We start from the raw sequence: 288,358 nt of genomic DNA, 5'->3' as shown, positions 1-288,358 counted from the left end.
ATCACGTGTTGTTCATACATCAAATGAAATTCGACTGTTAATTAAAGTTCTGAACTTAAAGTGCTCAACTGACCACTGTATCGTGCCACTCACCGGTTGCCCCATCATTAGTAAGTGAGTGAGTGAGTTTAACTTTACGCCGCACTCAGCAATATTCCAGATACGGCAGCAGTCAGCTTTATAGCCTTTATGAAGGTTTGTCATTTGAAGAAGATTTGTGTTTTCTACCTATGTTCAACTCCACGACATCAAATAATGGTCTTTGAATTGCAAAGTTAAATTATGGTACCACACATGGGCATAAAGATTCATCTGTGGTCTCAGAATAAGACTTTCGGCAGAATAACATTGCATCAGGTTTTATATGAAGGTAAGAGTGATATTACAGTGCTCAAACCCCCCTCAAAATGTCTGACTCTTTGAACAATGACCTCGAAAGATTATGGACGGAGAGACTAAGGTCGCCGCTCTGTATTCTTCTCTTTGGTCCATGTCCGGCTTTGGTGTTTTTATATAAACAATTTCACACTCAAATTTCTTGTGACCAGATACAATTAGAAGAAAGCTTGTTTTGATTAGTTCACTACACACGAACACGCCTACATCAGGAAAAAACAGGACATTGTCTTCCCCTGTTTGCGGTCAGTCACAGCTGGTCACCCCCAGTCGCAGCTGGACAGCGACCTTGATCTACCGCCTTTGTGGCCAACGCTACCGCAAGAGGGCGGTGTATCTGTCACGTGGTTCAATGTTTACTTCCGTTAGTAACTAACATATAAATACTTGTAACCTTAAACATATTACAAAGCATTTGCTAACATTAACAGAGAGCGTATTATTCTATATACGTATACAAATTTTATACACGTCTTTTCAATATATACTAGTGTTATATATCATTGCCTTATATCACATCCCTATACTGTATGATAACTTGCATGATGCATGCATTATTTATGTGAGATGCAGTTATGACTGCATCGTATCATTTCAAAACGAACTAATGCCTCAAGGTAACCGCTTACCAATACCTCAGTGTACCTCTCTAAAAGGTTACAGTTAAGAGACTTTATTCTTGTCTCCTCTTTGTCACGTTTTGACATTAAACTTCAACATGACACCCATGGGAAAAAGCTCTTGCCTGGGATATTTATTTAAGTAAATCATGGTGATTTTAAACGTGGGTTTCGCTTGTTTAAGACACTAGAAAATTACTTAATGCACAGTTAATTTAATCTTCCAGTTGTCATGGCTGTCTTTCAAGGTTCTGATGGTTCTCATCATCATCATCATCATCATCATCATCATCATCGTCATCAACATCGTCACGGTCATTACCACGGCCATCACCACGGCCACCACCACGGACATCACCACGGAAAATAGATGGTGCATATTTCCGAACGATTTTTGTTTCATAATAAAATGATTTAAACATATTTTCAAATTCAGTTTATATCTAGAATAATTTAAGTTAAATTGATTTTAATAACTAAAGGTCAATGGAAAAGATAAAGAAAAGCTATCTAACACTCACTTAATTGACTACTTCTGCTTTCCAGAGACATTTGGGAACTCAATGCATATCATCAACACGATATGGTTTCTACCCCGACTTGGCACTGGAATAAATATTTTCTTGTTAAAAATAGATGTCATTACGGAAATAGCATGAACAAATTGGCTGCGACATCACCCAAGCCTCAGACATTACAGTCTGCTGGAACTTTGAACACCCACGACATCACCCATTACCTGCGACACCAACCATTGGCGGATTCTGAGAGGGTTTGAGGGTGGGGATGGGTGGCCTGGGGTCCTGAAAGTACTTAACGGCCGGGCGAAAATGAAGTGTATACCGCCTCTTTCTCAAGTGTGCACAAACCTACCTCCCCACTTCACACACACACGCAAGCACGCACGCACGCACGCACGCACGCACGCACGCACACAGGCACTACAAATTCCACCCATCACTCAGTACACCATCACTCGAATTAAGTCATGGTAGGTTGGCGTCCATTCCTATGAGACACAGGGCCCAATCGTTTTCCACTTTGGTAGTACATGCGTACTGGCCGAAGTCAGCTCGTCAGGAATTTATGGTCAGTAAATTAAGAACCGTTACTGGATATTATGAATCTTAAGGATGGGGACTTTGGTTCCTCGAGGGGATTTCAGACTAGACTAGATCGCCTGAACGAATGTCAGTGAGTGAGTAGGCTTTTACGCAGCTTCTATCAATATTCCAGCAATATTACGGCGGGGGACATCAGAAATGGAGTACACACTTTGTACCCATGAGCGGAAACGCTGAGGCAACGATCAGAGACGACAAACTTGATCGTGTACCTGGCTTGTTGAATTGATTGAATTGTTTGGGGCTTTTTTTTGTTTGCGTTGTCGCCTCCCCTGTGCTTCTTCTTGTTCAATAGGCCCGTCACTTTTTATCAAATATGGAGCTTTCTGGTGGACCCTTGAGGATATTCTGGGAAATTCACAGTGTGCTTCTACGCTTTCTCTTATCATAAAAATATTATATTTTTGAAAACACATACATCTCTTTATATATCTCTCACCTGTGAACCCTTTTTATTGTAACTGTACATTGAAAAACTGTTCAAAGCCAAATACGAAAATCATGGTGGTTTCGTTAAGACCACCAGTTTCTTTCCTCGCACCTGTTTCTTTGCTTCCTATTCAGATTTACTGCACTTATAACTTAATGTATAATTCTATATTTTTATACATCCGCAGAGTTTGAAGAAATAAAATGACCGTGACAGTGTAACATCTCAGAGTCAACTTACAAAACTGTCACGTCTCGTCTCGGTTAAAGGGAGGTAAATCCGCATAGACTATTTCCCTAAGCTATCACCTATCATCTACTGACACCAGTGGGAATCCCCGTTGCGGCAAGTGGTTGTTCTCACTTAATCAATACTCGTAAGCCTTGTGTTGATGTTGCTTGATTGACTGGCACGAGCAAATTAGTGATTGACATGGGTGAGAGAGTGATTGGCATGAGTGACTGACATGGGTGAGTGATTTAGTAATTGATATGGGTGGGTAAGTGATTGACATGGGTGGGTAAGTGACTGACAGGAGTGAGTGATTTAGTTTTTAGTTTTATGGGTGGGTAAGTGATTGACATGGGTGGGTAAGTGACTGACATGGGTGAGTGATTTAGTGATTGATATGAGTAGGTAAGTGATAGACATGGATGGGTAAGTGACTGACATTGGTGAGTGATTTAGTGATTGATATGGGTGGGTAAGTGATAGATATGGGTGGGTAAGTGATTGACATGGGTGGGTAAGTGATAGACATGGGTGGGTAAGTGATTAACATGGGTGAGTGATTTAGTGATTGATATGAGTGGGTAAGTGATTGATATGGGTGGGTAAGTGACTGACATGGGTGGGTAAGTGACTGACATGGGTGAGTTAGTGATTGACTGGGTAAGTGATTGACGTGAGTGTCTGAGTTAGTGACTGACATGGGTGAGTTATTGATTGACTTAGGCGAGAGACTGGAATGATTGGGTGTGCTGGAGATTGACCTGGATGAGTGAGTTAGTGACTGGCATGAGAGAGTGACTTAGTGATTGGTTGATTGACATGGGCGAGTGGGTGATTTGCATGGGTGAATGAGTGAGTGACTACATACACTTGTACAAAGGTGAAGGCGAGGGCGGGCGAGGGAGCAATGTAGCAGTTGAGGCATGTATATACCACTTTAGAGAAACAAGAACAAGATATATTTACACAGATCATGTGGTATCTAGCATTAGACACCACGATGTTTTCTGAGATCTGAGGCACTGCGAATCACCATATTCGAAAGTAGTCTTACATGAAACTATTTATCTGTGGTTAAAGTGCAAATTTGGTTCATTTCCCACAGAGAAACTTCCCCTTCCGTCATTGTTTGAAAACAGTTACATCAATAAATCTCATTCAATTGCCGACTTGCAAATTATTCTACTCCGATACAAAGGCAGATCCTAAAACTGACATACTTCTCGAAATCAATCAAAATCACCACTGCATACGACAATCAATCTTTCATAATTTATTTGGTTTGCAAGCATTTGAAGTTATTTCTTAATATGAAACCGTAGACTTACAAACCGACACCATGCCCCAAATGAATTCTTTCATCAACACAAGTAAAACCTTGCACTTGAACAGAATACACGTAATATTACGTAATATTCACAATCACGACACTGAATATACATGCGTATTTATAGTACATGATATCATATCAAAATTATTCTTTTGAAAATGGGTATGACATAATTCATAAACAAGTTATACGCCCATATTGCAGACAGTGTTGGTCAGTGTGGTTGTGGTCTATGGTATACCAACGCTTGGACCACCTACCTTCAACCAGGGGAACTAACTCCGGGTGTCCGATTGTAAGCTCAGAGAACAGTTGTGTTGTCACGATCGGTGAATTCACATCCGGTTTTGTGCATGATATATATATATATATACACACAGGGAGCTGGTCTATGCATATTGTCTGCACTGACAACGTTAGAAAACATCACAATGCAGTTGACTGTCGTGTACACGCCATTTCTGTTGGGTAAGTTATGAAAAATATATCCTTTACCGGTTGAAATTTGGTATCTCCATTCGATCTTGTACTTCCTTTGCCTTAAACCATTTTATATCATCATTACCGTCAAATTCATGTTATATCTATTCCTATTACCGATGATTACACGCGGTGTTTTGTGTCTACTTGTCACTCGGATAACTGATGTTTTCCCCCCGGATCACTTCCTCCCACCCTCCCTCAGATCCGTCCCTGTCACACCTGTCGCTCGGAGTGAGTGAGTTCATTTTTACGTCGCACTCAGCAATATTCCAGCTACATGGCGGCGGTCTGTAAATGATCTAGACCAGATAATCCAGTGATAAACAGCATCGATCTGCGCAAGTGGGAACTGGTGACGAGTCAACCAAGTCAAGGTTCCTGACGACCCTTTTTGTCGCCTCGTACGACAAGCATAGTCGTCTTTTACGGCAAGCATGGGTTCTTGAAGGCCTATTCTACCCCGTACAGCAGGGGTATAGTTTAGTTTTACGCCGCTTTTTGCAATAACAAGACCAGGGACGCCATAATTTGGCTTCACACAGGGGAATCGAACCCGGGTCCACGGTGAGACGGGCGAACACTTTAACCACTAGTCTAACCCGAGATATTTGGGTTTAAATGGCCGCGGGGTTACCTAAAGCTCAGATGATTATGATGCCAACGATTATGTTAATTGTGATAATAGACAAAATACGTAAAATCATATATTTACCACTTTTTCAGTTGCCTTTGCGCTGTTCGTCGGATTTTGCCGCCCTCCATTCTGCCGTCATATGCATATGCACCACATGCACCATATGCATATGCACCACCACTTCATGAACAGGTAAGTAGGGTGGCCCTACGCTGCGCTTACATGTAGTAAATGATATGTTTGACAACCCGGAAGTATGGTTCGCTATGGGCCAGGTGATTTGCTTTAAATTCCCATCATCGTACCCCGACGGCTCATAACATCAATCACTGGTTTGTCTTGTCCAAGCGTGATTTCCAGCCAGCATCAAACCTACGGGCTAATACTGTGTAATAAATTCTAAAAAATATTGTTTTTTGTCTTATAAAAAGAAATATATTGGATGTTACCATACGCCTTCCTAACAACGGCCACTTTCCATTGCATGACATACCATGACGACAGTTCCACACGACATGGGACTGGATCAGTAAGGAGGGGTGGATATGATGAATTGATTTACAAGCATTTGTGTGCACTATATGGTGCTTGACGGGTGCCTATATTTTACCAGATGTCACTATTTTCTTGCCGAGAGGCTTTTCCCATATATGGCTGGCTGCCACAGACAACTGGGCGTTGCAGTGACTGGGCATTTAAATGCGAGGTATTTCATAATACACATAAACTCTGTCGGTTGTGTTTTAGTGTGCCTTTTTAAAAATAACTACATATTCTTATTGTTTCAGACTATTCGGATGAACGGACCTTAAGAGCACAACAGTGTGTTTCGCTGTATTTATTTATATTTACAAAATTTAATATGTTTACTTATATTTTGAAATAAACTTTTACTCGCCGATATATTGCTTTGTTGGTCTTCCATCAAACCTACAAAGGAGGTTTAGCCAGTCAAAGACTAACTTTAAGTCTCCGAATTGAATATATTTCACAGGACAAACGGTTCCTAAAGTATAATCATAAGATATATTGAAACGGATCTAAGGGTGCTGTTGTACAAACCAACGTTAGAACTAAGACTACATTAAATCTGTGTTAGGGTATGGAAGCTACGGTCACAATAGCGCTAAGACTACACTAAGTCTATATTAGGGTATGGGAGCTACGGTCACCTTAGCGCTAAGACTACATTAAGTTTGTGCTAAGGTATGGGAGATACGGTCACAATAGCGCTAAGACTACACTATGTCTATGTTAGGGTATGGGAGCTACGGTCACCTTAGCGCTAAGACTACATTAAGTCTATGTTAGGGTATGGGAGCTACGGTCATCTTAGCGCTAAGACTAAATTAAGTCTGTGTTAAGGTATGGGAGATACGGTCACTCTAGCGCTAAGACTACATTAAGTCTATGTTAGGGTATGGGAGCTACGGTCACCTTAGCGCTAAGACTACATTAAGTCTATGTTCAGGTATGGGAGATACGGTCACAATAGCGCTAAGACTACATTAAGTCTATGTTTAAGATATGGGCGCTACGGTCACCCTAGCGCAAAGCGTACATTAAGTCTGTGTTTAAAGTATGGGCGCTACGGTCACCCTAGCGCAAAGGCTACATTAAGTCTGTGTTTAAGGTATGGGCGCTATGGTCACCCGAGCGCAAAGGCTACATTAAGTCTGTGTTTAAGGTATGGGCGCTACGGTCACCCTAGCGTTAACACTACATTAAGTCTGTGTTTAAGGTATGGGCGCTATGGTCACCCGAGCGCAAAGACTACATTAAGTCTGTGTTTAAGGTATGGGCGCTACGGTCACCCGAGCGTTAACACTACATTAAGTCTACGTTAGGTATGAGAGCTACGGTCACCCTAGCGTTAACACTACATTAAGTCTGTGTTTAAGGTATGGGCGCTACGGTCACCCTAGCGTTAACACTACATTAAGTCTACGTTAGGTATGAGAGCTACGGTCACCCTAGCGTTAACACTACATTAAGTCTACGTTAGGTATGAGAGCTACGGTCACCCTAGCGCTGAGACTACCTTATGTCTATGTAAAGAAGAGCGTTGAAGATACAATACCTGCATGCTACATTCTGATCTTAATGTCCTGGGACCAGTTTTTAGACTAAAATTGTGAAATGTTACTCACTGGTGTTCTTCGACGAAGCTTTTTACGAACAAGTATAAGCGTACTCTTTTCTCAAGCCATTAAATGGATTGAACTTCACACCTGCGACCTTCACTTCGGCTGTTCGTTTAAAAAGCGTCACATTCCACAAACGCGGGGATTCAATGACAAGAGAGAGAAAAAAAACACACACATACACACAAAAACACGAAACATACCGTTTTATTTGTTTTCATTCAAACTGCAATATCGACATCGATCGACAGTTCCTTCATCAAGAATAGCTAACTGTACATAGATTACATAGAGTCAAAGTGGAGTGGTTGAAGCTTGCAGTCCGTTGAAAGAAGTCAGTACATGCAGTCCGTTGAAAGAAGTCAGTACATGCAGTCCGTTGAAAGAAGTCAGTACATGCAGTCCGTTGAAAGAAGTCAGTACATGCAGTCCGTTGAAAGAAGTCAGTACATGCAGTCCGTTGAAAGAAGTCAGTACATGCAGTCCGTTGAAAAGTGTCCATGTAGTCTAGTAAAAGTGGCAAAATATGGAGTCCAAATGAGTACTGAAGACATGTCGACCACCTGGTACTGCGGGTAGGTAGTATAGTGGTTACAGCAGTAGCCTGTAACGCCAAAGATTCGATTTCGACTCCTCACATGGAATGTGTGAAGCTCATTTGTGGGGGACAAGAATATTGCTAAAAGCCACTAAAACCTTAGTCAGTCTAGAACACCCAGTCCACGTGACTGTCCAACCTATTTTGCCGTAGTTAGGATATTCGAGACAAGCTCTCTTCCCCACAGTGTCTACAAGGCCCGTCAAGGCTTTCTCCCGCTCCTTGAACACAATCGTCCATTAAATACTGCTCAGAACTTAGCACATTGGTACTTCATGTGAAGCTCAGTTCCATGATCTCGCCGGAGTTACACACGAACAATGAGTCATGTCTATCTACGTACACACCCGAGGGACACGGGATCCCATCCTGTAAGGTGAGAAGATTCCTGACAAACTTCCCCGACTGTGTCAGTTGTATTACTCTGTTCGAGTCAAGATCAGCAAGCAGGATGTCCCCAGTGCTGGTAGTTGTGATCCCGCGAGGCCGCTTGAGTGCCATATCGTCAGTTGGGACGTATCTCCAAACAACATCCCCTTCCGGAGTCATACACGTCACGGACTTCTCCCCCCAGTCAGATACAAGCATGTTGCCTCTGTTGCTGATACTCATGAAGAAGGGGTAGACAAACCTCCCCTTGTTAGTCGAAGCGACTCTTCTCAAAACACGTCCTGCCATATCCAGCACATCAACACACCCATCACCACCTGCTGCTAGGGAGGCTGGATTCAGAACTGCGATGCTGTAGTATCCTTTGCTGGTTGTCATGGTTGAGAAAAGACGCAGGTCAGGATTAACCTCAACTGTTACAATTTGGCAAGCAAGCGGAACTGCCACCATCACCTTGTTCTCCCTCAGCTGCGTTTCGCCACAAGGGGTTCCTCCCAGAGGAAGTTTGCTGTGACAGGATTCATTGCGTCTTCTGTAGAATGCTTTCACGCAATTGTTTTCCCAGTCAGTGACGACAACTGTCTGCACGCCGTCAACAACTACAACTGTGACGTCGCCGAGGCAAGGGTGGTTCTCACTGCTCGAAGTCCCCCCGTCTATCCTGTCAACCAACACCACAGGAGGAAAACACTGACCCTCATCTTCGAATGTGACGTCAATGTTCCCAAGCTGTAGCTCGTCCATGTTGATGAGATCTGGTGTAAACTTAACGTCACCTATTCTTCGTGTGTCCGCTGCTGAGTCTGTGGTTCGGTAATCCCCCGAGTCCTCCCAAGCCTGATACGCGTCATACAGATCCATCTCACAGTCCGACTCCAAGGCCTGGTCAATGAACTCACAATGTTGTCTGTACACCTGTATCTCAATCCCCTCACGTTTCACATCTGCCTGAAACTCCTTACATTCAGCGTCTGTGATTTCCCTGATTTCACGAAGCAGCAGTTTTTCTTTTTGTTTGATTTTTTCCGTAACTTTTTCAACAGAATATTGGACGTCTCGTTCAGCTGCTTCCATTTTTTCTTCAAGACTATTGATCTTTTGTTTCGTTTTCTGTACAACTGTTTCTTTTCCTCCTATTTTCTTCACCATCGTATTTCTCCTTTTTGTCAAGTGGTATTTCATTGTGGCTTTCATTGAGTCGATGGTAAAGACAGACTCACACTTCCTGTGGTACACCACACAGCACGTTGGACACACAGCTTTGCGACAGTCTTTGCAGACAAGACTGAGGGCTTCTGCTGTGTGTTCTGTACACATGACCTTGCGTTTTCTTTTGAAAGTGACCCCCGTGGAGAGATCAACGACCTCATGGTCACGTGACGTAGGGGTTGCGTGGTGAATCTTGACACATCTCTTGCAGAGAGTTACTTCACACTCCTGACACCAAGATGTGCCAGGCATTATCTCCCCTATAGCCATACACAACGTGCATTGCTGTTCAGCCGTATCTGAAATACAATAATGTATCTTAAATCGTTCAGACGTCGGTGTTCCTAACACATGAAATACGTTTAAGGGGTGAGTGAGTTACGTTTTACGCCTCTGTCATCAATACTCCAGCAATACCACAGCGGGGGACACCAGAAATGGACTCCACACATTACACTCATGTCGGGAATCGAACCCGGGTCTTCAGCGTGACAAGCGAATGCTTCAACCACTAGGCTACCCCATTACCTCACTTTCAAAGGAAAAGGTCCAAGTGTATTCAGAATAGTGAGTGAGGATTATTTTATACTACTCGTATCAATATCAACGCGGGGGGTGGGAGGCACCATAGATGTGCTTCAAAACATTGTGGGGAGTCGAACCGGGTCTTCAATGAGACGAACGTTCGCTTTAGCCATAAGGCTACCCTACCGCCCGTGGCAGTCAGAATAAACATACCTCTTTTGTCAGATTCGCATTGTGTGTCAATAAGCCCCTGGATAATGATGCTTGGTTTTATCTGACCCGCCCACTCCTCCACTGGTTGGTTTGGCTGGGGTACCTTGGTGTCTTGTCTACAGAACGCACATGGGATGGTCTTGGACTGTACAGCCTCCGGTCTGGTTTGGATGTACACTGTTACACATTTCCTGCAGAAAGTGTGGTCACATCTCAGTGTACACGGGTCTGTGTACAGTTCCTGGCAAATCACACACGTGAGAAATTCTCGCACTTTCTCGGCTTGTGAAGTCGCCATCTGCAATGAATGAGACACTTCCGGTCATGTTTTTCTACGCTTGCTGACATTGTGAATAAACACCAGATTAGATCTAAGAATGTTGAACTATTTTTAACACAATATACACTTCAAAATATGGATGAAATTGTACTAACGTTCAGTCAAGTGGAACGGTTGACATAGGAGTGAGTATGGGACACCAAATACGGGCTTCATTGTATCCTAAATGAAGCAATTCTAGATTTCTACAGATTTCTTCAGCAACCCATGCTTGTCGCAAGGGGCGACTAACGTGATAGGATGGTCTGGCTCGCAGACCTTGGTGGTACACGTCATCGTATCCCAACATTGCGGAGATCGATGCTCATGATATCAGTCACCTGATTGTCTGATCCAGATTCGAAAATTTGTTGAGAGTGACGTTAAACTACAAACATGTAATCGGCGTCCCAACTGTCATCACAAAATTATAAGCATGGCGGCGAGACGGCATTCATAACTACTCGTCTCTTTCCGTGACCTGCAAGAAGATGCCATCCGACTTGCCGGAATGATACGAGTAGTTACGAATGGGCGAGACGATTGCGAGCTCAACTCAATGCATGGTTGTTGCTGTTTAACACAGTATGGAGCTTTGACGCCGTCTGATTTTAGAGCTTCGCGAACGGGCTAACGCTGTCAGGAGCTTGTTGACACGCCCCTTTTCCTAAACATTTGACAGTTTGCATGTTGTTTCTGAATGAAATAGCGAATTTATGAGCTTGAAAAGAGCACATGGGTGTCTTTCATTTGAATAAGTATTTTTTAAATCAAATCGCTTCAATCTGTAACCTGTATTTGTAACCTAAAATATAAATCATATCACTTCCGGTATATAAGGTAATTATATCATAAGCCGTGGTAGCCTGGTCTGTCTGAAACAACACATTATCTGTTCACGGTTATTTCTTCCTACCTGACATTCAGAGCGCCTGTTGACAAATTGGCGCCGGAAAATATATAATCAGTTGGAGCAGATTGGAGCACGCGTCGCGACTGATGAAAGCAGAAGACACACACAATATTTGACGCACCACTCTCAGCTGATTTGTTATTGAGAAACATCACATTCGGATGCACTCGGCTCATTCCGCAACTTCGTACAACTAAACAAGAGTTGAGAGCCTCCCAATCAATTAAGAAAGTGATGGGCTGATATAAGGGAGATAATCGACTTGTAGCAACCTGGAGTGTAGAGAGCTATGAGGACCTAAGGCTTTAAGTTCTATTCTCATTTTCGAATTTTCATATATATTTATCATCATCCATAATTCATGTAAGTGAATGTGCAAATCATAGAAGCAGTGATACAAATTCACCCATCATACTCCCGTGTTATCATCATAACCTTTGGAACAGCAAATGAAATCATATCAAATTAATCCTTTGCGTTTTGATAGCGCTGTAGAATGAAGATTCGCTGATTTTCAAAAGAGTAGTGACATGTTCTTGTCGCTGCTTCGAAACGGATGATACCGAATTTTGTCGATGGAGATTTGGGGCTTAGGATGGTGTTGCAGCCTGAAGTATACGTAGTGATGTGCAGTATTCAGTATTTTTATATTCTCTGGGATCCAATAGTATTTCAATTGCTAAGGTTGTTGACAGAAATGTTCACTACAATGCAAGTGTGTCTGTCTCACACGCTTAGCGTTTCTTAAAACATTTCTTATATTTCCCCATCACATGTCTGGCAAAAGAAGGCATTAGCTTGAAGGCTAGATTTGACCAAGCAATCACGAATGTGCTTATCAAAACCTTTCCTGGCTGTTTATGACTCAAATATTTGTTTGTCAAAAACTTAAAAAAGGTGATTTGAACCTGGTTTTACCTGCACTACAGTTTCGTTCCGGGAAGTTCTGAAACATTGTTTCTCAAAAGTATCTGAAGACAAATGGTCTACTCCAAATATTTGCGAGAAATATTTATTTATTTTATAACTATCCAAATTCCTTCCGTTCACCCGAAGAATATGGAGTGGATCAAGTTGAGATAAGACTAGTTTTGATGAAACGTTACAAAATACGACGTCAAACCATACTCTGTCACACACATTGGAGGGTATTAATTTTCGGAAAACCTATACGTCAATGAAGAGAAGGAAGAACTGAAAATACCTCATGACATTTGTAAAATTGAGTTTACAGTTGTTGATGATGATGCTATTGTCCAGTACTTTTACTTAATAATTGTGCTTGCCAAGGGACATCATCATAGTGTGAAACATCAAACATGACTAGGCTGTGCTGTCGACCAAGATTGTTATATTTTTTTTTCAATACAATTTTAAGATTTAAAAAAATAGGTTCTGTTGTTTAAGTGTAGTGGGGAGTTATTGGTAACTATAGATTTCGAGCATTGTCATCAGTAGTGTTGGCAATATTCTGTCTAAATCAGTCCCGTTAAGAGTACATGTAATCAGTTCACAAACCGCACAGCTACACCTGGAATATTGCTGCGTCTGGCGTCTAACAACAAACACAAACAAACAAAACTCCAGTCGTCAATACACCGTCATCAACTGCAAAATGGACTTCCGGTGACCTTTACCTACCGGAAGTGTCTCCCTAGCACCTGCCGTCACACAAACACTTGCTGTGCCACTTTGTTGCTGATGAAAATGGGATCAATGGTTTAATGGCGCTTAACAAAATCAGGCTAGTTCTTGGCCGCTTGTAATAAGATCTATTGTAATAAGATCTATTATCAGCTTTTGTCTGCGGTCTGTTGTGTCAAGTGTTGATATATATACTGACGGGAAAAAATACGGGATCGTATGAAAGGACAAGTGTTTCTTAATTTTTTTCCAAGCTTTGTATTGCATAACTTAAGGGAACAATGGGGAACAGTTGTGGTTTCATGCGATCCCATATTTTCCCCACAGTATATTTATGTTGCCAAATATAGTCAAAACACCTTCTCCAGTATTAAGTAATAATTATTTTGTTAATTTGTAGTATTTTTATCGCCTCCTCACTGAGGCGTGTCTTTATTCCACGATCTAGTCGTGCTAATATATTGTTAATAATATTTAGAAAGATGTACTCCATTTGGAGTAGTGAATGATTGAGTTTAGTTTTACACCGACCTCATCAACAAGATCCAGTTACATGATGGCGTTCTGTAAATAATCGAGTCTGGACGGGAAAATCCACTGATCAGCAGCATGAGCATCGACCTGTGCAAGTGGGAACCGATGAGGTGTCAATCAAGTCAGCGAGCCAGACCACCTGATCCCGTTAGTCGCCTTTGGAGTCACTCGTCACAAATCATTGAAATGACTTCCGGGCTTGTAGTTTCGACAGCCTTAACAGTAAGCTTAACTCCTGAGGTAAGACGAACAAGTGGTCCCTGATCAAATGTCAATTTGATAAAGACAGGTAACTGGGTGCAACTGAACATGCTCTTTCTATAAAGATTTCAAAGTGCCTCATGCGACATGACGTACCGGTATTCTGTGCATGTGTTGTTGAAACGGTGCTACATCAGGACTACATCATTCACCACGAATAGGTTCGAATTTCTATGTTCTGACTGTATTATGAATAGTTATATTATGAACTGTTGTACCATGAACAGTGGTTATACTGTGAACAGTTGCATTATGAACAGTTGCATTGGGAAGAGTTACACTGGGAACAACTGTGTTATGAACAGATGTATTGGGAACAGTTGTATTATGGACAGTTGGATTGGGAACAACTGTGTTATGAACAGTTGGATTGTGAACAACTGTATCATGAACAGTTGGATCGTGAACAGTTGTATTGTGAACAGTTGCATTGTGAACAGTTGGGTTGTGAACAACTGTGTTATGAACAGTTGGATTGTGAACACCTGTATTATGAACAGTTGGATCGTGAACAGTTGTATTGTGAACAGTTGCATTGTGAACAGTTGCATTGTGAACAGTTGGATTGTGAACAGCTGTATTATGAACAGTTGCATTGTGAACAGTTGCATTGTGAACAATTATTTTGTGAACAGTTGGATTGTGAACCGTTGGATTGTGAACAGTTACATTATGAACAGTTGTATAGTGAACAGTTATATCAGGAACACGTTCTTTATGAACAGATACATTGTGAACAGCTGTACGATGAACAGTTGTGTCATAGCTTTCTTTTACTACTTATTTTCTCGTTAGGAACTACATCGTTTACTTAATCTAGTTTAAAACACTTCTAAAGTAAAATCCGGGTTGACATTGCACTACCTGACCACCACATACAAGACATTATATATTTCACGTATGTGGCTAACTACACTTTCATGACATTTTCACGCCCCCAGGGAAACACGTGTCTTAACCTTACATCATAAAGTCGACACACATGGTCGGTCTGACTGTGCGCTAAGGGTTAGTTAGGCAACATAACAAGCTACTTTAACGTAATTCGTACATAATAACACAACCATCCAGGGTAACCATCGATATAACCCTGACAACCTGGAATGTTGTGATATAACAGCAGGAGGCTTGAGTTGTATATATACGGCGGTCGGCGAAGGCTACTTCACTCTGCCTTCGCCAAATAAACTCAGCAGCCCTCTCTGTTGTTTAAGGTAAGACATTTCTTATTATTTAACTTATTTGATCTTTCTCATCTAAACATGTTACGTGAAAGTTAGGAACAGTCTTCGTTATCGTAGCCTTAAATCTGAATGACAATATCCACTCTTGCGACTGTACATATCTGTACATACGTTTTTAATGTGTTAGGGCACTGTCTGTACGGCAACATCCCAACTATGAGTATGCGTACCAATGTCAAAAACTACAATGTTACCACATTCAGAGACGCATACTCATAATGCCGGTTTGCCTGCAGACACGTGCCAATAAAAACGAGTTGTATTAAAGTCTTAAAGTAATTACTAAATTTACTAAACATATTATTACTGTATTTTACACATGCCATTGTTTACAAAGTACATTCTCATAATGATTAAATAATGAGTGCACGCTATTTAATGATTATTGTGAATATATATACTGCCTCTGTATACTGCCTCTGTAGACTACCTCTGTATAACCTCTGTATACTGCCTCTGTATACTACCTCTGTATACTACCTCTGTATGCTGCCTCTGTATACTACCCCTGCATACCACTGTATAACCTCTGTATACTGCCTCTGTATACTACCTCTGTATATTGCCTCTGTATACTGCCTCTGTATGCTGCCAAATGAACTCACAACTCAGCAGAGTCTTCTATGTTGTTTAAGGTGCCCGCCAGTCTTGACCGTCCTACCGTTGCTAATTTCCCCAACTATAGCAACACACAACAGAGCCCTACAACAACGCTACGTCAACTGGTGAGAGGATCCGTCCTGGACCAGGTCAATGACTGGCAGAATACCAGAAAACTACAAAGAGTGGCTCCGAAATTACCAAGGTGAGTTCAATGGTGAACTTTCCAATATCCCCACGATACAAAAACCATTAGAATCTAAAGTAACATCATCATCAACGGCAGTTTATAAATCATCTACAACAACAACAACTGCATTATCGGCCACGGCAGGAACAACAGCTACTACTTCAAACACCTCGAATGTGTCGGCACCAGCGTCAACATCAGCCATGTCCCATCTACAATTGCCACGCTATGCTGGAACACAAGGCGCCACTACATGGTGGGCAGACTTTGAATCATGGACAAAGCTGCAACAAACTTGCCAGATGCTTCCATTCCTTCTTGAAGGCCCAGCAAAACACTGGCACCAGTCACTGTTGGACGAGCACAAGTCCGACCTGAAGGGAAGTGAAGCTAGCCTTTCTGGAACGGTTCGGCAGGTCAGGTCATTTTGACCTGACAGTTTTGTCTATGAGTCAGAAAACAACAGAGACGGTAGAAAATTATCTCAGCAGGGTGCAAGAGGCCACAATGCAAGCAGGCATCCCTACCAAACTATTGGTAGTCATCACAGTCAACGGACTTCTACCATCACTAGAGCAGTTGGTGTTTAACAAGGAGCCCAAATCCATGGAAGAAGTCCGCCACCATGCCCAGCTCGCAGAGAAGGCAAATGAAAGTATCATAGCCTCTCAAGTGAACCTCGTCGATCAAGTTGACAAGTTGTCTGGTCTTGTGAAGTCGCTCTTGGAAGTCAGACGGGAACAGACAGTAGCTACAACAACTCCTGCTCCTATGTCAGCACAAAGGAAGAGATCACACCGGCACCTGAACTATCAGCTATACCAGGTTGACGTAGCGTTGTTGTAGGGCTGCGTTGTGTGTTGCTTCAGCTGTGTGTTGGCCATTCTAGAGAAAGACTTGGAAAGAAGTAATCAGTGACAGTGATTATGAATATAAGAAGGGGCACTGGTGGTCCAGTAAGAAGGGCACAGGGAAAGTGTAAAAATAGGGATGGTAACACAGTCAGTACCGGTGGTGATGTCCAAGACTAGACAGTCGTTGTTTAATTATGAGGATGATAATGACAAGACAGAACAGAACTGATATTAAACCTAAGAGGATCGAAACATGATATTCCGTTATGGTACAATCATAGTGTCTGGTTTTGACATTGTAGTTACGAATTGTTTGTAATCAAAAGAAAGTAATGAATGGAATGGTTTGACTTTAGTAACAAAAGCTAGAATAGTAGATATAGAACGTAATTTAATGAACATCCAAATAACGAGTATGACAGATATAGATGACATGACAGTGCTGCCGATGGCAATCAGACCATTCGTGTCAGGCCACGAACTAGGGATGCTGATCCCCCCATCGAGTAAAAGTTCTGCAAGGTTTTGAAAGACAGTTTCATCTTTCTTGGCCCTGTCGGCCATTCTTTTGAGACTCAGGTGATCCTGATTGTCTTGTGCCAAGAAGTGACAGAAGTAATGAGAGTAAAGACGAAATGTAGGAACATTAGTGATGGAGCTCGAGGTGGCCCGTTTAAAGGTTTTGTCACCTGCAATGGCGGAAAGGAAATTTTCATCAAAGAAATGTTGATGAAGTACAAGATTGACAGGTCGTAAGCGGGACAGATGAGTCGTACTATTGGTGCAAGAGCTGAAGGATGCGGGGAAGAAGATGGTTTCTGTTGATACGTACAAGAACATGGGGATTTTAGAAGGCAGAAGGAACAGCCTGTAATCGTCCGTTGTGTTGAAGGACAAGTTAAGGATAGGTTAGGTCTACGATACACTAAGACAGTTGAATGGTCAATCTCGGGTAGAGTAGGAGGGTGAAGTTTTGTTACGTAGCGGAAGTCACAGAGCTGTTTGACTTGTGCTCTGTTGTTTTGGAAAAGGGCGAGTTCACAGGATGGGACATTAACAGGCGTTAAAGAGATCCTGAATGGGCAGTGAAGAATGTTGCGCCCTTCGCAGGTAGAGATCTGATATTTACAGGCATCTGTCTGAAAGAGTGACATAATATTGCTTATCTTCACTGATAGCAAAGTAACAGATAATAATTGGGTCGAATGGAATGATATCTCGTTAACCGGAACAGGAAGACAGATAATTCTATAAAGATGCAATGGTTTGCCATGGGAAGAAAGCGGAAATCTGATAGAGATGGTGCTGTGCACGTGTATGTATAAACTGACCTTGATAGAAGTAGAAAGTTGGGACGCTTAGCTGAAAGAAGGTTCGAGAGATGACGAATAGTTTGGTGGAGAGTTTCTTCAGAAATTAGGAGAGGGGACAAGCGATTGCTAACCAAACTGAGAACACCCACTTTTAGTTCTTCTAGTTGGTGGTCAATAGCGAATGCCTTCTCTTTTCAGTCTATAAGAAGTGCCGATAACGCAACAAAAGATGACTTTAAGTCATTAATATCTCTGTTAAGATAGCACCATGGTTTGTTTTAGTTGCTTTCATGGCATTATGGAAGCGAGAGTTAAAGACATATAAGAAGACAGATGTTTGGCATGTTGTTGTAAACTATTTGATACTAAATTTTCATGACTGACAAGTGCATTGATATGGTTAGCAAGAATGTTTACGTCCTTTGTGGTTCCTGTTCCAAACAACGTTTTGGAAAAGCTTCCAACAAAATTAAACAATTCATGCTTTGACCTTGAACGGGCATGTCGTTTAGAAGATGGTATCACACTAAACAAAAGCTTCCAACAAAATTATACAATTCATGCTTTGACCTTGAACGGGCATGTCGTTTAGAAGATGGTATCACACTAAACAAAAACTTCCTGGTGGCGTCAAGTTTCGCCATACACCTAGTTTTGACAGCATTCAGATGTGTCTGGATCTGTCGTATCAATGAACAAGTTACGTTTCCAGAATGGCATCCCTGCATAAGTGGAAGTAACGGCTAGCAAGGGATGTTAATCTGGTTAGTATGAACCCAATGATCTGTTGAAAAATGCGCTGGAAGATGTGGTTGGAAGACCACCCCATAATTTAGTTGCTGGATGGGCTTGATGACACCGTTGTTATGTAGAGCAGAAGGCCTATTGTAGATGCAAGAACAAAATGTTCGACACTCGCATCAGAGTTTATTACATTCATATTCAGTTACAGTAGATCCTTGACGTTGACTGATAGATGGATGCTTGAATAATACATCAGATACATCAGGATAGACGGTTCAGGGACACGCAAAAATCTTTTCAGCTCTGATGAGGTTCAAAAACCTATAATGTAAGCAAACACAATTCCATAATCTTTGCTCAATGCACTTCAAACTTATTTACTTTAGGCATTAACAAACTTTACAGTGTGTATTGAAATTGTACACAGACATTTGGTTGAATATACATTTGAACAGCATTTGATTAAACTTATCAAAAATTGTTTACCAGTAATTATATATATAATTCATTATTACTACAACTAATATAGGAATAAAGGTAGAAGTGATATGAGTTCAAAGTAAGTTACATTTGTTCCCTAACATGCTGTAATTAGCAGACAGTGAAGTGAGCAACTTTCCCGCATGGTGGTCAGGCACAGACTGAAGTGCATGCTTTTTTTGACCATGTGCTACCTTAGGGATGTCATGTGATAAACAAGTGCTGGAATGGAGGCTAATTTAAACACATTATGAACATGAGCTAAATTAGTTACAAAAGTTTTGGCTGGTGCAAGTAGGGTTTGAACCTCTAATTTTAGAATTACAAATTCACAGCCATAACCATTAGACCAACGAGTAAAGATGTTTGAATTTGAAGTTTTAGTAAACTTAAGTTTAAGATGAAGTTTAAACTTTAAACAATGTTAACACATAAAATTAATGGAATATTGAAACATGTAATCTTACATTTACACCTATGAAAAGTTGACCCAGGCACATACCTTTGGGAGAAATAGCAATGAAGTAGAAGCAGGGTGTGAAAAGGTAAAGCAATGATGTGATCAGAATCATTAACAACCTTGGCTATCCCTACATTCTCACTCGGACTGACAATCATTCTCACACATGTATGCTAAGGTAACACAGTTTAATAGTTACTGGAAATAGCGATGTTTAGACCTACGCTTTCTACCTGCTTGATTTTTCCTAATAAAGAAATCTTGTTTCAAACCCTGACCACGATTTTCTTCGGGTTCCCAAGTTGGGGTTTCGTAGTTGCGCCATTAGATACAATAGTGGCGTTTAGCATCTATCAGTTGCCTTTCAGAACTTTCTGAACTTGATATCTTTGACCTGGTGTCTCTTGTGATGAAGACGATGATGTGCTTGGCACAGGTGATGGTGGATGTTGATGAGACGTGGTTGATTGCGAAGAGGGTACGTTGTGTGATGACGGCGCATGTTGTGAATGATTAGTTAACAGAGGAATCAATTGATCCTGTGATGACTGACTAGCTAGTCGAGGTCCTTGTGTAGAGGACCTGCAGACATCAGAGCCTGTGGGGACCTGTGCATTATCCTTCGACCTGTGGAAGGAGCACAGCCTGGCTCAGGGGTCGTTGTTGAGTCTTGATTTGTGCCTGACTGACTTGAGGCGTTTGGCATGTCTGCCCGAATTAGGGTGTCTGATAATGGTTGCTGAGGGCCGTCATTACGTCTTAAAATGAATGGTTTGAGCCTGTTAGCATGTACCATCGACTTATGTTCCATGTTATCAGAACATCGATGAAGCTTGTAGGTGTGATTGGGTCCAATTGCCGAGATACAGAATGGACCTTTCCATAGTTTGGCCGGTTTAGGCGAAAGACCTTTTGGCAGAGCTGGACTGTGCAGATACACTTGTTGGCCTAGTGAAAGGTTTGGCTCTTGTGACTTCGAGTGTTAGTATGCCTTGTTTATTTCTTGACTTGTCTCCATGTTCTCTCGAGCAATTGCTGTGGCAACTTTGAGATTCTCGAGTAGATGTTTCAAGTGCGTGTCTGCATCTTTACCAAGTGATGGTTTGGGCAGTAGTGAGATATCGAATGGCAAATGCATTTCTCTACCAAAGAGGAGATAGTGAGGCGAGTAACTGGTGGACTGACTTGGTGTGTTCCTCATTGCCATAAGTACACATGGGAGTATGTCAGTCCACTTCGTCTGGTTAGGCTTGCAGTATGCTTTCAGTACTTGAGCAATAGTGCTATTACGCCTTTCTACCATTCCATTAGTCCGTGGATGATAGGAGATTGTGTAATGGTGTCGGACCTCGAAGATCTTACAGATAGCATTGACCAATTATGAGGTAAACTGGCGTCCTCTGTCTGTGAGCAATGTTCGTGGTGCACCATACCGTGTAAAGACCTCATTGAAGAGATTTAGCAACTTCAACAGCATCCTGAGTTTTTAGTGGAAAGGCTTCTATCCACCGTGAAAATGAATCAATGGCAAAAAGTTTATATTTGTGTCCTTCTTTGGTCATAGGAAGGGGTCCAAGAATGTCCACATGAAGTCTTGAGAAGTTGTCCTTGGGATCGGCATCATTGGAGTCGGTTTGGAATGGGTGAATCGTTTGGACTTTTGGCATGCTTCACGGGACTTGATGTAGTCTTCTATTTCCTGGTACACTCCAGGCAAGTAATATTTTGTCATGATGGCTTGACGTGTCGAGTCATTACCAAAATGACATCCACCTGCTTTGGAATAATGGTATGCATATTAGAGTTTCTTTCTGTCTGCTTATGGTACTGCAAGTTGTGTTACAGTTGGTGGTCGGTTGGTTCCCTGTCTTATACGTTTCGGTAGGAAGAAATGATAGACCATTGATTTGAGACGGTGAGTAGTTTTCTGTCTTATACGTTTCGGTAGGAAGAAATGATAGACCATTGATTTGAGACGGTGAGTAGTTTTCTGGTATCTCACCTTTTGGAAAGTAATCAATGATAAGTCGGAGGTCACTTGAATTTCTTTGCCTCTCAACTAGGTCATTGTCGGGAATGTCTGTGTCGACATATTGCACGCATGGACCTGCTCGAGGAGGCTCTTAGTGATACGAAAAGTAAACAGAATGATGTTGTGACTCTGGTCTGTCTGGATGATTGAGTTCCTTTTCAAGATCAATAGAGGAATTAGAAAGAGAGGAGGTACTTCAGACATGACCACTTCAGCATAGGAAGGTCTTATGGAAGTAGTTGATGGTGGAGAAGGTTTAGTGACAGTTACTGGAGGATATGGAAACTCATCAGTAACAGGTGCTGTGAGCTGTTCAGGGTATGGAATTCTTGATAGAGCATATGCATTGGTGTTTGCCGTACCTGCTCGATGTTCTATCTAAAAGTCATACTCTTGTAGCGTGATTGACCATCTGGCAAGGCGACCTGATTCTACTTTAATATCTTTTAGCCATTTCAGAGCATGATCATCAGTGGTGACTTTGAACTTCCTAAAAGGCAGATATACACGGAAGATTTTGATGCCTTCTAGGACAGCCAAGTTGGGTGATGCCCCACTTCTTTTCAGAAGCATGCAGGGCGCGACCTCCATAGCAAATAACGTTTCCATTGCCTGAAGCATCTCGTTGTCCAAGAATGTATCCTAGAGCTGTTGTCGAAGCATCTGTTGTAAGGATAAAAGGTTGTTCTGGATCTGGATATGCTAAGATAGGGGCTGATGTTAAGGATTTTCTTAGATGGGCAAAGGCTAATTGGAAGGAAGCGTCCTTTTGGAGGAGATTATACAAAGGGGCTGCCATTTTTTAAAATGTTGGAACAAATTTTCGGTAATGACAAGCAAGCCCCAAATGTCCATTTTTAGGCTGAGAAGTGTTGACTGTCATCGAAAACAACAAAACCCAGCAAAGTCCATTTGTGAGTGCAAAAACCATCAACGTCATCCTTCAAGATCAAGTCAGCGAGTTTCACGTATCTTCAGCAAGAATATGTGTATGTGGCAATACATGTGAACGTTTGTGAACTTTCTCAAAACTCAAAACTCACTTTCTAAAATGGCATCGTGTAATCATTTCTCAAAACTTTTGTGTTAATACGTTTCTCTGGGACATTCTTGTTCATACCAGGTATGTGGAATCCTCTCCGGGGATTTCATATTTGATGTGTGTATATATGTCCCTTTTTAATTGGGTATGTACTGCAATCTGTATGTGATGTCATGAGACGTACTTCCTTATTAAATTACGTTTTTGAAATCGGTTACGCTCTTACTTTACTAAATATCAGTGCATATACTTATTTAATGCAGATCACCGCTGTCTGCGGGTTCCGAGTCGTCCCACTCAAATTAGACTCCCGGTTTTAAGGATTTTTCTAACAATTTGTTCCTCTGTAACTATTACTATAGACAACAGCTTATAACGAGTTATGCAATACTACAATTACTCTTAGTGAAAAGCGTCTAGATCTTTTCATGTGGTAATAGCTTTCGTAGAAGTGTAATAAGTTATGTCTTCCCAAGCTTATTGATGGAGACTTTTTATCCCGTCTACATCCTACTTCTTCGTTTTGTCAACGTGTTTTTGTGCTTAGTTATGATACCGGCGAAAATTTAGTATCCTTGTACATGATACTTTCTATGGTAACTGGCACACAATATACAATTACAATTCTCAAACGCTATCAATACATGTCAATTAACACCTCCCTACGTCGGCGAATCTTACGTATGTACATGTGCATGGACCAATGACCTTAAGCTTGCACAATGTGGCGTAATAGCCCTGTGTATAAAAACCTGACAGATATGGTCGGTCGGGGAGACCATCCAGCGAGACCAGCCAGGGAGACCAGCCAGGGAGACCAGCCAGGGAAACGAGAAGTGGACGGATTGTGCGGCTGGTCGGGGTGTCGGCCAAGGCCGTCGCTCCACCCACGACTAAGTCGACAATGAAGAGTCGCCGTCGGACTTCTGAATGTGTGTAAGTGACAAAGTGGGTCTCCACACTGGGATCATTGGCCACTCAGTCCCGATGTGCGTTCTGTCACATGTTTACCACTGTGTATACCATTTCGACCATCATTCAACCAAACAATAATAAAACATGGCTGATTCTTTCTTTATCTCTACCGACTCTTGTCTTCCCTTCGGCTCTTGTCCACCATCCTGAACTACCACCAGAGAGCAAACCATGACGGACGCTCTTGGATAGTCGCATTCTGAACGGTTGTACTATGAACAGTTACACTGTGAACAGCTGTACTATGAACAGTTGCATTGTGAACAGTTACATTGAGAAAGTTACATTATAAACAGTCGTATTGTGAACAGTCATATTAGGAACACTTTCATTATGAATAGTTACGTTTTGAACAGTTATTTGGCGAACAGGTACATCGTGAACAGTTACGTTACAGCTGTACTATGAACAGATATATTATGAACATTTATGTCAGGCACAGTTACGTCATGAACAGCTGTATTATGAACAGTTACGTCATGAACAGCTGTATTATGAACAGTTCCGTCATGAACAGTTACGTCATGGACAGCTGTATTATGAACAGTTCCGTCATGAACAGTTACGTCATGAACAGCTGTATTATGAACAGTTACGTCATGAACAGCTGTATTATGAACAGTTCCGTCATGAACAGTTACGTCATGGACAGCTGTATTATGAACAGTTCCGTCATGAACAGTTACGTCATGGACAGCTGTATCATGAACAGTTACGTCATGAACAGTTACGTCATGGACAGCTGTATCATGAACAGTTACGTCATGAACAGTTAAACAATGACATGACAGAAAACCACGTTAAAACGTTCACAGTGATGTAGATCGCATGTGAGTGCAGGTGTGCATTTGGCGGACAAATGTACACAATCATGACGTTTCACTGCTCGTGTATTATCTGCTTTATAGCGTGCAGATATTTATTCAGCCCTGGTTAATATTCTGGCTTGTACTGGAAAGTGTTCTTCATATTGACACCCGCGTTTACGTTTGTTGGATAAACGTTCAACGCAAAGATTGCAAAGGGGAACTGGCAGGACAGGCAGGATATATTGGCACAGAAGATTAACTTCAGCTTCAGTTATGGCGCGTAACTGGCATCGTATAATCCACTTTCACTGAATTGCCAACACGAACATGGTTTTGTTGGTTTTTTAACGATGCGATCAGCTGTTCCAGCCAAATGGTGGCAGTCTGTGAATAATCGAGTCTCGACAAGACAATCCAGTGAACGACATCATGAGCATCGATCTGCACAGATGGGATACGGTGACATGTGCCAACCAAGATAGCGAGTCTGGCCACCCGATCCCGTTAGGCGCCTCTTGCAAAAAGCATGTGTTACTTAAGACCAACTCTAACCTGGATATTCACGGGTTACGTGTACCAGAACGGGAAATAAGGAGACCAATAAATCTCCAACTGTTTGACGCGTGACGTCAGTCTGCTAATTATCAAATGTTTACGGCGAGTCATGCTCCTGCGGAACCATCCTTTCTAGGTATTCTTCTAGGGAAGTTTCAAAGTGCGTTGGCACGCGAATTCTGCTCGAATGTTGTTTGATCAAGATTACTTCCTCAGTTAAATTTTCAAAATTAGTCATGGTAGACATGTGGAGGACAAAAATTTGAAATAAGATGAAATTTCCTATTTTTACTTGTTCTCCTGTTTTAATTTGTATTTCAGGTGAACACTGGCTAACTTTTACACGGAGCCCGCATCTGGGAGTCGTTTGTGGGGAGGCTACATTTTGGGCAAGTTTTGACGTCATCGATATCACTATTTCATGTTGATTCATAAACATATGCATGGTGTAGACGGAACTGCACAATCGACGCTGATTTGGGCAGATTTCTTATCAATGGGGAAAAGGTTTTGTTGCTTATATTAACACTAAGACACGCAGAGTGACCTTGCTACGCAACATTATGAGGAGAGGGGTGATTTTTACGTGAGCATAATTCTTCCTCGTGCGGGGCGGTGGGTAAAGTGGGTAAAGCCTTCACTTTCCACGTCGAATATCCAGGTTCGATTCCCTACATGGGCACAATGTTTGAAGACCATCCCCCCGTGATATTGCTGGAATATTGATATAAGCGGCGTACAACACAACTCACTCACTCGCCTTTCCACGTGAGATATTCACAATACTATTAAGATTCAGCCGATACCTATATTTTCCTTACTAGATACTAGGAACCGAATTCCATGAATAATTACTATGTATTCACTCATGGAAGATGCACGTCAATAATACAGTTACAATGTTACAACCAAGATATCATGAGTGAATATTGAACTAACATTATCATCACATAGAATCTGTTTTGGTAGTAATGGGTTGGATTGATTTTCTCAACCTCAAAATTGTGTCCTTAATTACCTAAATCGAGTGTCTTTTCTTACCGATTTTTTTAAGAATCTGTAGAATATTTGTACTTTCGTCATTAGGAGCCCAAGCACTACGGATTGGACTACGCAGATGGTAAAATAGCATGATTCGGAGACTGTGAGAGAGACTTGGGGAAATCGTTATGAGGATATGGATACGAAATGGTACATGTTTGAACTGTATGAATGTCGTTACAAATAAATAAAACCACAAGCTTGGAGACATATGATAACCTGTATTATAACATAAAACTGTTTAAATCATATTGCATACAGTGTGAGTCTATGACCATTTAAGGACATACGCAGCACTTTTAATCCTGTGGCGTTCCCTCTTGACGGTTTATCTTTCTCTGGAAGCCCTGGTACTCCTAGTTTGGTTGATAGGAGACGACAATGCCGGGGAACTGGAATGTTTGAAGGTGGTGCATAGTTGTACTCATATTGACCATATGCGTGAGACAATCTGACCTTAAAAAATGTACACACCTGATTCTGTTCATTTTCTTCTTTTTATTAAGACAAAAAAGAAAACAAAGCTGTCTAAAATATTTCAAGGTGTACATTTTATATATTTTATCATTCATAAATTCATAATACATTTATAAACTATTCCATCTTGTTGTTAAAATCCATTATCAATGTTAGTATCATTATTGTCAGCTGACCTCTGACTTAATCAACAAATTTTACAAACAATGACTAGTATTTTCCCTGAAAAGCATTGGTACGTGGTCCTTGACTAATCCCTTCAGGAAATAACAGCCACCTTGCTAAGTGATATTATCCCTCTCACAGATCATTACCAATACATTCACGTATGGCCAACAAGTAAATACTCTGCCTGAGATCTGGCACGGAAGTATAATTAATGTGTGTGTGCCTGGGTAAGTGGGAGCGCGTATTGTACTCCAGAATTACGATAATCAATATCCGCAACGGCTTGCCTTCCGTATCGTTGAAGGGTGGCCCCAGTGGCCTGGTGGAGAGAGCCTCAGCCAGGAGGACTGTAGATCGCAGTTCGATTCCAGGTGTCATTCATATAGGTGGTGCTTGGTGTTTCCCTGTCTGGTGCTCGGCTTTAACGGTAAACAAGAACATGATGGCTTGGAGTAAGTAGACAGTGAGTGCATGAGGTATCCCTTAGATTTTAGCCCGGTTGCACTGAAACTTCGGACTGTTGCAGGCAGGCAGATGCATTAAACAGTTCACTCTGAGCTGTAAAAAATCATAAATTAACACATTCCACCTCGAGCTCTGAGATAAATGAATACATTCCACCTCGAGCTCTGAGATAAATGAATACATTCCACCTCGAGCTCTGAGATAAATGAATACATTCCACCTCGAGCTCTGAGATAAATGAATACATTCCACCTCGAGCTCTGAGATAAATGAATACATTCCACCTCGAGCTCTGAGATAAATGAATACATTACACCTCGAGCTCTGAGATAATAATAAGCACATTCCACCTCGAGCTCTGAGATAAATGAATACATTACACCTCGAGCTCTGAGATAAATGAATACATTCCACCTCGAGCTCTGAGATAAATGAATACATTCCACCTCGAGCTCTGAGATAATAATAAGTACATTCCACCTCGAGCTCTGAGATAAATGAATACATTCCACCTCGAGCTCTGAGATAAATGAATACATTCCACCTCGAGCTCTGAGATAAATGAATACATTCCACCTCGAGCTCTGAGATAAATGAATACATTCCACTTCGAGCTCTGAGATAATAATAAGCACATTCCACCTCGGGATTTAAAATTATAAATATATACATTTCATTCCGATCTGTAAGATAAAGGAACACATTCTCATTTGCGCTGTGATAACATCTGGGGGCTTATTCCACCTCGAGCATAAATGGCACAATAGACCGTCATCTCCTGCGTCAATAAGTGCACATTTCAAATATCAAACGAGCAGATTCGAATGTCATCTCTGGAATAATAAAAGTACATTCCATCCTAGACCGTTTGGGGATGCAACCTTTGCCTGACCCTGGCCAATAACGTGGAACACTCTGGCAGATCATTCCTGGTGTGACCCGAGAAGATCCAGGTCAGGAATTGATCTTCAGTTACCCATGTCATAACAGGCGACTAACGGAATCGGGTGGTCAGACTCGCTGACTTTGTTGACACATGTCATCGTATCCCAAATGCGTAGATGGATGCTCATGATATCGATCACTGGATTGTCTGGACCAGACTCGATTATTTACAGACCGCCGCCATATAGCTGGAAAATCGCTGAGTGCGGCGTAAAACAACAAAGAAAGAAACATCCCTGTCGCAATAATCATTTCACATTTTGTTGTGTTGCTGAATAATGTCCGCAACTAGCCTCAAGAACTCTGCAGGTTCCTAATCATTGTTGCACCAAACAACGTCCAGTAAACAGCTCAAAATAGCAACAATAGTTTAATGCTATAACGGCGCTGTTCCGTGGTACATAAGATATGCATGCATCATTGACATACTCTCAGTAACGGTGATTGGCAGCATGATTTAAACACTTCAGTATTGGGTAATGTTCTAAGGGCCTCGGGGCCATTATTTTTACGGAATGGAGAGTTACGAACATATTATCCCATTTAAATTACATTCAAAGTGCTGGCATTTTTATGAGCCAAATGCAATCCAAAGAGTACGAACTATCAATGTATTACAATTGAAACCGGTGCACATCACTCCATTCATATAAAATATTGTAGCTGGCAAACAATGGAATGACGTCACAACTGTAATCTAACAAGCAGTCAAGTCGTGGAGCTGTTTACCCTTCACTATCGAAGAAAACATTTACAGCACCAGTTGTTGTTTTTTTGTTGTTGTTGTTGTTGTTGTTTAAAAATAAGAGAAAAAAAACGTTGTGTTTTCAAGTCGATCGACGAACATGAAACACCACTTAACCAAACTACATACTCCCTTCACATTGCCCTATTCTTTATACGCCATACCGCTTTTATATGGCATTACCTTATTGTCAGGAAAGCATCATGGCGGTTTTTATTATATCGTGTGTCCCCATGTAACCGATTTGTATTCGATTAACGTTGTTCTCTACACTGTCTCAAAACACTGTTCATTGGATTGCATTATTTCACAAAAACATTACATCGATGCAGGAGTCAAACAGTACATAAACTTGTACAAAACTATTCGTACGATATTTTAGTCCGTGTCATTACGCAGAACATCCTGTCATTTTGTAAGGGCAATCCAGTACGATGTGTAGAATTTTTACAATTGTAAACTCTCAAATCTCTGTGATTGTATTTCTGGTGCAAAGGGGCGTTTGGGTAGACTTCTTGTTACAGCGTTCGTTAGTCACTGCGAAGACCTGGGTTCGACTCCCCGCATGGGCACAGTGTGTCAAGCCCATTTCTGGTGTCCACCCCCGTAATATTGGCGGAATAAAGCAGCGTACAAGCAGTCTCAACTCTGGTGCAAGTCTTGCTTACGCTGTACCACCAGCGCCATCTGAGACTAACAATCATCCATATGTCGACAGGCGACTTGTCTGGTTACGTGTGGCATTAATCCATCAGATATATACAAAATATATTATCGGTGAAGATGATATAAGGAGACCGATGTATATCATTACGCAGATGCGATGATTTCAGTGTAAATAACTGAACACAGACTTTGCCAATCATCTATAAAAGAGACATATACGCTTTTGTTAGATTTTCAGCGTGGTGATAAACCCCATTTAGCAACCTCAAAAACCCCTTACCTAGCAACCAAATGACAGTCTGGGTCAGAATAGCTCTACAGATCACTATTCCTAGTCGTAAATAGAATTGGGTGAATTTGGCTTGCTTACTTCGGCGACACCCAGACGATGGACCCTAAATCTATCTTCTTTGGTGTTCATCTCCAGGCATCGTTGGTGGTGCTCATAATGTCACCTACTGGTTTATCTGATCCGATTATTCACATGCAATTCTGACATATGGTGAAAACATCCACTCTGCGAAGCAGTGACTTCCCTAGTTTACAGAACCAGTGCCTTTATACATAATCAATGACACAACACTCGATGAAAACAAACCTCCCGCAATAACCTTCTGTTAACATGCAATTCCCTGGTGGAAGACAACATTGCTGGGTTTGACAAATACAAAATAACGAACCAGGAATTCAATAAACAAAATACACAAACAGAAAAAATCATACATTTTGATGAACAAAAATGTTACAGCTCTTTGGGGAATGGAACATAAACGTTAATACAAAGCTAATTTACTTTACAAATTCACTGTAGTTGCACATTACTTGCCATGACTGAAGCACCCGGAGAACGATCATGGAAAATGTGGAACAAAGCTTGTCATTGATGGATTGATTTTTCCATATTTTCATAGACAAAGTAGCTTACACACAGGCGTGTGTATCCGCCATCAGCAGCTAAGGGTACTGTTGTGAGGGCAAAGGTCATTTCCACCCTCGGGAGAATTATGGGTAATTACGCATCCAGGTGGGAGATGTGACTTGGCCAGAAAGTGGTGGTGGAATCAGCGACAGGAGGATGGTCGAGGTGGGGATGTAGAGCTGACGTGTTGACATCGCAGACAGACAGCCGTCGTATTTCGGGTGAGCGAGTCCTTGTTTGTCGTCAGTTGCGCAAACTTCCTGTGACTATTACGCAGAGCGATCTTAGCACTTCGACAACGTAAATCTGTGTTAAGGGCTGAACCATTGTCTTGATGCTAAGATGGAATCGTTGAAAGGGATCGTAATGCATGTAAACTATGTCTGTGTTTGACCCGTCATACTACGACTTGATTTGGAATATACGCACCAACGCGGCAGGTCAAACTGCTGCTGTCTTACAGATACGCCTTACATGCTTGCAGCGTTCGAAATTAACGTCGGTACTGAGGCCCGAAGCCGACTGAAAACCAATCGGGCCCACAACTTTTGTTTTCTGCAGGTCTCTATAGCCGACAGCTTATTCAGCCACAAGAGCATTACTTCTATAGAAATACAGAGCCTACACATTCTGATCAGGCCACAACATTTTCTGGTCCTGGGTCCTTTGGGCCTGGGTCTTTTCAGGGTGAGTATCAAACACTTGATGTGAGTTGATCGAATTCCCTGGGACCTTTCAGCAAACCGATCTTAGCGTTTTGACTGACATTAGCTTGTGTTAAGGGTTGAACTTGATTGCGAAGTTGGAATCGTTGAAAGGGATCCTAATGAATCATGTAAACTGTGTCTATGTTTGACTCGTTTTAGCAGGAGTGGATTTTGCCGAGATACACCCCTATGGCAGTTGAATTTGTTTCAGGCTTACAGAGTGAATCTGTTTGATGGGTTCGAATCCTTGATTGGACTTAACCCCCCCAAAATACTAGAATTTGTACTTTACTGAGAAAGTGTAATCACAAATACATGTTGATTTGGCAACTTTCTAAATGACACTGTGTTCATGGAATTTGTTTTTTATGTTGCAGAAACTCAGAAAAAGGTATATTGATCTTATAGACAAATTATGTGGATGACGAGTGTCTCCAGTGTTCTATTCATTATTGTAAAATTGTAAAAGTTGTTTATCCGTTTTCACCAAATATAATTAGTTTTTGAGTATTCGTTTTGCACCATCTATTACCATTGCACGTCAATATGCATACACTGACACCTCTTTAAGGGTGTAAAATGTGACAAGGGTGTAAGATATGACAAGGGTGTTAAATGTGACATTGGTATAAACTGTGAGAAGACTGTTAAGTATGACAAGGAGGTTGAACGTGACAAGGGTGTTAAATGTGACAAGGGTGTGAAACAAGACAAGGGTATTCATTGTGACAAGAATGTAAAACGCGACAAGGGTATAAAATGTGACAAGGGTGTAAATCGTGATAAGGGTGTAAAATGTTACGAGGGTGTTAAGCGTGACAAGGATGTAAAGTGTTACAAGGATTAAAAACGCGAAAAGCATGTAAAGTGTGCAAGGGTATAAAATGTAAAATGCTCAAGGTGTAAAAACCCAGCTCACTCACTCACTCATCCTGGTATTGCAGCAGAATTCTTTTTGACGAATGAGCAGTGAGGGAACCTAGTGGGTAAAGCGTTCGCTCCTTACGCCTCACGACCCGGGTTCGATTCCTAACATGGGATCAGTGTGAAATGCATTTCTGGTGTCACCCGCCGTGATATTACTCAATATTCACTCACTGTTTATATTAAAACAGCAGTGTCCCTGTTCCCAACACCTTCGCCTGGTGTCCTTGTTTAGAGGTACATGTTTGTTTGGATTTGGATATTTTTCACTAGCAACGAGATATCCATCGACTTTGTTCAGATTAAAATCGATTTTTATAGCGCTCTCGTGTTGACAACTCGTTCACCGTCTAACAACTGACTGTGCAGTAGGGTTTGTTGCCGAGGAACAGCACAAATTATCGATGTATATATCTGAATGTGTTTGTGAAGAGTTTTAATAGGAAGCCATTGACAGTGGGCGTTTTCGGAAGATAAACATAATCGTTTTTTCGAGGCAGAACCTCGAGCTGAATGTTGCCTTAAAAATTAAAAGACATCGTGGAGGCGACTAAAACTTGGTTTTTACAACAACATAGTATCTAGAACAGAAAACAACGGTTATAATGAAATAAAGCTTGGTAATAACAGAAGTTCGACTCAAACATCTCGAATGAAGTATCCCAGTGTTAGGGGTTTTCGAAGATATAAGACGAAAAAAAGTAATTTTTATCTTTAATATCATTTTAGGTTAAGATTTTGCTAACCTTGAGTGATAAAGAAATATTTATCTATTTCACACAAACGTATTATGTGTTTGCAACAAAAATAGCGTTGATGACATCGTATCGGCGAAACTGTAGGGTGTATTGATTAACATTATCAATTCAAACATAATCAGTTATTTTCAACAACACTATTTTTAAATTGCCAGGTGAATGAACGCACACATCTATGACTGATGGTACCGAAATATTGAACAAACGGGACATGGGGTATCAGATTGTATCTTGGCAATTTTCAGCGTGTGTTTTAGCCTAGTACCCAGCGTTTAGTTACCCAAGGTTTTTGTGTGAAGATAACGTTTGTAAATTTGGTGTCAAATAGCATTTTAAAGTGCATTTTTTTATTTTTTCCATTTCGTTTCAGTAGCGTTGAACAATTCTGAGACAAATATGACGTCATTCTGCAACGGCGTTCTTGTGCCTTTTTCCTGTGAAACTTTTATTGTGATAATGGAATTCGCTTTATTGATATAGGTTTGTGTTTTGGCCGACAACGCAGAGAGACGGTCTACACCCTCTGAGGCAAAGACATGGATGATAGCATCATCACCGTCAACGTGGGTGGGCGCAGGTTCCAGATAGGAAAGGATGTCTTATCCAGATTCCCTGAGTCTACTCTTGGACGTCTGAAGTCATCCACAAAGAGGGAAGTGTTCTTCCAAAGACCTACGTCTGTGTTCAAGTCAGTCCTTGGGTACCATCAGACCGGGCACCTGCACCTACCAGCTTCTGTATGTCTCGGGGCTGTACAGGTAAGTGGGTTGTGTATGTAAAGTGTATTCGATTCTGGATGAGAATTTTAAGAATGCCAGCACATCGCCTCCCTTGCTAACAACATGCTATTGAATTATGATGGTCTTGGTAAAGTCACTTGGGCTTCTCACATCTCTATGTTACTCCTCTCTCTTGGTTTTGTATATGCAGCGCTCTCGCAATCTTTGGAAAATGTTAATACGTTCATCACCGATTTTCGACAACGTTTCATTGGTAACTTTAGGTAATACTGGGCATCTACGTTAAGAAACAGTTCACGTTATGTCACCTATGTCTATTTAAGAGATACTTTGGAACCTGAAAAATATTGATCTTGTCTTCAAGGTAAAACATTAGAAACGCAGTTGTTCGATTTAGGCTGGGTTTTTCAAGTGTGTGAGTGAGTTTGGTTTTACGCCGCTTTTAGCAATTTTCCAGCAATATCACGGCGGGGGACACCAGAAAAATGGGCCCATGTGGGGAATCGAACCCGAACGCTTTAACCACTAGGCTACCCCACCGCCCGGGTTTTTCAAGTCTAATGATCAATGAAGTAGAAAACGTGATATAGAAAAGTCTTATTATTATGACCTTTGTGTAATTCTGGAATTGAAGATTAATTCCATTTCCTGTTTTTCTGCCCAACTTTTAAGCTACTGCGAAGAAAATATCTTGGCGAACTTTATTGTCCAAATCATGTTATTTAAACCGTTTTTCCAAAAATGAAGCAATTTTTTCAGATCTGACATTATATGTACATCATTCACTGAAACTAAGGTATTCTACTGTATGATTATTCTACCTGCACACTGAATGTTAATATCAATGTTTCTAACAATTGAATGAATGCTTACAGCAGCATGAATTAGACTCAGACATTGCATCTATGATTTGTATATAGGCTAATGGCCTTTCATGCAATAAACCCTTTGAACTTGAACGTCGACTTCATGCCTATAGCATCAGACGAGGCAGCTTGACCAACAGCATATGTTTCACAAGACTCTACAGGTAAACGAATGAGTACGGCTTTACTCAATTCCACCGTTTCATACGACTCCTTGATCTACAGTCTACTTGTACCATACACGACGATTAAACAAAATGACAGTGAGATTGATCGTATTGAACCTGCAATCATTGCACCAGCTTCTGAAATGCCACAAAGCTATGTCGTTGTATCGCCAGGAGGAGCTGGAGTATTGGGGTTTCACCGTTGACGACGTCGAGCCGTGTTGTCGACGTGCGCTCACAGGCTTCCACAGACAGGAGAATGACGTGTACGAGTTTGAGAAAGAGACAGCGCTGGTGTCCACTGAGGCAAAGAGGCAGACTATGTCAGCCTTCTCGTGGGGAAGACATCGTTTGTGGAGGGTCATGGATCAGCCGTTTTCATCAACAATTGCAAAGGTTGGTTGATGTTTTCCTTCGAGGGTGTGAGTTTAGTTTCACGCCGCACTCAGCAATATTCCAGCTGTGTAGCAGCGGTCGGAAAATAATCGCGTCTGGATCAGGCGTCAACAGCATGAATGCTGATCTATGCAATTAGAATAAAATGATATGTGTCGACGAAGCCAACGAACTGTGACCACCCGATCCCGTTCGTCGCCTCTTGCGACAAGCATGGGTTACTGAAGACCAATTCTAATGCGCATCTCCACGGGGAGGAGTGAGTGAATTTAGTGTTACGCCGCACTCAGCAGTATTCCAGCTATATGGCGGCGGTCTGTAAATAATCGAGTCTGGACCAGACAGTCCAGTGATCAACAACATGATCATCGATCTGCGTAATTGGAAACCGATGACATGTGTCAACCAAGTCAGCGACCTTGACCACCCGATCCCGTTAGTCGCCTTTTATGGCAATTATGGCTTGCTGAAGGCCTATTCTACCCCGGGACCTTCACGGGTTTCTTCAAAAGGATTCGAACCCTGACCGTTGGCGTGAGAGACCAGCATGCTAACCATTACACCGCTGTGCTCCATTCCACAGTAAAATGCTTGCTGAGCAATACGTCAGAAAACAGTGTATATTATCTGACATGAATGAATGTATCTCAATTTTGGGATTCCATGGGTATTACACATCAATACACACACTGAAAATGCGTTTTCGCAACAATGTACTATAAAAAGCATGCTTGTCGTAACAGGCATGACCCGCTAAGGTCCGGGTCAGAATTGACGAACAGTAACCTATGTTTGTCGAAAGAAGCGACTAACGGTATTGGGTGGTCGGACTCGCTGACTTAGTTGATACATGTCATCGTATCCCAAATGCGTACGTGGATCGATGCTCACTCATGTCTGATGCAGACTCGATTATTTACAGACCGTATTTATATAGCTGAAATATTGCTAGTGTGTGGCGTAATACAACAAACTGAACCAGCGTCGTAACGGGCGACTTGTGATCAAGCTTCACGTGCAGCATCGTAGCCCCCAACTGGTGATCCATGTCCACAATGACAGATTCGATTTCTTATAACACCATGATGCAGGTGCAATATTGCTAGTGTGTGGCGTTTAGCCAAAAGCAATAACCAAAACATTCCAACAGTTTCATTGCTGGATATACCAAACGAGAAATGCTTTTGTAGCCTTAGTAATAAAGTAATCCTTCAATGCACGTATTCTGCAAGCTCTAAGGTCTATGTGACATTATTTGCAAATAAACCTGTCACTTGTCACAATATCATCAATGATTTACGAGTATTCCAAACTGGTATGCTTGCTGAGAAAAACATTAACATGCGTCTGAAAACAGGTTTTATTGTCTGACTACAAAATTTCCTTTCATCTTGCTGATTGAATTGCCACTTCGACTTGTTTTAACCAGAGACCATATACCGATATGGTCTCTGTTATAACATTACTGGGCTAAAAATAGAATGGCAGCCTCATAATGCAAACTCTTTATCTCGCATGTGTGTTGCAACTATTACAAGCAGGCATCGCTGCGTCCCTGTGACGATACTGATTCAAAGTTGCTTCCCTTTCCGAAAATGGCAGACAAGAAGGTTCACAGAAGTAATAATTGATCAATCAGAAAATCAGGTTGAATCTCTGTTGAAATAAACGAATCAGTTATTGACTTCGGTTTCAGTTGTCCCAATGACTTATGGACTTGGACAAGTGATATTCACCTCGTTATCGCCCTCTTTGTATATCTCCTAATATCGCATCTTAAATACACAAGCTCCAGTGAGTGAGTGAGTGAGTTTTTGTTTTACGCCGCACTCAGCAGTATTCCAACCATATGGCGGTGGTCTGTAAATAATCGGGCCTGGACCTGGACCAGACAATCCAGTGATCAACAACATGATCACCGATCTGTGCAATTGGGAACCGATGACATGTGTCAAACAGGTCAGCGAGCCTGACCACCCGATCCCGTCAGTCGCCTCTTACGACAAGCAGGATCGCCTTTTATGGCAAGCATGGATTGCTGAAGGCCTATTCTACCCCGGGACCTCCACGAGTCACAAAAGATCCAAACGCCATTAGTATGACTTTCCTAGCTGATCTGGAACCCTGGAGCTCTATACACCATGCATCAGCCACGTTCTCATGCGTAAACTCAGATCTTTTGATGCTAACCCATCTGTGATTCCATGTGACATTATTCAGAGTATTCCAGCATTTCCCTTCCATTGTTCGTGACCCGTGAAGGTCCCGGGTAGAATAGGCCTTCAGCAACCCATGCTTGGCATGAAAGGCGACTATGCTTGTCGTAAGACGAGACTAACGGGATCACGTGGTCAGACTCGCCGACTTGGTTCACACGTCACCGGTCACCAGTTGCGCAGATCGATGCTTATGCTGTTGATCACTGGATTATCTGGTCCAGACTCGATTATTTACAGATCGCCGCCATATAGCTTGAATGTTGCTGTGTGCGGTGTAAAACTAAACTCACTCACTCCATTGTTGTTACGAATCTCTCGCAGATAATCTCAAATCTAAAATAGACAAAATTGCTAACACCACAAGTAAAATCGCTGGGGTCAAACCTGAATGTTTATCATCAATATTTGAGCAGCAAATCATGAATCAAGGTGCAAAAAATCTGACCCAACTCATTACTTGAAATAGTCATACAACCTCATCCGGTCAGGCCGCCCCTACAAAATTCCAGCTATGAGCTCGGAATCCTTTATTCCAAGTACCATGTCTCTCTTAAACAAACGTAACGATACATGTACTTAAATTCGTGAACTTATATCTCAATTTATGTTCTGTAAGCAGCTCTGTTTATGTAACACAAAATCCGTAAAAGGCAATAAAATATTATTCTATATACACGTATTGATAATAAAAAGTCTTGTTTTTATTGACAACAGATATACTTCGTGATGTCCTGCATTGTGATCGTCGCAGCTACGCTACTGACTGTCCTGGGAACAGTACCTGACTTCAAGGGAACTCTGGAGAATGTGCACTGGAAGGAATACTTCGGAAAAGACTTTTTCGACAAGAATTACGACAAGATCAGGCTAGCGGACAAAGGGTCTGACCCCTTGGTGATAAAAGAAATCACTCAGAGACACAACAAAACAGCTGGAGAAATCCTTGGTAACTTCAGTCTCCCCACAAACGTCCATGTAAAGAACGACAACATGGAACTAGTGAGTTACATCTGCACCGCCTTCTTCACCCTGGAGCTTATGTTGAGACTCTTCTGCTGCCCAAATTTATTCCGTTTCTTCAGGTCCCTACTGAACATCATCGACGTTTTGGCAGTTGTATCAGCTCTTGTTAAGGTCGTCGTTGAGCAGGTGTCCGCCGTGGAGAAATTCCAGCGTTCGTACCTAGATATTCTTGAAGGTATGTTGGTCCTTCGAGTTTTGAGGCTCTTCCATTTGACGAAGCACATCACGGGGGCTCGGGTTCTGGTTTACGCTTTCAGATCCTCATTCAGAGAGGTTGGTTTTATGGCTCTGTTAGTTGTCATTACTTCCATCGTCTTTGGAACAGTGGAGTACTACGTCGACTCTGAACGCATGCAGAGCATACCAGAAGCGTGCTGGTGGGCGGTGATCACCATGACAACGGTTGGTTATGGGGACGTAACTCCTTCTAATGCTTTTGCTAAGTGCGTTGGCGTGATATGTGCCTGCATGGGAATCTTGGTACTGGCAATAACTATGCCACTGTTTGTCAACAACTTCATAACATTCTATTCCATCGCTAAAGAAACATCAGACCAAGCAAAAACCAAGATTAGTAACAGCGAACCACGTATCGCGTTTTCAACAGTTCAGCCTGTTGTATTCCATCCAAGACAGAAGGAGACTAGTCATGAAGATGTCCCAAACAAGAACTGAACTACAACGGATTGTTTGTCGTTCAACACCGTTATCAGCATGTTACAATGAACAGAAAACGGGCGGTGGTCCGTCAATACGTCAGAGAGTGATTTGTCAAATGTATAACGTGGCATACCAGAAAACATATCAGGAGATTTCTTCTAGCGCTAGAACGCTGTTACGAGCGCCTCAAAGACTACCCATTCTACACGTCACGCTACGGAACCCGAAAGTGTCCGAATATAACAGGCACGGATCTGTACAACGGATGTTTGCCTTTCAACACCGCTCTCAGCATATAACAGTAAAGGGATGGTGGTCTGTCAGTAAGTCAGATAGTGAATTGTACAGCGTGCTACACTGACATGCCATCAACCAATTCACAGTTCCATATCAAGCCTATACTCTGGTGACTGAGGTAGGGTGAGTGTTGTGAGTTTAGATTTACGAGTCTGGACCAGACAATCCAGTGACCAACAACATGAGCATCGATCAGCGCAATTGGGAACCGATGACATGTGTCAATCAAGTCAGCGAGTCTGACCACCCGACCCCGTTAGTCGCCTCTTACGACAAGCATAGTCGCCTTTTATGGCAATTATGGGTTGGTGAAGGCCTATTCTACTCCGGGACCTTCACGGGTCAGTGACTGAGGTAATGAGCATCGGACCTGAACTCTTACCCAGAGCCCCCGTGGACGTCATGGAGCATTACGCTCTCCTCTCGTGGTCACCATTGGCAACATCTAACTCGATGTTATATAAGAGCTGACCAGTACTAAATACTAATAATGTGACAAGCTTGTTCACGCGAACTGATGCTGGTTACAAATGACACAAACACAATATAGTTACTGGATGACGATTTATTTTCTCGGAAATCACAGTAATGTTTTGGACTTGAGCCCAGTGACGGTTTGATAACATTCGTAATACTTTTTGTCACATCCCATTTCAATCAAATGCTATTTTTGTTTAGTTTTTATTCTAGCTGCGTATACATACGTTATGTGTTTCGTTTTACTGGATACTTCTAGAAACGAACTCACTTTATGACGCACTGCAGCGTACACAGCGTATTCTTGCGTATTGCGAACGTATGTTGTAGATACCATGACTAACACTGCGTATTCTTGCGTATTGAGAACGTATGTTGTAGATACCAAGACTAACACTGCGTATTCTTGCGTATTGTGAACGTATGTTGTAGATACCATGACTACGTATTCTTGCGTATTTGCGAACGTATGTTGTAGATGCCATGACTAACACTGCGTATTCTACTTATTGTTAACGTATGTTGTAGATACCATGACTACGTATTCTTGCGTATTGTGAACGTATGTTGTAGATACCATGACTAACACTGCGTATTCTACTTATTGTTAACGTATGTTGTAGATACCATGAATAACACTTTGATATCACGGCATTGCTATAGAAATGTTTGGGTTTTACATTGTTGGTGCGTCTTACGATGTAAATAAAACAACAAAGCAATCACAAGAGGAAGTCTCATCTGAGTTTGGCTGAATTTGGATGGATGGATGGATGGATGGATGGATGGAAGTATTTGTACATCCTTTAGAAATTTCTTAACAAAACGGTCAATGGTACAATTCCAGATCTGTCCTAAGCATTAATAAAATTTTGTTCATGAATCATCAAATTGTAACGATACCTTGTGGAGTTCCATTAAGTACTATGAGTGATTGATTTTAGTTTTACGCCGCACTCAGTAATATTCCAGCTGTATGGCGGCGGCCTGTATATAATGGGGCCTGGACCAGACAATCCAGTGACAACATCGATCTGTGTCATTGGGAACCGATGACGTGTCAACCAAGTCAGCGAGTCTGACCACCCGATCCCGTTAGTCGCCTCTTACGACAGGCATAGTCTTTTGTGGCAAGCATGGGCTGCTGAAGACTTTATCTACCCCAGGCCTTCACGGGTCTCAAGTAAAATGACAAGAGCTGTTTGCTAATAGCTATAACACATCTTTAATAACTATGACATACCATTTATCCAGCAATTGCTTTGGAGAACAATTACATGACCACAGGTGTTGCCACCATGGGGATGGGTGTAACGTTGTTATAACATTTACACAACAGTAATGAAGTACAATGGACAATATTCATGAACAATATTACAAATAGCAACTATGAGTTAATATCCAGAACAACTGTCACAGACTATTTAACTGCACACACTACACATACCGATAGCTAGTGTTCAAGGGATATGTCCATATTGCCATTTGTACCCTAGGTTTGATTTTGCTTACTAGTATCACCAGCTATTCCTGTTATATAGCTGTGGTTTGTAAGTAATCGAGTCTGAACCAGACAACCCAGTGATCAATAGCATGAGCATCTGTCTACGCAATTAAGATACGATGACGTGTCAACCAATGCAGCGAGCAGGACCACCCGGTCCCGTTAGTCGTCTTTGGCTTGCTGAAGACGAAATCTGTTCATGGTTCTTTATGGGCCGGTTTTATTAGGAACAAATGAGGAAATCTATTGGACACGTCAACATGCCATCAAACAGTTCACTGAGTCAGTGATTCATATTATGAGCATCAGTCAACGTATTGGAACATGATGACATGCAGTCGTGCAATCAACCACGTCACTGAACATGACCACCAGAACCTCATAGCACAGAGTACCGTTCTCAGAGTGAGTGAATTAGATTTTAAGCCGCTTTTAGTAGTAGTACAGCCCGGTGGGGGAAACAAGAAATAGGCTACACACAGTGTACCCGTGTGGGGAATCGAAACCGGGTCTTCGGCGTGACGAGCGAACACTTTAACCACTAGGCTACCCCACCACCACATCGTGCCCAGAACCTTCACGGTTTACATAATAATGATTTGACTTCATAGGTCTATTCAGAGTTCAAATGAAAAGAATATAATCAAAACTGTACAATATCAACACGGAAGTGAGTATTGTCTGTGTGGGTGAGTGAGTTTAGTTTTACACCGCACCTCAATATTCCAGCTATATGTCCGTGGTCTGTAAGTAATCGAGTCTAGACCAGATAATCCAGTGATCAACAGCATGAGTATCGATATGCGCAATTGGGAATCGATGACTCCCCGATCCCCCTAGTCGCTTCTTACAACGAGCACGAGTTACTAAAGGCCAATATTGTAACCCGTACCTTCACGGGTGAGAATTGTCTGAATTCATATACACTGGTGAATGAGGTTAGTTTTACGCCGCGTTTAGCAATATTCGAACAAAATCACGACGGGGGATACCAGAAATGGGCCTCACACATTGTACCCACGTGGGGAATCGAACCCGGGTGTTTAGCGTGACGTGCTATCCAAACGCCCCCTGTCGTGTGATGAAGATTAACTATACAAAGATATTGAACAGTCTTGCATGAGTACATTTCTAGGACATTGTGAGTGATACCGGTTTTCAAATCCTTTCAAGAAATAGAGGAAATTCGCGAAGACTTCCGGGCTGATGCTCGTCTTGAGGGAAGCCCTTTCAGCGTCACCCTAAAACTCTGGCTCATACAGCAATAAAACCAGAATCCAACACTGCTCGCTAGAACATCCAACATAAACCACAACTGCATCAACGTCTTATATAAAGTACTTTCCCTGTCAGTAGGGCCAAATTCGGGTAAACTGTCTGCTACCTGCCCTGTTATAATAGCTGGGAGTGACAATAGCATAAAAGTACAAGTAAAAATCAAACTGACCTTCGTAATTTGTTTCTCGCTGGTTGAAAGCCTGGACACACCTCCAACCATGTCTCGCCTTATTTTCCTATAGTGTTTCAGTTCCACACCTATTCCGATAAGTATGGCCAAAATAAGTATGAATGGAACGTAGGTCAAAAGCACTTTGTTTACAAATCCAAGAGCTTCAAAGAGTTCCCAATTCTGTTTGAAGATCGGCCAAGGAACATAGCCTACCACGGTTGCGTTCGTATATTGATCGTGAATTTCTAAAACTTGGTACCTAAAAACAACCGGAAAAGAAAACAGACAAACGAAAAGAAAAAGTAGTAAAAGAATAAGCAAGTGAAATCTGTGGGATTTCCTCACAACTAACGGTTTCCGTATAACTAAAAAGCGTTCAAATGAGATAATGACATGAATGCAAGTTATGACTTGTCGAAATACTGTACTGAATCCTAAAGAATAGTAACCAAAGATCATAGATTGAACTGTCATGATGTTCGTCACACTAACCCTGAACAGTTCCCGTGAGACAAATGCTGCTGCACAAGCTACAGTGTTCCAGAAGTCAAACATAAAGAGGGCGACGATAAACACGGATGTGGAGTTCCTCCTTGGTAGATTTAAAACAGTAACCATACCAAGGATGTTACATGGTGCACCAACTGCTGACAGGATAAAGACGGTGTAGGTCACACACTGTACAATGAGTCGTCCTACCTCAGAGGTCAACAGAACTGTCTCATCACCTGAGTCTGAAGTTGTTTCCTCTGAAGTTGTTTCCTCTGAACTTGGTTCCTCTGAAGTTGTTGCCTCGGTAAAACGGTCACAAGAACATCTTCTGGGACGTTGGGGAGTCCGAGACGAGGCCAGTTCACTGTCGTTGTGTATAGATGAGATGGTCAAATTGGCTTCTGCGTCTGGTATCTCGGATGGAACCCCCTCCTTGTCATCACAGCAGGCTCCAGGAGTTATGGACAGATGTGTTTCATTATTGCCATTGCTGTTCGTATGTGAGATTTCGAGTTGATCTATCGCTGGGACTCTTTCAGTTGGGACCATGGCAGGGCGGTCAGCTTCATTGTTACGTGGTAAATCTGTCTTATTGGTAATACATCCACAGGTTGGTAATTGTAAATGTTCACCGTTACTACCATGCTCACAGACATACATTCCAACATCAGGACATTCCTGTAAGTCTGCGTGGCGAGTTTTGTTGGTCATTCTTGATCTGTTGCTACGTTCCTGGACAGTCTGTTCGATCAGGGACAAAACACGTCGGGAGTGAAATTTCACAGTTGTTACATCACCTCTAAAATACGTTCCATCGGATATATCTGTTTCCACTGGCGGTGTGGTTGGTTTCTGCCTGTTTCCTTTAACGAATCCAGATTTATCATCCTGCCTTGTGGTCTGCAAATCATCTTGGGATATTAAAGTACTGGTTTCTGTAAATTCAGGTCGTGCATCTCCTCTATCGCTGTCGGACGGTATGCTATGTCTTTGACTCACTTTGGCATCTTCTCCCGATATTAACAGTAAACACATCAAGGGCAGAAAAGGTGACATGACTGCTTTAAGTCCACTTGTTAGAAAAAAGCTCAGAGATAGTGCTCTCACAAACAGAAAACCTTCTTATAAACAACGTCTTAGCTTCGCACTTCCGATTCATCTACGTCTTCCAACGGTACTAATTCAAATCACTAATCACTAATCCTATCAAGCCCGTTTGACCGATCTTTAGGTCACACTCATTTGTTCCAAAACCCATTCTTCCTAATGACGTTTGTCGTACTGTTGGGGTCTAATGGAACTTCAAAATAGATAGTGCTGTACATTTGATCATTATCTTGTGAGAAACACAGCACGTGCAAAACTATACATTCATTAACCACTCATTGTTTATTCACAGATGTAGAATCGATATCAATTATATGAAAAGAAAGAAACAGTCTACTTACATAGTTGAGTATGAATTTGCGTAATCGAAATCACAGGTAATTTCGTAAATTTTTCATGAAATATTCATTTTAACCTCAAAAACTGTGACCTTAACATGTATTTCTAGACAAAGGTTACCCATGTTTCATACACCTGTACGAACATTTAGATAATTCAGTCAGAGTTTATTTCCACACATTTAAACCACTTCATGCTATACTTGAAATAAGTATGTTATGATTCCGAATCTAAAGATAACATCTCAAATCTGCTGGAGTCTAACCTACATTGTGAAAAGAAAAAAATATTTCAATATTTCCGTTATCAAAAGGTAATATTTACTGTCTGCAGGATGTTTCCTTGGGTTATCTTCCAACTGACAGACAACCATTCGACAGACAGTCGATTGACAAACTCTGAACAGGAAGGTTACACAGGAAGGGTATGACAGAACAGTCCACTTCTTCTCTTCGCAAATTGTTTTTACTATGAATTACTATCGATTATAAAAACACGTTTGTCTATCAAAAGTTTGTTTGTTTTGGTATTTTGTATTGCAACATATTTTATTCATTCAGGAAAAACCCTGGCCCATTCAAGGAGGTAATGGAAAAAACATTCTCACATCCATGATCACATTGACATGCTGTAGCATTTTTAAGATTAATATTCATTTAATATAAGTCACAATTACGTCTACTCATCATAGATCTTAATCTTGTGTGGAAAACATTTAACTTCCTGAGGGAATATTATTGCACATTGTGCCTGATGATGGCATACGTGACAATGCTGAGTTTTGTACATGGGTGGCTAAAATTATTGTTATAGAGTTTCAGTAATCAGTACAGATATAACCAAACAATTCGATGGGGTGATATGTATTTATGTGGCGATTGGAACTAACAAGCATGGCTAGATATTTTTTTTCTAATTTCCCATAATCTGATGTTCTTAGCAATGTTCAATGCTCACCACTCACTTGCTGAATTAACGCTCGAACTTTCGAGCATCGCACATGGAAAAGGTTGTTTTTGAACATTAAAATCTCTTTCGTAACTGATAGAAAAATATATAGGACTATAGGACACCATCAAATCCACGCTTGGTCAATATAGAACAGATTGCCAGGGTGGTATCGGCACACATTGGAATTAGGCAAAAACGGTGAACTAGATAAAAAAAAAAGAGATTTTCGTGAGAGACACTAATGAGGCAAATTCTAAGTAAGAAGGAATTTATGATAAAAAAGTTAAGGGAATGTTGGTAAGATCTTGTGCAAAGTGGACTGACGGAGAGAAACGTACCAATCTTAAGTTAGAATCTAGAAAGTTCCTAAATAATTGCTTTATAGAGTTAGAAAAAATAATGGAACTATTGTGAATAAAGCAGAGGAAATTCTAAGTGCAACAAAAGCATTTTACGAAAACCTTTATACATAACAACACCGTACAGCTATAAGTCTTGGGGAATACTTTAAGGATTGTGTGTATTAATCCAATAATCACATATTGCTAATTCATAGATAACTACAATGAAAAGAGGTTGTAAAACAAGCTCACACTCTGATCATGTTAATTTTATCGACCCGACTGATATATCTTTATGGTCGTTTACCTAATCAAATTATACGGCCAGGCACCAACTGCATTCGAGATAGACCAGAGTCATTATGAAAACTTCACTATGTGATGACTGCAGATGATTTATAATGTTGTTTCTTTCATATTTCAAACATTTATCATAAATAATTGGTCTGAAAATCAGGATCCGGAAGAGAGTTTATTTTTCGTTTACCATTATTATCCGTGCATGTCGATAATAATCACGTCGGCACTGTCATCATCGTCGGACAATGCAACGACAAAATTACAGAAGATAGACGGCGCATATCAGTGAATTGTTGTTGGGACCTTTCAAATGTCTGAACTTATATAAATATTTGATAGAAAAACTACATATTTATTCAAACCAATTTAAGTTTGCAGTTAAATAAAAGAAGACACTTTTCATTCAAGATATTTGAGGATTCATCGCGGAAATATCTTACATGATGAGTATTTCTGTCTCCCGTGTGTGCGTGTGTGCGTGTGTGCGTGTGTGTATCCTCTCCCCAAAACTATAACGCTATAACGAGAACAGAGTAGGCTAAAGCTAGTTAATCTCCGTTTACAAAACCTTCAGTAAACCATGCATGTCTTAAGAGGCGACTGTGAAGTTTCGAAATACACGTAATGTCGAACGCGCACGTAAAATCTCCAAATTATCATCATCATCTGCATGCTTCGTCATTCATTGGCATCAGAAGAACCACGAGACTCGAAACGCACATGATGCCACGCTGTCTTGTTTGTTGATTTCTTCTATGGTCTGATTTCCATAAACCACTGCATTAGTTCAACTTCAGATCTACACCCAGGCTCAGTGGAAGTGAGTTTAGTTTTATCTCGCTTTCAGCAATATTCCCGTATGGTAACATGTCTGTAAATAATCCTGTCTGGACCAGACAACCCACATTTACGATGACACGTGTCAGCCAAGTCAGTGGGCCTGACCACCCACCCGTTTAGTCACCTGTTACGACTAAGATGGGTTCCTGAAGATCACTTCTAACCCGGATCTTCAAGGTAACCCAGGCTGACTGTGACAAAAATGAAGATTAATGCACAGGCGTACATTACGATACAAGTCAAGTCTTGAAGTTTTGAATAATTCTGCTAAAAATATTAATCAAGTCTTGAAGACGTCTGCAGATTTATTTACCATTTGTACTTGCAGCTCTTTCACAGCCTATTAAGGCCACATAAAAAACCACTGACGCACCATGTGAAGTCATTTCAATGATGTGACATCACACTAGCATCAAGGCATGTCATTCAGTTTGACATGTGATGTAAAATACAAATTAATACAAAAATTTCTTTTGCTTTTTACTATTTTCCATATTTAACACACACACATATATACGCACACTTTCAAAGGTCCATAAGAAGAATCAGTTCCAAATGTCAACGAAACAGAAAAAATACAATTTTAGTTTCCAAAATATACAAAAATATGAAATATTCAGAATATGTGAATGTCTGATCTTACCCAACAAAGAATTTTCTTAAAATGTTTGAAATTCTGCAGTAAATGCATTCTCCCATACATACATAGTTCCCTACCATGTACATTAAAATCAGTGAACATTAATGATATAAAGCGCATAATCAATAATGCGAATGAAGAAAACAGATTTGAAAATGGAAGCAACATTTCACAATCCCTTTGATTCCATCAAAACTACCATGCCAAGTAATCATCAAAAACTCTTCCATATATCTGCAAACAGCAAAAGGCACCACTTCAAGATCTGTGTCATGTATCTGCCAAGATCTGTTGAAAGACAGCAAACGGTTTTCGAGTTGTGCTCCGGTATCGAAGCCCAGCCCTCACTTTTGATACTAAGTCCGAATTGTTTCCATGGAAACTTGGAAAATTAAAAATGCCAAAAATTTGTAAATAGCAAAAGGTAGCACTTTGGGGTCTGCCTCACATATATGCAGAAAGATATTATGAAGTTTTCAAGATGTGTTCCAGAAACAAAGCCCATCCATCCCTTTCAAGACTAAGTTCGAATCACTTCCACGGAAAACAAGAAAATAAAGACACAAAGATCAATAAAAGGCAGCACTTCAAGATCTGTGTCATATATCTGACAAGATCTACTGAAAGATATTATGAAGTTTTCAAGTTGTGCTCCAGAAACGAAGCCAATCCCTCACGTTTCAGAATAAGTCCAAGTCGTTTCCATGGAAACCGGAAAAAAATGACATATGGATCTACCTCACATGTCTGCCAAGTTTTGCAGAAAGATATTAAGACGTTTTCAAGTTGTGCTCCAGAAACGAAGCCCATCACTCCCTTTTGAGACAAAGTTCGAATCGTTTCCATCGAAACCCAGAAAAAGATAAATCACCAAAATCTGTAAAAAGACACCTTTTTGGGGTCTGCCACAAATATCTGCCAAGTTTTGCTGAAAGATATTGTGAAGTTTTTGAGTTCTGCTCTGGAAACGCATCCCATCCCTCCCTTATGAGACTAAGTCCAACTCGTTTGTATGGAAATCCAGAAAATTAAAAATGACAAATATCTGCAAATAGCAAAAGGCACCACTTTAGGGTCTGCCTCTCACATCTGCCAATTGAAGCTTTAGAGTTTCCGGAAACGAAACACACCTCTCACCTGGCTTCAAGGGAACTCTGGAGAATGTGCACTGGAAGGAATACTTCGGAAATGACCTTTTCGACAAGAATTACGACAAGATCAGGCTAGCGGACAAAGAATTTGACCCCTTGGTGATGAAAGAAATCACTCAGAGACACAACAAAACAGCTGGAGAAATCCTTGGTAACTTCAGTCTCCCCACAAACGTCCATGTAAAGAACGACAACATGGAACTAGTGAGTTACATCTGCATCGCCTTCTTCACCCTGGAGCTTATGTTGAGGCTCTTCTGCTGCCCAAATATATTCCGTTTCTTCAGGTCTCTACTGAACATCATCGACGTTTTGGCAGTTGTATCAGCTCTTGTTAAGGTCGTCGTTGAGCAGCTGTCAGCCGTTGAAAAATTCCAGCGTTCTTACCTAGACATTCATGACAGACAAGGCATGTTGGTCCTTCGAGTTTTGAGGCTCTTCCATTTGACGAAGCACATCACGGGGGCTCGGGTTCTGGTTTACGCTTTCAAATCCTCATCCAGAGAGGTTGGTTTTATGGCTCTATTAGTTGTCATTACCTCCATCGTCTTTGGAACAGTGGAGTACTACGTCGACTCTGAACGCATGCAGAGCATACCAGAAGCGTGCTGGTGGGCGGTGATCACCATGACAACGGTTGGTTATGGGGACGTAACTCCTTCTAATGCTTTTGCTAAGTGCGTTGGCGTGATATGTGCCTGCATGGGAATCTTGGTACTGGCAATAACTATGCCACTGTTTGTCAACAACTTCATAACATTCTATTCCATCGCTAAAGAAACATCAGACCAAGCAAAGACCAAGATTAGTAACAGCGAACCACGTATCGCGTTTTCAACAGTTCAGCCTGTTGTATTCCATCCAAGTCACGGGTGATGGTCCGTCAATACGTCAGAGAGTGATTTGTACAATGTATAACGTGACATAACAGAAAACATATCAGGAGATTTCTACTAGCGCTTGAACGCTGTTACGAGCGCCTCAAAGATTACCCATTCAACACGTCACGCTACGGAACCCGGAAGTGTCCGAATATAACAGGCACGGATCTGTACAACGGATGTTTGCCTTTGAACGCCGCTCTCAGCATATAACAGTAATGGGATGGCGGTCTGTCAGTAAGTCTGATAGTGATTTGTACAGCGTGCTACACTGACATGCCATCAACCAATTCACAGCTTCATATCAAGTCTATAATCTGGTGACTGAGGTAGGGTGAGTGGGGTGAGTTTAGTTTTACGCCACACTTAGCAATATTCCATCTATATGGCGGCGGTCTGTAAATAATCGAGTCAGGACCAGACAATCCAGTGACTAACAACGTGAGCATCGATCTGCGCAATTGGGAACCGATGACACGTGATCCCGTTTGTCGCCTCTCACGACGAGCATAGTCGCCTTTTATGGCAAGCATGGATTGCTGAAGGCCTATTCTACCCCGGGACCTTCACGGGTTAGTGACTGAGGCAATGGGCATTACATGAAAAGTGCAATCAACCAAGTCAGCGAATCTGACCACCGGAGCCTTAGCATAAACTACTGAGGACCTGAACTCTTACCCAGAGCCCCCGTGGACGTCATGGAGCATTACGCTCTCCTCTCGTGGTCACCATTGGCAACATCTAACTCGATGTTATATAAGAACTGACCAGTACTAAATACTAATAGTGTGACAAGCTTGTTCACGCGAACTGATGCTGGTTACAAATGACACAAACACAATATAGTTACTGGATGACGATTTATTTTCTCAGTAATGTTTTGGACTTGAGCCCAGTGGCGCTTTGATAACATTCGTAATACTTTTTGTCACATCCCATTTCAATCAAATGCTATTTTTGTTTAGTTTGCTCTAGCTGCGTATACATACGTTATGTGTTTCGTTTAGTTTTACTAGATACATCTAGAAACAAACTCACTTTATGACGCACTGCAGCGTACACAGCGTATTCTTGCGTATTGTGAACGTATGTTGTGGATACCATGAAAAACACTGCGTATTCTTGCGTATTGCGAACGTATGTTGTACGCTGTAAATACAGCAACAAAGCAATCACAAGAGGAAATCTCCTCTGAGTTTGGCTGAATTTGGATGGATGGATGGAAGTATTTGTGCATCCTTTAGAAGTTTCTTAAGAAAACGGTCAATGGTACAATTCCAGATTTGTCCTAAGCATTAATAAAATTTTGTTCATGAATCATCAAATTGTAACGATACCTTTTGGGGTTCCATTAAGTACTATGAGTGATTGATTTTAGTTTTACGCCGCACTCAGTAACATTCCAGCTATTTGGCGGCGGCCTGTATGTAATGGGGCCTGGACCAGACAATCCAGTGACAACATCGATCTGTGTCATTGGGAACCGATGACGTGTCAACCAAGTCAGCGAGTCTGACCACCCAATCCCGTTAGTCGCCTCTTACGACAAGCATAGTCTTTTGTGGCAAGCATGGGCTGCTGAAGACTTTATCTACCCCAGGCCTTCACGGGTCTCAAGTAAAATGACAAGAGCTATATGTGTTTGCTAATAGCTATAACATATCTTTAATAGCTATGACATACCATTTATCCAGCAATTGCTTTGAAGAACAATTACATGACCACTGGTGTTGCCACCATGGGGATGGGTGTAACGTTATAACATTTACACAACAGTAATGAAGTACAGTGAACAATATTAATGAACAATATTACAAATACCAACTATGAGTTAATATCCAGAACAACTGTCACAGACTACTTAACTGCACACACTACACATACCGATAGCCAAATGAATGTTCAAGGGATATGTCCATATTGCCATTTGTACCCTAGGTTTGATTTTGCTTACTAGTATCACCAGCTATTCCTGTTATATAGCTGTGGTTTGTAAGTAATCGAGTCTGAACCAGACAACCCAGTGATCAATAGCATGAGCATCTGTCTACGCAATTAAGATACGATGACGTGTCAACCAATGCAGCGAGCAGGACCACCCGGTCCCGTTAGTCGTCTTTGGCTTGCTGAAGACGAAATCTGTTCATGGTTCTTTATGGGCCGGTTTTATTAGGAACAAATGAGGAAATCTATTGGACACGTCAACATGCCATCAAACAGTTCACTGAGTCAGTGATTCATATCATGAGCATCAGTCAACGTATTGGAGCATGATGACATGCAGTCGTGCAATCAACCACGTCACTGAGCATGACCACCAGAACCTCATAGCACAGAGTACCGTTCCCAGAGTGAGTGAATTGGATTTTACGCCACTTTTAGCAATAGTACAGCCCGGTGGGGGATACAAGAAATAGGCCACACACAATGTACTCGTGTGGGGAATCGAAACCGGGTCTTCGGCGTGACGAGCGAACGCTTTTACCACATCGTGCCCAGAACCTTCCCGGTTTACATAATAATGATTTGACTTCATAGGTCTTTTCAGAGTTCACATGAAAAGAATATAATCAAAACTGTACAATATCAACACGGAAGTGAGTATTGTCTGTGTGGGTGAGTGAGTTTAGTTTTACACCGCACCGCAATATTCCAGCTATATGTCCGTGGTCTGTAAGTAATCGAGTCTAGACCAGATAATCCAGTGATCAACAGCATGAGTATCGATATGCGCAATTGGGAACCGATGAATCCTCGATCCCCTTAGTCGCTTCTTACGACAAGCATGAGTTACTAAAGGCCAATATTGTAACCCGTACCTTCACGGGTGAGAATTGTCTGAATTCATATACACTGGTAAATGAGGTTAGTTTTACGCCGCGTTTAGCAATATTCGAACAAAATCACGACGGGGGATACCAGAAATGGGCCTCACACATTGTACCCACGTGGGGAATCGAACCCGGGAGTTTAGCGTGACGTGCTACCCAAACGCCCCCTGTCGTGTGATGAAGATTAACTATACAAAGATATTGAACAGTCTTGCATGAGTACAATTCTAGGACATTGTGAGTGATACCGGTTTTCAAATCCTTTCAAGAAATAGAGGAAATTCGCGAAGACTTCCGGGCTGATGCTCGTCTTGAGGGAAGCCCTTTCAGCGTCACCCTAAAACTCCGGCTCATACAGCAATAAAACCAGAATCCAACACTGCTCGCTAGAACATCCAACATAAACCACAACTGCATCAACGTCTTATATAAAGTACTTTCCCTGTCAGTAGGGCCAAATTCGGGTAAACTGTCTGCTACCTGCCCTGTTATAATAGCTGGGAGTGACAATAGCATAAAAGTACAAGTAAAAATCAAACTGACCTTCGTAATTTGTTTCTCGCTGGTTGAAAGCCTGGACACACCTCCAACCATGTCTCGCCTTATTTTCCTATAGTGTTTCAGTTCCACACCTATTCCGATAAGTATGGCCAAAATAAGTATGAATGGAACGTAGGTCAAAAGCACTTTGTTTACAAATCCAAGAGCTTCAAAGAGTTCCCAATTCTGTTTGAAGATCGGCCAAGGAACATAGCCTACCACGGTTGCGTTCGTATATTGATCGTGAATTTCTAAAACTTGGTACCTAAAAACAACCGGAAAAGAAAACAGACAAACGAAAAGAAAAAGTAGTAAAAGAATAAGCAAGTGAAATCTGTGGGATTTCCTCACAACTAACGGTTTCCGTATAACTAAAAAGCGTTCAAATGAGATAATGACATGAATGCAAGTTATGACTTGTCGAAATACTGTACTGAATCCTAAAGAATAGTAACCAAAGATCATAGATTGAACTGTCATGATGTTCGTCACACTAACCCTGAACAGTTCCCGTGAGACAAATGCTGCTGCACAAGCTACAGTGTTCCAGAAGTCAAACATAAAGAGGGCGACGATAAACACGGATGTGGAGTTCCTCCTTGGTAGATTTAAAACAGTAACCATACCAAGGATGTTACATGGTGCACCAACAGCTGACAGGATAAAGACGGTGTAGGTCACACACTGTACAATGAGTCGTCCTACCTCAGAGGTCAACAGAACTGTCTCATCACCTGAGTCTGAAGTTGTTTCCTCTGAAGTTGTTTCCTCTGAACTTGGTTCCTCTGAAGTTGTTGCCTCGGTAAAACGGTCACAAGAACATCTTCTGGGACGTTGGGGAGTCCGAGACGAGGCCAGTTCACTGTCGTTGTGTATAGATGAGATGGTCAAATTGGCTTCTGCGTCTGGTATCTCGGATGGAACCCCCTCCTTGTCATCACAGCAGGCTCCAGGAGTTATGGACAGATGTGTTTCATTATTGCCATTGCTGTTCGTATGTGAGATTTCGAGTTGATCTATCGCTGGGACTCTTTCAGTTGGGACCATGGCAGGGCGGTCAGCTTCATTGTTACGTGGTAAATCTGTCTTATTGGTAATACATCCACAGGTTGGTAATTGTAAATGTTCACCGTTACTACCATGCTCACAGACATACATTCCAACATCAGGACATTCCTGTAAGTCTGCTTGGCGAGTTTTGTTGGTTATTCTTGATCTGTTGCTACGTTCCTGGACAGTCTGTTCGATCAGGGACAAAATACGTCGGGAGTGAAATTTCACAGTTGGTACATCACCTCTAAAATGAGATCCATCGGATATATCTGTTTCTACTGGCGGTGTGGTTGGTTTCTGCCTGTTTCCTTTAACGAATCCAGATTTATCATCTTGCCTTGTGGTCTGCAAATCATCTTGGGATATTAAAGTACTGGTTTCTGTAGATTCAGGTCGTGCATCTCCTCTATCGCTGTCGGACGGTATGCTATGTCTTTGACTCACTTTGGCATCTTCTCCCGATATTAACAGTAAACACATCAAGGGTAGAAACGGTGACATGACTGCTTCAGGTCCACTTAGCTCAGAGATAGTGCTCTCACAAACAGAAAACCTTCTTATAAACAACGTCTTAGCTTTGCACTTCCGATTCATCTACGTCTTCCAACGGTACTAATTCAAATCACTAATCACTAATCCTATCAAGCCCGTTTGACCTATCTTTAGGTCACACTCATTTGTTCCAAAACCCATTCTTCCTAATGACGTTTGTCGTACTGTTGGGGTCTAATGGAACTTCAAAATAGATAGTGCTGTACATTTGATCATTATCTTGTGAGAAACACAGCACGTGCAAAACTATACATTCATTAACCACTCATTGTTTATTCACAGATGTAGAATCGATATCAATTATATGAAAAGAAAGAAACAGTCTACTTACATAGTTGAGTATGAATTTGCGTAATCGAAATCACAGGTAATTTCGTACATTTTTCATGAAATATTCATTTTAACCTCAAAAACTGTGACCTTAACATGTATTTCTAGACAAAGGTTACCCATGCTTCATACACCTGTACGAACATTTAGATAATTCAGTCAGAGTTTATTTCCACACATTTAAACCACTTCATGCTATACTTGAAATAAGTATGTTATGATTCCGAATCTAAAGATAACATCTCAAATCTGTTGGAGTCTAACCTACATTGTGAAAAGAAAAAATATTTCAATATTTCCGTTATCAAAAGGTAATATTTACTGTCTGCAGGATGTTTCCTTGGGTTATCTTCCAACTGACAGACAACCATTTGACAGACAGTCGATTGACAAACTCTGAACAGGAAGGTTACACAGGAAGGGTATGACAGAACAGTCCACTTCTTCTCTTCGCAAATTGTTTTTACTATGAATTACTATCGATTATAAAAACACGTTTGTCTATCAAAAGTTTGTTTGTTTTGGTATTTTGTATTGCAACATATTTTATTCATTCAGGAAAAACCCTGGCCCATTCAAGGAGGTAATGGAAACAACATTCTCACATCCATGATCACATTGACATGCTGTAGCATTTTTAAGATTAATATTCATTTAATATAAGTCACAATTACGTCTACTCATCATAGATCTTAATCTTGTGTGGAAAACATTTAACTTCCTGAGGGAATATTATTGCACATTGTGCCTGATGATGGCATACGTGACAATGCTGAGTTTTGTACATGGGTGGCTAAAATTATTGTTATAGAGTTTCAGTAATCAGTACAGATATAACCAAACAATTCGATGGGGTGATATGTATTTATGTGGCGATTGGAACTAACAAGCATGGCTAGATATTTTTTTTCTAATTTCCCATAATCTGATGTTCTTAGCAATGTTCAATGCTCACCACTCACTTGCTGAATTAACGCTCGAACTTTCGAGCATCGCACATGGAAAAGGTTGTTTTTGAACATTAAAATCTCTTTCGTAACTGATAGAAAAATATATAGGACTATAGGACACCATCAAATCCACGCTTGGTCAATATAGAACAGATTGCCAGGGTGGTATCGGCACACATTGGAATTAGGCAAAAACGGTGAACTAGATAAAAAAAAAAGAGATTTTCGTGAGAGACACTAATGAGGCAAATTCTAAGTAAGAAGGAATTTATGATAAAAAAGTTAAGGGAATGTTGGTAAGATCTTGTGCAAAGTGGACTGACGGAGAGAAACGTACCAATCTTAAGTTAGAATCTAGAAAGTTCCTAAATAATTGCTTTATAGAGTTAGAAAAAATAATGGAACTATTGTGAATAAAGCAGAGGAAATTCTAAGTGCAACAAAAGCATTTTACGAAAACCTTTATACATAACAACACCGTACAGCTATAAGTCTTGGGGAATACTTTAAGGATTGTGTGTATTAATCCAATAATCACATATTGCTAATTCATAGATAACTACAATGAAAAGAGGTTGTAAAACAAGCTCACACTCTGATCATGTTAATTTTATCGACCCGACTGATATATCTTCATGGTCGTTTACCTAATCAAATCATACGGCCAGGCACCAACTGCATTCGAGATAGACCAGAGTCATTATGAAAACTTCACTATGTGATGACTGCAGATGATTTATAATGTTGTTTCTTTCATATGTCTAACATTTATCATAAATAATTGGTCTGAAAATCAGGATCCGGAAGAGAGTTTTTTTTTCGTTTACCATTATTATCCGTGCATGTCGATAATAATCACGTCGGCACTGTCATCATCGTCGGACAATGCAACGACAAAATTACAGAAGATAGACGGCGCATATCAGTGAATTGTTGTTGGGACCTTTCAAATGTCTGAACTTATATAAATATTTGATAGAAAAACTACATATTTATTCAAACCAATTTAAGTTTGCAGTTAAATAAAAGAAGACACTTTTCATTCAAGATATTTGAGGATTCATCGCGGAAATATCTTACATGATGAGTATTTCTGTCTCCCGTGTGTGCGTGTGTGCGTGTGTGCGTGTGTGCGTGTGTGTATCCTCTCCCCAAAACTATAACGCTATAACGAGAACAGAGTAGGCTAAAGCTAGTTAATCTCCGTTTACAAAACCTTCAGTAAACCATGCATGTCTTAAGAGGCGACTGTGAAGTTTCGAAATACACGTAATGTCGAACGCGCACGTAAAATCTCCAAATTATCATCATCATGTGCATGCTTCGTCATCCATTGGCATCAGAAGAACCACGAGACTCGAAACGCACATGATGCCACGCTGTCTTGTTTGTTGATTTCTTCTATGGTCTGATTTCCATAAACCACTGCATTAGTTCAACTTCAGATCTACACCCAGGCTCAGTGGAAGTGAGTTTAGTTTTATCTCTCTTTCAGCAATATTCCCATATGGTAACAGTCTGTAAATAATCCTGTCTGGACCAGACAACCCACATTTACGATGACACGTGTCAGCCAAGTCAGTGAGCCTGACCACCCACCCGTTTAGTCACCTGTTACGACTAAGATGGGTTCCTGAAGATCACTTCTAACCCGGATCTTCAAGGTAACCCAGGCTGACTGTGACAAAAATGAAGATTAATGCACAGGCGTACATTACGATACAAGTCAAGTCTTGAAGTTTTGAATAATTCTGCTAAAAATATTAATCAAGTCTTGAAGACGTCTGCAGATTTATTTACCATTTGTACTTGCAGCTCTTTCACAGCCTATTAAGGCCACATAAAAAACCACTGACGCACACCGTGTGAAGTCATTTCAATGATGTGACATCACACTAGCATCAAGGCATGTCATTCAGTTTGACATGTGATGTAAAATACAAATTAATACAAAAATTTCTTTTGCTTTTTACTATTTTCCATATTTAACACACACACATATATACGCACACTTTCAAAGGTCCATAAGAAGAATCAGTTCCAAATGTCAACGAAACAGAAAAAATAAAATTTTAGTTTCCAAAATATACAAAAATATGAAATATTCAGAATATGTGAATGTCTGATCTTACCCAACAAAGAATTTTCTTAAAATGTTTGAAATTCTGCAGTAAATGCATTCTCCCATACATACATAGTTCCCTACCATGTACATTAAAATCAGTGAACATTAATGATATAAAGCGCATAATCAATAATGCGAATGAAGAAAACAGATTTGAAAATGGAAGCAACATTTCACAATCCCTTTGATTCCATCAAAACTACCATGCCAAGTAATCATCAAAAACTCTTCCATATATCTGTAAACAGCAAAAGGCACCACTTCAAGATCTGTGTCATGTATCTGCCAAGATCTGTTGAAAGACAGCAAACGGTTTTCGAGTTGTGCTCCGGTATCGAAGCCCAGCCCTCACTTTTGATACTAAGTCCGAATTGTTTCCATGGAAACTGGGAAAATTAAAAATGCCAAAAATTTGTAAATAGCAAAAGGTAGCACTTTGGGGTCTGCCTCACATATATGCAGAAAGATATTATGAAGTTTTCAAGATGTGTTCCAGAAACAAAGCCCATCCATCCCTTTCAAGACTAAGTACGAATCACTTCCACGGAAAACAAGAAAATAAAGACACAAAGATCAATAAAAGGCAGCACTTCAAGATCTGTGTCATATATCTGACAAGATCTACTGAAAGATATTATGAAGTTTTCAAGTTGTGCTCCAGAAACGAAGCCAATCCCTCACGTTTCAGAATAAGTCCAAGTCGTTTCCATGGAAACCGGAAAAAAATGACATATGGATCTACCTCACATGTCTGCCAACTTTTGCAGAAAGATATTAAGACGTTTTCAAGTTGTGCTCCAGAAACGAAGCCCATCACTCCCTTTTGAGACAAAGTTCGAATCGTTTCCATCGAAACCCAGAAAAAGATAAATCACCAAAATCTGTAAAAAGACACCTTTTTGGGGTCTGCCACAAATATCTGCCAAGTTTTGCTGAAAGATATTGTGAAGTTTTTGACTTCTGCTCTGGAAACGCATCCCATCCCTCCCTCATGAGACTAAGTCCAACTCGTTTGTATGGAAATCCAGAAAATTAAAAATGACAAATATCTGCAAATAGCAAAAGGCACCACTTTAGGGTCTGCCTCTCACATCTGCCAATTGAAGCTTTAGAGTTTCCGGAAACGAAACACACCTCTCACCTGGCTTCAAGGGAACTCTGGAGAATGTGCACTGGAAGGAATACTTCGGAAATGACCTTTTCGACAAGAATTACGACAAGATCAGGCTAGCGGACAAAGAATTTGACCCCTTGGTGATGAAAGAAATCACTCAGAGACACAACAAAACAGCTGGAGAAATCCTTGGTAACTTCAGTCTCCCCACAAACGTCCATGTAAAGAACGACAACATGGAACTAGTGAGTTACATCTGCATCGCCTTCTTCACCCTGGAGCTTATGTTGAGGCTCTTCTGCTGCCCAAATATATTCCGTTTCTTCAGGTCTCTACTGAACATCATCGACGTTTTGGCAGTTGTATCAGCTCTTGTTAAGGTCGTCGTTGAGCAGCTGTCAGCCGTTGAAAAATTCCAGCGTTCTTACCTAGACATTCATGACAGACAAGGCATGTTGGTCCTTCGAGTTTTGAGGCTCTTCCATTTGACGAAGCACATCACGGGGGCTCGGGTTCTGGTTTACGCTTTCAAATCCTCATCCAGAGAGGTTGGTTTTATGGCTCTATTAGTTGTCATTACCTCCATCGTCTTTGGAACAGTGGAGTACTACGTCGACTCTGAACGCATGCAGAGCATACCAGAAGCGTGCTGGTGGGCGGTGATCACCATGACAACGGTTGGTTATGGGGACGTAACTCCTTCTAATGCTTTTGCTAAGTGCGTTGGCGTGATATGCATGGGAATCTTGGTACTGGCAATAACTATGCCACTGTTTGTCAACAACTTCATAACATTCTATTCCATCGCTAAAGAAACATCAGACCAAGCAAAGACCAAGATTAGTAACAGCGAACCACGTATCGCGTTTTCAACAGTTCAGCCTGTTGTATTCCATCCAAGTCACGGGTGATGGTCCGTCAATACGTCAGAGAGTGATTTGTACAATGTATAACGTGACATAACAGAAAACATATCAGGAGATTTCTACTAGCGCTTGAACGCTGTTACGAGCGCCTCAAAGATTACCCATTCAACACGTCACGCTACGGAACCCGGAAGTGTCCGAATATAACAGGCACGGATCTGTACAACGGATGTTTGCCTTTGAACGCCGCTCTCAGCATATAACAGTAATGGGATGGCGGTCTGTCAGTAAGTCTGATAGTGATTTGTACAGCCTGCTACACTGACATGCCATCAACCAATTCACAGCTTCATATCAAGTCTATAATCTGGTGACTGAGGTAGGGTGAGTGGGGTGAGTTTAGTTTTACGCCACACTTAGCAATATTCCATCTATATGGCGGCGGTCTGTAAATAATCGAGTCAGGACCAGACAATCCAGTGACTAACAACGTGAGCATCGATCTGCGCAATTGGGAACCGATGACACGTGATCCCGTTTGTCGCCTCTCACGACGAGCATAGTCGCCTTTTATGGCAAGCATGGATTGCTGAAGGCCTATTCTACCCCGGGACCTTCACGGGTTAGTGACTGAGGCAATGGGCATTACATGAAACGTGCAATCAACCAAGTCAGCGAATCTGACCACCGGAGCCTTAGCATAAACTACTGAGGACCTGAACTCTTACCCAGAGCCCCCGTGGACGTCATGGAGCATTACGCTCTCCTCTCGTGGTCACCATTGGCAACATCTAACTCGATGTTATATAAGAACTGACCAGTACTAAATACTAATAGTGTGACAAGCTTGTTCACGCGAACTGATGCTGGTTACAAATGACACAAACACAATATAGTTACTGGATGACGATTTATTTTCTCGGAAATGTTTTGGACTTGAGCCCAGTGGCGCTTTGATAACATTTTGTCACATCCCATTTCAATCAAATGCTATTTTTGTTTAGTTTGCTCTAGCTGCGTATACATACGTTATGTGTTTCGTTTAGTTTTACTAGATACATCTAGAAACAAACTCACTTTATGACGCACTGCAGCGTACACAGCGTATTCTTGCGTATTGTGAACGTATGTTGTGGATACCATGAATAACACTGCGTATTCTTGCGTATTGCGAACGTATGTTGTACGCTGTAAATACAGCAACAAAGCAATCACAAGAGGAAATCTCCTCTGAGTTTGGCTGAATTTGGATGGATGGATGGAAGTATTTGTGCATCCTTTAGAAGTTTCTTAAGAAAACGGTCAATGGTACAATTCCAGATTTGTCCTAAGCATTAATAAAATTTTGTTTATGAATCATCAAATTGTAACGATACCTTTTGGGGTTCCATTAAGTACTATGAGTGATTGATTTTAGTTTTACGCCGCACTCAGTAATATTCCAGCTATTTGGCGGCGGCCTGTATATAATGGGGCCTGGACCAGACAATCCAGTGACAACATCGATCTGTGTCATTGGGAACCGATGACGTGTCAACCAAGTCAGCGAGTCTGACCACCCAATCCCGTTAGTCGCCTCTTACGACAGGCATAGTCTTTTGTGGCAAGCATGGGCTGCTGAAGACTTTATCTACCCCAGGCCTTCACGGGTCTCAAGTAAAATGACAAGAGCTATATGTGTTTGCTAATAGCTATAACATATCTTTAATAGGTATGACATACCATTTATCCAGCAATTGCTTTGAAGAACAATTACATGACCACTGGTGTTGCCACCATGGGGATGGGTGTAACGTTATAACATTTACACAACAGTAATGAAGTACAGTGAACAATATTAATGAACAATATTACAAATACCAACTATGAGTTAATATCCAGAACAACTGTCACAGACTACTTAACTGCACACACTACACATACCGATAGCCAAATGAATGTTCAAGGGATATGTCCATATTGCCATTTGTACCCTAGGTTTGATTTTGCTTACTAGTATCACCAGCTATTCCTGTTATATAGCTGTGGTTTGTAAGTAATCGAGTCTGAACCAGACAACCCAGTGATCAATAGCATGAGCATCTGTCTACGCAATTAAGATACGATGACGTGTCAACCAATGCAGCGAGCAGGACCACCCGGTCCCGTTAGTCGTCTTTGGCTTGCTGAAGACGAAATCTGTTCATGGTTCTTTATGGGCCGGTTTTATTAGGAACAAATGAGGAAATCTATTGGACACGTCAACATGCCATCAAACAGTTCACTGAGTCAGTGATTCATATCATGAGCATCAGTCAACGTATTGGAGCATGATGACATGCAGTCGTGCAATCAACCACGTCACTGAGCATGACCACCAGAACCTCATAGCACAGAGTACCGTTCCCAGAGTGAGTGAATTGGATTTTACGCCACTTTTAGCAATAGTACAGCCCGGTGGGGGATACAAGAAATAGGCCACACACAATGTACTCGTGTGGGGAATCGAAACCGGGTCTTCGGCGTGACGAGCGAACGCTTTTACCACATCGTGCCCAGAACCTTCCCGGTTTACATAATAATGATTTGACTTCATAGGTCTATTCAGAGTTCACATGAAAAGAATATAATCAAAACTGTACAATATCAACACGGAAGTGAGTATTGTCTGTGTGGGTGAGTGAGTTTAGTTTTACACCGCACCGCAATATTCCAGCTATATGTCCGCGGTCTGTAAGTAATCGAGTCTAGACCAGATAATCCAGTGATCAACAGCATGAGTATCGATATGCGCAATTGGGAACCGATGAATCCTCGATCCCCTTAGTCGCTTCTTACGACAAGCATGAGTTACTAAAGGCCAATATTGTAACCCGTACCTTCACGGGTGAGAATTGTCTGAATTCATATACACTGGTAAATGAGGTTAGTTTTACGCCGCGTTTAGCAATATTCGAACAAAATCACGACGGGGGATACCAGAAATGGGCCTCACACATTGTACCCACGTGGGGAATCGAACCCGGGAGTTTAGCGTGACGTGCTACCCAAACGCCCCCTGTCGTGTGATGAAGATTAACTATACAAAGATATTGAACAGTCTTGCATGAGTACAATTCTAGGACATTGTGAGTGATACCGGTTTTCAAATCCTTTCAAGAAATAGAGGAAATTCGCGAAGACTTCCGGGCTGATGCTCGTCTTGAGGGAAGCCCTTTCAGCGTCACCCTAAAACTCCGGCTCATACAGCAATAAAACCAGAATCCAACACTGCTCGCTAGAACATCCAACATAAACCACAACTGCATCAACGTCTTATATAAAGTACTTTCCCTGTCAGTAGGGCCAAATTCGGGTAAACTGTCTGCTACCTGCCCTGTTATAATAGCTGGGAGTGACAATAGCATAAAAGTACAAGTAAAAATCAAACTGACCTTCGTAATTTGTTTCTCGCTGGTTGAAAGCCTGGACACACCTCCAACCATGTCTCGCCTTATTTTCCTATAGTGTTTCAGTTCCACACCTATTCCGATAAGTATGGCCAAAATAAGTATGAATGGAACGTAGGTCAAAAGCACTTTGTTTACAAATCCAAGAGTTTCAAAGAGTTCCCAGTTCTGTTTGAAGATCGGCCAAGGAACATAGCCTACCACGGTTGCGTTCGTATATTGATCGTGAATTTCTAAAACTTGGTACCTAAAAACAACCGGAAAAGAAAACAGACAAACGAAAAGAAAAAGTAGTAAAAGAATAAGCAAGTGAAATCTGTGGGATTTCCTCACAACTAACGGTTTCCGTATAACTAAAAAGCGTTCAAATGAGATAATGACATGAATGCAAGTTATGACTTGTCGAAATACTGTACTGAATCCTAAAGAATAGTAAATAAAGATCATAGATTGAAGTTTCATGCTGGTCGTGACACTAAACCTGCATACTTCCCGAGCGACAAATGCTGCTGCACAAGCTACAGTGTTCCAGAAGTCAAACATAAAGAGGGCGACGATAAACACGGATGTGGAGTTCCTCCTTGGTAGATTTAAAACAGTAACCATACCAAGGATGTTACAGGGTGCACCAACAGCTGACAGGATAAAGACGATGTAGGTCACACACTGTACAATGAGTCGTCCTACCTCAGAGGTCAACAGAAATGTCTCATCACCTGAGTCAGAAGTTGTTTCCTCTGAAGTTGTTTCCTCTGAAGTTGTTGCCTCGGTAAAACGGTCACAAGAACATCTTCCGGGACGTTGGGGAGTCCGAGATGAGGCCAGTTCACTGTTGTTGTGTATAGGTGAGATAGTGAAATTGGCTTCTGCATCTGGTATCTCGGATGAAACCTCCTCTTTGTCATCACAGCAGGCTCCAGGAGTTATGGACAGATGTGTTTCATTATCGGAAGTGCTGTTCGTATGTGAGATTGTCAAGTTGACATGTAAAGCATCTACACCTGGGGGAATTTCTTCTTTTCCATTTCTCCCTGAGCAAGTTCCAAGAGGTCCACATGTCTCTTCATGGTGACTACTGTTGGTCAGACTGGTTGCTGAAGTCAGTATCTTTGCTGAAAGTTCCGAACTTCCATTTGAACATGCCCCTGTGTCTCTGCACGAACGTGTCCCTTCACTCTGACTACTGTTTGTGTCCGAAAGAGTCAGACTGGGTTTTGTCTTTGATGCAGGATTCGAACTTCCATTTAAACATGCTCCTGTAAGTCTGCAAGGTTGCGTTATTTCATCACCTCGCTGGGGTGTGAATGTTTCATTGTTGTCTGGACTGGATGTAATGTCTTCTGTAGCAGTCCCGAGAAAGGTCAGGTTTGTTATTTCGAGTTGATCTATCGCTGGGACTCTTTCAGTTGGGACCATGGCAGGCCGGCCAGTTTCAATATGACGTGGTAAATCTGTCTTATTGGTAATACATCCACAGGTTGGTAATTCGAAATGTTCACCGTTACTACCATGGTCACACTCATACATTCCAACATCAGGACATTCCTGCAAGTCTGCTTGGCGAGTTTTATTGGTTATTCTTGATCTGTTGCTACGTTCCTGGACAGTCTGTTCGATCAGGGACAAAATACGTCGGGAGTGAAATTTCACAGTTGTTACATCACCTCTAAAATACGTTCCATCGGATATATCTGTTTTCACTGGCGGTGTGGTTGGTTTCTGCCTGTTTCCTTTAACGAATCCAGATTTATCATCTTGCCTTGTGATCTGCAAATCATCTTGGGATATTAAAGTACTGGTTTCTGTAGATTCAGGTCGTGCATCTCCTCTATCGCTGTCGGACGGTATGCTATGTCTTTGACTCACTTTGGCATCTTCTCCCGATATTAATAGTAAACACATCAAGGGTAGAAACGGTGACATGACTGCTTTAGGTCCACTTAGCTCAGAGATAGTGCTCTCACAAACAGAAAACCTTCTTATAAACAACGTCTTAGCTTCGCACTTCCGATTCATCTACGTCTTCCAACGGTACTAATTCAAATCACTAATCACTAATCCTATCAAGCCCGTTTGACCGATCTTTAGGTCACACTCATTTGTTCCAAAACCCATTCTTCCTAATGACGTTTGTCGTACTGTTGGGGTCTAATGGAACTTCAAAATAGATAGTGCTGTACATTTCATCATTATCTTGTGAGAAACACAGCACGTGCAAAACTATACATTCACTAACCACTCATTCTTTACTCACAGATGTAGAATCGATATCAATTATATGAATAAGTTATTTTCCCAATATTTAGTCAAACAATTGGCGGATTACTGGTCAATATGGCGCTTTATTTTGACCGAGGCACATTAATGGGGAAGGTTGTTTTCCTTTATTATGGGAAGAGAATGTATTATACATGTATTTCTATTCTGTTATGTTTTGGGGTATGTGTTTCTGTGAAAGAAGCAGTCTACTTAAATAGTTGAGTATGACGTTTCGTTATCGAAATCACAGGTAATTTCGTATTTTTTTCATGAAATATTCATTGTAACCTCAAAAACTGTGACTTTAACATGTATTTCTAGACAAATGTTACGCATGTTTCATACACCTGTACGAACCTTGAATGCCAGCTTGTCACATTTAGATAATTCAGTCATAGTTTATTTCCATACATTTAAAGCACTGTATGCTATACTTGAAATAATTATGTTATGATTCCGAAATTAAAGATAATATCTCAAAACTGCCGGAGTCTAACCTACATTGTTAAAAGCAAAAATATTTCAATATCAATAGGTAATATTTACTGTCTGCAGGATGTTTCCTTAGGTTATCTTCCAACTGACAGACATCCATTTGACAGACAGTCGATTGACAAACACTGAACAGGAAAGTTAATTAGGGTAATACCTAAGGTTATAACAGAACAGCCCACTTCTTCTCTTCTCAAATTGTTTTTACTATGAATTACTATCGATTATAAAAACACGTTTGTCTATCAGAAATTTGATTGTTTTGGTATTTTGTATTGCAGCATATTTTATTCATTCAAGAAAAAAACTGGCCCATTCAAGGAGGTAATGGAAACAACATTCTCACATCCATGATCACACTGACATGCTGTGGCATTTTTTTTTCATTTAACATAAGTCACAATTACGTCTACACATCATAGATCTTAATCTTGTGTGGAAAACATTTAACTTCCTGGGGGAATATTATTGCACATTGTGCCTGATGATGGCATACCTGACAATGCTGAGTCTTGTACATGGTTGGCTAAAATTATTGTTACAGAGTTTCAATAATCAATATAATATCAATATTGATATGCGTACATGAAAATGTTTTTGCTTTCACTTAATTTTCAAGATATGCTTGTTTGATCCAGTTACCCGGACGCCTCGCTATCCGGACAATTTTCGAGTGAAACCAAAACGTCCGGATAAACGGGGTTCGACTGCAGATATATCCAAACAATTCGATAGGGGTTTGTTTATGAGGCGATTGGAACTAACAAGCATGGCTAGATATTTTTTCTAATTTCCCATAATCTGATGTTCTTAGCATCAATGCTCACCACTCACTTACTGAATTAACGCTCAAGCTTTCGATTACCGCACATGGAAAAACTGTTGGTTTTGAACATTAAAATCTCTTTCGTAACTGAAAGAAAATATATATAGGACTTACAAAACACCATCGAATCCACACTTGGTCAATACAGAACAGATTGCCGGGGCGGTATCAGTACACATTGGAATTAGGCAAAAACGGTGAACTAGATAAAAAAAAAGAGATTTTCGTGAGAGACACTAATGAGACAAATTTATGATAGAAACGTTAAGGGAATGATGGTCAGATCTTGTGCAAAGTGGACTGACGGAGAGAAACGTACCAATCTAAAGTTAAAATCTAGAAAATTCCTAAATTATTGCCTTAAAGAGTTAGAAAAACAGTGCAACAAAAGCATTTTACGAAAACCTCTATACATAAACACCTTGCAGCTATAAGTCTTGGGGAATACTTTAAGGATTGTGTGTATTAATCCAATAATCACATATTGCTAATTCATAGATGACTACAATGAAAAGAGGTTGTAAAACAAGCTCACACTCTGATCATGTTAATTTTATCGACCCGACTGATATATCTTTATGGTCGTTTACCTAATTACATTATACGGCCAGGCACCAACTGCATTCGAGATAGACCAGAGTCATTAAGAAAACTTCACCATGTGATGACTGCAGATGATTTATAATGTTGTTTCTTTCATATTTCAAACATTTATCATCAATAATTGGTCTGAAAATCAGGATCCGGAAGAGAGTTTTTTTTCGTTTACCATTATTATCCGTGCATGTCGATAACAATCACGTCGGCACTGTCATCATCGTCGGACAATGCAACGACAAAATTACTGAAGATACACGGAGCATATCAATGAATTGTCGTTGGGTCCTTTCAAATGTCTGAACTAATATAACTATTTGGTAGAAAAACTACATATTAATTCAAACCAATTTAAGTTTGCAGTTAAATAAAAGAAGACACTTTTCATTCAAGATATTTGAGGATTCGTCGCGGAAATATCTTACATGATGAGTATTTCTGTCTCCCGTGTGTTTGTGTGTGTGCGCGCGCGTGTGAGTGTATCCTCTCCCCAAACCTATAACGCTATAACGAGAACTGAGTAGGCTAAAGCTAATTAATCTCCGTTTGCAAAACCTTCAGTAAACCATGCTTGTCTTAAGAGGCGACTAACGGGATCGGGTGGTCAGATTCGCTGACGTGCTTGACTCATGTCATTGTATCCCAGTTGCGTAGATCGATGGTCATGCTGTTGATCACTAGATTGCCTAGTCCAGACTCGATTATTTACAGACTGCCGTCATATAGTTGGAAGATTGCTGAGTGCGGCGTAAAACGTAACTCACTTACTCATATACCTATTCTAACTATCACAGATAATCGCATTTACAGATTACGCTAACGAAGAAGTTGTTATAGTGAACCTAGGATTGCGTCATATAGTTAGACAGTAGCATCGACGAGCGGGATTTCACCAACGCGGGGTATAAACATACAATTTACTTTACTTTTAGAATGAATATTTTACTTCTGATGCTCTGTTGAATATAGAAGCAAACATCCAGTGTAGAGCTTGGATCATGTTTGAAAAGACAGTTTCCTTTAAAAGACACAAACAGGATTACACCAGAGTTGAAAAGGCAGTTGTTATAAGGTCTGTAACTGGGGTCCATATTAAGGTTTGATGTTATGGTATGCCATTCTTCACTAAACCATAAGTTTGATCTAATGAGGACAACCATTCCTGAATGTAGAGTTCGCTCGAAGGTGTGTGTGTGAGAGAGAGAGTGCGTGCCTGTGTGTGTGAAGATAGTGGAACGTTCTTATTACCATTCCTGAACCACCCCTGTAATGTACCGGTAAGAGCGTTCGCTCGGTGCGTGCGTGATAACAGTGGAACGTTCTCATCAGTTGTTGATATTTCGTGTTTCCAATAAGTGTTTCCAGTGACACATAATGTTGAAAATGGCAGTTAATCTTTGTCTATATTCTCTACGTCACTATCATGCTACAGAAGACACCTATGCCCCGTGACACCACGAATTCTCGAACACCACCTATTCTCACAAAAACGACACATCACATATACCTCCTTTCGTAAACTACCAGAAAAGAACACAAAATGTGTGAATGAGTATGGTTTTACAATGGCTGTAGCATTATTCCTGCAATATGACTGTGAGGTATACCAGAAATGGGCTTACACTGTGTAACCATGTGGGTTATCGAACCCTTGTCATCTGCGTGACGACCGCCCCATTAAAGATACAGTATGTGTAGATGTATTGCCTCTGATACAGTTGTACAAAGGAATGCACAATACCACCCACCGGTGTTTAAAAAAACAGCTTTATATATATAAAATGTTTCTCAGGGCATCAGTATTCAGATTTTTGCAGCCCATTCGTCCCCGCTATGCAGAGTTGCTATTTTGTCGCTTACGCTCATTCTGATTCGGAGACTGATTATTTACTGTCATTCTCGGTGTTTTTTCTCAATTCAAAGAAATATAGTCTCACAGTCCCCGAACCACATTATTTTCTTTATTTTCCAAGCACAAATTGAATTACTTAATGCCCTAAATGAAATTAAGATTTGCCAAGGCTCTCAAAACTCACCGGGGCTGACTTCAACTGAAATGGGTTTATTTGCTACTATCAAAATTATACATGTTCGGGGACTAAGCGTTAGTATATGGCATAGAGCAAACTGTATAGTTTTCCCCTGAACCGTATAACTGAAGGACTGAAAACTGAAAAGCTTGCAATTGGGTCAGGACACTTCAATGTACCTTTTAAAAATAGGCCAACACCACTAAAGGTTTTTATCGGGGTCAGGGCAAGTTTCTGTTATCTATAAGTGTTTATCCGCAACTCGCAACAATGAGAATTAAAGTTAAATTTCGAAATACACATAACGTCGAACGCGCACGTAAAATCTCCAAATTATCATCATCATCTGCATGCTTCGTCATTCATTGGCATCAGAAGAACCACGAGACTCGAAACGCACATGATGCCACGCTATCTTGTTTGTTGATTTCTTCTATGGTCTGATTTCCATAAACCACTGCATTAGTTCAACTTCAGATCTACACCCAGGCTGAATGGAAGTGAGTTTAGTTTTATCTCGCTTTCAGCAATATTCCCATATGGTAACAGTCTGTAAATAATTCTGTCTGGACCAGACAACCCACATTTACGATGACACGTGTCAGCCAAGTCAGTGAGCCTGACCACCCACCCGTTTAGTCACCTGTTACGACTAAGATGGGTTCCTGAAGATCACTTCTAACCCGGATCTTCAAGGTAACCCAATCTGACTGTGACAAAAATGAAGATTAATGCACAGACGTACATTACGATACAAGTCAAGTCTTGAATAATTCTGCCCCAAATATAAATCAAGTCTTGAAGACTTCTGCAGATTTATTTACCATTTGTAATTGCAGCTCTTTCACAGCCTATTAAGGCCACATAAAAAACCACTAACGCACACCGTGTGAAGTCATTTCAATGTGACATCACACTAGCATCAAGGCAAGTCATTCAATTAGACATGTGATGTAAAATACAAATTAATACAAAAATTTCTTTTGCTTTTTACTTTTTTCCATATTTAACACACACACATATCTACACACACTTTCAACGGTCCATATGAAGATTCAGTTCCAAATGTCAACGAAACAGAAAAAATACAATTTTAGTTTCCAAAATATACAAAAATATGAAATATTCAGAATATGTGAATGTCTGATCTTACCCAACAAAAGAATTTTTTTAAAATGTTTGAAATTCTGCAGTAAATGCATTCTCCCATACATACATAGTTCCCTACCATGTACATTAAAATCAGTGAACATTAATGTTATAAAGCACATAATCAATAAAGAGAATGAAGAAAACAGATTTGAAAATGGAAGCAACATTTCACAATCCCTTTGATTCCATCAAAACTACCATGCCAAGTAATCATCAAAAATTCTTTGAACTCACAATTCTTGCATATGCATTTGACCTTCAGTCTAATTAACTGACTATTCAACTTCATTTTGTGATAGTTTGTACTGTCTATCACTGACAGCTTACAGCTGAATTAAATAACATTTGTTTCCCTTCACCTTATTTATCATATTTCTTTCATGATGACTATGTACAATTAATGCTTCGATATGTTTCTATTCCTAGAAATTGTTCCAGGTCAGATGTGAACTGGGTTGACAAGAAGGTGAGTGTATGTGTGTAGTGTGTGTGAGAGTGTTTTTGTCTGTGTGCATGTGCATGTGTGTGTGTGTGTGCATGTGAGCGCATGAGAATATCTTTCTTTGTGTGTGTGTGTCTGTGTGTGTGTGCACATGAGGGCATGAGCATGTCTTTCTCTGTGTGTGTGTCTCTGTGTGTGTATGTGTGTCTGTGTGTGTGTGAGCGTGCATGTGTTTGCATGAGAGAGAGCATGACACAATAAACTGAATTGGATGTGACAAGTCATTGTATTATCCCCTCTGCCTAGCCATCGATCTTCCGCTGTATGAGCTCTGTCCATTTGACCATGGTGGTGGGATGATTCTTACAAAACAACTGTAAAAGCACAATAAGGATGCTTCACATGCATCGATGTGGCAGTGTCTTATTCATATCTGTTACATAAAGAGAAACACGGAATCTTAAACAGGAGTCATCAGAATATGACAAATCCTCCCCCAACCCCCTCACACTGCATATCTGAAAGGAAAGTCATCTCACAGTTACTTGCTGTTTGTTTAGATAAAGTTTGAATCGTTTGCCATATATCTGTAAACAGCAAAAGGCACCACTTCAAGATCTGTGTCATGTATCTGCCAAGATCTGTTGAAAGATAGCAAACAGTTTTCGAGTTGTGCTCCTGAAACAAAGCCCAGCCCTCACTTTTGATACTAAGTCTGAATTGTTTCATGGAAACTGGGAAAAATAAAAAAGCCAAAATTTGTAAATAGCAAAAGGTAGCACTTTGGGGTCTGCCTCACATATATGCCAAGTTTTGCAGAAAGATATTATGATGTCTTCAAGATGTGTTCCAGAAACAAAGCCCATCCATCCCTTTCAAGATTAAGTTCGAATCACTTCCATGGAAAACAAGAAAAATAAAGACGACAAGATCTATAAATAACAAATGGCAGCACTTCAAGATCTGTGTCATATATCTGCCAAGATTTACTGAACGATATTATGAAGTTTTCAAGTTGTCCTCCAGAAAAGAAGCCAATCCCTCACATTTCAGAATAAGTCCAAATCGTTTCCATGGAAACCGGAAAAAATAAAAATGACAAAAATCTGAAAACAGCAAAAGCCACCACATATGGATCTACCTCACGTCTGCCAACTTTTGCAGAAAGATATTAAGACGTTTTCAAGTTGTGCTCCAGAAACGAAGCCCATAACTCCCTCTTGAGACAAAGTTCAAATCATTTCCATCGAAACCCAGAAAACGATAAATCACCAAATTCTGTAAATGGCAAAAGACACCTCTATAAGGTCTGCCACAAATATCTGCCAAGTTTTGCTGAAAGATATTGTGAAGTTTTTGAGTTCTGCTCTGGAAACGAGGCCCATCCCTCCCTTATGAGTCTATTTAGTCCAACTTGTTTGCATGGAAACCCAGAAAATTAAAAATGACAAATATCTGCAAATAGCAAAAGGCACCACTTTAGGGTCTGCCTCTCACATCTGCCGAGTTGTAGCTTTTGAGTTTCCGGAAACGAAACACACCTCTCACTTTTGAGACTATGACCAAAACATTTCCATGGAAACCAAGAAAATAATAAGCCACAAAAACCTGTAAATAGGAAAAGGCACCACTTTAAGTTCTGACTGATATATCTACCATGTTTTGCAGAAACATATTGAACGGTTTTTGAGTAATGATCCAGAAAAGAAGCCCACCCTGCCATTAGACTAACACCAAAAGTTCCATGGAAAAACAAACAAAAATAGAAATGCCAAAAATCTGTAAATACCAAAAGGGCACAACCATAGGTTCAGCTGATTTTATCTACCAGTTGTGGTCTAAAAATATTGAAAATTTTTGAGTTATTACCTTCTTAGGTTCTACTACTGTCTACTGTCATGCGGTTTCCCGCAGTGTGATACCTATTACCTTACACTGGAAGCTAAATGTTTGACTGTTTGACACTATCTGAAGCAGTATTTTATACATATTAATGTAAAACATATTATAACATTAATATATAACACATGATCATATGTTATGGTTCTGAAAACAGCAACCTCAAATTAAGTGACTTAAGGACTTGAGATAAGATAATATATGCTGTAGTTTTTCAATTAACTACAAAGGAAAACATCAGGTGTGAATATATGTCTGTATAGATTTTAACTAAAACCATAGATATACTAACAGGTTATATATAAACTTTATATATATTTTTACCCAACACAACAGTTCTCTGAAAAATATTAAAGGTATTGTTTGATGAAGATATTGCATATATACAAGCTAAAATGAACAAGTCAATGAAGCTAACACAGACGTGGTTGGATAGCAAGAATTCTATTTTTGTTTTTACACAACTGATATCATATAAGTGTACAGTTTTGTCAATACATCATGAAGAAGAAATATCATTTGTGATTGAAAATCTGTGTAGATTTGATCTTAAACCACAGAAATAATCACAAAACTTCATACAATATACCAATTCACAGAAAAATATTGTTCAGTGTTCAGTTTGGTCAATACATCATGAAAAAAGAAACATTATTTGTGAATGAAAATCTGTGTAGATTTGATCTTAAACCACAGAAATAATCACAAAACTTCATACAATATACCAATCCACAGAAAAATATTTCAAAACATTTAAAGAATATGGTGTACACATAAACCAAAATGAACAAGTCATTCAAACCAAACATAGACTGAGGGCATTGCATTGTCAGCAATAGTGTGTGGAGCATGGTGACTTTCTTCCAAGCAGCAAATACAGAGAAATACATATCTGAAAATGTATCAATACAAGGTAAACAATTTATGTCAGACAAGCAAGTTAATACATCAAGAAGCTGATATTGTATTGCAAATCAATGAGATTATGTTCCCAACTGCAGCAGACGGAGCTCACTGATGCCAGCTTCCGAGCCTGCAAGTGAGATTCTGCATCACAAAATGATCGTTTACATTCCAACAAAGATTGTCATCATCATTCTGACATGACTGTCATTATATAAAAAACTTTATCATCAGATATAATCAGTATACACAGTCAATACTGGACAAAATAAGTTAGGGATATTAGTATATTTAGGATTGATATTTTATTAAAGTGTCAATGAACAAGTAGATAATTATTCAGAATTTCTAAATTTACATACATCCCTAACAATTTTTGTCCAGTATAGTATAATACATAACAGGCATTACAGGCCATCAAAGGCAAAGTACATGGTTGTAAATATTATTAAGGCATCATTGTAAATCAATGACACCTAGGCCTCCTTTCACAAAGCAGTAAGGTGATCGTAAGTCACAAAGGTACCCTTAGTGCAGTGTTAAAGGATGGGAGTTAAGATTACCCTTAGTAAATGTCGCCTCTTGAATGGAGCCCAAGGTGTTTGTGAAACTCACACAGGTTTTTTGTAAATTCATGACATAATGCTGAGAGTTCCATGTCTAGGAAGCGAAAATGTTCCCCTCTTCATGTCTTTGGTTTTGTTAGATTAACCTTCATTCTCTCATTCAAAATTTTTCAAGATGAGTGAGTGAATATGGTTTAAAATATTCCAGCAATATCATGTCGGGGGATACCTGAAATAAGCTTCGCACATTGTGCCCATGTGGGGAATCGAACCTGGGTCCTTGGGTTGATGAGCTAATGCTTAAACCACAAGGCTACCCCACCAATTGTCCAAAAATTAGGCAGGTGTCAAACAATTAAACAGGTGTTCAACAATTAGTAAGGTGTCCAACAATTACACAGCTGTCCAACAATTTGACAGGTGTCCAACAATATAGTATGTATCCAACAATTTGGCAGTTAGATCAATTAGGTCACTATCAAGCACATTTGACATGTTCCCCCAAATTAGACAACTGTCCAACAATTTGACAGTTCAAAGTAACCAATGATTTGACAGGTGTCGTAGACATCTGTACAGGTGTCTAACAGTCTTATAAACAACTCACAAACAAAAAGACTTGTGCAACAACATGGCAAGCTTCCTTATGACATGTATTCAACAACTTGAGGACTTATGTTGAAAGTCACTAACAAGGCACATTCTGATTGCCTCGTGGTGGTCCTCCGGGCCCTTCCCGCCCCTCCTGAATACCTGCAATAACAACAGAAGACACATGTAAAACAAAACACCTGCATAAATGACACAAAACATTTGCAATACCAACACCACACACCTGCAAAAATAACAGTAAACTCTGGCAATTGCAATGCTTATGTACCTGCAACATTATGAACCCACAAACAATAACACTACACACCTGCAATAACAATGTTATGTACCTGCAAACAATAACACTACACACCTGCAATAACAATGTTATGTACCTGCAAACAATAACACTATACACCTGCCATAACAATGCTATTTAATGCTATGTACCTGCAAACAATATCACTATGCACCTGCAGTAACAATGCAATGTAATGTTATGTACCTGCAAACAATATCATAATGCACCTGCCATAACAATGCAGTGTAATGTTATGTTGTAAGGAAAACAAAATTCTACATGTTATATTTGGGATTACACATGCTCAGTAAAGTATGGAGTCTTGTAAATTTATCAGGTTGAGTCCCATGCAGGATTTGAACACATAACCTCAGGATCCAGCATCTAACTGCTAGCAAATTTAGCTATCTCAGCCACTCAGCCACTATGGCATCTATGTACACAAATATATGTGTTCTAGACTATCAGATGTCTGACTTTCACTATTATGGCAATCACGGTGGCTGAGTGGGTTAGATGGCAAAATGTTAAACCTTGAATATTAAATACAGTGGAAGCTGTCTAAACCCACATTCATCGGTACTGAAGAAATAATCCACTTTAGACAACATGCTGGATTGTTGAGTTGATGATATATGTATATGCCACAGACGGGACTGGCATTTTATACTGGTGTTGACAACTTGCCGGATTGGACAGATGCCAGTTTTGACAGCTTCCATTGTAATGCCAATATTTTGCATGAAAAAAAAAGGAATGATATGTAGTTACTGATAAATGATGATGATGATGACCAGGAGGATTGGTAGGTTACAACTGTGCATGGTAAACACATGGACCTCCTGGTGCTATGCCTCCAGTCAAACCTGCAAGAAGCAGTATATGGCCTTTATCATGTGGAATACTTGATTCAAACCCAGACATAAGTGAAGCACTGAGTACATGCAAGAGCACGTTCAGGGGAGAAAACTCTGATTCAGACGAAAGGGAGGTAAACCTGATAAACGTGCAGTGTCAGTTTAAGATCTTGTCATCAGGAATGCTGGATCATAAGCCAGGCAGTGCAAGGGCACGTTTAGGGGAGGTTACTTGGACAAAAGGTCAGATGAAAGGGAGGTAACCCTTATGAAAGTGAAGTGGCAGTTTAAGAGCTTGTCATCAGGAACACTGGATTAAAAGCCAGACAGTGTATGCAAGGGCACTTTTAGTAGATGTTACTCTGACTATCGGTCAGATTTAATGAAGCAAAGTGACAATTCAAGAGTTAGGATGATATTGTCCCAGTGACAAATAGGGAGTGAGAGACCCATGTAGTCCCTCGTTAGAATTGGTGTTCAGCAACCCTTGCTTGTCATAAGAGGTGACTAATGGGATCAAGTGGTCAGGCTCAATGATTTGGTTGACACATGTCAACATATTCCATTTGAGTAGATCAATGCTCATGCTGTTGATCATTGGATTGTTGATTTGATTATTTAAACTGCTGCCATGTACCTATAGTACTTCTGAGTGCGGCGTTAAACAACAACCAACCAACAAAGTGAGTGAGGGGGTAATTCAGTCAGCTCAATTGTGCCCACAACAGTATTCCAACTAAATCATGGTAAATCAGTTTCGTTTAGGCAGAAATCAAAAACCCGTCTTTTGACATGAATTTGTAAGACTTCATAACACTTGGAAATCTTCGGATATTTATATCGTATTAATTGTTCATTTCCTTCTTTCATTTGTGGCAAATATTATTTACATTTTTATTTTGTCATAATTAAATGGTTTTATTAAATTTTATCAAGCACAGTGATTTTGTTATGCTTTTGCTTCATGAAGCAAGCATAAACTTGATTATGAGTATTTTTGTCTTAGAAAAACTTCTCACTGTATGTTGCAACACATATTGCAATACATGCTTTCGCATCGCAATAAATCAAATTATGAAAATTCTTGGTAATAGTCATCTCTCCTAAAGGATGCCACTGCACGTCTATTCATGGCACCAAAGTTAACCTGGGTCTCCTTTCACAACTGATTGATATTTTGTTAGTATGTCAAAGAACAAATAGATCATTATTCAGAATTTCTAAATTTACATATATCCCTAACTATTTTTGTCCAGTATAGTATAAGACGTAACATGCCATCAAAGTCAAAGTACATGGTTGTAAATATTATTAAGGCATCATCGTAAATCAGTGACACCTGAGTCTCCTTTCACAAAGCAGTAAGGTGATCATAAGTCACAAAGGTAACCTTAGTGCAGTGTTAAAGGATGTGGGGTAAGGTTAACCTCAGTAATGGCAACAATGCTTTGTGAAAGGAGCCCCTCGACACACAAGTCCTTGATGATCAATGTGTAGCGGTCACAAAATTTCCGAGTGCTTTTCCTGGGTTTTCAACGACAGACCCTCTGATCCGAAGTCAGATACCTTGTCCACATGATCCAAGAAGTTAAGGATGTCATCTGCGGGATGCCTCCACACCCTGCCACATACTCCCCCATCAACAGAAGGCAGGTCCTGGGCTGCACAGTTGGGTATTGACGCTTATTTTACTCAAACTTGATTTGAATGTGCTCAGCCCCACATTGGGCTCCAAAGTAGCAGCCACAAAATTTCCAAGTCCCTTGCTGAGATTCGAACAACGGACATTCCGATCCAAAGTCGGACGCCATGTCCACATGGCCAAAGAGGTTAACCCCGTCAGGTAAGGATGTCATCTGTAGGATGACTCCACACCCTGCTACAAATGCATCTGTAATGAGTGCAAGTACAAGTAAGTCACATCTATACTGCAAGTGCATCCGTAGTATTCCTTCTTTATTAATATGCCGATTATATTTTACCACGTTAGACTTCATCAATCCAGACAAAGACCCTTGACGTCATTGTCAGATATGGAACATGAGATCTTGAAATTGTCAGGTCTGAAAAATGACACGCCAAAGACATGGCACAGAAAAATGGTAGCTCTTCACAATGATGCTTGTGATTGTCAGCAATGAAAAATGAGAGTCTGACATAGTCATAAATGAAAATGATGCTTATTATTTTTTAATACAAAAAAATATACTTTGATGTTATCTGACATATAAAATACTGATCATGAATTCAAGAAAATTCATGTGTCATTGACAGGTAATAAAAATATGTTTGTTCTTAACGTGATTAAAACAAATTGGTCGGCAACACTTTCAGATAATATACAGTCAAATCTTGTTAAACCGACCAACATTTATCCAATTATCATCCTTATCCGACGTGTTTGTTGGTAACAAATTGAATATAGGTTATTTAATCTAAGTCCATAATCCGACATCCTCATTCATCCGACAATTTGTCAACTTTCAGGATGGTTGGTTGGTTGTTGTTTACTGATGCACTGAGCAGTATTCAAGCTATATGGCAACAGTCTGTAAATAATTGAGTCTGGACCTGACTATAGTGAAAGCAGATGTAGATTAAAGAGCAGTGGATAAATAAATGTAAAAATTTGAAAAAATACCCCACAAAAACTGAACATAGACTAACCAACACATGTACTGAAAAAGTTTCAGTATGTGATGCAACATTGTCATGTTCTTCAGCGACCTTCCCATGGTCCTCAGAATCAGGCAAACCTACAACTTACATTTACGTAATGATAATACAGGTAAAACTACACAACCAGCCCACACCCAGTTAAATCTACAGACCCAAACTACGATCAGGTAAATCTACTGACCCAAGTTACATTCAGGTAAATCTACAGGCCCAAGCTACATTCAGGAAGACCTATGCCTCCAAGCTACAATCAGGTAAATCTACAGACCCAAGCTACAATCAGGTAAATCTACAGGCTCAAGTTACATTCTGGTAAATCTAAAGACCTAAGCTACATTCAGGAAGAGCCATTTAGCCAAGCTACAATCAGGTAAAACTACACAACCAATCTACATTCAGGTAGAGCTACACAACAAAGCTTCAGTCACAAAAGGCTGTTGACACAACCAATTCACAATCAGATAAATCTATACAACCAATTTACAATTAGATAAAGCTGCAACAACAAATCTACAATACAGTAAATCTACACAACTAATCTACAACCAGGCAACTCTACATAACCAAGCTACAATCAGGCAAAGCTACACAACCAAGCTACACAAGCTACAACCAGACAGACCTACACATCCAAGCTACAATCCAGAACAGCTACACCTGTGTCATCCTGGTCTGTGTCTCTCACCTGGTAAATGTACACACCTAAGCTACATTCAGGTAAATCTACAGATCCAAGCTACATTCAGGTAAATTTACAGACCCAAGCTACATTCAGGTAAATCTAAGGATCCAAGCTACATTCAGGTAAATCTACAGACCTAAGCTACATTCAGAAAGAGCTACACAGGCAAGCTACAATCAGGTAAAACTACATACTGAAGCTACAATTAGCTAGAACTACACAACCAAAGCTACAATCAGGTACAGCTATACAACCAAGCTGTAATCAGGTAGAGCTATACAACCAAGCTACAATGAGGTAGAGCTACACAACCAACCTACAACCAGGCAGAGGTACAGAACGAAGCTACACCCAGAGAGACCTGCACATCCAAGCTACAATCTGGAACAGCTACACCTGTGTCATACTCATCTCTTACCTGGAGAGTCATCCAGGAGCAAGGGTCGCATGTCTTCAGGACGAGGGATTGGGAGATTGTTGTCACGGATATACATGGGGAAATATCTCCTCCGCACCATGTTGAATGCTGGCATGAAGACGTAGTCACTGTACAGTAAGATTCCGACCACCACCAAAATGAACCCCAGTATTTGCAACGGGTGCCACTTCTGCCAGCCAAGTCCCAGGAACACTGCCCACGATATCAGTGATGCAAAGCCATCCAACACCATCCTGGCTATGGCACCATGTTTCTTGGCAAAGTCGATACCAAAGTAGAAGTAGAAGGCAACGCTCACTACACATCCTGAAATCAAAGAATGAAAGACTTGAAAACAAAAGATTGCCTTGTTCTGAAATTTTGCGTAACTCGTATCAATACAATTATTTTTATATTGGACATCATTCACGATTTAACCGTTGAATTTTTGGAATAGAATTGGACGTAACGTAATTCGTATCCTCAGAGATTTAGACCAACCCAAAATGGTTAACCATTCCTGTCCGATCCCTCCATGATTCAGTGCAACTCTATTTGAATTACCTGCACAAAATTTGGACAATCTAAATAATCCATGCAAAAATCTGTAGGACCAATACATATTTTAGTAATACTTGTTACCTTTAATGAGTTGGCATTAAATGGTAATGGTCAGAAATGAATTGTGATTCCATGCAGCATACACAGCAGAAGCATTAGAATGGACATATTTTTAATACACTTTAATAGCACTCATTCATGAATCATTTCAAACATTCAATTCAAACAAACATCTTAAGCCCATTCTTAACACATTGGCTACGATCAAAGTTAAGAATTCATAGGGCAACGAATGTTTAGAGAATAAGGGCCCTGTTCCCAAATTAATACACCAAGTGACAGATTATACTGACTTTACTTGGACATGGCCACTGTTTGGATTTTGTGGTGTTAGTATCAAACTATACACAAAGAACTTAATTAAACACCCCTGTATTTTTCAATGATAGGTTTTTAACATGCACATACAACATCTCATGGTACCCACAATGGACTACACAATCCTTTGACTTATAAAAAATGAAAAAATGGTTGGATTCCATGTTGATTTTATGATAACTGCTTATTTGAAAAACACAGATTTTCATACAAAACCATGTCTGTACAAATATTGCCCTTGAATGTCTAATGTTGAATTTATTGGTGAATGTGAATATTCAAACTATCATTTTGCATGTCTTGCATGCTTCAAGGTCAATATGGAGGTTACACTGTATGACAGGCAGCACTCTCCTCCTCATACCCTGCCTCCTGATCCTTTGAAGGGGCATCCTGTGTCATTCCTCATGTAAGGCATCTTCCATCTGGGCCAGGTTCTGTATAGGAGAATCCCTTTGTTGCACACACTGACCAATCATGTCCTAGATATGCTCCAAAGGGTTAAGATCGGGGCTCATTCAATTGTGAGATATGTCATGGAGTGCTTAACTAAGCTCATTGTGTATATTGAGTTCTTCAAGTCAGAGAGTGTAACAAAAAGTTTACCAAGTTGGTGGTTGAACTTACTTATGAGTTCTTAAACACAAAACAATATTTCAATTGCAACCTGTTTCATAAATGTCTCACAAGGATAGCTGAGTTTTGAGGAGCTACTATTAAACAGATTTCTTTAGAATTGGACAAATTATTTTAAATATCCAGCAAGGCTGCCAGATCATCTGCTATGTGAAATATATTTCTGGTCTACTGCTACAGACAGCGACAGAGGTGAATAATGTTTAAGGTCTTGTAGTCTTTAGTGGTGTATGAATACAATTTTGGGTGTATTTAAAAAAATTGCACAGGTTCAGGTGGGTACAGGTTATCCAACATGTATGTGTGAGTTCACCATAAAAACAAATGACAGATCTTTTTGGGTGGGGAGAATGGATTATTTAGTCTGCTGTGGGCGACAACAAACATAGTCTTCACACAACAGTAAATTTAAAGGAAATACAAAAGTAGGAATAATTACGACCTGTTACAGATTTTTTTTGGGGGTGGTCCCTGGTAAAAAAGGTGCTGGAAAAAGCTGAACAAGTTAATTAAATTAGTCTGGCCTTAGATGAATACATAACAGCATCTAATATCTAATAATTGGTAATTATTTTTTTTGTTACTTCAACAGAATGCGTGTGCCTTATATAATCCATTAAACTTACACTCATTCATTTTCATCTGCGCTTTTACTTCTGTAGATATTTTTTTAAAGAAAACAACAATTAGTTTTATACAATTAAGTAAGAAATATTTCCAAAACTACATAATATTTTAAGATTAAATATATTTGCTATGGATCCACAAATGACGTATATCTCTATTTTTGTTTCAACGGGCAACCATATTTGATGAAATGTAATATCAGTGTACCTACCAATGAAGGCCAGTGCAATTTGCCAGGTGCTCTTGATCTGCATGAATGCATCTTTGGGATCTTCCAGTCGGTTTTCTGGAAGAACACTGAAGGCTCCAGCCTTGATGAAGTAGAATGGGATCAGCAAAATGACTGTGATGATGAACCCAAACAGTCCTGGAAATAAAAGTATGTAATGTCTGACTGGTTGAAAAAAGACTTATATGGGATTCAAGGTCTTCAGATAATCACATTACTTGCAAGTCATTTATCTAGTTATGCACACATGGATGAAATTATTTTGTGGAGAGTCCTTTTGATCTAATACTTGTCAAGCTGTACATTTGCACTGCATGATATAGGTCAGTGACCTCTCAACTAGTGATCAACAATAATAAGCTGTATTATGACTGTATATTAAACACATAAATGAGTTTTGCATCACTTTTAGCAATATTCCAGCAGTATCACTGAGAAGGGACACCTATATGGGAAATGGAGCCCTGGTATTTGACATGACGAGGGACCACTGGAACCGATATATTTACTGGAACTGATATATTCCCATACTGCCTACAGTTCCAAACTGGCTTCAGGTTAAAACAACATGAGAGTCCAGTGATCAGGAAGTGAAGTTAATGGTTTGACCTGTTCTACCCATGCTAAAATGAACTTGACCAGCTAGTTGGTAAATGAACTGACCTGTTCTGTGGCATCTGCCTACAGAGGTTTTAAAAAATAACAAGTGTTGGTTGGTAAAACATCTATATTCATGCTGAGAATTCTCAGTCTTCACATGGAGACATGGATATATCCTAGAAATTGATGTTTCAAAGTGACTTTACATTCTTTCAGTGGTTTTACTTACACAATTACACACAACTGACAGTCACTTAGCAAGTTTGATGAGATGTCCAGCTGAATCAAGGTACTGAAGAGGTAGTTTTTTGCCGTTCAGGAGGTGCTCCTTCAGTCTCCGGTTTCTGGCATCAAACTCTCTGTTACCATTAGGCAACCCTCAATGCCCCATATTAAATAAGAATACACACGACGACTGTTTGGGTAACAGAACTCACCCTCTAGTCCCACAGCCAGTAGGGGATGGATGTTGTGCTTGGTGACAAACTTTTGCTCCAAGACAACTTTGGTTGCAGTCATGATCTGGGCCATCACAATCAGCAGGTCACCTGGATCATCATCATCATCATCATCATCATCATCATCATCATCATCATCATCATCATCACTGTCATCGTCATCATCATCATTGTCATCATCATCATCATCATCACTGTCATCGTCATCATCATCATTGTCGTTGTCATCGTCATCATCATCATCATTGTTGTCGTTGTCATCATCATCGTCGTCATCATCATCATCATCATCATCATCACTGTCATCGTCATCATCATCATTGTCGTCGTCGTCATCATCATCGTCATCATCATCATCATCATCATCATCATCATCATCCTTTTTCTTGTTTGAAAGGTGCATATTTATGAGTTCAATAGAAACTAAGTATTACTACAAAAATCCAACTAATCATTTCACGCCTATCTGATGAACCACACTAAGTCATGCAATGAATCTACACACCATCAAATAGTTGTTTACCTTACGAACAAACAGTATATAACTGAATCATGTTTGAAAAAGTAGGGAAATTGTTATGTCTCCAAATTTCAGGTCCACAATAGGACCGCTCTCTAAGAACCCGATTTTAGTAGGCAGCAAATGCCAAAATTCCTATATTGGAATTCATCGGTTAAAATCACAAGTCAAGTAAATATTTAGATACTTTTATTCCTGAGATATTAACAGGAAGACAGAGAAGAAAGTGTTAAGACATAGTTCTGGATTTTTCCACGAATTGAAATGCAACAATTTAATGTTAAATCACCCTGAATTTAAGACAGTAACCACACAATTCTAAATGCTGAAGAAAATAATGATTTTTCCTAATATTCCCACCAGGACATGTTAGTTTGGATTTGTCTACATATCCCAGGAATCCTTAGATGTTATAATCTATCTTTACTTCTGTGTATAACTGTCTCACCTGCAGCTATTCCATACGCATCATATTTGGCAGTTGGTGGAAATATATAATCCCGAATCCCGATCACTGCCATGCCCAGGATGGACACACCTATCCCCACCCACATCTGAGTCTGAAGATTCCTGGCCAGGAACGCCACTGACAGCAGCGAGGTGAAGAACAGCACAGATCCTGCAAGGATGCAAGATCATGTGAGATGGGTGAATGGTCCATGCTGGTATATTTGGGGGCAACCTCAGTATCAGAAATGTTGTTGAATGTGGCATTATACAAACAAGTTTGAAATTAGCATTTTTGCAAATGTAATGTTGACAGCTTTCATTGCTTACAGATATAATTCCGTTTGGAATGAAAATACCTCACCTTGTTATCAGAACAGACTAAATACGTCACTGCCAGTTGCACAGCTTATGAACTCATACATAAAAAAACAACAAATGGAAGTCTTATACTATACTGTTTCAGTGTTACAGGACGTCTGCACAATCAAGGGAGGCAATCCTGTAATACCCAGGTGATTACCTCCCTTTGACTTACCTCGCAACATGATGTAGCTGCTGTTGTAGGTGAGTTTCAGACCGACATACAACATCCCAGTCTTGGCCAGGTCGCACAGCGCACAGGGAACGAAGATGAACTTGTTCCATGTTGATGGTTCCTGTTCTTGCAGCTGAATAAAGTTGGCTGGGGTTCGAGTCGGTGCCGTTGTTGGACGAGCCGCTGGGGCAGGTCTGTTCTGAGCATTGTCTTGGGGTAAGGTCAGGGGAGTGTTGGAACTCCCACAACGACCGAAGACAATGCCGTAGAGGAGAAGGCAGAACAGTTCCCCAAAGAACTTACCACACTGCTGCATGATAAGAATAAACAGATGAATGAGTGAGTGAGTGTGTCAGTTTGATGGTGGACCTGAGTCTGAAGACAGCTTTCAGATGTTTTATAACTTTGTTGACACCATTGAGTACAGATTTTAACAACAAGGAAATATGTTCAGGGATCAGTACATCAACAGATGGGTAACACTAAAAAGAGTTATCACATCTCCAACAGCTTCATCTGCACCAACAACGAAAGTAAATCAACATTAGAATTAAAAATAATTGGAGATTGTAAAAAATACATTTTGATTTAGCATAATTTTGTTGTTTTAGTATAGAATTAAACGAACCATTAAATTTGATGAATATTCGCAAACAAACATGCACTCAACAGGGTAAAGACATGCACTTTGTAACATTTTAACCACTGTTTAATTACAATTCCATGACAATTATATGACAGTGTTAGCTATAAAACAACACTAAACAACATTAATTAGATAAAAAAACAATGGAAAAATCTTTAAAATTGGTGACTATACAAAAAATGTATATATTTAATCATAACTGATAATCGTTCACCACAAGTCTTCCGATAACTGATAATGGATTTGGTTTTCAACAGTGATGAGGACATAACAAGATCATGAGACATGATATTCAAGGCAAGTCAATCAGTTCTCTTAATTAGTCAGAATAAGGCCAGACCAATTTTATTTCTTGTTTTATGGATCTGCCTGCTGTATTTTTTCATGAATAAGAAAAAAAAAAATTTTCCCCAACTCAAAAAATAATTTTTTAATGCTTTTCTTGGCTAAAAATGTAAACTCACAAGAAAATACTTTTTAGGTTGTTTTTGACCCATATTCACTTCATAAATTGTCAAAAGTAAACTGCTTTCAGTATTTAGAAGGAATATTACTTTGATTGGAAATTTATTTTTATTTTTTCCCGCCTGCGTTTAGGTTCTCAGAAAACGAAAATCCATAAAACAAGAAATAGAATTGGTCTGACCTAAGTAACACAAACTGAAACTTCCTGATACTTAGACAATCAGCAAGAGTTGAGATGACTCCCACATCTAGCAGCCAACAATCACTGGCACTCTTTACTTCCTAAATAAATAGTGCTGTCGTTTTACCTCTCCACCTGCTTAATAGCCATGCGTGTAGAATATGTGGTAATTTCAGTGTTAAACTGTTCACAATAAGTTTGGGTGTTCACACACTAATCTTAGTGCTATGATGATCATGATGATCATGACATACTTTCTCATCTTATCTTATCTTATCTTATCTTATCTTATCTTATCTTACGAAGATCGCTTAGTAGAAATAATGCCCGAAAAAAAGTTATCTTACTTAAAGTTTATTGACAAAACCAATCAAAGTGCAGCTAAAAAAATCCTTAATTTCTGGTTGAGATAATCTAGACATGAGAAGGTCTCCTTTTCAGTTTATTCTCTTGGGTCTTTGGTGAGTGAGTGAGTGAGTTTAGTTTTACGCCATACTCAGCAATATTCCAGCTGTATGGTGGCAGTCTGTAAAAGTCAAGTCAAGACCAGACAGTCCAGTGATCAACAGCATGAGCATCGATCTGCGCAATTGGGAACCAATGACATGTGACAACCATGTCAGCGAGTCTGACCACCCAATCCCTTTAGTCGCCTCTTACGACAAGCATAACCTCCTTTTATGACAAGCATGGGTTGGTGAAGGCCTATTCTACCCGACCTTCACGGGTTTTTGGGTCTCTGAGACATACATTGTTCCACAAAATAATCTAATGATATAATTGTTACTGACATTGGAAACAGACACTAGCAGTGAGAAGATCACTGAAATGAGTCCCAGGAATCTGATCCACAAAGTGTTTATTGCACCATATCCATAAGCCCACAATACACTTCACAGTGGCACCTATGTTTTCTGGATGGGAATAACGCAGGCCATTGCCAACTCACCAGGAAGAACGGATGAGCAAATGCATGCTGCTTCTGTTGGGTGAATGCTGTGGTGTTGGTATGCTCAGCCCATCTGTAGGAATAATATCAACATACATCATTAACGACACATGCTAGAGAATACAGGAAACATTCAGAAATAGAAACACTTGACCTGTGTGGTGGCTACAGGGACACAACAGCTGATGACACGGATGTTCTGTGAAGGTGTGGACATCCTCATTGATACAATATCATTATTCTTCCATGTCATAACTTTCCATAACTTATTTCTAATTTTGGAGGATTATCAATTTAATTTTCCCACTGCATGGTCTGATGTAGGAAACAATACTGTCTAAGATTGTAACAATACTGGACCAAATTTTTTTCCTGTATTGGTAGGGCTGGATTTGCATATACAAGGCAAATTTGTAGATATTTTGCTGTTTCGTTACCAAAATTGGCTGTTCGGATAAGGAAACAGAACATTTGGATATCATATACAAGGTAAATTGTAACTAGGAAATTTTGTCTTTTGTGAAGAATGTTTGGAAACTGAGGTATTTGGATATCTGAAGTTCGGATATACAATATCTGACTGTATTTTGTCGGTACTTTCATCTATGCTGTTCCAAGTTGGAGTTCACTTTAGTGTATTTTGGGGTGATATCATTGTACATCTCCACTGAGGGAGGTATATCCTCATGTCACAAATATCAGCCATCATCATTTTTCAATAATGGGGCCATTTTATTTGAAAGCAAATATTTACTTTTGGACCTATATCTCATTTAGCTATGTCATCAGTCTCTGAAAAAATAAACATTCTTGAATTTCACATCACTTTTAGCAATATTCCATCACTATCATGGCGGAGACATCAGAAATGGGCTTCTCACATAGTACTCATGTGGGGAATCAAACCCAGATCTTTGGTGTGACAAGCAAATGGTTTAACCACTAGGCTAACCAGCCACCCTCTTGACTGCAGATCATATAAACAAGGGTAATATTCTTTACTCAGACTGTAACTCTCTTTTTATGAAAATTAGAGTGCAAATATGTGCATGAAATGTTTTATGCAGATCATTTACCATGTTCAGTTTTGTCAGTTACTTGCATTGAACTAAGGTTTTCTAAATTAATGTATTGCACTCACTGTCGAATGAGCTGTTTAAAAAACCTGCAGTAACAGCAGCACGGAGCAGCAAGTGTAAGTGATGCTTTTACTTCTGTAATATTTGGTGAGATAACGGTACTAAAAGACCTTCCATTTCATACCATTTTTATCAAACAAGTTAACGATTTGGCATCACATGAGCGAAAGTGAGTACTGACTCTTTCATCAGTTAAATAATGGAAGCGAGTATGTATATCAGTATTACGCTATGGTGCAGGTTATGCAGCGTTTGTAAAACTTGATTGTGTTTATCTGATATGGCCGACATTCAGAGTCAATCTCATTCATTTCACATCTGTGAAGTCCATAATACATAAACTCTGTGGTACTCAAATATGGGAAGAAATTAAACTGTAGCTGTCCAGTCAAGATACACTTACTGTAACTCCTCGAAAGAAAAACCTGCCTTTCTGTAAAGCTATATTAATTTATTTGCTCTAGTATGTTCGCGAATTGAGGGGTGGTAGGGTAATCTAGTGTTATAGTCACACTGAAACCCAGGTTCAACTCCCATTGTGTGCAGTTCATATTGCTTGTGATGTGATATTGCCATATTACTGCTAACATCTGTGTCCAACCAACTCACTCTCTCTTAAGAAATGGCAAAATATTCAGAACCACCAGCAAAGCTCTGTAAGTTCTTGAAATACGGGTTGATGAGGTAGTCCTGTGAATAAAGCATTTGCTAGTCACACTGAAGGCCCAGGTTTAGTTCCACAATATACAATCTGTGGAGCCAATTTCTGGTGACTCCAAACTCCAAACAATGTTGCTGGTATATTACTGGAAGTTGCTTTCAAACTAACTCACTCACTCATCCTTGAAATAAGAACCAGCAAGCTGGGCCACAAATGAAGATGATAGTTGGTGAACTATACTCCACTTCACCTGTATCTGAGACATAATTCTTTTTATCACCCATGCTTTTCAATGTGGAGTGAGTGAGTGAGTATGGTTCTATGCCAGCTATAGCAATATTCCAGCAAGATCATGGCAGGGGACACCAGAAATCGGCTTCACACCCATTAAGACAATCAAACTGAGCATGAGAAGCAAATCATTAACCACTGACTAGTCTACAGTCTACCGCCCTCATAACTGTGGAAATATGACATGGCTATCCCAGACAGTTACCACACAGCAGGCTGACACATAGATCACACATTTGCTCAGTGCCTATCACAAACTCCTGAAAGTCCAAAAGTCCAGCATTACTTTCAATATTGTGGTTTTGCTTCCTGTTAGAACTGTCTCTTTGTTAAACCGATAATTTATTAAACTGTACGTATTTCACAAGAATCGAGTTGAAGTGGTTTATTGTCAAGAATTATGATAGGTCTTTAGCGTTCTTAAAACATATTTTTTAAACCTTTCTCGACAGATCGTGAATGTCAGACATGTTGACATTGTTCAAACAAATGATTTAGCACAGTGCAGTGTTGTTCTTTCTTAACACGTCATGCTTTACACACAATTAACTTGCCAGCGGAATACATTCAAGATACTGAACACAACATATAAATCTCAATCTTACCCCTGTGATAAAGAATTAATGGCTCCGTTGAGGACGAAGAAAAAGCCGAAGATGTTGTTTTCTGAGCAAATCGACATGTCTGCTCACTCTTGGCCCTTTTAGTTCCGCGTTAAAACAGTACAACTTCCTGGTAAGGATTTTGACTATTTTCGTCTCGGGTCGGTTTCCCTACCCGACAGTCATGTCTCTTCCTTGTCAATGCCAAGACTGGGTGCTCAAGGAAGGACTGTTCACATGGTGATAAGTTATCAAAATGATCACGGGTTTCACATCGAGTATTGTCACTAAAGTTAAAATTCAATATTCTGGGGTTTCCCTCATAACCAAGGGACGTAACCCCTGAACGACTCTCTCACTGCCGGGGCCAATTCACATGAAACCGTTGGTTGTTCAACTTGGCCGAGGATGGAAACTCGGTTGTTTATGGTGAGTTGATCCTGTGTGAGACCCTGGTATTGGCAGAACGTTCCACAGGTTAGGATGGGGTTCCAGAGATGTACCCTGCTTAACTTCACAACATTTTAGAATAATATTAGGGAGGTGTCGTAGAATTAGTGCATGGGTGAGTTTAGTTATACGCCGCCTTCAGCATCATTCCAGCTATATAGAAATGGTTTAATACTCGAATGTGGACCAGACACTCCAGTGATCAACGGCATGAGCATCTACGCAACAGGGATACGGCATGTGTCAACTAAGTGAGGAAGTCTGACCACTCGATGCCGATACCTCCACATAAGGTGTACCTCTAAAAGCTGTGATTTGTTTGTTGGTTTATTTAACACCACACTCGCCAGCATTCTAACTGTATATGGCTATTCTGTAAATTATTGAGTCTGGACCAGCAATCAAATGACAAACACGAGAATCGATCTACGCAAATAGGATGCGACATGTGTCAACCAAGTCACTGAACCTGTCCGAGCACCCGATCCTGTTACTCGCCCATTACTTCAAGCGATGGCCACTAAACATCTATTCTAACACGGCTCTTCACGTGACTGATATGTATCCGATTCTCCGATATGCCCTGATTTTATTTCCTGTAGGTCTTCAGCTCCATGGGGGCGGTGAGGTAGCCTAGTGGCTAAAGCGGTCACTGATCACGCCAAAGACCCGGGTTCGATTCCCCACATGGGCACTATGTATGAAGCCCATATCTGGTGTCCCCTGTCGTGATATTGCCGGAATATTGCTAAAAACGGTGTAAAACTAAACTCACTTATTCACTCACTCTCAGCTCCGTGCGCCTGAGTTTCAACAGGGATAATCATCAGCTTCTGTTTTCCCTGATTTCACCAAAGCGGTAAACGCTACTTAAGGCTCCTCATTACTTCTGGCTTTCCATACCGCATCAAACAAAGAGCCCGTGATATTGCTGAACTACCGTTGAATAACAGCACAGCCATAATCCTGTCTGAACTTTGTGAACTTGGTTTCACCTGTGATGATCTGGGAGATTAGAGGAACGTGGTTTTGTGATCACTTTGTGTGGAACTACACCAATCAGCTGCAGATGTCATCGATAACCTCGAGGTCAGATGCCAGACATCTATATTCACTCATGTCCATCGGATATTACTGTAATTCGTTTTCGCCGTTAACTTTGAAGTTTGTGTATACACTAAGATTATTTGCCAAAATTCAGTTAATGGCGTTTCTATTTAAAAAACTTCCTGTGGGTGAATATCCTGCTCTAGTTTATTCGCATCAAGCCACTAATATCATGCTTATGCAGCTGATCACTGGATTGCCTGGTCCAGGCTCCAGCACTTATAGACCGCCGTCATATTGCCGGAATGTTGCTGAATATGGCGTTCAACATCAATCAAACCAACTAGTACTATCACGAACAGGTACACCAGAAATAGGTGTCAAACACTGTTTTTCATGGGTGGAATTGCGAACAAGCTAACACTTTAACCACAAAGCCATCCAACCACCAGACATCTACTGGAAACGGAAACCTAATGATGTTTGTCAGTCTGTGTTTCAAGGTGTGTTTTTGTCGTTAGTTTTATTGTTAACGTTTTGTTTCTGTGTTCTTTTAGGATGAACCTGGAAATATCTGATCTTAATCACAGCGACCTGTAAATAATGTGATATAGTCCAGGCAACCGAGTGACATCATCATAATTATAGTTGCTTAACGCCGCACTCACCTATATTCCACCTGTGTGATGGCGGTCTGTAAACAATGGAGTCAGGATCAGACAATCCAATGATTGACATCATGAGCACCGATTTACGCAATAGCGGACTGGCCCGCTACTTTGCAAGCGATTTGATACTTCTCACGGTATGTGTTCCAGTCAAAACATGTTAAATATTTGAAGGTCAAATTTGAAGTGGAAAGCATAAGAAAGGTAAGGTTTGTGGATATCTACTTCTATGTTGTTGATAACACTACTTTATCGAGCATATGCTTGCTCCTTCATCACGATATCAACTTCTTTACTGTGGATAACATAACGTTTCGGAGCATATGCTTGCTACTTTATCAATGTATGATAACATGATGAACGCTTTGTTTTCCACAATAAAGAAGTTGATATCCATAAATCTGGCTTTTCTCAAAATATGTTACTTTAATTCAAAACACGGTGGTGCGCACAACTGACTGTGTATATTCTCACGTCATTCTGAATCCAACAATAGCTTGACTAAGATACGCATCCGGGTATCTAGAAAAATATGTCATCCACCTTCGTTCATCCTTTGAAGAACATGTTACGTCAACCATGTGTCGCCTGGGGCCAAAACAGGATCGGCATGTTTTCGATCACGCTGATGAATCATAAAATCAGATTGATAGCTTGCATTCGAAGAAAAAAAATATGTATCAGGGCTTTCTGGGTCTAGACAACCAAAATCATCACCATTTCATAAAATTGTCGTGTTTTGTAAATATTTGGGTTTTTACTGTGAAGAGAACATATTGAAAGTTTAACAAAACATTAACGAGGAATTATCACAATATCTGTGGGGATCTCGAAACAATTCCGTCATTACAACAGGAACAGGTCTAGGTGTGGGTTCAAACATAAAATTATGAAGCAAGAGTTTGGACTGCAGTATGCGAAATAGTTTCCAATTTTTGCTAGCCAGCCGGGCTAACTATGCCGGAACATTACTTGCCATCAAAAACATTCACAATAACCCTGGGGCGGTGGGGTAGCCTAGTGGTTAAAGCGTTCGCTCGTCACCGAAGCCCATTTTCTGGTGTCCCCCGCCGTGATATTGCTGGAATATTGCTAAAAGCGGCGTAAAAGTAAACTCAATTAATCAATCACAATAACCTGAAATATGAATGTAGAAGCCAAGCAAAAGATTACAAAAACAGATGATGATACAATAATTTCAGCATAACAAGGGTTTCATAATTAAACTGCAAGTTAGATGAACATTTTTATCAGGCCATAATCTTGGCATGATTTACATATGTATTAAAACTTAACAAGTGACTGTGGTCCCACTGGACCTTTACAAGCGGGTTAGTGACTATTTCTCTCAGTGGTGACCCGATGAAGGTCTATCCGGGGTAGAATAGGCCTTCAGCAACCCATGCTTGCCATAAACGGCGACTATGCTAGTCGTAAGCGGCGACTAACGGGATCGGGTGGTCAGGCTCGCTGATTTGGGTGGCACATGCCGGTTCGCGCAGATCGATGCTCATGCTGTTGATCAGTGGACTGTCTGGTCCATATTGCTTATATATAGCTGTAATATTGCTGAAAGCGGCGTCAAGCTCACTCACCCACTCACTGATGGAATGAGATTCATGTATACAAGTGTGTGCAAATGGTTTTACAGTCCATATGCTTAGAGCTGTATGACTGCGGTCTGCACACAATAATCGAGTATGGACACGACCACTGACCAATAGAATGAGCATCGATATACGTAGTTGGGACGATGACATGATTTTTTTCAATTTAATGTTTTTATTTCCAAGCGATACGTGTTCCATACAATACATCAAGCATTTGTTTATTGCATACATACAAACTTTCTAAGAGGTATATGTTAGATACACGAACCATTTGTTTCATACATACATGCATACATGCTAACTTTCCAAGAGATACATATGTTAGATACATCCGACATTTGTTTAATACATACACGCATACATGCAATTTGCGAGTCTCCGTCATCATGAAGGTGATCATTAGTCAAAAGCATGTGCAAAAAATGACACATCATCATATAATTCGTCCATGTGGTACCAGAGCAGGACTAGAATTACATATCAACAGGTAATTTGTATCACATACGTACCTGTATGCATACCAACAATAAAAGGCGACTATGCTTGTCGTAAGAGGCGACTAACGGGATCGGGTGTTCAGGCTCGCTGGCCTGGTTGACACATGTCATCGGTTCCCGATTGTGCAGATCGATGCTCATGCTGTTGATCACTGGATTGTCTGGTCCAGGCTCGATTATTTACAGACCGCCGCCATATAGCTGGAATATTACTGAGTGTGGCGTAAAACTCACTCACTCACTCACATACCAACAGGTTTCAAGTGACGGTCATCTTGGAGGTGTACAGTGATCATTATCTCACTAATGATAACAGCTAATTAAGTAATAGAACATCATATAATTATTCCGGGACCACTCAAGGTCTAGACTTACATATAACAGGCAGTCTGTGTCGAATACATATATACACACATGCAAACCAGCTTCCAAATCATAGTCATCAGGGATGTGTACAGTAATCGTCATCTGAGTAGTGATAACATCTGAATAATAATGGTTCATCATCACATATTTATTCCTTGTGGGACCACATTAGGCTCAGGTAGACTTGCATATAACAGGTATTTTGTATTGAATACATATACTGGTAAAAAAAATAGGAGGGTTGGTATTTTTATTATTGATATTTCATCAGATTATCGATGAATAAATAGATCATTGTTCATAATTTCAAAATTTACATATATCCCAAAGTATTTTTGTCCAGTATACATGCACACATACAATCCAGCTTTGAAGTCACAGACACATGGCAATGTACTTTAATCTTTGTCTGATCTGTGATTCTATCTGTTTAATCAAATATTATTTTAGATGACATGTGTGATGGATTAACCCAGTCAGCGAACCTGACCTCTGGATCCCGTTAGTAATCCCGACATGAATGCTATGGGTTTTTGAAGACCAAAATTTTAACAGTTTCCAAAGGATCTGGGTTGTAGTAGTGTGAACTATGTAATGCTTAAGGTCAGAGTATGACAACACTAACAAGACGTAGTGTAACAGGTAGCTTTAACAGGAGGACTATGACTGATGGGTATCTGTGGTGAAGTGTAACAGGTAACTTTAACAGGAGGATTATGACTGATGGGTATCTGTGGTGACAGGGCTCGATTTAGTGCTTAGTTACTTACACTGGTGCAACCCAATATTACTAAGTGCAACCTGGGTTTTATTCTAACTTGATCCAGGAGCAAGTCAATTCTTGAGTGGGTAAACATCTGAATAAAACATCTAAATAGTTCAAGAGCATATTAGGTTGCAGGGGCGGTGGGGTAGCGTAGTGGTTAAAGCGTTCGCTCGTCACGCCAAAGACCCGGGTTCGATTCCCCACATGGGTACAATGTGTGAGGCCCATTTTCTGGTGTCCCCCGCCGTGATGTTGCTGGAATATTGCTAAGAGCGGCGTAAAACCAAACTCACTCACTTAGGTTGCACATGATGCAAGTCGGTTAACATCTCTTAAATCAAGCCCTGGATGAGTTGATGGTAAGCTTTGGGTATGTAACAGCCTTGATCTGAAGTTTGTATAAATGTGTGCGTGCATACGTGCGTACGTGCGCCGGTGTGTCTGTCAGTTTAAGGTTCACGCTGCCGTGATTGATATTAGACCAAAGTTCAAGGACGTTCTTGTCACACGACCACCCGATCAACAGTGGTTGCTTGGGGACCAGTTCTAACACGGGCTCAGTGGGTCGGATTTTACACTGCTTTTACAACATTCAAAAATATCACGAAACCAGAAATGGGCTTCATTCACACACTGTACCCATGTGTGGAATCACACATGGGTCTTAGGTCTTCGAGCGAACGCTTTAATTACGATCTTACCTGCTAATTTAGTCACCTTGACCGCTTGCACTGCATGGTGGTGGTGGTGGTGGGGGGGGGGGGGGGGGGAGGGTTCGGAGGGGCTGGGGCACATTTTACCCCGGGTCCAAAAGGGGAATGGAGATGGGTTTAACCCCCTTTCCTTGCGAATAATAGCAATATGCAGCAGCTGACGCATGGGGATCATGCCGCATGTACTAATATATGAAATACAGCTAATGAAATTATCAGCTTGGTAGGCTTGCACGAGAAAGAAATCTTTCAACACTTCCGTAGGTTTTACATGTGGTAAAACCAAATACTGAGGTGCAGAATTCGATGGACAGGTCTCTCATACAACTCTTTCTAAAACAAATCATAAACACAAAAAATCAGTAATGAAATAACTTAAGAAGTCGAGATTTGTTCATTTTGGGAAAATGAAGAAATTGTCCAGATGCCTTTCTTACATTTTACTGATGCTCTTGTTCTTGATCACTGGATTGTCTTGTCCAGACTCGATTATTTACAGTCCTAAAGCACGTAGCTGAATGAGGCGTTAAACACAGCCAGTCAACTAATACAGTTTACAAAATAAACAAAACACACAGTGTCATAACCGAGAAAAGTAAATGGGCATGTTTGCTATCAGGCTTTTCTCCCACAAACTACAGGTTATATGCCTCCCTGTTTTGCAGTGATGAATATGGAACAACGTTATATACCACGTTCCTTTCCTTGTGATTTAAACAGTGCCCGTCTTCTAAACAGGAACATATCTAAAAGGAGTTGGGGAACTTGGTGCATATCGTTCTCTTTGGAATTCATGACAAAAAGGACGATTCGGACTGTATTTCCTTACCCACATATTTGGATTTTCCTCGCTGTTCTTTTGAAATAACAGTGTGTAAAGCAAGAGATCAAATAATATCATATGGATTCTGGTAAAACCATTGACTCGATAGTCGACATTTTATCACGTGGGCTTTGAAACTCTAATCGATCCAACCTGAAAATCTGATTTGAAGTGGCGGAAAATACCGATGATAATGTTGTGTCGGAAACATCCATATATGTACATTTCCGTACGATGTGATTTACCCAGTAGCTAAAAGCGTTGTAACGTCTACAGTTCATTGATATAAGAATGCATTTCATTGGTCTAGAATTGTGACGTTTTGCGCATGTTTTGATGACACTTGTCAAATTTGTTCACGAAAAGGTCGCTAAGAGAAGTCTAGTGCAACATTTATTGTGGAAATAGCCGTATTAGTTGTCCTAGCAGACGGTTCTAGAGGAGACGAAATGCTCGGGGGATCATTCTTTGATGACGACCCATTCTTTGCGTAAGTATTGTGAACAATAATTCCACACAAGCTCAGCAGTATGCCAGGAATTACGACCACCTGCATATGATCTCGACCGTCGACGAAATCTGATTGTGTTCCTTAGTAGATCAACGTACTGTAAGATATTACCCATTGTTTAGCCAATACAGCCCATTAGGACACCACTCAAGGTTTGAAAGTGATGTCAGACGTATAATTATCTATTTCAAATGTAACGTGTGTCCTCAGAGAAGTGTCAGTACACTCCCAAGACAGGCTTTTGGTCAAGTCACAAGCAAGAAGTCAACATCTGACGCCCTTAATGCTGTTTTAAGCCAGATACCATATACCGGTATATGATCTCTGCTTAAGCAACACGTTTTGGGCAGTTAAATCATTTAATTTATTCTTTAAATATAATACCTAAAATGAACATGTAAAATCTCACCAGGAAAACAATGTTACTAATTGTTAGTTGTTTACTATCAAGTTCTTCTTGTCTGTTTTGCTGAACGTGTTGATACTGAAACTGGTTATCATAGTTGTGTATTTTCCCACCCATTGCTGACATGGAAATACTATACATGCTTATTTGTCATGTAAAACGTCAAGCAACACGCTCCAAGGCCATTAAAGGTTGATCTAATGTAGGCAATTTATCTCCACTATGCTGCTTTTAGTATTATATCTGTTTCCAGTGATTGTGTTAAAATTAATGCTGACTTATTTTCAAAATAACATGACATTATTACATAATTATTGAGTATAGAAAAATTTAGAAAACCTGCATATTTGACGCACAAATTATCTGAAATATGCAGTGAATTTTTGAAAGCTTGCATTTTTGTTGATACAGTGCTTTTGGGCCGTAAGTTCAGATATTCTAAGCTTATAACTTGCTGTTGTCTAAAACTACCTAGTATATTGTTTATCAGTTAACTGATGATTATATACCTGACCTGCTTTATTTTGTTTTTTATTGTTATTAAACAATCACTGTTGATGACTTTTTGAAAGTTTCATACTGAAGTTGACTCTCTTAAACATGTCCATGACTCCCTTTCATGACACCAGGAAGTCATGATGACTCCTAAATTTTCTTGTCTAGGGCAAACACAGCAACTGTATTCACCTCTTTAATGTCAACACTGCATCACAGGACCACATACACTGGATGTTACAATATCGCTCACACTTACTGCAAGTAATAGTAATATTGACCTTGTCAAAAGACAGACCTTTTGCCTTGATTAATTTGCTCCAGATTTTACCCATTGGATGAAATTTATTGAATAAGTTGCATGTTCAGCTCACATTTTTTTCTGAGTGATCATTAATATGCATTAATCTGCAACACTACTACTGACTGTTCCATGACCATTGGCATTTACACCAAGTGGTTTACATTTTTATTTTGTCCATGTATATTTTTGGTTTGGTTTGTTGGGTGTGCACCTTGTTTACCATTTCATGATTTTTCACCCAAACATCCAGCAGTGAAGCCTGAAAATTTAGCCCAAATATATGGCATCTTCCATATACATTGTAACAAACCATACATATCTATCAAGGACCATGGAAATTAAGAATGATGAGGTACACCTTTCAGTAAGTGTATTTCATATTTAGCGCAACTGTTTTATTCATTTTTTGAAACAAATGTTTGTACATTTTGAAATTGTGCCAGAATGATATCTATCAAGTAGCTATAAAATTCAGAATAAACGGGTACATTCTTCATTTTTCATATTTAGCAACCAATGCAACTGTTATATTCATTATTATATGTTATATTCAACGAGAGTATGAAAACTTCTGAAAATTATGCTGGAATGCTGAAATAGCTTTAATAAATCGCCTGGAGTAAATATTACTTTTGAAAACCAAGAAACGTGTGAAGGTCCGGGTTAGAAGTGATCTTCAGTAAGGTGCCCATTTGCTTAGATCGATGCTCATGCTGTTAATCACTATATTGTTTCGTAACGTTAAACCAAGCAGGGTATGCTATTTCACGATATATATGACTAAGTATGACCTACAGCATGTGATCTCATGAGTGTAATATTTAAAAGTCTGAAAGATAACCTGGTAGAGTGAGTTTGTTTACAAACATATCTAAATTCCTTCAATGTCCCTTGCTGCTTATTATGCCTCACAAGAAAAATGCAGCGGCTCCCTTTTATCTTTAATTACAATGACGTCACAATCAAGATGCACCTGCTGCAGTGACCTTGTGACCATGCCACAGATTCGTAAACAAAGATGGCGGCGCCCAAAAATGTTGTTTGGCGATTCTAACAAGTATGGGGCGTGTGCATGAATATATCTGGAAATATAGTTTAAAGATGTACAAACACTTCCTAACTTCCTGATCTAACCTAATACTCTACCGGAAGTATGATGGACATTTGATTCAACAGTTACAAGGAGAATGACATAATGACTAGCACGTTTTAGAAGAAGATAACGATACCCTATTGCGCTTCAGTCTGGTCCAGACCCCATTATTTACAGACTGTGGCCATAGAGCTGGAATATTGCTGAGTACGTCAGAAAACTAAACTCATTCTCTCACTATCACCTAGAATACAATTACAAACAAACCAAGCTTCTGCTATCCCAACATGAATCGTACAGATCATGATACATTGAGAGTCTGCTATTAGTTCTAAACATGATAAAGCAACATGTCTTATGAGCATTAGCAAGCTTCTGACAATAAGGGTTGAGGGACTGGAGCCAGGACTGTTTGTTCTGTGAAAAATGTTCAATTAAACTATGTTTGTGGGTGTTTGGACTTTCCATTTATTTCATTTTACATTTAAGAATCTCTTCAGCTGAAATTTTATTGTATCTTGACTATGGTGAGTCAAACAAGTGAAAATAGATGTAAATATAAATCTGAAAACAGAAGTGAACTTAACAGTTGAACCAACTTGAACCACAGGAGAGTTTGTGCTGCTATTAATAATACACTTGACTCGCTTCATGTACTTCTGTTGTTAAACTGCAGTTCCCCTGAGGCTGTAACATTCCTCTGATAGTCTATATCTTCCCAAGTGCTCATCAACATGATCACTCTGTCACCTGTTCATTTTTATTCCTCACTTATCATGCTTATCTCAGTGAACTCGTCTTGGTAGTTCACAGGAAGAGAATCTAACTGTTGCTTACATCACACTGTTCACAGTACAAGATTAACATCTATCATAACACTAATCTTTCATCTTGCTTGTCTGAGTCAGTGAATACTGCTGAGTCTGGTTGCTGCTGTTGTCTTTGTGCTGATTCTGGCTGTTGTCTGATTGTTGCTCTTGTGTCTGAGTTTGCTGCTGTTTGTCTGCCTGCTATTGTTGAGTCTGGCTGCTGCTTCTGGCTGTTGTCTGATTGTTGCTCTTGTGTCTGAGTTTGCTGCTGTTTGTCTGCCTGCTATTGTTGAGTCTGCTGCTCCTGTGTCTCACTGCTGCTCTTATTTGATTCTTGGCCTTATATTTTGCTGTCTTGTCCCACATCAGCTAACCACTTTGTTTTTCACTTTCCCTGCATTAATCTGTCACTCTTGCAGTGTAGAGGGATTTTTTTAATATATCACTGCAACAGGCAATACACCCACGCATTATGAAGATAGGTAAGTGGGGAGGTCTCTTTTATCTAGACCACCAAATTATTCCTGCATACTAGTTGGGCAAGCCAAGTGGTTAGCATGGTTAAAGTATTAGCCCATAATGCCCCAAACATGGGTTTGATTCTCATCATGGGTACAATAATTAGGGCTATCAATCCCATTTCTGGTTAGCAATGCAGTGATATTCTCTTGATATTACCAAATGCATTTTCATTCACAGCTGCTCTATTTTTGCAGGCAGACATGTTGATTTGGGATTTTTTTGACAGTAGTTCAATTTTTTGGGACATGGCTTTGTTTGGATTACTATAGTTGTCTTCTGCAAGGTCGATTTTGATTTAGGAATGGTATGGTCAAAGTCTGAACCAAACGCTACCTGCTAGGTCAATGCTTAGTGCCCGAATATGTGTATGTTTGATGGAAACAAATAATTGCTTTTAAATTGAAATGGAGCCCGAAGTGAGATAGGAGAACCTGAGGAAATCTAGACTTGCTTTATTTGGGGATTTAGTATTGTGGTGTGGGCCGGGCATAGAGAAAATTTTGAGTATCAGAGACTGTGATACAGACTGCGTTGAGAGCTATTGTATAACAGTAGGGACTGAGCTTGAAGGAAAAGCAATATAGGTCAGTATATAGCATGTAGGAGACTAGCATTTGAACAGGGCTAATTGGTAAAGTCAACTTTTGTGAGACTCGGCTGCTGTCACATTTGAACAGGTTTTTGCATGCTTTGATTCTAATATATTTGTACACAACTGGATTCAAAAGAAGATTCACTTGGCACATACACTACTGTTTATCTGTCCTACATCTGTTTCTAACTTTTTACAATCACCATTGATCAGTGACAGATGGGCTGTTGCACGAGCCATAATCATGTGAAATGAAAATATGTTTTGAACTATTGATGCATTGAAATTGTTTGCCCCACATTATTTCTTTGTCAGCTGGAATGAAAAAATGACAGAAGTGTTGTCAACATGATCTGCATCACTGCTGACAGTTCAATAGATGCAGTAAGCTATTGATGGAACGGAAATCATTTGAGTTTCAAATCTACGTGTCTTTAGTTTGCAATGACAACTTCAGAATAGTTAACTTTGTGTGGTAACATAAACAAGGAAAATTCTGTCAGAAGTTCTTCAGTTATTTTTAATTTATTCATTGATGTAATTATTTTGCCCATTGCCATGACTACAGTGCTTCTGTTATCATGATCATGCAGTGAAAAGAGTCATCATAATAATGTTGTTATGTATTCGTCAGGGTATGAACTTGTCAGCCCTGACCAAAACGTACATGTCCACAAAATATCTTGACTTATGCATGTAATTTTTATCCTGACTGTCAGGCAGTTGATAGTGAATCAGCCCGTGTTGGAAACAACCCATCCAGGGTTGGGGTTGAGCAGGCAGGTATTTTGAAAGCTGCTTTTGTATCATTTCACACGTTGAAGTACCAGTTGCTTTTCCATCATATGGATTGGAATTAAACAGCAAATTGTACCGAGAACTGGTAAAAGCTTTCATTATCATTGCTTTTTTCATGCTTTGCAGAATTTTATATGATTGAGTATGTCTCTATCACAGAACAGTATATCTTGGACTCCCGCATATTGCTGGAATAATGTTGAGCCAAAACAACACCTAAATTGGTTTAGCCTTATAGAGCTTATTTCTTTCCATTACAGTTAATTAATATTTTCATGTCACCCAGATGCTGGAAAGAAGATTGCATAATCGTTCAGTTTTGTGTGTGTGACTCAGCCTGTTTCTTTAATCTGAAGGAAGAAAGAAAATAGCACTTTTGCTTTCATTTTGCACCATGTATTTCTATTCTTGTACACGTTCATGATGTCGTGATAATGTGAATGATGGCAAAAAGTTGAATGTTGATAGTAGTCATGGTAACAGCTGTCATGGTTATTTTAGATGTGTCATGGAATGTTATCATGTGATATGTTGTAAAATGAGTTGGACAGAAACCTAATTTTCACATTCCATGAACACCTCACAGCAGAAAACAACAGTATAAGACTAAAGAAGTCATTGTCTACAGGGTTTAGACAGAAGTTGGATTTTGTACAATTGCAGGTAATTACAGGATCAAGATGAATACCAGACTGTGAGCATGGTCAGGTTATAGACTGTCTGTTCTCATTTACCTCATTCTCACCAACAAAAGGATGTTATTTTTGGCATCACCAGCTGACAATGTGTGAACAGAAAAGTGTGACTATCATTGTGCCAAGGCTTATACTATGAACTACTTTTAAGCCGCACATCATCACACATCCTGTTTGACCTCGGCATAATATATTTCCACGGTGTCTGAGTGGCTGCTCTGTGCCAGACATGCATCAGTGAGCATATTCATCCCAGGGGCGAGGAGTACTAACTGCTCAATGGTTTGAAAGACGCATAGGTGAATCTGAATGAAATCATTGGGAAATGTAGCTTAGTATGGGAAGTATGTTCCTCTATGTCACAGACCATCCTAGTTTTTTTATTGAGACAGTTTGACACTCAATATTCTGTTTTGGATTGAGGAACATCACTTGTTTTTCATGAGGAGCCACGTGTCACATTCTGCCAATTGAAATGTGAGTGTTGTGCTTACATTGTGTTTATAATGTGTGTGTACAGTCATTGTGTTCGAGTAAGTAAGGTTGTTGAGTGAGGCATCATTGATCTCTTAAGTAATGTATGCATCTTCTTGCACTTACACTGCATGACCGGGTTTGTATAAAACTAGGAGTGGCCTATGATGGGAGATAGACAGGTACAAATATTGACACAGGCTTGTAGTGTCTTGTTTGATGAACTTGCTTAGGTAAGGGTTTCTCCCTCGTACAATCATGTGCTCTTTTTTGACATTTGATAGTATTCCATGTCAGAAGTTGATGTGAAATTGATTTTCATGTTCAGTCATGTTTGTTGAATTCTCTTTGTGTTATTTCATAATAATTGTTCATTTCCTGTAAGAATTGTGATATGTGAATTGTGTGAAATATGGCCAGTTCAGTGATCATGATGAGTACGACAAGTGGGATCATACAATCTTGCTCTGTGACATGTTTGACGTGTTATTGTATTCCAATCATGTCATATTATTTACAGACAAGTAGCAGGAATACTGCTGAGTATAGCATAAACAACAAACTAACAAACTAAGTCAAACTATCGTCCCTTCTTTTTTGTAATGCCCTTACATATTACAAACCTGAATGGATATTGACTCTTCGTCTAAAGGCCATCATGGCCGTTTGCCGTCAGTAGTAAGTGGGTTGAGTTGTCAGGTTCTGTGAATTGATAGTGTATGCATGTCACTTTGATATTGTAGTTTGTACAGTTAGGTGTCAATTACCTTTGTTGTTTTCCATGTTATACTACATGATACATATGTATCTAGGCAGTGGTTAATGATGTGTTACGAGATTCATGTGTTTCATCATTCTGTAGCAGAAGTGTTCCCAAACAACCTGTGCTTGTCATTAGAGATATAGAACTTCATGGATTGTATGGTTGAGCACAGTGACTGATTGTGTGTCATTTGCTTTAGCATCTTTACTCACAAAAACAAGCTTTGAACAGGAATCATTTTGGGCAGGGATGTGGGAATTTTAAGAAAAATTGAAATACAGAATATCTCATTCAAACATTAACATGGGGTAAAATTCTCAGTACACATGTATGCATACACTATGTAATAGTGTAGAACTATCCAATAATTTCTTCTGAAAATCCCATTGTTCAGAGTAAGGAAGAGATTTCCCCCCATTGACCATTTGCTCCAGAGTGATATTTGAATTGTGTGACATGATGTCACACAGGTGGAATATTGTTATGTGTGGCATAAAACAATTGGATTCATTATGTTTAAGTCAACCATTGTATGAAATAACAAGACAGACTTGATTTCTGACAGAGGGTCTTAATCATATTAATTTACATCTAGTGAGCCTGATGACTTGGTAAAAATTTTGAATGTTCCATTCATCTAGGTAAGTTCACCATATCTTGGTGTCTTGTGGTTTTCATTCTAGTTTTTATGGCTGGTACATTTTGAAATTACCAGCCCTGATGTCTTGCTGGGTTTTTGACTAAAGTCATGCATTGATGACAAAATGTTGTTTTAAGAAAACTAAATCTTGCATGAGCAGTGGTTATAATGGTCTTGTTGTTTCAACATTTTTTTTTGTTTTCGATACAGTATCCAACTGGAATTTTATTGTGTGGTTTTAAATATTTTAAATCGTACTTGAAGAGTGTTGATGTTTCCTTCAGTGGTATTTGAATAAAATGATTGTGCTCAACTTTAGACATCATTATGGCTGCAACACAAGAAACATGACAAGGATGCATTATTTCACTTGAAGTTTGAATAATGGGTATGCTGTCCACCTCTGAGTTGGCTAGTCCAGATTCCATTGATCACAGGCCACCCCGAAGTAGCTGGAATATTGCCAGAAAGTTAACTCTGTCAAAGCTGATTCAGGTAGATTCTCTACACAGTGATTTGCCTGGTCCAGACTCGATTGTTTACAGGCCACCCTGGCGTAGCTGGAATATTGCCAGATAGCGAACAGTATCACAGCTGGTCCTGGTAGATTCTCTCTGCAGTGATTTGCCTAGTCCAGACTCGATTGTTTACATGCCACCCGGCTTAGCTGGAATGTTGCCAGATAGCTGCGTTTCAGCTCATTCTGGTACATTCTTGATCATGTTGATAGTACTCTATAACTTTATCATAATACAAGTTGTGTGTGTTACAGTAGGTCAACATGATGGAAGGTTTGAAGAGTTAATGAGCGGTAGCTAGGAGACAAGGAATGTGACTGTGTACAATCCCTAGAGTAATTGTTGATGTTATGTCATTCTGACCATCAGAACCGTGCTGCCTGATATCCATACATGATATAAATGTTACAGTCGGATTGCCAAGTCACTTTTCGCAACAAAAAACAATATGCTTCAGTCATTTCATGAAATTTCCCTCAATCATGTTATTACCTTAATCTACAAAAGTTAATCATACTTTCAACATTACTTATTTTTATCTATTGTGGCAGCAACTGTTGGACTTCAATTTGGATTTGAAGCATTTACACTTGTTTGTTTGACACTTGGTGTGTGATCAGAGCAGTGACACCTCACAATCCCCTGTCCACCACATACAGATGAAATTACTCTGTATATTCTCGTATTTCATGTTTTACAATTTTGACTTGAAATAACATGCTGATACATAAGATACATTGGTTTAGAAAGTTGTGAGGTTTTGAAAAATAGTAATGTCTTCAAGTGTCAGATATATCATATTTAGTGAGTTAGTTTAGTTTTAAGCCGTACTCAGCAATATTCCAGCCACATGGTGTCAGTCTGTAAATAATTGAGCCTGGATCAGACAATCCAGTGATCAACAGCATGAGCATCAATCTGCGCAATTGTGAACCAATGACGAGACAACCAAGTCAGTGAACCTGACCACCCGATCCCATTAGTCGCCTCTTACGACAAACATATGGCAAGCATGGGTTGCTGAAGGCCAATTCTACTCCAGACCTTCACAGGTCATATTTAATGACTGGATCTGTGTATTTATACAGGATTACTGCTCCAGACTTTCACTTCTCTCGATGTACACGCCTTTGCATGTGACTGTCATTGTGTCTGTATTGCCCTGCATTGTCTACTTTGGGTAATGCTGTGAATAACAATGATTTCTGAGGCACTGCTAATGGTTTGCACCACATGACACTGACATTTATCTGCAATATTCGCCATCATGCATACAATGCCATGTCATTACTTATAATCAATGGTGATGCCATAGAAACGCTGATGAAGTGTGTCGTACATAGCAGAGTGGTTGCATAATCAAATATTAATGTAAAAACACTGGGATATTTGGGGTGCAGGGTAGTGGATAAAGCATTATCAAAGGCCGAGGTTTGACAACATGATAAAGGTACCATGCTTGAAACTCATTTCTGATGATCCCTGTTGTGATGTCACTTGAAATAGTGCAGAGTATGTCGCGAAGGTAAACTCTGGCTTGCTGTTCATTGATTGGCCGACACAAGATTTTTTACATTTAAGTTTAACCAACATAGGTATTGCAGACCCCATGAACTATATTCTTATGGAAGTCAAGGCATCCTAACCCGAGTGTTTACCACAAGGTTCTAATGGTCAGTCGGTTCAGATAGTTCAGCAGTAATGAAGAACCAGGACCAACATACGCTGTTCATGAACGAGAGACAACAGGATAGTAGTATTCATCAGGTTGAGTTTCACACAAATACATACAGTGTGACTGCCACATGGGCACAGTGTGTTTTCACAGTCACAGTGTGTTTCCTGGTTTAATATATGTCTTCACCTATGAACATTTGAACATATTTCCGTACAGATACTAGAGATATACAATGTGTGTTTTCACACAGGTACACACACAGAGGATGCGAAACGACCTTCCGTGCAATATCAATTTTATTAGAGAAGTAGTGAATGATTTGGTGTCAAATGAGTGAAAACGAGTTTGATACTTAACTTTCACGAGTTCAATAAGAATGGAAGGTTGTTTAATATTCTGCTTATTACTCTTCAATACTGTGATGACTCTCCACATTCTTCCACAAGTCAAGTAAGATCTAATACTATTGTGACAGAGGTTGTTTACAGTATGATGTCATACGTCCAGCAGTATTACACTGGAGTAAAAATGTCATGAAAATATTATACTGCAATATCTTCCATGGGCGAGATATGTATTATTTCACAAAGGTCACTGTAGTATTGATTATGTTGATGGCAGTGAAACCCAGTTAAAATGATTTGTTATTAATGAACATGGTGATAATTTTTGATAATGTAACCTGTAACAGCCCGGCCCGGCCCAACCTTACGTGTACGTACGTATGTCCACGTGATATGGAGCCTCTTGAGGACAGAATTCATGAGTTTTGACTGCTAGGATGTTTGTTGTTTTACTTTGTTAATCATGGAAATAGCTAATTTTGATCCCAGGTACATGTGACAATACTTACATTCTGTCAGTCTAAAGCAAGCCACCCCTGTAGGGTTTCTTGGTTAATATAAATGTAATAGATCACCAGCAGTCAATGTCCATTGGCACTGACTAAATGGATCAGGGTGGTCCAGGTCTGTTGTCGCCCTCCAGTATCTCAGTGATTGATGTGTTCGCTCATGTTTAACATTTAAAGCTAAGAAAACGAAATGTAAGGAAATCTGAATGTTATGAGAGATTGTTTTCTTGACAGTGGCCATCGTCAGCACATGCAGCAGATGCAACAGTTGATGAACTTCCCCACAATGCATCATCACAACATGCTGGAGCCAGCCCAGGTCCACCCTCATTCCCGCAGACACCAACACCAGCAACGCAGAAGTAACAGAGATATGGTTCCCTTCGGAATGTTTGGAGCTGCCGACTTTGGATTTGGGGATATGTTCCGGAACATGCGCAAAATGATGGACGATATGCACAGATCATTTGTAAGTGTTTCTCGTTTTGGAACTTGAGTTCATTTCAACATGGTTGCCATAGCGACTACATGGCTTGCAAAGACTAGTAATAAATTTGTCCATTGCTGTAAATTATGAAATTAATGGAAGGGTTTTGTTAATGTGAAAAATGTGTCTGTACTCTGCTTGCATCATCATTTCAGTTTGAACATACCTTCTTTTGAGAACTTATCAATACAAAACGTAATCAAGGTGTTTTGGTAAATAATGTGTGTAAAGAAAATGAACAACTTCTAACATTAAACTACTTGTACCTGAGCTCACCATTATTTCATAACGCATTTTAAACTAGATCCACTAGACCCACATTTGCATTAAATTTGTGACAGATTATTTTCATGATTTACAGTATATATTATTCAGTATTTGCATTACGTTTATCTGTTCCAGGGTCAGACAGCAGTGGCCTCTCCCAACAGCCACATGTTCACTCAGTCATCATATGTACAGGTCAGCAACAGTGGTCAAGGGCAGGCACCACAGGTTTACCAGGCAACTTCATCCACACGACAGGCACCAGGCGGGGTGGGTACTGTCACAAATACTGAAAATGCTCTCACTATCTCTTGAGTTAATATGGCACTAGCTGGATGTGCACTCATGAAAATATAGGCTGTAATTGATCTTCAGCTGCCCAGGCTTCATGTGTGACAAATGGAAAATATAGACATGATAGAAACCAAATATCTTTCTTACTGGGGCTATACCTCTGTTATGAGAATATATTTCCTTTCAGCATCGCAGAATTGATGCACACACATGAAAATGTGGGCAGGAATTTATCTTCAGTCATCAACCCAGTCTTCACATATGACAAATGGAAAAAACCAAATGTCTTTCTTACTGGGGTATATATCTGTCATGTAAACATACGGAACAGTAAAAAAAAAAATTGTTTTTGTTTTTGATTTAAACAGAAGATACAAACATGAAGACTTACTTTTATGACATTAATTTTTTTCGGAAATTGCATTTCTTTTGGTATTCAGTATATTTTTCCTTTCAGCATCTAGTAGATTTGAACATTTAGACAAAAAAGTGTGCTCTTGACTCCGTACCATGAGTGCTGACTTGTAAAGGTGAATACATGTGTATGATGGTATTGCAGGTGAAAGAAACAAGACGCACGGTGCGTGACTCAGAGTCAGGACTTGAGAAGATAGCCATTGGTCATCACATCAATGACCGCGCCCACATCATCGAGAGGTCACAAAACAGGCGTACTGGTGATAGGAATGAAAACCAAGAATTCATCAACCTGGAGGAGGGTAGGTTGTTACCTTTTCTCTTGAGGTGAATCTGGACGCTGCTTACTGGAAACAGTGATTGCTTGGTGGTTGATTACAGGCCATCTAAGTCTGACAGCATTATTACTCATATCATCGGATAAGGGACTTACAGGATGCAAATTGCTACATCCTGTACGCATAAAAATTGACAACAGATGCAACGTAATAGATTAGCATACCCACAAAGATGCAGAAGAAGTCAAAATACTTTTTTTAAAAAATGTGATCAGATAACAATAAGTTCTCTTTGAGTCTACAACTAGCTAGGTTATGATATCATTTCCAGTTTCATTACTGTGATGATCATGATGCACAGTGCAATAACAATAATAATAATATTTATGTCTCTGGGACTCCTGAAAATTAAGAGCAAGAGTCCCAGGGACCCTCAAATACAGGACTCCGGGTAAATTCCTGTCTGTTGATCATTGTTAGGGGTGGAAGTGTTGCATATTGTGATACAAGGTTTTCGGTTCAGTCTGTTTCAGTATGTGAGATACGGTCCACAAGAGCCAAACTTTACATTGTTTAATAACACAGAGAAAAGAAATAATCATATTCTTTGTTATTTTGATTGAACAAATTTCTCATTTTTTGACTGGATGGAAAAATGGTACGAAAACTGAAAAACGAATTTTAGGATTACATTACAGTATACCAAACCAAAGGCAAAATACCATAGTTCCACTAATACCGTTATGAATACTATTGCTGATATTAATATACTGTTTCACCCTAGTCAGTTGGGTTGCCAAGTTGCTTGTCATGTCAAAGACAGGGTTTTGATGATCCTAAGTACTAGGAATAATACTAAGTGTGAAGCCCATATCTGGTATACCCCACGGTGACATTGCTGGAAAAATGGTAAAACAGAAAGGCTGTTACAATACACTTGCATATTTGGTGAGTCAAACCGTAACCCTTCATGAATTCAGTTCATTATTAATAGTCACCAGAGCCAGTTATGAATAAATATTTACATTTTTTTGACCGAGCATGTTTTACTTAAGCCCTTATGTCCTTCTTCAGAGTGAGAAATGCAAGAATGGAATATGTACTAACCTTGCAGTAGTGCAAGTCAGTTTGGTTTGAAAAGGCTTCACATGGAAATGTGGACTATAACTACTAGTCTATTACACACCAAATTTGAGTCACTGGTTATTACAAGTAGACGGTCAACTAGGGGGTTCCATACTGTGCATCAATCACTTAACTACAATATTGTATTCATGAGTCATTTGTATTCGTTACCCAATATTTGCAATACATATCAAATTCACCACAGTGTGTTCATTGCAGCCTTATAGAACCGATGGGAGGGGGGAAGAGGTATTCTTAACCCTTTATACTTTACTCATGATGGTTTCTTTTCTTCACTGTGATGGACTCTTGTCATGTTTACAGAGGACGCTCCCAACTTTGATCGCGAATGGCAAGAGAAGACACGTCACATGGCACGAGGAATGGATCACCGCCGTGCTCGGCACAATCCCATCGGCAATGTGAGGACTGGCCGTCAGATGGCAGCACTACCTGAACCTCGACCAAGGGTTCGCAGAGATCGGGAATAATGTCTTTATGTTATATAGCAGGTACTTGGAATTTTGTGTTGATGGTGTATTCTGTTGTGTCATTAATTTATGGGACAGAATCATCTCTATGTAACTCCATGTTTTCATGGGATGGGCCAATGAAGATCCAGGTTAGAATTGATCTTCATTAACCCATGCTTGTCATCAGAGTTCACTTAACTGGTTAGGCTTGCTGACTTGGTTGACATATATCGTATCCCAGTCGTGTTGATCGATGCTCATGCTGTTGATCAGTGGATTGTCAGGTCCAAACTCAATAATTAACAGACTGTTGCCATACAACTGGAATATTGCTGAGTGTGCCGTGAAACTAGACTCACACATGCATAGGGGTGATATGGCCAGAATTGTTATGTTTGTGGAGTTTTTGTCGGACATCTTAGTGCTCCTATGTATAGCTCAAAACAGTATATGATTTTAATTCTGGTGTGAATCTGGTCTCAATACAGCATCCAACAGAAATCTTTCAAGATTGTGGCTGAGTTTTTAACACATTTTTGTGACTGATTCATTTGTTTTATTTAGTCTTTTTTTTTTGTTGTTGTTTCAGATTGTGAGTGGATGCCTGAGCCTGAGTGAATTTCTCTGAGGCTTGGTTGATCCTGTTTATACCTGTGTGCACACAGTACTATCAGCATTGTGGAGATAATCTCTCACCTGTGTTTCTAGAATCATTGGCAATCAACTGACCTCATGTCACTTTAGAGTGCTGATCTTTGCTTAAGAACTGACAAGTGTTTTCTCCTGGTGAATCCACCTTTCACTGTATGATGAAAAAAAAATGAAAACGTTTTGCTTACAACACATTCCTGATCACATGAATGGAGTTCCATGTGTGATTCACATTTTTAGGATTTTTAATGTGATTCAAACTGCAGAATTCTGTGTGTGTTTCCCATTTCAATATTTTGAGTTACACATTGTGTCGGAATCACAGCTGACACATTTGTAGTGTTCTATAAAGTATGAATATCTGTTCATTGTTAGTTTTGCAGAATTCTGTGAATGATTCACTTTATTAATTATTTTCTGTGTGATTCAAGTTAAAGCTTTTGAATAATTCACATTTAGCATTCTTTGACATTTACACTGCAGCAATTTGTTAGATTTGTGAGAATGTTGGAAAAGTACAGCAGCATCTGTGTTGACAAAAGTAAGAAATTATCATTTGTTGATAATTTTTGACATTATTCTCTCAGAATATTATCATTCGTTTATTGAAAAGCTTTCAAAGGTGGTGCCTTTCCACAATTCCGCTTGTTTCAAGGAAATGCTGTTTTTGTTTAGAATATCCTGTAAACAAATTAAGGTGGCTTCATCAATGAAATCGTTGTGTCAGAGGCACTGAGTCAGATTGTCTCTCTCTACAGAGCTGGTTTATCCTACTGACAACATTCGACTTTCGATGATGAGGATTACAGCACTGTAAACAGATAAGCACTTTTCCCATTTATGAATGTTTTTGAAGATTCCAGTTTTGTGGAATCATGGGAGTGGTATTCATTGTCATATTGTTGTGTGGTAGGGTTGTAATGGTATATGTCGTTTATATTTACCTTGGTTTTGAAGCAGTTGAATGGATTTGTCCTTAATCAGGTTAAGTGTTGAAAGTTTTTAGAGAACAAGTATAAGTGGGATGATTTTAAAAAAAATTATTTTATGAAGATCAGATCATAAATCACTTTATGCTCACATATACATAGCTTTCATTTGACATTTCCGATATTCAGAGATATTTGTATCGATACGTGTTAATCACTGAAACGTATCAATACACACTGATGAATATTGATACTAAATTAATAATTCATTGCCTCTGAAAAGCTTGTTAGATTTAAGTTTTAGTGGATGATACGGTTCATATGGACCAAAAATTTATTAAGTGCAGGCCTGGAAAAGAATTCTCTTCATTTTCAGTTGATCTATCTTACTTTTTGGTTCATATAAGTATTAATGTTTCCAATCAGTGACATCCCTACTGAAACACTGCATGAAATGCAGCAGCAAAATACATTAAAGCTTGGAGTAAATGATAAGTGATGTACTTGAACATGTTGAATGATGAAATATTCAAAGAATTACAGAATGATTTCTCTCCGAAACGATGTGCCAGATTATATGATGTCTAGTACTTCAGTTGTAACAAAATAATGCATTTATATATTTCTTGTCACATGTTATTTACTGATTTAAGTCTTTAGACTTTAGAGATGTCAGAGAGCTTGAGAATTTGTGAGTTGTCAGCATGCCATCAAAATCAGTGTTACTGCAGTCGAGATAATCATAATCATCACCATCATGCACATTGTCATTTATACTGACATTACAATAAACCAAATATTTAATTAAAGTCACAAAAATGTTTTTCTGCCTTAGTTACAACAGTGTAGGAAAGATGTATAAAATCTAGCCTGTTCACAGTTGTACCTGGTCAAATTTTTACCAGTCCAGTCCTGCCAAAATCTAGCATGTACTCCACTTTCTGTCTAATCTCGTTTTCAAGAAACTTAAGGGAGAGAACTCTGTTCTTACACAGCAACCCATCTCATTGATTTTGTTGGCGATAAATTTTATCTGTTTGATTATTCTAGTATCCTTTTGCAATATTCAAAAAGGTTATAATCATTATATATATGTCTTTGGTTTGCTAAAACTGACTCGACATGTGAATGGACTAGATTTTTTTCAACCTGTCCTTCACAACATTCACCCATCTCAGACGCTGGGGCGGTCTGTCTTTCCTACACTGCTTACAACTTGTCATTCCACAAAATCCATGTTACCGATTCTTTTCCAGTGAAAAACACCACTTTGATAATCCTTCATATTAAACCAGAAATAATTGGATAATTCTGTTCTTAATCATAGCACCAATATTGATCCATTTTAATTTTGTGACGCAGTTTATGAGGCGAGGAGACCAATATTGCTGGTTGTCAAACTTGTTTCTGCATTCTGGACGAAAATGTGAATGATTCATTTTCAAAGGCCCCTGGCCTGCATGGGTTGGTTTTGATACCTGACAACCATTTGATGGAATTCTCTCTCAGCCTGATAAAATTTTCTATTAAATGTCAATGTATGTAGTAGTTACAGAATTTATATGGTGATGTTTCCTGAATATATTTTGGAACATCAGATCTTTTTATGATATTTTGTACATACTTAGAGACATTATAACTAAATGTTGTGTACATTTTGAATAAAATTTGTTTGTGAATTGAGTCTGTCCAGTCTGCCCTAGTCTACAGTAGTGCTCAGTTTATGTTCAGGGTCATAGATAAAAGAACTAGGGACGTCTAATTTTGTTTTACAATGCTGAAACTGAGCAATTTTAGTATCAACTCTGTATGACAGAATTTCAGTTCAACGCGGAACAGCAAGTTTACATGATGCATATTTACAGCTTGATGTCATCTTTGTCCTCTAAGACAGTCCCCAGTGTTGATTCTGTCCATGGAAATTATCAGTCAAGTATTTATTTGTGCATATGTATTTTGTATACATGTATTAGTGTGTTGGAATAAAAGTCCCACATGCACTGGTTGTCTTTTCAGGTACTTGTGACTCAGTGTTTATGAAGTTTCATTAGTCCTGAATAACGTAGCTTGGATTTTACATACAATCAAGGGCTCCATTTCACAAAGCACTATTGTGATCATACTTACAATACTTTGGGCCCTTTTCCAACATTCTCAGCCAGTCTAATATCTGGTTATTTGAATAGAAAATTCAGTGATGGATAGAATGCTAGTTTGAATACGTTTTGTATTTTTGTTCTTTTGAATAAATGAATGAATGCAATCTACTATTTTTTAAAAATCTATTTTATCAAATAATTTTGGGCCATTCTTCCCAAGAACGTTATTCTTGCACTTGGTTCATTTGCTGGAAATGTTCTTCTGATAGTCTCTACCTATGAATTACACGAAAGATTTACATGTATATCAAGAAAAGGATTATTGACATCTATGCTTGGAGTCTGGTATTTTTTTTTGTCCCAAAACCTGATAACAAGATATGCAATTAAATGAAATTGTAGGTCATCAGGTCAGTTCCCCAAGTAACAGGAGAAAAATTCCATATTGGAAAAAGTGATCTCATCAATTGTATGGATAAACACATTGACAGAAATAGTTCCTACATTTGGGGCACTGTTGCACATGTATTGTGGAGTTCAATTGTTCAGATTCTCTTTTGCTGCTAAGTGTATTTCACTCAAATATTCAGTTTGAAAAGTAGATTTGTTGTGAAATGTTTACATAAGTAAGAGGTAGGAATCTGGGTAACAGCCATTTTTATCACCAGTGCAAATTACAAGAACCTAGCTTTTTTTGCCATGTTATTTACTAACAGCACTAAAAAGTGTTGTTTTGGGGGGATAAAAGTGTTAATTGAAGCTATGCTTTTCCTGAAACCAGTTGGTTATTTCTGACGTTCTCCATGTGATATTGCTGGAATATTGCTAATTGCTCCATAAAACCATATGCACTCACTCTCTGTCTCTGAAACCTGTTGATCTTGATTTAGTGTCATGCACAAACAATTCACCTTTTGACCTTCCAGTGTATTATTTACTGGGTTAGTGTAACAAAATACATAATATCTCCAATAGGGTCACTTGGAACATACTGAACCGTCCTGTCATGCAGGATATAAGGTCGACATATGTACTGTGTAAAATACATGTAGATGCTGCCAGTAGAAGGTCACTCCACCAACCATCCCATCAAGGCAGGAAGTACAACAATAGGAACAGGATAATTACTGAGTCAGATGACTTACACAGTGAGAAACACAGCCAACTTTCATGTGCATGTACTGTGTGCCAGTGTGCACTTTCATTGCCTACTTGACCTTCACTGTTATTTAACACCCCATGGTAGGAAATGATGGGACTGTTCATAAATTATGGCTGGGAGGTGATAATTGAAGCATGTACAATAGGAATGCCATCTTGAAATGTATGTACAAAGTAAGTGAATCCCTGCATGTCACATCCAATATCAATGCCCTTCCTTTTCCCATCCCCCATCTCCCCCAATAACATGTTTAGCATATGGCCTCACACTCCCCAAAATCATAAATTTTGAATGGTGGCACAGAGAATGTCAGCAGACATCCTTGAATTCTCTTTTGTTAGGGACTCATTGACTCCAGTGTTATGTTTTACTTTTATAGTGGGGAGGTTAAGGTTTAGGCATAGGGCTTTATAATGAAAAGCAACTATGACACTTCAACATGTAATATTTTGAAATATCAGCCAAATGATCACATACATCTCTTTGAAGCAGCTCCTCCTCGGAACTGGTTTGCTCCAGCTTCAGAATTGGCACCATTAACAGCTGTCTTAAGTGTAGCATCTGAGAACAGCCAGGTTAGGTTTCCTCGTGTGCTGCAATGTGTGTACAGTGTAGTTAACTTAATGTGCTGCATCTCTGAATATATGGTCTACCATAAATCCTTGAATAAACTCTTGAATAAAACTTGAATAACACTCAGGAAAGTCTTGCAACAGATATTTGATCTTACCACCTGCACTTATTTTTCAACAAGACATTTGATTAAGATTTTTTAAAGAGAACATTACATGATAGTAATATTTTTCCATCTGACATTTAGAAAAATGATTTTGAAAACTTCTTGTCAAGGATTAACAGTATATTAGACAACTTTTGGATACAAGGTCACAACATGCAGTCCAGGCAGCTCCCTGTCAAGTCCTTCAAGGTCACTTAGTTCATGCTCAATTCAAGATTAATGGTGTGTCAGTTTTGTTATTTTCCTTTCCCTTTGGTACTTGAAATATGGACGGTGAGGGATGGTGTGCTTGTAACGAGGCATAAGAGGATGCAAAAGTAATATCTGGCCATAAATTAGATATCTCTGTCAATAAGAAATATGGATATATAGACTTTGAGTGACCTGTCTTAGAATGCATGTGTGATGTTGACTCCTTCACAATCTACAGTTGTACCAGCAAAGCAGAAAGAATGGAGGGTTTTACCCTGGAGTTTGTAGCGGTAGCAATTTTCAACATTTATATGATAGAGTGGCCAATGCTTCAGAATATTAAAATTGATAGTACCAGGTGTGGTGCTTGTTCCAGCAATACTTATATCTAATTTGTGGAAGAAGCTGGCAACATATGAAACCACCAACTTCAGAACCGTTGGAAATAAAACACTTGTCTGGAATCCTTATCCAGAGAAGTTGCTCTGATGTTTGGGATGCAAATATATGTTTCGTTAGAGCTCTGTCACAGAGGACAGAGAATGTGATGTATGAATTATGTATTGTGGTTTGTGAAACCGATGAAAATAATTAAAGTCTTTTTCATCTCGGTCAAGTGTTGTCTTATCACTTTAGAGCTCATTAAAGAGTAGGTTGTTGCTGGCATTTGTACAGCACAACCCACCCATGCATCACCACAACCACCACAGACACTCCCAGACAGCCAAATCCGATGATTTAGTAGGGTTTTACTTGTACTGGTATTCCAGGCGTATATCACGGCATGGCTATAGGGTCCCATATATTACCTTCATGCATAATACCCATGTTGGGACTCGAACCCGGTCTGATGAACGGATACTTTAACCACTCAACTTCACTACAAACCCAAGACAAATCCTGCTACATATCTCTCAGTATTATCAAACAAACATTTCCTTGGCTGTTTTCCTTGTCATTTGACAGAATCAGCATATCAAATTGGATGTCATTAGGGCCTTTCCTCACAGCTTTGCATGTTGTAATACCAGTATTTTTAACACGTGAGATGTTCAAATTTAACTTTGATTGAATCAAGGAAGCGGGGTTATGTGCACTGTATTGTGTTCGACCACAGATTTACAATGAATGTATTATCGTCTTGTTATTTGGCCCACTTAAAGACAATCCCACATTTACTCTGACTTAGAATAATTGATTAAAAACACTCGTCTGCAAATAAAAGCATACTCAATTGAGATGATTCACTGATAATTATGCTAATCTCCTGGCACAAGCTGATACCACTATTCACAGAAAACGATCGAGGAGGCTGAGGAAAATAACCCGGTTTGTTTGTGCCGTCTGCTACAAGATATCAGAACTCAGATTTAAATAATCGCGTCTGGACCAGACAGTCCATAGCCGATAGCGTGAGCATCGATCAATGCTGTTTGGATACGATGACCTGTCAATCAAATTAGCGACACTGACCCACAGACCTACAAACCACAGGCCATGCTGAAACTCTTCAGCTTCTCATTTACACCAAAATACCACCGACAGAAATCTTAGATGGGAAAATGAAAAAAAAACAACAACTGCAGCACATTACTACAGGGTGCCATACACATTTACACAAAATACGGGGCCGACATGAAAGCTACCTGCCACGGTCCTAAGGGCAGGCGCAAACACACTACAGCACTGTAAAAACAAGTTAAAAGATGATAAAATGAAAAACATGACTGTCAAAAGACACGTTTCGGATTTTCCAGGCGTGACTGAAAGAGCCTAAGAATAACCCATGACGTGAACATTTCATTCCGATGCTACATGTACGACGAAGCAATATAAAAAGACAGTGTACTAGTGAACGTGTGTTAAGTCAGGTTGATCTGGGCCAGTGCACGAGTGACATTCGTGATACTGATTCAATGATATCCTGTAAAAAACCAAAAAAAACAACACAAACAGGTAATGCCGCCGAGAGAGGACAAATTTAACAAACAGAAAGACTTCCTCCACACCGAAACGTGTCAGCAAATAACAGTTACAGTGACATAAAAAGGACAATGATTTCATTATACGCCGTCGGGTAATTATGCAAATATTTGCGCCAGGTGACCGACAATAACCATGAACTGTATTTCCTGTGTCTGTTTAAAAAGATAAATAGGTTTGTCAGTTTTGCAAATTGACAACACGGTTTCTGAAATTCGTTGGCGTCATCAATCAGGTTGACAGTCAAGGCGATTCCCTGGTACAATGAAAAGTTCACAGGGTATGAATCACATATATCTTTCGGCATAAAATGTTCATAACACAGTAAAGCTGAACACAGTGAGACTTTTGTGACGGAGTCTTTGAATATGCCCCCCTTTGACGTTTCTTTGGACCAGCTTCTCTCAATCCGTTCAGAACACGGACTCTACCAAAATAAGCTTTAGAATACAGTTTATGCCTTTTTCCCAATAATGACAAAGAGGATGAATATCATGGCATAATTGTCCTACGTAAGTATTTGACATTCAGACGTCACAAGTTACCCCTATGTATACAAATCTCCAAACATGATGAAGTTTATATATCTTTTTTAACCAATTTTGATGTATTAGCCTTCAAATTAGCCAAATTTATTTATCATAAATATATATGGTAAAACAAATCTTTAAATTGAATTATCCAAGAATGTTATTTCATTTTAGTGCTATCTTTGTCACGTAAGGTTTCTGGGGAGTCCGGAATCAAACAGATGCCAATCGCACACGGATGTAGTGGGATATTGATCATATCAGTCGCGGGTGTATCGGGTCAGGGGGTAATTCGAACAGGGCATTGTTGGATGTTCCCCAGGACTGTTTTAATCGGTATGGAATGGCTTGATGTGCTGGACACCGATGGGGATTTGGGGTTGGAACTGAGGGTTGGAACTGGTTCAGAACTCCCAAAGCTGCTCGTTTGCCTTCGAGGCCAAGAATAGGATTCAACCTGACTGGATCAAGTCCCAATTAATCCATATACACTGGGCATGCTAAAAAATAATCTGTTTATGTGGCGTTTAACGCCACGATCAGCAATATTCTGGTAATGTGATTCCGGTCTGAACCAGTCAGTCTAGTGCCTGAAGACCGCCTCCGTGGTGCAGTGGTTAGAGCGTCCGCCCGGAGAGCGGAAGGTCGCGGGTTCGATCCCCGGCCGCGTCATACAAAACTGCGTCATCCCTGCCTGACGCTCGGCATTATGGCTAATGCTGGACTGGTCGGCTCGGGGTCAGTGTATGTCTGAGTTGGGTATTCATGCTTAATTCCGGCTTAACTCTTGGTGAGTTAGCACTATAAAACCAGCTTAAGTCTGGGCTAGTACAAACGGCCACAGACCCGTGAAGGTTGCGGGGTAGAGTAGGCCTTCAGCAACCCATGCTTGCCATAAAAGGCGACTATGTCTGTCGTAAGAGACGACTAACGGGATCGGGTGGTCAGGCTCACTGACTTGGTTGACACATATCATCGGTTCCCAAATGCGCAGATCGATGCTCATGTTGTTGATTACTGGATTGTCTGGTCCAGACTCGATTATTTACAGACCGCCGCCATATAACTGGAATATTGCTGAGTGCGGCGTAAGTCCCTCACTGACAAACGGCCACACACACGCATTCACATACTCATATGGGTGAAAAATGTGCATCGATCTATGCAACTGGGATAGGAGAGCTGATTGAACCAGTCCAGCGAGTCTGACCACCCGATCCTGTTAGCCACCTCTTACAACAATCATGGGTCGCTGTTCAAAGACATTTCCTACCCGGATCTACCAATCGATCGCTAATGTACCGGGCGACATTCAGCCAACGCAATCGTCCTGTGTTTTTATCTTTTCCTTGATACGGAATATGTTCCGCGTGTACACGACACGTGATGGAGGTGTCGCTGTTACTGTTGACGTACTGACGATTGTTATCCGTGTGACAAAGCCCTGACAAATCACAGTAAACATCCATGCGCGATACAAGCACACGCAGCCCCAGCTGTTTATTGATTCACCTGACCTGTGTACATGGCTTCCATCTATTAACGTATGCATGATCTGTCGTGCGACTAGTTCTCGAGTCAGCAGGCCTTAATTGGTAAATACATTTTGCGGTAACCACTGAGCTCCAGGTAATTTTTTCAAGCAACTGGGTATTTACTCCCATGTCTGTTAATGTATGAGTAGTTGCATTTTTATGAGGAGTAACTAGCATTTGTATGCTCCCACTAGTTTAAAGACGTGAGTACTTTTACACAGTTTCTTATCCTAATTGGGTACTTAACTCTTCCAAATACGTAAATATAAATACATTTCAATAAACTAAATGTTTTTAGTAATTGTCATATTGCCAAACATTTGGCAGCCATTTCTAAATACACAACATGGAAGTCATGTGACTATTAGTGAGTGAGTGAGTTTAGTTTTACGCCGCACTCAGCAATATTCCAGCTATATGGCGGCGGTCTGTAAATAATCGAGTCTGGACCAGACAATCCAGTGACCAACAACATGAGCATCGATCTGCACAATTGGGAACCGATGACATGTGTCAACCAAGTCAGCGAGTCTGACCACCCGATCCCGTTAGTCGCCTCTTACGACAAGCATAGTCGCTTTTTATGGCAAGCATGGGTTGCTGAAGGCCTATTCTACCCCGGGACCTTCACGGGTCGACTATTAGAGTAACCCCGGACAGTGGCTTGGGCTGTAATAGTACATGTATATATAGGCATCGCCTAACACTAGCTAATGCTGTTGTAGAGTTTGTGCACCACGACGAATCATACGCAAGTCAATTTAGTTATTTGAGTAAAGTACGCAAAGTATTACAGACCTATTGGGTTTTAAGAGATTCTTACTCGTTTTTGTGAGTAAAGATTTGTTATTAATTGAGCAAATGTGATTTTATTGAGTGAAATAAGCAAATACGCGCCTTATCTGGAGCTCTGCGTAACCATTATTTGATGCTGAGCAGAATTAGCTTATAAACCATTCGGGAAAAGGGGGCTGGATATTCCGTTTTGCGACGGTGCTACTTGTCAGTGTCAATGCCCGTGAGAAAAAGAAATATAGATCCATACAGATGAAACGTTTTCAAAGGAATGGAATAAATTGTCACATTTTCCCCTAATCTCTCTTCATTATCTGTTTCCTCCTTGGCTTCATCATTTCCATATAATCAATCTTGTATATCCATTGTGCCTACTTTTTTTAAAAAATGATATGTATTCGTGCTTAGTTTTAGGACAAGCAAAATCTAGAGTTCACTATCTGTTGTTTGTACCGTGTGTGACCATTCAACATGCGTTATATAGGTGATTGCAATTTTTTAGTAATGTACAGATTCTTGTACTTGTGGTGGGTTGAGTCCCATCCGGGATTTGAACACACACCCTCAGTGTCACGTAACCACCAGCCACACAAAGTCAGCTGTTTTACCCGCTCAGCCACCTCGACTCCCACAAAATGGAAGTCGACAGCTGGTGTTTTGACTCGTATTTTGTGTACTCCTCTGAAAAGTGGGTGAGCATCGATCGTTTTATGCCGCTTTCGGCAACATATCAGAAACGTTAAGGCAGAAATGGACATACATCCCAGCTAAGTACAACTGTTTACTTTGTCATGTCAGCCATGACTTACAATAAGTGAGTGGGTATGGTTTTACGCCGCTTTTAGAAGTATTCCAGCAATATCACGGGGGCACGAGAAATGGGCTTCAAGCACTGTACCCATGTGGGGAATCGAACCCGGGTCTTCGGTGTGACGAGCGAACGTTTTGACCACTAGGCTACCCCGAAGTACATACACTAAGCCAAGCTGAATGTCAGTCAGCTATGACAAGAACAAATGCTGGTTTCACACAATCTGTACAGGGAAAAGACACAAGTAACTCCACAAAATTATGGTGATATAACGTGAAAGGATATGTTTAGGGTCACTACAGGACACTGAAAACAACTAACATTAGACAGAGGCCTGCTTATTAAGCTTGATTAACTTTGTTTCATCAGTTCGATCCAATGGAACTCCAATATCTAAAACCAGTGGTTGATATCATGAGTGACTGGGTAGTATGATTTTATGCTGATTTTAGCCATGTTCCAGCCACATTAAGGCGGGGGCTCTGAAAGTCTTCACACATTGTACCCATATGAGGAATCGAACCCGGGCCTTCCGTGTGATGAGCGAACGCCTGAATCAACAGGCGAAACCACAGGGGCTTTTTATATCGTTCACGTTGTCTGAGATCCTTGATATCAAAGCTATGAAATCTCAAGTTTCATTGTGTTGGAAGACGCGTAATGAATCATTTCCTTATAGTGATATATTAATATACAAGACGACATGAATTATCTGAAATCGAAAAATGGCCACTTTCGATACGTTAATTTCCTGTATTTCGTGTCTATTTGACAGCAGATATATTTGGTTATTAACACACTCCTTGTTGAAAAATGGTACTACTATCGATATAATTAAGACGACCGACATATGAATTTTACATGACACCAAGGGACCCTGTTCCCAGGGTGATGACAAAACCTGTTTGAATAAATTATGGACTGCGTTTTCATGTCACCTCGCCTCGATCTAACATAGAAAAAATTTTCCCGTCATTAAGCGTGACTTCAATTATGTGTTTTGTTGTGCCTGAAAATCGCCAATGTACACCTCGTAGACTTGAAGATGGTCCTTATCGGAGCATGGCGTTTAAAACCAAAGAAATAAACCAAACATGCCAGCAAAATCACTCACCTATCCGTGTAAGTCGGTCTGGTATCAGTGAGTGAGTTTAGTTTTGCGCCGTTTTTAGCAAAGTTCAAGCAATATCACGTAGGGGGACACAAGAAATGAGTTTCACAGTGCATCTACCAAATACCCTATATAACGACAGGTGACCGCTTTTGTGCTACGTCAGTGATTTAAACTTCTCCATAAAGTGGTTGTTCATTTTAAAGCCAGTTCAGCAATATTTCGGCACTATAAATAAAAATAATATTCCAGCTACGTGACAGCGGTCAGAAAGTAATCGAGTCTGGGCAAGACAATCTGGTGACTGACATCATGAGCATCGATCTACGCAGTTGGGTGAACGATGTCAGTGAGTCTGACTATCCGATTCCGTTAGTCGCCATCGCGAGCATTGATTTACAATTTTAGGATACAACATGTATCAACAAACTCAGCGAGCATGACTACAAGATCCCGTTAGTCGCCTCACCCATTCTATCCAAATCCGGATCTTTGGCCTGCTTTAAGCGCAAATGCTTTAAACATGAGGCTACTCCACCGCCTCGGTCTGGTATAACAACACGGATTGAATGTATCTGTGCCTAGTGGAGAGGATGATGTGTGCCATGGCTCCTACATCAACAAAACACAACGTTTGTAACGAACAAACTAACTGCATGATGAAGATAACGAACTGTAATTTTGTTCCGACCACAGGCTGTCATTTACTGATAATGCGTATAACGAACTACGGTTCTTTCGAACTGAAATTTGTGGTCACTTTGGGTTCGGTACTGTACATAAAGGATTAGACAGAAAATACCTAGACAAAACAATATATTGTTTGCAGTGAATGACTTTTCACTAAAACATGTGATTATATTGTAAGGTATTTCAACCAGAAAGCTACGGTGTACCGTGTAAATTACGCTCAATTTAAACACTTCCTTTCAAAATCCATTTTCGAGTTAACAACAGAGATAATTCAGATTGACAATTGATATGTCATATGGTTTTGATAGGAACAAACAGCTTCATTGGGTAGAAGAAGAGTCCTTCTAAGATGAGAGATTCGGACCCTGTTGACAGTCTACACTTGCGTCACTGAGAACTGTTGTATGACAATGAACTGCAGTAAAAATAAAATAGGTCAATGGCGGAGACTACTTTGAATGTGTGTTGAGGTCACTGGTAAAAGATGCTGAGATCATTCTATGGCGCTTTTTCCAGTCCGAGAACCTGAACTAGCAGTGATATTACTGGCGCTTCGTGAATTATTCCACTGTCTCAGGTTCACATCAAGTGAGTATAGTTTCACGCCCATTTTAACAATATTCCACCAATATCACGGCAGGGGACACCCGAAATGGGCTTCACACATTGTGCCCATGTGGGGAATCGAACCCGTGTCTTCGGCGTGATGCAAATCCGCGTACAACCGTGAAAGAGGCTTGTGTTAAATCCTGATGATATTTAACTTCAACATTTCGTTTTTCGGAAAATAATTAATATTCCTGTCAGAATTTAGTCGTGCACTGGAACGTGTACACATCAACCAAACGGTGAATCGGTGTCTTCCGCATGTGAAAAATATTTGGTTTCTTAATGAGCATGATCATGTTTACGAGGCCATATTATGATATTTTCCCCTGATTACATGTTTTCAATATTCATGACAGGAAATTCTGAGCTTGTGCACTATACGATTCAGTGTTTTATATATTTATTTTATAGTTTACATTACTGAGGTAAACCGATTCACTTTATGTAAATGGGGATTGGCTTCATTTCCGGAGTATTACTCCATAAACCATTTTGTAATTTTGCGCTGCGTTCGCACAGACTCTGGTGACGTACGCACGCACGCAAGCACACAGGCAGATAGACATGCGCCCACCCGCGCGAAATAATCTTGAATACAACTTGAAATTTAAGCCCTTGTCACTTTCGCTTTACATGTACGTTTGGAGTCTTTTTCGCAACTACATGCCATCTATTCGTTGTGCTTTTAAACACCTGGAGAAATACAATAAAAACAAGCCTAAAAAACTAATATCCAGAGGCTTTTCTCTGTGTGAGCAAACAAACGTTACTGAATGAATGAATGAACGAATGAATGAATGGTGTCTTCTGTGACCGTTTAGGACTGACTCCTTTTGAAGCGTGCGTAAATTATTCTAGAAATCGCTCCTATTTTGAGGCATAGCATACTTGGAAAAAGAGCAAGCAGAAAATTTGCATGAACAAATCTCACTGAAATGCTATTTCATCTACAATGGAATGTGATTATGACGATGATGAGGTTATAAGTCCTAAAATTGGAGAAAATACACCCTTCGCAATAGAAGCAATGCTGATACACACAATGTCATGGTCAATGTAACGCACTGTTATTACAGGTTCATATACCCCGAGATAAATTTTCAAATACCGATATTAAACCAAATATCTAACGTGACACTGATACATAAACATACTCTAGAGTTGGAGTAATATCACCCACGTGGTGGCAATGGTGTAGAACCCGTGGGAATTCTCTGTTTGGTCAGGGTCTATGGTAACAGTGAGTTCGGCTTTACGCCACAATATTCCAAAATTATCACGGCGGGGGACACCATAAATGGGCTTCACACATTATCTTACCTCATACATGAATGTCGCTTTCTGATTGGCTAAGCGCTATTCTATTATTTTCAATGTACCCCGCTTACAGGCGATGTATTATTTTCTGTGTACACCGGTGGGAATTACGAACTCTTCTGGTGCTTCATGGTAGTACTTTTGTCTCGAATAACATTGAATTACGCACCAAGCACGGAAATTAGCGATGTTTTGCGATTGAAAATCGATGCAAGGGAGATAACTCTAAATCTGTTTACCTTGTGTCGTCTGCAAACCGGCGATCTGCCTCGCATTCAACAGAAGAGCTTCAAACAGTTCAAAATTGAAATTCAGGTGTTCGGTAAGACAAATACGTTGTTCACTGGTCCCACGGGGTCCATGGGCTCATGTACCCTCGAGGTTTGGAAGGGGTCAGGGAACATAAACAAACCTCGTGGGTACATGAGCCCGTGCCCCATCGCCAGCAGTGAACAACTTATATTGTACCCAACTTGGGAATCGAATCGGAGCCTTCTGCGTCACAAGCGAACACTTTAACTATACTGGGTCACCCCAACGCCCCCACGTAGGTAGAGGCTACCTTATGGATTTCGTAGTCTGGCTCGATGACTTGCTAGATTGCAGGTCTTCCAGTTCTCACCGCAACCGAACTGAACTTTGATGACACAGTTGTCAGCGTGCGGCCACCGTCATGGTCGTCGAGGGTTTTCAAATGGAACGCAAGTGCTGAAACCAGACTGTCTCGGAACCCAGCCTGTCTCAGGGTGGTATTATTTTACCGTCCACAAAGCCCCTTCTGTGATGCAGGAACATAAAATGGAAACAGACTTTTCCTTAGGTTCTGAATCTGACCTCGCTTGAGCTCCGAATGATTCTCTACTTTCGGTTGTTTACAATCGATTCTTTCTATTATCAGTGATAACATTTTGATTACATGTTGATTTACGCGTAATATTAAAAAAATGGTGTGTTGTATCAATCAACTGGCATCGATACCATATGTTCTCCATCTCACAGATCAAGGCCATTCGTCACGCTTTGTTTACATTCCGCCGTTTTGCTCTTCGGAAGTGGAAATAACAGAGGGCGACAATCCGGAAAGGGAGATAACAATCCTAATGAACAGGCCTATGCAGAAACTATTTCATGGAACATTACACTGCATATCTTTGGGAGAAGAAAAGGTTGATGGTTCAAGTCCCGGCCTATCATACCAGAAAATATCAAAAGATGGTCCTTATATAAAACAAGGAATCATATGTCTGAGTGAAGTATGCATCTAAAGCTATTGGATGGTAACTCACTGGACTAACAATATAAAGCTGGCTTAAATCCGGACATGGGCATTTAATGATAATTTGATGAGGTTTGATAAAAAGAAAATTTTAGCCTGGTGTATTTCCTTATCACAAATGTCATGGCGGTCACCACATGTAGCAAAATAAAATGAAATAACATAAGACAAGACAAAATAAAATAAAATAAAATAAAATATGTGCATTTTCAATTACAAATTTTGAATTTTCTCTCTGCAGTTCTCACAGCAGTCTTAGAACTACGACTACCTTTAATGAAATAAAGTAAAGAAAAATAATCACTATAAACAACAAGTTATGATAAATAAACGCATCCTAGGGGGCACAAATATGAGGTATTTACCATAGCGACTTATCCTTCATCTTGGCATATCAAACACAAAGCATCAGTCCACATCTCGTACAATCTCATTAAGGTAACACAAGACTTCAGCTGACGGTGACACGGCTCCTTCCAAAAACTACTACAACCAAACGAAGCATTTAATAACATCATAATTAATTTATCACCTGTTTGTATTTCTTTGTGAACTCGCCACGCATGAGTGGCGATCTGATCTGGGCAGACATCTGTAAGTAATACGAAAATTAAGAGAGCAATAAATGTGTGGTGACAGACCGGGCTTGACCGAGATACACGAAATACAAACTGTTTTGCCGATAGAAGCCTGTCGAAGTTTGTTGAACGAATCGATTTACTGCTAAAGATACAAGCAGTTTAGGGCGAAAGGGAAAGGCGCGTAAGGTTTTTAGCGCTGTGTTAAAGAGATCCCTTCCTCACCACGTGAATAACATTCAGACGTTGGGACTGTGTTCAGCGCGGCAGATGACGGGCTTTTCATTGGACATGCGCGACGCTATTGTTCGCTCACCTTTCTTGCTGCGTTTGTGCGACATGATCCCAATACCACGTTTCAACAGGTGAACTTAAACATTCGGTTGTTCAACTTGGAACAATCTTATTATGTTACGTTTGAAAAAAATTAAAGATTCAGGTGGTTATGGCATGACGTTAATAGAATAACATACAAATATGTGAATTGAAATATTAAGTGAAAATGCCAATCAAACAGAAATAACCAAATCATTGTAAAACATGGTAAGTTTTCGGTTCAAATAAGAAGTAGGTGAGCAATACTCCAGTAATATAACTATGAGGTACACCAGAAATGAGCTGCACACATTGTAGTCAAGTGGGGAATCGACTATGCTACCCCTGTCCAAGGAATATGTTCATAACAAATGACAAAATAACAACGAAACGTCGCCCCTAACACATACGACTAAAAAGAAAAAATACTACAAGTTGAAAAAATGTTCAATCTGGTATCGTGTCTTTCCTCTGAACTCCAACTTCTACATGCCTCTCTGAAAAGTTATGTTGTCTTTTCGTTAGACTCGAGATTGAAATATTTCTCGTTTATTTTAAGAATAAACACATCACATTGACGTGCATATTTTGTATCAGCGCTCCAGGGCAAGGTAGTGTATAGGTGCAAGTCGCCAAAACGCAGCCAGATCGATCGCTGGTTATAATGGGTTTCAGGTTGTTCAGTGGCTGTTAGGGGAAAGAGGCTTCGCTAATTGTTTTGTTTCGTCCGTAAACACAGTGTTCGCGTGCCCCCGTCTGCTTGTTGACCCTGCAGTCACTGTTGACCGCCTGCCGCGTGTGGTCACTTGAGTGTCGATCACTCTAGGGGTTGATGTGACGCTTTTACTGGACTGTGCGTTTACCTCGCGCTGGTGACTGGGATATATACTGTGTAATAACGGCACAGATGTGGGAATAATTCAGATTCATTCACCTGGAGGAAATATATAACTCCGTCAGCTGTCTTTACCGGACTGGAAACGGACACGCCCATCTTGGTCTTTTTGAAATGGTACGTAAGAAATGACATGTGCCTGTTTGTGATCAAAGTTCTGCTGAATTGTGGATTTTGTGGAACCCATGTTTGTATTTTATCATGTCATGCGTAAACTGAATGGAAATCGTGACTGCTCTACAGTCCTACTGCTATTTGTACAGCAACTGCATCAGCAACAATTGTTTCAGCTGGGCAGTCCGCAACATCTTCAGCAGCAGGTGCGAGCAGCTGTAACACCTTGCTTTAGTGATACACGTGACCTCCGGTGCCGAGATCAAAGACGGTGGCCAGGTGAGACCAGATAGACTTAGCTGGAACATGCTACTTTTGGGAGGAATGTCCGGTGACGTGGTCAGTCCGGACACACGTTGACCGCAGGGAACCGACGGAGGTGGATAACGTTGCACGTGTTTGTGTATGTTGGGCTTACATGTAGCAGACGACAATTCAGTCCATTAACAGCGGACGACACTTCAAAGTAACGAGAGCAGACGACAGCTGAGTTTTCAGTTCGGAATACAGCATAGCAGTGATATTACAGTTGCTCTATATAGCAGACGAAAACAATGTGGATCTGGGAAACCGGCGTTTGCAGACATATCTGAGTTTACGAGCAGTGGAAAGAAGGCTTCTACCGACCGTGTGCTACATGTTGATCTGTCGTGACTTTTAATGCAGATGTAACAGGACGGCTGTAAGACAACGTCACCATCAGATGACAACCTTCCGATGACTTTCCGACAAGCTTGATAAAACAATTCATCCCCATCTAAACCGATTAATATCGCGTGGCGTCTGATGCCATTGTGAAAGCCGGGTGAGCATCAAGATAACGACATTCAGATCAAGGATCAAAGCTGATGAAGGTGGGTACAGTGGACCAACTCTATTGTGTCCCTGAATCAGATAAACGGATGTCAAAATCGGAAATACTGAATCCTGGGATTTTTCAACTATTTGGAGTATCGCATTCTGGCTTTGGTTTCAGGTAATTGCACGACAAGTGGGTTACAACTGATGCCAAATCCTCTTATATTTTGTGTAATAATTTCAGGATCTCCTTCATCTGTCAGAAGATCTAGACTTCAGGTGTCAGATAGTGAAGTGGGGTGGTTTTGCAGGGGTAGCATGTGTTGTTACTGCCGGCGAAGAGAGTTAGTACTCACTGTTGGGTAAACGCCCACCAGCTTACTGTGTAGACTTCGTGATGATGTTAGTATTAATCATTACAGTCAACACGTGATGGCGACAGCTGCTTTCACACTGGATGCATACAGTACAACCAGATGATGTGGTATGGCCTGACCCCTTGTACGAGTTAAGGAAATAGAAACATTCCATCGTAGTTTACAGATATACCCGAGTATATCAATGAAAATATACATCGACCAATGATTGTTTAAGTATCAATGCTACTGTGTCCAAGACGATCAGGATCTGAATATTTTTGTTTGTTTCTGCCCACTGTTTAAGCGCGTTCTATGACACGGAGACTGGACACTCCCGTGACAGATCATGTTCCATGGTTTGACAAGAACGGTGTAGTCCACATCTCCATCTATGCAGACCCAGAGAGTGTTGTCGATGTCCGCGGACAATGGTTGAGTACGGCGTGGCGGTCGCATGGATGGTGTTGTCGCCGGTCGCCCTGCTCACATGTGTCGTGGCCGTGGTCGTCATCGCTCACTACAGACCCTACTTCCACGGCACCGACCTGTGTCTCATGTCCCTCCTCGCCTGTTTGATGGCCAACGTGCTTCTCCTCATCCCAATTCCGGGGGTCATGACCTTGAGGGGAATCCCTTGGTCGCAGCCTCTCTGCTACTGTTACATTTGGTTTAGCGTGACGATCCGGGTGGCGGAGATCCTCAGTGTCCTGTGTATGTGTGTCCACTGGATGACAATGCTGCGGTTGCCGTCGGGGAAGCAGGTGTACGGGTCAACCAAGGCCGTGAAGGTCTACGTGGTCATCATGTGGTTACTCGCGACTGTCATTGGTATCATGCCGATTATTGGAGCGACTGATGACGGATACTCCTCCAAAAAAGGAACCTGCGTTTTTCTGCCGCATGACCTCGGTGTGAGTTTCGCTCTGTTCTTCATCATCCTCAACCTCGGTTCTATCGTGTTGTGTCTGATCTGCACGTCGGATACGTTGGTGTTGCTGCGGTATATGCGGCGTGTTGCCGTGGTCAAGTATCAAGCTGGACGTTTCTACCTTCCGTCGACGTCAGCTGTGGCCAAGACTGGTTCCCAGACGGTGCACGCAAGGTACAATGAGTTGACGTTCTCGTCCGATTTGAGTCGACTGGTTCTAGCTGTTGTCATCGCCACCGCAGCCATCAACCACCTTCCGTTCACGGTAAGTACCGCTTCCTAGTTTTCCTTCGTTAACCATGAACCATTAACTGCTCATGTAGTAAGAGATCAGGCAGTTCATGTGCCCGTAATGATCCGACATACACCACATTAATGCACACACACACTAAAGAAATCACAGTGTGTATCAAGCAGTATCACTGCTGCGGTCATGTCGATGTTCTGCAGCAATGAAAAACCCATTAACGTGACACGGATGACAAAGATATTCGCAAACAGACGTATTTCTGTCTCCGTTTCTCTTTCTAACGCACGCGGAAAAAATATTTCTGCGTTGTTCCCCTCTTTTCCCCATACACAATCCACAGTCTCAGGAACATGTATTTAATACACCCCCTCCTCAAACCCCTGTCTATGTCTCTCCAGCAGAAGGTGATGGGGTAGTCTTGTGGTTAAAGCCTTCACTCATCACGCCGAAGAACAGGGGTTCGATTCCCCACATGGGTGCAATGTGTGACGTCCATTTCTGGTGTGCCACTGTGATATTATTGATAACAAATTTAGTTTCAACACGCAACCTGCGGTCCCAGGCTAGGAAACATTCACCAGGACCAGTAAATGGCAAGTTTTCAGTTCTCCTGAAGTATAAATATCCAAGAAAACCCACTCAAGTCTAGAAAGTCTCAGGGCTCCATTGCATTATATTATTTGTTTTCACTATGGACGTTTTTTCATTAAAATATGTTCATTTCAGAGACTAGTTGTTAGTCTATTCTCCTGGTGGCCAGTAACTTTCCCTTCCAAACAAATAGTATGGTCTTTAAATTAAATAGTGAGCAATACTCGACGCGCATGGGAAAACGGGAACTGGCTTCACATTCGCAATCACTCCAATGGACCAGTGAAATACAGACAGAACATCGAAGTATTATCCACTCTCTGGCTCTATGCTTCAGTGGAAATTTTGAAAGGTTTCTAACACCGCTGTTGAGTGTATAAATACTCATATATATTAATAACACGCAAGGTACGTTGTTAAACGCCATTATGTGGGAATCAGATGTCTATCATTACTATGTCAGGTTTCAAATCCGAAACACCGAAACACCTTCCACAAAACAAACAACAGCGTGCCCACGTAAGCGACAAAAGGCTAAAAAAAGCCAACTCAGTAGTGTTTCTGATACCAAGGAAAAGATATACCTGTTTTTTTCATTATCTAATTGTCAGCATTTAATCACGTCCTCTGAAGTCCCTGTCAACAGTTTTCCTTGTGTACAAATCTATCAACAGTCTCGTATTTTCCTGGATGTAGCGCGTGCATGACTTTGACGTGGCCCATCTACAACCGGAACTGCACTGCGGTGGTCTGAACCTAGGCGTCAAATCGTATTTCATCACTGTGTCACCATAGTAACATGACACAGATGCGGGAAGTCCCCGTCTAACCGGAATATTGAAACACGACGAGACACCTCATGCTCTCGGCATGAGGGCAACAAATGTGTTGTTTCGGATCCCTGGTGGCACGTGGTGAACTGTGTAAACTGTCAACCTTATTGTTCAACATTAAACCCTGGACCTGGAACCGCTTTGGCGCACTTTCCCTAATAAAATGTCGACATTCCATTGAAAATTGAAACTGCCTCCAGACCTGTGATTCCTCTCCAAATAAGGCATTGTGTAGTTTACCGAGTTTCTGGGAGGTCATGTGGGTGGATGGGCGATCTATGTCGCCTGGGCTCCCAAATGCTTGATGAACCTTGAAATCCTGTTTACAGAACATTTCAATAGGATAACAATGAGTGAAAGTGGCTATTTGTGTGTACTTATTTATGCGAGATCTGATTAACCGACTGTTGAGGTAGTGTTACATGGATCTTCGTTTTCCAATAATAAACTGTAAGCTGAAATAACATTGTAACGCCTGAAGGCTTCACGCTATAATCTATCTAAGCCAACTCGCCATATGGTGGACTCCCTATTCAGTCTCCAGGATACAAGGGAGTAATGTTAGAGTGGATCCATCTTATGTCTGGATTATCACAGGTCTGAAGCTCTAAAATACTATCAATTTAAACCAAGTGGCCATTGTGAACACACTGTTCAGTCTCCAGGACCTAAGAATACATATTTTCAAAAGGAATCGATCTCAAGTCTAGACAATCTCTAGGTTAGCTCCAAACTATTTTACCTAAGCCAACTCGCCATATTGTGCACTCACTATGCAGTCTCCAGGACCCAAGAAAATATTTTCAAGGACCCATGAGAATATTTTCAAACTGAATCGAACTCAAGTCTAGATTGCCACTGGTCCAGCTTTGCTCCTTACCATTGTCTACCGCAATATTGTGGACTCGCTAGTCATTCTAACGGAGCCAAGAGAATTAATTCCTAAATGAATCTCAAGTCTATATTGCCACAGCCGATACGATATTATTTTCCAAACATATACTCAACAAATAAAGTTAAGGACCACACCTATAATCAATATTTAAGTATTATATGAATCATACTATTAAATATTACATACTTTAGTATTGAAAATTGGTGTGTTCTTTGACTTTTTTGTGTTGAGTATATATTTAAATGAGAACGATATTTCTGAAACTATATGTCAGTTATGGCGTCCCATTTCCAGACCGTCAGCAGACATGTGGCAGTGTTTCAATCGTTATTTTAGGGATCGAGATCGACATTTCATCTGTTTATCACTGGACATGGCGTCTATCGTACTTGACATGCAGAATGGACATCCATGGATTGTTTTTTTCCCCCGCATGTATCGAATATCGGTATAGTTCAGTTCAATTCAGTTCAGTTTATTGCTCTCAGGGCTATATTAATCATATCTCATGCATCAAATTGCATGGGAATATCGAAGTGAAAAATGACACTTTATTTTATCGTCAGTGAATAATTTTAGGTCTGTCATCTCACAGAACCTCGTATAGAAGCTATCTTTGTGTTGCCATGACGGCTGGTTTCTAATTGTTCAGATTGTTCTTCTTAAATATCACCTGCCCGCATTCAACAACACTTTGTGAATAATGTATGCCACTATTACCTCGCATCCGTTCGATAGTGCATATTGCATGAAGATCTGAAATATTTATTTCGTTCAATTTATCGTCAGCGAGTATGAAACAATGACAGATTGCAGAGTCAGCGATTTGGCAACATAGTTCTGTACTGTAAATCGTGTCATACCCATTACGTAAATTCGCATCACCACGTGACCTCCGCCAGGTGTCGCTCGCCACATGTGGGTCATCCTCGATTAATCTGTTTGCTTTGACAGGTGCAGTCGTTATTCATCATGCCATGTAAGATAAGAGATAGTAGGCTGCATAAATACTGTTCCAGTCGTGCTGACCACAGTTATCAAATCATCTCAACGCTGATCTAAATCTTGTTTAAAACAAACCGATCACTCTGGCTTATGAAAAACATTAATTCATTTAGTGCACTTTAACTGAATAAATCTTGTCACCGAAGTATGGACGGTTTCACATTTCCTTCTTTTCCACTTCCATTTTAAGCATCAGTTTTGTCCTCTCCTTAAAGGGGGTGGTGGGGTAGCCTAATTGTCAAGGCTGGAGACCCGGGTTCGATTCCCTACATCGTTACTACGTGTGAAGCCTATTTCTGTTGCCCCCAGCTGTGATATACTCGGATTTCGCTATAACTGGGGAAACACCCAACTCAATGAGCCATTCCCTAGGTTGAGGCTGTCCCACGGTCCCTGAACCGCATTATTTGCATTTATTTTCCCACTCAGGCTGCAAGGCTAAGAGCCCTAGGTGAAGCACATTGAAATTTCCAGAGGTACGGAGTCTCCAATCTCACTGGTGCTCCTTGTCAAACGTAGAGACAAGAGGCAGTCTACCCGTTCCAGACTGACGTGTACAGTATATAAATTTAAATAGATAAATGACAATGTCTCTTTCAGGCTTTGATGCAGGTCCCAGATAAAATATCAAACACTGATTGTGCAGCGACAAATATTTGACTTCCGCCGTGGAACGACCTTTCATGAGACAATGCTTGTCAATATGGCCGCCGCCACCCACAAGTCCGTCTCATAATCCCTGTACCAGATTATTTTCCCTACTGCCAAGCCTTCTTTGCAATGCTAAAGACTTAAATGAAGCAAGTTTAGATTTCCCCAGGTTCTTCTGAATCACGGGTCTCCTTGGGGCTCCTTTTCCATTTGTATATGGTTTCCTTTGATACTATCTAAATTATATGTATTCTGAGACTATAAACGCTGGTTTAGTCATCCACGTGTAGTGTTCTGACGCTCGCTTCTCCAGGAATCAACGGCAATGCCATGGCACGACAATATACTTTCCAAACCTTTTCGACTAATTGTTTTTAGGGATGAGATGCTATAATTATATTTTAAAAATAAACGATATTTCAGAGGGTTGAAATAACATGTTATTCAACTGGAGTCAAAGAATTTTTTGGCCTGAACACCTATCAGTTGCATGATAGGAGATGTATTTATGAGACTGCAGCGTGGAGACAATACATCATAAAGAGAATACTTGGCCTGTCCTTTGTTAAATATAGTGTTTATCTCAATTCGTCATGTGAAAAAGTTGATGTTTTCACACGCTGTTCACGTCGATGTTATTTCACGAGGAAAGGAAATACCGTTTTTGTTCAAGGTCTATAATTATGAAAGCCGTGCAGGCCATAATAAGGTTCCTTATTTGGGATAGTGGGTTAGAATCAAAGATCGGCCTCAGAAGTACAAGGATGGATGGATGGATATATTCATATTTATTTGTTGATTATTATTTAATAATATATTATTATTATTATTATATGAGACCAAATACCAAAATAATAACTCTCAGTTCACAGATCTCATGGTCTTGTCCAAACTTGTTTCGTTCATCCCAGAGATTATTTTCAGAAAGCTTGTGATCAATACTGGCAAACTAACACGGCTAATTACTGTTTCCTTCAAGAGTTCGTACGTCCAGTTAATACTGTGCCATGGCAGAACCGTTCAGAAGGTGAATAATAGTTTGATATCACCGCCCTGATTGATATCAGCAGGACATCCTCGCGTAGCAAGGGCCTGGCTCTGACATATCTATCATATCACAGCAGGAACAGTGTTAAATATATGGTGTAGCTAATAGGCATGCAGAAATTGAAACAAAACATGGACGTTTTTTGACACAACTTCTATATTATTCTTTGTTACAATGTTTCAGCCTGACCTCTTGATCTTTCGTCAATACAAAAATCGTTAACTGAAAGCAGCTACTGTAATTAATGTTTCATATTTTGTCCGTCACCATTGTTACGGTTAGATAGCGGACGATTTTATTACCTACAGCGAATTTACCTTGCCATTTCTTCACCCTTCACATTCAGACCAAAACACGATGACGACAACAGCACTACCTTGTTTCTGACAAACGTCAGGACTTGCTACTTCCTGATCCTTCGTTAGAACAAGACCAAATCTTGATAGACAAAAGCAACACATTTTTTGGAACATGCATCATGGCTACTTCATAGAAAAAAAACCACATTATATATTTGCAACATGGTACCAGGACAAATTCTCAATCCTTCGTTCAGAACAAGACCAAATCTTAATAGACGAAAATACCCACAATTCCATTTCTTACTTCCTGGAACTTGATTTGAACAAGATAAAACCTGTCAAAGAAAACCCCGCACTACTGTATTTGGAACATAGTATCGTGGCAACTTCCCAGTCTTTGTTAGAGCAAGACCAAACTTTGATAGACAACACTGTTGTATTTGTAACAAGGTTTCAAAGCTACTGCTCCGCCCTTCTTAAAAACAAAAACATTTATGGATAAGACAAACTTCATTTATGGATGTGTTGATTTTGTGCCAGACAAGGAGAGAAACAACAGTTTGTCCCAGGACGTCAAACACAAAGTCAAGTGTTGATGCAGTTCAATGAAAATGTAAATGTTGTTGACGTTGCAACATGCACGTGTCTATTGTCAATCAATGGGCTGTTGTTGAGGATGCTGCTGAGTACAAACAGCCAGCGTCCCTGTATCGATAGTTGTGTGTAATACTGAAATCCATCAATCACACGCCACCTTTGAGACCTGGTGAGATGAAATGGAGTTCCATAGGGTAGGAGTGGGCGTTTATGATCATATTTTATGAGTGGCCAATAGAAATGGGCTTCACACATTGTACCCAAGACTAAGACTTAGTCTCTGAATATATATTGTTCAAAAACAGAAGTGGAAATTGATTCAATCCCATATATCTCCCAATGTTGATACAATAGTAATGAATGTTTTGAGAATGCATCACCTGACGGATTTCATTGAAAGCAAAGCTGTTCGTTCAGTGATCCCCTTGTTAGATTACTGGGGGTATGACATGTAAATTTAAGGTTTACAATTTTCAGTCAGTGGTGTGTGATTTGACCCTAAAAACCCTGACCATGCACAGATGCAAGAAAATTATCGGAAAAAAATGGTCTATAGTGATTTATCGACCTACCTGAAAAACGTCAAGATTCATAATGACACCCCATGCAAATAGCGCATTTGTAGTCGTTGTGCTGAACAGGTAACAACAATGCTGCCCCCGTGCTAGTCTTGCGACACCAGATATTCTCTTCCGCTATAAAGCAATATTACTTATATCGTATCCTCGCTAATTTTCATGAAATGTTCACAGGAAACGTCACAGTCAACAAGTATTAATCAGCGTATTTGTTGAATGATATTACTTAATGTTCTTGACTATTATTAGACTCAGTAACCATGGTAACCTTAGATACCCACATGAGAACACATTTGTAAGTACGTGGATTAAAGTGTTCTGGATGGAAAGTGGTACTGTTACTGTCAGTCGATATTATAAGATTACTGTAGGTGCCATGTTTCTTACATCGAATTGCTTAGCTTTCAGAAACGTTTAGACAATGGTATATAATATATCGGTTCAGTTGTTTCTCACATACCATGGAATAGAAATTTACATGCATAACTTGTTCGTTCGTGATGGGAGTGACGCATACAACACCACGCATTCGTGTCAGTCGTGTTATTCCGGGACAAGCCGAGGTTTTCTTTATAAGGTTACGGAAAGGGGCGAGTGATGACGAATGAACAGTAGTCGGTAGTGACGTGATCCGTTATTGTGAGTCATCGAAAAAAAGGTTTTTGACAGTTCAGACGTGGCATGCCAAAGCAAATGTTAACCTCTCTAAAACCTTAAAGTGTCAACATAGACAAAGGTACATTTTACTTAGCACAAGTAACTTAGGTTTGAAAATAACAAATAACAACCACGTTATGATAAAGAATAGTGAGTAATCATGTCATGACAACTCATACAGTGACATATCTTGTATTTGGACAGAAACCAACCGGGTTTCCATGTGGCAACACAGTCATAAAAAGACGTTAATGACGTATCACATCATTTCCTTCACTGGAATACTTCCATACTCGTCTCAGAATGATTACATTCATGTCCAAATACTCCATGCGTCTGTTTTGTATGTTGTCTTTTAAGATGTTATTATTGATGGTTTATTCCCGATATGTTTCCCCACCACAGACTACCAAATAAGAATGGCCAGTGGTTATGACATCTATTGTCAAGAGATTGATTTGATTCTTCAGGTTTCAAGTTACACGGAGGACGAGATGAGACAATAATACCCCCTTAGTGGGCTCTGTATCCTCATCCAATAATTATCCCCTGTCTTGAAGACAGATACCTCCCCCATCTCTATAGACGATGTAGCCCGTTATCATGCACCGCCTAATGCTGTAATGCTACTCTCCCCCAGTTGCCCACCTGGGGCCGTGTCGATATCAGTGTCGGTACAGATAACATCTGTAGTATCTGATTAACAGCGAAAACACTGTATAAACCATTATTTGTTGCCATGGTAACTACAAGATTTGTGTTGAAGGTAGATTTTGTAAGGAGCCTGCGACAGAAGATTTTCTGATTGTGGGAATCGTCAGTGTCCACTGATGAGGGTTAATATCACCTACTGTTAAGGCTAATGGCTCAATATATCCCGACTAATTTCACCTTCTACACAGACAAATGTCGCGTCCTTTCAGATAAACACCACGCTCTACCCAGACTAATGTCCTTATCTGCCCCGACTAATGTCCCTCTCTACCTAGACTAATATGCTATACTCTACCCAGACTACTGGTCCTCTCTACCCAGACTGATGTCACCTCCATTCAGACAAATGTCACCCTTCATTCAGGCTATTGTCACCGTTCATCCAGACTGTGGGGCTGGGGTAGCCTTGTCTCGCCGTAGATCGGGGTTCGATCCTTCACATGAGTACCGTGTGTGAAGCCCGTTTCCGGTGTCCCCGCCGTAATGTTGCTAAAGCGGCGTAAAACCCAATTCACTCACTCATTAACGCAAAATATTGCCAATCTCCACCCACACTAAAGGCCACCATCCACCCAGACTAAATACCACCCTCCATTCAGACTTATGCGACGTTCAACCAAGGCTCTAGCCACTCTCGATACAGTCAAATCCAACCCTAGTAGAAATATACGACTGCATCTGTCCACACACCTCTCAACTTTGACATTATTTCCAAGAGGTTCTGTAGGATCTGCTTCTGATAACATACAACACATAACACGGAATTGTATTATTGTACACCAACGCAGTGTATACAGTAGATAAACACCCATGGTTTCAATCAATGCTTGACAGAGTCTCATCTCGCAGCCAGCACATATTTACCGTGTTATTAGCTGGCAATAATTCCATGTTCATGCAGATCAATAAGTAGAATGGCTGATAAGTAAGACACATATTGAACTTGCATTTTCAAATATTTACAGATATCTCATGATAGAGTTAAGGACTTGCATTGTGATAAGATGCGCAGGGGAACTGTCATCTCTGACTAGGTTTAGGTATGGAGATGATTAGCAACGCCTCCATATATTATAACAAGAGCGGCAATTAGACTTAGTGTAAAATATCCTCGCATCTAGAAACTCAATTCATTTTGTTGATTTTAGACGGTGGGGGTATCCTAGTGGCTAAAGCATTCGCCTGTTACACCGAAGGTCAGGAATCGATTCCCACATGGTTCAATATGAAGACCATTTCTGTTGTTTTGCATATCGCTGAAATACTGCTTAAAGCGGCGTGAAACTGAATTCGCTTACTTTATGTTGTTGTGTTTAGAGTTCGATACGGCTTGTTGCTAAAACACGACTATGGGAAGTCTGACTGTCAAACCGTCAGAAAACGAACGATTTCGCAGTAACTTATTCTTTCAAGTGGCAAAAAAAATTTATCGCTAAAATTTGCCTAAACGTAAACTCAATGGCTAATTTCATCTGGGTGTCATACCGTCAGGAAACGATCGTTTCGCAAAAAGTCATTTTCACTCCACAATAAATGAATTGCCACTGTTTCCGCTGAATTTGATCTTTTAACCACACAATTGATATTGCTGTTATCATCCCATAAACGCGAAACATAAGGCTTGGCACTAATGGACTGATGACAGAATAGGCGAGCCATGTGTTGTGTTTCTGCTCTGAACGATGTCACAGATAACGCATTGTTGCCTTCATTGTGAGGTAAAAATTAGTGTGAAGTTGTTGTTTACGAGTATGATTGAGTGGGCAAACGTTGCATCATGCCACATCAATTTTGAGTGAACGAGTGAGTGTTGTGTTACGCCACAAGTCAGCGAGCCTGTCCACCCGATCCCGTTAGCCGCCTCTTTCGACAAGCATGAGTAACTGAAATCAGTTCTGACCCGGATATTCACAGGGAGCAATTTTTAAGCTATTTGCAGCTATATTGTTGATGAATGCACAATGCCATTTAGAAAGTGGACAAAAGTGACATATTTCCCTTTTCGGAATACACTTTCTTATATTATTGCAGAGGTTCGGTGGGGTAGCCTAGTAAGTGAAGTGTTGGATCTTGACGCTTTAGACCGGTTCGATTCCTCCCATTAGTACTATGTGTGACGTCCATTTCTGGTGTCCCCTGCCGTGATGTGTCCTGGAATATCGCTAAAAGCGGTGTAAAACCATACTCACTCACTGTATTATTGCTGTAGCATATAATTAAGAGTTGAAGAGTATTTACTATTAAAAGTTCACAATCGCTTCGTTGTTTTTCGCACTATTCACGCTTGCCTTTCTCAACGCCTCTATCAAAGCCCCCGAACTCCTCTAAAGACGGTTCTTAATTATCCTCTGATTTCCTTGTTTAATACAGCTTTCCACGATCTTATGAGCAGATTGTCAGTTTCTTGTTCTGTTTAGGAATTTGCACCACGTTCTATATGAGAAATAGATTCGGAGGAGGTCCTCGGGTCTGTGTCCTCCTGTTGTAATGGGTGAGATAGTGAGGGCGCGAGTATGTTTTAACGCAGCATTTAAGAATATTTAAGAAATATCACGACCTGCGACTCCAGAAATGGGCTTCACACATTCTACCAATGTCGGGAATCGAAACCAGGTCTCCATCGTGAGGAATGGACGCTTTAACCGCTTGGCTACCCAACCATGCCTCCTGTTGTAATGAATGTTGATACATATATAGTGTAGCTGCAGTACACATATAGTACATCTGTCATTTCGTACAACTTACACGTTATAATGCTTGCCATATGTTCAAAATCAATATGCGTGTTTCTGAGCACAGCAAGCTTAGGTTATCACGAACTCAAAGGGGCAACTAATTTTAGTTCGATATAGTTTTAGTTCGTATGTAGACTTCTGAACGAAACTATGTCCATTTCACGTGTCCCCGAGACCCGTGAAAGTCCCAGGATAGAATAGGCCTTCAGCAACCCATGTTTGCCATAAAAGGCGACTATGCGTGTCGTAAGAGGCGACTAACGGGATCGGGTGATCAGGCTCGCTGACTTGGTTGACATATGTCATCGGTTCCCAATTGAGCAGATCGATGCTCACGTTGTCAGTCACTGGATTATCTGGTCCAGATTCGATTATTTACAGACCGCCACCATATAGCTGGAATATTGCTGAGAGCGGCGTAAAACTTAACTCATTAACTCACTCACATATCCCCGACATTATATTGCTGAATATTGTTAAACCGGCGGAAGCTTTGAGTTCAAATGTGACAGTGGCGGCGGGAAAGCCTGGTGGGTAAGGCGTTCGCCCGTCATGTTGAAGACCCGGGTTCAACTCCCCACAGGCACAATATGTGAAGCCCATTTCTGGTGCCACCCGCCGTGATAGTGCTGGGAAAAGCGGCATAAAACCAAACTCACTCATTCCAATCATAAAGCTTTTGCTTTTTCATCGGAAGCATCTTACACGCGATATGATGACGGGCCACTCATGCCCAATTCCCAGTAAAGTGTTCCTTTGAGATAACAAAGCATAATTTTGAACCCGACCAGAGGTAGGTAACTCAATCATGAACAAATGGTCTTGGTTTAGATTGTGTGTGATTATTGATTTTCTGTGCTGCCTCCATCTGCTATTATCTTGAAATAGTATATAGATGATCATGTCCTTTAAGTAACAGCAAACTTCGGGCGACACCTCGGAATATGTTACCGAAATCCCTTGACTCTTGGTTTGGATATACATGTATATGAAATACTTAAATAACAGTGTTATCGACCTTCAACAAGCGCACTCCGTGTAAGCAAAGTGTTCGTTATCACATTTAGCTCTATTAAAGAGTCATCAAGAACTCTTCAAACAACATCCAAAAGCTCATAAAAATCACTCCGCATTGTGACAGGTTTGCAAGTGATTAAATAACGAGGAATTGCTGTGGCAGAACATCTCGACTGTCCCAGGAGTATCATTGTATGATCATCTTTCTCACACAATGTTCACTGTCATGCCCCAGAGCTCCACGAAGTGCCAGACAAAGAGCATCATAGAACAAAGGCTCACGACAGCGACGTGAGGTGCGCTGGGTAGATCGAAAAGTTAGTTGAGCGGAACAGGCATGCGTGTGCAGTAGACACTTGGAATCTATTTCTTCAACTGAGCAAGGCATTGATTTCGGTTCTGGCGAAGTTAGCAACTTGTGTTTTAGAAACCTGATGGGAAATCTATCTTTGTTACCAAAGTGGTAGGCGTGGTTGAAGGTCAAGGGTGGGCGTTCGGCAAGGGAAGGGTAGATAATGTATAAAAGTAGGATGTGATCATGAAATGAGAATTGATTTATTTTATGAAATATTATAAAAACAAACACCAAAAGACTGGAATGCGACGTCTTTTTTATTGAACCACGTGCCCAGTTACAGGAAAAAAGAACGCAATTTCTTCACATCTTTCTATTATTTCCGGGGTGGGTGGAAATGACTTGGTTGTTTGTGAGATACTCTTTCAGACAGTGCTGTAAAACATCCAGTTTCTTTTCTGTGAAAGAAAAAGAGCTGAAACTCTCTGTCGGAAGATACTTACTTCTAATAAAGTCATAATTGGCGGTTGCGCATTTTGGAACCGGAACTGGTTCTTGAAAATATACTTGTCACCGGACATCTGGTACCGGAAATAAGCTGGGCCCCGTCTCGCATGTTTCAAGTTGGCGAGCGCAAAGGAGCCGGGAACCACTTTAGTATCGGAAATAGCGCCCCACGAGACTTACAGGTCCTGCTGCATTTACCACTATTCCAAAACCTTTACGGAACAATAAATAGAGGACCACGAGTATAAATATCCCAATAATGATTCATGATCCCTAACATTTTAGATCAGTATATATGTCGACCATCCACAATCAAAGGGCGGCGGGGTAGCCTAGTGGTTAAAGCGTTCGCTCGTCACGCCGGGGACCCGGGCTCGATTGCCCACATGGGTACAATGTGTGAAGCCCATTTTCTGGTGTCCCCCGCCGCGATATTGCTGGAATATTGCTAAAAGCGGCGTAAAACTAAACTCACTCACTCACTCCACAAACAAAATGTCGGCCGGACTTCATGAAAATATCGAATTTCCCCTCGTGTGCACCAAAGCTTACTCCCCACAACGCACTGATGAAAATGAAAAAAAATAGGTACAAATTTAGACGCAAGTTCCATATCTAACACAGATTAATAAAGATTTAATTATCTGGGTTATTGTCACTGTAGTGGATGCGCCTGTTTCGCTTCAGTGGCCGCCCACATATTAATATCTTCCTACTGGGACAATCGCCAGGTGGCGTTCGTCAGCTGCTGCTGGCTTATGCCGAGGGTTGGAATAACGCACTGTGGTTGTAATTAAGTCAAGTTATGACGCGTTTTATTAGCGCTGGCAATGAGAACAACAAATAGCCCCATGCATGCATTGCTGCACACGGGTTAAATGAATACAGAACCTGCCCGTGTTTATTAGATATGCTTTATTGTACCTATGGATTTTTCGCTATATTGAGGCACGGAGCCAATGTGTTAAAGGCCGATGATTTGTGCATATGCAGCAAACAAATATTTTTTTGTACAACCTTTCTGAGATTTTGTTATAAATACCATGCGATCCCAGAATATCAAATGATCTGTCAAAACGTTGCAGGAAAGAAGTCGGCTACGTTTGTAATCTACACAGGTTCGAAACTTCCAATACTAGCGAATAAGAACCACAGTAGAGAAGATAAATACCCTGAGTACCAATTGGTGCCACCCGTGAAGATCCAGGTGCATATGTCACGGCTCTACACGAAGGCCACCCGTGAAGATCCAGGTCAGAACTGATCTTCAGTAACCCATGCCTGTCGTAACAGGCGACGAACGGGAGCGGATGGTCAGACCCGATGACGTGGTTGACACACGTCATCGGTCTCCATTTGCGCAGATCCATGCTCATACCGTCGATCACTAGATTGGTTCAGATTCGATTATTTACAGGCAGACGCATACAACTGGAATATTGCTGAGTGCGGCGTAGAACTAAACTCACTTACTCTAAACAACAGTACGTATGAACCAGCAATACAACAGGGCGGTTATTTATTTTTAAATTCGCAACTACCCGAGATATCTGAGATCCCCTCTGAATGATTCCCTTGTCGTACCAAGAGTTTGGAAGTATCGACGCTGTTTGGCCGTAAAGGTGTCATCAAATGTTCACGGTGGGGTACCGTCTTTGGAGTGACAAGTGGACGCTTTAACCACTACCCCACCGCCTCCGGTAGCATTAAGGATAAATATATCTAATACGAATGGAAACTAATGTAGATGCTGTCTACTGATATTATAAATGCATGTAACCTATATAGACCTATGTATATGAGGTCGCTTTATGGCACGAACAGTCTTACCTACCTGTTAGACCCACATAACAGATTTCAGTGTCCTACATTGCTTCGATTTATCAACTTTTCAAAGGGAATACATAAATAGCCCTCCTTCAGACCAACCCATCCGTGCAACACAGGTGCCGTTTCGCCATGCAGCCACATTAATTACGCAGGACCTCTTTGCTATGCATGTATGAATTAGAGTTATCTGCCCTTGCACGCAAGACTTCAGCGGGATGTTGTTGATGGTTCATTGATGAGCATCAATACGTAATTGATCCGACGAAATTCAAAACGAAATTAGGAATAGTCTACTTAATTAGGAGAAGGGGTTAATTCAATTTATCGACTCCTTTCTATATGGCTTTGTTGTATTACCGAAGGAGAAGGAAGATTTAGCAAGACGACAACGTATGGTCGTCAATAGGAAACTTAATTATTAACAAAAACTACATGATATTGTTGTGGATTCTATGAACACTGAACATTAAGAGGGGACGGTTGCTTTGTTTGAATGCCTTGTATTATGCCAACAATAGGAAGTTTGCCTGCAGACAGACTGTGTGTGTACTTGTTAGGGCTCGCCACGTCGATGGCTGCTTGGCGTGTTCTTGACTCGTACAGCTCACTAAATTCTTACATATTTCTACATGTAATCTGTTATGACAGATTAGTTAGTTATAGTGTTAAGGAACTGGGGTAAACGCTTTAAAGTATAATTTATTGTTTTATAAGATGAAAACTGATGGAAACAAATAACGGAACATGTTGAAATCTTGCTATATGCGGGCTGTAGGATAACCTGGGCTTGGGAGGTCGGAAGTATCAATGCCTTGTCTTCAACAATCCATGACCCTGACATGTCATCGTGTCTCATTTGCGTGGATTGATGATCATGATGTTGATCACTGAATTGTCTAGTGCAGACTCGACTATTGACAAACCGCTAATATATAGCTAGAAAATTGCTGCGTTCAAAACAAGCAAGCAAGCAAGCAAACAAACCGTCTCTTCAAATACCCTTAGAAGAAGCGTTGATACCAAACACACTGTGTAGTCCTAGTTCTGTAAGATGTCTCTCACGTCATGTTCAACCACCACCGTAGTGTAGTGGCTAGAGCGTTTGCCCGGAGAGCGGATGGTCTCGGGTTCGATACCCGACCACGTTATATCAAAAGACGTCAAGACATGGTGCTTGTTGTTCCCTGCCTGGCGCTCGGCTTTTATGGGTACAACAAGGACTGGTCGTCTCTGAGTCAGCACAGTGGGTCTGAGTAGGGTATTCATGCTTACCTACGGCATGGTATCCAAGTGAGCTAGCACTATAAAGCTGTGCGAGTACAAGCAGCCACTCGTTCACATGCATGCACGTCGTCATATGACGAAATATTCTTTAGTGCGATGTTTAACCCATTTTACCTCACATCACCTTACTTCAGTAGGTATGAACATTGTTCATCGCAAGTTACGACTGACGACGGACGTTACCGTCACAAGCCGTACGCACTCGTAATTCATGCATTACATTCCGGTTAATCAAGTAAAAGCAGATTACGGAACGGGGCGAAATTACCTGCGTTAGACTTTATATTCAGTATGTAAAAAAATCATTCCGATTTGATTTATATTGACTCGACATAATACAATATTATGAATAAGTGATGATTTCCAAATGTCCTTTGTCCTTCGACAAAATTACAAGTATTCCGTTTTTACTTTGAATTGTCGTTAGATCACCATCAAACGTTAATTAACGAGTTATGTCAATTATGAAATGATTCACAGTTTAAAAAATACAACCGAGCACTAGTTTCCAAACATATTTTTTACACAGCTGAAAAAATGACGATATGTAATATAACATATTTCTCCATCCGTAACGTTATTTTACGTTGAAATCGTAACATACAATCCATCTAAATTGAACAACAAAATCGATTGTGCACAGAAATGTAACACTGCATAAAAATATAATGACTCTATCTTTACAATCGATCAAAAAAGATACTTTCAAACAATTGCGTTTAAAACCCAGCAATCGAGTTCCTCGTCTGATGCCTGAGAATTAATGATAGAATAAAATACAAGACATCGTCTTCTGCATTCTCACACTTGTCAATCGTCCAACAGTCTCATCTGCGATACGCTGCAAAGTACATTGGTGAACCAGCTCTGGTCACCTCGGCTGTATGTTTTCAAGATAAAAAAAATCAATGAAAAAACAACGTAAATCACAGTTTGGCGTGAAATGATTGCGGCGATTTTGTATTTTATTTAGAATTTGGGTATAAGAGTGTCCCTCCTTTGGTTTGGCATAGCTCCTGTGTGAAGATCCACCACGCAGGCAGGTCAATATTGTCACAATGTCATGCTCTTTGACGGACCAACATCGCAATTGCCACTGGCATTAGAGGAATGTACCGGTCAATATGCTCGGATAGAATCAAACATTTTTATTTGAAATTTAAATATTACTTTAGTCGACACTGACCTTTAGGGGTTGGCCACAGCGTTCTTTATGGCCGTTTCTCCGGACATTGGGGGACCGGGCAGGGATTACGCAGAACCTTGATGGGATCAGCTGCAGCATTTCCCCCGCGGTGGCCAAATTGTCCAGATGGTTTTCCAGCTATTGTATTTCTTTCATGTAAATTTGCAAACAACATCAAACACCCATTTCGCATTACCAGCCATGTTTTGTGTACAGTGTTGTCATTGACATCACCTACACCTACGTGTTGGGTAATCAGTGAAACTTCGTCGTTTAGGTTAGTGCAACCGCACTGATTCATGGAGTCGAACAAAGGTAGGGCCAAAACAAGAAAATACCTGTCACCAAGCTTTTTTCCATTTTTAACACATTAGTGTAATTATTAAAGGTTTATGGGCTGTATTATAATGTATTATACCGTATTTCGATGAAGATCCTTATACAGCTGTCAAGCAAGAATGATAATGATCGATCTATACCGGACAGCTACCGTTACATTATAATTAAAGATCTTTCATCTTGTTATCCATAAAATGTTTACAAGTTTTACTTCCGTCAGCTTCCAAGAAATGCACGAGGAATAATTTGAAAATTTAAATTGAGGCGTGTGAAACCGACTTATAATGTAGATTTACGGAGCTTTTAGCAGTATTCCAGCCATATCTGTGTGGGGGCACCTGGAGTGTGACCACTTATAGTACAATAATGGACATTTATAGAGAGCCTGTATCCATGCATCTGTGCATGCTCAAGTCGCTAAAGTATTAATAACAACGGTTGAGCCAAGTTGGGTGTTAGCTGCTAGAAGGTTATGTTAACAGTCATATGGCTTATACTACCGGGTACCCATTCACTGCTGGGTGAACATTGGCAATTTGGCATAAACTCACTTGCCAAAGATTAGACCACATGCATCACGTGTGGTTCGTTGTAGGGCAGGGCTGAAGTACTAGGAACTCAAATCTGGAAAAATACCTGACTGTTCTTACGTGATTTAAATACAAGTTTAACATTCGACTGTTTGTCTCACATTCAAACAAAACTATACGTTATTTGAATAATGTAGGTTTTATTGTTGAATGCCTCCAAATTCATATGTCAGTGCGATAAAACCAGATGACCTTTAGACGTTGCGTATGCACAGAGATAAATTTACCGCTACCTTCGAGCTCTGAAGAGTGACCTTCATCCCTTTATCGTACACATACATATATAATTTTATCAAAATTGATTTTTTTGATATTCGTAATCTCCGCAACCTTTATACCTTTATGACACTACGAGAGTTTGAACGAGAGGTCTGACGAGAGTTCGGACGAAAACTCGGCGTTAATGGCCTTTAAGGCCTTTAATACAACAAGACTCTCCATACAGATTGCTCAGCTTTGCATTTTCTTGGAATCTAATTCCTCACCAGTTAATCTCTAGACTGTCGTGAGGAGAAAAGTTCAAATTAGCGCATGTATTAATAATTCAGTCAATTAGGGCGGTTCCATAGGTAACAGGGAGTTAATTAACCTTCCCGTCTTCACGATCAATGACAAAGCACAGGTGTAGAGTTGCAGGCTCTGACGGCGCAACAGAGGTTGAGCGTTCGGGCACGAAGTTACCCTATCATGCATTATTATTATGCGTTGCCGTTTTGATTATTAATATTGATTTTCTGATATAATCTTTGAACAATATGGTAATATGGTAAAGGATAAGATGGTATTAGCATTGACGAAGATGCCCATGAGGAGATGACAGTAATGATGCTTGACGTGTGATACTGAATAATATAAGAAAGTGATGATTTTGAACATAAAAAAATTGCACATAGATCAATGGTCTATGTTTTTGCATGAAATAATGTACTTTTCAGTTCAGTATGTGTTTGAGTCGAACGCATATTCACTGAATGTAACGATTGATTGAATATTGTTCCATGAGAACCTTGGACTGAAACCCACCATCACTTTCTTGTGGGCGGTGGTCTTAATCCTATATCTGCAGCACGTATCTGGGAAAGGGTAATCTTAGCATGTGGCCTGTATGGGTGCAACGTATGGGGCAAAGTTTCTCTTAAAGAGTATGAAATGCTCGAAGTTGTACAACGACAATTTTGTAAAAAAGTTCAGGGATTACACAAGCGCACTCCCAGTATTGTTGTACTGGATGCCATAGGAATCATGCCACTACAGTACTACATAGACAAAAGAGCACTCTACCAGTTAGGAAGGTTATGTAATGCAAAGTATAACTATGTTTTTAAAGTAATGTTTCTAGTTCGCCTTGGTCAATTCATGTGTTCGGATAGCTCTACATGCAACGTATGTAGTAGAAACTCCCCGATATATAATATGCTACAACTTGTACATAAGTATAACCTAAACGATATACTAGCAAACTATGTCAATAATAGTCAAGTTATTAATACGGAAAGCTGGTCCAGGGCCGTGAATGATGCCATTAAATCTCATCGAGACAATCTATTTTATGTCCATCTTAACTCCAGACTAAGTCTGTCAAAATATATTACTATAAGATCCAGTAAGGAACATGATCTCTGGATGTTAGCCACAGAGAAGAATGACCAGTTCACTGACATTGCAAGACTTCTATTCTATGGGTCAGCTGAAATAGTTTCAAGAGAATGTTAGTGTAAAACTGTCGCCAATGATATTGTAAAGCACGTGTTTATGTCATGTACAATTAATATGAGTGACAGAAATGAACTCTTTAACTCTATATGTGATATTCTGGATGTAGATACTTTCGTTAAGATCTGGGATCAAGATGACGATGTTATTCTTGCATTTCTACTCGGTGGATGTCCAATAGAATGTATTATGGAACTAGAGAGGAATGTGTGGGCAAACGTAATAATTATTGTAGGCCGTTTTATAAGGAAATGGCGACACTTGTTAAAACGCTTGTATGTATATGAACAATCCTGATTGAAATACCCATCCATCTTAATCATTTAACGTAAAATATATCATAACTACACATTGTAATCTTCATCCAACTGGAGTAATTATAGAATATCTATCTGTGAAACCTGTTTCTGGTGTCCCCTGCTGTTACATTTCTAAAACCGGCGTAAAGCCGTTCTCACTCATTCACTCACTCACTCACTTTCCTCGAGCGGACAAGACAATAAGTTTGTATGAGATGACAATGGTAATGATATAAGTGAGTGACGTTTAATATAATATTTGCTCTTTTAAATGTGAGACAAAATTCTTCATTGCTCCCAAACCAGAATATTACGACGGTTCCAAAATTAGCTGGACACATTTTATCAATGGGTGAATCCAACAAGTGATCATGCTTCCGCTCCGCCCTTTACGGCGAAAACTATGGTTGCTTGAATAACTGTTCTACACGCTTTAACTACTAACTAATTGTGCATGGTTAAAAGGATATGGTTTTAAAGATGGAGGCGACGGTTTTAACGATGGAGACGACGATTTTAAAGATGGAGACGACGAGAGTGTATGATCTGTTTGACCATGCGTTAGCTGTATTTCATGTCAGCGGAAGCTGGTGCAGAAAAAAGTCTCTTCGTGAATGTGAGAGATCGTGATGGAAGCGCAGTGTATATGAAGCATTATGACTTCCGACTGGTGTGGGTATATATGGCCGAACGTTGGTTCATGGATGTGTAGGTCTGGGGTAGATTTCAAACATTCGGTTCGCAAAGTCCATCCTTGGTGACACCGTTTGATATGCCCGGACTCTATATGCGACAACCGAACATATCGGAGTCACGATTCATTATTAATCTAAAATACTGAAATTGGTACTTTTTATCAAGATATTTCCCATCTCGGCTGTCGTGATAGACAAGTTCGGCTCTGAGCCACATTAGTGTTATGGAGTGAGTGTCTAACAGAAGGGCGGAAGGTCAGAGGTTTGATCCCGACCTGAAGACATTACAGGTTCATGGTTCGGCATGAAGGGGATAAATAAGGCTTGCCGGCACAGGGTCTGTCTGAATGACTTGCCTCTGTCTCTGATAGACTGTAGCTTGGAAACTGAGAGGGGCAGCATCACGAAACAGTGGTTAATCTTCACTAGAACAGGTAGCTGCCACAGCTTGCATGTACACATGCTCGCACACCGGCAATCACACATGCACCCGTACATTCACAACTTGAGAGGCATTTAGAAGTTGGGGAAGTGGGAAAGGGTAACAATATATAGATGATTACTCACTCACTCACTAACTCACTCATTGACTCCCTCACTCACTCACTCATTGACTCACTCACTAGTGTTGGGAGCAGTGAAACGTCGATCTCACTGTCATACAGAATTTGTTCATCAATGTATGATTATCAGTGCAGCGATCTTAAACATGAAACCTCATTTTTGCCGTAAACGACCACACATACGTCAAGTCAACAATTCCACGAAACGAACAACTTCTCTGAAAAAGTACAAGCATTTGAATGTGTCTATGTCGGGCAGATACACATGATTGCGTTTCGAGGAATGTTGTCAAATCTCGGTCATTGTTGGACAGTTTGCTAACTGCCTCACGATTACGCTTACAATGACCGAATGTCGATTTTGGAGACCATTAAATGCAAGAACCATGTCTCGTTCCTGCCTTTTCCAGCTCAGTATATTTAATGAGTGGAATGATTGACAGACTGACATTGCCATATCGTACCAGCCCTTTCAGTGACGTCGTTACTGGATTTCATTCAGTATTTCGGCAACGAAACAGTAGGAGATTGTCGGAAACAGTCGGAAAATACGTTTTGTAGCTTCGAACTTGTGATACGTGTCCTGGGAATGACGGCCGCCATACAACGACGGTGTTCATAATTAGTAAAAGAACAAACGGTATGTTGTTATTATATGCAGAGTGCTGGGTGAATCGAAACCAAACGGTCGGGTTCGAATCTAGGTTAAAACGACTGATCGATTATCGATGCAAAACAATTATCCATGATCATGTGACAATACATCGATTATTCCGCACACTGATGGATCTGATGGTTCCCACCTAGTCACGTATCAATGGATGTAATGAAAAGACAAAAACACCTTTAATCATTATTTTGTCTATTTTTTTCGCGTGAAAATTTTGGATCGTGTTTCCGAAATCGTTCTCAAGTATTGTCAGATAATAATAAGAGAGATAAACTTTGCCATTACGTGAAATAATGAGAAAAATCAAACTAACATAATACTTTTGTAGTAATAATGTCATCGATAGTCGTCCTTATTTAGATCCCACATGGATGTATAACAAGTTCGATTCCTTTAGATTATTCACATTGAATTGATTCATATTCTGAAAAAAAATACCTGTCATGATATTGATTGAATATTGATGAAAATGGCGTAAACTCATTTTCATTGTTAGTTTATAGGTTTATTCAGCACTATTACCAAACAGCCCAGTATTGATTATAACAGGTGTATTTGCCTCGAGTGGGCGAGTGAGTGAGTGTAGTTTTACGCCGCACTCAGAAATATTCCTAACTGAGTGTATGTATGTTATGAAACATACTTTTTCATGATAATCGTATGAAGCGACAAAACACTTTTTCCACTGACACACGAAATCTACCAACACGGGAATTCGATAATATCATGAGCATCCATATATAAATCACAACAATACAGCGATATCATCGCGATTGCGTCGTGAATGAAACACATAAGTCAGGTGTTCGCGAGGAGAACGCAACCTGCCCTCCAGTGTCATGTCATGAATCCATGCGAAGGCAAGTCAATTAATCCACGAGAGTAAAACATGGAAACACGATACAAGTCAAAATGGTCATAATCATTTGATGCGTCAGATCTGGTGAAGTCTTCCACGGGTCTGACATGAACCAATATGAAAACCTTTCCCAAGCCTCACATGTTCCAGTCCCGATCTAATATCGTTTTGGTAAGAGTAGTACATTGTAATGAATTCTTTGAAATCAACGTTGAAAATGTTTAAATCCGTTCTAAAGTACTGTGATAATTAACATATACACACGTCATATTTGGTGGTTAAAAATGAACTAACAAGAAAAGCGTTTCTAATGGCGATGCATCTGAAGTAAGTATCATAGTCCTTTTACCTTTTTGTCAGCTTGGCAAGATTTAACTGACGCTTGTAGTGTTTTGGTCGAATTAAATTTTTAGGAGGTGCTCTATTTTGCCCTGTAGCGTAGCTTTACAAACAAAATGGTCTGTGGCAAGTCATTTCCGACGAGGCCGAGTCATCCATCTCCAACTTTCACTGGAACACACAATAATACCCGCGAGTCATTTCCCAGCTCATCACCTGGCAATTAATTGCTGTGAATCATAACCTCACAACTGAGGTATCACGTGTCTTTGTCCACGTTGGTCGAGACCAGCTGTTCCATAATATATAGCGAGCATGAATATGTCTACATATTGTCCCCTGCATTGTGTTCGCATGTATCGATTGTAGGTAACGTTTTCTTTGCGTTAATTATTTATGTTACGAACCGTCAGTTTGGGAATGTAGATACAAGTCCTTGGTATGGCTATCTGACTGTCTGTATTTGACCAATGGTCACCTAGACCGTCACCTTGGCAACCTCACTTGGCATTGGTCTGATTTATTGAAGAGGTTGTGTCAATGGTAAATAATGAAGGTAGAGTATGGTGTTACAGCAGTGCCATTACTTCTGCAGATGCCTATCTTTGGACGCAATGATTCGTATATATTTCCCAGTGGAACGAACATGTGTGCCTGCGTGATCTGAGATTGGTGGAACAGGAGGTTCATAACAGCTACGGTGTAATAGCTTGGGGAAATGAAAATGTAAACAAGCGTGTTGTAGTACTATTTCATCTTAAATACTTTCGTCTAGGTGATCTTCACCCTTGGTCTTAGGGGCGGCTGTCGGGTGGACACGGTCGCTGACTTGATTGATGTATGTCATCGTATCCCAAATGCAAGGATCGATGCTCATGATGTCAATCACGGGATTGATTGTCTGACCCCATTGTCACTCGAATTGTCACGCAAAGAAGCACGTGTTAAATTCTGTGTCCTGACTATAACCCCTGACTGTTGTTTCTCCTCCAGCTGACATGTATTTTGTTTCAGTCCAAGGTTGCCTTTTCTGCACCTTATCCGTCATTTACCTAGGCTTTTCTCAGGTCCAATCTAATTCGCCGTGGATGCTAGAAAAGTGGCTTTTGGCTTAGTTTAATAATTGAGTGACAGATTTTATAATCGGACGTTGATAACCGGCTAATGACGAGACAAGGGAGTGTAAAGCGATATATGCTTCTTTGGCATGGCGCCATAATTCCAGCAATATGACAGTGAAGGACATGAAAAAGGTCTTTGGACGTTGTACTCAAGGGGAGAAGCTTATCTGTTCTTGTTGAGACAAGAAGTAGACGAAGACTGTTTCTTATCATGACTGATGTAGGCGAGAGGGAAATGGCCTAAAGTGAACGTACCTCTAAACATGAAGCATACACAAGGTGCATTTTACATTTCAAGAATAGTTTTATCAGAGGAATTTCAATGCTGCACGAAATGTGAACTACGAATCTTTCATATTTGTGGTATGTACAATAGCTACTAGGAAAGAATAAAGGTCGCGTGTGCTTCAAACATGTTCTTCTAAAGTTATCCTATAACATGAGTTTAGTTTTAGCAATATTCCAACAATATCACGGCGGGGGACACCAGAAATGGGCTTCACACAGAACACCTACCATATATAACGACAGGTGACGGCTTTTGTGCTACGTCAGTGATTTAAACTTCTGCATAAAATAGTTGTTCATTTTAAAGCCAATTCAGCAATATTTCAGCAATATAAATAAAAATAATATTCCAGCTATTTGACAGCGGTCAGAAAGTAATCGAGTCTGGGCAAGACAATCTGGTGATTGACATCACGTGCATCGATCTACGCAGTTGGGTGAACGATGTCAGTGAGTCTGACTACCCGATTCCGTTAGTCGCCATCGCGAGCATTGATTTACAATTTTAGGATACAACATGCATCAACAAGGTCAGCGAGCATGACCACAAGATCCCGTTAGTCGCCATCGCGAGCATCGATTTGCATATTTATGATACGATGACATGCATCAATAAACTCAGCGAGCTTGACCACAAGATCCCGTTAGTCGCCTCTAACGACAAGCATGGCTTGCTGAAGATTGTTTCTCACCCGAATATCGCAGTAACGGTTAGATATGGTATAAAATGAAACCCAAGGACACATACATCGTAGTCCCATTGCAGTGCAACTGTCATCCACATGCTGGACAGTACAGCTGGGATAATGTCACGTGATCAATACCAGGTGGGCAGGCCCGGCCAGTCGGACTGTTTATCCCAGGTAATTATCGATCTTCCTTTGTTTGGGATAACTGACTGATCGACTGATTGCTGTTGTCTGACCACAATATTTATCTCGACGACATTGTCAATTGTCTGGAATTGATATCTCTTCCTGTGGGGGACTGTGTCCTTCTGGGCGGCCATTTTGATTAATCTTCATGCTTGACTGACTGACATGGCCAATTGATTGACATTAACTGTATACCCGCCACCAGGGGGCTTCATAAGTGTGGATTAAGTGTATCTTCAGTACGTACTAAATCAATTTGGTATGCAATACGACCCACTGTCAACCGCGGAACGGCTTACGTGTTAGGCAGAGTATGAAATGGGTCACATTGGGAAACGTCTGAAAATATTGCTGACATAATTACATATGGTGAGTGAGCGAGTGGGTAGAGTGAGTGAGTGAACGAGTGAGTGAGCGGGTGAGTGAGTGAGTGAGTGAGTGATGTTTTACTCCACTTTTAGCAATATTCCAGCAACACCAGATGGGAATTACCAGAAATAGGCTTCACACAATGTACCCTTGTGGGAAATCTAATCGGAACGAACGAACACTTTCACCACACGTCCTTACACTGCTAACATCATGAGGATAAGACACTTTGGCAAAACGAAGGGCATTGCCTTTTCTTCGTCTGATTCTGTGTGGTACGATTCACAATTTCCTTCAGATTGAAAAAAAACCCCAAACAAACATGGGAATTTGGTCAAAGTAACGGAAGCGTATTCTTCGTGTATGTCGATGATCTGATAAAGCCCAATTCTGCATGTATAAAATGTCCTCCCACTGGTTTACCAACCTGAACAACAGATAAAAGAGTCGAGAAAGACCACTTCAAATGTTTCACATCACTATGCATAGATATTCTCAGTGACGAACACCCATTCACATGACAAGAGGGATTGCATCGACTTCCTTTTATGTCCAGCAATATTCCCACAGCTGCTAATCATTGGCGTCTACCATTAAGGTTCAGCCGACCATGTTCTTTCTAGCTGAATTTCAAAGAGCGCCTTGGTACAGTTGCTCAAAAGGTTTTTTGATCGGGGTAACATGTAGCCCGATGTAATTCCCAAGTTTGACTTGTTCCATATGTTCCTGTGTGAACACTTGCCTGTTTATGTGTTTAAGACATGTGGGGTACTGTAGCTCACCTATCTTCATGGTAATATAGCTTAACGACAGGAGCCATTAACACAGGCCCTCGATGTAGTTGTACTTGGGTTTCAGCAGATATTTCGTTTGACTATGGGAATGTATTTGTCGTTTTTGTCTTGTTTTTTCTGTGTGTTTTACTTGTTTTGCCGGATTAAGATTCAAATCATAAATCCACAGTTGTCATACATCGCTCCACTGCATCTTGTACAAAGTAAATGATTTATTACTCGACGGGAACATGATCCGGGCTTAACAAACACTGCAGACTAATACGGGGATATTTGTCATTGCCCAGATATCTACAGATCGTATTTCACAGTATTGAACAGTTATGGGGACAGTTCAAACAACACTCAGACGGTGTTAACATATTGAAAGGGAGGTAACAAATTGACAGACCTATCAAGTCGTTGATATAGGTTCGTGATATTGTTCACTGCTACAGTTAATCGTGCCATCCAATCATAATTGCGGAGAAATTGTCTCAGTTTCTTCCTCATAACATTTAGACCTTCTCTTGATCTTTGCATTAAGGCATGGAACTCATGATCTCTCTTTACTGACGGACAGAGACCGGTGAAATCGCCAGTCTTGTTAGATAACATATTGTTACTGAAGCATGTAACTAACAAAAAATATGTACTGAACAGCAAAAGAAAAGCAACTCTGTTTTAGTCAAGTTTTTAATTATAAAACAAGCATTAACACATACTTTTATGTGATTTCATTTTTTTAAACTTACGTTTCTTTTGCTGATCAGTATATATTACATCTAGCGAATGTCTAAGGTTCACACAAAAGACTAATAATATCGTCTTGTCTGCATGAAGACACTTAACCAGGCATTTACCGAAGAAAATATCGCGTCCTATTCGCAAGTGTACAGGTTTGATTAGACTATTTCCTGCAGGGGGCGAAGAGTATTGCTGGTGCAATTTTAAATGTTCCAGTTGTCAGTTGGTAACTTTAATCAATTATTTTCATGTCTGTAACACGTTTCTGGGTATGTAGTATAAGAAACCATACTGGAAACCAACTTGGCACAGATACCAAACAGAGTGAAGGGCCCAAGTCTCTTCTTAAAAAAAAAACAACATGTTTTCACTTCTTAACAAAACCTCTTGCTTCTGAACAGAGATGAAGTCGTGTTGATGACAGTGAGTGAGTTTGGTTTTATGTCGCATTTAGCACTATTCCAGCAAAATCACAGCCGGAGACGCCAGAAATGATCTTCGTACATTGCACCCGTGTGGGAAAACGAGCCTCCTGGGTGACGAGGGAAAGCTTTAACCACGTGGCCACCCCACCTCAAAGCTATTATCATTATAATTATTATTGTTACTGTTATGATAATCATCATCTTCATCATCGTATAAAGTCTATTTCATAAATATTGATTACCACGTTACGCTCTGCGAGAATCGTTGTTTGAACCGATCTCCATTGATTTCCTGGTGTGCAGTAAACATAAAATTGCGACGTTGGTAGTTGAAAGTGATATCAGTTTGTCATAAATCGATCTGTAGTATGACATAAACAACACTCAGGGCAAGACTGTTGTAATGAGCCCGAATATCGATCCCCCCATTCCAATCAGGTATGTCGACGGGTATTGGGCAACATACTGGGACAGTATCACCTGGCGTGCCTGAAATTAGCATTGCTGCATTGCGACACGTCTTCTTTTTGAACACGCCGAACTTAATGTACTCCGGTACACATACGCACGCGCTCACGCACATACAACGAACACGGACAGGCAAATAAATAAGCAGACACGCATACCCCTGACGAACAGACGGATACCATCACACCATGCCCCCTCGCGCGAACCACACCAAACACGTGCGCACACACACAAGCACAAACACACACAACCACGCGCGGCACAGACGGCCATCTAAAACACACAAAGATGCCCACGTCTACCAGCAGACAGACGCACACACTATCACATGTATACACAAACAAAAAGCATTGTGACAGTCATGTATAAACCTAAACATGGCGAGGTCATTAATACTCTATGGTAAATGCAACCTTTTATGGGCTTAATGGTCACTTTAAACGACACGTCACAACTTGCAGTGACCAAACTGATACAATATTCGTTGAGTCTGAATGAAATAAAACATTGTCAGAAGCAACGAAAACGATGCTTCATTCAAACGTCCAAAGACAACAGCCTAGTGCATACGGAGAACAAAGTTCCCATGCAGCTTGTGACAACGTTTCCTTTGAAAGAAGCTACAGACAGTATTGAAGCCTCACAACTTTTTCACCATGCCATAACACAGACCGTTAAGCAGTGATGACAGAAGCAGGACCACTGCAAATTTAGGGTGTTCCCATACATTTTGTTTGTAGTGTGTATACCCTGACACACACGTATCCACACACATGTAGAGATACAGATACACGCTAAATCAACCGTTATCGAACACATGATGTCGTTCTGTTAAATTATGCATACTGTTTTCTTTCAAGCCTGGAATCTAATTACACCTGTGATCACAAATGATTCGTGGCATAGTCACTAATACCAATCTAGTGTCGTAATCCACGCTGTCCTGCAATAAACGCCGAAACATTGATGCGACTGTTAGTAATTAACTTCATTTTTGTCCTTAATTGCCGGAATCCAACTCCTAATTGCTGATCCAATTATTTCTTTGAAGAACTGATTACTTTTCTTCCCATGCCAAAGATCCTATTTGTCAGAATATGTATTCTATTTCCTCAACTGACAACCATGTTTTTTTTGTTTTTGTTTTTTTGTTTGTTTTTGTGTGTGCGTGTGTGCGTGTGTGCGTGTGTGTGTGTGTGTGTGTGTGTGTGTGTGTGTGTGTGTGTGTGTGTGTGTGTGTGTGTGTGTGTGTGTGTGTGTGTGTGTGTGTGTGTGTGTGTGTGTGTGTTCAATCTTGGTCGTGATTATGTTGCCTTATTTCTAACCTTCCCTAGACGCTCTGTTGAATCAAACACACACCAGGAATGTTGTACATATTTTCTGGGTATTCTTGCATATACTTTCCTGAAAAAATAGCATGCCGCAAGACTTACCTGACAACGTCTTTTTATCACCAACCTCATCATGCTTTTTATTCTGGAGGGGCGGTGGGATAACATTGAGGTAAAATTGTTCGCTCGCCACGCCGAAGGCCTTGTTTCGATTCTCCACATGGGTACAACGTGAAGCCCATTATTTTTGAACCCGTCGTGATATTGCTGGAACATTGATAAAAGCGGCGTAAATCCCAACTCACTCACTCACTCACTCATTAAGTCGTTCATTTACATGCACACACGTCAGTATTTTCGACTATTCGACTATTCACTCGCAGTAAGAGGTGAAAAATCGGTGGTCAGACTTGCCCCCATCGTTGGTGGCATGTCATCCCAGCTTCTTAAAACGGTGCTGATTCTATCAATCACCGGTTATGCGGCCCAGATTTGAATATTTGCAGCCGAACGTCACGTATTTGAGTTTTGATGAAAGCGAACACACACACGAACGCTTATTCCCATATACCTACATACCTTCGTTCACGCATACATACAAGCACGCGCGCACGCACACATTGTTCTCTCATACACAAGTCTCGAAAAGAGACTATTGATCGTAAATGCATTAATTTCCCTGCCTGTAGTAAAGTTTCTAAAACTGGCGTGATAGCAATTTGCAACGCGAGAACATGAAATCACTTTTTGTCATTAACTCCGCTGATTATCGAGGCTCCTGTCTACGGATGATGGCGGCACCCGCGGTGTCGTGTTATGTTGCTGTTGTGTAATGCTGTTGTTGCAGACGTTAACAGCTTTAAAGTGGGAACATTTTTAACGTATCCCTCTCATTTACACCACATTAACGACGTCCATCGACCTGAGTTGAAAAATGTTCATCTGATTGCTGGTGTCATTGTTGCTGAAAGTAACACCACCTACACAGATTCAGGAAAACGCCTGACAGTAACGTTTTCATTGAAACCGCTCTGCTTTCATTCTGGAAATAAACTACCTGTTCGTGAAGCTGGACTGAAGCTAATAACGTTCACAACGGTAATACGCACACAAAACGATCTTTTCCCGACTGATACTACACATGATCAGGAATTGGATTAATATTACACATTAAAGTACACTTCACTGGACCAACACCATCAGTGTGCTGTAAAATATTTATAGAAGTATATTGTTCTGAGTTATTTCGATCACACGCAGGACGTTGCAGTGAATAATATATATATATATATATATATATATATATATATATATATATATATATATATACACACACACACACACACACACACACACACACACACATATACATATATATATATGTATATATATATATATATATATATATATATGTATATGTATATTTATATATATCATCAGAGAGAGAGAGAGACAGAAGATGGAGAGAAAACGTGTGTGTGTGTTTCGTGGGTAAACGACAATTTCTTCCTCTTTGTCTCTGCACGAACTTCGCCTCATCTCAATTGTTCCACAAACATGATAATGTACTCTCAGACTATTTTCCTGCACTGTTCAATATGTTTATCTTTCTAACGCCCGAGTCAGAGCACATGAAAGAAATCGCGAAAGAATCGTGGATATTCTAAGACGAGCCCTCCTCGCGAATCAATGGTCAATTTACTTCACACGAAATCACTCGACTTCAGAAGCTACTGTTGAAGCGGTTTACAGGTAGACATATTTTAGGTTGATTACCTTGCCAACTGGGAATTGACAAATACGTTCGATCCGTTTGACGTGGTAATTGACATTTGGCGTGTGTAAATAAAATACTATTTCCATATTTCTTCATGAAGGTGACCTGCATTACCAAGGTTGTTGGTGAAGGTGAAGGCTACCCGATGATGTGAATCAACACTAGCTTGCAGTCATAGTATCAGCGCTTACTGAGGTTGAGGGGGTTTCGCGGAATGATTTGTCGGCGCGTTCGTATACGTCATGGCGACATTATAGAGTGGAGATGTAAACAGAAATAGGACATTAGTTGTTCGAATTTTGTCAGAATTCAGATATTATATTTTTGGAAACTTGACTGGGTCAAAGAGGTTGGATAGGGTGTGTCATCATTGTAAAGAAGCTGACATCTGTAACATAAAAAAAACCTCGTTTGCTTATGTTGACTGACACTGAATGTAAGATGTCGGAGATCTTGAAGGAAATTAGGTATAAATTAGGATATTGTACATGAATTGTCTTGGCCAAAATTGGCCATGGTCGGTTACGAGGTGGACGGAAAATTGGACATTTTTAGGTTGGGTATCTTGATAGAAACTGGACGATGGGGTTGGATAACATGATAGAGACTGGACGTTGGGGGTTGGGTATCTTGACAGAAACTGGACATTAGAGCTGGGATGTCGTGATAAAAACTGGACGTTGGTACCTTGATAGAACCTGGACATCAGACAGACATTGCACATTTTATATTTCGTATGTCGACATATATAGATATGTAGGGAGTCATTATTTAAGCTAGACATGAATAAGAAATGATCATGATGATGACTGAACATTACATGATTGATATTTTGATGGAAATTGATTGTTATAGTGTTGACAGATATTTTGTATCAGAGATTTGTTACCTTGTCGGAAACTGGCCCAAGCAATTTGGGTATCTTGACAGAAATTCTTGGATACACATCCTGTCCGCTATACCGTGAATGGAGACGAATGGCTTCGAGACTGCTGGATATTGAGTGAGTGAGTGATTGAGTGAGTGAGTGAGTGAGTGCGTTTGCACTACTCCAGTAATATCAACAGAAATTGGTTTTACACATTGAATCCATGTGGGGAAAGGAACCCGAGCCTTCAGCGTAGCGAGCGAACGCTTTAACCACAAGGCTACCACATCTTATACTAAAGAGATCAGGTTGAGACGCCCTTGTCATGCGTGTATGTGTTTGTGTGTGAACTGTGTATATAAACTAGCTACTACAGCTTCATGATTCATCTGACATTCCATGTGAAGCAAGAAAATTGCGTGACGTTCGTGCTCATTTCGCTTTTCAGAGAGAAATCACACAGAACATGTGCCTGACACAAAACCAAACATAATCTCGTAATTTGAAGTGAATTCCAATTGACATGCAACGATTTGTATTAAATAAACGCCATTCAATGCATACTCCTGACGTTAATTATCATAGCACTCATACAAAAATATGGATATTCATGGAGCATTCAATCGATGCTCGCCCATCGCCCAGAGATTAACAGCTTCGCGAGGCAGGTGCCCACGTCGAGCACACAAAAGACCAAATAAATGATTGGAGTAATGCATGATATGGGAACAGGTGCAATTCAGCAGTTCATCTGCCGTAACTGGTATACTTGACGCGGATAAGTGATCTTAATGTGTGTCCTTAAATACGGCAAACAGTTCAATAAAATAATTTAGAAACAAAAGCGAACAGGATGATGGTTTCATTATTTTTTTCCATCGGTAATGACTTTGTTGTCAGTGCAAACTATTCCATACGTCATTGACTAGAACGTATTCTCAAGGGAGACAAGTTCTATCCTCGACTACGTTTGTCAGTGAATAGCAGAGGGTGACTTTAAATTATCACGAGGCTATACACGCTGTTGGTCCCAAGTGAGGGTGACTGATAGCATTTTGTGAATTCCAACTATTTGGAGTGTTCAACGCATCCCAGAACTCGGCGCCATTTTGGAAACAAAGCCGTGAGAGAAATGGGCGATGAACGGGTGTGGACATATTTGTTCTCATGCATACATACGATATAAATAAATAAATATTCACGAGTGAGAATTGTTGAGTATGTAGATGCACAGTTTCGTACGACGGATAATATTTATATAAATATTTAATGATGAATCGATCAGTTCGTCTGACCTAATCTGTTCAGGCACTGGAGAGAGATATATTAGTGATCTTGGTCTTGACGTAATGACCCGAGGCACTAGTTGAACACATTTGTGACCTTGGTCTTGAATTAATGACCCGGGGCACTGGTTCAAGACATTTGTGACCTTGGTCTTGAACTAATGACTTGAACTAATGAGCGAGTAAGTTTAGTTTTACGCCGCACTCAACAATAACTCAAACTATATAGTGGCGACCGGATAATCCAGTGAGCAACAGCATGAGCATCGATCCGCGGAACTGGGGACCATGACGTTTCAACCATATCAATGAGTCTGACCACCCGATCCCGTTAGTAGCCTCTTTCAACAGGCATAGTCGCCTATTGTGGCAAGCTTGGGTTGCTGAAAATCTATTCTACACCGGATCTACACGGGTTTCTTGAACTAATGCCTTGAGGCACTGTAGGAACACATTGTTGACATTGAACTATTATATGTAGGCACTGGCTAGACAGTTGTGTAACACTTAACTGGTTTGTTTAGTCACTTGACATTCGTTAGTGGTATTGCCCTATTCTGTACAGGCACCGGACACCACGAATACAACCTCTCAGTTTTTTTTCGCCACGTGCCAATAGTCTGCCTTCGCTTAGCGTCCAATTATTTACTGTGCTGTTTATTATGGGACATTCCTGCATGCACTGTCAGGTCTCGGGCCGAGCACAAACACGTTTGTCGAATTGATCGTTTCCATCCTTAACAACAAACAACGTGTTTGTGAAATCCTCCCTACAACTGTTTCACATGTTGTATCAAAACAACACTGCAATATTGTGTCAATCCTTGCCGCCAGTCAGTTCAGTGTAAGCTATACGGTGTTCTCACACGCTCCTTGTGTTTTCTTTTGTGTCACACTTGCCCATATCAAAAGTTCGGTAATCCATGGGAAGAGAGTTCATCTACAATACCCCTCAGATTCAGTTTCACTTCACCACGAACAGCAATGCAACAGGCTAAAAAAATTCAGCACTTTGGTGAAACTGTGTATTTAGATGTATAAATGTGACTGACAAAAAAATTAGCAAATGAAGACCTTGATTCTAGCTCATTGTTACATTGCCGGAGAGCTCGATTTCGTCGGTCCTTTAACAAATATAAAGTGTCTGTTTCACAAAACCCAATCAACAGATCATAAGTGTGTGAGTTTAATTTTACGCCGCACTCAGCAATATTCCAGCTGTATGGTGGTTGTCTGTAAATAATCAAGTCTGGACCAGACAATCCAGTGATCAAGAGCATGGACTTCTATCTGCGCATTTGGGAACCGATGACATGTGGTCATCGATCCTGACCACCCCATCCCGTTAGTCGCTCTTACGACAAGGATCAACTGAGGGTTACTGAGGATCAACTCCAATCCGAACCTTCAGGGGCCTAGTCAATCTATCAATGTTATCTTCACATGTGTTTTTCCGTATGTATAATAAATCGCAAAGGCGATATATTTTTTTTTTGCTTTCACGCCAACCTCTTGTCATAAAAATCATTGAACATCCTGGTTTTGCATATTTAGTGGATGTTCGTAAGATTTGTATATGTGAAGGATTTCATAATAGAGAATTCCGGTTCCACAATCTAACGTCAATTCTACTGACTATGACGGTTACAGAATTAGCCGAGTGGACTCGATGGAACGGTCCAATACTTCGGGGATACACCGACACTCGGTACACAAAAACAAAACATTTAGTTTGGATTGGTTTAAATTTACACTTTCTTAGACATCGTTTGTTATCAAGTAATTATAAGACGCTGAGATAACATCATTTTGATGGAACCATTTTGATAACTCCATCTAAACTAAACAGGACTACCAATGAGTTCGGTGTTTCCTGGCGGAAATGTAGACATTCTTAATGAAGGACTTTTGTGCCACTAAAAGGGATAGACGGAAGGGGAAATGGTATAATTTAGGGACTGTCAATGCCGCATTGCTCTCCATCGCCATGCCACGTGCTGTAGTGTTCCTGACTGGGCCAACGCTCAAACACAGCGGGGAGAAATTACTGAACGAAACAGTTTCTTATTTTCATTGCAAGATGGACAAACGCCATGTTGACTTCACAGTTGACACAATGTCCGGCGTGTTGATCAAGACTGTTGACAACTCAAGTCGGTCAACTGAGACAAGGGTGTCTATTGAGGCGACCCCGATTCCGTTTTCATGTCCTTCCCCCTTTCACTGGCCAGTAGCATGACCTTAAACCATCAATATTTATTTACTTGGTTTTGTCTCACCCTTGGAAATATTTCAACTCCGAGCAGCCAAATTTCGCGTCAAATTGTTATTAACGTAAATGGTTGTAGAAATGATTTGTCGGACACTGTGTTGGAAACATTTGAATTAATAGGTAAACAACAGAAGGGTGCAGTGTTTTGGTATTTGCTTCAACAAACCGAATAATTCTCACAAAGAATGTCAATAACGAAATGTCATGTTTAGATTCCTTATTGTCATCAATACGCATGCAAATACAAACCTTACGTGAAAAAAACCCGTCGAAAATAGTATATGTATTATCTATCAGTGCATTACGTTTACTGCTAGTGATCCAAATGACATCTTGGGGACCGTAAATAATTGCATAAGGAGATATTCCATGAAATGTCAAATAAGTGAGTGAGCCGCATATTGAATATTTCTGCAAATATCACGGCGGGGAACACCAAATTGTGTTTCACACATTGTACCTACATGGGGAATCGAAAACGGGTCGTCAGCATGACGAGCTAACCTAGTACACGTGTACTACGTGTACGTGTACATTCTGAAAAAAATGTCCGTCGTTTTACAACAACCATATGTGTTCTGATCTGTTTTCACAGTGAATTCTTTCGATATCCGTGGTTCGTTGCTGGGCACGATGTTAAGCTGGTAGCGGAATACGCCGAATACACCAGGGCATACAAAATTTTACCATGACTTCCCCCCTATGTCCTTGGTCTGTCCATTAATGTATGTGGTCATTGACTTTGAACACATCTTTTCATACGTTCTTAAGAGTTGCTGTCATGGATGATATACTGTTGTTTTGTTGTTTTCTGAAGGGCATTTGTTTTTGTCCACAGCTGATCGAGTTTGGCCAACTGGTTGAAAATCCAAACACAGAGCTTGTCCAGACGGTGGTGCAATGGTTGTTGCTGATGCAGTCACTCACGTTACCACACGCATTGTGGCTCATCAGCAAACGCTACAGGCACGCGCTTATCTACACATGGAAGGTCTACTTTCTCCGAGATTCTGCGGCGGAAGAAGAAGGTAATCCAGTAGTGATTCGGTCAATACTCACTCTTGAAAATTACGACTCGACTTTTACTGACCTTGCCGGGGATGAGACAATGATGTGGTAGAGGCCATCTGGGGGTCAAGGTCAATCCATAATACATCGTCTTTGTTCAAAGGACACAGAACATAGAAAAAAAATATCACAGTCGAACACATCCGGTATAAATATTAAACAAATTGGATAAATACATTAATCCTTCCGAAACTGTCACGAAAACTGCATCCATCCCCGTGAAGATGTCCAGTCACTATTGTGGACATGAAAGATATGACAAGCCATATTTTCTTTCACGTTAATAGTGTGAAATATATCGTTTCATGTTAACAATACGAAGTATTGACAGCGACCTGTTCAGTTCCAGCCAGTCTTTTTCAAAGAGATTTTAGGTTGTTAGCGTATTGGAGACATTTGTAAAGAAAATAATGGAAATCATTACAAATGACCAAGCGGGCGTTTATTGCTAACTGACAGTTGCCTGTGTGTATAATTACCATGGTGCTTTATCCGCTTATATTGATCCAGCAAAGTCAACGAACTAACCGACCTGGGGGTGAGTCAGTCAAATAAAATTGACTTCAGTGGACTTCAAAGCTTTCTCAAACCATTCAGTAAGATCAAGAACACGCGACAATCTTGTCGTTACAAAAGTGAGTAGGTTAATATTTAGTCGTTACAAAAAGCTGACCTATAAAGACGAGCACACGCTTCATAAGCTGACTTGAATCCTTGAGGACGTATCTAAAACAAGCCACTTAGTGAAATCTCCTGAAAAAACCCAAACCATCATAGAAATACCGAGGGATGTTCTGGGAGAGTGTCAAAAGTACAGAATTATTTTACTTAATTCGTTTAACATGACCACATACGACCACATAACAGTGGAATCTTTAGCAACAGGAAATACATCGGGGAACTATCAATGATTTATGGAATATGACGGTGATTTCTGAAATATTATAGAAAACATTTATATGATTAAATCATAACGCTGTCTATAAGGAACATTTTGAAAAAAAGGTATTTTCGTAAATATGTGTTAATTATTCATACTCCCCATGGTGACTTTAGTTAGCAGGGAAGTAATATGTCAGACTGGTAGGTTTAGTAGATAATGTGCATTCTTGACCATCATTCATACGTCGTGATCTGTGGAGCTGGTAGGAGTCACCGCTAAAGTAGATCTGACACGTCGGTTATGTCAGTGGAAGTGTAGGAATATCTTATATGCTAACTAGAAAACAGACCGGACGTTGCTTCTATATGTGAACTTTGACCTGCCTATGATAACCCCTGCAGCACAAATGGTCAACTTCCGGCACACCTTGTGGCCGGAACCGACCTATCAGAGACGAGGAATATGGAGACCAAGTGAGTCGCCCGGTAAATTCAAATATTCAGACACAAATTTAGTTCTACTTGTTCTTCACTCTTTTTGTTTGAAATGAAACACAAGATTTTCACCACCAGATCCTATTCATGTCTTTACTGCGTAAGCCAACAAGGACACTAGATAGCTGATACACGTCACAGTCACGATTAAGTCTCAGTCTTCGATCTGCTCACTGTTACGTGTCAAATCACTCGCTCATGTCACCTAAGGTTGTCCTGTCCTATCTACACCTGCTGATATCACGTGAATGTCATGTCACCTCAAAATGTCCTGCGTCACTTCTCGTTGTGTGCGCTATGAAAAGAGTGGGGAATACATCCGTGTTGGAATATGCACCTCGGAACAGAAGCACTTTATGAAGGGTATAGTTGGGCTCGCTGAATCCGTTCACTAGGCACTACGACTGGATCCTTACTCCAAATCGAAGTTTTACAGTAAGCTGTTATGATGGAAATGGTGCTGAGCTTGGCGCTAAACAAACAGCTCTTATCTGTAATTTACCTTAAAACGTTGTGGAATAAACACTGTATATGTGATCAGTTGGATAAATCGTCCTCACGGGGAGCGAAAGACCCCATACTAAAAGACGGCACTTGTTGTCACGCTTCCTGGCGCACGGCTTTAGATAAAACAAGGGTTGTACGACATGTTAAACGGCCGCATGATGTATGTTTAGGCTTGAAAACAGACACTGATACGGGCAGGTACAAGCAGCCAGGCACACGCACGCACAAACAGTCACACATAAGCACACATGCATACTCGCATAGGCGTCGCCAGATCCATTTTCACTTCATTTCCAACATGAAACAAACACATTATAGAGAATGAAATGATTAAAATGATTAAATGTGAGAAACTGAAAAATGGCAATGTGCAGTGCCGAAATATACTCTATCTAATTCGTATTAAAGATGTCAAAAATAGATGTAATATAAGCTGAGGAATCTAATTATGTGTTATTCGAGCACCAAACAAGTGATTCTACCACTTCAGCTCTCCATATTTCTTAAAGTGTAAATGATTCTTACGTTGTAAATGTACTCCTGAGAAGAAAAGAAAATCCAATTTCTTCTTGTTACAAAATTTAATTTGCCATGAGATAATGGCAACAATAGTGATATGAAAGCTGTCGGTTGATCTTTATATCCCTTTCAGTGCGTACGCACTTTCAGATCTTGGGAAAATACACAGCTTAGTCTGATGTACAATTTCAATATAAATGTATCAGGTTTATAGGGAGACAAACTGTCAGTCTATAGAACAATGTTATTTTGCCACAGCCGGAGTTTGCCCTCATCTCTGAAAAGCTGGAGGCCGTAAGTTATGGGTCCTGACCAGAATGTGCCTTATATTTTAAATGGAAACATCATCCTTGGTTATTGGGGATGAAAACGCAGTTGGTCATATGGACCTGCAGAAAGCCAGCTTTGGGTCCGAATGGTTGTCAGTCGACTTTGGCCCTAAGTCCTAAGACCGACGTTAATTTCGAACGCTGACCGCAACTGCGCCTGATCTGTGGCTGAGGGTCATTATGTTAGAAAAGTCTTCCGAAGTCTTCCACTGTTCCAAATTCCGATATATTTCAAAGTCACTTAAATGCATTCCTTCCATACAGAGTACGTATGGAAAGTCAGAACATGTTTCACGTGAGCCTCCATCTTGTTTTCCCCTAAATGCTCCGATATATGCTCATGATCAGGATTACTGGTGATGAAAAAAGTAGTAGGTTAAATGAGCAGTCGCCGAGCCACACACGCAGGCCATCTGGTAAGTAATTCACGTGCACGTTTGCATGTGACACTAGCACGTGCTCTCGGCAGCGTCTGTTGGTGTGTTTGGGTGTCATTTTGTAACCAGGTGTTCGAACTTTTCAACAAATTAACGGAAGGAAGGTCATATTAGTTATTCAAAACAAGCTTATGGTGTGGAATGGGAAGTTTTGCATCCATGTACTTGAACCGACTTGCTCATGATCCGATATGGTGTGGTGGCTGAGTTTCGTCAAGGTGGCCATCCTGTTCGTGTTATGCTGCCAAACTTATCTGTGCTTGTGTCATCTATCGCTAACTTTTCACCAAAGAAGTAAAATACAGAATAGTAGTAAAAGTAGATTTGGGTCTTCAATTGTATAATTATTATTCATTATTTCTTTTTGGTCTTTCAAGGATATTTTTGAAACAGTTAAGTTCAATCGCACTCTAGCACAGAACCTTATTTCAAATCATGTATCTATATGTTTCATAATGTAATGTGATCCACGTGTCATATTATTCACATTTCAATATTATTTACATATGTAACGAGATGTCGTGGAAAATATTATAAACATTTCTTCGTACGGATCAATGTGTGATTAAGGCCGTATTTGTTTCTCGGGTGTTCATTCCTCATGTTCTCATGTGCAAAAATATTGGTAATTTTCTTTTAAACCTTTAGGTTTCCATGTGGTTGTTGACATGCGCTATAATGAAATACTGTACCGAGCTAAAATTAGTATCATTCTTGCACCTTCAGATCCTTCCGCCTGCACACTACAGTCTTACACAAGGAAGGTACGGGACGTGGATGGTCAAACTGTTCGGGTGGCGGCGAGAGTCCCCGGCAGACAGACAGCAGTCGTCACCGACAGAGGCAACTCTAACCACGTTGCCAACGGGCAAGCTGTCCGGGCTAACGGCAACGTGATACAAGGAGCGGTGAACCATGTGCAGGGCGATAACAGCAATGACAGCATGTTGGAAATCCAGACAACAGACTTGGATGACGGAATGGTTATCATGACAAACAGCTCTAAGTATGTCGGCAGCCACGACGTGACGTCCCGACAGAGTGATAGTGGCAGGAACAGTATGCGGGAATCTAGTCCTGCCAGCCCGTCTAAGTCCCTCCTGTCCACCCCGGTGAGGGGGGACGACTTGAGACGGACAGCGTCCAGTTCCTCTCGTGTGGAGTGGAAGGAACAGATGAGACGCAAACATCTTCCCGCCATATTTGTAAATGAAGCTTTTGATGGAGACGAGGTTCCGACTGAAAATAAACTGGCTTCACCAAAACGCACTGAGCCGCGTGATAAGCGGAAAACCGGAAGTGACGTAAGTCTTTATTACATGTCAAGTGACTATCACCATGACAGCCTGACAGACAATATGCCCCGTCTTCGTCACCAGGAGAGTGAGAGTGAAGGCGCCAGTAACGCGTACGGGGACGATGACATCGACAACATCCTGGACACCCAACACACCGCCGTCGCCGACACTAGCATGTCCATGGACATGAACGAAGCGTTTGATGAAATGTTGATAGGAGTTACTTCAGACTGTAAAGGTTTGGACGAGTTGAGCAAAGAGAGCACTACAGACCCGGATCATCATGATTCCGGCCACGCTAGTGTTGGAAATGTGACTGTAAGTGTTGTGGAGCATCACGAGGAACCATGGACTCCCGGAAGTGATCGTTCCATAACTCTGGAGCCATACCGCGAGGAGAGACGCCCGCCCTGGATGGACGAGGATGATCTCTCGCCCAGGTCTGCTCTTGGTGATAACGCACAACAAGCTCACCTTGGCTCTCCTGACGACTCAAATAATGTCCAGTTTGGAAAAGACATTGATAAAGGTTTCGAGGAAGCTCTAGCTTTAAACTACGCATCAGGTTATGGACCAGGAGGTTTAGGGCTGTGTTTTGAATCCATTAGAGAAGAACCTGAAGACACTGTTAGCGAAGATGCCGTAGAGGCTGCTGTAGTTGCAGACACTGTGTTCAAGACTCAAGCCGTTGTGTCATCGGGGTCATCCTCCAGAGCAAGCTCCATCTCAGATCGTCCTGGTCTCGACGACAGCCGGTCTGACACCGTCCCAATCAACGGCATTGCTGAACCAATCGCCGAGGAAGGTTCCGACGAGGAGCTAGGACAGTACGAGAAGAATTATAAAGGTCCCTTGACAAGCTTCGGTCGTTTCTATAACAACTCGACAACAGAGAACGTCAACGGTCTGACGCCTTTCAGGACGTTTGGTTATTCCGAGGATGGCCCTCCGGCCTCGCCTCACTACAACGCTAATAGTGTTGACCAGCATGTGTTTAAAAATAATAATGACATTGAGAACCATGGCAACCAGGAACACTTAAAACCAGTAGAACATATCGACCACAATGATTCCTTCTACTCAGAGCATGAACCATCCGTTGCCAGACAGAGGTTCACATTTTCTGAAGCCAATGGGCAGATTGGAACAGACGATCGCACGTATTATTTCGACGGTAAAGATGGCGCCTGGTCCAAGTCTGATATGCCGTCTCCCAAACCAGCTATCCAGAGTCTAGGGCCCTGGCCTGAGAACGAGGATGATTTGCAGGATTTTGATATGTCTTTCGATTCGGATTTCTCCGAGGTGTCCACTTCAAACAGTCAGCCGGATGTAAGCAAACCACAAGTCAAAGGGGTCGTGACATCTACCTTGTCTAGTCACGCAGTAAACGGGGAACCCCCGGAGACTGAGAAGAATACTGCGTTTTTCTGAGGTGCGGAAGTCTTCCTGGATAATTAACTTCCAGCCTGTCAGTTATTCGTACAGTATAGCACGACAAAATATGACGTTGGTGAGCCTAGGTGCAGGATACATCAATTTGACTTTACATAAGGTGCAACATTGCATTACTAGGTTGCACTGGGTGCAAGACAGCATTAATATGAGATTGCACCAGTGCAGGGTTTATGGGCGAAAATGGAGCCCTGTAAGGCTATTCATGAATGCTGCTGAACACACGTTTCTTAAACAATCAAAACCTCGATTTTGAATGTAGGATCAGTATTTGGTGCATTAGTTTAAGTATGTATACAGATTTAGGGGAAGGTGGTGTTTAGATGTACAAGTGACTGAGAGATTATGTGTGTTTACGTTGGTTAGCTTTGTGGTAGCCTTTGACGTGGATGATACTTAGAAAGAGAAAAGCGATTCATGAAGCCACAGATACTTCAAGGACTCAGATCAGTGGCTTCTGTAAGTGGAATGCAATAGTGTGCATCTTTGTCGTAGTGCTGTCACGGGAGAAAGAACTCCGTCGCTGATCCGGGTAGGTGTAAGACGCGGCTTGAGATAACGAATCATGTTTTAGCAGTGCCACCTAGATACATTATGGCGCCTCTGAGAGAACGTGTGACATTGTGTAATTCCGACGAGTAACTTTGTGAAGCCATGTTGAGATAGACGAGAAGCTGAAAGAGACGGTTCGGTGTGTAGGGAGTCAATGTTGGACACTAACATTGAGTAGAGGTAGTGTTGTAAGTTAGAACGTAGGAAGGAGTGCCGTATTTCCTCTATCAAGAGACGCGGGATAAGGACACGGGATGACAGAATGGTCTTTATGAGGGGCACGATTTTTCATAGCAGGTCCAGAGCTGTTTCTTTATTATACAGGGATGTGTAAGCAGGGATAGAGACCCTTCCCAACTCCGCACCTTTTTAGATAGGGTGGAGCAGAAGTAATATGCCTTCCATAAATACGAAATACGAAAAATGATTTACTATTTGACTTACTATCTTCAATTGGTGATCCAATTATTGGCAATGGTGCCCGTGCCAAAGTGTACCAAATTTGTGCTTCTTGTCGTCCCTTCTTGTCGAAAGATCTTGGCCACTTTACACTACTGACAGACGGTCCAGGTACTGACCAGGACTAAATGCTAAACGCAGTGTCAGAACTGGCGTTGGAGGAAGTACGGTTTACAGAATGAGGCGCAAAGAGGTGAGGATAAAGGATATGCCTCTGCAGGAAACAAATTATACACTGTATACTTAGCCACTGAATCTAGAATCTAATGACTGAATCATTAAGTTGTCGTTTCTATTGAAGTTACAGTATGGTTCAAAATTATTGAGAATAGCTAAAGCATTTCATATTATTAAACGAGAACAAATCAGATAAAATTGAATGTATTGTTAAAGTGAACTGACCTGTTCATGTTGTGTAGGTAACAATTTAATATTTTATCAAGTCTCCTTGAGCTTCACGGCACAGTCTAAGACAGGTAGGCATACTTCCTATCAGAGAGGTTAGTGTCTCGTGAGTTATGCTGTCCCAGTATCGGACCACTTCTCTCGTCATGTCTTCAATTTTTGTCAACCCCTTTTGATTCACACATTCCTTCATCACCCCCCAAATGTTCTCAATGGGATTTAAGTCAGGACTATATGCAGGAAATGGTAATGCAGTCACATTTTTCTCCTGAAACCACTGCTTGGCATGTTTTGCGGTGTGTTTAGGATCATTATCTTGCTGCAAAATCCAGTCATTTCCATAAAACACATGTGCACTTGGAAGGAGAAAATTATCTAATATGTTAGTGTAGCGTTGACTTGTCAGATTTCCCTCAAACACACACAGCGGGGTCGTTCCTAATAAGGATATCCCTCCCCATACATGAAACTTTGGGCTGTATTTAGGTCGTCGATACAACGGTGCTGACGCAGACTTTGTCCATATTTTCACATTATTGGGATATACCCATATTGAGCTTTCATCAGTAAAAATCACATTTTCCCAGTCAAAGTTTTCATGTGCCAAACACCACTCAACACGCCTGTCTTTATGTTCTTGTTTCATGAGAGGAGAAGGAATTCCAGTCTTTTTCTCCCATCCAAGATCAATCAAATTTCTTCTAACTGTAGATTTTGATACAACTGTTGATCCCCTTTCTATCATTTCATACCTGATGTTGGAGATGCTTGCCCTTTGCTTTTTAGACGCTAAAATTCCCAGCCGGACGCGATCTGAGAAGTCCAATTTTCTGGGTCTCCCTGCTCCTTTCTGGTGCCCAAAATCCTTTCCCTCTTTAAAATTCTTCCTAATCCTATACACAGTAGAAAGAGGAGTTCCTGTTCTCTCTGCCAATGTATTTACATCATCAATTCCTTGATTACACAACTCAAAAATCAAACTTCTTTTATCTTCAGCAGACATTGTTGATAGTGCTGAGGAAAATGACGTCTGCTACAAATTCAGGGGAGGTAACTCTAATTGTACTATACTCAGTAGGCCAAGATGAGTTACCTCCCTTATACCATTACTTAGTTTTAAGTATCAGTGAATCAGTTGAGGTGTTAGGATAGCTCAAAGTAAAAAGAAAAATTCTCAATAATTATGAACCAGACTATATATGTGATAAATATTGAGATAGTATCAGATTTTTCCGATCATATCATCAATTTGTTGCGACCTGTCAGCATGTATTCATTGGAAGCAGAATGTCATTTCTGAAAGCAACACTACTGAGGGTGTTATTTTGTTATCAATACAGCTTGTGTATGTTCATTTGAATATGGTACTCATTTACTTAACTTTTCTTGGTCCATTTTGTTATAAACTGATAACGTATCACCATGCTATAATATCGTATCGCTCGAGTATTATGACTTTTCAGTATGGTAATGTTACACAATGCCATTGTTTTATGACTAATCGCGAATGTATTGCGAGGTATCGTCATGGTATTACCACGTATCCCAATACTAGTGTTACGTGTCGCCATGGTATAATGACTTATCTTCATGGTATCATGACGTACGACGATGGTATTGAGACGTATCACCCTGACATAATGACGTAGTCGTGGTATAATGCCGTTGCAAGATGGTTTAAGGAAACGTCACCAAAATATTATGACATCGCTGTTAAATTATTACATCACCGTGGTGTTATTACGGCTCGTTATTGTATTATGACATATTTTTAACGTGGTATTGCAGTGTCTTCTAATTAACATTTTTGTTTCGAATATGTTTAACGACAACCATATTCCGTCACCCGCACTTTCTGGCATAACGTTGATTTGATGCATCTACCGCCACGGCATACGTCATCATGACCCACTACGTCCATGCGACCTTGACATTCGTAATATCAAGTGAAAACGTCATAAATCATTTTGGACTCTTTAAGTCTTTGCTGGTTTTTATATAACGTTTGTTTTCCAGATTTCTAAAGATTAATCGGAGCAGGGCCATTATCGACACGAAAATAGAATACCACACGTGTTACACATCAGAATGCGATACGGACGATGCACACGCGTCCTAACCTTCACACAGAACAGGCTCGTATGACACACAAACGATCAATATTATATTAAAACGAGGTCAATTTATGTCCTACACTTTCAAAATACTCAACTATTATGATCACATTTGTATTGGGAGTAACATTGCACCTCATTGCTAACCTGTAAATGCATGACAAGAATTAACATAAGGTAATAGGTCTTAAAATACACGGTATCGGTCTGTACAAGTTCGAATGATAACTTTATATGATCACCTGTTCAGTCTGGTGCAATGTTGTCACCATGACAGCACCATGTTGTATGCTTGTTGCAGAGTGATTGAGTTTAAGAGCAGTTTGTTGCAATGTTAATTTGTTGAAACGCACTTTGCTACCGCCGTAGAGAAGCAGTTTGCCGTTACTGTTAATCAGTTGAAATGACGTTTGCCACAGTGTTAATCAGTGAGGTAACAGTTTGTTTCATATGGTAACAGTTTATTACGACGTTACTAAGGAAGAATTTGTTTCAGTATTTTGTTCCGATAAGTTACAATGTCCCAGAATGTTAACATTTTGCTACAACGTTATTCTGTTAGGTAACAGCTTGCTACAACGCCATTCTGGTTGGAACCAGTTTGCTATAACGTTATTCTGGTTGGTAACAGTGTGTTACAGCGTTATGTAATAGGTAACATTTTGCTATAACGTTATTCTGGTAGGTACCAGTTTGCTACAATGTTGTTGGAATTATCAGTTTGCTACAGTTTTTTTCTGTTAGGTACCACTGTGCCACGAGGCTGAAACACTTACCCCATATTTGTGCATTTAACAGCTGAATTAGGCAATACAGCTCCAGCTGTAAGTTAGCCTGTATTGGTCCACTAGCTGCAGGACAATCATACCACCACGTGGAGAGTTCCATGATATGTATGTTATAGCCAGATTGTGGTCATTTCGTGAGGTGACTTAATATTTCGGCCATTTCATGAACTAACTGAGAGGGTCAGCCATTTCGCATCATTTTGTATAACATAATATACTTCGGTCATGACATGAAATTTCACTTAATAACTTGATCTGCAAAAGCGGATCACAATTTCAACATAATGTATTGTCACTAACAGTTAAAACTATTGTGGCAGCGACTGTTGCACTTCAGCTTGGCTTTGAAGCATTTACACCTGTTTGTTTGACACTTGCTGTGTCCAGAGCTACCAGACCTCACAAACCCCTGTCCACCACATGTAGATGAAATGAAATTTCATTAAATGACTGAAGTATATTGATTGTTTCTTACACAAGATGACGCCAAATGGCTGACCCACTAAATGACTGAAATTTTCAGTCATTTCACGAAAAGACTATTTCTTTCTGATTTCTGACTGTAACATATACAGGTCTGTTCAGCTTTGAAAAGAAGTCTTTCTAAGCTATGTACTGAACCGTATAATAATTATTTTCTCCACACCCCGTTTCTTATGTTGTGAAGAGGAAAAATATTGGGGGTGGGGTGCATGCCCACATTTGATCACACTCTTATTTTCTGCTTGTTTTATTTCTTGATAATGTTCTATAAGAGCTTATGAATATCTACCAGATCTGTGCGTCAGGTGTTGCTGTGTTACCGAGTTTGTCCACTAGGTGTCACTTTGTTGACGGGTATATCCGCCAGGTGTCGCTTTGTGACCGAGCTTATACGCCGGGTTTGACTCTGTAAACTGGTTTATCCGCTAGGTGTCACTCAGTTTCGGAGTTTCTGTGCCAGGTGCCACATTACTGGGTCTATCCGCTAGGTGTCACATTGTTACCTAGCTTTCTTTACAAGCAAGTCTGTTCGCTAGGTGTCTGGAGAATGAAAATATTGTATCGAGGATCACGTTGAGAAATTGTAAATACTGTGTTGTGTAGCAAGGTTATCCCTCGCACCACTGTGGGGACCCATTGTCTTGTATAATAACCAATTAAATTATTTATCTTTAGAAAATATACCCCGGAGTTTGGTTTTTATTCAGAGAATATGTTGACAGACTGCGAATGTTTTTGTTTTTTCTGTCCGCAGGAAAAGCAAGGTAAAACCCCGTCTCCTGTTAATATACTAGTACCACACACAACCACGGATTATGGTTTTGCGCCTCTTTTAGCAATAATCCAGGGATTGGTGTTTCACGCTATATGGCGTCGGTTTGAAAACAACCATGTTTCGACCAGACAGCCCGATCCCGTTAGTCACCTCGTACGACAAGCGTGGGTTTTTGAAGTTTGACAATTCTCACCTGGATCTTCAAGAATATATTCTTGCAAAAAATATATTAGGCCCACATGTGAATCCTCATTCCATGTTTACCAACAGAATCCTGCAAGATGCCATTCACCAATAAACAATCTCTTCTTGTCATGTCAGATTCCTCTGATCGCTAACCCTAACCCGACTTCTTCTGCTGCCGATCGCTAGCAAAATGGGTATATCTTGGAAAACGCACTTTGCAGTTTTCTCCTTACAACAATATTCTATATCATCTGAGTGTCTGTTTTTTTCGTATTTCACAAGTATCAACACGCAGCTGTCGCCGGTATTTCGTGACTCTGTTTTCAAGTGGCGAGAACCATATGCCGGTTTTGTTGTGCTGCTACATTTGGCCCATTAAGGGGCTGTTTAATGTGGATACCATACTCCGACACATACTGACTTAGTCCTTGGCTTGTCCCTAAGTGCCAAGCGACATGGACAATGACGAGGATCGACCCACAGACCTTTGCTCCCAGGGAGAAGAGAAAACGATGCCTTGTCACGCTCCCAGCTCTCACACGATATTTTCATCAAAACGTTACTGAACGCATTGTAAATGTACGTTCAGGAAACGTTAGGCTTTGGGCTCCTCACCACGGTATAACAACCTTTGTTATAACGTGTTGTCACGAAAGTTTTCAGTAAAACGTTTCACTTTGAGATTCTTTAGGCTACTGCTTCTGACAACACGATCGAAACAGCATACATGTTTCTGCCATTTTTCTTACTGAGAAAACTATTCAACTATTGACGTTATATAGAATGTTAAGACAACGTTCATGAAGTCAGCATAAAATAGCTTCAACCTTGTGGCGATGTGAGTGGGTTCACTTTTACGCCGCTTTTGACAATATTCCAGCAATATGACGGCGGGGTACACCAGGGATGGGCTTCACAGAATATGCCCATGTGAGGAAACGAACCCGGGTCTTCGGCGTGAGGAGCCAACGCCTTACCTCTAGGCTAAACGCCGCCCCATTGTGGTAATGTAAAATGAAGAAGCACAGCGTTAGTTCACAACGTTGTGCCAACGTTACGGGAGTCCAAAGAACAACGTTTTATAATGTCTAACGAAAACGTAACGTTGTGACGTGAAATTGTCAGCTGGGCTGGCGCCAAGGGTTCGATTCACCGCTCTTAAATTTTTATCCCATCTGACCTGTCTTTACGAAATCTGGCACTCCTAAAACGCTACTATGCGTGTTTGCCTGAGGATTACGAGGTCATATATTGCCACCAAATCTGGTTAACACTTTATATTTTTTCACGCCACGCCGTTTTCCAGACACCGTTGGCAAGTACTTCCGAAAAATATTTTACAGTCTCAAATGGGTAACTTTGAGGCTTTGGTCGAAATAAAGTAAAACCCAATTCCAATATTCAAAGAGAGCGCTTGCGGGGATGATCTACTGGTGCGAAGAAAAAATCACAAATGGCAACGAAGCACAAATAATATATTCAGAGCTAATCTATTTCTAGCCCAGTAAAGACGTAAGAACATAACACATAAATCACGTGTATGAATTTATTACAAAGTTAGATGTCATGAATGAGCATTATTCATCGAAAACACAAGTGCCAAAATAAATATCTGAAACATAAGTTTATTTCTTCACCCTTACAGAAATAATCACACATTTTCCACAGTTTCTGGTCATAGTCTGGTCATAGCACACACAATGGGCAGGCGATACAATGATAACAAGATTGGATGCACACATATTGCGGACACAAGAACGATTTGGTAAACACTACCCTTCGGAAGAGCATTTGATATTTTACAGCCGCTTCACTGAACAATCATCTCCTTAAACGAAAAACAATTCAAAACAATTGAACTGAACTATCATTTTTGTCAATCAATCATTTAAACACCTTTCTTCAACGTCAATTACACCATCTTTGTGCTTCAAGTGTGAGTGAGATTAGTTTCAGGCAGCTTTTAGCAATATTCCAGCAATATCAAATTTGAGGCTAGAAATAGGCTCTGCACAATGTACCCACATAGGCACAGAACATGCCAGGTTACTACACCGCCCAGTGTTTCAAGTGAACAATATGTACCAAATACATGAACCAAAGTATCACTACCCTTCTGATCATCTTCACATACATAATACAACATATTTTTAAATCCAGTCTCTCATTTCCACATCATCAACACAGGTTCATCCCATAACTCATCTCCGTAATCACCATATAAAATACACCCAACGTTTGCATCCATTCTCAGACAATACTCCCATGTCGACTGCAGGGAAGTAAATGTTCTCTCTCAGGAGTTATAAAAATATAAAACTAAAAGAACACTAAATTGTGCCTGAATAAACTCTTCGACAGAACAACAATTACTTAAGAAGCATCTAAGCACAAAGCCAATGGGTATTAAGTTCAACTTAAATATAGCACTTAAATACTACCTGAGTTTGAGCAACACTTACTTCTCTGCTTCTGTTAACTACAGTCTTAAGTGGCAGTACCCACAGCTAGAGCAGAAACACTACAATGAACACTACACTAGAACCAGGACACATCATTACAGGCAACAGCTGTTTTCACCAATCAATACATATATCATTTTTAGAAAAATGTTGATAGAAAGAAATCCACACGCTCTACTGCAAATTAGCACAACATACTGAAATATGTTATAGCTGTTGCATTTGAAGAGATGGGAACAGTTTCAAAAACTTCAGCCTGTTTGTCCTTTGAAAAACTTAGGGTAGAAAAAACTAGATTGACATGCCAAAATTCACCACTGAGGAATAAGTCAAATACAGTTTCACTTTGACAGTCTGCCCTACATTGTACCTGAAATATCTACAGTTTGGCATGATTTCCGGATTATGAAGCATATACTTTAATATCGCTTTCGATTTATGTGGACACTTCAAAAATTATCCTTAGAAAGACGAGAGTCCAGAGCATGATTGTATATTTCTAGAAAATATATTAACACCAAGAGAATAGTTAAACATGTCATTGATAGCTGCTTGAATGTTTGTCATTAACAGAAGATGATACTAAGGTGAAGGTCACATGAAAAGCGAATTCACAAATTGGAGAATACAGACTACAATAGCGCTTCACTCATAAACATATACCATGGTGAAGGTTTTACATGTATATCACCATCATACAGAAATACACATACTCTCACATTCCTGAATGTACAGAGAAATACCATCTCAGCTATGCAAACAGTTGCTAAGTTATCATACACTTTCAGAAAATAATGAACACAACTTTTTGATTGAGAGATACGAAATAAACATGCTTCTTGCATGTAGGATATAAATGCTTAAATAAGTGCATTAGTGTTTTGATGCATTACACTAGCATCAATGACAATACAGTTTCATGTACACATGACTTTACAAATAAAGTGTTAATCTGAACAATATGAAATAACATACAAAATGCTACGGAATATATTACAAGCTTTATGAAAGATTAAAGGCCACAATGAAATAAATATCTAGTTTTCACCCAATTATTTTTTAAAGGATGGATGCCCTTTTTAACCCTGTTCAAACATCTGTAAAGAGAAATCTGATGGGTGATATTCATACAAAGCCCAAATGTTTGATGGGTATGCACTTCTTTATCATATTTTGTAGTTTTCTTTGTGGCCATTTAGAGTCCTATTTAGGAAAGGGGCACAGAAGTGAAGTTGGTGAGGATGAAGATGACAGCTAATTGACTGGGACACAAAAGAAAATGAATTGTGAATTGTGAACATGCTCTCCTGGTTGAGATAAAGCAGACCACAGAACCAAAACTGACAAGTTTTACGTAGATCTGACATCTTTCAACAGTTTGGCAAAGGGGCTTCTTCCTTTGTAACTGTTTCTTAATGTTTCCATAAGGCTTCAATAATTTGATTAGATACTCAGTTTCATAACTGAATCAATCAAACTGTACAAATGCATACTGAACTATATTGTCTTTCTGTCTTAACCTTATAATTTTGTCTCCTATTTTTAACCTTGTAAGTTAATCATCATATTTTTCAAACAGCCACACTGTACTCTTAATGAACGTGCTCGAATGCTGGCAAGACTGATATCCTCTGAGGTCTGTCAAGATACAGAATTTGAACACAGGATTTAATGACTAACATGATCTATAAACTTTTCAAATGCCCTTTACAGATAAAATAAACCCCATGTTTTGTTTACTTCTTTACAGATGAAACAACTTCTAGTGTCTGTTACATTCAGCAATCATGATTGATTATCTGACAAGTGAAAAAGAGCACAACAATTTTGTAGCATTGGCAGCATCAAACCTATCAAAAATATACCACGGCTGCTAGCATGCCAAGTACCTGGACAGAGCTCCAGATAATTTTTCAAGAAATAGGGTATTTACTCCCATGTCTGTTTATGTATGAGTAATTGCACTTGTAGTTTTACAGTTTCTTACCCTTATTGGATAACTGGTACGTTTAATAGGCCTAAGTTCATAGTAATTCTTATAGTGCCAAATAGTTGGCAGCCATATTCAAATACTCAACAACTGAAGTCACATGAATACTACAGTAACCTCCAGACAGTATATACAAGCATTGCTTCACATTTGCTAAGGCTGGTATAGAGTTCAGGCGCCTGGGTAAATTAGCATACAATTTAGTTAACTGAGTAAAGCATGCAAGGTATTACGGACCCATTGGATTTTAAGTGATCCTCAGATTTTTTTGTACACCCAGATTTGAAATCAATTGAGTAAATGTCATTTCACTGAGTACAATACACAAATACCCGCTTTATCTGGAGCCCTGCCTGGAGGAATGCAATTCTGTGAGGACTAGAGTGCATCTGATGCCATGAAGGAAAAATATAAAAACAGATCCATGCCCCCGTATTTTCACAAACATAACACATACCATATAAAACAAAAGCTGCTCTGACCATGTGAATCAAACATGGCACCTCAACTACTAGAATATGCCCATGCTGTACATTCATTGATTACCAAACTAAAGTGTTGAAATTAACGCAAAGCCTGTCAAAACCTTGAGGTAGACTAACAGTTAAGCAAGTAAATCTGTTAACTGAACATTTCCTATGTTGAAATGCCTCATTAATGAAATGGAATGGCAAATTTGATCAGGTTATGCACTTGGTATGAAGGAAGGAACTATCCCTCAAGCAGAAGCAAGTTTGTCCAGTCTCACAAGCATATTAAAACTGGAAATAATGCAGGTTTTCTGAGGGTGTAGGTATGTTTTTAATCCAGGATTCATACTAAAAAGCTATTGTAGTGCAAAGGTGTTATCATACAGACCTATGACTTCTGTTGCACAAAGACAACTTCTGGAACGCAACTTGTAAATGTTTCAGGAAAAGTTGTTGCTATTTCCTTGGTTATTCTCATAAATCAGCCAGCAGAAAAACACAGGAGAGATGTTGAGTATATAGCTGGAGGATGAAACAATGCTGAAGTAGTTATCTGCTGAAGCAGTTATCAGCTGTTTGCCTCCACACCTACTTTTACCATGATTATGCATGCTTATACATAACACTTGATGTGCCTGAAGTTCTTCTTCTCTTAATGCAATTATATGAAACAGTAAGCTGTTCAATGTTCTCAATTATTGCTTTGTATTGTAAATATTTCTATACATCTTACTTCAATGGATAATAATTGTCTGTATCCCTGCTGTAGCTATGAGAATTCTTGCTCCACATCCTTCTGAATCATGCACATCAGTATGCATGTGTATTACCAGTATATGCATGTTAATCTTAAAAAAGAATGCCCTGAACATTACTGTTACATCACTATGCATGTGCAACCCACACATCTTACACAGGAAGAGTGAGTATATTTTACGCTGCTTTTTACAATATTCTTGCAATATCACAGCGAGTGATCCCAGAAATGGGCTTCACATACTGTATCTGTGTGGGGAATGGAACCCACGTCTTCACTTTAATCACAAGGGTGCCACACTGCCTACTCAGGAAGAGGGCATAGAATACCTCTTTTCTGAGGGTTTGGATACTATTTACCAGCTGCCTCAATAACTGGCTACACTCATAATTCAACCCTGATACCATTTCCACATTGTCAGCATCTTCAAGTGACAGTTGGAGATACCCTGTTGATAAAATAGTCTCTTAAATACTCTGTCTTTGTTAACGCAACTGAACAGTTGTATCTTAATGTCAACACTGGAGAACAAGAAGAGATGTCGTAACAGCTGAGTCTGCTAGAAATGTGGAGCGGTGGAGACCCATGGTCCAGCGCCTCCTGTTTGCTGAGCTGGCTTCTAGGTGGGACTCTCATCTCCTGGTACCCCTCCTGCGCCCTCGTGCAGCAACCCGTGGCTTGGGTGGCACCCCGGTGGCACTGAACATATTGTTGGATGGAGTGCCGAAAGAAGTGTTGGGAGTGTTCGGGGTTCCTGAAATCAAGAGATGTGGTCAGTTAGCTTACACCTGGAAGCAGTAAATAAAGACATGGGAAGGAAAATGGTTCTGGGTTGCCTGCACCAAACACGCTCCATGCAACAATGATTGTAGCACCCATATGCTAACATGATCATGACCTTTAACTATCAGGCTGAATCTGATGGGTTGAAGATTATTATTCCATGCTGGACTCATATAATGATAATGTTACTTGAAGTCACATCAGCAACTACACATCTAAAAAGAACAATAAACTCACTAGACTAGACTCACATAGGTTCATCTATAACATTTCTTAACCATAAAGTGAAACCTGCCAACACTGGCATCTATCTAATCCAGCACACTATCAAAACAGGAAAAAATTTCGGTCTGTCAGCTTACAACAATATTATGATTATAAAAACATTGTGTGATGTGCATCTGTCTATTCTGTATTCTGGCATGACTTTCCGATCTCAACAAGCAATTTTAACTGTAATTAACATTGTCTGAACTGGCTTGGCTATGAGCAGTGATTATGTGGTGAATCAGCTGGTTCAAAATTATATTTAAAAGCCACTTGCCACAGGGCAAGTAATTTCAAGAAAGTACATGTAACTTGTCCTGACTAATTTTCCACTTGTCCTGATTTTTACGACATAATCATGATGATGAAATTATGAAAGAATAAATCAACATGGTATTTGATGTTAATGTTTAGTGGACTATTTATTTAGAAGTGATAAACAGCAAAGACAGATAACTCTACTTTATCATCATTGTGAAGTTTAATAGCTACATTTTGAGTGGATATGAAATGAAATCCAAGTTTACTTGCAGTTTGAAACCGTAAGGAGAAATTATCTTGTAGCCTACTGACAAGTAAGACACTATTAATTGATTGCCCAAAATGAAAACTGACTTGTCCCGGGCATCGGGCAATGGGAATTTTGAACCCTGTGGTTCAAAGTCGGCATGGGTATGAGCGGTCCAGTCCCTTATTCCAATACACTCCTCTCAGCATGTTAGATAGGATATAGAATATAGATAACCAGGAAGTAGTGATTGCATCGTGAATCAAATGCATGTAGGATTACCAGGGTTATGCTTTGTAAACGCTGGGGGATTGCATTAACTGTTTTCAAGAGTGACAAGAGTAAGAGAGGAAAAAAATAAGCACTGGTTTAATCCGTTTAATCTGTCCAAACTGTCATTTTTCAGTTTGGTCCAGTGGGGTGCCAGTTTAGATGGGTTTCTCTGTACAAGGATATCACTTCCCAAAACATGGCATTTTGAATATGCCAGCTACTAAAGTTAGATCATCATCCATGAGACCACAGGATCTTATGGCACCTTTGTACCTACACAAATCCAGGCAATAAATGAGTGGGGAGTAATCATAGGAGGATTAGAGGATGCCATGTGTACATAATAGGGTTGATCTGACAGTGAATGGATGTGAGTATGGTTTTACACCACTTTCAGCAGTATTCCAGCAATATCACGACAAAGGCCTACAGATTTTATCAGACAAATTGTACCCCTGTGGAGAATCATACCTGGCATGGCAAGCAAATACTTTCACCACTGGGCTACTCTGACTCAAGTATGTCTTAAGAACTGCCTGATCCCAGCGAGTTACACTTTTGTTTCTCTGATGGTGAGGCTTGTTTGTACACAATTTTAACAGCAGAAAGCCATTCATTGTTGTGTAAAACAAGATTCGCACATCATTCACACAATATAGTAATTGACTTTTACCTTTTGTTTTACTATTTTTCAACTGAATGTACAATGTTTCCGTCAGTGAAAATGAAAGCTGAGGTGAATGTACGAATATACATAATAACATCAAGATAAACAACAAATGAACGTTTAACTTACCAAAGTTTACTTGTGGAGAACCTGTGAAGGACGCATTGAAGTTGAATCCCTTGTTTTCCCCTGTACTTGGCTGACTTGTTTGCCCAAACTGAAATGTACCTGGAGTGTTGTTTTTATTGGGTGTACTCGTGCTTCCAAACCCAGACGATGACTGTCCAAACCCAGGTTGAGAACCTGTGGAAAATGCACTTGCTGTAGATCCAAAATTGAACCCTGCTTGGGTGGTGGGTGCACCAAACACACTTGTCTGTTTCTGGTCTTGGCTGTTAGATGGTGCCCCGAACACAGACGATGCAGCCTGACTGGATCCGAAGGCTGGCTGTGAAGGAGTGGCAGTGTTACCAAATGTGAATGTACTTGACCCTGTGTTGTTCTGTTTTGTAGTGCTTGCACCAGCTCCAAATGCTGGAGCAACTGGCCCAGTACTTGAGCCAAATGCAGCTGTCCCTGAGCTTGTTCCAAATGCAGAAGTAGCCGTTCCTGTTGCAGACCCAAATCCAGGAGCTGATCCAGTACCAAAAGCTGGTGCTGAATTGTTTCCAGAACCAAAGGCTGTACCACTTGTCCCTAAACCAAAGGCTGATGTTGCACTTGCTCCCGCCCCAAAGCCAGATGGTGCACTTGTTCCTGTCCCAAAGGCTGATGTATTTGTTCCTGAACCAAAGGCCGAAGAAGCACTCGTTCCTGTTCCAAAGGGTGATGCCGCATTCATTCCAGAAACAAAGGCTGATGTTGAACTTGTTCCTTTTCCAAACACTGATGCTGCACTTGTTCCTGTTCCAAAGGCAGTTGTGGAAGTGCTCCCGGATCCAAACACTGGAGCAGCTGTGCTACTAACTCCAAGTGCAGTGTTGCTGGTGTTGCCAAACGAAGCTGCTGTCCCAGCTGCAGAAGTTGCACCAAAGGAGAATAACCCTGGACCTGAGGAAGTCTTTGCTTGAGTTGTTGACACTGATCCCACCTGAAACCCAGAAGACTGTGCAGTCGAGCTGTTACTCTGTCCGAACTGAAACCCACTAGAAGCAGTGGATACAGCAGTATTCTGTCCAAACTGATTAACAGTTGCTGAACCGGTGAGATTCTGCCCAAACCCAAGCACGTTTGATGCAGTGGATGATGCAGTGGTAGCTGCTCCAAACAGGTTTTTAGCTGGAGTTGAAAGTCCAGTTGTCTGTCCTGCAGTGATGTCTTTTGTGGTCGCAGGTACAGAACCACTTCCTCCAAATGTAACATTTGTGGTAGTTGCTGCAGGTTGTTGACCAAAAGAAAAAGTAGGGACTGGAAGTCCAGTAGATCCTGGTTGGTTCGAAGATGCTGTACTAGTTGATGAAGGAGCTGAAGTCTGCCCAAACTGTAGAGCAGTAGGTCCAGATAACGAGAAGCCAGGTTGAACTGCAGGCTTGGGTGTACTGGTAGTCAGGGGTAAGATGCCGATGACTTGAGAGCTTGGTTTAGCTGGAGCACTGGAGAAGTTGACAGGGGCATTTCCGACTTGGGTAGTGCCTGGGTATGGGGGTGGGGGATTGGCAGGTGAATTAAATGTGTTAAACAGTGCCTGAGCTGCTGTTAAGCCAGAACTGCCAGTGTCTGTTTTAGTTGATGGAGTCGGCACAACAAGGTTTGTTGTTGTTGTTGTTGTTGATGTTCCTGTAGACACAGCTGTTGATGCTGCTGGTGGAAAGATGGGGTTGAAGCTTGAAGCAGTCGTGGATGACACTGGGGTTGTCACCGATGCTGTTGTTGAGGTGCTAGCAGATGATCCTGTGGTCACAGCACCAAAGATAGGCTTGAAGGTGAGGTCCACTTGGGAAGCTGTGGTAGTGGGTGCCAGTTTAGTGTTCAACAAAGGATTTGTACTTGGAGTCGGCTTGCTGTTTAAGAGAGGATTGGTGGTGGAGGTTGGTATGGTGTTCAACAGAGGGTTGGTGGATGATAAGGTTGGAGTCTGGCTGACAGATGTCAAGGTCTTGGTATTAGTGGGTACAGACAGGAGTGATGAAGATGTGCTGATGCCTGCCTGCTGAGATGAAGTAGTGCTGATTGTGGCTGCCGTTTGGCTGGAACTTGCAGGAGCAGCAGCCGAGTCCACCGCATCAGTACCTGCAACAAGAGACATATTTACAACCAGGAAGATTCATCTGAACTTCACAATGCACCATTGTGGCTGTGAACTTTTGCGGAATTTGGCATTGTGGCTGCCAAAATGAGAAACCCTAACTTTGTGAGGTGTAAAAGGGTTCAACGTCAATTTCAAGACAGAAAGCAACATGCATAAGTTTGTGTGTCAATCATCGCAACAAATGTCATTTCTACAGTAGTTTCAAATGGATACCCAACTCAAATACAGTATGCTGACTCAGAGCCGATCAATTCCTATTCCCTCACTGCTAAGCATCAGGTAGAGTAATAACAAGTTCCATCTTTTCTTGTCTCCAGGACTGATTCTTTATTTCTACTTTAGACCTGTAAGGTCAACCCTTTGGGACAAGTAATTGAATATGGAGTATCTGGAATCATGTTTACACCAAACTGTAACAGCACTAACAGGGAATCACGACAAACTGCTTGTCAGGCAAACCTGCTGTAGTTATAGAAGAGGTGACTTATAATAGAATGGTCAGACCTGGGGCCCCTTTCACAAAACTCTCGTAAGCCTAAGGTCTCGTAACTTTTCTCGTAGCATTCCTACTTCCTATGTTATGGTATAGGAGGTACGAATGCTACGAGAAAAGTTACGAGATCTTAGGCTTATGAGAGCTTTGTGAAAGGGGCCCCTGCTACTTATCTATTATTTCAAGACCACTATCATACAACTGGAACTACATGTGATGATACATGCTAAAATTGATCTTCAGCAACCCATGCTTTTGTGAGTGAGTGAGTTTTATACTGCCTTGAGCTATATTCCAGCAATCTCACAGCTGGGGACACCAGAAATAGGCTTCACATATTGTGAAAAGGTGGAGAATTGAACCCGGGTCTTCAGCTTGATGGGTGAACGCCTTAACCACTGGACTGCCCCATGACACCTTGAGGTAAGAGGCATCGGGTTGTCAGACTCACTAATTTAGCTGACACATGCTACTGTGTTCTCATTGTGTACACTGACATAAATCACTGGACTGCCTGGTCCAGATTGATTATTTACAGACAGGCCTGCCATATCGTTGGAACACTACAGGGTGCAGCTTTATGTAACAACCAGCCAACCAACCAACCAACCAACCAACCATCAAGTTGAAGACAAGAAAGTGTTCCATCAAGTAGCTGGAACCTGTGAAGGTCTGGAGTAGAACAGGCCTTCAGCAACCCATGCTGCCACGAAAGGCAACTATGTTTGTCTTAACAGGTGAATAATGGGATTGGGTGGTCAGGCTCACAGACTTGGTTGACACGTCACTGGTTCCCAGTTGCACAGATCGATGCTCATGCTGTTGATCATGACTATTTACAGACCGCCGCCATATAGCTGGAATACAGCTGAGTGCGGCGTATAACTAAACTCTCACTCACAGACTGGAGGATGGCCATGGCTACTGAACTATTGACTGAACTTTTCCTATATTGTATTGTTATTGCACCTGGAATGCTCTTCTGTTTGATGGATGTCTCGGCATCTTCCAACATGTCCTGCACTCGCTGCCGCTCAGCCTCTCGATCTGCCTCATAGTCATCTGCTGTAGCTGACACTCGCGCCACTGGTACCTGAATAGCAGTCAACTGCAAGATCAGTTTACATACCTCTGGACGTTATACCAGTCCTAGCACATGGGGTACAGGGTAGGGAACAGAAACTTCAGCAAATGTACAATTCAAGTCTGGGTTCTGACTACAGAATATTTACCTTTACAAATGAATTTGAGATTCCCACTGAATTACAAATATTGTACCAAAAATACAGAGACAGGTAAGTACAGAATACCAGCAACAGCAAATTGATCATTGAAGCCAAGGTAAAGGATCAGATTACTGTGGTCCCAACACCAGCACATGAAGCATTGAAGCCTAGGTAAAGGGTCAGATTACTGTGGTACCAACACCAGCAAATGAAGCACTGAAGCCTGGGTAAAGGGTCAGATTACTGTAGCACAAACACCAGCAAATGAAGCTTTGAAGCCAAGGTAAAGGGTCAGACTGCTGTGGTACCAACACCAGCAAATGAAGCACTGAAGCTTAGGTGAAGGGTCAGATTACTGTGGTAACAACACAAGCAAATGAAGCACTGAAGCCAAGGTAAAGGGTCAGCTTACTGTTGTACCAACACCAGCAAATGAAGCATTGAAGCCTAGGTAAAGGGTCAGATTACTGTGGTAACAACACCAGCAAATGAAGCATTGAAGCCAAGGTAAAGGGTCAGATTACTGTGGTACCAACACCAGCAAATGAAGCACTGAAGCCTAGGTGAAGGGTCAGATTACTGTGGTAACAACACCATCAAATGAAGCACTGAAGCCTAGGTAAAGGGTCAGACTACTGTGGTACCAACACCAGCAAATGAAGCACTGAAGCCAAGGTGAAGGGTCAGATTACTGTGGTACCAACACCAGCAAATGAAGCCAAAGTAAAGGGTGAGACGACTGTGGTACTAACACCAGCAAATGAAGCCAAGGTAAAGGGTGAGACGACTGTGGTACTAACACCAGCAAATGAAGCCAAGGTAAAGGGTCAGATTACTGTTGTACCAACACCAGCAAATGAAGCATTGAAGCCTAGGTAAAGGGTGAGACTACTGTGGTACTAACACCAGCAAATGAAGCACTGCAGCCAAGGTAAAGGGTGAGACAACTGGCTTCTGGGACAGATTACAGAATACTAAACCCAACTTATGAAGTAAGGAAGGCAAGGTACTGGGATTGATTACTTAAAAATACCGACACCAAAAATATTAAACTCCTGGGACAGGACTGATTACTTCAGGACACTCACCCCAGCAAATGAAGAATTCAAGCCTGGGTACAAGGACAGGTTCCTCCGTCTTGTTGGCTTGTGTACACCATCCAGCTGCAATCTCCTGTTGGGTGTCGATGTCTTACTGGATGGTGTGGATGACTGGACAAACAAAACATCACATATATATGAAGACATTTTAAGTCTTGATAACAACTGATGTGTTAAATACTAGGAAAGAAACACTTGAATATTTTTGCAACAAAGAGCCTGTTTTGTAAAATTTGACAAAAATAATTGCAAGTTCAAAGGCATGCTTTCTGTAAAGTACATACTGTATTTGTCACTTTACAACAGGTATTACAGTCAAACATTGAACCATTCTGTATCAATACATTCCAGGATTTCAAGATAATAATGAAGCAGAATGATTACTCTTAATTTGAATTACAATTACGTAATTTTTTAAATAAAATTCATTTTGTACTTATCATGACTCATAGATTCCCATCTGATTGAATCGGATGTACAAAACACTCACCCACTTGAAGTCTCCCTTTCCCCCAAAAGAGGGTCACAAGACCAACATCCTTATCACTCTCTCCGAAGTCTCATAAGCCCTACATGAGAATTACTGTGAATTCAGTGTACCTGAGAGGGACGGTTAAGAGGGCTCGACACCATGAGTCAGGATAAGTATAAAATATCAATTTTGATAAACAAGAGTCATCAGAACATGACATATCACCCCACATATTTGAAAGGACAAATCATCTGAAGGTTACTTGATGTTTTCTTAGACTAAGTTTGAATCGTTTCTATGGAAATCATGAAAAATATAAATGCCATATATCTGTAAACAGCAAAAGGCACCACTTCAAGATGTGCCTCATATATCTGCCAAGATATGTTGAAAGATATCAAATGGTATTTGAGTTGTGCTCTGAAAATGAAAGCCTATCCCACCATGTTGAGACTAAGTCCGAAATGTGTCCATGGAACCCGAGAAAATAATAAATCACGAAAACCTGTAAATAGCAAAATGCACCACTTAGGGGTCTGCCACAAATATCTACCAAGTTTTACTCACAGATATTAAGAACTTTTTGAGTTCTGTTCCGGAAACGAAACACACCTCTCACTTTTGAGACTATGTCCGAAATGTTTCCATGGAAACCGCGAAAATAATACATCACAAAAACTTGTAAATAGCAAAATGCACCACTTTAGGGTCTGCCACACATATCTACCAAGTTTTGCAGAAAAATATAGAACAGTTTTTGAGTTATGCTCCAGAAACGAAGCCTATCCCTCCATTTTGAGACTAAGTCCGAAATGTGTCCATGGAACCGGAGAAAAAATTAAATCACAAAAACCTGTAAATAGCAGAAGGCACCACTTTGGGGTCTGCCACACATATCTACCAAGTTTTACTCACAGATATTGAGAAGTTTTTGAGTTCTGTTCTGGAAACGAAACACACCTCTCACTTTTCAGAATAGGTCCGAAACGTTTCCATGGAAACCGAGAAAATAATACATCATAAGATCCTGTATATAGCAAAAGGCTACTGTTACTGCAATATCAGTTCCCAAAATGCCTCCAACTGTCCTTGTCGGGTGATGAAGGAGAGAGTGACAAGTGTGGTTGGTCATGTGACCGGAAAAGGGAGGCTCTGATGGGTGAGTGTATTGTACGTCAGCTTCAGGTAGAAGCGAAATTCTAGAGATTCCAAGTCTTCCACTATCTTTGCATAGAGGGAGGACATAAGCATAATAAGCAAGAGTCAGGTCGAGAAGAAATTACTAATTTAAAATAGGTACCTTATCTTGACTAACAGATTCAGTAGTGGCTGCATCAAGTCTGTTTTCTTCACAGTCTGGAGTCATGACAGAATCACCATCCCTGGAACAAAGCAGAAAACGTGCAAGTTATTACAGGGCTTCAGTTGACTGACAGGCCCCCCACTCTATCTAAGGGACATTTTCAAGACTGCTGACATGCCCCCTAATCCTCTCTGAGGGACATTTTCAAGTTGCTGACATGCCCCCAATCCTGTCTGAAGGACATTTTCAAGATGGCTGACATGCCCCCATCCTCTCTGAGGGACATTTTCAAGATGACCGACATGCCCCCAATCCTCTCTAAGGGACATTTTCAAGATGCTGACATGCCCCCTATCCTATTTGTGGGACATTTTCAAGATGCTGACATGTCCCCAATCCCACCTGAGGGACATTTTCAAGAGGCCGACATGACCCCCATTCTATCAGAGGGACATTTTCCAGAAGTAAAGTCATGCCTTGCTCAAAGCAATTCTCGAACCCTGAAGGTGCAAGTTGGGGGTGAGGGTGAGACGGGGATCACGACCCTTTTCATGGTTTGTGTCTGGGGGGCCTCCCCTACAACACCAGATTTTGTCTGCTGGAAATATGCAATTTCTGGGCATACTTAACCAGATAATACTTAACTCAAATGAACATAATCAAATGGCTATCTACTAAAATTCTTTCAAAGATTCTAAATTCATAAACATATTTGTATTTTCTAAACGTCAGGTTTTTCTACAGAGTAGATTTTGTGTTTGAAAATCGGAGTAACTCCTCCAAAATCAGAGTGCTTGCCATCTCTGTAACATGACACCTATACTGTTGATGGACATTTTCAAGATGGCTGACATGACACATCCTATTTGGAGGACATTTGAAAAATGGCTGACATGACACCTACACCCTCTGAGGGATATTTCAAGATGGCTAACATGACGCCTATACTTCAACATGGCTGATATGAGAAATTCACTGTCTGAGGGACATTCTCAAAATGACACCTATCCTATCTGATGGACATTTTCAACATGGTTGACATGACACCTACACTGTCTCAGGGATATCGGTTGTAGGGGCCGGAGATTGGTCAGTAGCTCGCCTCTTGCTTCGTGGAAGGTCTGCATCTAGATGAGACAGAGGAGTCTTACTCCTGGCTTCTATTCTCTGAAGTGTGAAAAAAATATGTCATGGCAACATCTTTCAAACAATACAGCCGTATTAAGTACAAGACAGGTGATAGGGACAAGACAACAATTATCATATCAACAAGCTTTAGTTGATGCAAGCTGGTAATGCATGATGGAGCTGCATGCTTGAGGCAAGACCAGAAGTGTGTTGTGTCCCTTTGATATTCTTTTAGTTGTATGACAATGCACAGAGCTCAGGTCACAAACCAGGTGAAGTTGAGCAATGTTGGACGCGAGTCCTTGGATGGGTGACAATGTTTGGCAGCTTGACTTCTGAGAGTTTCTATGACTTCAATCCTGCCCGACAACAAAGCACAGGTCATACATCTGCTTTCACCTTAGGCAACTGAATTCATTTAAAATAGGTAATCAGTGGGATAAGTAATGTGACCATGGCTGACTTGTGTATAACTTGGTTTATCCGGGGTTATAATGTGCTGTGCTATTCATTGTTAGCACTATAAGCATAGCTGGATTGGAGTTTACTCTATATAAATGGACACATTATTATTATTAAATTATCAATGTAAATCATAGATACAACCATGTTGTAAAATCCACAAACACAATATTTTGCTGATAGACCATGCGGGATGAGTTCTAGATTTTCTCAGCTTTTGGGACCAGCTTTACTTTCCTCACTGAAGGGCATGACCATCTTCTTCTACTAACATCTACTTTCACCCTGGGATCACGTCATTAAACCTGTCCTGCTCCTATGATCAATTCCTGGGTTTCTCACAATCTCATAATCCCTTCCTAGACTTACATTTTCAAAGTTGATTGGTTATGCAACTTGTGTTATAACATATCAATCAGAATTCAAGTTACAAACACGCCTCCATGTTGTGTTGGCAACAACAAGAAGGCACCAGCCTGACCCTGAGGTTTCTGGGTAATATGAGTTATCTCCCCTACCCTTTCTTTCATGTTGATGTTTGAAATGAAATTAAAGAGCAGTTAATGTGTAATCACAAGAATCATGGTAATGGATGCAATTTGTGAAAGTTTTCCGAAATTTGATCCCTGGATTCATAGAGGAATATCTCCCTGCAACTGAATATGGTTTAGTGACTGGAATTAAGAACCAGTGCTGGACATATTCACTAAGTCTCAATCAAATATTTATCGACATGTACCTCTCTGATCAGAATCCTCCTGCTAGAGCTGAGTGAGCTGGTGATGGGGTTGTTACGCGTGTTCTTCTGTCGCTTGGCAACACTGACGTCCTGTTCTGCCTCCTCCATGGCCTCCCTGCTGGGAGCAGACGGACGCTTCAGACTGACCTCATCCAGCTGCATCATCACGTTCTTGTCTGACAGGTCCGGCAGGTTATCTGGCATTGGTGGCAGAGATGCTGAGGAAGCTGTCGACTGGCTACTTTCCTGACGCCTGCAACAACCACAAACTGTAAAATATTTTCTTTCGTTTTAATAACAGGAGTTTCAGTGAGTGAGTGAGTGAGTGAGTTAAAATTTAATGTCACATCGGCAATATTTCAGCCATATCGTGACGGGAACGGAACATTAAAATGGAATATATGAGTATTATAACAATCAGTCGACGAAGGACAGTAAAAAACTAGAACATCACAGAAATGAATGTAAAACTAGTAGCTATGCCTAAAACAATTTATCTATAGAGGACAATACAATATAAAACCGGGCTATAGATTGCCAACAACTGAAGGTAGATCACCATTCTAGGGACCATGGGGACTTACAGTACTTTTGCTACCTGCATGGACCCTAGCTGGATTTACATCATCCCCTCAGCCATCAGCAATTTCGGAAATCTAGCCATACAATAAAAATACACTTATACTACCATTAAAAACGTGGAAATTTAGAATTTACTTTGCATGTTTGTGGACTTACGTACCCTCTCAGGAGGACAATAATTTTACAATACTTCAACCCCCTTTGAGGGTACAGCCACCAACAATTCAAGTTACTAATTCAAACTACCAGTCATTAAAATACATCTATTTACAGAAACATATTATTCAAAATTCAACCAAAAAATCAATTTCTTTTAAAAAACCTATAATTAAATGAGAATTAACGCTGGTAAAAAGATCCTTAATTGTTTTAACTGTAAAATACTTATCCCTTGTGATGGAGAATTCAACACAGTCAAGCAGAATATGCTTGACCGTGACTCTCTCATCACAAGGGATACAAAATGGAGGATCTTCACCTTTTAACAGGTACGCATGAGTGTATCTAGTGTGGCCAACACGACATCGTCGCAAAATAACCTCTTCAAATCTGGACTGACAACCCAAGTGGGTATAACCAATGTAAGGTTTTGTCTCATGTAATTTATTGATACCCACTTGGGTGTCCCACTTCTTTTGCATCAGATCACGGATATAAGATCTAATGGTGGCTTTGTAATCACTATAAGGAATAAGAAGTGGTGTCACAGATTTGTTGAGTGCTGCTTTAGCAGCAAGGTCAGCCAGTGTGTTACCAGAAATGCCTACATGGCTGGGTAACCAACAAAAGACGATGTCGTATTGGCCAGTAGCAAGATCATTATACAATTCAATAATTTCTATTAAAAGTGGATGTTTGCAAGAAATATTTTTAATAGCCTGAAGGCAAGAAAGAGAATCGGAATAGATTATATATTGTTTACGTTTCGGGTGTCTTTGAATATATTTGAGAGCTGTTAATATGGCGTTAGCTTCAGCTGTAAAAATAGAACTATTATCTGGTAATCTAGAAGATATTGTTCTGGATCCAATGACAGTGGCACAAGCCACTGCGCCACCATCCTTGGACCCATCTGTAAATAAAGGTTTGTAATTGCTATATTTATGCTTTAATTGATGATATTCTTGTTTATATTGTAAGTCATTTGTTTCTGATTTTTTAAAAAATGTTAATGTTAGGTCAACTTGTGGCCTAACCAACTGCCAAGGAGGAGAAGAAAGAAGACGGGAAGGCGATATACTTTCCAGCTCAATACCGGCAGAAGAAATAAATGGTTTAATTCTGTGCCCAAGAGGTGGAACAAGAGAAGACTTTTTGTTATACAAATCTTCATAAAGGGGATTGAACACACAGTTATAGGCAGGGTTAGATTCATCAGAATATAATTTAGTAGTGTATTGTAAAGACAATTTTATACGACGTTGAGTAAGAGATGGTTCATCGGCCTCAACGTAGAGACTATCAATAGGTGAAGTTCTGAAAGACCCAAGGCAAAGTCTTAAGCCTTGATGGTGGACAGAATCAAGAAGTTTAAGGTTGCTGTTGCAGGCTCCACCATATACGATGGAACCATAATCGAGTTTCGAACGTATGAGTGATCGATACAGGTGTAAGAGGGTTGCTTGATCTCCTCCCCACTTTGTGTTGGAAACAACTTTCAACAAGTCAAGAGCCTTCAAGCATTTAGTTTTAAGGGACTTGATATGAGGCAGAAATGTTAAATGGGAGTCAAAGATTAGGCCCAAGAACTTGGCCTCCTTTACAACTTTGATGGGAGTGCCATCTAGAGATAGTTCAGAGTCCTTATGTGGTTTATATTTTCTGCAAAAATGTATACAGTTAGTTTTGGATTTAGAAAATTTAAAGCCGTTTTCAAGACACCATTTATTTATTTTGTTTAAACACAACTGCAGTTGTCGTTCAATAGTATGCATATTTTTCCCACGACAAGAAATATTAAAATCATCCACAAATAATGATCCATCAATTGAATCGTTTAAAACTTTTGATAAACTGTTTATCTTTATGCTAAAAAGTGTGACAGACAAAATACTGCCTTGTGGAACACCCTGATCCTGATTGTAATGATCAGACAGGGTAGAACCCACTCGAACTTGAAACTGTCTGTCCTTTAAAAAATTTGCTATAAATTGAGGTAAACGACCTCGCAAGCCGTAGTCATGTAGGTCTCTTAAAATACCATATTTCCAGGTTGTGTCATATGCTTTTTCTAGATCAAAAAAGATAGACACAGTATGTTGTTTATTAATTAGTGCATTTTTAACAAATGATTCTAAACGCACTAAGTGATCGACAGTACTTCTGTTTTTACGGAAACCACACTGTATATCAGTTATAAGGTTATTTGTTTCCAAGTACCAAACTAGTCGATTGTTTATCATGCGTTCCATGGTCTTGCAAACACAGCTAGTTAATGAAATCGGACGATAATTGGATGGATCCGTATGATCACGTCCAGGTTTAGGTATGGGTACTACTATGGCGTCACGCCATGAGGGAGGAAAGTTACCCGATGTCCAAATATCATCAAAAATATTGAGAAGAGTTTCTAGGCAGGATTCTGGTAAGTGCTTCAGGAGTTGATAATGTATGTTATCAGCTCCAGTAGCAGTGTCATGAGCTTGATCAAGAGCAGTATGGAGTTCATGAATAGAAAACGCTTCATTATAATCTTCCCCATTATCAGAATTGAAATTAATAGTTTTCTTTTCTTGTTGTTTTTGATATTGCTGGAATTTTGGTACATAATTTGAAGAGGAAGAGTGTTTAGCAAGGGTTTCACCTAGTTTATTAGCAATATCTGATTTATCAGTAAGCAATTGATCTCCATGTTTGAGATGATGGACAGTAGATTTAGTACCTTTACCTTTGATTTTCTGGACCATGTTCCATACCTTGGACATGGGTGTCCGAGAATTTATTTTGGACACATAATTTTGCCAAGATTGGCGTTTGTTTTGTTTAAAAGTACGCCGCGCTTTAGCATTTAAAATTTTAAATTTATTTAAATTATGTACCATAGGATGGCGACGGAAATAATGTTCTGCCTTTTTCCTTGCCTTCCTAGCTTGTTTGCACTCATCGTTGAACCATGGTTTTCTTATGTGTGGAACTACAGAGGAATTTGGTATACACTCATCAGCTATGGAATTCAGTTCATCAGTAAAACATTTAATAGCATCAGGAACGTCAATAAAAAGTTCGGGTTTAAGTTTTTCAGCACACAGTGTTTCATATAAAGTCCAGTTAGCCTTTGTAAAATTCCGCTTTGATGATGGAGGAACATCAGATGGAGTTACAGCTTTTAATATAGTAGGAAAATGGTCACTTCCACAGAGGTCATCGTGGACTGACCATTCAAATTCATTAAATAGTTCTGAATTTGTAAGTGACAAGTCGAGAGCAGAATAAGTCCCTGTAGCAGGGTGTAAATATGTGTTGGAACCATCATTATAAATACATAAATCATTGTCAGAACAAAAGTCCTCCAACAATTTACCTCTAGTGTTTGTATTTACACTACCCCAGAGTGGGTTGTGGCCATTTAAATCTCCCATTATAATACAGGGCTTTGGGAGCTGATCATATAGAGCTTGAAGATCGGTTTTGGCAAAAGCCGAAGATGGTGAAATATAAAGAGAGCATAGCGTAAACGCTACATGTAAAATAATTCTCACTGCAACAGCCTGCATATTAGAATTAAGTGAAACAGGGCTTTGAATAACATTTTGTTTGACTAGAATGGATGATCCGCCAGTGGCCCTATCACCCAGAGGTGAAAAACAATGATATGCATTAAAATGGCGAAGGTCAAATGCATCTGTTTGTTTTAAATATGTCTCTTGGAGACATAACGCTGAAGGTGTGAAATCTTGGACTAATAGCTGTAATTCATGTAAATTAGCCCTCAAACCTCTGCAGTTCCATTGTACAATATTATTGGAATAAACTATCTTTTGGGGGGATTTTTTGGGGATCTACCCCGCACTCTTTTGGAGGGCGACAAGCTATGTGCCCTAGAATGGACGTTTTCAGAAACGTCCATATCTTCAAGAGACCCATATTTATTAAACAATTGAATTTTATTTTGTGACCCCTTAGGAGCTCTGCCACTTTGTTGTTTTGAAGCATCTGACTTAGGTTTGGGTTTAGTTTTAACAATTTGTTGTCTATCAGCTGTTGAATGAGACTCAGAGCGTGACTGTGAAGATGACTTATGATCAGAGGACTTTGATGTAGTAGGAAGTGATTCCTCAGTCTGGGATGATATAGCAGGGTATAAAACCTGTGGGGAGTCGGAACTGACCCAAGTCAAGGTAGTTTGGCATCCTGTGGATGATTTTGTTATTTTAGAGCTGAATTCAGATGATGATTTTGCTACTGTAGCATAACTTTCTAGAAGGTCAGATCTCTTCACCAGTTTCTTTGCCTCAGAAAAAGAGATATTTTGGGTGAACTTTATTTTGTTAATCGCCATTTGCTCTTTCCATATTGGACACTGTTTTGACGAAGATGAATGGTCGCCAGAGCAGTTAGTGCATTTTTTAAAGTCACTGTCACAATCTTCTGTTGTGTGTGTCTTCTCACCACAGTGAGCACACACAACAGACAATGTGCAGGTAGATACACCGTGTCCATATTTCTGACATTTAAAACACCTGAGCGGGTTGGGGATGTAGGTTTCAACTTGGATATTGCAGTAACCCGCCTTTACTGATTTGGGAGCATTTGGCAATGAAAAAGAAAACAGATAGGTATTTGTTTGGATTGTTTCATTGTTTTTTCGGGTGGAAAAGCGCTTCACATACAGCACACCTTGATCCTTCATTTCGCATGCTATATCAAGCTCGGACATGTCAGCAAACAACCGATCACAATCTCTGACGATACCTTTACTTGTGTTCAAGGTCTTGTGAGCAGAGACCGTGACCGGAATGCCCACAAAAGATTCAATGTTCATCAGATTGGTTGTCTGCTGTTTCTTGCCACACTCTATTAGCAATGCACCCGAACGCAAGCGTCTAATGTTCTTGACATCCCCAGCAATACCTTGAATGCCCTTAGATACTGCGAAAGGGTTCAACTTCAATGGTGTCTTGTCCGGAGTCTCAATAACGAGGAAACGTGGCCAATACTCAATCGATAGAGACGGTCTATGAGAAGTATCAACGGGATCAATTTCAAGTGGACGTTTGGTTTTTTTGGGGGGTATTTCATAAGCCATGATTGGTGTCATATGATTCATCATCCGAGCTCCCCACCCACCACGGAGTATCACAAGGACAATGCTAAAGCAAGCGGGCCTCCAGCTTGCAGCACCAAGGATACCCGGATGATATACTCCAGCAGAAGAATTAAGAGATTAATAATTCTACCAGATTGGCCCATGAGCCACCGCCTTCTGGCATAGGACTCTAGGCAAATTACAGAACAACATACTTCAAATTCAACATGTTTTAGATTATAAAGCCAAGTCCAAATTTACAACGATTCCAAATGATATATGTGCATTGATAAATATAATAATGCTCCATGCACAGGGCTTGGCATGACCAGCCGATTGGTCGAACCGGGCCTATTCGACCACCCGTCTAGGCGAAGTCAGGGCCGAAGTGGTGTATTGAGCAACAGGAACACGGTTGCAAGCTCCTATTACTCTCAACCACCAGGATCCCCTCCTCCGCCGACACAGGGCTGCAACCCATGGCAAACGGGTTGGTGGACCAAATATCCCCCCGGGTCCACTACGGGGATGTCGGCGAGCTCTTGGCGTTACCCAGCACCCACCACGATGAGGTGGCTCGCCACGGGTGCCCAGGAGTTTCAGAGCACACAGTTTGATATGGCTGTCAGTCTAAGTAAACTTAGTCTCAGTATCATTTGTTACAATTCCACGCTGAGTTTTACAACCTAGTAGGAGGTCGCATCAGGTAACCTTTGAGTAACCTGTGACCATCCAATCAAATGTGAAAGGAACGAACAGATTTATCCAGACAATGGTTACTGTTTAGGGTTTGGTGGGGCTTAGAAAATTCCCCAGTCACTGACACTGATATTTCAACAAAAAGAATCCACACACAAAAGAATATTTAACCTGGAGTATATATGCTAAGGGCTTTTTGATGACGTGGTTACTATTAGCTAATATTTCCACAAACTGAATTAGTGAATACTGACAAACACACTTTTTTCAGTGACTGTTTACTCATTGTTAACATTATTGTAGCATGGTCCATGTGCATCACCTGGAAGTGACCGTACTGAAAACAGCATTCAGAATCATTCAGATACAAACCTTTTCGAAGTAGAGGTTCAAAAGGTTTGTGCAAATGTCCACATTCGTGATTTGGTAAGCTGTGCTCTGATTGGTCAATGTGAAAGGGTACCTGATGTGACCTCCTACAAGGTCCACCTGCCAGACTCAGTAGAGGACTGTGACGAATAATGCTGAAACTAAGTTTACTAACACTTGTACAGCTGTTCACAATTAAGCCTTTTTGATGTTACTTATCTTAGACCATCATTTCACTCAAGCAGTTAGGATGTTAGACATAATGACAGTCAACATCAGACATTCTTTTCATGTCAGGGTTAGGCACACAACTCTACATATTGAGTACGGGTTTTCACTTCTGCCAATATTTGTCATTTCCAGTCTTGACATGAATAATAAGTTTTCAAAGTGAGAACAAACTACACTGAATCACCTTCTCTTGGCATGTTGACCTGATTCTTCAAAAAGTGTGTCATCTTCTACTGCAACAACAAGTGATCTTTTCCTGGAATAGACAAAATACAAATGTTGTTAGTTCCATGAATGTTGGAAGGATATCATTAACAGGATCAATTTATCAATCCTTCAGTACAGGTAGTATGTACAGGTTGCAAATGAAAACCTGTGGGCCTGGCTATGAAACAAAATCTGCCTAATTTAATTTTCTGAAATGTTCTGTTTGCAAAAGAAATCAAGACTGTGTCAGGCTTACAATGAGGAAGAGAAAGGAAATGATGAGAAGATTGTGACGATTATTTATGAACTTGAAAACATTAAACATCATAGTTCATAGAACTTTGTTGTATTGAGGTTAAGCAGTAAATAGTATCCCCCCAAGCCCAAGACTGGTTTTATGTGTTGCCTTCTTTCCCTGAGTGCATTGACCACAGCTTGTGTGTCCACTGGCTTTGGTGTGTTGTCGGTTCTCTCTTTCAATGGCATTAAACTGTGAACAGAAAGAAGCACTGATGTAAAGGGTACTACAAAAAAGAGAGAGACTGGAGTGAGTGAGTGAGTATGGTTTTGTATGGCTTTTAGCAGCATACCAGCAAGTTCACACTATCACAGTGGGGGGAACCAGAAATGGGCAACAACTATTGTGCCTGAGGTAAATTGAATCTGGATCTTCAGTGTGAATGAGTGAGTACTTTGCCTATGGAGAGTGATGGAAGAGGAAAGACCAGAAAGGCTCAATTTATGCATATTTAACTGCACTATTCTTGACTTTGATAAAATTGTTAATGCATAGCAGACACAGTATTTTATGTATTACTCATAGTTTAAAGCTTTTTAAAACTTTGTCTGACAGAACATTAAAATTCCAGTCATTATGTGAGCAAAATGCATAAATGCAACATTACATTGTCTTGTATCAAAAGTCAGTCATCTTCATCACCCACATATTCCATTTGCATTTAACACTGTCAAAAATCCAATCAAATTAAAATCTGTGGCCGTCCTTTTGATTTGTGAAATCTTGTTGCAAGGTAAATGGGGTGCTGGGGTCATTGTGTACACTAAAGTTTCTCTCTATGACCTATCACCTCGACACTCAAATAATCAAATAATCCTAGCGATGTTGAGCAAGTTTCTGTTGAAGTTGTTCTTGCAGTATATATGTATGCACATTGCTAATCAACACAGTTTGGAATGAGGATGTAATAATGCTAAACATGCTAAATATTGTATGGCACCTCGAAACCAGGTACAAGCTTGGACTGTTGACGAATGTTTATTAGGATCAATGTAAAATGTAAACACCGGTTAAAATTGGGATTCCACTTCTGTGATTAAAGTCTTTTTGACATTTATATTTGGTTTAATGCCGCTTTTAGCAATATTATGGTGGGGGAGACCAGAAATGGGCTTCAAAGAATCAAACCTTGTACACATGTGGGGAACTGAAATGGGGTTCTTGGCGTGACGAGTGAATGCTTTTAACCACTAGGCTACCCAAGCGCTCACTAACAAAGTACTGTGAGATAGGATAAGTATATAAATATACAATATATATTAACATTTTCAATTATAACAGACCATAAATACCAAAGACCAAAAGTGAAATTTACCACCGAAAATCTGGCACACACTATATATTGTCTTTCATAAGCATGATGAGATATACTATGATACACATCAGTCCATTTTAACATACATCAGATACAAACCGCATATCCTTATTTTACTGAACAAAAATTTTCCCTGTAAGTCTAAACTTTCCTTCCCTGCCATACCAGGATATCCAGTGTTTGCCCCAGATATGAAAATTTAGGAGTCATCACTAGAGGGAGTCATGGACATGTTTTGGGGAGTCAACTCCAGTATGGAACTTTCATCATGACATCAACTGTGATTGCTTAATACGGACAAAAAACAAGGTAAAGCAGGTTAGGTAGTTAATCAGCACTGAGCAGCAAACAATAAACTAAGTAGTTTAGAAAAACAGCAAATTACAAGCTTTGATTAGCTGAACTTAGGGCTCAGTAGCATTGCATTAGCAATGACAATTGACTGTGTATTTGTGATAATTTGTGCATTTAATATGCAGGTTTTCTGCATCAGAGCAAACACTGAAAATGTAGTGTATCATGGTTTGTATCATATCCAGTTTATCACGAAACATATTCTAGTGTTGTCTTCTTTATCATTACAATCCTAAAATTTTCTCTAAAAATGAGTCACCCTGTTTGCGCGTTCAAACACTTGGCTTACCTTGGTGAGATAACTCTATGAGGATCAGGTGGAGCTACCCGTACAGTGTTTTGATGTTTGAATGAATTGATGTCGGCTTTATACAGGGAATGTCGATCTCTCCTGCCAAAGCGTACCCATGGCAAAACTCCAGGTGATGAATCTACAGGATGTGTTGGAGTGAAGTGGAACGTGTTGGCTCGTCTGACTGGTCGACTTCGACTGCCACTAACAAGTGGGGAACTGACATCCGGGCTAGAACATGAAGGAGAATAGAACACAATGATTACAAATACATATGTAGCACATATGTTTGAAAAATGAAAACAGTAAACAGATGAATCAGTTGCATGTAAATAGGACAGGAAAACTCTGACAAAGTCAAACTGGCACAGTAAGACACAGCCATGGACCATGGGATTCACGTAAACAGCATAATCTGTTATTTTCACATAGACTAGTAATCTTACAAAAATAACACTCATGACAAAATGAGCAGTGGACATGCTAAATCAGCACATGGGGATTATCAGAAAAGCTATGATCAACTTGTTTCATTATAACCCTTCATAATTCTAAAAGTGGTACACTACAGGGAAAATAGAATCAACAAATCTGGGCACTGACTGTCTCTAACATCATGGTCATCAGATAATGGAATTCTACATAAATCTTAATTATCATGATGATAGAACAGGTTGTTCCAAACTGTGCAACTGCAACTGGATTGAAATAACAGTAAACATTTATGTGAATATAGTTATGTCAAGACCGACACTCAAATAGCATTGCTTTTAAACTCTCTTCTTAAGTTCAGTGTAATGCTGACAAATCTAAGGAGCAACCTGGTAAGATCGACTTACCTGAAAGTGTCATTGTGTCCGGATGTGTTGGCTACAGCTCTTTTTATCATGGGCATCAATGGGGTGGACAGCAGAGGACCAGATGCATTTAACACAGACACACTTGTATTTAAATCTCCAGTCGATACATTTCCACTAAGGCCTCTCTTTGGTGACTTTGGACTTGACACAGATATGGGAGCTGGTGAATTCAGTGCGTTAGATCTCTCTTTTTGCTTACTCTGACCAAATTTTGAATTTTTGGTTCTCCTGGCAAACTTGGATCTCATCACTGGTCGCGATCCTGGCGTTTGGCCGTCTTTTCCTTTCCACAACCATTGCAAAGGGTTCCAACTCTCAAACATGTTTGGAGTTTGGCTTCTGAATAAAGGTTTGTGGAGAACAGTGCCGATATATCCTGTGGTTTCTCTGATACGGTCAGCGACCGGTGCCAGGTGCTCTGAAAGTCTCACCGGAAGAAGACCGGTCCATTCTCTACCCTCGACCAATAAAAACACACATAAAACAGTCAAAATATATAAAAAGAGAGTTGTTTTAAAACCAAACACGATACAAGATAACAACGTTAAGAAAACAACAGTTAGAACAGTAGAAAAATTTAAAGACATTATTCTTAAAACTTTCACATTCTCCCGGTGCGTTCGACACGAGAGTATCCGGTCGGACAACAGAAACGGACGGGGAATTCGCCAGTTGGTTGAAAATAAACTGAATTTTTTATTACAATTGTGCCCGCTTATTTCCAAGTTGTCATTTCATTTATAAATACCATGCAAAAATATCCGTCAAAGCATTTACTTGCTTAGTAATGTGATTATTTTAACCTCTCCGCACTTCCAGAATTTAGGAAAATCTGATTGGCCATCTTCGTGCGCTGACACTCGCAGGCGCACTTTTCAAACCCGGAAGGTACAATGATTCTCAACTTTTTTGTAAATACCGAACCGTGGAATACTATCGCCGCATTTTAGATGCACCGATGTAATTGCACATTTAAGATAGTAATGCAAATCATTTGTCTCTTTATCTTTGTTGATTGGTCGTGTGACTGTTTTAACAAATTTGACACTGTTCTCATATTTTCTGTGTAGGCCAAATAAACAATGTCAGGATATGCAATATGATCAGTACAGTTTTGCTTTTCTGTACTGTTTTTCTCTTGATGCCATTGGTAGTAGATTGATAATTACATTCCTTTTACCTTGTTCCAGGCGGCAAATTACAAGATGTTTGAATTCCAAATCCCCGTGTCCCGAGACGACCTGCTAACCAAAACAAGTGTGAACCAATACTCCGTGGAAGAGATTCTGACACACAGACTAGTTCAGGGCGCTGTTCAAGGTATGTAGCCCTCGGACACCCTACGCTACTGCGATGGGAGATTTGAATATTACTGTTGGGTTGTAGAATAAACAGCACTGATATCAAGGAAATTGTTATCCAATGAGTTTGAAGGTTGAGCGACTGGTAGGTCAGGATGTTTGAGAGTGAGGTAACATAATGTTACCTAATGTTACGTGTCTGTGTTACATAATTAATCCCAACAAATCTGGCGAGACAAGGATTTGAATTACCATATCTGATAGAAACCAGTTAGATTGATGTGGCATTATCTATAAGTCACGTAGAGATGAGAGAAAGGATGATCACACACAGAAAAAACCTCAAATGTCTCAACACTGAATCTTTTGGCTTTTCAGGTGATGTGCCAGAATATCTTTATCATGTTTTATGTTTACTGATCAAATAAAAGCATCACACACACATGAAATATACATTAGTGAATACTGCTCTAAATATTTTGTTGGCATGATTATGTATCATATATTAAAAGTCATGAAACTGTGACATCTCTGTTGCAACATGTGATGTCATGGTGGCACTTGTACAAAATGCATTTGAAATGTCTTCTCTCTTTTGAAAATACTCAGCTGACATACATGTATGTTAAACACCCAAAGAAAACTTTCAATACCTAAGACAAATTACAACATGTTATACTTGAAGTATAATCTGGAACCTGATGAAATGACCTTTTAAGTTGAAAGTAAAAAGATAGTTCCAACAATAGCTTGTTCAAATACGGCAGATGTAGTCTAATGTAATAATGTATATGAACCAGAAACACGTGCAACAGTTAGTATCGACTCTTCACTGTGTATTGGTTTCAGTTTCATTGTGAATTAGTTGAAGTCAATTTCAAGAGCCAAGTTATTTGTACACTTGATATATATGTATATTTTTCTATAAATTTCAGATTTTAAATATGCAATTCGGTCCAACTCTTTTGCTGTCATCGATAATTTCGACTCACTCTTCAGCATCTTGTGGTTGGTATTCAGTTCTACTACTTAACAAATACAATATGATGTCAGTTTGTCTCTTTCCAGTCTGTCAGTTTTGTTGAATGTTCCCATCATTGAGGATGGTAAGATGTCTTTCCGTTCTGTAAACTTAGCAAATATAATAATTCCATTCATTAAACCAAATCTTCAAAACATGTTGGCAAATCACAACTTCATTTCCAATTCCTATATATCATTTTCGTCAACATTTTGGGAAAGAATTACTCATAGTCCATGTGTTTTATGTATATTTGAGCTTGAGTTAAAACTGCATATAGTTATCAGCTGCTGTATTTTCTAGTCTTCAGAGGGATCTTGATGCTGCAGTGAAGGAGGAAACATGGGACTGCTTGTTGAAAGGTGAGTATGTGTTGTCCACAGTTGTTTGGACTCCTGAAGATCCTGTTGGGATTGACCTTCACCAATCCATGCCATTCCTAAGAGGTGATTAACACAACTGGGTGGTCATGTTTGCTGATTTTGTTGGCACCTGTCTCGTATCCCAACTGTGTACATTGCTGCTCACTATGTTGATCACTGGGTTGTCTCTCCAAACTTGTTTATGTACAGACTTCCATCACACTGCTGGAATATTACTAAGTGTGGCTTTAATTACAACAACAAACATGCCAAATCACACTTGAACATCTTCCCAAAGCTAGGAAGCTAACAGACTGTAAAATATGTTTCCATCCTAAGAGAACCATGCTGGAATTTCATGGCTGGATCAGTATTCCACCAGTGCCTATTAGTTTTACAGTGAGTGAGTTTAGTTTTACGCTGTACTCAGCAATATTCCAGTTATATGACAGCGGTCTGTAAATAATTGAGTCTGGACCAGACAATCCAGTGATCAACAGTATGAGCATCAATCTGTGCATTTGGGAACTGGTGACATGTGCCAACCAAGTCAGCAATCCTGACCACCCGATCCTGTTAGTCGCCTCTTACGACAAGCATAGTCACATTTTTATGGCAAGCATGGGTTGCTGAAGGCCTATTCTATCCCGGACCTTCACGGGTCAGTGCCTATTACAGATTGTGTGACTCATACATCAGTCTTATTGACCAGTCATATTTAAACTTGCACGCAGATATTTTGCTCTTGTAACATGTGAGTTTACTATAAAGCAAAATACAAATGAAATTGTCACACCCAGAATAATGTTGTTGAATTGATGTTCTAAAACACTGATACCCAGACTCAAGCATTGTATATTATTTTATTTTGAATAGCAGGTGCAGCTCATATTGGTCTGGTTCAACAAGGTCATTACGTTAGGTGGGCAGTGGGGTAACCTAGTAGATAAATCATTTGCTCGTCATGCTGAAGACCCAGGTTCACTTCCCCAAATGGGTACAATGTGTGAAGCCCATTTCTGGTGTACCCCGTTATCATATTGCTGGAACAATGCTAAAAACATGGTAAAATGAAACTTGCTCACTCACTACCTTAAGTTGCAGCTAATGTATACTATTCTTATTCCATAAATCCAGCCCTAGCTGCACTTACCTTTGATTGAAAAATTTTAACCCATTTTCATGTAACTGGAGACCCTGATCTCCAGTGACCCATGCTTGTCATAGTAGGTGACTAACAGGATTGGGTGGTCAGACTTGCTGACTGGGTTTGACACGTCATTGTATGTTCCGTAGATCGATGTTCATGCTATTGATCACTGGACTGTCTGGTTCAGACTCGATTATTTACTAAAGCTTGAATATTGAAGAGTGTGGTGTAAAACTGAACTCACTCTCTCACTCATAAAAAAGTAACTTGGTATCCTCACTTGAAACAGAGATATATTTACCCAAATCATGTCCTTTTGAAGCTTCTCGGGGTGTAGCAAGTCAGCTGTCCAGTGTGGTGGAAGAGACCGGTATTGACCCCAACACACGTGCCCGCAACCTGAATCTGGTCAAGATGACCGTGTACCTTCTGTGTCAGTTCATTGAGATGTTTGAGACTGACTTCCACAAAGCAAATGCTGTACAAGTCAACGTCACTAAGGTAAACAGTTTGGGAATCATTCAGATACAAGAATTACCATGGTTACAACCGTATACAAATACTTATTCTGTGTGGGTCATAGTGTGGAAACAAGGGCCCAGGGACTGGGTCCCAGAAGGATAATGTCTTACTGAAAGATATGGTAATTTTTTACTCACTGTGCATTGGGTGCAAGTGATCTCAATTCATTCAAATAGCTTAATAAATATGAACCAAGTTTTGTATAAACACCTCACCACGACCACCATCCACCCCTGCGCATCCCCTTCCCAAAACTAGAAGACACAAGATTTTTTATGCAGTTGTAACAAAAATAGGACATAAATTATTGAAAATCAGAGGCAAATGGATGTATGTACAGTTGCCACCTGTAAATGATCTTCATAACAGTTTTTATTTAGATTGAATTCACAGTGTTGGTAAAGCATATCACCAAACCGGAAATAGAATAGTGCTCATAGCGAGTCGAAAATTAAGGTGAAACCAACGAATACAGTGTTTACGGTTGAAGTCTTTACCCCACTCTAGTGTGAAAACTAATTCCTGAGTACCAAAGTTGTGTAGATCCATCCTCATGATGTTGATCAGTGGAAGTATTTACAGGGCGCCACCATATACCAGGAATAGTGCTGAGTGGGGCATTCAATAACAAACAAACAAGATGAGGATTGAAATCTAGGTTGTATTATGCTTTGTGATTTGATAAATAAAAGTTGAACATTTTAATTGAGGTATTTAATGCATGCCTATCTTGTATTTTGTCACCAGGGTCGAAAGTCCCAGAAGAAGCGCGTGGAAACAGGTATTGACTGGGAGCGGGAACGAGAGATGGGGGTACATGCCCTGCTGCAGATAATACAACTCAATCTCCCCAAACTCTGGGACCCACCCATCCCTGAGGAGGAGTTTGTAAGGTCAGCCATCTTGTTTTATGAATCAGTCAAAACTGATGAACAGTAACCCATTCTTGTCATAAAAAGGCGACGAACAGGACTGGGTGGTCAGGCTCACTGACTTCATTGACACATGGCATCGCATCCCTCATTGCCCTCATCTGACTTCTTAAGAATCCATTCAGACATGTTTTGATATTAATGGTCAATGTTTGTTCAGGTAAAACGTCCAATGGAGGTTTTGAGAGATATCAGGTTAAAGTCGAGTATACTGTTTAGTACGGATTGTGGTGAGCTGTGAAGATATGTAACATCTATTTTCTCTTCTCCACAGTTTAGTGAGTAATACATGCTACAAATTGCTGGAGAATCCAGGAATATCCAAGGTGAAGGACACGAGGGAAACAATTTCTCACATTCTTGGCTGCCTGGTGAAGAGATACAACCATGGTCTCGGTATGTATGATCAGTAGTTAACCAGTTTGTCCATTTTTCACCTCTGGAGATACAAGTCCAAGGTATTTACATTTGGACCAAGATACTGGTGATATGTGATGCTATTCTCTGTATTCAGAGAGAGCCAGTATTAAACTCAAATTGAAAATGGAGCCACTATTGCTCATTCAGTACAAGTGAAAGTGACTCTGGATTGACCTGAAAGACTCTGGATTGTCCTGAAAGTGACTCTGTATTTACCTGAAAGTGACTCTGTATTGCCCTAAAAGTGACCCTGGATTGCCCTGAGAGTGATTTTATTGCCCTGAATGTGACTATATTGCCCTGAAAGTTACCATGTATTGCCCTGAAAATGCCCCATTAGTGAATCAGCATTTCCCCATGAGAGATTTAACATCCCTACTAATGAGCTGATGTACCTCCTGTGTCGTAGGAGCCAGTCTGAAGGTGATCCAACTGCTTCAGCATTTCGAACACCTGGTGTCGCCATTGTCTCTAACAGTGGAGATGTTTGTCAATCATTATGGAGCCAAGAGTGTTGTATCTGAGATTATGAGGTAAACATTTCTTTCGTACATTGGTTAGAATGCAGAAACAAGCACTATTGTTTACATCCACTGTCAACTATCCCCATCTGCAAAATTGCTAAGGACTCTCTTAACATTACAGTGCCCTTAGATTCTTAGAAGCATGTTTATATGACAGTGCATAATTTTAACATTTGTGTTGCAGTGTTAGATTTGGGTGAAATTTTGAGTGGGTCCAAATTGATGAAAATAATGTTTTTGGACCCCCTCCAATGTTAAATAGATGGGCAGATGTAAAATACAGGGGGTCCTCACTGAATTTGATGAGTCAAAACACTCCAAAACCCTCTCTTGAGCCAACACTGCTGTTGGGGCCAGTGAGTAAGAAGTTTGCCAAATAATAATGTGATGATGGTAATGGTTCTATTTATAATGGGATAAATTCAAGTCACTGGCTACATTATTTTACTCCTGACTGTAAATTAGTGACCAGTCCATTTTCATTCTCAGCTTCAGTACACTTGGAAAATAGGACTTTACAACAAGCATCAGCAACACCTTGTGATTTACCTGTTGTCACCTATACTCAATAGTATATTGTTGATTTCAGTTGGAATTGTACTATGACCTGTCAGTTTAATTGTTCAGATGTTTGTGTTTCTTCCTTTACCCTTAATATGAGATCACTTGAAGTTTTACTTTTGGATGATTCAGAGAAATCGGCCGCATAGATGCCCAGGACCTCAGTCGTGACACATCAGGAACGAGGGCGTACTCACTGTTCCTGGTTGAGTTGGCAGAGAGGGTGCCAGCAGTGATGCTGCCCAACATCAGTGTCTTGCTGTGTCACCTAGATGGAGATGTAAGGGCGGATGCTTCACACATGCCACTTAGCATCCTGGGTCCTGTTTCACACAGCTGTCATAGTGCCACGACTGCTGTACATCCTGTACTGTGACATAGATGTATGACAATTGTAGCACTATGATAGCTTTGTAAAACAGGCCCTTGGCTCCTTATATTTAAGGGTTTTCACAGGCATGATTTGAAACTTTTGTGCTCAAAAGACCTAAACTTGTTTTAGCCTTATTATGGCCCTTATTACCAGTGATTTGCCTAAAAAAAATGTGACCAAGATTTTAAGGGAAACTAAAACATGAAACCTACCTTGCAATACCATGTGTTTATTTATCTCCATTGTACCTAGCACTGACATATTGTAAGAGTTATTTCCCTTTGATGCCCGGTTCACAGTTGACCAGCTTCATGGTTGTGAGACTACTTATGTGAACAGACTGTTTATGAATTTGTTACATAGATCACTTGACACAGAAAATGTTTCATGTAACTTTCAGTCATACTCAATGCGGAATGGAGTGTTGGGTGTTCTTGGTGAGATATTGCAGCGTGTGTTGTCAAAGGACGACCTGGATGACAACATGAAGAATGCAAGAGATGGCTTCTTTGATAAACTGGAGGTAAGATATTGAACAGAAGGTTTACCGTTGTCCCTGTGCATGTTGTCACAAGTGCTGATAAACCTGGATGAATCTGGGTCTTCAGCAGCCAGTGCTTGTCAAAAGAGGTAACAGGATTGGATGGTCAGGTTGCTGATGATCATTTATCTCTGACTGCTGCATAGCTAGAATAATGCTGAGTGTTACATTAAACATCAACCAGTCAGCTATCGTAAGTGCTGATGAAGATGGACATCGTAGTTGCCAACTGTGTTCTGTATTCTGTTTGGTTGAATATAATGAGTAATTTGCATTCAAAGCACAGAAATGTTGCTGTTCCCTTTGGATGGCTATTCTAGGAAAGTATTTATTTCTTGCAGTCTGTTACACTGCTGTGAGAGTTCATGTGGAGAGTGCTTCAGACTAAGATTAAATCACTCCACATTATGCTTCAACCTGAGGTGATACAACTGAAATAGTACTCAAAGCAACATTAATCTCACCGATTACTCTCTCTCTCTCTCTCTCTTACTCACTCACTCACTCACTCACATCTCATCTCATGTTTTTAATTCTTTCAGGAACATATTCACGATGTTCATGCATTCGTCAGAAGTAAAGTACTACAAATCTGGCTGACAATTGTCAATGAAAAGGTGAGTTTCCTTGGTATAATTGGCCTCATATCATGTTGTTTTTCTCAGCTGAATCTGGAACTTATCATGTGGTAAATATGTTGGCCCAATAATGACCAGATTCTCTTTGATTGAAGGGAGAATAGGTCGAAAGAGCTTAAAATGTCTCAGACTTATCAGTCCACTCCTTGCTCTGTGACATTTTACTCTGAGGTAAACTGTTTTAATGAGCTATCTTATGTTCTCTACCTGGATGCCCAGTGTCTACCACTGCCACGCCAAGAGCACCTGGTTACCAAGGTGATTGGTCGTCTCCAAGACAAGTCGAGCCAGGTTCGGAGGTATGCCATCCAGCTGATGACAGCCTTACTCAAATATAACCCCTTTGCTGCCAAGGTGAGTACTGGCTGGTGTGTTTGGAATTCTGGTACTCTGAAGAAATTTCTGTTAAACAAATTGGGGACTCTTTGTATAAATGGTAGAAACACTTGCTATCTCATTAAAAATTGGGATGAGTAAAAGTTTTTGAGCCATTAGACACATTTATTACTCAGGTGTTGACCAAGATTTAGGTGCTCAAATAGCATTGGGTGTACATAAGCCTGAAGTGTTTCAAATTATAATCATGATTGTTAAATAATTTTCCAAAAGAATCTTGAAATTCAGAACTTGGCACTCAAATAGCAAAGCTAGAGGATGTTGGCCTTACATGTTAATCATTATCCCAAATACCAAGATTTTCAGACTGGTTTTCATGGCTACAGTAAACTCGAGCATGTTAGATATTATGGCTGAAATGGTAAATTCAGTATAGACAGTCTGTATGACTAGTTGTTTTTACATCTGATGTTACAGTTGCCAATGGAGAAGTTGGAGTTGAACCATCAGAAGGAGGTGGAGAAGCTGGCGGCCATGAAGCCAGTAGAACATCTCCCACAGCCCATCCCTGGTATGTATCCACAGAGATGCACTGGGTAGTTATTTGGGACTCCAAACTAAATACCCTTTGCAGACACATTTGGACACTGGGGAGCGAGTAAAAGATCTAAATAATATATATGTATCTGTTGACAAAACAAAACCTTTTTGTTATTATTATTGAATGCAAAAGGAAATTCACATGCAAGGATACTCCTATGATGAGAAGACGGTAAGCAAGCTCTTGATAACATTAGTGATATTAGTGTTCCAGTGGCCAAAAATATTTAGTTCCATATGTTTATTTAGAGATGCTCCTTAGGGCACTTGTAAGCATTAATATGGTTTAATTCCTACGACAATTGTAACTTATTTTCAGAAAGAATATTTTCAAAACAAAAAACTCATGGAGATGGCAATATTGTCAGAAGTTTCTGAATATGATGATGAAATCATGCTCTGTCTTAGATGACGTGCTGGAAGGTTTTGAGAGAGAGTGGCTGGCTGTTGAGGAGAAACTGCTGGCTGCCCTGGATGAAGACAACAGCCAGGACACACAGGATGAGGACAGCCAGGAGGACATCAGTCAGGAGGACATTACTGTTGCCAGGTGAGCTCATATGTCAGGAGGACATCACTGTTGCCAGGTGAGCTCATATGTCAGGAAGACGTCACTGTTGCCAGGTGAGCTCATATGTCAGGAGGACGTCACTGTTGCCAGGTGAGCACATCATTCAGGACGACGTCACTGTTGCCAGGTGAGCACATCATTCAGGACGACGTCACTGTTGCCAGGTGAGCACATCATTCAGGACGACATCACTGTTGCCAGGTGAGGACATCATTCAGGATGACATCACTGTTGCCTGGTAAGAATGTATGTCAGGGCAACATCACTGTTGCCAGGTGAGAACATGTACCCTTCACAAAAAAGTAGGGTATAAAGAACTTTCAATTTGGATAAGAGGTGTAAACGGTAACAAACAGTTCAAGGACAGGCATTTTATGAACGCCATTTCCCTCTATTACTACCCCTAAACACAATGCATGATATGCACGTGCACAACGCAGTAGCCCCATACACATGCATGGGGTCCCATTCTTGAGTTTCAAGAATTTCGATAAATCACGTAGAACATTAAGTTTGACACTCATCTTGCATCACACATTTGTTTGTTTCTAGTCATTTGTTTTAAAATGAAAACCGTATACATGCAAATTACATGCCATACACCAATCATCTTTCAAAAGCAACTACTTTCCAAATAACCATGGTTGTAAGAAAGTGCAAATGGTGATGCACCCTCAAAACATTCAATAATACCATATCAACATTGATGGACTCGGTAAATCTCCTAAATATCTTAAATCATAAATATAAAAACATGAAGATCCACTTTTTTCAAGAGTGTATGTCAGGGTGACATCACTGTTGCCAGGTAAGCACATGTCAGGACTATGTCAATGTCCACAGGTAAGCACATATGTCAGGAATGTGTCAGTGTTGCAAGGTAAGCACATTTCAGGACGACTTCACTTGCCAGGCATGAGAATCACAGTCATTCAGTGCTTAAATGAAAAACTGTTATTTGTCTAAGAAGTCTTCCTGATGTAGTGAGTATTGGCTGTAGATGGTCTCAACACCAATTCAAAGTTTTCCCTGTGTGGATGACCACTCCCACCACTTTCTTATCCCTTTCTGCCCCTACCCATCTTGTGACTCAGCCTTTCTGATTGTCCCTTCCACTCCTCCCTTCCCACTCCGTTCCCTCCCACCTCCCTTCCGCGCTCCTAATCACATGTCCACCCATTCAGTCAAACCTTCTCTTATACTCAGTCCCCACCCTAAACCATCATGCAACCCATCCTAGATCCTTTCCAAACCTTTCCCAAACACTCCCAATCTCTGCCACCATGAAATCAGGCTTGTGACATTTTACATCCATGATATCCCTGCATTGCAGTCAGTTGACAAGGATCTACCACCTGCTCCTGGAAGGTCGGTACCTGTCTGCGGTGAAGGTCCTGTCAGCCACACAGCAGCAATGGCCAGACCTGGCACCTAGGGGACACGACCAGGAAAGAGGGCAGACAACACAGACTGATGAGGATGGACAGACAAGTCAGAGCGAAGATGATCAGCAGAAAGAAGAGAATGATGAACAGAAAGATGCTCACTGGTAAGGGTGACAATCCTTTGACGAATATTTTGAGTGCAATACATTTGCATGTTAAAGAAAACACTCCTTTCTTCAAAATCTGATGTGTTTATGTAACAAACATTGCTACTGACAATATCAACACACTGTTTCTAATGTTGTTTCTTTGCATAAATAATGCACAGATTATTTATCAAAATGACCTATGTTCCATGAACCCAGATTTGAGTGAGTGAGTGTGAGTGAGTGAGTTTAGTTTTACGCCTCTCAGCAATATTCCAGCTATATGGTGGCGGTCTGTAAATAATCAAGTTTGGACCAGACAATCCAGTGACCAACAACATGATCATCAATCTGCAGAGATGGGAACCAATGACATGTGTCAACCAAGTCAGCGAGCCTGACCACCCAATCCTGTTAGTCGCCTCTTACAAGAAGCATAGCCTCCTTTTATGGCAAGCATGGGTTGCTGAAGGCCTATTCTACCTCGGGACCTTCACGGGCTCAGATTTGAAATGACACAACAGGAGTAGACTTTGGTAGTAACAGAAACCAAGATGATGATAACGACTTTGATGATGATGGGTACATTATTGCAATGTAAAACTAAAACAGACTTTACTCAAAAAAGTATCAAGTAGTTCTTGGTGGTTTCAACTGGTCAGCACTTCCTTCTCATTCACACTGTGTTGGCAGCAAGGGGCAACTGCTGATGATGAACCTAACCATCTGCCCTAAGCAGGCTTCTTTGCTGCAACAATGTCTTTCAATGATAACTATGATAATGGTACTGTCTTGCTGTTTTTCAGTGTTGACAAGCATGAGGTAGATCCTGTGTCGGAAACAGTCGCACAGTTGAAGCAGATCTTCCTAGGTGAGAGATCATTAGTTGTCAGACAGCAGAATGTTTGTCACCTGTTCTTTTTTTATTCAGTAATTGAAATTCAACATGAAACTGAGTGGGTCCCACACCCGGGACAAGTCAGTTTTCATTTCAGGCAATCAAATAATGGCATCTTACTTGTCTGTGGGCTACTAGATAATTACTGCTTACAGTTTCAAACTGCAAATAAACTTGGATGTCATTTCATATCTGCTAAAAATGTAGCCATTACATTTTGCAGTGATAGTAAAGTGGAGTTATTTTCTTTGCTGTTTATCACTGTTTCAATAAATAGTCCAGTCAGCCATCAAGTAAGATGTTGATTTATTTTTTCATAGTTACAACATCATGATTACGTTATAACATTCAGGTCATTCAGTGGAAAATTAGTCAGGACTAGTTACTTTCTTAATGTCCCCAGGTTAACAACTATGTCTGTTTACTCCCTTGATTTCTTGTTTACATCTGACGTTCAACTGGAAGAGACAACTAAATTTTGGAGTGCAATTTTATGGCATTTCCCTGAAAACTGCCAAGGTAGTAAAGCATTAGACACTTTTACTCTATGCTGCCTCATATCATGTTAAGCTGACAAATTATTTGTTAGGACCTTTAAAAAAAAATAGTGTATGAAACTATATGACCATATATGAGTCTATTGGACCATTTCAGGCAACAAGAAGTTGGCCCACGTGTCTTCCACCGAAGAAGCAGGGGAAGGAGATGCTGCCAGTGAGGTGTGCAAGCAGCAGGTGCTTGTCCAGTACCTCAAGGTAGATAACTCTGTCTCTCCATGAGTACCACAACCTTTAATGTTATATTATCACCATTTCCCAATTAGGTGGATCTATGCTTTTGTTATTGATCAACTGATTGGTGTAGACACATATTGCTAGAATATTGCTGAAATATTTTCTTTAATCACCCTGGATTGTTAGTCATGCAATCGTCCACTCCTGTGGCTATCCCAGATAATATTATCATCATATGGTGGAACTATTGCATCACAAAGGTGCATGAAATAAATGTTATCGCCCAAGGAAAGATTGTCTTCCAGACTACAGACTTTACTTTTGCCATTGGGTCAGTGGAGGGCAGTGTGATTCCCTATATGGGTACAACGCATGAAGCCCATTTCTGGTGTCACCCTGCTGTGACATTGCTGAAATTATGCTAAAAAGGTAGTAAAACTAGACCCATTCACTCTTTGTTGCAATTTCATGCAAATGCAGATAAGCTGTTGGACACTCATGTAAGGTCAGTGACAGTGAGTTGACAGCAATATTACGGTGAGGGACATCATACAGGGGCTGCACATATTGTACCCATGTGGGGAATCAAACCCAGGCCTTCAGTGTGATGAGCGAACACTTGTCTACCCCACCGCCCACCATGTAAGATGAGGATATCTGGGATGTCAGTGATACTTAGGTTCAGACAGTACTTGGATTGTAAGTTTGTGAGATTACAGTATGCTAGGAATTGAACAGAATGGCTGTGCATGTAAGTATAGCAGAACATCAGGACTTGGTGTTGGGTTTGGAAAGTGAGGTGTGTGGAATTTTTGTATTAAGTTGGAGGTTTTAAATATGTATGTGATTTTATCTATCATAGTCTTTTTCGGTGGTTTATCACGATACCAGAGATGTCATCAGACCTTATAGTGATCATATTATGAGATTTTTCATACAATTTTAAGCTCAAATAAATGACCTCTTGTACATTGAAGACTTCTGTCATGTGCATTCCAGGACTCTCTGACCTTTGCCAAACAAGTGCAGACGTCTGTCCCAACTATCTGCCAACTCTTGGGATCTAAGAACACGTCTGATGTGTTTGAGGCCATCGAGTTCTTCGTGACAGGGTTTGAGTTTGGTGTGACAGCCACGATGTTGGGGATCAGGCGTATGTTGGCGCTGGTGTGGTCGAAGGAGTCAGGGGTGAAGGAGGCGGTGGTAGCAGCCTACAAGAGGCTGTACCTCAGTCCCCAGGGTGGGAACCAGAGGTGAGGAGCGATCCTTTGTAGCCTGCATGTCACTGGTTTATTCATCTGTATGAGATCAAAACAAATGCTACTGTGGCTAGGGACAGATGGAATTGGTTTCATATCTGTAATTTCAGAGAAGTTCTGTGCCTGTTCTTGAAAATGTGGAGCCTATTACCTTGTAAACTTATTTTTAAACTTACCGTACCATAGGTCTTATGCATATTACATCAAGCTCCGCTTAAAAGAGATCAGACAATTGTTGATTTGCCGTTCTCTCGAATGGCTACCTCATGTATGGATGAATGTACAGGAACGGAAGACGTGATCTCCCCTCCTAGGCAAGGGCAGCATATTAAAAAAATTCACTTTTACCTCAAGTGTCTTTTGAGTCAAGACGTTTTTGGTTTTCACTAAGTTAACTACTTACTGATATATTATCTCTGTTAAAGTTGTTATTTTATCATGCTTAATTGCTTATCTCCTCCTCCTTGGTAATGAGGGGAGAGTGACAAGCATGGTTAGTCATGTGACTGTTTTGGCGGAAAAAGGGAGGCTCCCGGTGGGTGAGTATATTTTATGTCCGCTTCTTTAGAAGGGAACTTCAAGGGATTTCAAGTATTCCACTACCTTCTCCAGGCAGGAGGAGATAAGCAATTAAGCATGAGTCAGGATAAGTATAAAATATCAAATTTATTCAGAAAATTACATATTTGTGTCAGTCTTGTATGTATGACATGACTATTCTGTTCTATCGGCAAAGTGCAGAAATCTGCGATGGACCCCTATCCCTGGTGCCTGGACCATGCCATGGTATCTTGTACTCTAACTGAGTGTTGCTTCATTATCTGTCCCTGACTTTAAAGTGTTTCTCGCGTTTCTCGCAAAAAGGAAGTGGTTTATGCAGTGCAACAGGAAGATGTCTTCCCTGGCTTCATCTTTGGGATCATGATCCTCTCTGCCACGGACACTGGACAACCATCCCTCTCCATCAACAGTTCAGGCGCATAACCAAGGCTCTATTTTAATCTGCGTAGACCAACGCCAGAACCTCAGTTCTTGTCATATGCCTTCGTCGACCTATCACAGCCAGATGCCGACAACAGTGACTACTCAATCTGGTGTCATTACAACGCCGACGCTAGCACCGACTTCTACCTTGTCTACTGTGGTTCCAGCACCGACATGCTGACGTTTTTGAGCTGCTGCATAAACCAGCGCCTACGCCTCTACAATCTGTTGTGAAGAGGATTTACAACGACAGTTATTGGAGGAGCATGTCTGGCGCTCTAGAGAGTCTTACTACAGTTCACCCAGGTCTTGTTGCCAATCTAGGAGCCCATGCCATAGTCGCCGCCTCTGATCCAGGTCTAGGTCTCACTCTACCTGGCAATATACAGAAAGGGAGAGATGTTCCAGATCCCTGACTCTCAGGAAGTGTCATCGTTGATCCCAGTCTAGGTCGCTGCCTCCTCACCGGTTGCCGCATTGCCTACACTCATGTTTTCCGGATGTTACATACATTTCTTTCAAAAAGCCTCAGTCATCCTCTGCTCTTCAGCGCCCAACGTCTTCAACCTCCAGTTAGCAGCATGATGTGCCTACTGTTTCGTGGGATGATTCGGTGGAATGCTATTTCTTCCCAGATTATAACGAGGAGATGCTAGAGGAGACAAATGATGGGGATATTTACTTTCCCCTCTCCGTGGTCTATGATTGGATTGCCTACAGGTTGCCTAATTGCCTGTTGCCATCTTGAGGTACTGACAACCCAAAAGTTTTCACTGGAGTTGCTTTTGTCATCTCACTCAATGATTGCCAATGCCTTTGCCTTCCTGGATGCAAATTTTGCTATATCATCACTCAACTCGATGATCAATTCTCTGAAGTCACACAAGGGTGATTATAAGATTCAAAGCTTTGATTTTGCCAATGGTGGAGCGGTGCATTATGAATCACTGAAGCGCTTACCAGCTTTCCTCAGGCCTTCTATCGTGTGCAGGATTCGAAGATTGATACAGAATTTAGTTGAATGCTGAAACCCATTTCAGCTTTGGAATTTGCAACATGGGCGGCAGTTGTGGATTTAAGAGTAAAGAATGTGTGAGGATTGACCATTTGTCTACTTACTGCGGAAAGTTCACAACTGGCAGACCTGCGAGCAGCATTGGCCAGGACAACCACTGTGCTGCATTCTGGTTTCCTGGACTCTTGAACATGGCAGGAGGAATCCTTTGGTTGTGCCATGGTGGCCAACCAGGACGTGGTTTCCAGACCTCCACTGCCTCGCCAATGGAAATCCGTATCAGGCACCAGAGTGGATTCACCGGCTCCGGCATCCCCACAGTCACCAGTTGCATCCTAAGCCATTTCGGTTCCATCTGCAGGAAGCATTGAAGCCCATGGTTTCTCCACGCATGTGGCTAGAGTTTCCACAATATAAGTGGATGCCTTTTGACGTTAGTCCAAGGACCCGCTGAAAGCCTCTCCTCAGTTCCTTTCCTCAGTTCTCATCAGTCCTGGCGACTCAAGGGCTGTTTGGGGAGTCAGGTGCGACAAGCAGATATCCAAGGTGCCAGAGCTTTTGCAGTGTTCACAGCCTTCAAGCTGGTGGATCAGAAGATTATAAGATCCTCCTCCATCGTCCTTGAGCATCTGCGGGACCCTCCTTATGAACCTTTGGACACTGCTCTTTTTGAAAATCTTTCCACAAAGACAGCTTTTCTCCTGTCACTAGCCATGGTTGTTAGAGAGATCCATGCGCTGAATGTCACAGGGTGCGTTTTGGGCAGTCCCAGCATGGTCATGTTCACTTGGGACTTTCTTGGGATTTCGTGGCAAAGAATCAATCGCCAGGACAACTGGACAGAATGTTCTTCATTCCTCCATTGTCTTCCATATTAGAACCCCACAACGCTGTGGAACTAATGCTTTGTCCTATGCGGGCTCTTAGGATGTACATTACCAAGTTAGCACCCAGGAGACAGCCTCATACAAGACTATTCATCCCATTTTCCACTTCAGCAAAGGGTGTGGGTAATATTGTGCTCCACTGTGCTCTGGCTACTTACAGTTGTCTTATGAAGAGCGAGATCTTCCTCATCCTTCAGCCAATAATCCTCACGAGATTAGGGCCTTGGTGTCCACTATGGCTCTTCACAGGAACTGCACCATTCAGGGTTTCATGAGAGTGGTGCTTTTAGAAATCTTTGATGGTCTTTGCTAGCCACTATCAGTGGAGGACATGAAGTGCCTTCAATCGTTCGGTTCACTGGTGGTTGCCCAGCAGCTCACCCGACCTTCCACCCATTAGGTAACTACGTCTCCTTACCTTCTGGTCTTAAGGGTAACTCACGCCTTGGGTGTGCTGGGTTACTATATGTTACCTGTGACTGTCTTTCAGTTAGTCTTCCCAGATTCCCCTTGCCATGTGATCTTGTAGTGGGATGGTCCTCTGGAGTTCAACACCTACTGTCATATTTAAATACTTACCTAGGACGGTAACACCCTCCCAATGCTGGATGCTTCTCCCCTCTGTGGGCTCTTCAGGCCTGTTCAGTAAAAGTCTGCGCTTGTGTGGGAGGGGAGATCACGTCACTTCTGTTCCTGCACTTCCGTCCATACTTGATGTAGCCATTCCAGAGAATGGCAAATCAATAACTGTCTGATCTCTTTTGAGCGGAGCTTGAGGTAATGTGCATAAGACATTTCCTGATAAATGTCCAACAGACATGTTACTGAAACATGAATATGAAACATCTAGTTCTGTAGAATTTTTGTACCCATCATGTGTTGAAGTGCAGTTCACAGATGTCAGTTAGTCATTTGATCAACCTGATTCTGTTTGCCCTTGTAACAGGTCAAAAGCCCTTGCCATCGTGACAAATCTAACAGCTCTCACCGTCGGAGCAACATTGGGTGACCTTACATCACTGGAAGGGCTGGTATGTCTGACTTCAGTTCCTCCTCCTCATTTTCTCAGACCCAATATGATACAAACTTCTCAGCACCAGCACAGTTACATAAAGATCAAGCATACCAGAATCGTTGCCTTTGCTTGATTATGTTTGTAGGTTTGTAACCACCTTTCTTGTTGGTGTTACCTGAGTGCTGAAGGCACAATGTGACGGGCTTGTCTTGGGGACAAGCTGTCTTTCTTTTTCATGACAGATATTGTTCAAAATAACATTAACCAAAGTTACTTTCCTCTACAAATTTTTTTGAGATCATTTTCTGCATCAGTTTTTCAGTGTCTTTAATTTGCAAACTTGTAAATTTTCCACAACAATAACATGGTCTATCCATTGTCGTCTGCATTTAGAACTGGCCATTTGTATTTGAAAAACAGTAATCAGATATACTCATCTGAATTCTTCATTTGCATAAAAAGTTCACCTGGTTTGAATAGATTCATGTATTTAGTTTTTGTCTATGTATCTGGTTTTATTGTGTGCTACAGATTGTTGAGTTCATCAAGAGCGGGGAGATTGGGCCACCAGTGATACAGATGTTGTGGGAGAGGTTCACGTTGAAGGTGCTGAACACAACAGCATCAGACAGCCGTGCAGCATTGCTGCTGCTCTCAATGGCAGCTGGGTATGACAACTTCAGTTTTTTACCTACAAGATATATCCCCAGTCGGAGATTCAATCAGCGGTAGGCCTCCATGTGTGACTGTCCGCACGCTGGTTCTGTATTGGTCAAGCTTGGTACCAACTTGCAGTTTGTTTTTACCTGGCCTGCAGTTAAAACATCTTACGTTTGTTCAAGTTATTTGTTTTTTAATAGTTCATGCGTTGTTTTTGTCAAGCAGTTCCTCTTTCTCTGATAATTTTGATTTGCAAATTTCTGTCCCATATATGTGTTTTAATAAATTCAAGACAAGACATAATATATTTATCAGCCATAAAAGGGTTTTGAATAAAAATTTAAAGTAATAATATGATAATATAATGAATAATACTGCATCTAAAATTAATGTTGACTGTAATGAGAAGCTGTAAGGGATTAGGCAAACCTGGTGGTTAAAGCATTCACCCATTACACTGAACACCTGGTTTTAAGTCTGCCCGTGGGTGCAATATGTGAGAATCCCATTTATTGTTTCCCTTGAATTTATATTGCTGGAATGTTGTTGAAAAGACACATACAATTTGTCCTAAATAAACCTTTTGTGTTTCATTTTCGAAGACACAAACATGTTGAACAATGATGATGTGTAGTTATTGTGTAGTGAAATAATTCAGATTAGCATCTCAGCCATTTAGTGGTTGCCAGAGTATGTTATTTCACATAAACAGTTATGTTATGTTTATGCATACAAAACACCATGACAATGTTGACACCTGACTGTTTTCCATAGGGCGGAGATGGAAATGGTGAAGAGTAACATTGAGGTACTGATCAAGGAAGGTTTGGGCCCACGAGCCGAGGATGACTTCCTGCTGGCCCAGAATGCCTGTCTTGCTCTCGTCAAACTTGGGTCTGTCAAGAAGGTAGGTGTAAGACAATGCTCTCTCTTTCCTCAAACTGTTCTGTCAAGACAATGATCTCACTCTTGTCAAACTGGTGTGTGTCAAGAAGTTAGGTGTAAGACAATTAGCTCACTCACGACAAACTGGTGTCTGTCAAGAAGGTTGATTTTTCTCTTGCCTATATGGAAGGTAGGTATAAGACATTGATACCAGTCACTGAAGTTGGAAGAAGTTCAGAGGTATTGATTTTATCTTTCAGAATCGAGGAGAAACGGCAGCCGAGCCATTCCGCCTGCCACAGTCACATGACTTGTTCTCCCGACTCTCTCACCTGCTGGTGTCTGGTATGTACATCCTTCTTCATGAGGCTACTCCATTACTTTTACGTGCTGTCCAGAAACTAGTAAAGTATTATTTAAACACTGTATTTGGTGTTGTTATCAATATTATTGCATAACTTATATGCTGTAATTACATCCTCTATTTCTAAGTAATGTTTTGTGAAATTTGTAGGATTTGGAATGTTTTTGTTGACCTGCAGATGTAAATGCTTGTACCTCAATTTGGTTGACTACTCCCCTAACTAGGCTGTGGTTATTTTTAGTCAACAGAATAGTGTGGGAGAAATCTATTGTCTAATTCCCCCTTGAAGAAGTGTAGGTTCAGAGAATCCTTTGGATGTCAAGGTGTTTTTGATTTCATATTTTTGCAGGTGTGACCAAAGTAGACAATCCTCACTGGATCCCCCTGGCAGAGCTGTCTGTGAACGTCATCTACAAACTGTCTGAGCATCCCGACCTGGTGTGTGGAGACATCCTCAAGGCTCTGACTGTGAAAACCAGGCAGCTCTGTCAGGAATCGGGAGGAGACGGTAGGGTATTCAGCAAGCTGCATTTGTAGTCGAGGACAATGGCATTGCCCGTTGCTCAACCATCACCTGCTCAACCATCAAGCCACTCATCCATTCACATTCACCCTCAGTACTCTTGCCCATCCATCAACACTCATCCATTTACTCGCTTACCCATTTACTCACTTACCCATCAGTCAGTACACCCATCCAACAGTACACTCATCCATCTACTTGCTCACCTGTCCATCAGTACACCCATCCAACAGTACACTCATCCATCTACTTGCTCACCTGTCCATCAGTACACCCATCCATCAGTACACTCATCCATCTACTTGCTCACCCATCCATCAGTACACTCATCCATCTACTTGCTCACCTGTCCATCAGTACACCCTTCCATCAGTTCACTCATCCATCTACCGGTACTTGCTCACCTGTCCATCAGTACATTCATCCATCTACTTGCTTACCTGTCCATCAGTGAACTCATCCATCAGTACACTCATCCCTCTACTTGCTCACCGGTCCGTCAATACACCCTCAGTGCTCCATCCCCAATCAGTGCATCCACTTATTTGTCCATCCTCACTCAACCTTCCAATAAACTACAGGAAAGAAACATGTACTCACTGTCCTTCCAGGAGCTGACAACTCGGAGACCCCACTTCCTGGATGTAGCTCTGTCCATCTGACCCGGCTGCTGTCACTGGCGGGACATGTGGCCCTGAAGCAGCTGGTACACCTGGACGTGAGTGTGTTCGGGGAGGTGAAGCGGCGGCTTGCTGTGCAGGAGGAACGCAATAACAGGAAGTCCTCAGGGAAGAAGAACGATGCATCACTCTCAAAGACAAAGGTAGCAAGTTTATGGAGATGAGAGATCTAATGTTTAATTGGTTTTTAAACATTTGTTGTTGTTGACTTTATTTGAAGCATTTCAGTAGATATCAGTCACAGCACTGTCCAACTCAATCATTTACAGATCACCATTACATGAAATAATGCTTGGTATGGCCTTAAACAACACTTGTTCATTGATTAATGCCGCATTCAGCAATATACCAGCTTTATGATGGTTGTCTGTAAATAATCAATAATCCAGTGATTGACATCATGAGCATAAATCAACACTATTGGGATAATGCATCAGCAACCTTGGATTGCTCAAGACTAATTTTATCCAGGGTTTTCAGATGGTTTTAAAGTAAAAGAGTAAACAATGCTTAGACCACTGTGTTGTCTAATTGCTGTGTTCATCCCTTATAGGACAGTGTGATGACAGAGCAAGAGACTATAGAGGATGAGATGGGGTTGGCTGGTGCTGCAGCGGAAGATGCGGAGAGCGAATACATCCGCCGCATCTGCGAGATGGAGATTGTCACTGGTAATTCTGTCAATACAAATATTCCTACAGTTCTGAGCTTGTTAGCGTTTCAAAACTGAGTTATTTTTAAAACCGTTGAGTTATTTTGGGCTTTCAGATTTTCCCAGGTGATAACTGTTTTCTATACATACATTGGCTACTGTTTTGTTCTCTTGACTTGATAACCTTTTTAAACATTAGATCTGAATTCAACTTCGAATATATGAAGGCTTTGAGTTAGGTATCTTTTGGATATTCTTCACTTGTCTTTGATTTTGTCCTGTTGATTAATGTAATGGTTTAGTTTTATTCAACCACCATTGCTATGTGTCCAGGAGCAGGTCTGCTGTCTGAGTTCGAGCCCCTGCTCGTGGCGGTGTGCAGCTCGCCCAGCAAGTACCCCGATCTGCAGCTGCAGACTGCTGCATCGCTCGCACTTGCAAAGTTCATGACAGTCAGGTGCGTACTTGACTACACATCTGCTCTTTATCACTGTTTTGATTCCCTATATGGGCACAATGAGCATAGCCAATTTTCTTATGTTCCTTGCTGGAATATTGCTAAAAACAGCATAAAACCAGCGTAAAACCATACTCATATGCTTCAGCCAGGCAGCGGCATTGCACCTTTCACGCTAAATAATATACAATGGCACTTTTTTCAATACTAGAGTGTACCCACTGGCCCAGCATTTAATATAATATCCAGAGGACTTCTATACCATGGTTAACATGAAAGGCAAAAGTCCCTACTGCATTGGCACTCTCACTCACTCACTCACTCACTCACTCACTCACTCACTCACTCACTCACTCACTCACTCACTACAATTGTTCTGGTTGTCTTGTTCACACGATACACCCCTGAAGCGTGTTATGCTCCATGTTTCATACTCCAGCGAATGTTAAAGCATGAATCTATGGCTGCATTAGGGCAATCCTTGTCCTTGTGCATTTCCAGTCTTTGCCGAGAATACAAGAGAATACAAGCATTTAGGTTGACTTGACCTATGTCTCACATATCATTTCTGTTGCAGCTCTGAGTTCTGTGAAAACCATCTGCAGCTCATGTTTACAATCCTGGAGAAATCCCACAGCCCAATCATCCGTGCCAACACAATCATTGCCCTTGGCGACCTGGCCTTCCGCTTCCCAAATCTCATTGAACCCTGGACACCTCACCTCTACGGCAGGTGAGATACACTCACACTGGCAACTGCTCAATAACTATAAAATTCCTTTCATCTGTTTGAGAATGTGTGGTGTTTCTGTTTTTTTGTTGTATTTTCTTTGTTTGTTTGGTTGTTTTGCTTGTCTTTTTCCCTGCAGCTTTTTGGGAATGTGTTTTTCTTGAGAAAGTAAACGTTGAATTGTCTTTCGGCCATAAAAGTTTGAATGTCCGACTCTAAATGTGTGATATTCCTGCTGTTTAAACATAAAATAATTTGCTGAAATTACTCATATAGATAGAGCCAAATGTTGGTGGTGCTGATCATGTTCATGATAAAACAGAAGGTCACCAAAAAAAAATATTTGTCACCCTGCCTGGGTCTCCTTTAACAAGGCACTGAAGTGATTGTAGGTCACTAAGGTAACCTTAGTGCAGTGTTAAAGAATGGGAGTTCGGGTTAACCTTAGGAATGGCTGCTTCGAGAAAGGAGCATCTGATGGATAAGACAAGGTTAGGTTGACTCACAATCAGTGTACTGTGTCTGGGTGGAGTACCCTCAACACTAGCAAGTTTAAATTATGGTTTAGTGTATTTTGGGGGCTGGGGATGTAAGTTGCTGTTTGTCTGTGTCTTGCTTGTGAGTCAGTGTGTTACTTTTTCTCAGACTGCGTGATGAGTCCCCACAGGTGCGGAAGAATACATTGCAAGTTCTCACCCATCTCATTCTTAATGACATGGTGAAAGTCAAAGGTCAGATCAGTGAACTGGCGTCATGTATTGTTGATCATGATGAGAGGATTGCCAACCTTGCCAAACTCTTCTTCCTGGAACTGTCTAAGAAGGTGAGATCATGCTATGACAAGTCTTGTAACTGTTGATTCTGGTGTAATATCATGCCTTTATACTGAACTCACGTTCTGCATATAACTAGCATTGTTTACTGATGTCGCTCCATCCTTTGGATCCAAACAATTCAGATTCTTGCAGAATCCTGATATCAGAACCTGTTTAGAGATATTTCTGCAAATTTTTAAATATGTGAAATGACATGTATTTATTAGTATTTATTGATTTTTCGTTATCCTGACGCATGTTTATTATGCTTGTCTCCTCCTTCTATGCGAAGATAGTGGAACGCTTGAAATCCCTTGAAGTGACCTTCTATTTGAAGTGGACGTACAATACACTCGCCCACTGGAAGCCTCCATTTCCTGTCTGCCTTGCCCGTTACTCTCTCCTTCATCGCCCAACGAGGACAGCTGGGGGCACTTTGAGTCTGTCGGAGGTTAATGTGCAGATATTATGTCCTTCATGAAAATCTATTTGTTTTAAGAATTTATCTGATAAAGATTTTGCTTTATATTTATATACTGTTCAGAGGCGTGCTAAGGGCAGACAATGTAGGCTCTCTAGTAACCATGTATTGACCACTGCTGAAATTCATGTTTTTAGTTATCCGTCAGACGTACCCCAGGGGCATGGTGATGATTCCAGTGAGACTTCGTGTAGATCTCAGAAGAGGACTTTGTCAGAATTGGGATCACCTCAACCTAAGAAGGTCCTTTGGATGAAGGGGATGCATTGTATGCAGGCTCCCATTCACGGATGTGATCACCGTCTCTGTATCATTTGTGTGAAGCACCTTCCATCAACTTGCCGAGTGCCCACACTCATGCATTCCACTACATCTGCAAGTATTCGTCGTCTGCATCCCCTGTTCATCGGAGACGCCATCATCGTTCTTCCACTTCATTGGATGCAGATACAGGTCGGACACATCTTCAAATCTGCAGTCATCTTCTACAGTCATCTTCTACACTCGTCTGCGTTAAGGTTTGGCAGCTGCTATAGTTGCATTGGATGAAGATGATCCATTTTGTGAACACTCTCATTCACAAAGATCATCACTATCAGCTGTATCATTTTGCAGTTTGGACGACAAACCTTGCATTGACTTGGCGAGTGGACGCACACACGTATCCCACTACAGCTGCAAGGATTCACTGACTGCATGCCCCGATCGTCACAGATATTGTCATCGTTCGTCATCTTCGCAGGGACAATGTTCAACGAACCCTTTTGGACCACACGCGAATACATATGTGGAGATTAAGACAAACCTTAGAGGTTTCCAGTTCTTTGAAGAGAATCGTCCTTCAGGCACATCTCTTGACAGATGTATCAATGTTTTAATAAAATATTGTACAATTAGTGAAAAGCCTGTTTTGTTCATTATACGGCCCCTCACCACGTGGAGTGACCCCTCTCAGGTACACTGAATCCACAGTAACTCTTGTGTTTGGCTTATGAGATTTCAGGTGTGGTGAGTAAATTGTATGTCCATTTCAAATAGAAGGGCACTTCAAGGGATTTCAAGTGTTCCACTATCTTTGCATAGAGGGAGGAGATAAACATAATAAGCATGAGTCAGGATAAGTATAAATTTTTAACTTACCTTACCATAGGTCTTATGCATATTACCTCTAGCTTCGCTAAACGAGATCAGACAGTCGTTGATTCGCCATCCCCTCGATGGCTACCTCATGTAATCTACGAATGTAGTCACGGAAGTGACGTGATCTCTCCACTCGCGCGAGAGCGCAGAATCCAAAATTCACTTTTACCTTTAGCGTTCGTGCGAACGGACGTGTTGGTTTGCAGTTTTTTTTTTCCTACTGTGTGTAGTTTCAATAAAGTTGCTACTCCTTGGTAGGTATGGTTTGTATCCCCTCATTATGTATCAAAGTCAAGTCATACAAGCATTTAATGTGCTTACCTTGCTACCTCGTGTTGTTCTTTTCTCACTCAGGCTTGGCTTGGCCATGTCGGAGGTGAGAACGACATGGCGTCCATGAGGGTAGTTCATCTTGTTGGTGGTTTGCCCGTCATGTTTCTGCCCATGCTTGGTCATTTTCACTTGTGTTTTCGGTATTTAGCATACTTTTTTCTGCCATGAATTTCAGCGTAGCGAAGGCAGCCATTGTGGTTGTTATTTTTCGCTGCCCCGCACTTACGGGTGTGCCTATTTTTTACGTAGGGGTGCAACTACTTTCTACATTTTTATGTAGGGGGTTTTCCTCCTAGTATTGTATTAACATGTCGTCAAGTCGTGGTTTCTTGTCTGTTACAGTTCTGTGTATGACTCGACACTATTGTACTGTCTGCAAGGGGCAGAAATCAGCCAAGGACCCACATCCCTGGTGTCCGGATTGTGCGTCCGCTGTTTGTTCCATCGATAGTCGGTGCCTACACTGTCAAGCGTTATCTCTCACCGATTTCAAGACCTTTTTGGCGGTTCGGAGGAAACGTTTTACGCAACGTAAGAGAAGAATGTCGTCGCCAGCGTCTTCCTTGGGATCCTTACCTGACGACCAAGATCTACCACCGCCTTCAATACCACTATCAACGCCGAGTGTGGAGCGCTCATCTATTACGCCGGCGCGCTCCTCTCCAGAGCCTACGCGTTCGGACGCCTTTGTAGATTTATCTCACCCGGATGCCTTATCCCATCCTGAAGTTCAGAGGCTTCTGCGATCTCTCTTGACGCCGGGCGCTGCTGTACTCCCTACCTCGGTATCTACACCTTTACCAACGACAGCGCCTAGACTTACGCCAGCGCCGTTGCCTGTACCAGCGCCTCTGCCTGTCCCGGCGCCACTGCCTGTCCCGGCGCCTTTGTTTACATCAGCACCGGTGTTTTCGTCAGCGCTTATTCCGACGCCAGCGCCTATTCCGACGCCAGCGCCTGTACCAACGCCAGCGCCACCCTGCTCCTATAACTACGTCTTATCGGATCCCCAGAGTGTCTCATACGCTGACTAAAGAAGAAATGTTACAGCGCCAGCTGGATGAAGAGCGCGCTCGTCGTTTAGAGGCTGAGCGCTCCCGGCGCAGATCTCGTTCTAGGTCCCCGAAGGGTCGGCGCTCTCGTTCTCCACACCGTAGCAGGCGCCGGCGCTCCCGGTCGGTTTCCCGCTCTCCAAGGCGCTCCTTAGAGGAAGACTCACGTACCAGAAGTAGACGTAGAGTGCGATCTCGGTCAAGATCACCACGACGTCTCTCTAGATCCCAGCGTTCGCGATCGCCGGAACCACTGCGGACTTCCGGCAAAGAATTTAACACTAAGAACTCTGCTTCCAACTCGAGTCAGCGACGAGAATCAACCTCTATTTCCTGGGAGTGCCCAGACTATGAGGAGGAACCTGGCAATGTTGGTGATAGTGATGGCACTTATCTTCCCTTAACTGCTGTCTTTGAGTGGATTGCCGACAGATTACCGGACTGTCCTTCCCCTTCTTCGGATTCAAACAACCCGGCGTCGATTCACTTGACTCCTGAGTTACTTATTCCACCACACCCTATGGTGGCGGATGCGATTACTTTGTTAGACTCGGACTTTGCGAAGTTATCCTTAAATCCGACCATCAAAGCGTCGAAGTCTAAGAAATCAGATTATAAAGTGCACAGTCTGGATTTTGCCGACAACGGGGCGGCGCTAGACGATTCAATTAAGAGGTTGTCAAGTTCAACTCCGTCATCTTACAGAGTTCAGGATTCAAAGTTAGCAGCTGTTGATACTGAACTGAAACGTATGCTTAAACCTATCTCGGCGCTTGCGTCAGCCACCTCCGCTGCAGCCTTGGATTTGTCAGAGGATAATGCTTCGAGGGTGGATCATTTAACTACCATTTTTGCTTGGCAAGGCAGAGTACTCCATGACCTACTTGGACACTTACGTGCGGCGCTAGCCATGACTACTACTATGCGCCGATCTGGATTTTTAGATGCTTGTTCTTGGCAAGAGGAATTTAAACGTCAACTTCTTCGTGCACCATTTACGTCTAAGTTCCTCTTTGATGAAAAGATACCGTCGGTGTATAAACAACATGCCGAACTTACTAACACGGAAGTGGCGCTGTCAACTTTCATGGCCGAGCCAGGGGTAATGCCAAGAAAAGATATGTACCCAGGAGAGAGTCGATCCGTTCCTCGTTTGGGAGGGGACGAGGTCGTACCAAAGACTCAGATGTCCAGCGCAAGCCTCAAGAACGTGGCAGGGATGCCCCAGCTACGTCCGGTCGAGGTAGGGGCAAGCGTCCCTACTCCGGCCGCTGAAGCCATGGACTACTACGACTGGGACCACCCACCCCCAGTCGTACCAGTTCATCCGACCCCTGTAGGTGGGAGACTAGGGATCTTCTGGGCCAACTGGACATTCCTGGAAGACCCGTTTGTTTGCAAGATCCTGAGAGCCGGCTACAAGCTACCACTAGCCAGAGCTCCGCCGTTGACTACCACTCCCCTGTCACGAGGGTACTCAATAGATCAACAGGTACTTATCCTAGAAAACATCAACATTTTATTAACAAAACATGCTATAGAGATAGTGTCAGAACCCCATCTCTCCCCGGGGTTCTATTCACCCATCTTCCTGATACCCAAGAAAGGTTCCACCAAAATGCGGATGATTCACAACATGGCGACTTTCAACAACCTGTATTTAGCCGAGCCCCCGCATTTCCGAATGACATCACTGGATCAGATCCGAGCCAAATTGTCACCCGGAGCTTGGATGGCCAGCCTAGATTTACAGGATGCTTACCTGCACGTTCCTGTATTCCCACGCCACAGGAAGTTCCTGCGTTTCATATTCAACGGAGTACACTACCAGTGGCGAGTGCTGCCGTTTGGAATTTCTACGGCCCCGTGGCTTTTCACTCGGGTCACACTGCCTGTCACCCGGTTTCTGCACCTCCGGGGGATAGACTTCGATCCTTACATCGACGATTGTTTTCTAAATCACTGCAATCCTCAGTTGCTACGCAAACAACTGGACTTCTCCACACGCCTACTTCAACAGTTGGGATGGATTATCAATTTCGAGAAGTCGCAACTGAAACCAACGCAGGAGTTAACGTTCATTGGGGGGTTGTTCCTGACTCGGCTCAATCTAGTCAGGGTCCCTCCCGATCGATGGCAGAAGATTCTCGCCTTTACGGATCGAGCTCTGTCCCTACCTCTCACCCTCAGAGAATGGCAGTCTCTGTTGGGCTTGTTGACGTCGGCGCAGGACCTCACCCTCAGAGGACGGCTTATGCTGCGCCCACTACAGAGGTTCCTATTACCATTCATTCGAGAGAACGACCTCCAGTCGTCATTTCTTCTACCCCCGCACCTGCATCAGTACCTCAGGTGGTGGACGGTAGAGTGGAACGTCTGCGCCGGTGTTTGTTTGACAAACTTCAACCACGACCACGAATTGTTTGTAGACGCATCCCTCTTGGGATGGGGTGCTCATTTGAACGGCCAGACAACCTCAGGGCTGTGGTCAGACGCCGAAAAGGAGTGGCATATCAACAGCCTGGAGATGCAAGCAGTCATCCTAGCGGTTCGCCACTGGCTACCGGTCCTAACAGATACTAACTCCTGGTAGCGTCCGACAATTCCACGGTCGTGTGGGTGATTCACAATCAGGGTACAACCAGGTCCAAACAACTTCTGGACCAGATGTTCCTGTTAGCGGATCTGGTAGACAGCAACGGCATCGTGATCGCGGCTCGTCACATTCCCGGCTGCAAAAACATTCTGGCAGACGCCCTGTCGCGCCCCGGCAAACCATCCCCGATGGAGTGGATGCTTCATCCGGACGCATTTCGCCAGATTTGCTGGCAACTCGGGAGACCACTGGTAGATCTTTTTGCCACCAGTTTCAATCACCAGTTACCAACGTACGTATCTCCCGTGCCGGATCCACAGGCGTGGGCAGTCGACGCGATGTCTCTATCATGGGAAGGACTGGACGCATATGCGTTCCCTCCTCCAATTCTTCTCTCGGATGTAATCGCCAAGATCAGACTGACGCAGAACCTCCGACTGCTTTTGGTCGCACCTTGGTGGCCAGCCAGATCGTGGTTTCCCGATCTTCGACGGCTCGCCAGCGGAGACCCTTACAAACTTCCAGAGTGGTTGCATCTGCTTCGACATCCACACAGTCGACAGCTGCATCCGGATCCACGGCGATTCCATCTTCACGCATGGGTCATCTGCAGAGAGCATTAAAGGCTAAGGGCTACTCTGCGCACGTGGCGAACGTTATAGCTCGCGCGCATAGAGTTTCTACCCGTTCTTTATATGACGACAAATGGCGCTCTTTTGAGAATTTTTGCGCACGAAGATCTCAAGATCCCATGGCAGCATCTCCTCAGTTTGTGGCACAGTTCCTTCTCTACCTACGGAACTCTAGACATCTCAAAGGCAGTACCTTAGGCACCTATTTGTCAGCTTTGAATTCTGTCCTTGCTATCAAGTCAGATTCACAGATCTCCAAGATACCGGAACTTATTGCGCTTCTCAAAGCTTTCAAGCTGGAAGACCAGAAGACCAAGTTTCGTCCTCCAGCTTGGGATCTTAATGTTGTCCTTCAACATCTCAGAGGGCCGCCGTACGAGCCATTAGAAGAAGCCTCCTTTGAACATCTTTCCAAGAAGACGGTTTTCTTACTATCATTGGCAACAGCGGCTAGAGTCAGCGAGATCCATGCTCTTGACGTTACTCAGATCCGATTTGAACAGTCAAGACACGGACGTGCTCATTTGGGTTTGCTTTGGGATTTTGTGGCTAAGAACCAGCTTCCCGGGCAGCCTAACAGGTTATTCTCCATCCCTCCTTTGTCTACGATCTTGGGTCATCATGACTTGGAGGAGGAGCTGCTATGTCCAGTCAGGGCTCTCAGATGCTATATTAAAAGGTCAGCCTCTAGGAGACGATCCCGCAAAAGGTTATTCATTCCCTTTGCCGTGTCCTGCAAAGGTGAAGTAAACAGAAATACTATTGCCCTCTGGCTCAGATCGACTATCCTGGCGGCCTATGACGACAAGCACCTGCCTCATCCGGTAGCAAGTAACCCGCACGAGATCAGGGCCTTGGCGTCTACGATGGCCCTCCATCGTAACTGCACAGTACCGCAGATCATGGAGGGCTGTTTCTGGAGGTCATCAACTGTCTTCGCATCCCACTACTTGAGGGACTTGGCAGTTGAAGACGTGGAGGGATTACAGTCATTTGGTCCATTGGTGGTTGCTCAGCAACTTACCCGACCATCCGCCCATTAGGTAACTACACTTCTACTTACCTTTGGTCTTAAGATTAACCTCACCCCCAGGGTGCGTCGGTTTTTCTTTGGAGTTCTATTGGGTTGCTCTTTGTCCTGTTCCAGGTATTATCCTGAGACCGTTGACATTGGCTTTCCCGAGTTCTCCTGATGCATGTGCACTGTTTGCTGAGGGATGGTCCTCTGGAGTCCACACCACCATCCATCTGTCGAAGCCATATGCATAAGACCTATGGTAAGGTAAGTTAAAAATTTATTAAAATCTAAATATTTTAGATATTTAAATACTTACCTTACCATAGGGCGGTGACTCCCTCCCAACGCTGGATGCTCCTCCCCACTTTGGACTCTTCGGACCTTCCGGTTGACGGTAAAAGTGAATTTTGGATTCTGCGCTCTCGCGCGAGTGGAGAGATCACGTCACTTCCGTGACTACATTCGTAGATTACATGAGGTAGCCATCGAGGGGATGGCGAATCAACGACTGTCTGATCTCGTTTAGCGAAGCTAGAGGTAATATGCATAAGACCTATGGTAAGGTAAGTATTTAAATATCTAAAATATTTAGATTTTAATAATAATATAATATCAATTTTATTCAGAAAATTATGTGTTGCCCTGTGACCCATGATGGTCTGGGGTAGAATAGGCCTTCAGCAACCCATGCTTGCCATAAAAGGCGACACATGTCATCAGTTCCCTGTTGCTCATATTCATGCTGTTGATCACTGGATTTTCAGGTCCAGACTCGATTATTTACAGACTGCCGCCATATTGCTCGAATATTGCTGTGTGTGGCGTAAAACTGAACTAAACTCACTCACTCACTGTTGCAGGGTAATGCTGTGTACAATGTCATGCCTGATATTATAAGCCGCCTATCCGACCCCGACATCGGTGTGGATGAAGATAACTTCAACACCATCATGAAGTGAGTAAACCTTTCTTGCCGACACAAAAGACATCCACAACAGAAGACTGTCTTGTATGTAAGTTTCTAATGATGTGTCAGAATGTAATGCTGAATGTGATCATGTGTCTTGCAGGTACTTGTTTGCGTTCATCCAGAAGGACAAGCAGTGTGAGAGTCTTGTAGAGAAGATATGTCATCGATTCAGAGCTACACGGTACAAAATTTACAATGCATTTATGTATTGATTCTTTTTTCATTGCTGAAATCCTGTTACAAAGAATGGACCTTCACCCAGGATAGTGCAGGGCCCAGTGTCATTTATATTTAATATTCATAATAATAATGCTCACTTTTGTCCCTGCTCTCTGGTGTGACCTTATTGCCCTGACGGAATTGTACTTTCAAAGTCTTTACTAAGAGCTTTGAGTGACATCGACTTCTCAGGTACCCATTTTAAACAGCTTTAAACAGAGTGAGTGCCATGTGGACAAAGTGCCTTGCCTGGGGACACAACAGGTCACAAAAGTTTTAGTCTCTCCACCATCCACACTCACAGAACTTCAATTGCTCACAAACATACAACTGTACACATGAAGTGACATTTGACAGGATTCCTCACATAATAATAAGATCATTACATAATAAATATTGAGTTATGTCCCTTGATGCACATAAATTCTCTCCTTTGACTTTCAAGAAGGATTAAATAGAAGCTTCCAGCAAAAAGTAACTGAAAATGGTGAATTCATCTAGATCTAGACCTGTTCTAGACATATATGTGGCATGTCAGCTTGTTTTAAAAAAGATCTCTCCCCTTTAACGTAAAACATTGATAAAGAATATTCAGTCATCCAAGTGATAATGAAAGAACGGTCTTACACTATGATATGGGTGTATGTAGGCCAATGTCTATAGTGTTGTATGCACCCAGCTTACTGAAATGTGTTGCTCAATGTTGTGTTTCAGTGTTGAGCGTCAGTCAAGAGACCTGTCCTTCTGTCTGTCTATGCTGTCCTACAATGAGAAGAGTATACGCAAACTACAGGAGAATTTCTCTTGCTACGCTGACAAGCTGTCTGATGATGCAGTGTACAATTGCTTCCTCACCATCATCAACAAGGCAAGGACCTTTCAGAAACAAGAGGCCAAGGTACGTGATATTACATGCAGTATGATGTTGTCAGCAGTTTCCTTCCATTGTAAAGCCGTGAAGATCCCTTTTGGAATTTATCTTCAGTAACCCATGCTTGTCTCAGCGGTGACTTGGATTGGATTGGATCGTCAGGCTAGCTGACTTGGTTGACGCAGTGTATTGCCAGCATAACCGAGTTGCATAGATCAATGTTTCTCATCTCGTAACTGTTGTTTTCACATGTACATGTATAGCTGTCTGTTTCCTAATTCTTTCGTTCACCTGATTAAGGAGTGAGAATACACTCATGTCAATCACAGGAAGTTGACATCCATAAAATTTGTTCTCTAAATGTCATTCAGATATTCAATGCTCATGCTGTTGTCATGATTGTCTGATTAAGTTTCACTTTACAGACTGCCACCATATAGCTGTGATACTGCTGAGTGCAGAATTAAACAAGAAATCAAGCAACCCTCTTCAGTCACTCAGCCATTGATCAAAGATGTTCTGTATGAAACAGTAAAAATGTATTATTACTGGATGTAATAGGCAGCTAAATGTGACAGATTTCTATGAAATATCATGTTTTACTGTGATGCTGTGACTCTGATTTGTATTAATGCCTGAACAATCTCCTTCTTTTCAAGACTATTGTTGATGAAATTGAGGAACGTATCGAACGGTGCCGCAGCAAGGGTTTAGAGGAAGATGAGATCGCCCACAAAGCAAGCAAAGCATCAGGAGCTGCTGCTTCACAGAAGTCGAAACACAAAACACCTGCCAAAACACCAGGTAGGTACTCATCTGTACAACCTGCATTGGTGCTCACTCTATTGATCATTTGTTTATCCAGTTCATTGTTGTGTGGCAGCAGGATGTGCTGTGCAGCTTAAAATTGGCACTAACAATGCTTATGAGCATACTTCAGTGAGCACAGTTGGTGAAATATTCACGGAATTGGCCACTGAGAAACTGTACGTATATTATGTGTATGTGTTTTAAGGGCGACGGCGGCGCAACACAGGGAAGGAAAATCGTGAGTTTGATGATAGCCCAACGCCACAAAAACGACAGCTGAAGAAAAAAATGAAAGGAAAACCCAAACTGTCATTCAGTTCTGATGAAGAGAGTGATGTGGAGCTGTTCAGTGTTAAAGATGGTGAGTAACTCCTCAGTGAACTGACCCCTCGGTACGGGACCCGTGACATCAGTAATAGAAGTGTATGAGCTTGTCTTTTTAGGCGACGAATAAGTTGTCATGCTTGATGATTGTCAAAAGTATGTCACTGTTTCCTTCTTTCATGGATGATTGTTTATGTCAATCAATGGATTGTCTGGTTTGCTTCCTTGTTAGTGAATGTCACACTGAGTAATATTCCAGCTAAATCACAGTCTATCAATAATCAAGTCTGGAACACAATCCAGTGATCAATAGCATGAGCATCACTTTATGCATCTGGGATACAACGTCAACCACCCAATCGCGATAATGACCTCATAGGTTACTGAAGATCAATTTTAACCTGGATTTTCAAGGATTGTCTGGTGACAACTTGATTATTTGCAGATTGCCATCATATGACTGGTGACAGCTAACGTAGATAGGGAAGAAAATCCCTTTATTACAGACAAATAAGTTGTCAGGCTTGATGATTGTCAAAAGTATGTCACTTTTCTTCTTTCATGGATGAGTGTTTATGTCAATCAATGGATTGTCTGGTTTGCTTGTTTGTTTCCTTGTTAGTGAATGTCACACTCAGTAATATTCCGGCTAAATCGCAGTCTAACAATAATTGAGTCAGGAACACAATCCAGTGATCAATAGCATCCAGTGATGTAGTAACATCCCTTTATAACAGTCATGTAATTTTTTTGTGTGTCACAGCGCATGGATGTGCCGGTCACTCGCTCATGTCAGCCACAAGAACTGCAAATCACTTTTTTTTTTTTTGGTGCTTCAGGTGGAGATGGGTCAGAGGATGACATTGATGACACGTTTTCCGCAAAGAGTCCAGTGAACATGCGCAGCAAGGGTGGGAAAGTGAAGTTGACACCACGACAGAGAGGAATGAGAGTGTTGAACACATCAGAATAGCACACTACCTTGCTCTATTGTTAATATATTCCACAAATCCTTTTATCTACTCTTCTACTCACCACAGACTTATGTAGTTCTGTTCAGGGTGACAGGTTAGCTATTCTTCAGATATTCCTGGGCCTACAAACTTCTTAAGCCCATTTGTGACACATTGGTGTTAAGAATTTAAGTTAAGAATTCTTAGGCCTATGAATGTTTCGAGAATAAGGGCCCAGTGGCAGGAAAATGAACCATTCCTGAGCTCAAACATGTTCAGAAAAAAAAAGTTTGGTATGGAACTGAATTTGAGAACTGTGTTTTAGATTCCATTCGGCTCAGAAATACTGTAACACTTTTTGTTGAGAACAAAGGGTATGTTAAAAGCCCAGCACTTTTTCTGCAATATAATCTTCAATCCAATTACTTCCAGTCTCTGGAATACTGTTTCCACTGAAATAAGCAGACAGACTTGTAAAACATTACAGTATGTAGTTTCTTATGTACAATGCACATTCAACTCAAGTTTTGTCTTGTAACTTTATTTTAGTTTCATCTTTAACATTTTTAGATGTTTTTAAGAAGCACCCCTCCTTGTGATCTTCGTCCAGGATCACTACAAAAATGTTGTAATGTCCATATCTGTAATGGCAGATAACACCAGTTCCTGAGAAAAATGTCGTTACCGAAAAATATCAAAATATCAAAATAGTTCAGGTTAAGTTAATGGTAAGGTAAGTATTTAAATATCTAAAATATTTAAATTTTAATAATTTTATACAAGGTGTTCATTCAGCAGAATGATGAGTTTACCTGCATGAACAAATGAAGGCTAGAGGATGTTCTCATGTGACTCCTCGATCAAAAAACATTGTTGTAGACTTTACTCATGAAGCTGATACTGTCAGCTTCCATTGCTTCATCTGTTACATGATTATTAAAATTACCAAGACCATTCTTCATCTTTGTTCTTTATACAAATCATGATTCCTTGTCAGAATTTATGCATCAAGCTTGTTCCCTTGAGATATTCCAAATCCGAATAGCTCTCTAGAACCTCATGCATGACTCCCTGAATGAGGGTTTGGGAATGTCTCCATGAGGTTTTGGCCATCAGAATGGGTCCCTGGTACCTCATGCATGTCTCCATGAGGGTTGGGTCATCAAATTAGCCCCCTGCTACCTGATGCATGTCTCCAAGACGTTTGGGCCATCAGAATAAACCCTTTGTACCTCCTGCATGTGTCCATGAGTGTTTGGCCATCAGAATAGCCTGTGGTACCTCATCCACGTCTCCATGAATGTTTGGCCATCAAAGTAGGCCCATGGTACCTCATGTATGTCTCCATGAGTGTTTGGCCATCAGAATCAACCCCTGGTACCACCTGCATGTCTCCAAGAGGTTTTGGCCATTAGAATAGGTTCCTGGTACATAACGTTTTTCTCCATGAGGGTTTGGCCATCAGACTAGGCCCATGGTATCTCATGCATGTCTCCATGAGGGTTTGGCCATCACAGTAGGCCAGTGGTACCTCAAGTCTTTCTCCATGCAGGTTTGGCCATCATACTAGGCCCATGGTATCTCATGCATGTCTCCATGAGGGTTTGGCCATCAGGCTAGACCCATGGTATCTCATGCATGTCTCCATGAGGATCTGGCCATTAGAATACTCACCTGGTACCTCAAGTCTTTCTACATGCAGGTTTGGCCATCAGAATAGGCCCCCAGTATTGTATGCATGTTCCCCTGAGCACAGGCACACTGTAGCGCAAACAGGGTTTCGCAGCATAGCGAATATGACAAGTCTTCCTTTATGCGAGCAAAGGTTGGCAACGTACTTCCCTTGCTTGGGATCGAAAAATATTTTTCATGTCAAAATAAAATATCGTCACCATCAAAGGTACTTTCCCATTTGCTCACTTGGTTGTGCTCAGATTTCCTACCCCATGTTATATAATTATCCGTGTGAAATATGTTTTATTCAACATTTTAAGCACCACTTGTATTCAGATCGTTCTTCGCCTCCATTACCCCTGCCAGCTTCCAGTTGAACAAAGTGACAGAACAAGAATGAGCAGAAATGAAAAAGAAATACCATTTTGCCTAATTTTATCATGAACCTGTTGGAGTTTATTTGTCTTATCTGTCGTCTCTATTGTTAGAATTTCCGTAACATTTATTCTACATAAAAACACTTCTGGCATAATGGGCAAATGAAGAAGGGGAGGTAACTGTAAGTATTCCATATGGAATAATACTCTCCTGTTCCTTCACTCCATTGAACCGGAAGCTGGAAGGGGGAATGAAGGCGAAGAGCTGTCTGATAGACCAGGAGTTGCGCTTAAAATGTTCAATTGTTCAACATCGGGTTCAAGATGTGAGAGCACAACCCACTGAAGAAATGGGTGTATATCTTTGATGGTGGCGCTATTTTATGCTGCCAGCCTTTGCTGGCTTTGCTCACATGTAAGAAGACTGGTCATTTTCACTACACTGCGCAACCCAGAGGAATTCCAAGTCAGAATAGCTCCGTGGAACCTCCTTCATACAAATCACAAGAGCAGGTTGTTTGGAAAATTACTGATATCATCTGCTAAGAAATAGTGCCAGGCATGGTTCCTCAAAGGATTTATTCAAATTAGAAGCACAGCAGGATGGCCATCATAAATACAATCATTTTTACAAAATAAGCAATTCAACACCAGTAGTAAGCATGAGTATTTGTTAGAAACTACAACCTTTTCGCCTAATATCAGTTCAAGAACAAAAATATACCTCTGGAAAGAAGCATTATATATATAAATATATCCATGACATCAGCCTATTAATACCTCAAGATGAACACTGATCTTAAAGCATGTTGTTATGTATTTATTGTTTAACACCACACTCAGTGGTCTGTAAATAATCTAATCTGGATCAAGCAATCCAGTGATCATGAGCATCAACCTTTGCAACAGGTATACCTGATTCTGATGATAGTGTCAAGAAATAGTGACAAGCATAGGTTGCTGAAAATCAATCCTGAACCAGATTTTCATCTTACTCTAGATTACAAAATGCAAGGAAGAAGTGAATATTACAAAGCAGTGTGTGGCTACTCCAAGTCAATATACATCTCACTGATTAATTTAATATTTCAAATATGGCCTGTTTCAATGCATGACTTTCTTCCAGGAGTGTATTTCATACTTCTGTGAAAACAACCGAAGACTTGTCATGTTTCCATTACACACCTTAGAAAATATCAAGCAGTTCCTGAGAATGAGATGTGCATGACTTAATTTAAACATCGGTTCCAAATGCATTCCCGTGCTTCAAATACTCAATAACACCCGGAAATTGACCAACACATGATGTTTATTGACATTGTAAACACAAAAGTAAACCAAAGGGGTTTTAGTGTCTGCACTCGTTTACATCGAATACGGACACAGCAGTGAAGTGTCATCAGCTGGCCGTTTCAGCTGGTTCTCATGGTAGCATCTGGAGTTGCTCATTTGTGACGTCATTCTAACTTTACGTCACAATATGATTTGAATGACGTCACCACTGTTGATGACACAACAAAACAATTGTTTACGTGTCAATACGCGGTGAATCTAATACCATTTAATCATGTTTTTCAACCAATCACATTACAGAACACAGTAACTTTTGGTTTACAATTGCTAATAAAATGATGTACAATTTATGCATTACTTTGTGAGCTTGATGCAGCATATAAACCTTACCCACATAAAACAACATACTTGTGACTCACTTTAGGTAATACTGAATTTTGAATAAATTCATTTTCAAAATCGTAAAACTTTTGCTGGATATAACATAAGGTGCGCTAACAAAACAGCCTTCTGAATGCATGCAAAATCTAAGGTGGAATGTAGACAACAACATATTTCAAACCAGTAGTAACAAACATATGTGTTAAATGTCTAAATATCATTGTCCCTTGAGAAGTAAAGACAAAAACGTTCCTCATCAAAGCCGAAGTTCAAAAATAATCCCCAAAACAATTAACATTAAAACTAAGTTCCCAACAATTATTGTTTCTCCTTCCTTTGATTATGTACAAATTTCATTAATACCTCAGAGCACACTTGTACAAGGCAATCCTAGCACTACGACTATCTCAAGCCTATGTTGCAGAATGGGAGTTACACTAGTTACACAAGTAGCACTAGGATTGCTTTGTGCAAGTCAGTCCAGATTTCTACGTAAGTGTATGAACATATCCACCTACTCGTGTCATATTTCTTCAAAACACAATATATTCCAATAAATAGTCCAAAAATAACAAAAAAACATCCATCCATCCATCCGTCCGTCCATCCACAGGCTTAACCCTTTAAGAGACAGAACAAAATGCAAATCCCTCTTTGGGACTGGCCAATATTATCTGTAACAATAAAGGTATGTATTACCCCTAACGAGGACATGAAGCACCAACTTAAAAAAATGGACTTCCTGGTAATATTCACAAAAGCTAAAATCAACACTGGCTCTGTGCTAAAATGACCTCTTTATCCTGTCACAAGCCAGAGGATACTGGTTTGGATGAAGTTCTTGTGAAACCTGTGCTGCTTATCGCCACACTCAGCAATATTACAGCTATATGTCATCTGTAAATAATCAAGTCCTGTCCAGACAATCCAGTGATCAACAGCATGAGTCAGTCTACACAACTGGGATACGATGACATGTGTCAGCAAGCCTGACCACCATATCCAGTTAGATGCTTCTCAGGACAAGAAAACAAGTAACTGCTTCTATCTCTGTAAGCATGTTACATTGCCTTTTAAACAATTGGCAATACATCTACAGGTTGAGGCCATAAAATTGTCTTGTGCCTTGCTTGGATTCAAACCACAGATCGTAAGTCAGATGCCTCATCCATATGACCAACAAGCTGACAAGGTAAGGATGTCTATCTACAGGATTTCATGTCTTGCTACAAAAATACTCATTACTAACTGTCTCTTCCAAAAGACACAGGGACAGAACAGCGTAAAAGGTAACAAATTGGCTGCGATCATTAGCCAGGAAGACAGCAGGTTGTTATTTCCAGGGCTCCAGATAATTTTTCAACATCAGGAAAATGTACTTTTAACAGCATATTAGCCATCTTGTGTTTCATTTCATATATGCAGCACAACATTGCTATGCTTGCATAAACAGGCCAATAATAAAACAATATCTATGTAGATACATGCTTCTGTAAACCACTGTTGTGGTGCGATCATTAGCCAGGAAGACAGCAGGTTGTTATTTCCAGGGCTCCAGATAATTTTTCAACATCAGGAAAATGTACTTTTAACAGCATATTAGCCATCTTGTGTTTCATTTCATATATGCAGCACAACATTGCTATGCTTGCATAAACAGGCCAATAATAAAACAATATCTATGTAGATACATGCTTCTGTAAACCACTGTTGTGGTGATTATCTGCTATGTTTTAAGTTCTTTCTTATCATATCATGCATATTTTGTCTCTGAACATGTGCCATTATCTCACCTCACTCTTAAATGTCATCTTCTGTTATTTGCCATATACCCCTCCTACAAGCAAGGTACATTACAATGTACCCCCTGGCAATGGCAATTCATGTGGTACTTCATGGTAGTACTTTTTTATCTCGAATAACACTGAACCACACATGATGCACAGCAATTACCAAAGTTTTGAGAATGCAAATTCATGGAAGGGAGAAAACCCTAAATTTGTTTTTCTTGTGTCATCTGCAAAATGGTTACAGAAAGGTTTGCCTCACATTCCAATGAGATAAATTGAGACAAAACATTCAAATACAGTTCCTGCGAAGAAGATTTTACTCAGATAATACCTGTAGAGAAAAACAGCTAGATGCAAGATTCGAATCATTTGATTCACACAGGTTGGCTAAAGTATACAATCCAATACCCATGCTTCAAACAGTTAAAATTAACATTGAGGTGTTCGATAAAATAAATATGTTGTTCACTGGTCCCTTGTCACCCATGGGTTGATGTGCCTTCGATGTTTGTTTATGTTAGTCTCGCCCCCTTCGTGACCAGTGAACAACTTGTGAAACAGCCTTCATCTGGAGCCCTGTATTTCCAAAAGTGTAAGATCTAATACTCACGAGACTGGAGATTATACCAGTGGTTCCAGTTGCATTGATTACAAGTATGAGATCTCTTTGCAATACTTTAAATGCTGCTACAACACACTGTGAAACACAGAGGTTTGTTCAAAACCATTAGAAGAAAACTATATGCTGTTGGAAAGATACAAAGGCATACAATGCTAAAATTAGCAGCTGCAAAATGTACAGTCACAACCTAAAGACCCACAAAACCCATTCATTGGTCGAAGCCTTCAGCAACTGATTGCAAGAATTTGAATTGAAAACATTTCAAATTCCTCATAATTTACCAAAAATATGGGCATTTTAATAATCCATTTTTTTAACAGCATTTGATTTTTTTTCCCAAACTGCCAGCCAAGGGCACTATATTTGAAACCTTCCATCAGTCACCTCAACCACTGTCAGTACAGGTACTTGCATTACAAGCCCCAGTTTAAAGCATCAAAAACATTAAAAACCCACTGTTAATCTTCCAACTGTCATTACACCAATCAAAATGATATCCCACATGCTCAAAATTTGGCTGGACAAGAACTAAGGTCTGACATTATACAACAGACCAATAGATTATCTTGTTTACAGCATCAAGATTCATTGATTATGAATTGATTACAAGTATGAGACTGCCTCAAGATTCATTGATTATGAATTTTAACATACTACCCCCTGTGGAGGTACTACAAGATAATTACACAGAGAGGGATCACATCTAGCTAAAACATAAATATAAATCAAATTTATACTTAAAAATCTGTAATTTCTCTTTTAAAAAAATATCTTGATCTGAGGCATTTGAGATGTTTTGATATTCCATCTCTGATATGGAAACAAAATTAAAAGGAAATTTTGATCGCATACAGCTACTACCACATCGTTGTTTATCAAACAAAACAATATGATAAACAGGACAATTTGATTTACCAAATACAGCAAATTGTTGGTTCATTGTGACATATAAAACCTGCATAATCTTCAAAGTCTGTAACTACAAACAATACCATCAAATCTTCAACAGATGTCAAATCATGACAGTTTGCCAACTGCAGAAAAGCCCCTCTCAGATACTCAATATATATAGACGGATCCAGGTATTTTTAAAGGTGTGTGTGTGTCACTGTTTCACATCCCCTGAACCCTTCCACGGCGCTGCCAATGCAAAACTTTACCTTCAATGTGGTCCTTATTCATTTTCAAACAGGGGAGGTATAAACCCCTTGAACACCCAACCTCCCCTCCCCTGCTTGATCCACCCCACCCACCCTAAAAAAATATACGTGTGTGTGTTTGAGTTTATACCACTGACTCATTCTCACGTGCCCATAAATTATCAACAATGATAAAAATTCTTGGAATAATACCTCTAACACTTGATTGCTTTAACTTGAAACTTGTCTCTGAATCCACAGGTTTAGCTTGGATAAAATCTCTAAAGTTCAAGGGTTTGTGTTTCCTTTCTTCCTTGTTGTCCATTAACTTAAAACTCTCATGCATGCAAAACATGTGGACTCACAAACAGCATTGCAATTACGTGTCAGAGGGATATATTCATAAGAATTTCATATATTTACAAAAATATCATTTGTTGCCTAATGTTTTCAGAATTCGTCATGTACGTTGGCTGCAAAGTCAACGATCTTGCTGGAGATGAAGATGTCCTTGTGTTTCAGCATTTCATCCTTGGACACCATCTTGTCTTTATCCTCGTCCATAAGAGAGATCAGATTTCTTGATTCCATGAGTGCTTGAACTGGGTTACGTGGGTCCAGATATGCCTGCAAGTGCAAACTCTATCAGTGAACAGAAACTGATTAGGGTTTTTGTTTGTTTGGTTGGTTGGTATTTAACATCACACTCAGCAATATTCCATTTGTATGTAAATAATCAAGTCTGGCCCAGACAATCCAGCCATCAACATGATGATGATATATCAACCGAGTCATCCAACCTGACCTGCCTATCCCGATTGTCTCCCCTTACAACAGTAATGTGAAGCTAAAGACTAATTCTGACCAGCGTCTTCATGGGTCAAGTACGGTTTGCAGCCAATGAAGCAACATCTGACTGAGACAGCAACAACGAGCTTGAAGCAATTGTTCTCACATTTGCAACGTTTGACTTAAATACATACTACCACAAAACCTTGCTAAATATAGACATCATGATTGAGTTTGGTGAGCTGCCAACCACCAGTAAATGCAGCAGATCACGAGCAGCTTCCATTGGAAACTATGAGCTATATGTGTGGGCAACCCTGAAAATCACACTCTGCTAGTTCAAAAAAGGTTACTTTTACAAGCTTTCAAGTTGCAATGACATTTTGTCAGATATTCAGGACTCTCAGTATTAAGTAGGGCTGTAATGATGCATTAAACTATTGATGAATAACAATTGTTCAGTCTCAGATAACAGTTAACTGAGGATTGAAATGAAAAACAATTGATGCATCGATAGTTTGTAGGACTATTGATGGTTTAGTAATTGACTTCTGTTGATATAATGTGCAGCGCAAAATACAGGATGTAACGGATTTGTTCACTATAATTATTAAGGAATGAATACTGGAGAGAGAAAACTATTGCAAGATGCTATTGCGATAGTTGGTCGCTCTGGCTATAGGTGTTTCCTTTTCTAGTATTGAGTGAGTTTAGTTTGACAGTAGTGATGTCAAGTTGGGCTGGTCAAGTTAAGGAGAGAAGAAAGCATGTAGAGATGACGGTCTTTGACGTTTACCACTTTGGGAAACCCACAATGCCAGGAATGGTTCGATCAATTCAAGAAACCATTGGGATAAACAGGGATTCAAATCAGTGATTGTGGCTTTCGTGTGCCTAATTCGTGAAGATAAAAATTAGAAATGATCTTTAGCTGATCATTAGTGTCATAACAGGTGACTAACAGGATTGGGTGATCAATTGTGAAGATCAATGCTCATGCTGTTGATCACTGGATTGTGTGGTCTATACTCGATCATTTACAGACTGTCTCCATACAGCTGGAATATTACTGAGTATAGTGTAAAACTAAACATACTCATTTATGTGGGTCTGATTTTGCACAAAATTACAAGGTAAAATCTACTGTGATGCCACAATGAAATGACGTAGTACCTAGATATACACAATAAGACACTTACTTTGAGTTCCTTTGCAGTGACCTTTCCATCCTTGTCTAGATCAATGGCGTCATTAAATTCAGCTTTGCGCTCCTCCTGCCAGTGGGCATCCATCTCACGAAAGTCATCTCCTTCCACATCACCAGGGGGCAGTGCTATAAACTCCGACAGTGACAAAGTGCCGTCTTCGTTTGAGTCTGCAACACCACCAATCTTCATTAGTGCCTTATTCTAAACACAAACTGATGACTCATGAATTATGTCCCTACTGTTACGGAGGTCTAGAAGACAAATACCATTTTACTGTCATTTGTCCAAGCAACGATTATTTAAGCCGTGATTATCAACCAACTGACTTCAAAACAATTGTCTAACTTTCAGAGACCACTTTTCATTTACTTATTATGTAAATCTAGGATTTGATTCAAAGATGAATAGACCTGTGATCAGGGTTAGAACTGATCTTCAGTAATCCACGCTTGACGTCAGAGGCGACTAACAGATGTGATTGGGTGATTAGGCTCGAGGATTTGGTTGACCCATGTCATCAGTTCCCAAACTGTTCAGATTGATTCCCATGCAGTTCATCAGTGGATTGTTTGGTCCAGACAGGACACCATCATATAGCTGTAATATTGCTGAGTGCGGCAAAGCAAATAGTAGCACTATGAGAGCATTTTCCAGTCAGATGTTCACTTAAACAATAGAGACAGTTTCCTAGAGGACACCCTTCCCCCAGATGTTATCACCACCAGAAATACGGCCCTCCATGGTAACAGCTGAATGGAAATAGCCGATAGACGTGAGAAAGTAGGACCGGACAGCCAATCAGGCATGATTGACAAATCCCAAGGTGGGCTGTTACGCCTGACAGCAGGTCGAACCGATCCACGCCAGCTAAAAAGTGCTGCACGAGAGGGTGCTGCCCCGGAAGAGCACCATCGATATGGGTGTGAAAGGTGGAAATAGCGGTGGAGAAGCAACGAAAGGTCAAAGCTGCCAAGCCTTCTTCCAAACGAGCTTGCAAAAACTCCATTACTTGGGCTAAATCCGCTGAAAAGGGACATGTTATCCCCCAATCTGAACACCAGCACGCATAGCAAGACCACCTATCCTCATATTGAACGTTTGTCAAATCCCGCCTCAAAGCAACTGCTGCAGGAATTCTGCATGCCTCGAGGCTAGACCTGACAGAGGTCAAGACACCCACTGAACCCTTGGATTGGGGTGTGGCGTGCCGTGCCGTTCTGAGTGAGAAGATGAGAATATCGCAAAGGTAATAGAACCTGAGGCTGAGAATTACCGGAAACCAGCTCTGTGACGGCCAAAGCCGTGCCAGAAGCACAAGCAGCTAAGGACCCAAGGAACCTGTCCCGTCCAATCCAGCAGGAAGGCATCGCATGCCAACGCCCTCTGGTCTGGTATTCAAGAGCAAAACACGGGTATCTGATTCGTCCTGCCAGATGCAAACATATCCAGCTGGAATGATCCGTACAACTGGGAGATAACTCTGAATATCCATCGACCAAGCATCCACTCGTGTGGGGCCAGGATCCGGTGAGAAAGACCATCTGCACGCAAGTTCTCCAGTCCCAGGAGATGAACTGCAATCACCTGAAAGTCGTACTTGTTGCACCAGAGTAGTAAATCCGAAAGGAGTGCTCGTGACACCGCCTTGCTTCAGGATGTAAGTCATGGCTGTACGGTTGTCCAACTGAAGATGAACCACCTGGCCCCGACATGATCTCAAAAACCAACTGCACAGCTCTCAGTTCTAAGACATTGATGTGAAGACTGGCTTCGGCTTTGGCAGTGTTCGGACCGCCCAGAACGCACCCCCCCAACCCGTGAGGGATGGATCGGTTTGAACTGTAACATCTGGCGTCGAGAGCTCCAAAGGGACCCCCTTGGAGAGATTCCCGACATCAGTCCATCACTGAAGGTGAGGAGACAACCACCCGGGAACAGTGAGACACTTCTCCAGATCCTCTGAGTGAGCCCACAGACTCATCAAAGCTTGCCGTATGGGGCGCATCCTCAACTGCCCCGCCATACCAGAGATGGTCGCCACCATGTGAGCCAAGAGACGAAGCCAAGTTCGCGTGGGTGCCTGTGGCTGTGAGAGGAAGGAAGACACCATCTCCTGTACTCTGCTGACCCGGTCGGGCAACAAAGACACTAGACCCTGATGTGTTGTGAACCTTGCACTGAGAAAAACCAAGTCCTGGGTGGGTACCAGGTCGGACTTCTTGAGGTTGATGATCCACCCCACCCCATCCCATCAAGATGCCAAAGGGGAGCACCGTGAACTGGTAACACACCTCGTCGTAACAGAACTGGAGGAACAGCTTGAATTATGGGGTGTATTGGCACACGAAGATACGCATCCTTGAGGTCGATCGACATGAGCCAAACGCTGGGTTGAACAGTGGGGATCACTGAGCGAAGTGTCTACATCTTGAAAGATGGAACTTCTATCATGCGGTTCAACCCCTTGAGGTTGAGAATGGGACGGAACCCGCTTGTCCAGCAAAGCCTGAACCTCATCTCGCAGAATACCCGCCTTGATCGGACTGGACAGCACGGACTTATGCTCAGGCAGGCCTCGCTGCCACATTGGTAGACGGCCTACATGAATAGTGGACAGAACCCAAGGATTTTGCATTGCCTTCTCCAATTCCGGTAGGAAGAGGGAGAGGCAACCATCCACTTGGACATGAGGCAAGAGGGCGTGAGTAGTCCTGTGCAACAGTGGAAGTGACTGGGACTGCCTCGCGGGAAAAGCCTGCGTGTCTAACAGGGTGGTCGGGGCGGACAGCCACAGCTGCCGCATCCCCATGCGGGTCAGGTGGGCCTGCACTTCGGACAGCTAACGAAAGAGAACTACATTCGGGGACCTCTGTAATGAGGAGAGGTAAGCTGCATGGACCACCGCCCTAACCTGCTGCATAGCATTCCGATAGACCTCCTTATAGGTCCAGTGTGCCTCCCAGGAGCCAGACTGGGCAAAAGGTACAACCAAACAGCCTTGTTTGGCAGCCGGAGCGGCCCCCGAGGAACCTGAGCCTCCCCCAAGGGTGACCAAAGTGATTACACACTAATCCTTCTGGAGACCTCCAACCAACTCATGGATGAAGGACTTACCGAATCCATGTGCTGCTGTGATAACTGACATGTCAAACTGACCAGACTGGGATGAAGAGGGCTGCTACGTAGGGGCAGGCTTAGTTTTACCGCTAGATTTAGACTTCTTTAGCCTTATCATGCTCGGCTCGCTTAGTCTTAGAAGGGGAAGCTCTGTCAGCTCCCCATCTACCTCTTGCAACTCTTTGTAAAAGAGAAAATCCACCGCTCTCCAGGGGCTCGGGGGGAGAAGCCCAAACACAATTCACACACCTCGGACACATGGCCCGCCTTCTCTAAGCAGCACAGACATTTATCGTGCTTGTCTTGCAGGGAAATGTTGGGACCATAAGTGGAACACGCCCTAAAAACCTGAAAGCCAATATCTCAAGCATAAGTTGATGGCCTACACAGCAGCACATAATTAACATGTACAAAACATTGAAAATTACATGGACACCCGCGACATGAACTAATCTGTAATAGATGCAATATTTCAACACGTGGGGGCACTGACTTCCCACCATGGGAAAGCAACACAAGTGTGACCCACAGGAAAGCCAACACAAATACAATTGTCAAAGACAAACAACTCAACTTCACGTTTTAATAAAACGTTCTGTTCCTACTAACGAACAAATAAACCATACATACAGTCGAGGAAGACTCAGACATCTTCGGAGTATGCATAGAGTTGAACTCTCACTTTGTCTTTATTTTCCAGCACACATGTCTTATCAGAACAGTGACAGCAGAAGGAATGATAATACGGGCTTGGATGTTTGTCTGGTTGCCTGCGCATGCATGCCAGAGGGGTGACTCCACGTGGTGAGGGGTCGTATAATGAACAAAAAAAAAGACTTTTTGTTGATCATACAATATTTTATTATAACATTGATACAACTGTCACATGAAATTTTCCGGCAGCAGAAAATGCATATAAGTACCCCCAGGACAATCTCTACCAAAAAGAATGTTAATCTGTCCACCATTACTTCCATGTGCTTGACTCAACTTACCCATACTGTTCATGATGCTGTAGACCATGGTGCTGATCGTCTTGTCACTCTGCTCCGGGTGTCGGAACCCCAGGAACTCTGTCTTGTTTAACTGGTTGTCAGCCGGATCAATGTCAGCATCTGTCCAGCGGAACTTGTAGCGGACTAGCTCCTCCTTGGCTGAAACGTTATCACCTTAAATATCACTTGCACTCAATAACATAAGAATTGGCCAGATGAACATTAAAATCTGATCAATTCAGGCATCCTACTTCTCAAACAATATGAAGGGCGCATTGGACAGATAAACAGCTTTTGTTAAATACAGGTATCATATTTCTAAAACCATATTAAAGCACATTGGCCAGATGTGTATCAATATCTGATGAATATAGGCATTCCATTTCTCAAACAGTATGAAGGGAACACTGGCCAGAGGTGTACCAATATCTTATCAATAAAGGCATCCTATTTCTCAAATGATATGAAGGGTGCATTGGTCAGATGAACATCAAAAGAGAATCAAAGAGAACTGGTCTCTGTTCGTCCACTATCCAAAAGGGTTTGTCCACTATCCAATAGGGATAGTACAACCTCTGCATGTGAAACTGCAATTTATAAGCAGATGCAGATGGCCTTTCCCCCAATTCTCTTTGACACATACCTTTGAAGGTGCGGGGTAGAATAGGCCTTTAGGAACCCATGCTTGCCATAAAAGGCGAGTATGTCTGTCGTAAGAGGCAGTTAACGGGATCGGTGGTCAAGCTCACTGACATGGTTGACACATCATTGGTTCCCAATTGCACAGATCGATGCTCATGCTGCTGATCACTGGATTGTCTGGTCAATATGTTAGCCCTCTAGAACTGACATGCATATTTTTAACAAAATTATGCTGTATCAGCTTCCCCATAAAAAACTGGTAATTTATCGACCTGGTTAAAAGCCAACAGACAATACTTGTCTCAGCTAGGATCACAAAATATGACGTCAAAGACTGAAGTCAGATGTCATCGTCATCTACACATCTTGTACATCATTAAACCTGGATGATCGACTGAACAGCTTACTGTTATATTTCACTGCTTCAGGTATGTAATCAAATGAAACACCAGACACATTTCCCTTGAAGCCCTCTCGATCATATTTACATGCATATATTATTTGTATAAACACTAGGAATGCTATAATGGTATAATGTTACAAATGGACTGTCGGTGCAAACTTTGTAAAATCTATTCTTAGTAATATCGACTGATGTTTTGCTATCTGAGCAGTATTTATCAGTTTAAGAGTTCATTACGATGCATGTAATGGATGTAAATCACATCCTGATGTTGTTTTAAGAAATATTAGGCTTAGAAGTAGGAATTAAGCATTGTCCTAGGTACGACAAGGCATTTTCATTAACCGGAAGTAGATAGGCCAGGGTCAAAGGTTACATGCAGATGACTGGAACTGATTATGCGTGATGTTTCACGCAGTGTTTACAATGCCAGATTTGGATGAGTGAGTGAGTGAGTTTGGTTTTACGCCGCTTTGGGCAATATTCCAGCGATATCACGGCGGGGAACACCAGAAAATGGGCCTCATACATTGTACCTTTGTGGGGAATCGAACCCAGGTCGAGCGAACACTTTAACCACTAGGCTACCCCACCGCCCCCAGATTTTGATGAATGTCGCAGTGTGTACATAAACATGGTGAAATTTTGGGGTAATTACTTAACGTCTACTGAAGAATTGTGTAGTGATAGATAATAGTCAGTGAAATATCTTAACTTTGAATTTAGGTATCAATGTGTATGAATTAATTCATTCCTAAATGTTATCTCAGTTCGTAAGTTGATATTATTGTTACACTACTGTTACATTATTGTTAGCACATATATCGGTAGACGATAGCATATAGCAGTATCATGCACATCTTGATACTGTGACAGACTCTAGAGAAAGAGATTGGAATTATTATGACAACCCTATGATTGAAACACTGCGATGAAAGCATTATGCTCATTGAACTAAGGGAGACGATTCCATCGTGTATTGATGTACTGTAGGTTTAAGACCAAGGGAGATAACTCCATGAGGCTTCTGTGTTGAAACTACACCTTGTCCTGTTTGTTCACAGGTAGATGTCAGAAGTCTTCGTCATCTACGCCATCTTGTACATCATTAAAAGCTGATGATCAACTGAACAACTTACTGTTATATTTCGCTGTTTCAGTCATCCATTTCTGTGGGTGCAACATTTCCTTGATTATTTACAGATCACATGTAGCTGAGTGTGGTGCAAAACGAAACTCACTCACTCTTTGACACAGCAGATAACATGATATCACTTGCTCAGGTCAATTGTGAGTATTACCCTCTGAATCCAGTTCGATCTCATCATAGTCCTGTACATGTTTCTTGGCACGGGTCTCGTCATAGCCTTTGGCCAGCAGGAAATGTGTGTAGTATTCCTTCCAGTGCACCAGACCTGCAACAACAAAATTACTGGTCGTAACTGTTAAAATGATAACGGTGGTGGTAGTAATTATTGTAATGAGGGTGGTGGTGGTAATTATTATGACAATTGTGGCGGTAATTATTATGACAATGGTGGTGGTAATTAATATAATGACAATTGGGGTGACGAGGATGGTGGAAATTTTCATAATGACAACACTGGAAGTGGTAATGATTTTGACAATAGTGGTGGTAATTATCATAATGATAATAGTGGCAGAGGTAATTATTACAATAATAATAGAGGCGATGAGGATGGTGGAAACTATCATAATGAAAACAGTGGTAGTGGTAATTATCATAATGATAATGGTGGTAGTGGTAATTATCAGGATAACAGAGGTGGTGGTAATTATAAGATAACAGAGGTGATGGTAACTATCATAATGATAACAGTGGTGATGATAATCATAAATTTTATTAGTGATAATGGTGGTAATTATTGTTATGATCACAGTGGTGGTGATAAAGGTAATTATGAAAATGATAATAGTAGTGGTGATAATTATCATAATGATAATAACTGAGGTGGTAATTATGAAAATGATAATAGCAGTGGTACTGGTAATTATTATGATGACAATAGTGGTATTAATTATTTTGATGGCAGCAGTGGTGATGATGCAGACACCAGCAACAGCAACAATTACCTATGTAATTTGCACTGCATCATAACACCACAGAGCAGCATACTGCAACTGCTCCACTATCATTAGCCACGTCAGTGCTTCAGTGTGCTGTTGACTTCATTTTGAACTGCTTTGCAACATTACACCATATTTCATAAAACTCACATTAATCTATTGATTTACAGCATCTGTCAGTTATAGTTCATTTTAATACTATAACTTGGTCCAAATACACCACAACCTGGTTGGTGATGATTGATCGATGAATTGTTGAAGGCATAGCTCTGTCACAAACTGTCGATATAATGGAAACTAAATCTATTGTGTTAGAGGAATTGAACGAGTTATCAGTGGCAAAGTCAGGCAAATATGCAACATTTACCAGAATCAGCTGAGATCAAACGGGGCGCAGTCTGACTCTGAGCATGGTACAATGCTAATACATATACCACTTTAGGACAAAACATGACATTACGCCACATGAATGATACACAATCCCTTGACTGCAACATAACTGACTCATTCTAATAGTTCTGTGGATTTACTTAATAATGTTACATGAGTTATATGAGTGAGTGAGTAGCAAACTCTTGCAATATCATTGTGGGGTAGGGGGGTGGGGTGTCATCACAAATGTCCTTCACATGACATGCTAAAGCTTTAACCACTAGGCTACAGCACCACCCACTGTGCCCATTATAAAGAAAAATTTAGCACAGATTGCATTTGAAAAATATTTCAAAATTATTTCAAAGTGTTGATTTGCGAAAGGAACATAGTGTAAAGATTTCCTTTTTCAAATACACCCTAGCCTCCTGTGATGTATTAGTCACATTTGTCATTCCGATTGCTCCATGCGCAACACATGCTTGCACCACCGAAACAATCTGATTATTATAACCCTGGATAACCAAAGCTGCCTGTCAGACACTACAGGGTTACAGTCATGTGACTTTATCCCAGCTCGTGCCCATTCCCTGCTGGGTGAACAGAGGCAATTTTGAACAAACTCATTTGCCTAGGGAGAAACCGCATGTCTTATGTGCTCCGTCGTGGGGCAGGGCTGAAGTCCAAGAAATGCTCAGGACTCAAGCTGCCAAACATGGCCACCCATCCGAGAGCTCTCTGCACCTTACATTGATTGACTTCACTTGATTTGTGATCTGAGCTCTGTGTACAGGACCATGTGCCACCACATGTAACTGATCTCCATTTTCTTGTTTCTCTCACTTACCATTCTCATCTGGGTCAAGATGTTTGAACACTTCATCATTTTCCTGCAGAGCTTCATCAAAATGTTCTTCCATCTTCTGCATAATCCATGCCTCCATTTCGGCCTCACTCAAGTGCTCATCTTTGTCAGAATCCACTCTAGAAACAACACAAAACATTTGGGGGAGTGAGTGAGTTTAGTTTTACACCGCACTCAACAATATTCCAACTATATGGCGGCGGTCTGTAAATAATCAAATCTAGACCAGACAATCCAGTGATCAATAACATGAGCATCGATCTGCGCAATTGGGAACCGATGACATGTCCCAACCAAGTCAGCAAGCCTGACCACCAGATCCCGTTAGTCGCCTCTTACAACAAGCATTGTCGCCTTTTATGGCAAGCATGAGTTGCTGAAGGCATATTATACCCCGGACCTTCACGGGTTCAGGGGGTTCAGGTATAGCAATGCTCATGAGAGGCAAACTGGTGTGCCCCACTCTTGTAGTTTTGATCACTAGGACCTGTCACAGAATTTTTTGAAGATTCAGCAATTTGGCTTATGACTGAAGCTTCACAGCTGAAGTTTTATACAGTGATCATAGAGTGGGTTGACCAGCAACACAGTGTTAATGTAGCTATCATATGAAGATCATCATCTTTGGGTTGCTGTGGAGGAACTATCGTGAAGTTCCAAGGGTCCTGGGTACTGACATTGTACCTCTCGCACATCTCAACTCATCAAGACTGAAGTACTGGGGTATATCGTAGTTCAGGGAAAGGAACACCATGTCAGGCATAGGATACTAACAGGAAAATTGGTCTACCTACATAATACAACACCATAAACTTTAAGTACATGTCATAATGCACTTTTACATAATAGTAGGTGATAAGGGTTAGGGTTAGGGTTAGGTCGTCACAGTCACAAGACCTTGTGGTGCTGTATTCTAGAGGTGCTCCCGAAAACACCATCTACCTGCATTGTCAGGACTCATGGGAAACATGGACTTCTCGGCCATTTAGTATACAGATACATTTCTGTAGCTTGACTGTGATCAGGGTAAATTTTTAATACAAAAACTACCTGGGTACACATCTGTAGTGTAGTACCTGTGCCCACACCATCTCACTCAGCATTGTTTATTTCTATTACTCTAACGACAAACAAGCTGTCATGTGGAGACGCTGCAATTGAAAGCCTGTTACCTCGTGAAGATATCCAACAGTTTTGCCGTCGAGTCTTCTCCATCCTTTTCAAACTCCTCGTGATTGCCTAAAAATAGTTCTTTATGATACTCTTTGTTGATATGTCCATCTTGTTCCATCTTTACTGCATCGATATGGTCGACTGGTTTGAGCTTATCCAAGGATAGATTTTCGTCTTTGCGTATGTCTTTCAAAGGTTCGAACTTTAGAGCATTTTCTTTACTCTGGTCGTTTTCGAGTGGTTTCAAATTGTCTGAATCAATTGCATTATCTGCTTTAGCATCGTCTGCCGGATTCCGAACCTTTGGGTTCACTGGAAGTCCATTTCCAAAACTTACACACCATAAACATAAACAGATACAACAAATCCATGCACAGGGATCCATTTTGGCTGGAGAAAGCCCAACAAGTGTATATGTCTCTCAACAGCGGTGTCTTTAGCTAATATGGGTTATTAGCTGAATGATTAACTAATCAAAGAACAGTCATTTCATGTGTAATCTACACGTTGACACACTATAAACAGGAAATGAACAGTGTTTGATTGTGAAACTGGAAAACTGACACCGAAACCAGTTGGGAATAATACATTTATATTACCCTTTTGATAATAATAGACCGCGCCAGTGGTCTTTTTCGACTATTCTATTACGCATTTAGGGTGTATTAGCTTACTGTTCGCCTTGTTTCTCAAACCGGTTTCAGTTTGTCCAGGACTGTTTACCCACTGAACGAACATGGTTGTTTCGTTTAAGAATATAGTTCAATAGTTTGTGTTAAATAATTTCACAATTATATGCAATTTACCACAGTAATTACGACTGTCTGTGCAAAATATTGTTACAGTCCTGTTGTGCTCTCGTACACACTGTTTCTTGAGAACACCTTAAGCGTGTCACAGTGAAAAATCTGCGGAGGTATGTAGTGCGTCAACATCACGAAGGAACATGGCGGACAGCGTGGTGAATCCTTTGACTGTTCGTGACTTCAGTAAAGTTATTTTAACTTTAGACAATGTTCTTGTTCAGAGCGAGAAATTGTCAGAGACACCTTCCATGCAAGATGGCCTTGATTTTGAAACCGAAACAGATCTCCGAATATTGGGATGTGAGCTTATTCAGACGTCGGGGATCCTACTCAAACTTCCACAGGTTAGTCATGGCGGCCATTTTGTCTTTCAAATAATCTTAGTGTTGTTTATCGTTGAGCATTCTGTGTATAATTTGTTTGTGGCTTAGATTCTTTGCTTTCGTTGTAGGTCGCCATGGCCACTGGGCAAGTTCTGTTCCAGCGATTTTACTATTCGAAATCTTTCGTAAAACACAACATGGAGGTAAGAGACTATATTGTTTTCAACAGCGTACAAGTCAAATTACCCCGTAAAATTTGTTTATAATGTCCGGAGTTTTGATCAAGTTGTCCCGGGGTTAGTCATTTTGTGGGTACACTTACAGAATACTGGATACTTACCAGTCAAAGACAGCAGAAGATATCCAGGAATTAGTTCCTTCCGTTCCCCTATAATCTTTCTTCTCAATTAACAGAGGTAAAACTAAGTAGTTGAAAACTATATACTGTACCTAATTTGAAGGTGTTTTTGTTATTATTGGGACTTCTCTAGTAATTGTTGAGGTAGATTTTGTGAAGAATTCTAGTATACGTCAGTTAATAAGTATTATTTGGTATGGGGGAACGAGAGGAACCCTTACCGGTATTCTGTAGTCTTACCATATGAATGTCATATAAAGACAGCGTTCAACATTACAAGTGCAAGGCATCCATCAGATGGAGGTTTTTGTGGTCATAGCTGTTTGAGTGAATACTGATGGTGTTAATTTTCTCCAGGTTGTAGCTATGGCATGTGTCAACCTGGCATCCAAAATTGAAGAGTCTCCACGGAGAATAAGGGATGTGATCAACGTTTTCCATCACATCAAACAAGTTCGAAGTGGCAGGTATGTACCAACTTGTGATCAAGTCAAGAAATTCAGAGCAAATTTACAATATGTTCTCTAACCGGAATATCATTGGTATTATGGCTGCAAGCATTTTTACTAAAATCATTAAAAATGTAAATTGAGGTGTTATTTTTAGGAAGGTATCAGGGCTCCAGATAAGGGAAGTATCAGCGTATGTACAGATATGTACACGGATATGGTAGGAGAAAAATCAGAAAACGTAGCAGATGCGCACCACAGTAATGGTGTACCGTCTAAGAATCATTTACAGACATATTTATCAGAAAAAGTATTGCTTTATTGTTTACTGACCTGTTTACACAAGAGTAGCAATGGTGCATATATCTCAGTACTCCTCTATTGAAAAAATAAGGCACAGGTACTCATGTTGAAAAATTATCTGGAGCCCTGAGATATGCTGCAGTTTTTTTGGGTTTTTTTGAAAGATGTCGACATGAAGCACTGTTCATTAAACGTTTAGGATACACACATGATGGACTAAGACATCTGTGAACATATTGTAAAGTTGTACATGAAATTCTAAGTTTGGGTACTGGTTCATTGTGTTCTTGTGTGACAGGTTGGCTGGATTAAAATAAATTTTGGTGGGGGCACTTTTATTATAGGACTTATAGTGTCTTACACTTCAAATCCATTTTGAAAATGGAAATGCACATGATGAGTCATTCTGAGATTGATTTTCTACTTAGTTGCTGAGGTAAATGTGAGATCTCCTTAAATTTTTATCTTTTGAGACAAGGCTCTGACCTATGCCACAATTTCCTGTCAGCTCACAGTGAAGTAGCAGGGGTTCAAGTTTAAAAGCCGCTTGCCACATTACAGGTGTCTTTAAGAAAGTAACTTGTCCTGACTAATTTTCCACTTGTCGTGATTTCATTACGTAATGAAGAGTGATAAATAGCAAAGAGATAACTTTACTTTATTATTTTTCCAAAATTTATTCGCTACATTTTGGTTAGATTTGAAGTATATTTGATGGTCTAAACCCCAAGTGGAAACTGTGTATTAGTCCACGGACAAGTAAGATGTCATTACTTGATTGCCCGAAATGAAATCTAAATTGTCCTGGGCTTCGGGCGATGGGATTTTTCTACCCCTGAGTAGCATTATTTGTCGTTATATTGTTTCAAAATGAATGTGTTATCACGATAATTAACTGGATATGATACTAAATACTTTTTCAGGCTTGTAGAAAGTAAGACATCTGTTGTGTCTCACAGATACTCATCTGCAGTTGTTCTTGATGGGATTCCAGGTTCAATAATGTATTCACAGCCGACTTTTTATGGATAGTTAAATTCATGTGTGAAATTATAATCAGCCAAGGCAGAATAAGTGTGCTCAAAACAAGGCTAATATGTTTTTGGGTTTTTTTTTCAATTTTGAATTTTTATTATAGTACCTGCACATATTGATAGTATTATATTGTTTTCACATCTGTGTCTTGTAAGATAGTTTCAGATCACTGTTAGTCCTTAATAATGTTCGGAAGTTAACTTTCAACTATAGTCACGACAAAGAATATCCCACAAACGTATAGCAGAAATTGTCAGAATATGAGACTGCAAGATTGTTCACTTGCTTGCTTAGAAATACTGTATCATATAAGTACATAAGGACACAATGTTCTTTCTCTAAAATATGTTTGTTAGCATAAAATACACAATAATTAAAGAATTATGTAAACCAGATACAAAGGTCCTGTTGATAATATCAGATAAGAAATATGTTTTGCTTAGGCGCAAAATGTTTTTGCAAATCTGCGACCATCCATTGTCTGAGCCAGATTAAATGTTTTCACAACTAATGTAAATGTTTACCTTGTTGTTAATTGTAATTTTATTAACTTGTATTATTTTTTCTTTCACTGCCTGCACAGTTGATGGAAGCCTTCGTGAATGGCATGTGGAACAATCTGGTGATCACACGAGTCTCTCATGTGACTCACCTGACAACCTCCCAGCCACTTATTGTAAACCTGGTTTGTATGGTCATATTGTTACCAGTGGTCTCAGCAAGTTATGAAGGGGTGGTACTTGTGGCAAATATTTACGATGTTGTAGACAAAGCTGCAAACTTATCAAGAATGTAATGGGGAAAATTAAATTGAAGATAGAAGAATTGAAACTAATGTTTCTTTTGTTTCATTCATGTACTATTAAAATGGCGAATAAGTTCAATGAGAAGCCTTGATCATGTTTATTTTTCATTCCTAAACAGACACGATACTTTGTGGATTGTTACACCGAATTTGATCATGAATTGTTTCAGAAGCTGTATTACGCTTATGAATATAAGTCTTTTTCTTGTCTGTAAGTTCATGATGTCATTCTATGTAATAGCATTTGCCTATTTTGATGAATTAGAAGAGGATGTAGCAACTGAAAAGAATTTTGCTGGAAATGAGGGAGAAAATCGAAGCATACAGATATCAAGTTCAACTTCAAGTTCCATGTCGACAGTAAATCTTTCAAGAAGCATATGGCTCACTGTGATTTTGATGCAACTGCAGGATTGTCATGAACTAGAAAGGACTAAACAAAGGGGGATAATTCATCAAGCAGACGATGTCTTGTCTGGTTCTTTTTTTATATAGGCATATGGCTATGAAGCACAGTGAAATATGGATGTATGCAAAAGTGCTGATTTTTTGATGATCACACTTAAAGCTCAGCTTGTAGTTGGTTTTGAAATAATGCATGAAAAAGACTAGACGTCTGCTTCACATGCTGATCTATCTGTTCTGTCAAAAGCACATTACCTTGATTTTGGCTCCTGTTTATAATGCAGACATTGTATTTATTTCATGTTAAAAGTTGCATGTCCATATTTCTGAGGGCTTGGAAATAATAGAAAACTGATGAAATTTGTGCCATTATCACTGTCAAGGATACAGGAGAAAAGACACATTCTGATGAGCTTTATATATGATATATATTGAATTCACAACTTGCATGATTTTGTTGGATACATGTAAATAGGTGAAAAAAAAGGTGCCAGCATGCTTGTTACTAACTCCACGCTTTTGGGGATAATTTCCATATTTTGCTCTCTGGGGATGCCTGTTTAGGATTGGTAACAGCAACAAAGGCCTCGAAATGGATCAGGTGATAGAACTTTGTTGGTTGTCTTCCCAGCTTCTCTTTAAACCATTTTGTAATTTGTTTGATCTATCTTGAAACTGGAATATTGCATAATGAGGCGCATTATGTCCTGCTCAAGCTTGCCAAAGATGATTCTCTGAAATGATTTGTTTCAGTTCAAATACTTGCATAAACACACATTAAACTAGATATTTTTGCTCAGTAGTTATGTATGTCATATGTGAGAGTTGAGAAATTGGGATTTTGGCAGGAATTAAATGTGCCTGTATGGGAATGAGCTCTTTGGTTCTATTGAGAAGTAGTCTTCTTTATGGAAGACTTTATTATTTAACAAAACATTTAAATGTACCTTATAAGTTCTTGTATCATCATATTCAATGAATATTTATGCAAAAATTTGGAGACCTACAGTATGCTGCCCCACGATACGTATGTGGCAAATCACCAAGAAATACTTTCAGGCTTTGTACACACCAGTTCAAGTATCTGAAATGCTAACTTTCAATGAGTTAACATCAGTTTAACTATTAAATGTACAACTCAAGTTATTGATTCTTACCATGGGTTGTCAGTTGACATTATATTTATGTAACAGTAGCACTTTTACATCTCACAATTCATTATTAAGTAGGCCTGTTTTGAATACTGTGAAACTATTTCAAATTAGTTAATTGATAATAGTGTGCATACTGTTGTATGCTCCCAGTGCCCAGTGTGTACAGCTTAAAACTGTAGTGGTGGTTAAAAGTTGTATTTCCTGAAAAGATGGGTCCTCAATGAAAATTGAATGAGTCAAGGGACGTTGCAGTTCTGATGGCTATGAAGTGAAGGAGATGCAAAGATTAATATTCTGTGACTACAGTTCTTGAGGCAGACAAGTTTTCAGAAGAGGGAGCTGTAAGTGTGACCTCAGATTTCATGATGTGTACACGAAGATAAGTTAAGAGAGCTGTTGAGGTGCAAGGTCATGTTCACATTGGAACACAATGGTCAGGATAATAGTCTTCTCAGTTGTTGGAGGGGCAATGGGGTAGCCTAGTGGTTAAAACATTTGTTTGTCTCACAGATAAATCAGGTTCGATTCCCACATGGGTACTATGTGTGAAGCCCATTTTCTGGTCTCCCCCCACCATGATATTGCTGGGATATTGCTAAAAGTGGTGTAAAACTGAACTCTCATTTGTTCCACACACTTAAATAGTCGCCGCTTGTTCCGACATTTCAGTGCCCATCTTTCAAGGGAGACAACTTTGATAAATCTGCTATACTGTCCTAACCCAGAGGGCCTTTTGATGTTGAATGGGGATCATAATATGGGCCAGATATATTTTAGGTTGATGCAAATTTGGAGATGGTTATGTTTGAAAGATTTTTTTGTCTTGCTTTGTTTAAAGATGTTTGTGATTTATGAATATTGAAGAAAGAAGTTGTCATTCCAGTATTGCCAGGGGATGACCCATATTGTTCAGAGGCTATTGAAATAGATAGTACAGTGCAGAATATGTATCCAGAAGCTGATATGAGTAGTAGTTAAACATGGGCTGAAAATTCCTCACATTCATAATTTACAACCAAAAAAAATATCCTGTTCTTTTTAGCATATGCCACTTGTTTGAGAAAGTCCCACTTGCCTTGCTAAGGTTTGATTTGATGAGTGTGATTACTGAAAAAAACGGACTTGGTACATCTTTTATATGGCTGGAACAGAACACATGGCCTGGTTGGGAAGTAGTTTCTATTTTGCGAAGTCCAAAATCTGCTTCCATTTGCATTTGCATTCACCAAGGATGTCATTAATCCATAGTGGGTATCACCTGTGATACATTCCCATGTGTATGAAGCCTATTTCTGGTATCTGCCGTCTTGATATCACTGAAATATTACAAAAAGCGACATAAACAAGTCTCACGCCTAAACAAAAGAACCTTAACACATTTTATTTGTTCTTGCCTTGATACTTGATCACTCTGTACATGGAGTGTCATTCTGCTGTGTGCACAAGATCAGTTGACATTTGAAGTGATTGGACTATTTCAAATGCTTTGATATTGAATGGGACACACCTTTTGCTAATGGAAATGTGTCATGCCCAATTCAAATGCCGGCTGTAAAAAAAACCTACAAACATATATTTATATACTTTCTTGTGATTGATGTTATACCATGAGTTGAACATGTCTCTATTAAACTGCTCAGATGTTTTTGTTTATGCGATGAGAACTGGTGTGTACCATGCATGCATTTTGATAGCATTAAGCCTGCTGAGACCACTGGCTATTAGACCCAACTGTGCAGGCAGTGAGTTGTTACTGACCCTCTGCTGACTGGTCAGTATGTGAGATGTGCGATTTGTTCCAGGACCATCCAACCCCTTATCCTCGACCAGAACTATATAAACATAAAGAACCAAGTTATCAAGGCAGAGCGACGTGTCCTCAAGGAACTCGGTTTCTGTGTGCATGTCAAACATCCTCACAAAGTAAGTTCTACATAACATAATATCTCCATAACTTATGAAATAGTAGGAATGTTTCTTTTGAACATACAGGAAACAATTTTTCATTAGAATAGGACCTAAGTGATCAGACGATGCACTATCTTAGTTTTGAACTTAACTAAGATACTAATTGCTGATCTGCACAGGCTTGATTTGTTTTTAATAGGCTGCAATTATGTACCTAGATTTATACGGTAATATTTTAATTGTGGCATTAAAAACGGGGCAGGGCTATCCGTTACTGGACTAACATGCCAGTCGTATGAACAGGATTTTGTACATGTTAATAATGTCATTGTTTGAATTTAGATTTCTCTATTTCCAGATCATTGTAATGTACCTGCAAGTGCTAGATAGTGCTAACAACCGGCGCCTGGTGCAGTGTGCATGGTAAGTATTTTCATACAGTGTAGGTCAGTAGTTGCATTGTCTCGTGAATATATGAGGCACTTTCCGTTTGAACAGGACATTATAACAATGCAGTTTTGTTTCGTGAAAGATACAAATTCATCCCTGGTAAGTTGTTTCTTTTGTCTTGTATCCCATGCTCTGACTGCTCTAATCACACAAGTGTTTCAAAACAGGCATTAACATATTATTCTTTTCCTTTTGCCTACCCCAGCATAGGTGGGTAGAAGTGTTGAATTGCCTCACCCAGCCAATGGATGAGTGACGTTATTGCACCCAATGCAAGCAACACAACTTTACTCAACCGCCTCCCAAAGTTGCAAGCAACGTTGGACTCCCAGCCAAGTTTTCACTCAAGCTTCTACAAGGACTGTGGATATGTTAAAACAACAAATGAAAGATCAAGACTCGACAGCATTGTGGTTCTAATTCACACCAGTGTGTGGGGATATGTGTGGATAAAAATGTTAAAATAATTGCCATTGCATTTGCAAAGTCTAAAGTAAAGATGGCATGATCATTTAGACAGTAAGCATTAAGTGTCCACTTGAGGCTGTGAGAACTTATTTACAGTGTCTAGTATGTGAGACTCTTTCAGATGTCTTGTCTCTGGCCTTGAGGGAAGCGTGGGAGAACTGATGTGTAAGGCTGACAGCAGCCTCTGTGGCCTCCAGTTGGAAGTCTGGTTTGCTGGGGCATGGCAGCATGCCGTGAGAGGTGGTAACGGGACTTGTGGTAATTGTGGCATGCACACGTGCTAGGATGTAGCCCATGATCTGCAAGGAACATGCACAGTTATTCAGTGACATTGACCAGGATTTTGAGCGGGGTACATTGTGAAGATGGTGTGTTGTTACAAAGGGTGCAATTTTATTTCATGAATTCATATTCATTTCAACATGTAACTTTGTCAAGTTTCAGAAACTTGAGGTAAGACCAAATGAGGTTGAATTGCAGAAAGAGAAACACTTTGTGTTGACAGACATCAGGATAGATGAGAGCTGTGATTCATACAACAGAAACACTTACGATGAATTTGTATCTTAACTTAACACTGTATTATTGTGTGTGGATTGAATGGTAATGTATTGCCTGATTGTAATAATGTCCTTTTTGTCCTTGTTGCGTCAGAACTATCAGAAAGTTAACTATGTAAATGGAATATCAGAAATCATTTGTTTTGTTGGTTAAAAAAGGATTGCAGTGTCAAATTTGTGTTACAGGAACTACATGAATGACAGTTTCCGGACAAACGTGTTTATGAAGTACCAGCCTGAGACAATAGCTTGTGCTTGCATATACCTAGCAGCCAGACAACTACAGGTGAGAATCTTTGTGATATGAATCTATATTCTTCGTAGCAGAGCAATATATTTATTGAGAGAAATGTACAGTACTTGCAAAGCAGTAAATATTCAGTGTGTGAAAGATAGTTTACCATGTCATGTTTTGTGTTTGCTTGACTTGAATCAAACCTAAAAGAGCCATGTGTTGTTTCTCTAAAAACAGTTTGTTGGGAAGTAACTTCTATTCTTCAAACCTTGAATTTGGCAGTTCTTAAAAACTGATCAAGACAGGTGTTGCTTTTATATCAGTGTTCCATATATTCTATTTATTTTCAAGGTTCCCTTGCCTGACAGTCCTCCTTGGTATTACTTATTTGAAGTGGATGAAGATGAGATACGTGATATATGCATAATATTGTTGAATCTGTACAGCAGACCAAAGGTGGGTATATGTTCTGTTAAGCCATGTGAAATTATATTAAGTTGTATCTCTTTATTGTAATTCATGTGAGAGTTTTCCATCTTGTTTAGTACCTTGTTTTTTGTTTGTAGCCAAACTGTGATGAACTTGAGAAGATTGTGGAAAAAGCCAAGAAGATTCAGGTAGAAGCAAAACTCAAGGCCAAAGGACTTGCATCAGAGTATGGCACTCCCAACTCAACCTCTAGACAGAGTAAGGTTTTATTAATTGACTTCCAGAGGACCTTCATATATATACATCCCAAACTTGCACATTTGTTTGAGACTATTTCAAAGTGTTGAAAATGACATTGAAAAATGCTTACTTCTTTCAAATTATTATTGTGAACACCTTCTTTTTCAGACTCCCCCAAAAATGTTAGTCCGAATCCGTCCATATTGCCTGGGATGAGGAAGGTCAAACTTGAAGAAGATCATCATTCTGATGGAAGGTGGGTTGAACTTACCCCTAACATAGAATCTGTGGTAGACTTAACGTTCCCTGTTTAGTCCATCGCTCAGGAAACAGTTTTAGAGTTAGTTTTGATCACTGTTACTTACTCACTGAACTGGTTGAGATTATTTACTGGCCGAGTCAAATAGCTGAAATATTGCTTTGCTTACTTGCCCTCCAGCTGATCAGAATCTATCTGATGTAAGCAGATGCTTTAAGGTAGCTGGTATAATGCCAATTGACTAGCGTTGCTATGGACCACACAGGCAGGCATATATATATTTTTATTGTCAGCAAAAGCATCTCATCTTATTATTAGTCGATTGCAGCAGTATTTTTTTATGTATGTCTCTATTTACCGAAATGAAAGTTAAAGCAGATACCACTCATCAGTGTACAATTACATACTGTACCCACTTCAGAAAATCTTTTAAAGGTTATTTTGATGAAATCTGGAAGCCAGTTGTTAAATGAAGCCATTATCTATTTTAGTCATGGGAGCCACAATCACAATTCCAAAAAGAGGGGCCACTCGGGTAGTGATCAAAGCCGCTCAGATAGAAGTCGAAGTCGTTCACGGTCAAGGTAATGCATCCAAATTAATCTAATTAGCAAATTACCATGAATTTATTAAGGTTGTTGATGTCAGGTATTTTGGTTGATTTTATTTAATTACAATTATTTTTCCAGATCCTCAAGAACCTCATCAAGCAGAAGTACAAGCAGGAGTCCAGTGTCCAGGAAGAAAATGCGAAGCCCATCCAGGAAATACAAGAAAGAAAGGAGGTTGTCACCCATCAGGTACACTTACAAAGAAAAGCATTCCCACAAGCGAAAGCGAAGATCACGCACTAGATCTCCGAGTCGGTCCCATGAAGAGCACTACTCCAAGTCAAGTCTAAAGAAATACTACAAAGAAAAAGACCGAGGATACAGCCCAGATAGACATCGTTCTCGGAAACATCGAAACGGTCATCGTGCAAGTTCCAGGGACCGATATGATATATACCGTCGGTGATAACTTTATGGGAGAAACACAAAGGAATATGTTGGAGACATTGGCCAGTTAAACAGTTAAACAGTTTGATGACATCAGGGAAATTATATGTCCAAAATAAATTTGTGACTAGAAATATGTATTTATGTCTGGCTTTAGCCAGACAGTTGACAGTTTGAAAAGAGTTATCCCAAGCTACAGTGGAGACCAAACTACATGGGTATACATTCTGTTTTTCTTGTTTTCCTGTTTCATTGGAAATGAAGAAGACAACATGTAGACAGAATTTTCTGTTTTGTCAGTTTGGTGAACTGTCTCAGATATTAATTTGTCAACAGTTCAGGTCATAATCATGTTGGCAGATTTGTACAGATATTGAAGTTATGGCTGTGATTAATGTATGACAATTATTTTGCTTGGTCAAAAGACCCAGTCACCAACACAAGTGCAATTGACTTATGCTGAAAAGGTTGATTTTAAAAATTGAAAAAAATGTGATGTGTTGAACTTAAGGTAAATAGTGTTTAGCTGTCTGTTTCGGCAGTTATGCTTATGAATATTATTGTAAGAGTTAACAGAATGTTCAGTTTGCTAAATTTGGCATTAATGATTTGCATTCCAACTTCTGTTAAGATGTATCATGTTGTATATAACAATCATGTCCATCACAAATTCTGGTCTCTTCAGACCTGTTTATGATATGCCTGTACTCAGGGTACAAGACTGTGTGCCTGTCAGATCTGACTGTTTGAATGTTCATATTGAATGAATGGCAATTCTGTTTTGTAAATAATATATATTTTACATGAAGAATAAATTAAGTATGGCAGATTCCTTGTCATGTTTCAAGCATGTTTCAACTCACTCACTCATTCAAGCAGAACATAATTATCCTGCTACCAACTGCTCTATAGAGAGTCTGTTTTCACTACTGGTAGAGCCCTCTAGTTCTAGACCATCTGTAAGTGGACAAGTTGATCACCAGATTGTATGGTCCAGACTATTATTTACAGCCCTTTGACATACAGCTGGAATATTGCTGAGTTATTGAACTCATTCACTCCATTTTAGAAGTTGGCAGGAACAATATTTAAGAAACCTGTAGATAAGAACTTCTTAATTGTTGCTTGTAAAGTTGCACTCACTTTAGGAATAACATCTTAAGTTATTTTTGTCAGTCTGTAATGTTATCAAAAAATGAAAAGGCAGCTGTTTCCTAAAGCTTATATTCTCATTATTTTTTAACTAAAATGAGTACAGTGAAGTGCATTGCAAGATTAAACATTCACGCCAGGTGAATGCTCAGAATCTATTGTCAATAGGCTTGGTTGGTAGGCCTGTGATATGTATTGTGAATGATTGTTCCAGTCAGATGAAAACAATTTGATACCTTTAGCTTGGATGAAATCAAAGTAATCAATTTTAATTTTAATTTTAGAAGTAATAACAATCATTGATCTTCACTGATTTTCAAAACTGATGTGTTAGCAGTGCTTAACAATCGTCTCCACAGAATTGCACAAACCATGTCGGTTTTCACTCTCATACTGTTCTCCCTGATTTTGAGTCCTGGGAAATTTGATCAGGGATGCATAGAGCACCACAGTTGTCTCCCTTGTCAGGAAGGGACGTCCCATTAAACGACAATGATCAGGTGTTGTAAGAAATGTAAATTAAGAGGCCACAATTTGCAAAACGGCATTGCTGCCTTTTTCATACTGTCGTGTTTCCCAAACGGTAAGGATGTATAACCTATCTGAGTTCAGAATAAACTACCAGGAACTGTCTCGTCACACAATTGACATGTAAATTTATGGAACCAAATCAATGATCCACTCTTGCAATAACTGTTCTTCTATCGTGAAATGAGCACGACTAAGCCTGTGTTACACTGTTGACGATTGGTGAATGCGGGCAGGGTTGAGAGGCTGGGTCTGACAAGAGCTAACATTTGAACAAAGACGTTTCATACGATAAAGAATACCACAATAACCAGTTTAGTCAATAATTGTTCTCGTGATATTGTGTGACGTGATATCCGATTTACAAGGAAGCAAATATATCACCACCACCACGACTTTGGAATTCAGTTTTGTGCTCACGGTAAACATCTCAGTACTTAGTTACTGTGGTTCAAGAATGGTTTGGGGTTGTTTCGTATGACTCAGGGGCAGGTACAGCTTTTTGAGAAAACGGGATGTACACTTCATTTTCACGAGAGTTTCAAGGACCATTTATTTAACTTTCAGGACTAAATTGGGAGTGAATCACCTCGTCCAACCTTGGACCAGCCTATGTGACTGCAGTTTTGATCTCTAACATTGGAGTTTATGAACACAATGGACAATGTTAGGAACATAAAGTATTGGATACTTAAGTGCTGCATCACCTTTACCTTAACCATTTTACGATATTAATGAGTGGCAACATTGGATTTCACTTTTCTCGATCTGTAATTTGCAGAGCAGTTTGTTCGAAGGATTATCAATATTCGCTTGGAGCATAGGGCCCTGTTCGTCAAAGTGATCGTAGCGCTATGACAGTCGTAAGTCAATGAGTTCCGGCTCGTAGCGCTACGATCGGTTTGACGAACGGCGCCACACATGTTCACCTTAGAACGTCTTTGGGACTGTATTGGACGCGAAGGTCGAACTAGAGATCCTTTTTGTTTGAGGAAACCGCCCATGGGGAATGACATTGAATTCGACGCTGATCAATGCTTTGTCGCTAGTGTGAGGGGGCTGCGCCAGGTACTTATGTGGTTGCTGGTGGTGAATATTGCAACCGCAACAATCATTATTTAGAAGTATGTTGCAATAACATTGGGTTCATTGCCATGGTGACCGCACTTTCCGGCATTGTTGATTATTTACGTTAGTGTGACACATGTTGCAGTTACTATTGTAGTAAAATCCGGTTTCCAAAGCATAACCACGGCTGATACTTTATGAATATAATGTGGGTGGTGCTTGATAAAATGATCATGATTCGTAACTATAAAAAATACGTTTTTGCCTTTCATCGTCGAAAACCCCTTACACTGGGATACATATGGACTTCAAAGTGAGGGATGCAGAGGAAGGACATATATGTCCCTGTGACATCCAGGGGTCAAAGGCGACGCTAAACGTCAGTATCCTTACCCTCCTCCCTTCTCTTGTCATCATGCCCTTTCACAGCTGGAGACGCCATTGTTTTCCTACCTTTAGAATACAGCACCACAAATTTTAAAGACACGTCGTAACACTATTTTACGTAATTGTAGGTGATTTTGTTCAAAAGCACGTCCTTGAAACAATGCCCTATGACGCCGTCATAGCAACAAGGTCGTCAAGCTCAGCGAGTGCGTATAAGCTCCGCTCTCTGATGTTTCATCTCCACAAGCATGTCATTACATAAACCCTACGATGTTACGAGTTTCCAGTAGTAGTTCACCGGCGGATGCGCAACTTTTCGCAAGCACCAGTTTTAAATATTTTTTTCTTTTTTGATTAATATGCTCATATTTCTTTGTATTACGAAGTGCTGAGGTGTTATATTTTGTGTATTTGTAGATTTTGTATGTTTTTAATTTAGTAAGAATGACTTATGTTGGTCACATTTTGCCATATTTTATTATTCGCAGTTTTGGTCAATTTAAACAATCTAACTATATTTCGGTTTCAAATGTAACTATTTGGATCAAATGAATTCTAAATGTAAACTAATTTAAATATATATCTTTGTCATTCAGTAATTTGCACCATTACACTGAAATGGAGTTTATTGCAATTATGTTTCGAAGCGGTAAGAATGCATTACACTGGACGAGATATGCCCATGTCTCACTCATTCCTTAGCGCGATCCTCATTATCCTTACTGTGTTCCCTAAAACACTTTTCTGTCATGAAAGCACACAATCATTTTTATACAAGCACGTCATTCATGCATGCACCGTGAAATCAACGTCTGACGTCAACAACCGTTTTCAGTTCGAACCATATCGGCTTATTCCACACAGCATGGTATCTTGTAGATAACGGAATAGTACGACTGTCCCAAATGGTATAGGGACCATTCGGCCACTGTCTAGATTGTAAGCACGAGACACCTTCGTAATTATCCGCAACCAATTCGACTCTTTCCGTTCATTTCCGTGACGTCACAGGAAATTCGTAACTACTCGCGTCATTCCGGTAAGCCGGATGGCGTCTTCTTGTAGGTCACGGAAAGAGACGAGTAGTTACGAATGGGGCTAACAATCCGGAGTTCGCATCCGAGGAGTTCTCACAAACTGGTTGCCTGTCTCACCGACATGTGACCAACGGCTGAGACGTCCTCACGAGAAATTGTGGCGCTGAATTCTAAAGGTGCCGCCATTGTTGTGACGAATACGCTGCCATCAAATCTAAATTGCAACTTTCTGCCGCACTTCCTTCGTCTTTGCCCATTCAGCACGATTAACTCACACGCCGAAGGTAATTCTAAACATTTTCATTTAAGAAATACAGTTCGTTCTCCCACCATGTAGATCTATAGTGTAATAAAGCACACTTTCACAATGAACTATTATATCGTTAAAGCACTCGGACGCTCGTCTCATAAAGTACTGTCGGCGCCTTTGATCTTTCACCGAAGCATCCTAGAATTCTTATTAAAGCATTTGACTTTTATCCATTTAGATATTTTCCAAATTCAGTGTGGTGGTTGGAAAGCTGGAATCGGCCCATTGAGGGATCGCTTTAACGTTGATTGAGGACTTCTGAACCTTTTCAGCCGTTTCACATTCATCATGCCTTTTGGAAATCTCAGAATGAAATATTGTCTCGAAAATAGTGAAATAAGTGTGGATAATGTAAAACGCTTGGATGGACAAAATAATACACTCGAGCTGATGACATGACTAGTTGCACTTGTTCCTCTCTTGTTAAATCAAAAGAAAAATATCCATTCTGAAACAGGCCGGTATGATTGTTTTATAGGTATGAAATTATACATTGATAAAGATATACCTTAGAGTGTGAGGGCATACGCTTTGTCAGAAAGGAGCTCATATTATAGGCATAAAATTATGATATTTGTTTACATGATTGATTTGAAGTTTAGATCATAACCGTTGACAATTAAGGCATGATGAGAGGCAAGTTATAGCAAGATTAGATAATATCTTCGAGTTTGATATCATTGATAAAAGTTGGAATTCAGTAGCGGAGGTAATAACCATTAATGTAGGTCGCAAGAGACTGGAGTAGCAAGATGAGAGATGATTCATAACTTTAGGTAGGAGGAATCAGCTGGGCTGTCAATATTCAAGATTCTGCAGCTTTGCCGGGAGCCAATATGAACGGTTACTGGAATTATACGAAACATATATGGAATTTACCTTACAGTCTTACGAATAAGGTATTGGACGAGTAAATTGATAAGGGAAGAATGGTAGATAGCGAGGGGAATGTGTTATTGAGCAATGAAAGAAAATGGTAAAGGGTCTTGACTGTCACTCGTGAAATCACCCTTGATGACGACGACACCCCAACCCAGTCCCCAGTTTGAGTCTTCATGTCACGTATGTCTGGATTCTTGAGGAGAGTGTTCCCTGTGAAGATGGACGCTGTGAGTGACATCCTGCTACCTCCAGTTGTGTCCAGTTGTGTCACAGTAACGTTTTCAAACTATTTTCTTAAAAAGTATGAGGCGAGTTACCTGTTTTTGACTTTTTGTTTTTCTTGATCAAATCTTGATTAAAGATTTATATTATCTTTAGTTTGTAGTTCTTTGATTCCTTTGTTACAACACGCCATATACCTCTCTGTTCAAGTGAGTAGATAGTCTGGCATAAACGGAAGGTTGATCGTCCGATACGCTGTCTGCGCCATACCTGTTTAATTGAAAACAGAAACAAAAACACAATGAAAAAAAAAATACAAACAACTTCAGAGATGGTACTTGTTGTTACGGGGCGATGGGGTAGTCTAGATGCTAAAGCGTTCGGTCATCACGTTTGATTCCCTACATGCGTACATAACGTGAAGCATTTTTCTGGTGTTCCCGGTCATGGTGGTACTTGAATATTGCTAAAATCGGCATACAACCATACACACTCACTTGAAGCAGTATCGCAGCATGCAGCATCAGAAATCGGATTCACACGTGGTCGCTCTGTCACGATTCATCAAAAAAATCCTTCGACGTACCAAGTTGACTATTCTTAGGAGAATACAAACAAGGGTCGGGTTCCTTTTGGTAAAGCATTTGAAAAGAAATGCTTTCTTAACAGTAGTTGAACTAGACTAGAATATATGTTCTCTTACTTCGTCATAATCCATGGAATTTAAGTTTTAAGTGAATTTGTTTAAAATACCGTTTACATGTATTATACTTTTTTATGTACATATGCTAAATAAACCCCAAAATACACTGTTGTGAGATATTTTTGCAAACATCAAAACTAATAAGGACGTTTTGAAATTGTTAACACTGAAACAAAACCCAACCACAGTTAAGCTTAAGCCCAGTTTTCTCACAGTAAATGTGTAAAGTGATTGAAATCACAATTCCACGACAACCATGAATGGGGGACCATCTCAATGTTGGAACTTAGAGGTTTATCAGTTGTTTGAAGAGACACGTCGCCACTCGTGGGAATGCTGATGACACTGAGACAGTGGTGATTCCTCGGAGGACAATCGGTTGTTATTCCGTAATGAGACAGTCCAGATTACATTAGGAGCACACATGCGAAACGTTGTTGCTCATTTTTGCTCATGTCCAATCCATACACTGAATTAACGGGGACATCTGGAGTAGTTGTCTATATTGCTTGATACTTGGATTGCCTTAATAATAGAGTTGCCTACATCTCCTCCTCCCCCCCCCCCCCCCTCCCTCACTGCAGTCTGTGACAGATGATCATAGCCGACAGTAATCACCACCCACCCTTATCTCCAGGGCTCCGACTACAACCACAGTCTCACCAGACCAAACCAGACCAAACCGCACCGCCTCCTTGGTGTATTGGTAAGGACATCCGTTCAGAGAGTGTACGGTCTCGGGTTCAATTCCGCGTCGTACCAGAAGAGAATACAATACAATATGGTACTCGTTGTTCCCTGCCTGGCGTTCGGCATTAATGGGTGAAACAAGGACACGTTGGCTCGGAGTCAGTATAAAGTGTCTGAGTGGGATATTCATGCTTAACTACAGCATGGTGTCTCAGTGAGCTCGCACTATAAAACCAGCTTAAGCCTGGGCTAGTACAAGCATCACATACAAGTACACACGCTTGCACGTCGCCATATTTGAGCGAAATATTCCCAGGTACGACGTTAAACCCTAATTCACCTCACGTCCAATGTTTTAAACGAGAGACTGGCGATGGTTTTGAAGGATTCAGTCCGTGGTTGCCTTTATACTGCATGTTAAGTTTTCGTGACAAGAAAACGCCAGTCTAAGTAAACTTAGTCTCAGTACTTTTCGTTACACTAAACCCAACGAGTCTCACAAGACTCAGTCGGAGGTCGCGTCAGGTAATCTTCGAGCGACCAGTGACCTTCCAATCAAACACAAGAGACGACCGAACGGATTTAATCAACCAGACAACGGTTACTGTTAAAGGTTTGGCGGGACTTAAAAATTCGCCAGTCACTGGCAATGATCCCTGAATAAACGAAATCCGCATAAACACAGGTTTTGACCCGCATTATATATGCTTAGGGCTTTCTGATGACATGCATGATTACCATTAGCTGATATTTACCCAAGCTCACATCCTTGAACATTGACAGAACGCTATTTCAGCGACTGTGGGTAATTACTCTTGACAGTATTGTTGCGTGCTCCATGTGCATTACCTGGTAGCGATCGTATGGGAAATAACATTCGGAATCGTTCGGGCACAAACCTTTCCGAGATAAAAGTTCAAAAGGTATGTGCGAATGTCCACTTTCACTATCATTCGTAACTGCCTGTGTCATTCCGGCAAGCCCTCTCGTACCCCTCTCGTGGCCATGTTTGAGACTGGGTCCTGTCTACGCGCAAACGGGCATGGAGATGAAAACAGCAACACGACCATTCCCTTGCAAGTATGTTTCAGTGTTGGAAGTTGTCCATCCTTTAGCTCAAAGTGTATGTTTAAATTATGCTTGGTACGACAGGGGTACGAGTCTTCTTGCAGGTCACGGAACGGAGGAGTAGTTTCACAATTTGGTAAGCTATGTTCTGATTGGTCAGTCTCAAAGGTTACCTGACGCGACCTCCCACTAGGTTTTGTTAGACTCAGTAGTGGGGTGTAAAGAAAACTACATAGACTAAGTTTGCTTAGCCCAGGGAGACTATATATGTTGTAGATTATCACTACTTAAGATGAAGAAAACGCATTCCGCCTATCTCTTTCCTAATAGGCTCTGTACCCGTGAAGGTCCCGGGGTAGAATAGGCCTTCAGCAACCCATGCTTGCCCTAAAAGGCGACTATGCTTGTCGTAAGAGGCGACTAACGGGATCGGGTGGTCAGGCTTGCTGACTTGGCTGGCACATGTCATCGGTTACCAATTGCGCAGATCGATGCTCATGTTATTGATCACTGGATTGTCTGGTCCAGACTCGATTATGTACAGACCGCCGCCATATAGCTGTAACATTGCCGAGTGCGGCGTAATACTAAACTCACTCACTCGCTAATAGGCTCTGAAGGGTCGTTCCGGCGTGATATTCTGATCTTTGTTTAGCACACACGAGATCTGAAGTTGTTGAGATAATATTTAATAGAGAAAAAGCTGGATCAGTTTATGTTTAGTCGACTGCTCTCTGTTTCAGGCTTTGCATTACAGGCAATGAGAATTTATATTTATCTCATATATGTTAAAGGTAGGTTGAAAGACAACGAAAAAAAGTATATTACTTGTATGTAGGAACACTGCTATTGTTTGTATTTATCGTTTGTATATGATAATGGAAACACTGGCTTGGTGTCCGGTGTTAATATCAAGAGGTTGGGAATGTAATTATTTTTGTATCTCTGCAAAGACTTAAAGATATTCGTCAACAAGAATAGTTCAGTGATTTATCTAATCTTGCAAGTGGAATTATTATATAGAGTTTAGGACATTGTTAAATGTTGAATTCTACTTCGATTGAGATGTGGTGAGTTTGACCCATATCAAGAAGGTGGAGGGTATTCAAACACTAGAGATTTCATTTTGCAGAAAAAAACAACAAATGTTTGATCAAAGTTGAATGTGATGGATTATTTATTTGTGAAAATTGCAGTACAGTGAGAAAAACCTGTCTCAGTGTATATACTCAACGGCAAAATAAACTTCGTAATATTGGAAATGACATTTAAGTATCAGTGGAGTATTGTAACCTCTTTTTCTTAAACATACACCGGAAGACAAGTTTGAGAGAAAACATGAATCGTGGTCGTATAGCCTGTTTTGCCCAATAAAGTATTGTTTGAGACTGAGGTTACACTTGTTTCTGTTTGTGGAAAGGGAACATTTGGCACAAACACGGCTATGGGCAGATTAACGAGAGATCAACTACGACAAACCATTTGACGTCTACTCAGTCACCAGCGTCGTTGCCTTTTGTCTTTCAATATATATAGTCTGTATATCACTTTGTAAATGTAATTTTTCAACAAGTTATTATATATTTTATTACATTTGCTGAGTACGTTTAATAGGTTTTTTTTACATTTACAGTTGATAGTTCATGGTCAGCAGTCCGTCTTTTCAAATTGCATCTTTCAGATTTGACTGTGTTTTCACAAGAACTTTCACACACAATATTCATATATATTTGTCAGCAGACTCCACTTTTCCAAAACGGTTCGTCTTTCATTGTCTTTCAACAAGATCTGTCGTTTCAATCTGGTATGTTTTATACCTCATCGTAGTTTTCGTCAACATATGATCCCTTGTTTTCTCAATATCCTTTTTGACGCGATACGTCTGTTTAGTACATCATATTATTTCAAAATAGTCCGTCTTTGAAAAATGATCTGTTTTTCTTCAATTTGGTGTATGTTTCCAACATGATTCGTGTTTATGTTCAAGTTCTCATTATACTCGAATCTGTTATGCCAGGTAGTCTTACAGAGGAGCCGTCTTACGAGTATATGGCTACATTTCGAGTATTTAGTTACATTACGAGTATGTAGTTATTACACTGCTCGATGGATTCATATCTTGTAATATATTATTCAGTAACACAACAGGATACCTATTTTATCCCTTCAGTCACATATAGTTGATAAAATCCTGACATCTCCTGACATGCAGGAAAGAGTTTTGTGAAGAGGATGTGTCTACCTTCTGAATAGATACGGTGTGCGTGTGCGTGCGCGCGCGCGCGCGCGTCTGATGGTTTATACACGTACAAGGTGAATGACCCCCTCCCATACTTTATGCACTGAGAAAGTAAGAAAGTGACCCTGCAGATCACGTACCAATTCACGAAAGTGAAGCAACCCTCTCCACCCTCACATGATTTTTATGCATAAGAGATGGGACAACACCCCCTCCTTCTCTCTCTCTCCCCGATTCTCCATCTGCCATCCCACCCTTTCACCTCCCCGAGAGAAGCGGGTGACGACAATGAGGATGCGTATATTTTAATGGAAGGCAAATCATTATGTAGAGGATGGCCATCTTCTGATTAGAGGCATTAACATTATCCAGGAAGTACTTATGTTTGGATCGAATAAGAAAGGAACCTTTATCTCTGATTGGATACATTGACGTTGTCCAGGAAGTACTTATGTTTGGATCGAATAAGAAAGGAACCTTTATCTCTGATTGGATACATTGACGTTGTCCAGGAAGTACTTATGTTTGGATCGAATAAGAAAGGAACCTTATCTCTGATTGGATACATTGACGTTGTCCAGGAAGTACTTATGTTTGGATCGAATAAGAAAGGAACCTTATCTCTGATTGGATACATTGACGTTGTCCAGGAAGTACTTATGTTTGGATCGAATAAGAAAGGAACCTTATCTCTGATTGGATACATTGACGTTGTCCAGGAAGTACTTATGTTTGGATCGAATAAGAAAGGAACCTTTATCTCTGATTGGATACATTGACGTTGTCCAGGAAGTACTTATGTTTGGATCGAATAAGAAAGGAACCTTATCTCTGATTGGATACATTGACGTTGTCCAGGAAGTACTTATGTTTGGATCGAATAAGAAAGGAACCTTATCTCTGATTGGATACATTGACGTTGTCCAGGAAGTACTTATGTTTGGATCGAATAAGAAAGGAACCTTTATCTCTGATTGGATACATTGACGTTGTCCAGGAAGTACTTATGTTTGGATCGAATAAGAAAGGAACCTTTATCTCTGATTGGATACATTGACGTTGTCCAGGAAGTACTTATGTTTGGATCGAATAAGAAAGGAACCTTTATCTCTGATTGGATACATTGACGTTGTCCAGAAATTTTTTTTCTAATTGTATTCAGTGTTTTTCTTGTCTAAATTCCAAACTGTAAACGCCAAAAAGCAGCCAGCTATTAAAGTCTAAGGTTTAATTGAGAGGATGGTCCGAGGGAAGTCTTGAACAAGGAGTAGAGAAGACAAGTGACGATGTCGCTGTTCCGTACGCTTGTCATCTGTATTCAGCACATTCACGGTCATGGTAGTCGAGCAATTGGAAGCTCTTCTATGACACATCTTACAAATGTTATCTGACAGAGAACACTTCAATGCATATGATATAACTTATAATGCAGAGACGATTTTATAATTCACACTGCTTCATAAGCATGTATTTATGAATCACTATCTAATAGTGTTAACACCAGGTGTTCGTGAAAAAGTGATCTTGTCCGGCCAGATAGTCGTATCACGATACATGTCAGTAGAAAAGGTGACAAATGCGTTGGCATCGACCACTAATGTCGAAACATTCAGTTTACCATTTAAACATCTCACCATTCACAGTTCTTCGAGTGAATCGTGTTGGAACTTCGCTGAAACAACTTTTCATTTTACAAAATATATATGCTTCAAACTACTAAAATATATCTCTATGGTACATAAATTGATACAAATGAGCGTCTATATTTTCAAGCTACAATCATGTGCCTCGTTTTCCATTATGGTGTTCCCACAGTCCAAGACAGTATTCGAACGCGCGACTGGTCGTAGGCGCCACAACGCAGCCACTATGGCAAGCAGCCGAATGTCCCGTCGATCCAATCCGTTCACACAGGGTACACACGCTTCGACACATATTCCTTCTCTCTACCACTGGTCTTTCTTCGTCAGTGATGTCGTGGTTTCGGGGACTTCTGTCGTGAGAATAAATGTTTAGTTTATAGACTTTCTTGGCTCGGCTGCCTGTGTGTATATTATAACGGAATAACTGTCTATGGGTGAAGGTCGGATGGCTATAGTTGTTTGTGACTGGTTGGTTCAGAGGCGCCGAGTCGAACTGGTACGGGAGAAGGAGGAAGAGAACGACAGGCACAATTAAGGGCATTCTGAAACAAAAGAAACAATGCTAAGCCTCTGTGCTGCCATGAAACAATAATTGCATCTTCACCACCACCTATCGTTACGATAGCCGAAGAAGAATTTGTATCGAAACGTCACACGTCACACGTCACCAAATAATAGACGTTGTTGTCCATAAGGTTTGTCTGTAGCATACTCCCGAAGGAGCTTTTGTACAATGCTGGGACGGCTAACCCGGATACCCTGAACAGGTGGGTAATAAGTTTGACCCGGGTACCCGTCTCAGTACCCGAACTCGTCATGATCATGTTACTAAGTGATTCAACAATGTAATATGCAATCCTTTCTTCATTAAAACGTTGTATTGTCTTTGAAGATTTAGGCATTACTTACAGTCACTTCTTTAGAATATAATCCAAGACAAAATACTATAAAACTCGAAAGTTTATCCCCCGAGCTGAAGCATATTTTGTCATTTCCTTCAAATCTGATTCCAGGAATTAACATAACGGGTATTTGGGTTGGGTAGGGTAATAGGGATTACCCGGGTAGAAATATTTGGCCCCGTCCCAGCCCTGGAACAGTCAGGCTGGTTAATTTCATCATCAGTCCAGGGCCCCTGCCCCCTTGTTAAGCACTCGAGACAACGAATGGGAGACTTCTCCCAGGAAAAAACTGTCTAGTCGAACCCACCAAGAACTATCCGAAGAATATGTAGACAAACCAACACTGCAGCTTTCTGCATTACTGACAGTGTCTGTCAAAAGGGTTGTGCTGACTAGACATGACAATTCCCAAGACAGACGCTGATTTCAGGACCGTCCAACGGCACAGAACCATCACCAAAATCAACGCTGACTTAAATATTCTGTCCAATATTCCCTGCTGTTTTTAGATAATGACCTTTTTCGTCACCACATTGTCATCAGATAACGTGAATAAAAGAGCACATATTACTTTTGGCAGGAAGAGCCTCCAGGTGAATTAAACCACGCCTTCCGTTAAAACTGGTCGATTTACACGATTGAGGATGGTGGACATTCTTCCTTTGAAGGTGTCAGTAGTTTGAATTTCGTCTCCCGTCCTACCAGCAACACCAAAACAATATGAGAAGACTGGTACAGTAAATGCTTTTGAGGCTTTGACTTTGTAACAAGCGTTTAGCTCTGAACTACAGATTTTTCAATGCCAATTTCTGTATTCTGTTCGATGATTATCCATCATATGGTAATTCTGGAGTTTGTCACTGACCTTCATCAAATGTGCAGGTTTTATTGGCAAACAAGGACAAGTTGAACCGGCGTAGAGAATACTTTCATGGAAGGCTGACGGTGCATGGCAGTGAGCAAACCCATTTGGTGTGTGAAGGGAGAGCACGTGTAGGCTAGTGCACGTGCAGTACATACCGATGAATTTGATTCTGCGCGTAGTTGCACGCGCTTTGCTCATAAGATTCTCACGTGATCACACTTGATCGCGGGCAACATAATGCCCCCTTCGCTCACAAAGGCAAGCGCCTGTGGCCGGTACTCATACATGTTAATACAAATAACTTGTCAGGTCGGTGCTCAACTTACCGTTGTTTGCCATCAAACTGACTTATCCTTGTTCTCATAAATAATATCTGGGACAATGAATCAATGATCAATGAATTTCTATTTCTGTTTCAAAGGCGTCTTTTCTGCACTGTTTCTGTTCGTCAACTCGAGACGTTCGCGGATCCTTTTCACTTCGGTGGATTATTAGAAAAACAATTCCGTCATTTAATTTTGTCTGAGTCACCCACGGAGTTGTGATAATGTAGTACAACGGAAGGCTTGGTATGACAGTATATAAATACATATTCTTAACAGTATTTTCATGGGTTGTCTTTCCAAGTGAAAGTGAGTCTGCGGATACACAAATCTGCGGTGACTTGGTGTACCTGCCACAGCTGAATGGGTCTTTGAGTGGATAAGCGAGTGAATGCATTGGTTGTGGAGAGTGAATGCGTTGCTTGTGGAGAGTGAATGGGTCAGTGAGGGGATTAGTGAGTGAATGCATTGTTTGGAG

General features: G+C 40.6%; 11 protein-coding genes and 1 pseudogene across 12 annotated transcripts; 7 read left to right on the top strand and 5 right to left on the bottom strand.

Annotated features, from left to right (window-relative positions):
* Positions 1 to 7,581: 7,581 nt before the first annotated feature.
* Positions 7,582 to 11,726, bottom strand: LOC137267593 (E3 ubiquitin-protein ligase TRIM56-like). The gene is made up of 3 exons (XM_067802083.1): positions 11,563 to 11,726; positions 10,328 to 10,625; positions 7,582 to 9,888 (listed from the first exon to the last, which is right to left on the bottom strand). The coding sequence occupies exons 2-3, from the start codon at positions 10,623 to 10,625 to the stop codon at positions 8,264 to 8,266; spliced, it is 1,923 nt and encodes a 640-aa protein (XP_067658184.1). The 5' UTR covers positions 11,563 to 11,726; the 3' UTR covers positions 7,582 to 8,263.
* A 7,238-nt stretch (positions 11,727 to 18,964) lies between these two features.
* LOC137267667 (uncharacterized) lies at positions 18,965 to 21,090 on the bottom strand (annotated as a pseudogene).
* A 12,501-nt stretch (positions 21,091 to 33,591) lies between these two features.
* Positions 33,592 to 40,681, top strand: LOC137268593 (potassium voltage-gated channel protein Shaw-like). Its single transcript, XM_067803165.1, has 3 exons — positions 33,592 to 33,869; positions 35,059 to 35,280; positions 38,214 to 40,681. The coding sequence occupies exons 1-3, from the start codon at positions 33,648 to 33,650 to the stop codon at positions 39,195 to 39,197; spliced, it is 1,428 nt and encodes a 475-aa protein (XP_067659266.1). The 5' UTR covers positions 33,592 to 33,647; the 3' UTR covers positions 39,198 to 40,681.
* A 2,914-nt stretch (positions 40,682 to 43,595) lies between these two features.
* On the top strand, positions 43,596 to 49,947 carry LOC137267666 (potassium voltage-gated channel subfamily A member 10-like). Its single transcript, XM_067802139.1, has 2 exons — positions 43,596 to 43,898; positions 49,069 to 49,947. Exons 1-2 carry the CDS (start codon positions 43,596 to 43,598, stop codon positions 49,945 to 49,947), a joined length of 1,182 nt encoding a protein of 393 aa, XP_067658240.1.
* A 4,067-nt stretch (positions 49,948 to 54,014) lies between these two features.
* LOC137267665 (potassium voltage-gated channel subfamily A member 10-like) lies at positions 54,015 to 60,358 on the top strand. Its single transcript, XM_067802138.1, has 2 exons — positions 54,015 to 54,317; positions 59,486 to 60,358. Exons 1-2 carry the CDS (start codon positions 54,015 to 54,017, stop codon positions 60,356 to 60,358), a joined length of 1,176 nt encoding a protein of 391 aa, XP_067658239.1.
* Positions 60,359 to 70,748: 10,390 nt separating this feature from the next.
* Positions 70,749 to 90,703, bottom strand: LOC137267594 (solute carrier family 35 member F6-like). Of its 2 annotated transcripts, none has more exons than XM_067802084.1 (8): positions 90,367 to 90,703; positions 87,671 to 87,743; positions 85,430 to 85,739; positions 84,893 to 85,063; positions 83,904 to 84,014; positions 82,849 to 83,004; positions 80,436 to 80,762; positions 70,749 to 75,660 (listed from the first exon to the last, which is right to left on the bottom strand). In XM_067802084.1, exons 1-8 carry the CDS (start codon positions 90,441 to 90,443, stop codon positions 75,596 to 75,598), a joined length of 1,290 nt encoding a protein of 429 aa, XP_067658185.1. In that variant the 5' UTR covers positions 90,444 to 90,703; the 3' UTR covers positions 70,749 to 75,595. The 2 variants fall into 2 exon arrangements, with proteins under 2 accessions (XP_067658185.1, XP_067658186.1); XM_067802085.1 differs by lacking the exon at positions 70,749 to 75,660 and adding an exon at positions 76,576 to 76,665 and having other exon boundaries at positions 90,367 to 90,506.
* Positions 90,704 to 97,639: 6,936 nt separating this feature from the next.
* Positions 97,640 to 115,054, top strand: LOC137267597 (myeloid leukemia factor 1-like). Its single transcript, XM_067802088.1, is given in 7 exon segments — positions 97,640 to 97,675; positions 97,678 to 97,793; positions 108,689 to 108,923; positions 109,344 to 109,478; positions 110,062 to 110,221; positions 111,647 to 111,834; positions 112,385 to 115,054. Coding segments are annotated over 6 exon segments (849 nt in total). The 3' UTR covers positions 111,814 to 111,834; positions 112,385 to 115,054.
* Positions 115,055 to 131,439: 16,385 nt separating this feature from the next.
* On the top strand, positions 131,440 to 174,825 carry LOC137268854 (uncharacterized). Its single transcript, XM_067803425.1, has 3 exons — positions 131,440 to 132,479; positions 168,695 to 168,884; positions 172,820 to 174,825. The coding sequence occupies exons 1-3, from the start codon at positions 131,715 to 131,717 to the stop codon at positions 174,823 to 174,825; spliced, it is 2,961 nt and encodes a 986-aa protein (XP_067659526.1). The 5' UTR covers positions 131,440 to 131,714.
* Positions 174,826 to 182,140: 7,315 nt separating this feature from the next.
* On the bottom strand, positions 182,141 to 209,039 carry LOC137268141 (putative nuclear envelope pore membrane protein POM 121B). The gene is made up of 11 exons (XM_067802669.1): positions 208,388 to 209,039; positions 207,546 to 207,779; positions 205,696 to 205,779; positions 205,267 to 205,338; positions 197,957 to 198,209; positions 196,679 to 196,794; positions 195,625 to 195,706; positions 193,841 to 193,963; positions 192,496 to 192,619; positions 188,915 to 191,014; positions 182,141 to 187,041 (listed from the first exon to the last, which is right to left on the bottom strand). Exons 1-11 carry the CDS (start codon positions 208,993 to 208,995, stop codon positions 186,920 to 186,922), a joined length of 3,918 nt encoding a protein of 1,305 aa, XP_067658770.1. The 5' UTR covers positions 208,996 to 209,039; the 3' UTR covers positions 182,141 to 186,919.
* A 214-nt stretch (positions 209,040 to 209,253) lies between these two features.
* On the top strand, positions 209,254 to 244,702 carry LOC137268851 (condensin complex subunit 1-like). Its single transcript, XM_067803418.1, has 34 exons — positions 209,254 to 209,296; positions 209,599 to 209,728; positions 210,645 to 210,717; positions 211,034 to 211,092; positions 212,565 to 212,743; positions 213,512 to 213,657; positions 213,971 to 214,092; positions 214,526 to 214,649; positions 215,334 to 215,481; positions 215,975 to 216,097; positions 216,658 to 216,732; positions 216,973 to 217,107; positions 217,567 to 217,660; positions 218,098 to 218,239; positions 219,594 to 219,809; positions 220,598 to 220,662; positions 221,344 to 221,444; positions 222,423 to 222,676; positions 226,515 to 226,599; positions 227,115 to 227,251; positions 228,018 to 228,150; positions 228,389 to 228,473; positions 228,842 to 229,000; positions 229,627 to 229,838; positions 230,249 to 230,366; positions 230,681 to 230,804; positions 231,382 to 231,537; positions 232,180 to 232,357; positions 240,462 to 240,556; positions 240,672 to 240,752; positions 241,505 to 241,688; positions 242,321 to 242,465; positions 242,677 to 242,832; positions 243,635 to 244,702. Exons 2-34 carry the CDS (start codon positions 209,614 to 209,616, stop codon positions 243,766 to 243,768), a joined length of 4,353 nt encoding a protein of 1,450 aa, XP_067659519.1. The 5' UTR covers positions 209,254 to 209,296; positions 209,599 to 209,613; the 3' UTR covers positions 243,769 to 244,702.
* A 1,656-nt stretch (positions 244,703 to 246,358) lies between these two features.
* On the bottom strand, positions 246,359 to 263,209 carry LOC137268426 (45 kDa calcium-binding protein-like). The gene is made up of 6 exons (XM_067802995.1): positions 262,676 to 263,209; positions 261,486 to 261,622; positions 259,480 to 259,593; positions 257,134 to 257,292; positions 253,013 to 253,188; positions 246,359 to 251,651 (listed from the first exon to the last, which is right to left on the bottom strand). The coding sequence occupies exons 1-6, from the start codon at positions 263,059 to 263,061 to the stop codon at positions 251,475 to 251,477; spliced, it is 1,149 nt and encodes a 382-aa protein (XP_067659096.1). The 5' UTR covers positions 263,062 to 263,209; the 3' UTR covers positions 246,359 to 251,474.
* A 374-nt stretch (positions 263,210 to 263,583) lies between these two features.
* LOC137268890 (cyclin-L1-like) lies at positions 263,584 to 274,690 on the top strand. The gene is made up of 11 exons (XM_067803489.1): positions 263,584 to 263,826; positions 263,934 to 264,008; positions 264,521 to 264,630; positions 270,117 to 270,237; positions 270,581 to 270,645; positions 271,887 to 271,986; positions 272,287 to 272,391; positions 272,502 to 272,622; positions 272,773 to 272,860; positions 273,355 to 273,447; positions 273,553 to 274,690. Exons 1-11 carry the CDS (start codon positions 263,623 to 263,625, stop codon positions 273,878 to 273,880), a joined length of 1,410 nt encoding a protein of 469 aa, XP_067659590.1. The 5' UTR covers positions 263,584 to 263,622; the 3' UTR covers positions 273,881 to 274,690.
* The last annotated feature ends 13,668 nt before the right edge of the window (positions 274,691 to 288,358 follow it).

The sequence above is a fragment of the Haliotis asinina genome, chromosome 16 (genome assembly GCF_037392515.1).
Source record: "Haliotis asinina isolate JCU_RB_2024 chromosome 16, JCU_Hal_asi_v2, whole genome shotgun sequence".
Lineage (NCBI taxonomy): Eukaryota > Metazoa > Mollusca > Gastropoda > Lepetellida > Haliotidae > Haliotis > Haliotis asinina.
This window is presented reverse-complemented; position numbering and strand designations above follow the sequence as displayed.

Bases quoted from the DNA above. Each gene is read 5' to 3' on its own strand.
- LOC137267593 (XM_067802083.1), bottom strand. From the start codon at position 10,625: ATGGCGACTTCACAAGCCGAGAAAGTGCGAGAATTTCTCACGTGTGTG. The intron at 9,889-10,327 runs GTATGTTTATTC...ATTGTATTTCAG, and splicing joins ATGCGAATCTGACAAAAGAG to ATACGGCTGAACAGCAATGC.
- LOC137268593 (XM_067803165.1), top strand. From the start codon at position 33,648: ATGGATGATAGCATCATCACCGTCAACGTGGGTGGGCGCAGGTTCCAG. The intron at 33,870-35,058 runs GTAAGTGGGTTG...TTGTATCGCCAG, and splicing joins TATGTCTCGGGGCTGTACAG to GAGGAGCTGGAGTATTGGGG. The intron at 35,281-38,213 runs GTTGGTTGATGT...TATTGACAACAG, and splicing joins TTTCATCAACAATTGCAAAG to ATATACTTCGTGATGTCCTG.
- LOC137267666 (XM_067802139.1), top strand. From the start codon at position 43,596: ATGAGTCGTCCTACCTCAGAGGTCAACAGAACTGTCTCATCACCTGAG. The intron at 43,899-49,068 runs GTATGTGAGATT...CCTGGCTTCAAG, and splicing joins CATTATTGCCATTGCTGTTC to GGAACTCTGGAGAATGTGCA.
- LOC137267665 (XM_067802138.1), top strand. From the start codon at position 54,015: ATGAGTCGTCCTACCTCAGAGGTCAACAGAACTGTCTCATCACCTGAG. The intron at 54,318-59,485 runs GTATGTGAGATT...CCTGGCTTCAAG, and splicing joins CATTATTGCCATTGCTGTTC to GGAACTCTGGAGAATGTGCA.
- LOC137267594 (XM_067802084.1), bottom strand. From the start codon at position 90,443: ATGTCGATTTGCTCAGAAAACAACATCTTCGGCTTTTTCTTCGTCCTC. The intron at 87,744-90,366 runs GTAAGATTGAGA...TTATTCCTACAG, and splicing joins ATTAATTCTTTATCACAGGG to ATGGGCTGAGCATACCAACA. The intron at 84,015-84,892 runs GTGAGACAGTTA...ATGATGATCCAG, and splicing joins TGCGTATGGAATAGCTGCAG to GTGACCTGCTGATTGTGATG.
- LOC137268854 (XM_067803425.1), top strand. From the start codon at position 131,715: ATGGTTGAGTACGGCGTGGCGGTCGCATGGATGGTGTTGTCGCCGGTC. The intron at 132,480-168,694 runs GTAAGTACCGCT...TTTTGTCCACAG, and splicing joins TCAACCACCTTCCGTTCACG to CTGATCGAGTTTGGCCAACT. The intron at 168,885-172,819 runs GTAATCCAGTAG...TTGCACCTTCAG, and splicing joins TTCTGCGGCGGAAGAAGAAG to ATCCTTCCGCCTGCACACTA.
- LOC137268141 (XM_067802669.1), bottom strand. From the start codon at position 208,995: ATGTCTTTAAATTTTTCTACTGTTCTAACTGTTGTTTTCTTAACGTTG. The intron at 207,780-208,387 runs GTAAGTCGATCT...TTCATGTTCTAG, and splicing joins GGACACAATGACACTTTCAG to CCCGGATGTCAGTTCCCCAC. The intron at 195,707-196,678 runs GTAGGTGTCATG...GCTTTGTTCCAG, and splicing joins ACCGATATCCCTGAGACAGT to GGATGGTGATTCTGTCATGA.
- LOC137268851 (XM_067803418.1), top strand. From the start codon at position 209,614: ATGTTTGAATTCCAAATCCCCGTGTCCCGAGACGACCTGCTAACCAAA. The intron at 210,718-211,033 runs GTTGGTATTCAG...TGTATTTTCTAG, and splicing joins TCACTCTTCAGCATCTTGTG to TCTTCAGAGGGATCTTGATG. The intron at 216,733-216,972 runs GTGAGTTTCCTT...CTGGATGCCCAG, and splicing joins TGACAATTGTCAATGAAAAG to TGTCTACCACTGCCACGCCA.
- LOC137268426 (XM_067802995.1), bottom strand. From the start codon at position 263,061: ATGGATCCCTGTGCATGGATTTGTTGTATCTGTTTATGTTTATGGTGT. The intron at 259,594-261,485 runs GTAAGTGAGAGA...TTGTTGTTGCAG, and splicing joins TCTTGACCCAGATGAGAATG to GTCTGGTGCACTGGAAGGAA. The intron at 253,189-257,133 runs GTAAGTTGAGTC...GTGGTGTTGCAG, and splicing joins CAGCATCATGAACAGTATGG to ACTCAAACGAAGACGGCACT.
- LOC137268890 (XM_067803489.1), top strand. From the start codon at position 263,623: ATGGCGGACAGCGTGGTGAATCCTTTGACTGTTCGTGACTTCAGTAAA. The intron at 263,827-263,933 runs GTTAGTCATGGC...CTTTCGTTGTAG, and splicing joins TCCTACTCAAACTTCCACAG to GTCGCCATGGCCACTGGGCA. The intron at 272,623-272,772 runs GTAAGGTTTTAT...CTTCTTTTTCAG, and splicing joins CAACTCAACCTCTAGACAGA to ACTCCCCCAAAAATGTTAGT.